This window comes from Primulina eburnea, chromosome 16 (genome assembly GCF_022965805.1).
Source record: "Primulina eburnea isolate SZY01 chromosome 16, ASM2296580v1, whole genome shotgun sequence".
NCBI lineage: Eukaryota > Viridiplantae > Streptophyta > Magnoliopsida > Lamiales > Gesneriaceae > Primulina > Primulina eburnea.
Genome location: NC_133116.1, coordinates 553,672 through 780,931, shown reverse-complemented (window position 1 = coordinate 780,931; position 227,260 = coordinate 553,672). Strand labels below are relative to the sequence as shown.

The following is a 227,260-nucleotide window of genomic DNA, read 5'->3' as shown; positions in this document are numbered from 1 at the left end:
TTTCTTTATTTGAAGTTTATATTCAAAATAATCACTTAAAATTATGTTTTCCACCTCTAAAATATATATATATATATATGCAAAAACTTGTGTGAGACGGTCTCACGGGTCGTATTTGTGAGACGGATCTTTTATTTAGATCACCCATGAAAAGGTATTACTTTTTATGCTAAGAGTATTACTTTTTATTGTAAATATAGGGAGGATTGACCCGTCTCACAGATTATGATCTGTGAGACGATCTCACATGAAACTCACTCATATATATATAGTCAATTCATGTACTCACCTTCTCACTTATCAATGATATGACATTCATTTGTAAGTTATCAAACATATCCCAAGTATAAATCTAATAGATAAATATATCTTATTGATGAACATAATAAATAAACAACATATCAAAATTAGATATGTTTTTTTGAATATATATACTACAAAAATGTGTCTATCATAATCGCATGCATATCAATTTTTGGTAAAAACTTGTGTAAAACAGTCTTACGGATCGTATTTGTGAGACGGATATTTTATTTGGGTCATCCATGAAAAAATATTATTTTTTATGCTAGGAGTATTACTTTTTATTGTGAATATGAATATGATTGACTTGTTTCACAGATTAAAATCCGTCTCACATGAAACATACTCTCAATTTTTTGGGTTTTCTTTGTGTAAACGTCTTTAATGTATATAATATACATATGAGAAAAGAAAATTTCTAAATTTGACATCTGTTTTTAAACCTCTGTTTTTTTTTATCCTTTCTTTCGCTTATCACTATATTTTTTTCATCACTATTATAGTTATACAAATGTTGCAAAAATTCAGTTTCTTTCCATTCTAATAAATCGTAAGAATATTTATTTAACTTGAATTTCCTCATCGTTGGTCGAGTACTTTCTTTTTTAAAAGAAACAAAATATATATATATATATATATATATATATATATATATATATATATATATATATATATATATATATTGTTTCTTTTAAAAATATTTATATAAACAAAAAAGGGAAAAATAATTGGTAAGAAATGAGAATCACAAAAGCAAAATGATGCGATTATGGTGTGCGATTCTGTGTCCTCATCAGATTTGAACCATATCAATAACCTTTTCGTTTTTCAACTCTTTCATTAACTATTTTGACTGCTATTTTATGTATATTATTATGAAATCGTCGTAGATATCTTCTCTTTTTCTTTTTATTCACTCGTAATATATAATAATTTATTTTTTTTAAAAAAAAAGTAGCACAAAACGACACTAAAGCAAAGTACTGATAAAGACTTTCCACATACGGATAAGTTCATTTTACCACATATTCCGGATGTTAATAAACAATAAATCAGCTTAATTAAATTAATTTATATATAAAAAATCATCCATGACAAATCAAAATATATTTTTTGTTTGTTTGTTCAACTTTGATATGGTTATTTCGAAAAATAAGTATATATTTGATTTATTTTATAATATATGTTGATTGTATTTTTCTTAATAATTTTTTTTTTCTTATCGACATATAAAAAATGTGATACTTTTTTAGTGAAATTATAAAAATATTACTTTTTAAATCAAAAATGATAATAAAAATATTATTTTTAATGCAAAATTATCATTTTTTGTTAGTTGTGTTATAAATATATATTATGTAAGATACGATTATTTGAGTTAAAAATTTTATTTTATGTCAAATTTATTATTTTTCATTATAAATACATAGTTCTTGTTTGTTATGTTACGAAAAAATATTATACAATATATCTTGATTTAAGTGAAAAATATTATTTTATGTTAAAAATATTATTTTAGAGGTGATGATATGAACGTATTGGGTCAATTCGATACGTGAGATTGTTGTACAAGAGACCTACTTAAATATGAATGATATCATTTAATGGTTTCTCTCATAGTCAAATGAAATTTTAGAGTTTGGTTCTGCTAATTAAATTTTATAAAAATAAAAAGTTCTTTATTGTGGTAAATTTGTGAGGTCGTTATATTTAATATATTTTACATGCAAGAACATTAACTAAGTAAAGCATAGAGTATTTGGTCCATTTGACATATAGCTAAACGAAGATAGAATTGATTTTCATGGTAAAATCTTTCACCGCAATTATTTACAAAAACTTTACATGGATATTGTGTCAAAATTAGTTTCATCCATAGTTTTTAAAATCGGATATTGGACCGATGGTTAAATCGTAGAACCGGGTGACATTTTTGGTACGAGTCCTTCGATTTACCAGATAGTCATGACCCAAAATTACGTACTCAAAAAAACCGGTGAGTGTTTATTTAAACCAATTGTCCAATAAAAAAAATAAGATTTAATTATATATACTTCTTTTGAGGTTTATTATATTATAATTACAAAAAATACTAACATAAGATTATATAAACCTCATTTAAAGTTTATGTCAAAACTTACATTTACATCATCTAACTATAAAAATTACATATACATCACCTAAAATATATATCAATCTTATATATACTACATTTTCATTTGGTTTGGTTTTATTGATTTTAGTTTTAAAATACATCGAATAAACGGCAATATTTTGAGTTTTAACATCTAAAAAAATCTATTTTGTTTTCAATTTATTTTTGTTATTCGAAGAATTAACCAGACGATTCCAATAATTCAGTTATCCGATGACCCATGCCTTTGACCGAATCGACGTCGAGAATGCTATTTCACTATATTTCACCAAAATCACTTAAAAAAATAATTCAAAAGAGTTAACTGCGGTACACGGATTATCATGGAAACATGGTCAATTGTAAACAGTAGGGTTAGCGTGATCCATTGGATTCTATGGTATGGCTTGAGGTGTCAGATCAGGAAGTGAGAGTTTGTGGTAATGGAAAGTTTTATTTTCGATGTATTTGTATAAGATGATTAATCAAACACATCACTATAAAAATTAAAAAAAAAAATATCGATAAACCATATATATTTTGTTTGGAAGTAAAATGATCGATTTATTATTTTATATAAAACAAAAATCAAAATATATGTTCTAATTAATGTGACATAGACTCAATCGAGATTAGGTTATTATTGTTCTTATTGTGCGTGATCTCTGCAACTATGGCAGACTCTCCATGCTTTCCCCGAGTAAGGTCTTTTCCTCTCTTCTGTCAAATATTATTATTAAGATTCCTTTGTATTTACCCGCATTATGATATATTTTTCAAATTTTATTTGAGTTTTCTCTTCTTTATTTGAGAGTATATTATCAGAGATTCGTGTACTTTCACAGTTTTACACACAGTCACACACATATAATATAAAAGTATAAAAAATATAAGTATATTGCGTGTAACTTTGATAATTTAAAGTAGAAAACAATTAATAAATTTCATCAAAAGTAGCTTAAAATAATAATCGCTATGCTTTGGAACTTGGTAATGGTAGCTAGGCAAGAGAACAAATCTCAACCTCTGCATGCAAATTGAACACTTGTCTGGATAGCATAACACGGGATTGCTTGCTTTCAAACAAACAGTATTATCTATACAAATTAAAACAAATTTACGGATCACATTTCACGGGTTGGGCTTTTGACTGAAACATGTTTGTGAATACATAGGGAGCCCTTAGCCCAGTAAATTCGGCCCAGCTCGATTTTACACGAAAACTGCTGGAAACTTGGAAAATGGGTTCAGCTCGCAAATGGCTCAAAAATATTTGTGATTACAGTACGCACATGTTTATGGTTTTTCAAAAGATAAAACATAGGTTTTTCCTCCAATTATTTACGTAGCTTTGTCCCATTCATTTTTAGTTTCTTTTAAGTTTGAGTTGAGAGAGTTTAGGAAATCAAACCAAGTCATACCAACCACGAAGTATGTAGTCTCCATGTTTATTAATATAATAATTAGAAAGGGGGTCAAGGAATCCGCCAGCTGCCATATCAGATATTTGTCCATTCAAACTTTTTACATGTTAATTAATTAAAAATAAGTTGAATTGAGAATCATGTATATGAATTTATATAATCCTCTCTACTTGAGCTGGTATTTGAGATTGAGTTACATATAAGTCTCAATTTTAACATGATATCATAGCTGAAGTTCACTGACTGTTATATGATTTGAATTAAGTTCATGATAGTTGTATATATGGATTTGGATAATCTTTCTTTTTGAACTAATTTTTGCGGTTGAATTATGTTTAAATCTCGATTTGAACATGGTATGAGAGTCAAGTTCTGATCCTGATTCAGATTCAGCATTATGTGTTGGACTGTCTTATGGACCACCCGATAATATCTTGTAAACCAATTGTTCACACTTAGCAGTAAGGGTAGTTTGTTAGATGTTTCACGTCGATTTGATTAAGTCTTTCAAGATTATATACATAGACTTAAACAATCATTTCTCTTTAAATTATTTTTGAATTAAGTTATATATAAATCATAATCTTATCAAAACTCAGGTGAAAGATATCTAAAGTCGTGACTTAGATGTTCGCAAGAAAAATATCATGTCTCCAAGTCATTTACTGACAAACAACTATTTATCATTAAATTATGAAATCAACAATTATTTGATAAATATAGGTAACACTAGTTCTTGGTTTTGAACAATTTAATATCTTGATGCTACTGATTATTCTTGATTTGGATCTTATTTTCAGTCCATTCCATGCTGTCAATTTCAGGGCAACGAAGTATTTTCGATCTCAAATATTAAAATATCAGATACACATGGTGTTTATTATCATGTTTATTGTGATATTGAATTGGCATCATATAGTTAGAGATGTAATCAAGTCGAGCCGAGCCGAACTCTGAAATGTTTGAGCTTGGTTCGTTTATAATCGACTCGAGCTTTATTTAACGAATATATGCATGGCTCACGAGTTTATTCAAACATTTATCGAATCTAAACAAGCTTAATATATATGAATTATAATTTAAATTTTTCATTAAATTAATTAAAAAATAAATTATATATTTAAAGAAAAATATATTATTCTTATTAAAATTTGTAAATTTATTATAATAAATAAAATTAATAGATTTTTCAATATATTTCATAAATAATATGCAAAATCAATAAATCCAATACCAAAACTACTATTTTTTTCATCTAAAAGATTATTCACGAACTTATCAACGAACATGTTCACGAGCTAACGAGCCGAATACTGTAAAGTTTGATTTTGGTTTGTTTATTTTAACGAACCTCATTAAACGAGCTTTTATCGAATCGAGTTTCGAATAGCTCATAAACGGCTTGGTTCGTTTACATCCCTACACACAGTTGACATTTGTAGAAATACAGAGAATATATCTGGCTAGTTATTTTTTAAAAAAATAATACCATCTTCTACAGAGAATATATCTGGTTAATCATTTTAAAAAGAAATAATATCATCAAATATATTAAAAATAATAATTGAGTAGAGATATTGACAAAAAATATATCTGACTAACTAATTTTAAATATATCTGGTTAACTATTTTTTATTGTAAATCCCAAATATATTTGGTTAATATTATTTTAAAAAATAACATCTTCAAATGAGTATTTATTATTAGATGATATCACAAATCTTTATCTGTAAGACCGATCAATCCAATTGATATTCATAATAAAAAATAATACTTTAAGCATAAAAAGTAATACTTTTTCATGTATGACTCAAATAAGAAATCCGTCTCACAAAATACGACTTGTGAAACCGTCTCACACACAAATTTTTACCTCTTCAAATATATTAAAAATAATGATAGACTTGTGTTAGATAATTTAGGCAGCCGGCCAAAGTTACGTCAAAGTATTGTCCATGTTTAACACGTGAGAAACAGCGCCCGATTTTATTTGTTTAGATTTGCGTTTGTTTAAATAGAAAATAAAAAGAAGTGTATTATACCTAAGCAAGCACTGCAATTTTTATTTATCTCATCCATTTCGGAAGTCCTCTTCTTCAATTCTACCTTACTTCAAGGGGAAAAAAGTTCCTTGATTATAAGCGCAAAAAGTTCGATTCTTGATCAGTGTTTTTTACTTGGGATTTTATTTATTGGATTGAACTTTAATTTTTAAAACTGTGTCATTATTTCTTGGATTCAACTTTAGTCTTCTGAGGCCCGGTTTTCATTTTCTTGGATCGAACTTTAGTGAGAAGAGAGAAAGGAAAGAAAAAGCGGGGGGAAAATGAGTTTCAGGGAGGATGGTGAAGATGGAAGAGGGGATCTGAGGAAGCCATTTCTTCATACTGGGAGTTGGTATCGTATGGGTTCGAGGCAGTCCAGCTTGATGGGCTCTACTCAAGCTATTCGAGATAACTCCGTCTCGGTCTTGGCTTGTGTCTTGATCGTGGCTTTGGGTCCTATACAGTTTGGTTTCACTGTACTTTCTTCTTCTCCTGTTTTCCTTTTTTCTTTATGGATCTTTGATGTACTCGTTAAACATATTGTTCGATTGCAAATTGAAGTGGGTTTGAACTTGAAACTAGTGAATGTTTGCTTGTATTCATCGAATTGGGTGGGTTCGAACTTCAGCAAAATTGGTAACAGCATAAGGTCTTTGGTGGGAAGATTGTTTTGTGGTGGAATCAACTTAATAGGCTTGATTTTGACTGTGTTGAGATAAAGTTTGCGGCTCTTTCAGTTGATGGTGCTGAATTTCAATGGCATTTATGTTATCAGGGGTATATGCATGAAAATCGAGTAGGTTTTTTGGAATTTTGCACCTTTGCAGTGGTTCCACTTACTCGAATCCAGTTTTGATAAGGTTTAGATATAAGTGGGACTGAATTAAGAGATACTCAAATCCGCTCCATCTCTGTCCTGCAAATGTAAAATTAAGTTTTTAAAAAGATTTGCTTATACTATCGGCTGAGCTACATTCTTTCACTTTTGAAATTGATGTTGGGTAGTTTCAGTCTTTCAGAGGTCACATTGTTCTTTAAGTTTGGATCAGTTCCTGGTAGCTTATCTGATCTCTTTGACTAATTTTACTTTACGGGTTAGGATTCATTGAATTGAATTTCATATAAATTATTTCTTTTTTGGCTTTTCAGATCCTTATCTGCACCGGAAATTTATGAAAATTTGCAGTATTATTATTAATGCGATATTTCTTGGATATGCAGTGTGGTTACTCTTCGCCAACACAGACTGCCATTATAAAAGATCTTGGCCTTACGGTCTCACAAGTTAGTGATTGTTGATTTTTCTTGCTTTGGCTTGGTAATTTCTGAAAATAACTAAATGATTGGAACAGTTCTCCTTATTTGGTTCTTTGTCAAATGTGGGAGCTATGGTTGGAGCAATTTCCAGTGGCCAGATTGCTGAGTACATAGGGAGAAAGGGGGTACGAGCTATTTCATTAGTTTTATCAATGGCTATGTAATTGTGTTGGTTTTATGTCGAAAGCATAGATTTTGATATATTTTGTTAATTTGCAGTCATTAATGATCGCTGCCATACCTAATATAATCGGATGGCTTGCAATATCATTTGCAAGAGTGAGGCTTTCTCACATTCTGTGAAGCATTTTATTTGTCATTCTCATCTTTTCAATTTAAATTGATCTTTTTTTTTTCATTTTACGTTAGGACATTTCATTTCTCTTCATGGGAAGATTGTTGGAAGGTTTTGGTGTGGGTATTATATCTTACACGGTAAATACAAAACATTTTGTAGCTATTATATCATTAAAAAAATCATAATATACTTAAAATATTGTTCTTTTCCTGATCCCTGATTTGAAATAGGTGCCTGTGTATATAGCTGAGATTGCACCTCAAAATTTAAGAGGGGCGCTTGGCTCCGTGAACCAGGTTTGCTGTGTGAACTGTCTATTTTTCATTGCGTTCTTTTCACTAAAATTTGTGACTTGATTCTGCTTTCCTTTGTTAGCTCTCTGTGACGATTGGAATCTTGTTGTCGTATCTATTAGGACTACTTGTTGATTGGAGATTGCTTGCAGTTCTAGGTAATTCTTTGGGACCTATGACTTTGAACTGTCATTTATTTCGATTCAGCTTATATGATATTTTTAAGATTCCTTGGCGTGCAAACAATTATTAATTGATTCTCTTTTAAGTCGGGATGATTATTCTTAGGACATTTTTTTAATGAGTAATTTTGTTAGGTTCATCTTAAATTTGTCTTTTTAATCATGCGGGCCTTTAAAAATTTTGATCCGTGTTATGATGTTTGCAAGTCAGATTATTGATTCATTTACCAAAGAAAAGCTTGTACAAAAATACTGCTCAAGACTCTAAGTTTTCACCTTTTGAAACAATGAAAAAAAAATTCTGCATAAGCTATAATAGGTTTGCAACAATGTTTCCTGACAGTGACTAATTTTTTCATCTCCGTTCACAGGAATATTACCTTGTCTGATATTGATACCTGGCCTATTTTTCATCCCTGAATCTCCTCGGTGGTTGGTGAGGCCACAGACGATTTATTTTATCACGTTTATTTTAGCTCAGTTGAATTACTAAAACGTATCATTTTTTTTTAAATTAGGCTAAAATGGGAATGACTGATGATTTTGAAGCCTCTTTGCAAGTCCTTCGAGGTTTTGACACCGATATTACTCTTGAAGTAAATGAGATCAAGGTAGATTTTCTCAAATAGTTCTATTCGTCCTAAAACAGGTTTATTTCCTTCTGCAACATTATTTCTTAAAAAATATTCCACTTTGGTTCGTAGGACAATATAATCATTTTCTTGATTGTAAACCTGTTTTATACCCCAATACATTTTTTTTGGGTTCTTGCAGAGGTCTGTAGCTTCAACGAGTAGAAGAACGACACTCCATTTCGCAGAACTCAAATCAAGAAGATATTGGTTACCTCTGATGGTACCCATTTTTTACAAAACTTTCCCATACTTGTGGTTGTAACCTGATTTTAAGTTTGGCACAATCTTACTCATGTCCCCTTTACATATCTTTTATGCTACAGATAGGAATTGGGTTACTCATTCTCCAGCAGCTATCTGGAATTAATGGCGTCATCTTCTATTCTTCTAATATATTTGAATCCGCTGGTGGGTAAAAGCTACCACCATTTTTTCATGTGCATGGGGATAATATATTTTTATCTTGTGTGTTTTCATTTTTTTTCCAAATATAAGAGCTTTTTATGCATAAACAGGAATCACATCCAGCAATGCTGCGACTGTTGGCGTGGGCATTATTCAGGTTAGATTAGAAAATATTTTGGCTAATTTTAGTTTGCTCGAGCATTCCCAAACTCGTTCAAAGATCTGAAATTCAGGATTGTTTAGGTGATTGCAACTGCCATTGCTACGTGGTTGATGGACAGAACTGGCCGTAGGGTTCTTCTAATCGTAAGTAGAAGAAATAAAATAATCATAAGGTTTATATGTACTAGATTGCATGACAGGTACATAATTTTTTTTCAGGTATCATCTTCTGGCATGGTTCTTAGTCTTCTACTTGTTTCTGTTTCATTTTTTCTTAAGGTAATGAATTAGTCTATCTTATTTTTAGAACAGAGGACGAGTTGTTGGTATTGATGACATTTAGATACTTGTTATTCGATTTTTTATTCTTGGTACAATCATCTTTGAAACTTTTGCAATTTAAGGGCATTGTAGCAGAGGATTCTTCATTTTATGTCATACTGGGAATCCTATCCGTAGTTGGGGTGCTGGTATGTCTTGTCAAATATGCAAATAATGATTCTTGACTTTTTATCTGCACATGTTTTTCTACTTTGTTAAATAATTTTTTTTGCCTCTCTTTGTCCACATTGTAGTTGATGATTGTGTGTTTTTCACTTGGGATGGGGCCAATTCCATGGCTTATAATGTCTGAGGTACTGCCCAGTTCATTATCCGAATTGTTTGGAATATTATGATGCAGATTAATTGTTTTAATGGGCAAATTTGTTTAGAGAAGTTAGCTTGAATAAGTATCTTATGTTTGAATATAATATAAATTTTTTCCAAGTGTTCAGTTCTCTGATAGCAGTTTGAAAGTAAGCCCTTTACCCCGTGAGACTGTGAAAGTACTCTGCCATTTTTTTTATAAAAAAAAAAACAGCAAACAATTTTATGTTTGAATGTAAAATGAAATTTAGATAAAAAGTCCGTCCAAATGCCACTTAGTTAAAGAAAAGCCTCTGTTTTAGAAACCTTGACATGTTCACCTTGTATCTGGTCACCATAGATTCTCCCGGTGAAAGTGAAAAGTCTGTCCGGGAGTGTGGCAACTTTGGCGAACTGGCTCTTCTCTTGGATCATTACTATGACTGCACCGTTATTACTGGCTTGGAGCAGCGGAGGTTTGTCCGACCTTTCCTCTATTTGCTTGTCAATGCTACTAAACACATAGTACGCAAATTATATGCTAAAAAGATATGATTTGGCTAATTTCTAACCCGTTTACAGGAAGTTTCACCATATACATGGTCATGTGCGTTTTGAGTGTTGCATTTGTGGCAATTTGGGTTCCTGAGACCAAGGGAAAAACCTTAGAGGAAATCCAGTTCTCTTTTAGATGAATTTTTGTATTCTGGTACATTTACCCCTTTTTTAATTGTTGATCGTAATATCGACCACATGAATCGGTTGTGCGATTAATTTTTGTATCTGTAAAAAAAAATAAAGAGAATAAAGTAACCTGGATTCTTGAAACCATGGTAAGATAAATTATTCATATTATTATTTTTATTTCAGCACATTACGTAAATAAAATTCGGGAGACATGTTTGACCCTTGTTATTTTTCAAAGCCCTGCGCTCTTATCATAAATTTGTTCGCAATAATTTTGTTTTTGTATTATGAAGTTATTGCTATATCTTTAATCGTCATTGAATAAAATTTGGGCTCAAAATTTTTTTATTTAAGTAGTTCTAAAAATATTATTAAAATATAACATTTGATATTAGCAATTAATTATATTTTGTTACTTTGCCCGTTTGCCGTCCAAGCAAGTGAGGTCGATATGTTTTGTGAATGACTTCCCTTGTCAAAATAATCGATTAAGAATTTTTTTAAAAAATGTCCTTGTTAAATGAAAATAAAACAATTATTCAAAAAACAAAACAAAACAAAACAAAACAAAACATAACATGAAACATGACGTAATTAAAACCAAAAATAAAACATAACAGTATGTTTTCTAAGTTAATTTAATTTTTTTAGAAGAATTTAGATTCCAATTATTGCCTTAGAATCCTATGCAATAGCTCAAGAAGTTATAGAATTAATTAGATGTCAAATCGCGGCCAACAAAAAATAAAATGGCTTCACAGAATTTCACATGCTAAAATCTAAAAACAGCCACACAGTGGAGGGGACGACCACAACAATGATACAGTCGGATACTAATCTAATTTGTGTAACACACCATGTAGAATTGGCTGGTGCCAGCTACAGCTACAGCTACAGAAAGTTCAAATGAAAAATAATAATAATAATAATAATAATAATAATAATAAACAGGACGAGATCTCAATCAGGGATCATACATGGTCAACTAAATAAAAACTTGAGCAAATCCAAATTATAATAAGCTGTGATCTTGAACAGACAGGGAGTTCACTTTCTCCAAGATCAAGGATTTCGAGTTCATTGAGTTGCTTCAGAAGCTCGATTCACATTCAAACTCGTATCAGAATTGCTGAGTTGTGACAAGTTTATTGTCCTTGGCTCGTGGTATAGATTAGATGCGTTGGACTAATGGAAAGCAGAAATACATGGTTCGACTGAGGTCTTATAGAAAGAGGATGCGGTTCACATATTGGAGAAAAATGATGGGATGCATGATTGATCTTGTGGTGAAGAAAATTCAACTTTCATGACCCGATGAACATTTCTAACCATCTTCAGTGACTACATGTAAGGATCACAATATCCATTCTTGACAACGTTTGAAAAACTTTTGAGTTTTTTGCATGAAAATGAAGTCAAACTAACTGCTGTAAATTCAATCAACATTCTGACTAAAATGTAAACATGAAATTTTTTAAGAACATAGAGAAGCCAGTTAGACATAAGAATAGACTTATTACTGGCTAAGCTCGACAGATGATTAAGTAATTCTTCAATAGTACAAGATTGAGAAGTCACTAAGTAGAACGCAAACTTAGGAGAAAATGAAACTTAAATTCCAAACGGGGGCCTCGAATTGTAAACAACGAAATGATAGTTTGATATGCTAAGAGACTACTTTTACAGGGTACCTGTCGATACAATCTGCCCAAGGCCCATTTTTAGATGGTTTAACATTCCGAATCGCCTCCCACACTGCGCTATTACATTTGAAACCACTTCCGAAAGCAATCTGCCACACTCTGTGACCCCTACGAATCCTCCCTTTTGCTTCAATATAAGCCAGTTCATACCAAATGGAGCTCGAAGAAGTGTTTCCAAACCGGTGCAGTGTCATCCTGGAAGCCTCCACGTGGATCGGCAGCAACTGCAGGTTTTTCTCCAGCTCATCAATCACAGCCCTTCCCCCAGCATGTATGCAGAAATGATCAAATGCCAACTTAAAATCTGGGATATAAGGCTTCACATTCTTGTTAAGAAACTTCTTCAGTATCAATTTTGCGAAGAACAAAAGTTGCTCACTGACCGGCAGTACTAAAGGACCCAACGTGGTGATATTAGTCTTGAGCGCCCCACCCGCGATAGCCATAAGATCTTTGGACAAAGAAACACCGGTCTTCCCTGCATCATCCTGCTCCTGATACACGCACCGAAACGCCTTGTCATCGGAACCTTTATGAGTCCTCACCAGATGAACAAGCTGGTACTTAGCCCTCCTCTTATCTTTACTCATGTTCGACAACAAAACAGCCGAACCCCCAACTCGAAACAAACAATTTGGTATCAACATGGATTTCTTGTTCCCGAAATACCAGTTCTGCGTCATATTTTCAGTGCTCACCACAACCGCATATGTATTCCCATGAACTTGCAGCATATCCTTAGCTAAATCAATGGCAATCACCCCTGCACTACAACCCATTCCCCCTAAATTAAAGCTCCTAATATTCCCCCTTAGTTTGTATTTATTCACAATCATGGCTGACAAAGATGGTGTCGGATTAAACAAGCTACAATTCACAACCAAAATCCCGATATCTTTAGCTTTGACATTCGTATTCGCAAACAAACTATCCAGCGAACCAAACATTACCTGCTCAGCCTCCTCCCTCGCCGCCTGCATCGACGGCCGCGGAGGGAGAAAATGCATCGCCTCGGGAACATAAGTCTCATCGCCAAGACCCGACCTTTCAAGAATCTTCCTCTGAAATTCAAGCGAGGATTCATCGAAATCCCCCGTCAAGCGCGAATGCTCCATGAAGCGCTGGTAAGGTGCCTTCAAACTATCCGGGGCACGGTAGCAGGAGTAGTCAACCAAGTAAACGGGTCTGGGTCGGGTCATGATGTAAACAGTTGCCCCGAAAACGAGAAACGCGGAGCAGATTATAACGGAAACGAGATTGTACTGGAGATGAAGCCATAATTGCCGGGCATCATCCGGGTTCATTTGCGAAGCTTCGATGATGACCACAATCATTACAGGGACCAAGCAAAGAGTCAACAGATGAGAGATCAAGTAATGGTAACCGAGTTTGACGTACTTCAAGTTGACGCTCTGAAGAAAGTCCGGCAGGCTGCGGCTATTGTGTATCTGCACGCCGACGGTGGGTTCTTGGGGTTGACCGCAGCCTGCTCCTCCGTCCATGGCCGCGGAGTTAGGCATAAAAAGTGTAGTATATAAGAAAAAATGGAAGAAAAAGTGGAGGAGAGAGGGAGCAGAATGGGCTTATACTGGTGGAGATTCCTGCGGTGCTGACAATGCTGAATTTCATCGGTTTTTTTTTTCGCTCAGCGCTACCGTTTCTTATAGAAAAAGGTTTTTTCGATGCGCATCGGTCGCGAATCTTTTCTTTTTTCTTTTTTATGCCGTAAGCATAAATTATTGAATTTATTTATTTATTTTTAACTACGTCCAATTTTTCTTCTCTCTTTCTATTTCCATAAATAATAATAATAATAAAATAATTAAACGTGTTAAATTTAGATTAGTTTTTTTTAATGAAATTTAGATTAGTTAGAACATAATAAATGGGAAACGATCATAAATAACCCTACAAAACACTTGGCAAAGTCCTTTTTCTTTTTAATTTTAGATATAATCAATCAAATTATTTTTATATTAATATTTCTTATGAAAATGTTTCATAAATTTATAATTATAAGATGGATCGATCTGATTCATAATTCAATTCAATTTCAAAACACTAAAACAAAAAACAACCATTTACCCATGCAAACCAATGACAATCACATAACAAAAACGGTTTATTAAAAAGTAATAGAGACCTAAAAATAATAATTTTTGTTAATGGTGAAACTTATTGTGTCTTATCAAACTCTTGTTATTTTAAAACTTTCCCTCCTATTTTAAAGAAGTATACATTACTAATTAATTTTTTCATTATTCAAAATTATCCATCATTTATAATTTTATTTCATTTATTTATAATATATATATGTATTTAGAGGAGAAATAATTTTTCACCCCGATTTAGCCCCGATGCAACACTTTTGTGTGGAGTGTGGACTAAAAACCAAATTGTAATCCAAAGCACCACATAATTTTTTATCCACATATATTTTTTAAAATAATAGTCTCTTTGGCATTTCTGAAATAATGTTATCTTCTCATGTTCCTTTTCCTTTTAAAAATAATTTATATTTATTTTAATCATACAAAAAAATTTTCTATCAGAATTCTTGTTGTCATTCTATATAGAATATGTATTATGTGAGACGATATCACATATATTTACTTGCGAGTGAGTCAACTCTGCCCGTATCTACAATAAAAAGTAATATTTTTGACATAAATTAATACTTTTTCCTACGTGCTTAGATGACCCAAATAAAATAGAATATATGTCTCACAAAATTGACTCGTCTCACATGAGTTTTTGTGTTCTATTTATATCTCAAAAAATTAAAAGATTTCATATATTATTAAGATTTAGGAGTGTGATTTTAACAGTCATTAGTAATATTTTAACACCTATTTAAAAATAGTAATATTTTAACACCTATTTAAGATAACCACACAAATCTAAAAATAATCATTTTTCATATTATTTACGTGCTAATCATTTAGTAATCCTATCATTTGAACCAAACACAGCCTATGAGTATTACTTGTACGAATTGGCTCCTAGTAAATTATAACCTACCAATTTAGATTGGAGAAACTTGTAGAAAATGGTGTGATTGAACGTATTGCTAATTGGAAATTAGGAGCAAATAGGGGGTGGGAAAATCAATGGGTAGCCCATGCCAAATATTCTATCTCATTGTCGGCAACAATTAAGTATTTCAACTCAAAATAGGTTTGTAAAATTAGTTTTTTTTTTTTTTTTTCATGAAAGGAATTTTCTTCGTTCTCAAATTATATTTAACTCAAAGTAATTCAAAATTGGCGTCGAACGAAGGAAGTGATTTGATCCTTTGACCTGTCTGGAAGGAAAAATTGAAATGAATTTTGAATCCACTTCATACCAAATTATGTAAATTTTATATTAATTGCGATGAATTTAAAATACAACCAAAATTGATATCATTTTAAATTAATCCATCAAATCATTCTTTAAAATCAAATACATCGCGATTCCGGCACTCAAATCAGCAAGTGTTGAGTAACTTGATATGTACACGAGGATTTCTAGCGACTTGCCCGATTGTGAAAATATTACCGAGTTCTTGCCATTGGCAACTATTTTGTACACATGCCTGTGGGGGTACTGTTACCAAGCTGTAATGGACAATGGAAAGGCTTCGAAAAATAGTAGAGTATCTTCGGCATTTGTGAAACATCATCTTCTCTTTTACATTTCTTCAGAAAAAAATAATTTCAATTTTATCTTAATTAAGAGTTTTTATTATTTTAGAACCTTTTATTATATTTGTAATTTAAATTTCATAAAATAAAAATACTTCGTACTTGGTTATGAATTTGAACTCACTGGCAACATTGGAAAATGGTTATGGTGGCATCGATTATTGGAATTTGGAAATAATTATTGGGGGAAATTCAATAGATCCCGCAACAAATTTCCACAGCATTGTCGGCAATAGTAGCATAGAATATAGAAAGATTTTCTTTCTGGTTGTAACTTGTAAGTTATTCTATAAGACATATTTTCCTCAGGTTGTAACTTGTAAGTTATTTTGTTATCGTAAAAATGATTGTGAGATGATTTGATAGGTCAATTTTGTGTGATAAATTTTTTATTTGAAAAATCAATAAAAATATTATTTTTAGTATAAACATGAATATTATTGACTCATCTCATGAATAAAGATTTGTGAGATCGTCTCATAAGATATCTACTCTTTTCGTATACGTATTTTCTTTTCAAAATATTTTACATTTTTTAAAATTTTATCCAACAAATTGATTCAAAATTGGCCTAAATCACTCAAATTGCGATGGTTTACCTGAATTACGTACTTTATCACTCGTATCAGTCAACGAAAATATTAAATAAACAAAGTTTACAAAATTATTGGTATAAATATGCGCACTTTGAGTAAACATAAGATTGGTATTTAAATCCATCAAAACTTGCGTGTGTTTTCTTTCAAAACATAAAAAAAAAAAAAAAATTAGTGCGTATTTCGAGTATCAGCTTGATGTAAGTAACAATATGAGTTTTCGTCAATAACTTGTAGCTTATCTGACACCAATATCTCAAATTTAAAATTATTTATTTATTTCGAGACCCAATTACGAAAAAAGAAATTGTAGCTTATCTGACACCAATATCTCAAATTTAAAATTATTTATTTAGTTCGAGACCCAATTACGAAAAAAGAAATTTTGTGTAGAAAGTCAAAAATTCAAAATCATTACTGTTAATCTATGATATATATCATATGTGTTTTTCTTCCTGTTTAAATTTGATATACAAGTTGATCATCCAATAACTAACATCCAACCACATTACAGAAAGATAAATACTCCATATGTATCATAAATAATCCAGATCATAAAGTCGTTTCATTTGTCATTAAGTCACTTTTACCAATTTTTTGGATTACAATTTGGGAGTTACGGGTTACCTACTAATATATAATAAATACAAAGTACCAAAAATGGGTAAAGTCGATCCTGGGTGTGGGGGCACCAATCAAGGGTCAAGATTCAATCATGGGGGGTGAAATTTTTTTAAAAAAATAAAATAAAATGGGCCAGAAATTTTCTGGCCCTTGGATCTGCCCGTGCAGGCAGTGCCTGCACGGGCAGCATCGAATTTTCCCCAAAAATGGGAGTTACCAGATATGCCCAATCTCTTTTATTGTGAAAGTGTAAAAAATGTGGGCCTAATTTGCTTCCTCAAATATACATATTTTTTGGTTTGCCATTAGCATTTCCTTTTATATATGTTTTTAATGCCATATTATAGTCTATAGTCTTTAGACAATTATCCCAAGCGTAATTATCCCAAGTGTTATTTTTTAGGTAAAAATTTGTGTGAGACGGTCTCACGAGTCGTATTTGTGATATGAGTCTCTTATTTGGGTGACCCATGCTAAGAGTATTACTTTTTATTGTGAATATGGGTAGGGTTGAACCGCCTCACAGATTATGATCCGTAAGACGGTCTCACATGAAACCCACCCTATTTTTTATTGGTTGATTCTCTCGACGATATATGATTGGCTGATTTGTAATCGTTGTTGGACTAACTGAATCATATTCTGAAAAGTTCAAAGTGCATAAAAACCCGTAAATAATACATTATTAATTTTTTTTTTGAAAAATCATTATGGTAATCTTGGAGCATCTGATCTGTGGAACACTTTCAGATCAACGCTATAGAAATATCTGGAATGTTAGATTGGTTTTGTTTCGCTCGTTTTTGAGTAGAGAACCGTCCTGCAAACACGGTTCATCGAACAAGTTTGCACGAAGGTAATAGGATATTCTAAATACGATAGTGCATTTCTAGTCCTTCACGATTCTTCATTTTAGTAGACATTTTGCCTCTTGTTCCAAACAAACATAAATATATTTTCTTAAAATTATTCTTTAGTTTGTGAACCTTAGGTTTCAAGAACATGGAATTCATTCTATCTCAAACTGCAAAAACTGAAACTTAGGTTTCAAGAACATGGAAGCAATTGCAACATACATACCAACTATAAGCATTTGGATTGCCATATATGGCTGCGTTTGATTTGTTTGCACAGGTTGGTGAATCGGATAGCGTGATGGAACTTCCAAAAGCACTTACACAAAGGTTAATTGCCATATATGACTCTTTATTTGCTTTGTTTACACAGGTTGGTGAATCGGATAGCGTGATGGAACTTCCAAAAGCACTTACACAAAGGCTAATTGACGATGTTCTGTAGTTTGTGAACCTTCACTATGCTTGTTCATCTGGAACCTGTTCTATAGTTTCACCATGTATTCTTTAAGAAAAAATAATAAATTCTATGCCCGTTGGTTGTGCAAGAGTTATAAACCCTGATTTGGCTGCATGCATGTTCGGTAACAGGACTATCTGTTGGCTCAAAACTTTGTTCGAAACATTAATTATTAAGATGTAATTTTGTTGTCAATTTAAAGGGTTGCGTTTGAGTTGTGTTATATTAAAACATTGAACCTTGAATAGACAGAATCTTGAAGGGAGTTCAACGCACGTTTAAATAGACATAATCTTGGTAATCAGGCTATATATACCACTGTTCAAAGTAATTTCGTGCCAAGATCAACGCACGTTTGATATTCACACCATTTCATAATTGTATTTGTTACAGATGTGAACTTCATTGAGTTTATGTAAAGGGGAAACCCATTATTGTACGTGACATATTCAAGAGATTTTATTTGGTTTCAACATTTTCCTTTTAGAGCAGTACTCGAGGGAATGGAGCTTTGGTGTGTGTTCTTCTTCCTTCATCGGAAGCTTTAGATACTTCATCCTGCCAAAAATTGAGAAAACTATCAAAGCTACTTTATAGACTCGATCAAACGACATTAAAAAGTAAATTTGTTCAGAATTTGATTTGAAATACTCAGTTATATCCACACATATATCTCAAATATCAATTTGAGCTAACCGGAATAAAAATAAGGAATATGGTCTATTCGTTTGGACTATAGTCTAGCCAGTGATGTCCATGAGTAGTACTGTAGAAGATCAAGAAGGGTTTTTGTGAGATGACCGACCCCGACAAGAAACTACCCCGATTGGATAACTCGATGAAATGATACAAATATTGTTGGCTCAAAATAAATGTAGATAAAATGAATGGAATTTGTTTTACCTTTGCTCCTGAATTCATTCGTCGTTTTGTACGAACAATTTCCATTTTCAGCGAAAGATTTGTAGTTAGGGACCGGCACTCTTCCATTCTCAATGTGATCTATATCTTCGACCAGCTTATGATAATGAGATTTCACTTCTTCCACAGTCTTCCCACCCACTGCTCTAGCCAGATGCTGCCACCGTTCCGGGGAGTTCTTGTCAAAGCTTGCTAATGCATCCTCAAACAGTTTGTTTTGCTTGGATGTCCATGTCGAATTCGATCCCATCTTCGTATATATATAGACAATGGCGATCCTATGAATACCTGCAATGTTATGAGCGATGAAATATTGCAGCTTAAGCTGCTGTATTTATAGCATTGGAGGTTCTTTTTTGGGTGGCTCAGTGTGGTTTTTTTCACTTGCACTTTTAAGGGGAAAGTGTCCCGCATCATGTAAAAGAGGACCAACTTGTAGATAAATATATTATCTTACCACAAAAAAAAAAAAAAAAACCACAGTTTTGGACAGGGTTTTAAGAGCAGCTGGCCTAAGTTTACGTGGTATCAGAGCGAAATCTGTCATGCGAGATAGATATTGTAAATGTCTTCCACCTTTTACTCCTTTAAAGGTTTTAAAACGTGAAATAAAATTATTTGAATCCAGCAGTTAATTGCCTGTGCGCTATAAAAATTTTGAAGTTCAGAGGCAAAATGTGGCCCATTAATCTTGATTTTTCATGTGTACATAGAGAAACAATTCACGTCTGTATATACTTTTCATTTTTCTTCAAAAGGTAATGTTAAACGTGAGCCCCTGCGCTTTACCGGCTCCACATTTTTTGGTACTATGAACATTACCCATGGTTTTTTCCTGGCTTATCAGTAAATGCTTCTTTTTATATTTCTTTAAAAGAAATATATATATAAAAATCGTGTCTCACAACATTTTTAACTAAAGTTCCCGTAACGAAATCAGATGTAATTATTTCAGTTGTGTGTTTATTATCACTTATCGGGTACGTAGAGTCGTCCTTTCTCAAACTCGATTTAATTTCATACAAAAGAAAATAAATACTGTGCTGCTTGTGTAATTCTCATTACAATTAGCCAAATCCTAACACTGATCAACACATTTTCTTGATTTTCAGAGGTCTCAAATAGTATTGTTGAACCATCTTTTTCTTGATCAAACTATCACATATATATTGTTCATAAGCAGGCTAAAATAACTTTAGCCTACTTATCAACCACTTACGTTGGTGCGGAGCAACATTCAATCTTCAATTCATGAATGGTTTCCATTTCTCTGTCACAAACTTTTGTCCGATTTGAAAATGGGATCATGTTGTTTTAACATATACTTCCTGAATGGGGTTCTTTGGTTAAATCAGGAGTCCATATATGTATGTATTCATTCTATATATATATAGTGACACAAGTTTCTTGATATTGTGTGCCTTTTTCTCCCTTTTGTGCAAAAAGCTTTTGGGAGATGGCCTTAAAATGGATATTCTTACTTAAATTCAAAAATTATGTTATTTAAAGAATGGAACTTTATTGTTTTAGTTTGTTCTGACTATTTCTAGCATCATCCCTTGCTAGCAATTAAAATTGGAGACATAGAGACAATTTGACAACATAAATAAAATATATACAAAGAAAATTTGATAATTATTTCTGTAATACAAACTGTATCTGTTCCCACTAAATCGGTTTCACCTAAAATTATAAATTTTTTTTTTTGGTTTTTTATGCTTTGATCTTGAACTTGAATGTCGTCCCAAATTTGAAATCAGATATATATGGCTAAAAGACATTTATAAATACACCTAAAATTATAAAGTAACTTTTGGAGTAATATTTTTTAACGGAATATTAAAAAGTAAATAGATAATAAAAAGCGGGCTGAGAACTTTTCGAGGATAAGAAATGTAGATGAATTCTTTCTTTCTTTCTTTATCTTACTTTAGTTTTCTTATATTGGCGATGTCATTTTTCTTTCTGTTATACAATTTGATTACCACGATATAGCTAGGATCTCATCTACCGAAAAATACAAGTACACAAATTATACAATTCAAAATATAAAATCTATAATAAAAACCAACAAATAAATATTTTTTGATATGTTTTAGGATTTATGTTGAGGAATTTTGAGATGGTATATTTGGAATATAATAAAATAATGTGGAATATTTTATTTAATATACGAAAAAATGTCAAGAAATAAATTAAAATAATCCAAATGTTTTTTTCCCTTAAAAAACGATTGAAAAACTAACAAAAAAAAATTTATTTTGACTGATAATTTTTTTTGTCATATTCATGAAAGAGTAGGTTTCATGTGCAACGATATAAATTTTTTTTGTCATATTTATGAAAGAGTAGGTTTCATGTGCAACGATCTTATGGTTTATATAAGTGAAACGAGTTATTGATCTATCATTGCAGTAATTAAATATTAAACCGTATTTCTTCCTAATTAACCTAAATGATATTTTTCTAGTGAGAAATAATAGTTTAAATATAAAAATAATATTTTTAATGATTATATATTTCACAAAATTAAAACGATCGTTTTTGTATTTTAAAAAACTTGTAAACTTTCAAACATACAAGCCGAGCTAAACACTTTCTTGAATATTTTTCATGTTGAATGTGAAATGTCAGCCAAATGCCTAGAAAATGGAATATCCCCCAACACCGACTAAAAGGATAACATTCATTTTCATCTCTAATTTTATTATAATTTCAAATCCATTTCTTTAATTTCATCCGTATCTCCAATTGCCGACACGAATTTCAAATCAAAATATGTAACCATAAATTAGCATATTTATTAAATAAAGATCAAATGTTTCTTAGTCAAACCAAAAAGGGGTTCGGCTGCCTTCTTTCTCAGAAGATACGAATGATACTCTTCAGATATTTTTATGACTCATAAAGTGTAGCCCATAGTTGACACAAAAACCGTGGGCTCCGACCACCAACAGGCCACAAACAAAACTATGGTCTCCCGTCGTTGGATTTGGGACTTTCAAGTTCCTGTCCGCATCCCAAGAACTAAAACAACAGACGATTTTGAGGATGGGCTTAGAATTCCAAGTTAGCCGTTTTTCTTAAATTCTGTAATCAACTTTCATTCAGAGTAAGACACCAATCAACCTCGTTATATGCAAGAAAAGGGTTTCGAGATAATTGACGTGCTATTCATACGATTTGATTTTCCTCTCACTTTAGGCCAACTCTTCATTACAGCTGAAAAAATACGCACCAGTTGTTCATTTTGCTAATTGATATAATCCAAAGAAAAGAGTGACCTGAATTTGAACCTAAAAAAATTCGGCAAAAAAAAAAAATCACGAGTTTCTTGGATTCCGTTTCTTCCTTCTGTTCTACAAAACAGGTGTGATTTTAATTTTCGTTGGCCCAAAAAACTTTTTTTTTCCTGAGAGAAGGTCGCGGATGCAAAATTTTTATGCAAGTTTGCGGTCGACTCTTAATATTCCAGATTTTGTCCTCGTCCATTTGAAACGCTTTTGATCCATTGGGGCTTCTTTGTTTCTTTCTTTCATTTTTCTGAAGTTTCGGTGTGCCGTGCCTTCTGCGTTTCTACTTTTCATTTTTCTTGGACTCTGATGCAAAATAAGATACCGAAATATGGGAAATTGTTACTACGAAACGGATAGCAATGTTAAAATGAGTGATATAGCCCGACACACTCCGAGGCTACCTTTGCACATTAGAGTGTTTTACGTGAGAATCAGCAAGTTTATTGTTGATGGTACGACCCCAGAATGTCTCATACTCAACCTCATCCCTCTAACTCGAGACACAATTCTTAAGGTAAATGGAGCAGGTTGTTCCGAATGGGAGGGAATCTCTCGTGTTCTTCGACGGGATCGGGTAGATAAGAAATCAAAGGAGATCACATTTGTGAGCACAGATAATATTACATCAACTGAGAGCGTAAAATTCGAAGTACTCGACAAAGATAACCTTTTGATCACGGGGGTCTTACATTTTTCGAGTTCAAATGGCTACGATAATTGGAGCATGAACTGTGAATCGGTAATTCGTTCCGGTGACGCATTCTTGCAGGGGAGACGATTTAAAGATTCCGGATACACAATACCTGCACTCGAAGTTTGTGTGGCTGGTTGTTTTTCAGGATCTCCCATTATATTTACCAAAACCTTGCAACTTAACCGCAAAAGACATGGAAAAATTGGTGTGTTGAATACCATTCCGGAGTATGATGCTTCTGAATCCCATGAAGACGTTGCACGAAGGTTTGATTTACAGGTAATCTAGACTTTAGTTCGATAGTCATTACGTTGCTTTTGCATACGTTTGCAAGATCTATTAGTGATGTTTTCGAAATCCCCGTATAAATAGTGAACATCTAAAGAGAGGTTTTGCATTTTCAGATTCCAGATTACAGAAACGACAAACAAGAAAGTGAAGAAGATTTTTACGATTTGTACTGGAGTCCGATGGAAAATAAAGAGGCCGAAGATTGGGAGCTCTCTCGGTTCAACGCTGGGGTTCGATGGGGAGTTGGGTTAGGCCTCAGCATTTGCCTTGGTTTTGGAGTCAGCTTCGGTTTGTTGGTTCGGACCTACCAAACCACCATCCGAACCCTTAAAAGAGGGTTCCTATAGTTTGTGTATGTTAATAACTTAATAGAAAAATGTATAATGCACGTATCACAAATCTAAATTGTGTAACATGTCTCATTCAGATATGGTAATAACCTTTTTGAAATATTAGTTACTTTGCACACACGATGCGTGCACAATTTTTTTAATATGTTATCAATAGAATAAAATTAAATTTGACAATTATAGATAGATTAAATTAATATTTGAATTGTTGAAATAAAATAGAAAAAATAAAATGTGTGCTGAATTTTATTTTTTTTTTTTTTTAAAATCAAAGGTGTAATATTAGTATCATATAAGAGTAAAATAGAAAGAAAAAATTATTATTCTTCTTAGATAATTACTATCATATTCTCAATTTTAATAAAATAAAATATATGCATAATATCTGTATCATAGGTCTAAATCGTGTAACAGAATATGCTATATGATTTGTAACAGAAGAAAATTTTCTCATTCATCGAGCATAAATTTTAATTCTGCTACAAACCATCTAACATTTCTTGATACACTGTTTAGATTTATGACACGTGTTTCATACAAATATAACAACTATTTTTGAACATTGTGTACTACAATTGTCATATATCTAAATAATGTAACATATAGTTGTCTGCACATACAATCAACATTTATATAAAAAGGTGATTTGTATAATTGGGTTATACAAACTGTGGCTGAGGATAGAAATGGAACTTGAAATACGTGATGTGCAAAAATAGAAATTGACGAGAAAGATAATCGTTTACAGACATAATAGTCTTGTTTTAAATAAATTTCGCGGAAATCACTTCTTCCCAATTGAATTGGAGAGGAAGTTGAAATCGACCCCTGCCCCTTGGATCCACCCTCCACCTCTAAGGTCCGTTCCTTCATGACATAAGAGGAAAAAAAATTATTATATGTGAAAAATATGAAACTACAGTATTCATAAAACGTATAAGCTTAATGTTTTAAATGAATAATACGGGCGAACCAAGAAAGCGGATTTCTGCAACGAAGTGGAAGGCTAGTAGGAAGTGTCAATTTTTTCGGCGTAAGAAAGCTCTAAATTCAACAATCATTTACTTGAATACAAACACCTCACTCAGCCAACTTTATCCAGAGCTCGAGGCGGATTCGAACCGCAATCCTCTCAATTGCACGCTTTCCAAAAGCCACGGACCAATAACAAGGAGTGAACACAATTTATCTAAAGTTACAATATAATTATAAAATCAGCTAGAATTTGAGCTAAAACTACTGGTAGAATTTGAGCTAAAACTACAGTATTCATAAAACGTATAAGCTTAAGTCAAGTGAAACTCCCGTAATACAATGTGTCTATATATATTGTTTCCTCATGCAACGGCTGATGATAATTTTAAGGCATTTAGTAGTAAATGATACATCAATTTTAAGGACTTTTATGAGGATTTAACTTATTAGCATTTACTATCTTATTATTTTTCGTGTAGATATTGTAAAATTAAATATTATTATAAATTATCATTTTTTAAGGACTTTTATGAGGAATTATCTTATTAGCATTTACTTTCTTATTATTTTTTTATAATTATAATTTATAATAACATATAATTTTGCAATATCTAGACAGAAAATAAAACTTAATAAATATGTAATTATTAAAATCGGGGAAAAAAATAATTTAGGACATAATAAATATTCTAAAATAAATAACAATCTCATTTTAAAAATTTAATATTTAACATAAGTAATTATATTCGTATACATATATTTTATATATTATTATAAATTATCATTTTTTAAGGACTTTAATGAGGAATTATCTTATTAGCATTTACTTTCTTATTATTTTTTTAATAATGACAATTTATAATAACATATAATTTTGCAATATCTAGACAGAAAATATAACTTAAAAAATATATAATTATTAAAATCGGGAAAAAAATAATTCTTGACATAATAAATATTCTAACATAAATAACAATTTCATTTTAAAAATTAATATTTAACATAAGTAATTATATTCGTATACATATCTTATATTAAAAAGAACAAAAACTTACCTGAAAACACCCGAAAAAGTTCAAATTAACTAAAAATTACAATGAATTGTTGAAATAAAATTCAAAAATTTACTAACTAAGAGGAAAATACGAAAATATTCTATACACAACTGCTCGGTTTATAGATGAAAAAAAAAATTGCGCGCCCGAATAATTACTTAGACTTAAGTTCTACAGCCATTGAGCTACTAAGTTTGCATCTTTTAACAAATCTTGGACGCCTTAACGACCAAGCATGTTTGCAGCTTTAGGCACAACCTAACGAGTCTCAATGACCAAGGCATACGGCTTTAAGTCTTATAAAAATGCAAATCAGCATACCACCTTCTCTTTTAAAAAAAATTACATTCACGCCAATTCAATTGGCTTGACCAAATTTCATCACGCCAAATAGATGGACGTGTTAACGCCTCTACTTCTATATTTCTTTATAAACTCATTAAGAATTTAATGCAAACTGTCAAGTAACCCAAACACCACAGCCACACAAAATTAAAGGATATTGCAGCTAAGTAATGAATTATAACCACAGGAATAACATCACTAGAACTCATTAACAATTCACCTCAACATAGAAAAAATCCAGTCAGGCCCCTCACCACCGTTGCTAGTATGTTGCTTTATCCACCAAAAGAGTAGCTCCAGGCCTAGATCAGTTGCACTCACCGCAGGAAGGAAGCATCATTCGAAGGGTAGGATTAACACGCTCGAAGCTTTGATTTTCTATATAAAATTTTCTAACAGATACCTACCAATGATAAATCAAACAACAGGAACATTATACCTGAATGCGATGGACATGATGTTTATGTCGCTAATATAATCATTCAATATGCACAATGTCGCCAAGGAAAAACCACAGCACTTCAGAAATTATATACATCAGACAGATTCAGAAGGAGATAATTAAATACCACATTAGTCGATCATCTGTTTAACGCTTGATCTTCGGGTTTAGTCAAGTATCATCCGTCCATAAATGGTGCATGAAATTGTTTCTCTTGATTAATTTTTTGACGAATGTACACAAGCCTTTATTTTAAAGACGAGAAATGGCACATTAAATTATTGACCTCCACTAATAGGCTTGATATTGCACTGTTGATCGATATGAATCTGGCCTGAAAATTCAGTTAATTAATTTTGACAACCGAGCACATGTATACATATCTTCACGAAATTAGTTAGCAGATGTTTAAATAATAACCAAATTCAATTATCTTCAACAAAAGAGAGAGCTAATTTGTACCTTTACCATTAACGTGCCTCGGGTGATAGTCCTGGCTTTGACATGCTTTCTCAGATTAATTCAATTCGGTCTTGAATGGGATGTTCGTAATATTGTATATACCGTTGGTTTTATAGATGAACCATTCAAGACCAAACTCATTGATGGAAGTGCGGCCATTGTGGGCATAACTAAACCAAATGACAGAGGAAGAAAATGAAAAGAAGACACCGCACACACGAGGGAAGTGCCGGGTAAAATCCCGTACCATCTCCCCTCGAAACCAAAAAAGAACTTATTTATTGAATTTGGCGACCTGCCATGCGAGCGCACCCATCATGGCAAAGGTCAGTAGACAACCACCACAAGTCGTCTTCCGCGCTCTTTTTTTACATAAATATATATCCTCACCGCTACTAGGTTCACACAGTTACCGAAATAATAATAAAAGTGACACATTAGTTGATGATACGTTATTCAAACCGTCGAGATCTTATATTCCCTTCAGCAAGGTCATATCTTTGGCTCAAGGCTTCATTCCATGTTCGAATCTATAGTCGACGAAGGTAATGATTTCCATGGCATTCGAAATAGGCGCCCGATCGATGAGCAAACACCGCTTTAGGGGGCTAAAATTTTAAAAAACAAAATAAAATAATAAGCAAACAGGCAAGGAATCTATAAATTAAGATAAATTACGACATAAAATCTCAAAAACAAACGAAGTTTATCAATTGAAATTCGCCACGAGCGACTGAAACATGATTCTCTGCAAGCCACCGATCGAACACCCTTGCATACGAATGAAGAAATTCGAACATAATTTTAAAAGACAAAATTAGGTCAATATATCAAATCTACGTCAAGCAGATCTATAAATTACCTTGATCCATCAGCCTGATTCTATAGTAGATCTACACGATCATCGACTATCCACATCAAGTATTGAACCGATGAGAGATTGGCAGGAGGACCTATTTAGATTTCCCTGCTTCAGAACCTGTGGTCCGAAGCATCAGAGAGTGATCTGCACCGGAATAGATCACCTGGTCCAACTAAGACGGAGCTCCGATCGGCCATGGGATTAAATCACCGAAAAGCAACAGCGGAGCCCATGACAAGCAAGGCCATAATCAAAACGTAGATCGTTGCCCGATCTCACGGGATCTGCGAGAAAAATTGGAAAAGGAGAAACAGCAAAACGTAGATCTGAGAGAGAAAAGGGGAGTCACACACGCCTCTATGGCGGCGAGAGGAAAGAGATCAGACGCGCCTGGGATATGAATTAAGAGATAACAAGGTTATTTATGGAGGTGGTCGAATGATCCAACGGCTGTAGATGATTTGTTTGGCGGAGTTTTCAACGGTTGGATACGCATGGACTGCGCGGTTTTGATTGGAAAAATGGGCGTGGTTATCTTTGGCGGAATAATCGACGGTCGTGATTGGATCCCGATTTGAAGAAAGATTTGATGTCGATTTTTGAATAATTGAAATGCCATTCGGGAGAAACGTGTTGCATTCGGAAAGTTTTTTTCAAAATTACAAAAAATTATCGAAAGAAACAAAAATTTGGATCCCCATTTTAATTCTTTTTTTAAAGCAAAAAAAACCAATTATCATATATTAAAATCGTGGCGGTTAAAAAACCTAACGATATTAAAATTATGGTCGGTTAGGTTACCTGGCTTTCACCTAGGAGACCCGCGTTCGATTCCCGGTAACGGAAACTTTTTTGGCACCCATGAATTTCAGCCAATCTGCCCCGAATTCATTCGAAATTCATGCCTCTCAAATTTTTCGGCAAATTAATCTTTGTGTTATCTATGGTTGATTCAATAAGCTTATAGTTTAATCCGACAAATGAAGTTTTTCTGCACGAATCATGCTAATTTGCTCATTTAATTGTAAATCTAAACTCAATGCATAGAAAATAGGTGACCAGAAATGAATCGATTGCAGTTGATCAGATACTAGCTGTGTATATATAATGAATTGGCAATTCTTGTCACGGCGTTTGATTGTAAAGATTGTGAAAGTTAACAGAAAAAAGAATTAGCAAAGCGGTGTATGGTAGATAAACCAGAGGACTAAAAAGGAAACCATGCTGATTTTATTGCTTGTTAGTTAGACACCTTTACTTCTGCCAAACGTTAAATATTCTACTCTGATGACCAATTCGTTAATACGTATCACATGCACCCAGCCAAAACCCTTGAATTATCGAGATTCGAGGGAGACCCACACCATGTGTTGGGGGTATTCTTCCATAACAAGATGTTAAGAGAAGGAACACAAGACTGTATTAACATCCGCAGTAAGTTCTTCAAAATGTTACAGAAAAACCTAACTAAACCAACGTTGTAGGACAAGAAAGATCTAAGAAACCTAGTTGTCCGCAAAATTAAATGCCAGTCGATCCGAACCCTCCGGATCCCCTGAGAGTTGAATCAAGATCATCAACCTCAAAAACCTCAGGCGTCATGATCTTCTCAATAATCAGCTGTGCAATCCTGTCTCCAATCTTCACTTCAAAATCCACATCTGAATGATTGAACAATATCACCCCAACTGGCCCCCTGTAATCCGCATCGATGACACCTGCCCCAACATCTATTGAACTCTTCCACGTTAATCCCGATCGCGGTGCTACAAAAATCAAGAAAATAAACTATATCATGAACAGAGCAGAGCCCATTAACCAGAATTTGGGAGATTCAACGAAACAAAGAAATGGTCAAAGTATTAGAAGATTACCAATACGAGCGTAAGTTCCTTCAGGAATCGCGATGCTCAGATCTGTGGGAATCATAGCTTTGCCTCTGGCGGGAACTTTAGCGTCTGCCGCACTATAGATATAGAACCAGAAACAAGAAAAAAAAATAGTTAACCAAAAGAAGATTTTCAATTGCGAATCAAACTGATGTCTACCAAACCAAGCAAAACCAAACTGATTCAGTTCCACATTGGTGAACCTAATTATAGATTAAACAAGAACTCTGAACTCCCATATGGGTGGGTGTTAATAAATATGCCTGGATAGATCGTAGCCAGCAGAGAGAGACGATCCTCTTGAAGGCAAAACGGCTTTCTCAGAGAGCTTTTTCACCTTCAAAAACGAAGTGATTCCATGGGGTTTACTGCCGGATAATCCGTTTTGCTGGAGCTTCGGAATTTTCATCGAGGGTTGCTCAATTTCAATGCAATCGTTTTGGTTTTCCAAAAATTGAGCCATAGAACACAGATTTTGCCGAAATGGGTTCCGCGGGAATCACAAATGAAAGTGGATTTTAGGGGTTTGCGGTGACGGGGTGGGGATTAAATGGAGTCACGTTCTCAAATATTGATGGAAATGGCGCCTAGATTTCCCGCCATTATTGCTCAGTCGTATTTAGAAGCAATTCATTGAATTGTCTGATTAAAGATTCATCAACATCACCACTTCAAATAATTTTACGTTTCTAAATTTCTCTGAATGAATTATTTCAAATAATTTTGTATGTATATAATGCATTTTATTTTGAATAATGTTGCGAATGATTTAAGAACTAAATATTTTGTCCCATATAATTGTATGAAGAAAGTAAAATTATTTAAGTTCATCGACTTATGCTGAACTTCATTTCATAAGGAATTGAAAACTTGTTATTGGGTATTCGACCAATTTTAATTGGTATTCGAGTTACGATGAGTGGGAACATAACATGAAATTCATCTCATTGCTTCGCAATTAAGATGCAAAATACGTATGGCAGAAATTTTATCAGCTGCATGAAATCTAACTACTAAAACCGAGACTTCGATGTACGAGAACTGTTGCTTAGCTTCTTGTCTTCCCCACCTGCATTTTTGAAGCCTCTTCGTTCTTGGATACCCTGTTTATCATAGGAATGAATCCGAACGTCTTGTAAGTATTCATCTTTCAAAGTTCTAAAATTCCAAAAAAAAATGCTCAAAGAGTAACAATAAAACAATGGAAGGAAACCATGCTCAAAAACTCGCAAGCTGCTGACGAGTGTCCTAATTCGGGTTTCTACTTTACTTTTTTTACAGCTTTTGCGGTCGGCCTAACATTTTTTCCGATATATTTTGGCTTGCGCTACGGAGAAATAGAACAATGAAAATGTGAAATCCAACGCATACCAAGTCAGAATTCAACAGCGATCAAATAATTGGCTTGACATAAGTTTTCTTTGTTCGATAGACAAGTCTTTTTACGTTTGGTTATCTCGAATGAACATTGATACCCTCACCAAGAATCGACACAGCGGAAGGTATAACTTCTTAGAACGATGCTACGGGTGGGTCAATAACTGGGCTAGTGCTTACATTTTTATTCTAAATTCAAGCACATCCTCCAAATATTAATATGTGAAAGAACAGGATGTCAGGTACCTAGAGCTGGATTGAAGTGGAGGTGGCTCGTATGACATCCTCGACCCGAATGACATCTTGGCAATCTCCAAGAGTGCTGTGTCCTGCACACGGGGTAACTCACTGGTCAAGTCCTGGTACGCTGCCCCGAACGCGTCTCGCCAGAATCTTGGCAGCCTAACAATCTTACTATGCTTGTACACGTTCCACATTTGCCTCACCATCTTCTCCCTTTCATCCACATCCTACAAATTTTCCCAACACATGAAACCACACATTCTACTAATCACAAAAGATTATGCAAAGTAATCAAGAAAATGTCGCAAATACATATATAAATGGCAAAATCATTGAGCTATTGAGGAATTTGTTGTCCATAAAAGTCCATACCATAAAATCTAAAATTTATAACTATAGTCTATAATGTTCGCTTCCACCCAAAAACAACCACTAGTCTCAACTTCAAGGCCTGGATTCTTCTCCGTTCCTTAACAAACAACTCAAATTTTTGGCCTCGAGATTTCGAGCTGTCTACAATATAAGTTTCGAACAAAAGCTGAAATCTCTAACTTACATATGCGCAAATCATTAGATCTATCAAAACTTAATATATACACTTGCATAATGTAAATGATACTAGATTGACGAAGCCGATAGAATAAAAATCAAACCTTAAACAAAAACAATAACAAACAAGAATAATAATAAAAGAAAAACAATAAAACTATGTACCAAAACATCAAGATCACCATGGATGGAGGGGTCCAATTCATGCGAGGAACTCTTAAGATCAACAGCAGACCATTTCAGAGTGACGGAGCCAGTAAACATGGACCAAAGTGCAAGCAAAATAATTACAGCCAAAGCCCATAGCTTGTATTTGCCTCTCCCAAACAGTCCCTCAAAACCTGATCCATCTTTCTTGAAACTAAAACTTGTAGCTGAACTTGTGCTACTGCTACTACTACTACTGCCGCTTGGAGTTAATTGAGGAGTCTGGGCTTCTTCATCTTTCATTTTTATTGGGTGGGCTAATGGTAAAAATCAGCCACACTTCCAAAAAAAATCCCAGTTCAGCTTTCTTGCTCAAGCAGAAAAAGGTGAAGTTTTTAAAGCGAGTTATTGAATTAAATTGGGTGGTTGGATTCCCAAACAGTACATGTATTGATTAATTTGGAGATATATATTTTGGGTTCCCTTGATACATTTTTATTTCTTATTATAATTATTTAATATTTTTTCATGGCCATTTGAAGACGGAAAACCAACCACCGACGGTGTGGGGTCTTTAGTCATAAAGACTTTTTATATTTTAAAAAAAGATTTTATATATGTATTTAATTAAATAAATATGAAATAATTATATTTTAATATCGTTTTGGGAGGATTTGCTAATTTTAAAATTACAAAAACTTTGCGAAACGGTCTCACGAGTCAATTATGCGAGATGAATCTATAATCTGACTTAACTCATGAAAAATATTATTTTTTATGCTAAAATATTGCTTCTCACGGTATAGAGCGGATCGACTTGTTTCACGATTATAAATCTATGACATTGTTTCACATTAAACCTACTTTTGTAAAATATATCTACCTGCTCATTTTAATAAGTTCTTAACTTTTTGATTTAGCTCATTTCACATGTTAATATATAAAATCAATATTGATTTTTGTACAAAAAATTGGATCAGTGTAGAAAGATGGTTGTTTACGCGGTTTGATATGTGACATTTTTGTACGTTCTGTTTTTATTTTGTAGGACTTTTAGCCTGAATTATATATTATAACAATAACGATGAAGACAGTTCGTATTAAAAAGGTAAAGAAATTATATAAATATTATTGCAATTCACTATAAATTATAAGAAATGCTTATCCATATTTGTTCATTTTCCTTCAAGTCTAAAGTTTCTTAATGTCTGGACCATGAAAATGAATTGAAGATAGCCTGAGAAAAAACATGATTCTAAACGAATTACGAAGTTACCACAGAACAAGTAGATGAATGATTCCAAAGGACCAAAGACCAATTTTCCACTACGTAACGTGTCTTTTGTTCAAGGCCACAAACTGTTTTATGATTAATATTGTTCTGTTCTCACAAAGTGGCAGATTGGTAGAATTATTTATGGATATGGGCAAGATGTTTTATTGAGATATTATAGGAATCAAGATATAATTACTAGTTTGAAGATAAAATCGAGAAGACCAAGTCAACAGTCTACATAAACCAAAATTACTAGTCCTGTGATAGACATCGGCAAATTATAGTGTTTGTCTTCTTAATTGATAAGACACACGAATGAAATTTGACAAAAATAAAAACCCAATACTGACACAGTAATCAGCATCATCGTGATAAAGAACCTGTGGTTATGACGGGTTATTTCTGTCTGGTTGTGAGTTTCTGAAGACTTTTTCAATTCAGAGTAATTAAAACGGCTGAATATATATTTAAAATGGCTGAAAATCCAAAGCATATTCCAAAACTATATAATTTAACATAACTAGGATAGGACCTTGTCAAACTAAATGACATATCAGAATTTCGCTGTACCTTTTAGCTTCAAACCTCATTCATCACTAAGATTTGATGAGTTGCAAACAGCCAAGTAAATATATCAATAAACATCTGCCGGCTCTATATTCTTATTCAATTTTTCTGTACGGGTTTAATCGTGTTGTGTGTGCTGTTGATAGTCTATATATGTGAACATGATCTAGTGTCACATAGCATATATGTTCTAAGTATCAAATGATACTCTAGTTATTCTATCTTGGCATCAGAAATGGCCAAAGGTATTAAACTTCGGCTCTCTTTTCTTAGTTCCTTACAAATCTGTCGACCGAAGAATCCTACTTCATCGGTTAAAAACCCTGTACCTGCTGTTACATACGTGCTCTCCCCTGTCAATTCTAAGTCATTTGACATTCCTTACCCTGGTTATCCTATTCCTCCACCATCTACACCGTATCAGTCCAAGTCCAGAAGCAATATCGGAGCGTCAAAGATAGCGCCGTTCGAGTATCAATGTCAATCAAAACCATGCACATTGCATGGAATGATCGACGATGAATATTCATCACAGGATTTTTCCAAGACAAGAAGAGAAGGTAAGGAGAAAATGTACAACTCCCCTATTTCAAGTGACTCTGAAGAGCGTGCTTGTCCATATGCAACTTCCAGGATTGAAAAGAGAGAAGAAAAAACCAAGAAAAAGAAATCAATAGCTAGCATCAATACAACTACTACAGCAGTCGATAGCAACGAGACAGACAACCTATTTTCTTCTCCTCCGAGCTCCCACTCATCACATAATTATAATTATCTGTTACAAACTATTATTGAGGAGGAACCCCTCAATCGAAGAAAAAAGCAAATGATGCAGAAAAGTGTAAGAGCACGAAAATTTAATCGCTTTGGTACAAAAGAATGGAAAGATGATGAAATGACAGTGCCCATAGGTGAGTCGAAGGAAAAGAATACGATTTCATCGAGGATGGTTCTAGAGATGACATCTGGAAAAGTATATCAGAGTTTTGTAGTGGTGAAGAGGTCAGTTAATCCCTTCGAGGATTTCAAGACATCAATGCTGGAAATGATTCTGGATAAACAGATTTTTCGACCCAAAGAATTGGAAGAGCTACTGATGAGCTTCCTTTCTCTCAATTCAAGACTGCATCATGAAGTTATTATAGGGGCATTTACAGAGATTTGGAAGGAAGTGTTTGGCAGATCATGGAACTAGAGTGTACAATAATAACTTGTATTGTCCTACATCGAAATTTAAGTGTGAGGGAAGTGATTGAAAGACTATAAAATGATAAGTCTACCCCTTAAATTCTCATAACTTAGTTGACCTTTAGGCTAAGAATGATCGATGAGTTCGAAAACGGGCCTGTGATCTTGTTTAACAAGCTCGAAAACAAGTCTGCTTAACGAACCGAGCTCGAGCTAGACTCGTTGAATATGATTAACGAGCCGAACTCGAGCTATTCGCAAGCTTAATATTTTTAAAACGAGCCGAGCTTGAGCATCATGATAAAAGCTCGAATCGAGCTCGAGCCGTTATATACCTTAAAAGAGCCGAGCTCGAGTACGATACTTTTTAGCTCGACTTGGCTCATTTACGCCCCTAAAGTGGGAAGTAAAGCAGCTAGGAGTTGGAGAAACTGTCTCAACGTGAACAAAATGATAGAATCGGCAGAAGAGAAAAGATCTCAACGGTTTTATATGTACATAAATAATGTTTAAGAATTTCCATTTTATTTCCACAGCATTTTTCTTTCAATTATTTATTTTTTATGCATATTAGTTTAGGAGACCATAATTAACGATCAAAGTAGGAATTCATAATCGTTTGGTATTTTAGAAGTTAAATTTTCATTTTTTACTCATTTCGGTGCTCTTGCACATGGCACGCCTGCATTTCAGAAAATTGTGCAAACAAAATTGACACGTCTGGTGGAACCGGAAATATGCTATAAAAAAGAATTTGTTTGAAGAGATTGCACAAAATGTTTCTGTTCAAGACATGGTTGAACGATTGTGTTCAAGGAAATTCATGAGCCTCAAATGAATGCATGAGAAGATAACACGAGACGTAGAGAAAATATCAAAGCTTCTAGCCGATGGTATCCTAGGTTGTGTGAAAGCAATAGTGAGTCAAACGATCAGATCTGTGAGGTCAAGTCAGGGAAGTAATCATCCAAAAGAGGTGGAACAAAGTTCGAGGAGTTCTAAGGCAGATCTCAATACCCCTTGATTGTGATGAAAGGTACACCACCTCACATAAGAGAATGAGTTATTGGAGAAAGAAATACATCCATCAAGGGTCACCAAAAACAAGTAATAAAAAAGTGAGTCGTGAAAGTAACCAACCTAAAGATTACAACCAAGAGTCTAGGAGTTCCAAGACAGGTGATCTTCACCGTCTATAGACGATACTCCATCACCATGAAGAAAGTCACCAGATAGAAAGAATGAAGTTATTGGTCAAGAGAGTAAGGATAATGAAAATGCAAAGCAACCAAGAACTATGTGAATGTGGTGACAAATCCTCTATATCAACCTGGAAAGTTTGAAGATGGGGCCACATATGACTTCAAATGTCTAAATAATGGTGCCAATGCTCGGGGGCACAATCATCCAATGAGGAGCTGAAAAACGAACACTATTGTAAGATCACAACTCATTTAATTGTGCTTTTAAATTTTGTTGGGCTGTTCAAATATTTTTTGTAGGAAAAAACGAATAAGAGAATTCTCGAATTCCCAAAAAGAAAGAATCCATGGACGTTGGTAAAGATCTGTTTCTTTTCGTGGTTTCTGTGAATATAAATGCCACAGACTTACGAGCCATATTGGATAAAAAAATGAAAGGAAAACAACTAGTTGAAGGGCCAAGCAGTAGGAAATGTTCTGTTCTTAAAGGAAAAATATTTGAGATTGAAGGAACATGTGATTACGCTAATGGTCTAAAAAAGAAAAATGTGAATAAAAACATATTTGTTTCAGGGAGTCAAACTAGAGTAGTGGAAAAATCTACAACCGTTGGGCCGAAAACAACACTTCTCAAAAAGAACTATGACTACACACAATGATTTTACTGTTAAATCATCTTATCAACCTAAGAGGAGCCAACGGTACTCAGGAGAGTTGTCTCGCCAAGGCTCAAAGAGTCATCCACACACGAGAGTGTATGCGGCCTTAATACCGATGAACCAACATTTCTCAAAGAGAGCATTGAATTCGCAACTAATGAGTGTTAAACAAATTTTCCAGTCAAAAAGAGGCGATGGTTACCTGGGGAGTCATCTCACCGAACATGCTACACAGGTGCAGGGCGTGGGTGACTCGCACTCAATGGCAACGCAAGAAAGAAGTCAACGGGTTGCTAGGCTGAACGAGAGAAAAAACGAGGCTCTTGGCTGGTGCAGGCATATTGGTCGGGCACAACAGGGACAAGCCCACCACCTGGGCGAGATGAGGAGTGAGTGGCAGGTCGTGGGATGTCCAGAAACAACATAGTAGGGCTGCGAATGTGGCGTGACAGTGACATTGACGGGCGGTGAACTGACGACGGTCGGTAAGGAAATGAAGGGTCAAAACCAACTTCCATCATGTCTTCTATTTTTCGTTGCCCTCTCCGTCTCCGACTCATTTAATCTGAATATTACCAAATACTCTATTTTTTTAATTTATTTCATTTTCATTTTCAACCCGTATCTTCAAATATTACCAAATATTTTATTTCTTTAATATATTTCTCTATTTCTTTAATTTATTTTATTTTCAACTCATATCATCTAAATATTATCGAATACTTTTTTTTAATTTATTTCAATTCCGAATACACATACACACATATAATAAATTAATTTTATAATATATTATTTAACTAAACTTGATAAACATGACACAACTACATATTTTGGTTGGTCATTAAATTGTCATTAGTTCCATTTGATAACTATTATAAATATTAAATTATAATTAATTCATTTAAAAATTAAAACAACGTTTGATTAACAAGATCGACCCACTTTGGTCGACCCAAACTTTATCTTAATCGACCAAAGCAAGATGCTTTGACCAAAGCATGGTGCTTTGGTTGGTTTCTGTTTTGGTCGACCCAAGTGTAGGTGTGTGAGTCGATCAAGCTTGTGTGTGTGGGTCGATATTTTTTCTTCAAGCCAACAGTCGATGGATGAACAGTGATATTTTCCTAAAAAATATTTCAAAAGAACTATATTGCAATTTTTAAAATATCTATTTTGTAATTATTTCTCACTCTTTTGAATCCTCCATATGAACAGTGTGATACTCTATAAATAGAAGATCAATGTTGAATCCATAAAGGAGGACTTCCATTATGGAGGAAAGTTGGAGATGCCGTAAGGTGAGTGACTTTGTGAAGAAATGAAACAATTCAAAATTCGGGGGAAACGTGAGATTAGGCCTTTCATATTAGAAAACCGGGGATCTAAAAACTTGTAACAAATCAAATGCCAATTTTGGGGAGGAAAATAAGTGGCGAATAAGAAGAAAGCGGGGGAATAAATTTTTGAATTTAATTGTTGGGCCTGAGCAGCCGTTGAGTAATTCTAAAAAAATAAATTTTGTGCTCAATATGGTAAGCCCATTAATTTTTGACAATAAGCTCAATTAGATAAGCCCATATTTGGCCAACAATGACAAGCAATCCGACCCAATTAATACAGCTAACTGGTTAAGGCATGTCACTAAAGCCTACACTTTCAAAAGTGATGGGGAAGTGGGGAGTTGAGTAGCTGGGAGTTGGAGAAATGTCTCAGGCGTGAACAAAATGAGAGAATCGGCAGAAGAGAAAAGATCTCAACAACACATCATTCAAACAATGCTCCAACAACAAATCCACATATTTTAGCATTCAAGTTTCATCGTTTAATTTCAAGTTTTTCATATTTCAAGCTTTCTTATTCTCTAGGTTTTTTTTCCTGTTTCTAACATTTATTTTAATCAACTTTGTTAAATTTTTATGTTTTCTAGGATTATTTATGGTTTTGTACGTACATAAATCATGTCTAGGAATTTCCATTTTATTTCCACCGCGTTCTTCTTTCAATCTTTTATTTTTTTATGTACATTAGCTTAGAAAATCATAACTAATAATCAAATTAAGAATTCATAATCGTTTGATTTTTTAGAAGTTAAATTTTTATTATTTTTACTCATTTTGGTGCTCTTGCACCTGACACGCTCAAATCCCAGAAAATTGTGCAAACAAGAAGAATCTATGAGCTCGTAAAATATTGAAAAAAGAAAAAAAAATTGTTATTACAATTTATTTTTTGCATGAAATTTCATTCATTCAGAACCACGAAAAAGACAATAGGTCAGGGGAAAGGGATAACCAACACAACATAAACTCTTTAGGAAAGATGGATTAGAGGGGAATGGATCACCCAAAACTTCACCTTTCAACCATGATTTATAATAAATGAATGTATACACAAAAACTTAAGATTTGCGAAGTTTTTGAAAAAACTAATAAATATCCTAGAATAATGGTCAGCAGAGGCAGCACTGTTCAACATTCGTTACAAATTCACAAGAGATAATTTCTCAGTTCTAAATCTCAAGTACATCAGATGCATGCATGATTAAGCATTCATACAAATTGATACAATATTATTTTAAAATGAATGGCCTTACAGTTCAATACAATCAGAAACAGGAGACACCGCTGTACCGTCAAAAAATTTGACATGGCATAGTTCACCGCCAGCTTCATCGGCAAACCTAATCTTCTTCCCCTCCCTGGGGGCAGCATATTTGTAAGTATCTATGTTGTTTGGAGCCAGTTTCTAAGAGAAAGAGGAAATGTGTTAAGTCAGAAGATATCTGAATGCAAGAGTATAAATACTGCATCTTTGATTACTATAAGCAAAATAATAGCCTTTTTACATATGCAAATGCTCCTATTTGCTTTCTTGTAATAACCTTCTAAAAAAACTTCAATTTGACCCATATGAATTGGCAGCGGTTTCGTTTTAGGCTAAATGCTTGAGATCGCCTAAAACTGTTTGCTCTTCATAATGTGAATTTCAAAACTTGAATTGAAGGTACGAACAAAAAAATCATGGTAGAGGGTACAAACCATTATTTTACAAAAGCGGATGCAGTCCCTCGACATCATATTTAGCCACTTTGTCGCTGCTTCCTCAGTTTTTGTAGCATTTTCAATGACTAGTTTAACCTGCGAACCAATGAGAAGAACACCATCATTCCAAAACTAAGGGTGTGTATCTGCTCCATGCAAGCGATACTTTTGCATTTTCAGAATCCAAAATCATCCCAAAGTTAAAATGCATCACTTGTTCAGGATAGTTCACTAAAAGAATTTCATATCACATTTGCCCGACCATCTTTGATGAGGATGATTGAAAATTAAGAACTCATTGAATTGATTTAAGGATTTAAATTATTATCTCGAACCCATAGCCAACCCCCTGGATGCATTAATACGAATTTTTAGTGATGCTGGTGTCAATCAATTTTGTCCAGCACATTAGCTCAAAAGAAGAATATGGCAGGGAAGTGAGATTGAGACAGATGTTACCTCATCATTGTGTATACTCAGACAGATCAAGGTTCAACAAGGTTGAAGGGAAAAACAGCTTTTTTCGAGAGAAATTTGTAACTTTTACTGAGCTCAAAGGAAGTAAAAATATAGAATTTGATTGCCAGAAGCCTAGGCAACCCTACTTTTAATTCATAGAGTTTGAGACCCGAATTCTGATGAATCTGTCCAAAAAGTTAGTGGTACGACATATGTGATGCAATTTTAATTATAAGAATATTTTAGAGGTCTAAGTGGTGCATCTTAAGCACAAGGATTTGAATTACAGTTCTGCATGGTGTTCTCGAGTGAGCCATCACTCATTTAGTATCATGTATTTGATAAAGTTAGTTCTCTTCTCTGCCATTTTTTTTATACGTCAAAGGTCTTCCATGTAGATCTAGGTGTTCTCAGGCTTCACATTTGTTGTATATGGTCGTTATTGTCACATGAATAAACATATACAAGAGAGATGTACTGAAAGGAGTGACGTGTTCAACTCGAGGACGCTGGATGACGAGATCAACGACAGTCTATCTTCACTCACGAAGCGAATCCAATTGAAGACCAAAACCATATTCAGAAGACTAAACTACAAGGCAAGAATTATGAAGCTTCCATCTCTTTCGTACACATACCATATATCCACTAAAAAATTTCCAAAAATATGTATGATTTTAAGAAACTCGAGTTCTTAATTTCAAGTTAGACGTCATTACAAATAACATGTTATTCTACATCAAAAAATTTCCTAGAGCTCAAGCATGATAACTAGTGGGCATAACTGAAATGTGCATTTGGAATCAACAACAGAAATGGAAGTTGCTAAAAACTGAAGCTTAGTGCAGTAACAAAGAGCGACACATCCTTAAGAACCAAAAAATGCAGCATACATACCTCATCTGTATCATTCTTCAAGGAAGCATTGCGATATGCTTCAAATAGTAATTTTTGTTCCACAATGTCCTTCATGGACTTCAACTCACTCATTAGCTTCAAGGCAAGTGACTCAATGTCATGCATCTGCTGCTGTGAGAATACAACAGCGCTTTCAGAACAATATCTGATGGATGTACATCCAATTCTAAGGTTAGGTAGACTGCGTGAAAGACTAGAACTCTCGTCATTGCGCTGGGTTTTCTTAGATTTCTGTATGATTTTTCTGGGATTTGTAACAACTTTTCTTCGGCTAAATTTCCCAAGGCCTGGGTGAACATCAAAATTAAAATGATGGATATCTAGAGATGAAGCATTCTTCAAGTTACAAAGAGAATGTAGAAAGTGACAAATTTCCAAATGTTAATATGTGTAAATCATCAAACAACATTCTTAAGACAACCAAAGATGCCATTGTTATGAAAGTTAAAAATTTCTTTAGTGAAAAAAAGGGAGCTTGAGAAAAGATATACTGTGATATGAAATGCATTGTGTGCATCTTTATTCTGAAAACAAGCCACCAAACATCATTATTTATGTTTGCAGAGTATATAGAATCATTTCAAATCCTGGAAAAATGACTGTGTCGTGCAACATTTTGCTTCACATGCAAGTCTTCCGAAATGGCTCTATCTTAACCAAAGCCACTCAATAAAACAGAGTTCTTCAACCCGATAATGCCAGAACATTACAGAGTATACATCATCAGAGCAATTGTGCATTTCGCTTACTGCATTTCTTAGCATCATTGTAGAGCTCCATTGATTCCATCGTCAAGCACAGTTCCTCTTGAGTAGATGGAGAGATAGTCTGAACATTTAATCATGAAATTTAAAATGGTTCCACCGAGTATATTGAAACCGAAAATCTCATACAAAAACTATATTTAACCTTCCGTGTTGAAAGGAGCCTTTCAGGATGCTGATGTTGCCCTGGAGTTGAATGCACATGAGAACCACCATAAGCTTTGTTTTCTGGAGATGATTCCTGTCTTTTCAGATAATCATTTTGCTTTTCTGGAAAGTCCAGCTCATCTTTCTCCTTTGAGAGGTTAATATTGATTTCCCGATCAAGCCCCATGTCGCCAACGTTATTATCAGCAGCCACATCAGAAACTTGAATGTCAGAACTGTTTCTTGGGTGTGGTATTTCTTCCATGATGGATTGATAAAGCGCATCTGAATTACAATCCTCGGAAAGTTCACTTCTACAAGAAAGTGCTCTTCCGACCTCGTTTTGTGTCTCAAATGTTGGAGGCAAAACTAGAAATTCAGGACAACTCAAATCTAGATTCTCTCCCTTGACACCCACATTGTCCAATGTAACAGCCATACATGTAGGCTCAATATCCTCCAAATGATCATATGCAATCTCATTAGTGAGACAACTTTGACATTCATTCGCAGGCAACAGTGGTTTTCTATTTTCATCCTGAACCACCTCCAAAAATTTCTTCGACACTACACCACAATAACTTGATACTTTATTATGATCAATGGATAAATCGTCTGCAAAAGATGTGCTTTGGCATCCTAATTGTTTGGCTTCTGGAGCCTCGGATTTTACATGAATAACTGGAGCTGTCTCGTGTCCGACTGGAAGGGAGTCTTCACAAACTAGATTCTGTTCAGATTTTACAGCAAAGGCAATGGTTGAAGCCATTGGAAAACTTCCATTCACGCATTTTCTTTTGGCATTTGAGTTCTTTGGGAGCTTTAATTTCAATCTAATAAGGGGCTCATCAGGGTCAGATTCATCTTGCAGTTTCTTTTCGTCTTCATCAGCTTTAACTGAATGGAAACCAATGTAACTAAATTTCTTTCTCTTCGCTTTGGATCTATGTTTAAGCTGTTCCAATGTGGTGTCATCATCCAAATCACTCATATCATTATCGGAACATGGAGTAAAGCTGTCAGTTCTAGGTTTTATTTCAAGTAATTTTCTTTCGGCCTTTGACAAACATGACATTCTACTTTTCATTTGGTACGAGTCAAGCATTGAATCTTTAACAGTATCGAGTGAATCAATTATAAATGGTCGTCTGAGTCTTTTGGCCTCTTCATTCTCACATGCTTCTGTTGGACTCTTGAATGCAAGAGCTGGCTCTCTACTGGAATCCATATTGCAAACTTTTATTTCCCTGTCACTCCTAATAGTTCGGATAAAATTATCATAGCCTGAATCCATTGTTGCAGCAAAACTATTTTGCTACCTCATGAACATAACAGAATCAGCAAAAATATGATGGACAGGCAATCAATTTCCAAGAAAAGAGTGACAAATCTGATCACGAGGAAAAATCAAAGTTAAGCTTGTGTGTATGAAAATAACTACCGAAACTTGCTCCAAATAAAAAAAACATAACAAAACAAATTTGAAGCAAACACATACTTCCAACGGTGACATTATCCATCTGGGCATGTACTTTTGAACAAATGGAAGTGCTACAAGAAAAGCTTCCTAAAGAATCCTTCATACAAAAAAGCACGCCAACACTTGAAACATAACCTATCAAAGTAACAAACCACTTGAAGAAAACTCACCAGAAATTTAAACTCAAAACTGATGCTCACGATACTAATCAGAAGAAAAGACACTACAAATTAAACATACACCACAGATACTCTCCAACCACAATTCATTTCGTCAATTGCCTCAGATTACGTTTGCATTGATGAATTTCAAATGTATTTTTATTGTTTAAAAAATAAAACCATAAATTGAAATTCATCTGTTACACGTTATTATATTATAATTATGATGTATTTCAAGTTCACCTAATATGCTATCATTTGAAATACGTTCTAATTTGTACTAATAATGTGTAAACTATATTACAAATTTAATATTTGATGTGTTGTTTTATCGTACATAACAAAACTATAATCGAAATTCATCGATTTCAAATTCATATTCACAAACACAAGCTAAGAAGCTAACCTAGACATAAATATTTTCAACGAGTAAAACAACAGACATATTTTTTATTTACACCACCGGAGGAACAGTGTTGCATCAAAATAAAAAAAAAGATTATAGACGTATTTCAGATGTAGGGCATCAGTCAAAATCAAATCAACCAAATTCAGTAACCAACAAACAAATTTTTTTAAAAAAAATCTTCAAGCTCAATTGCTGACATTACAAGACACTATCAGAAATGGCAAACATCAAAGCAGCTATTTTTCTGCAGAAATAGAAATAAGCTATAATATAATAATACTTCAAAACAAGCACCCAGGTCATTTAAGCTTTGCACTCAAGCACCGCCAGCGTCCTCCTCCTAGTATGTAGATAGATCTCTCGATTCCGTTGCGCCATATCTGCGAAAAAACAAAAGAAAAAAGAAAAAAGAAACGAAATCAGCAGCCAAATTCCGATTCGCGAAAGTTTAAAAAGCATAAACAAACTCGAACGCAAAAACACGCAAATCCAAACATGTCTCACCTTTCTTCGAAGCCTCAGAAAATCAGCCGCATATCGGGAGAGAAGGAGCCGGATTTCAGTAACAAATTGATTATGTAGTTGGTGTTTTATCTGGCGCCATCGTTTGGCGGGAACATGTTTTCGGCCGACATACTAATCTCGGTCCATTGTCATTAGACTCATTACTATCGTTATTTATTATTTTATTAATTTTATTATTCATATATCTTATTTTATTTTTATTTTTATTTTATTATTATTTTTTAACAAATATTATTTTATTATTTTAAGGTGATTACTAATAACTAGTAAAATATGCACAAGTGTTGCATGTGTTATTATTATTTTTAATTTAATAAAATAATACTAAACATTTAACACAAAATTATTTTCACTTTAGAAAAGTTGTTCGATGATTTATTTTTTGACGAGAAAGTTGTTCGATTTAAAAATGAAGTTTTGTTTATATTTTTTTTATATAAAAAATGAAGTGACTTGAATAGATTTTTAGTAAGGTAAAAAATGTAATTATGAAATTAAATATTTAGATCCTCTAGAATAATTACTTTGAGAATTTCACATTTAATAATATAATATAAATAACCGTCCTTATTTTTATTTTTAATTTTTTTATTGATTTTAAGCGATCGAGTTTATGTTATATTTTAAAATATTGTTTAGTTATTAAATTAAATATTTGTTCAAACCAATAAACCGAGTCGAAATATAACATAAAAAATAAAATTTTAATGGGCTGATATCGTTTACCTCGAAGATATCTCCTTTAGCAGCGAGAAATGAGAGGGAAAGTTTTCAAGTTGCTGTACGCCCAAAGTTTAATGGGATGGGATGAATAATGACTCAATTTAATCATTCCAATTTAATCGTTCAATTTATTATTAAAGTTTAAATTATTAATTATAAAAGCTCAAACTCACAATTAAATATAAAAGCCCACGAGTCTACTATATACTCCAAATAAATAGATGAGTCTCATTATTCAAAAGGAGAGGATTTTATGCTTAAACTTTTTAGCTTTCAATTAACATCTTTGAATTATTTTCTGACTTGAGCGTCGGAGTGTCTACGTCGGGCAAACCCCGGCGTCTCTGACGTTTGTTTGTGATGCAAGGTGAAAACCCACAAAAATCTCTATCCACCAGCTACTTGGACCCGTTTACGAACCAGTAGAGTAATTCGGGTAATCACAATTTTTGGCTACATCAGCTGGATCTAGTTTTGCTGGAACTGTGCAGCTGCAATGCAGTGATCTGTGCTCCACATATGGCGATAGGTTTGGCTTTGAAAAATAAAATTTTCATAACTGACGGTACTGTGTGATGAAATTAGTCCTGTCGACCTTTTTTACCTGTAAACAGATTAGTAGCTGGTGAGTCATTAACAATGAGGCGTATAGTGCCCATTTTAGGTGTTCCAGATGCTCTTGTGCCGCCCCTTGAAGTGCCTATGTTCCAGCTGACGTTGTTTCCTGGGTATGGGCATCATTTTAATCATAAAACAGGAATTGCTTCACCATTCAAGCCTCAACATTTAGCTCACGTGTTGCATAAAGCTTATCGTGTTGCCAAAAAAATCCGAAACGTATTCCCGACGTATCCATGGTGTATCACAGTCATGTCCAAGATGTATTCGAATTGTCAAACCTACAAAAAGTCGACGACAATGATTTTGACGTATCCGACATGCGTATCGGCAGGAACCTAGGCCCTGAGAGGTACACTCATGATCACATGCCAATAGATGTTATGCGGGGTGAAGTTTCCAGGACTTGCCGAACTGAAAGTGAGTTTAGATTCGTTTGCTTCCGCTCTTGTACAAACATTTTCCAGTTTAAAGTAATTACCTTGTCCCGATGTACGTTCACGTGAAAAATACTTAAATCTTAAATTTTGGGTTTTGTTTAATTTGGAGACTATGTACATCGTTGTTAAAGTTTCATCGTGGAATTTTTTTGTTTGATTTCCTTTCAACCTATATGGGGTTAACTCCATTTTGTTTACATATTTTTCATCTTTTGAGAAAATTATGTTAAGTTTTACACCATATTTTGGACATGACTAGAAATATAGCCATAGGCACTAGTTCCAAATATGGGACAAAATATTCCCCGTCTGATTTATCTAAATTTGGCCTGATCACATGTTGATATATAGGTTGAAATCGTTTCTGAAAAAATCTAAAGGTAATTGTTGAACTAGGATTATTTGTTTTGATCCTACTATGAACATGCTTTATCTTATATATTGGTTGACTTCTCGGTTTCTTTCTCTCTTGATCAAATCATTTGTATTCATTGTGATCTCGACCATGCAAAAAGAACTAGATTTATACAATTAATATGACTACTCGCCATCTTGATCTCAACTAGTTTTGCTATAAAGTTGTCATGCATAATCATGTGCAATTGAGTTGAGTCATAGACCAAATGGAAACGTGTAGTCATCTTTCACCTATACCCCACAATCTATTCACACGCCCTGCTACTAAGGCTCTCTTTGTTACACATGATAAAGGCATCATAGATTAATTATCTATCTATTCATGATCGATACATAATTTATATCATTGTCCTTGTCGACTACTTCAAAAACAAAACAAAAAAAAACTTGAAAAGCTGTTAAATTCATTAAATAGTAGGCCAGTTAGCCAAAAAAATAGTAGGCGACTGTGATTAGATATATTATTATTTTATGTTGGGGTGTAAAAATCTAGATTTGATTTATTTCGTTAAAAACCTGATGATTTGAAGTTTGATAATTTTGGAGTTGCCATTGTCTTTATTCGTTCGGTTCCACTGTACCCCGTACTTGCCATTGCCCTTTTCATGATGGAGTTTGATAAAGATGCTGATGAAAAAAATAGTTATATTCTCTCAAAGATTCAACAAGCAATTGGAGCTTATTAGAATAGGGGAAAAGAGACAGGAAAAAGCAACAAAAAAGATGATCAAAATGGTGATGATTGCTCCCCATGTCTTTCACTCATTATGATCTCTTTATTGACATTTAGGACAATGTTTTGCCCTTACAGCTGTGTGCTTTGCAAGCAGACCTCTTTTTTCTTTTAGGGAGTTTCATTTTTCCACCCCCCTTAGATTATGCACAAGAGTGGGGTAAACCTATTATTTAATTATGCCATGTGTGATTTTGGAATGCTAAATGAGTATGGACACGTCACGTATTACTGGATTCAAATGATTATAGTTTTTTGCCTCGAGATTGAGAGATGTGTTGTGCCTAAAGATTGGGTTTTCGCAATCGATTTACTTGGAAGAAATATATAGCCATGGAAGAAAGATGTTTTGATTATGGAATCTAAAAAATTTGTAATAAGTGAGTTTGGTAAATTGAATTAAATTTCTTTGAAGTTATATTTAATTTCATTTATTTACACACTAGGATCTTGCAGGTCCATGTTCTTTTATTTATTGAAGTATTTTACACGAAACATTTCCCCCCAAATAGAATGTCTTAATTACATCGTCTCCCTAACGCTCTAGTGTACACACACATGGCTACATATCATTTAAAGCATTTAAACTCGTACAAATTTAAGCAAATCTAATTCACTCTAGGCCCTAACCTTTAGCACATGGTCAAATTTGTTGGTCTTTTGTCGGTTTATTATTTAACATATAATATATATGTTTTTCAGGATATTCCACGTGTCATGCTAATTAAATATATTACTTAAATATAATTATAGATTTTGTTTGGCTTGTAGAATGAGATGTCACGAATCTAATAAAATATTAGATAAAATAAATATGTATAATGAACTAATGTTTCTATCTTTTAACACCAAACAATGTCAAAGATATTAGTGATCTTGCAGCCCAAAAAAAGTCAATAATCTTTGATTTAAGATAGAGATTAAGTCTTGTATGTGTTGAATTGATTATTTTAATGATCGTAATTAGTAAACTATTATTTGAGAGAGACGATGTTAAAGTTAGTCCTGGAAGAATCGAATTTAATCAGGTAGTCTAATTTTTATTTTATTTTTTAAATGGAAATCGTACTGAGCAACATGCATTCGGGTCACATGCAACATATGCACAACAAACACACACATACAGATATGCAATTCGAACGTACGAAATCGAGTGCGGCTGTATACCACTTTGATATTTGTAGTATTTGATTGATAAATATTTATTGATATATTTAATTTTATTTATTTTAAAAATTATTGGGTTAGAAAGTCCAAAAGGTTTATTAAATGTTGAAACAAAGTCGGGTTTGTTTGGTACCAAATTCTGTCACGGGATTTACCAAATTTGGGATTATCCCATTCTTCCCAACAACCGATTTATTTTCATTTGACCGCTCTGACTCACTTTTCACAGCATTAATGCGATTTGATGATGTCTTATCCTTTTTATCCTAAAATAAAATATTTTAAAATTCTTAGTCTACCCAGATTATACTCGAGTGTACAAATATGATATATTTTATCTTAATAATCATTAGTGTCGAAATTGCATTGATTTGATAAGTCGAAAGGGACAGTTTGACACGTTAAAGAAGTAGGTGTCGGAAAATAAAATATGAATAACCATCTTGCCATAATTATTAAATGAGCACGGCTAACAATGTCATCACTTATTTTCTTTCTATAAATATCAGGTTCGTTTAAACATTAAGGTATTCATCGATTCACATATATGATGCCCTTATCTTTTACTCTCTAGATTTTCCTACACCATTGATACGTCATTTTCTCTTTATTACATTGGTTTTTCTCACTCACCTGCTGATTTTAGCATCTAAGTAATCGCGCTGAAGGGATTTCCGGCACTTATTCACGTGGTTATCTTCGTGTGTGCTTCTCTCGGGAGCAATATCTCTAATATTGATATTTCTCGTTGTGCAATCATCCATCATCATTTACATAATCCGACCCGATAAATTTGCCCACGCATATCATACTCATTTTTATCCGATCAAATCATGACATAAAAAATACGGACCATCCACTAATATTTGATATATACTCGTTATCTAATTGTAATATTCGTTTTGTATAAAAGATTTTTTTTTTACATTTTAAGAATATTTACACTTTATATTTTTTAAAAAATATTTTTGCGAGATTAGTTTTTGATTTATTATCATAAGAAAAACAGAGACAAAGTGTTGAATGAAATAATGTGTCAATTATTTGAAGTGGATTTATTATCGGAGGCCACATTCGTCTTTGACAAAGCACAAGCTGTATATAAAATTTCGAAGGTTCAAATTTCCCGAGAGATCACTAAACGTCAAAACAATGCACAGAGCAGTAGCGAGTCCTCCGACAAGTGTCCCAGCCATGTCAGATACAGCCACGTGGACGGTCGGATATCGGTCGATGTTATCTTCGAACCGAAGCTGAAATCCAAGGCTTTGACAAACTCGACCAAGGTTAGAAACCCAACCATGGTTGACGACTGCCGCAGCTTAAGAAAACCAAGAAGTTTGTATAATCAGGAAGGGCTTATTTTTTAAATTCCAAATAAACTAGTTGGAATTTTATGATTCAGTTCAAATCTCTCTTTTTGTTTTTTACTCTCTCTATATATATACGAACAAAGCGCAATAGTATATAATAGTAGGCTTGCAAAAGCGCCGTTGTGTATGAACATGGGGTGTTATGTGGAAGGTGGTGGGTGCTGATTTGAAACAGCGTTCCCATTTTTGCTTGCTGCTGCAAAAGTTCTACTGGAGTTTTCAGGGGGTTTTAATGTTAGCTAGATTTTCTTAGAAGTTTGGAGTCTTGGGTGTCTTTTTGGGAAAGGGTGATAATTTTCCCTGAAATGAAAATTTAACTGTTCTTTTCCTCTTTCCCTTTTGGTTTCGTTGCTCAAATTTATATCTTTCTTGCAGAGGGGTGTGGTATAAGCGGGAGTGAGTTTGATTTTCCATATTTTTTTCAGCTGCCATAAAGTTCTGGTGTGTGCTTAAAAGTTATCTTTAGCTCTTTTGCAACGTCGTTGTTTTTTTTGGGCGGTTGAAAAAGAGGACTCGTGGTATATGTACCAAGCAAGAAATCATGGTGCAAATTGAGAATTCAGCGTCGCAAGCTTCTGGAGAATCCAGGTTTCTCCTTTCTGACAATCATGTGAAATCCGAACAGTCTGTGGAACCAACTTTGCCCGTGAAGAAAAAGCGGAATCTTCCCGGAATGCCTGGTAAAAAGAAACTCGATTCCTTTTTCGTGACAACTTTTCTTGAAAAACACTGATGAAAGAGTTGAATGATTTGGTGTTCTATACAGATCCAGATGCAGAAGTGATTGCTCTATCACCGAAAACCCTGATGGCGACGAACAGATTCGTGTGCGAGATCTGCAACAAAGGATTCCAACGCGACCAGAACTTGCAACTGCATCGGAGGGGCCACAATTTGCCGTGGAAACTCCGGCAGAGAACCAACAAAGAAGTCAGGAAGCGAGTATATTTATGCCCCGAGCCCACTTGTATTCACCACGATCCATCGAGGGCGTTAGGTGATCTTACTGGAATCAAGAAACATTTCTGCCGTAAGCATGGCGAGAAAAAGTTCAAGTGCGAGCGGTGCTCCAAGAAATATGCAGTCCAGTCTGATTGGAAAGCCCACATGAAGACTTGCGGCACTAGAGAGTACCGCTGCGATTGTGGAACATTGTTTTCGAGGTGAATTTTCAACTTTCACGGCAATAAGATCACGTTTTAGATATGGGATTACGCTTTCAATTATGGTCAGAATTTTTGTCACTTTAGTTTTTGTTGCGTTTATGGTTGTGTATTTGGATTGTTTTCTACTCATTGAATGCGTTTTTGCGTTGTATAAATAGGAGGGATAGTTTTATCACGCATAGAGCTTTTTGCGACGCACTGGCTCAGGAGAGTGCGCTATCTCAGCCTTTGGCAATTATGAGTTCTGGAGGAGTGATGAAGCTACAAGTCGTTGCGCCGCCAGTTGCGGCGGTGGTTTCAAGTCCGCCGCCGCCACCTCTTACTCCGTCTGCTGGCATGTTGTCGCCGGTGCTGTCCATCCAAAGTTCAGGTTGAATTTTGCTATTGCTAATTATACTGACGCAGACTCTAAACTTGTAAGTTACAGCGAGAACATGATCTATGATTTGGCTGCATTGTAAATTCCAAAACGAGGATTTCGTATCAATTTCTTGCTTTTGTTTGCTTCTTTTTTGTTTTTTTGCCCCCGTTACCCCCTTCTGAAAATGGTTTTGTTCGTGGAGGATTTTTATCCTGTTGTTCATATCTTTGTTTTGCTTTTCATATATTATTTTCTCATAATTTTCCATTCATGCCTCATTTCTTCATTATATATAATATATGCATATTAATTGGTACGAATCTTAATTGTTTCAGTAAAATGAAGCGAGATTAATTTCTACGAAGGAACGACGTGGATCATTACATCTGCTTTTTATGGAAAGGCTGTTTTTTTTTGGGGAAATAGGAAAGGCTGTTTTTAATATCAAATTATTGCATGTAATCGAGAACGATCAGTGTCCAAAGGACTATTACTTTTCGAAAAAGTTCTATAATTTCATCCCCCTTTTTCTTGATTGTGTGATGATCTTTTCCCGTTCATGTTGTGTTCTTTTTCCTGTGGCCGCAGAGTTCCCTGAAAATCATATCCCCCAATTGCCGCCACCACCAGGAGCAGCAGCACCATTCCCTGGGGCACCCACCGTCACCGCTAGCAATTCCTCCACATCTAGCGAAAATGTTCCGGGTAATGGTGGAGTTTTCGCTAGTATTTTCAATGTATCGACCTCTGCAGAACACTCCCACACGGCTCAGCCACCTGTGGCATCTTACTCCACCATGCTTTGCACAATGAATGGACCAGACCAACAAGTTATCGATCCTATGTCACTTTCGTTATCCTCAACTTTATATCTGTCGAGCGGATCATCATCTCTATACCCTGCGGCATTGGAGCACCCTCATCGGCACTACACACCAACTCCGCAGCCAGCTTTGTCTGCAACTGCGTTGCTTCAGAAAGCAGCTCAAATGGGCGCCACTTCATCCAACTCCTCTTTTCTCCGTGGGTTTGGATTATCCATGATACCTCCTCCCGACCCACAAGATTTGAGAAATTCTGTTACAGCCCCATCACATTGGAGCAACACTACTCATGTGAAGCTTGAAAACAACTCAGTGGCATCAGGGCTTGGACTCGGGCTTCCCTCAAGTAGCTCGCCTGCGAGCTTTAATGAATTGATGATGAACTCTTCTTCGCTGTTTGGGAACGTCAAGCCTGCTACTCTGGATTTCCTTGGTCTGGGAATGGGGGCCGGTGAAACCTCTGCTGGTGGTTTCTCGGCCTTCTTGAGCTCGATCACAGGTGAACTCGACATGACAACGAATAATTCGTTTGCAGGAGTAGGTTCAACGATGGATACATGGGATTATCCGTCTGATAGGAAGCCTTCAATGCTTTGAAGACATTTTAAAATCCAAGATTTAGATCCACTCTTCATTATATAGAGATGGAGAGTGTGTCGTGAGGTCTAGCTAACATCAAAGCGGTCCTATACATATACATGATGCATCATTATACATGCTCCTTTGTATCAACGATCGAAGGCTATACATATTTTCTTCTCCTTGAAATTTGAGTAGGGTTTGAGGTGGGAGGCTTGTATAGGAACTCTTGCATGGTGTTTGATGTTTCTTTTTTATTAATCGAACCTCGATTTTGTTAGCAATGTACCATTTGTGTTTTTTCCTTTTCCATCTAGAAATTAAGGTGACATGCCTCGATTCGTTGGTGGCGTAGGAGCCAATCAGTTCTTGAACTAAATTAAAAGATCAGTCACTAATCTGAAGTAGATCCATCTCTATAAAATTTCAACATTTTAAATCCTTCCGAAAAATGTATGCCCGAAAGTAAGCAACTTTCCCCCGTTTCACACGTATTTGCGTGTGCATATAAAAAAATTGCATGGCCCTGAAGTGGGCCCAGCCCCCAAGATGAGAGCGAGTTCCCACATTATTGAGAAAGGACATCATTACTTAGGACTATCGTCCAGTGCGTGGGATCAAATATTCTAATTATAATTAATAATTGCTATTATTTTCAGCAAATTGAATTTTTATTCAAAAATACAATTATATTAACTTTAAAAGAAAAAAAATAGTGTCTGGCCGAAATTGAAATATCGAACAGTAATGAGGTCGTGTAGACAGCTAAAGCGTGGGGACATCTGTGTGTGTAGGATAATATATATTAATTTTATTTTATTAATAAAAACGGGGTGTGAATACTTGAAAAATAAATAATAAAAAAAGAAAAAGTAGGAGTAGTCAAATCTTCACTTAATTAATGCCACGTAACCTTGCTGTCGGGTCGACCTCAGCCCCCTCCCCCACTTATTTAATGCATGCACCGATATTTCGGACTCCAGATCTTGGTCAGCTATTGAATTTACATGTCATAAATTATAATTATATGATTTTTTTTAAATTTCCCATGTTGACATCATTAATTCGTGTGAGAAAATAATATGATACGATCTCCGTTAGATGGTATTTTTCTATGCTGTATATAATATAGGAAAATTCGTGTTGTTTTTTTCTTGTGGATTATTGGATCTAGACTTAGATAATCGGGATCGAATTTATCTATACATGATGGTATTTTTGTTTTTTACATAATGCGTAATTTTCAATGGATTTTATTGCCATACTAACAATAAGATATTAATATTATATTATTTTTTTTAAAACATAATATTATATTATTAAGTAATGTTAATAAGATAAATCAAATCAAGTAAGTCATTTATGGCGTATACGTCAAATAAAATATTGATACGATAAATAAACCAAGGTGATCGTTTGTGAAATTACTCACGTATTCTATTAATTTGGTTACCTCATTTGAACAACTACATTTGATTATTTACTTGCATGGTAAATAGCTCATTCTCCCCTTCTTTCGACTTCATGGATAAAATTGCGCATAACAATTTATTACATAAAATTTTTAATGTTCTAGGAAATCGGATCTGATATTCTTAAGTTTCAATGATCAAAATTGTTAATTAAATTGGAAACCATCGCCCGGCAAATGATAATGTGCATAGATAGGTATAGTTTGACATTAATGGACTATGCAATATATATCTCTCTCTTTTTCAATATTTAGGATAATTTCAATATATCGTCATTTTTGTTTGAATTTCGGCAAAGAGTAATGAAAATAAATTCTTAAAATCTTATATTCTTTCGTGTAGAAATCATCACACTGCTTTTATAATTTTTTTAAACTTTTATTTTTATTTTTTACATATTACATCAATTTTCAGTTATTTGTAATATCCAAATATCATGTCCACTCAACATCAGCAAGAAAAAAGCAGTGAAGTGATACCAAATGGGTGCAGTCACAGTTTCCTAAATATAGAACTGAAAAGCAATGCTATAAATAAATAAATAAATAAATAAATCCACTTTATTCCTGCGGAATGTATTAAATTAGAGCATGATAGGTCAGTATTAGTTATTACTGCAGTCATAATTAATTTTCATGATGTAATAATAATAATAATAATATAATAAATACGCGAACGCAAATGTTTTAAGATAATCTATTTCGATTTTTTTTCCGAACTTAATCGACATCGATACGACAAAATTATCGGAAAATCCTGCAAATTATAAATATGGACATCAGTATGGTTTACAACTTGTCAACACCTTCGGCTCATCGACTTAGAACCCAATTCTATTGCATAAGAATAATCGAGTTTATTGTTAATACGATGATAGAATTGCATATCAAATCGAGTTCGACTATAATTAGATATATATTTGGAGTTCAAGAAATTAAAATTTAGTATTGTTGGAAAGTAACTCAAAATATATTTATTTAATATATAACAATATTATAATAATAAAATATTAAAATTCATGAACATATCTCCTGAATCGTTGAATGAGATAATTTGAGTTCCCGTTGAAATCAAAACAAAAATTTAAATTCAAATAGATTCGAATTTTTTTGAAACACCAAGTAACATATATATTAGCCAATTCTATTCGTTTACTTGTAACCAGAGCAGGCAGGCACACTTGCGCCGACAACAGGAAACCCATCTTCCAAGGATGAAAACTTCCAAATTTCTACCTATCGTAGTAAGCTTAAAAATCTTTTTTTTTTTTTTTTTTTTTTTTTTTTTTTTTTGCGTATGGTGATCTGTGGCGGAACCGCGTGAACGAGGCTTTAGCTCGGGTGATTTAATTTTTTTTTTCATTTATTAATTTTTTAAAAATTTAAATTAATTTGATATTAACCTAGATAATTTAATTTAAAATATTAAAAAAATTCAAAGAGGTACCCATTTACATGACTCAGCCGCGGATGGTGACGCCCAATGTTTTTAAAAAAGAAAAAGAGTAACAGAGTAAAAAACTACTTTAAGTGAATCCAACTCCATGACGGCTTTATCTTTCCCAAATTTCAACACTACCCCAACTGTCCCCACTCACCCCTACAATTCTACTTACATTTACGCGGTGCCTCTGTCCATCTCCACGAATCGCAGGGTAATTTCGATGAATCCTGTCGCAGTTCTCTTCTTCTATCTCTCACCTCTCGTACTCCTCGCGCATTTCATCCGAAAACTCGTAATCATAACTCTGAAATTCCAAGTACAATTCAGAAACCAATGTGTGAACGGACCTGCGTACCGTCCAATCTTAGGGAACTCTGCTGAGATCCGGAGACGGATGATAGCCGATGCGGTGTCGAGACCAATCTCCGGTATCTCCCACGACATAGCTCATCGAGTGATGCCTCATTACGCCAAATGGTCAACGTCGTACGGGAAAGCATTTCTTTATTGGGCCCGGGCCCAGGCCCAGGTTGGCTGTGGCGGATCCGGATGTTGTTAAGGAGGTTCTGTTGATCGCATGGGCGGGTTCGGAAGATTGAGTTTAACCCAATTCTAAGGTCTTGTTTGCTGAAGGGCTTGTTGGGCTCGAAGTTGAGAAATGGGCCGTTCATGGGACGATCACTTGCCGGGCCTTTAACATGGAAAGAATTAAGGTGCCTTGCCTTTCCTTGCTACTTCCCTCAATTTGTTTTTTCAGATTAAAAGTAAAAGGTAACACTCTTCACTATTTTACTCGATGCAAAATTTGAATTTATCAGCTCGAGCTCAAATGAAGATAGAAAACTGAAATAATTTGTACTCTCCGCAATGATCATACTTATGATTTAGAGAGAATTAGTAAATGTGTGTTTGATTCATGATGATATTTAACAGGGTTGGATTCCTGAAATAGTAGCTAGTACCCAAAATATGCTCAACAAATGGGAGGCAAAAAGAGCAAAGAAAAGCGATATTGAGTTGGACGTGCATGAAGAACTGCATGAACTCTCTGTCAGATATCATATCCAGGACAGCTTTCGGTAGTAGTTTTGAGGATGGGAACGAATCTTTGAACTTCAATCAGCCTTGTTTTGGGTGGTTGTCTTGATTTGTAAGAGTGGAAATTTTGACCATTGATTCTGAGTGTGAAACTTGATTCAGGTTTTTACCGACAAAAGGAATGGAAAACAAGGCCGACCGAGCCTAAATACTAAGCTGGTCGGCAATAGGTGGCGAACTCGTCGTAGAAGACGATCAGAATCACACAGGAAACAAGGCCGACCGAGTCGCGAGCTTTCTGCAAATTTTTTGTATCAAAACAAAGCTTACCATATAGGGAACAAGACCCAATCAATTTTGAGTTTTGAACGGCGGAGGGCGGTGAATTTGGCGACGAAGGTGCCACAGTTTTTACAAGGTCCCGATAAAAGTCGTCAAAATCAGTGCCAATTGATAGCCCTAGTCTAGAGCTTTTCAACCGTATATTTATTTAAATTTTTCAGCTATCGACGACAAATATACGACTTATTGAAGATTCGGCAAATATTTGAAAATTTTGAACGGGTAGAAAGAAAAGAGATTCCGATGGAATAAAGATGCACAAAACTCACGTGAAAACGTCTCATTTGTCAATTTTGTTCTAATTCAATTTTATAGTTCTGTTTTCATTGATACATATCTGAGTTCTTAATTCTATACATTTAGATAGAATTCTGCTTTCATTGATACATATCTGAGTTCTTATCTAAATGCATAGTTCTAATTCAAATTTATGGTTCTGTCATTGATCCATTCTTGTCAAAGGGATGATTTTTTCTGGATGTTCAAACGACAGATGACAATGATATTCAACGAGACTCTTCGTTTCTACCTCCAGCAGTGGCAATGCTGAGACGAACATCAGAGAATGTGAAATTGGAACGCCTTGATGTCTCAGCTCATACACAGTTCTATCTTGCCATGACTACTGTCCATCACGACACTGCTACATTGGCAGACGATGCAAATGAATTCAACCCTTTAAGATTTTCTGAGCCTCGAAAACACCTAGCTTCGTTTTTCCCATTTTGCTTGGGTCCAAGAGTCTGTGTCAGTCAGAATCTTGCTGCTGTTCAGGCCAAAATCGTGTCACCCATGCATGATCATCAGGCAGTATTTTTTCGAGATTTCTTCCTCGTATAGGCATGCAATCCACGACCTTGCATACTCAATATAATGTACAAGTCCTTTTTAGCATAATTTAACATTATAAATATCTATTCATGAAGAAAATACAGCACATTACTTCCGTATACATATATATATATGTATATATTTAATTTTAGAATTATGAACTAAAATTTATATAAAACCTTTCAATTAACTAAAATAAAAAATCGATAAACATATTGTTGACAAATTTTTTCCCAATATTTCCTCGCAAAAACTCCTGGAATCTCGAGCACTTTCCACTCTCGATGCTTCGATGTTGGATTTGTCCGGTAGGTATAACTTATGGGTGACCACGTGTAATTTTCGCTGAAATCAATCTTGTTTTTAAAATGTAACTTACCAAACTTTCTTTTATTGTCACCAAAAATATCAGATTCACTAAATCTTTTGTCCCAATTAAGTTTTAATCATAGTTTGTGTTTGAATAGAATTTTATGTTATATCTGATATAAATAACAAAATTAAAAAATACAAGTGTTTCAAGGAAAACTCTTTGTTTATTTCAAACATGGACAATTTATGAGTGTGTGTGTGTGTGTTTTTTTTTTTTTTTAATTAAAAAAAACAGTCTCTCGTATGTATTTCAATAAAGAAAATAAGTTCATTGGCTATAATCTCCTCTTTGCAAACGTGACATACATTTATATTATAGTATAATGTAACATAAAAATATTGTATGAGCAGTAGGTTTTTGTGTAAGATGTAATTCTGTTTGTTTAATTTCTTCCATCGAATTTTTTGATTAAATTTTAATTTATAATATAAAAACAAATATATTAAGATGAAAAACACTTTGATTTCAAAAATAAGATTTTATATGTTTTATGTGCGATATATAATAATCAAAATAAAAGTATACAAAATTCATTATGAAAAAGATTAATATAAAATATATAATATATAATTCATTTTCCAAATTCCTTTTCTCTTAAATAAAATCAAAATAAAAGTTATACAAAATTCAATATCAAATATACTTGTATTTTTATTTTATATGAAAATATATAATCTCCATAAAAATTATATACAGACACATATATTTCGACCTGAGAAGAAAATGAATTTGAAACTCGATCCCATCCAAATATAAAGATTCAATAGAGATGATAGTGCGTCGGTTTCAAACACAATCATCTTGAAAAACAATTTTAATGATTTATTAATTTTTATACTTTTTCTGATAAAATATAAGAGAACATAATTTTGACAAGTCGAATGTATCCAACCAATCCCACCCGGTTCACATACCTCGTCAAAATCTCACTTGTTGTACATTTTTCAATTCACTAATATATATTTACCGATAAAAATATTTTTATACGAGAGTAATTCTTGAGATAGTCTTATAAATTTTTATCGATGAGATGAGTTTATCCATATTTACAATAAAAATAAATATACATTTTTCAATTCACTAATATATATTTACCGATAAAACTATTTTTATACGAGAGTAATTCTTGAGATAATCTCACAAATTTTTATCGATGAGATGAGATTATCAATTTTCACAATAAAAATAAAATTTTTAATATAAAAAATAATATTCTCATTGTCACATGATACGATCCCCTCGGATTACTCAAAACTTTGTTAGGGCTCTCTCCACATAAACCTACTCAACTCCATCAAATTTCGTTACGAAAGCTGGGTGAATTGGCACGTGGTTTACACTGTACCAGTTTCCCGCAGATAACTGTGAACCAATCTAACGAGTTTAAATCTCCGAACCTTCTATGAATTCGATGTATGCTGCAGTGTTTTGTTGGGATATCTCATTGGTTCCAGTTGCTCGATATCAGTAAAGGTGAGTTTTTTTGCATCTTTTGTTGGTGAATGAAGTTGAGCGAGCGAGGTGGATTTGCGAGGCTGGGGTTTTCTGTGAATTTGAGTCATTTGATGGCCTGGGGCTTTGTGTCTTTGTTAGTTAATCCTTTTTTTTGTTTTCATATTTAGATTATTAACTTGTTGAATCATAATTAGGTAATATGGAATCGTAATGAAAATTATAAAGATCAATAATTAATTGGTTAACATATTCTTCCATGAGCCAAGTAATTTTTCATCTACTTCGCAGTTCGCATGATACAAAAGCATGTATTCTGCTAATTTAAAAACTTAAATAATTGAATATGTTCGGTAAAAGCTAAGTAGTTGCTCATCGAAATCTTTGAACTATTTGATTTTGTGTTTTTGTTCTCAGTTTTTTCACTATCCATGGTCTGTGTTTAAAATTTTCAGAAACCTCGGTTCTCATAACATAAATTGGAGAGGAAGGTGCTCCTCCTGACTGTTGTGGAATAGACAAACTCCTTGTAATGAGATCATCTTTCGTTCATGGTCCTTGTCTCTCCTTCTGTGTAAAAAGGTGCTAGATTTACTTCAAATCTTCAATCGAGTCAGGAAATGCCATCTAACTATTTCTCAAACCTTCGTGGTGCAATCAAGCACGAAGTCCAGAGAACAATCTCCAGGGATCATAAGGTACTACAAGAACAAGAAAATGCTTTGATTGGCCGAGGGAAATTTCTGTTTGCCAGCTCAGGGTTTCATCATGTACCCTCAAGGAAATTCACTGTCCCGCAGCTACTTGTGCATTCTGGCACTGTTGCCACTGCTCAAGCAAATTCTCATATTACCAGTCGAAAAAAGAATCTTTCAGTTGTTGGAACAGTTTCTCGTGCAATTTCTATACCGTCTGTAACAGGTCCTTCATTTCAAGTTTGTGGATACCACTTTGAGAGTCTGTTTTCAGAGTCTAGTCCAGTCTTAAGCATAAATTTGCAAAAGGCACTTCTGGCTACTTGTGGATATAGATTATCTCTTACCAACTGCTCGAGTTTGACTACTAGGCCTGCTGACCTTGGTGTGGCAGCACACCAGTTTTTTAGTTCTCACAGCAGAAGAAGCTTTCACAGTTGTAGCAAAGTTAGCATGAGTTCGAGAAATAAAGAACAGCCAAATAACTTGTTGCTCTATGGGTATTTTATACACAATGTTTCGAGGAGAAAGGGTAGTGGCAATCCATTCCTGGGGTTTGACTTCATGGGTATCCACATATCATCGGCTTCTTGTTCCTTGACTGGTACTGCTCGTGATGTTTCTTTTGACAACTCTAGAAGGGAGGGACAGCAATTGAGTTCTGCTGATTCATCAGAGCTGTATGTTCATTTCGCTTTGTTGAATTTACACCCACTTCCAACAATGAAGGGATTAATCATTCTGCTGCTTGATATGATAATATGCTTTTTGGTTGCTTTTAGTTTTAGTTTTGATCCCCTTATTAGATGCTGTCTCTGCGTTAAATCTTTTGGGTGCATGTGTACTGACGTTCTCTATTTTTTTAGAGGCTTGTCAGCATTTGTTTCTGATGTTCGAATTTGTACGACTTTTTAACGGTGAAACACTCTTCTCATCCTTGATCTCTGTAAAGAACTGTTCATAAATTCCCTTAAAGCTGGAAAATACTTTAGAGTATTAGCTATAGTCTTGCGATCCCCCATCAAACCTAAGATCAAGATCCACTATGTGACGCATGTCCATGTCAAAAACTACCCGCAAGGCCACCAAAGAACCTTTCTTCATGGTTAAAATCATTAATTTTTTTGGATTCATATTCCTGGTTGGTTGCAGGAACATTCCAACTGACAGAAGGCTGAAACTAAATTCAGCATCTTGTTACCTTCCCCACCCTGACAAAGAAGAGACCGGTGGAGAGGATGCTCATTTCATTTGTACTGATGAACAAGCCATTGGTGTTGCTGATGGCGTTGGTGGATGGGCTGATCTTGGTGTTAATGCAGGGTATTATGCTCGTGAGCTCATGTCTAATTCAGTTAATGCAATTCAAGATGAACCTCAGGGTTCTGTTGACCCGGCCAGAGTCCTAGAGAAAGCCTATACTAGCACAAAAGCTAAAGGTTCATCAACTGCTTGTATAATTGCTCTCACTGACCAGGTAGCTTGTAATCAGTATTGTGTGTCATAAACATGATGAGCAACACAATAGTGGATCATCATACTTGTATGATGGTTTGACGGACTTTGACCAATACTCTATTTTGTGCAGGGTCTCCATGCCATTAATTTAGGGGATAGTGGGTTTTTGGTGGTTAGAGATGGATGTACGGTTTTTAAATCCCCTGTTCAGCAACACAATTTCAATTTTACTTATCAATTGGAGAGTGGTAGCAGCGGTGGAGATTTGCCTAGTTCTGGACAGGTTTGTTAGCCCCTTCTTTGTTTGTGCTTTCTTTCTGCTAAATTTTATGACAGGCTCGTCAATTAAGAAACCAATCATTTTGTGGTTTTTTAGGGTAATTTTTTCCAAGTGACTTCAATTACTCTGCAACGTAATTGAATTTTTCCGCTAAGTGATTTGTTGAATTTAATTGTTTAGAGCTCTGATTTTTAGGTTGTCTAATGTCTATAATTTCAGACTGCGATCCAATTTCCTGAAATTCCAACACCGCTTAATTCTGTTGCTAGAATATTTTACTGATGATGCCTTCCACTGTGCTTTGAACTTCAGTGTTCGAACTTTCCCCATAGATTCACTTGTCTTTCGTTTTACATCTGCTGCTAGGATATTAACGTTATGGCCATGTCAGATTATAAAAATCTATTTGGCCTTCAAAATTGACACTATTTTGCATGGACCTTTCTCTTTATCTTGGAACACTGCTATTGGGCACTTGACCCTGAATTGATCGAATTTTTCTGTGCCATGCAGGTATTTACCATCCCTATAGCTCCGGGAGATGTTATAATTGCTGGGACTGATGGGCTTTTTGACAATTTGTACAACAGTGACGTTACTGCTGTTGTGGTTCATGCTGTGAGAGCTGGTTTAGGACCTCAAGTGGCAGCACAGAAAATAGCAGCTTTGGCACGACAAAGGGCAGAGGACAAAAATCGGCAGACACCTTTCTCCACAGCTGCCCAAGATGCTGGATTCCGTTATTATGGAGGGAAGCTCGATGACATCACTGTAATTGTTTCTTATATCACCAGTGATGACGATGTATGGCCTCCCTCTACCTACTTCTCTCTGGCTTCTAGTTTATTTTTCGAAACTTAGATTTTGAGTGTCTACCATCATTAACCATATTATTCTGATTCCTAAAACCAAAGAGAATGAAAAACTTGAACATAGAAACATCTTGGTGATTGGAATGGGCTGGAAGTTTTGAGACATCTCGTAACTATATATATACTGTTTTGCATTATTGTGGGAAATATTTTTCTTTTGTATTGTTGTATGTTTTTCGAATTATTTAGACATAAAGTAATTTTCTCATAGAACCGGTTTGTCATGCTACTGCTTTTTCTCATGTAGGGTAGCCTTTCAGCCAAAAGCTCTAAATAGATGAGCAATCAATATTCTATCATCATCTTCCACAACTCAAATTCCATCAAATCTTTTGGGACGACACTGATGTAGGGGCCAGCTAGATGTTTTTATGGTGCATGCAGAACTTCACATCTCTTGTGTACATATATATACACATACTTTGAAGATTCATACTCTCAGACTTTTGAGACTGATGTTTGCTCAGATATTACATACTCTCTCAGAACTTCATTGCCCTTGCGATTGATATTATTATTTTATTATTTTTTCCGTCATAATTATCATTTATTCTTGAATTTGTTGATGTCTCGCAAAATTCCTTGTTCTTTTTTCCGACACACGTGTTATCTTATTCAACCTTATGCTGAATAATATGTATCGTAATTGGCGTGTTATTAGTCAAGCTTCCTACGTAGTTAGTGAACTGCCTTTGTGTAAGACTTGGTGCACATTACCTGTACCAAAAGTTATTCATATTTAACACTGGCCAAACATCTAATATTGACCGGTGTGTCACATAGGGTACCACCTAGCACACAGGTTCGACGTGTAAATTTTTCATAGCAGTTAAATTAGTTTTGTATTTTCGGTTTCAACTGTTAATTGCTAAAGACCTAGTACTGTTACTCACTGTGATTAAGCATGAGCCCTACTATATGTTAACGTTCATTCATCCTTCTGATCTGGTGGATCGTTGGCTGCTGAAAATGGTGGAGGATCATTTGAGGTTGAAGAATCCTTTAAGTATACTTCCGTAGGGTCAATTTCGCTTGAAGATTCTTCTGATGTGTCTGTAGAGAGCGAAGACTCGCCGGGGAAAGGATCTTGTATAGGGTGGAATTTGTCTGAGTCATCGGGAAGAGGTTCAAAGAAAATATAGATGCTGGAACCCTCTTGAACCCCACATTCTTCGAGTGAAATGTAGTCTTTGTTCATCACATCACGCTGTCCGGCCTTGAACATCAGAATGAGCCGATCGATGGAAGGTTTTCTTTATCTGCAATCTTGTTTTTAGGTCCTTTACCATGCCTTCTTATTCGACTTCTGCTTAGAACAGGCCTCCAGTCGATATCTCTGCCATCACCTTCGTTTCGAGAAAAAAAGTTCCCAACTTGGAGTTTGAGTTTCATTTTAGACTGTCAAATGGTATTTAAAGAATTTGCTTATGCAAATTGGATTTGTGTGTTCAATTTAAAGAATAATAATTATTTTTTTCAATTTAGCTTAGCTTTTTTTATAAATATAAATATGAACTCACACACACATTTTTATTTTATCAATTATTTTACGAACACAACTGAAAAAATTGAATAGGTGTTTTCGCAAAAACAAGTGGAAAATATAGAGAGGAAGGCAAAAGAGCCGTGAAGGAATCTCACTATACTTTACGTGTTTATTTAACAAACGGGACAGCTTTCTTGTGAATGGTAAGAAAATTAGCGAGTCAACGGCTAAGAAGTGCCATTCCGGTCACTTAACCGTTAAGTTTAACGCATAAAACTGTTCCATTCATGGTAAATTTCTGCTATAAAACGGTCTCAACCACCACAAAGTTTCAGTATATACAGCACATGGCGTACCCCCACGGCCACCACCACCACCACCATAGTCGAGACAGGAGAGAAATAGAAGATTACCCGCCTCGGCCGCCGCCTCCCTTTTACGAGGAATTTGCGCCTCCGCCTCCTCCTCGGCCGCCGCCTTCCTTTTACGAGGAATTTGCGCCCCCGCCTCCTCCTCGGCCGCCGCCTTCCTTTTACGAGGAATTTGCGTCTCCGCCTCCGCAATTCTACCACACCTCCCATCCGGACCCATATCCTCCTACGGGCCCATATCCTCCTCCGCCTGCACCCGCCTTCAGCAACTTCCCTCCGCCGCCCCAACCGGCGGGAGACCACCACCACCGTCACCACCATCATTTACCCCACTTTCCGTCGATTGTGCACCACCACTCCCACCACAAGGATGAAGAAGAAGCTGGCAGATCCTCCGTTCGGATGTATTGTAAGGCAGATAGTAATTACTCCTTAAGTATTCGGAATGGTAAGGTTATTCTTGCCCGCCACGATCCATCAGACCCATTACAGGTTACTTATTTTTCCTGAAAATTTATTCGTTTAGAAGGAAAAAAAAGGATCTTGAGTTCCTTGTGTGATTTTGGGTTAATTTGATGATTTCAGCACTGGATTAAAGATGAGAGGCACAGCACGAGAGTGAAAGATGAACAGGGATTTCCTAGCTTCGCTTTGATTAACAAAGCCACCGGACAAGCTATGAAACACTCGATAGGCGCCACTTATCCAGTATTTTACGCTTCTTCTCTGTTCCATAATTTTTCCGTATATTAGCTTAATTTTTATCTAGAAGTTTTACTATTCGAGCTTACTGGTGGTGATCAAAAGTTAAAAGTGAAATTGTTTGATCCTCCACCCATATTTCTAGATATTGAGTTGGATCGAAGATATCAGTCCTGGGAAAGTCAGGATATGATTATGATTGTTAGATGTTTTCATTTTTGAGTCGAGTTTTTTTGTTTGGTGGCAATGAGCTCACTAAGTTGGACTTGGGTCGGCCTTGCAGCCAAAACAATAGTTTCCAAAGAATGTTTGAGATGATACTGATCAATTCAGTATAATATCGTGAGCAATTAATTAATGACATTAACTCGGTAGAGCTCTTTCTTAACTAGCTAGTTTCTGCTTCCATCGACTCTCAATGAGAACATTAATTAGGTCCAAGATGAAAGTTGAAATTGATCACAAATGGTTAGTCTTCTACGTTAACCAGACAAAGATCGCCGTGTATGTGTTGAAATCCACTGGCAAGATGACAAGAGGTGACTTTGTTCGCCTTTGTCTCAAAATAGTGCAAAGAGAGATTACTAATTACATTTATTTTTCATGCATCCAATATAACGCGCGGTCGTGTGTATCAAGAGAACTGATGATATGAAACTGTTAGAAATAATTCTTTGACAGGTCCAGTTAATCCCTTACAATCCTGATGTTCTTGATGAATCCATTTTGTGGACCGAGAGCAAGGACTTGGGTGATAGCTACCGAACTATAAGGATGGTTAATAACATTCGTCTGAATGTTGATGCTTTCCATGGAGACAAAAACCATGGCGGGGTTCATGACGGCTCCACGATTGTTCTTTGGGAATGGAAAAAAGGCGATAATCAGCGTTGGAAGATCTTTCCTCACTGTAAGTATTACGAGATTGCACAAGAGTTCACTTGGCAGAACCCTTCGTTAAATTTTCTTTGCTGATGTAGTTTTAAACTTTTGTGATGGTTTAATTTCCTATTTCTTCTCTGTTCTTTGTAGGAACTAGGAAGGGTTTGTGTGCTGCAAATGATAATATGTGGAATTTACAGATTGCTGAGATTTCCATGTTCAGTTCTTTCTGTTAGGCAACAAAATCTGATGTTCGGTGTATTTTGATTTGTATTTATCGATGTGGCTGCCACGCTATTTCCTTTTAATAATATTTGTTACATCGGTTTATACATGACATGATTCGTTCGCATGTATTTTAACATTATTTAATAAATTATTATTTTTTCATTATGCCAAAGATTTTTCGGTCTGTGTCAAGTAAAAACGTGCCATCTCTAATTAAAAGTTTGGGACATTTTTTAGTACGAACAATAAAATTAATTGTGGGATATATTGTTTTTTTTAAAAATAAATTACAAAAAAGTAGTATATTTATTTTTAAATTTGTTCTTCTTATTTTGTAATAATTGGATTTAAACTATATTAGTAGGATAGTAGTTATCGAACTAAAATTGATCGTATGCTACATATAATTGACTAAAATTCATTACGAATTAGAAAATCGAATATTAACAATAAAACTGAAAGTGTGACATAATTTTTTTAATTCAAATATAATTTACTTCCAAGAATAAATTTGGTTTTTATCACAATAAAAACTAATTTGGTAAATGACAGAGGACTCGGAAGTTAAAATGGGCAATTTGACGGTTCTTGACGGTTCTTTTGAAGAGCTAGGGACCCCGAAATAAACGCCCTCGCACAAGACAATCTCGCGCACGGACATTATTGGATATTTCCTTGGCAATCACTTCTGTATTTTGTAACTTGACGCCGGTAAAGATTCGAAAGAGATCAATTTTCTAAAGTGTGGTTGGATTTGGAACTTGTTCCCTTGCGGTGATTAAATATTTTGTTTCGTCGGTATTCGGATTGAAGTGAAATTGAATTCGAATTTTATTTGTTTTTTGTTGAGATACATTGTTGGTTATCACGCGAATGTCTTTTTATGTTGATTTTCGATGAAATATTTGGGAATTGGATCCGGAAATATGGTTGTAAATCGATCGATTCGTTCTTTTGGTTTGTTGAGTTTACTATACGTGTTGAGGGTTAAAATGAAAGTGAAACTCTGGAATCGCGTTCATTATGAAAGTTGAATTATATCCGAGTGTTTTGTCTCATTGGAAAATTTGTCCTTTGATTTGATGTAATGAGTGTTCATCATCTTTAGCTGTTGCTTCCCGGCCTGAAGTTCAACTGTACTTAAACCTGGAAAAACCGTTCGTTAAATTTCTAAAACTATTTCTAAGTATTGAATTACAAATAATCTTGCTAACTGTCACCCGTTTGACATGTGTTCCATATCAGCTTCATCTGTTCATACAACTTCATGGATGTTTTCCTGTTTATTCTACTCGCAGTTGTTTTTGGGAAAATACATTTGATTGTATAAAACTGCCCTTTCAATCTCACATCCATCTATGTTTGGAGATCTTGCATCTGTACCTAACAACAGTCCGCATTTACGCAAGTCTGGAAGCCGATCTGTTGTGTTTGATGTTGGTGAGAGAAGATTTATCTTACAGTTTCTTTTAGACATAGTTTTCGCCTTTTACGCTGATTTGTTCCACGTATTAACTATGTTATGCTACTATCTGCCAGGTACAAATGAACTGGGAAATAGTGCTGAAGAAGATTTCTTACATTCCACAGTGTCAAATGTAATGAAGGGTGTGAGTTTACCATTGCCAAGTGTGGCTATTATGCCTTCTCCTGTTCTGCTATGGAGATTCAAGGTATCACTATAACCAAGTTTATCGGGTTAGTTATGATTTAACCTGGCCAAATGATTTAGAACCTTCTTTGAATTTTTAATTTCCTGGGTTTATCAACAATCCTTCGTAATTGAGGGAACGAGTATTATGACGAGTACATTTGGATATAATAAGGTCTATTTTCTTTTTTCATGTATTTCTCTTAGTTGCTTGAAGAAAGGGGAACAACCATTAATAGGAAAAATTAGGGAAATTAGTGATTTTTGTGTTTCTTTGATAAAGTAGGAAAGTGTTATCCAGCAGCATGAGTAGAACATTCATCATACATTGAATTTGTTCCTAAAGCTTGTTTTTAGTGGAACTTATGATGTGTAGACATCGTTCGATCTTATGATGTGAAAACATTGTTGAATGGGAGGCCATAAATGCTGGAATTGCTCTGATTGGGAGCAGTAAAATAAACGGGATAATGGAATATTTCATCTTCAAATCCTAGAACCAGGAGACCATCTTCAATATGCCAAAATCGTTGTAATTTTCGATGAAATACGACAGTTGCTCCAGAAGAATTTCTACATTTCCCATTTACACTGAAGTACTGAACTTGAAAACACCAAGTGAAATTCGCCTGAAAAGCATGATTTCAAAATTATAAAATTACAAAACCAACCAGAATGAGCTAAATGTATGAATAAAGTATATTTAAAATTGGGGGCCATTGAGAAGTTCAAATAAATTACAAATATAATAATCTGTTCTTAAATTTTAAAACAGAAAAGTGGCCTTATATGGGCCAAAATGACTGGATTTGCCTCAGAGAAATTTAACGTGGTCAGAAACTTTGAGAACGCCGCTTGATATCGTCTTGTACATCTCACATTTCCAATAAATCAAAAGTCTCACACTAGCGAGACTAGTGTGAGGCCCTTTGAAATCATACTCACCTTTCTTTCTTCATGAGATTTCATAACTCTTGATACCGTCAAAACTTCAAAAGTTATGAGTTCTATGGCCATTTGAAGTATTATCAATAAATCACTTTTATTCATGCTTTTGTCTAAACTCTTTCAAATCGTACTCACCTTGTAGGGCCCTTGGTCTCACAATAGCGAACATACATGCGGTTCAGGGGTGTTACACACCTTTTGTCCTACTTCTAGTTCATCTCTTGCTGTAGTTATACAAAATTCACTATCAATAGATTGTGGCAAAGTATATGATCCTCCTGGAGCTTTACGCCCATGTTTTTGGATGATTGACATGTGTACAATTTAATTATTTATTACTTTATTTTTCTTTGTTTCTTTAGAAATGACACACATGTCAATCTTCCAAGTCATGGGGTGTCAAGATCCTGGAGGAACATAAACTTAGCCATAGATTGCCTAAAACTGTGATGATTCTGGTGTGGCCAACTGGGTATTAACGGATTTTTTTGCTGGAAATAATTTCAACAAATTGAATCTGTCATTGTGGTAATTCATTCCTTCTGGGGATTTCTGCTTCAGTTTCTTCATCTTTTCTCCATGATTTATGACACTATATGCTTTACTTGAATATCTCGCACCTAACATATTGCAGTCAATCATTTCTCTTTAATGCAGTGAGAATTAAATTGTTAATCGATTTTAACTTAATATTTCTCTGTGCTACTAAATTATTTTTTATTATGAAATATTGTAATGATCGAGTTCAAGCAAAGTTGATTATTGTGTTGCTGAAGTCACTTCATCAATGACATAGAATCACAGCTTCTGTTTGAATTATATATCTTTTTGTCCACCGCCTCATTTTTAATTTACTTTATGTACAAGTATTGCTGTTAATCGTATGGGTATTCATTTGTTGCAAGGTCGGTGTTATACTTAAAATGGATGTACTCATGCACGCCTTAATGCATCTAGCATGTCTTTGTATATGTCTTTGTTGCCTGTATTTGGTTGGATGACTAAACCTCCAAAGTTTCACATGATATATACTTCATTTCTAGTTGGCTCATATCGAGTGTTTATGGCTGCCATTTGCAGATTGGATGGGATTCTGTCATGAGAATGATGCAGATCTGAGGGATTTATTTTGGTATGAGGCTTTTTTGTATTATAATCCACTTCTTCTTGTGGTAAGTGAATATCAACATGAGTTGATCTATTATATGGAGCAAACATGTTAAAATATATTTTTTCTGTTGGCCAGAATGGTTTTTCAATATATTGTGTTTGCTTTATTGCAGACTATGATGGTTTGGCTATGGGGAATAAATCTGCGGGTTTTTTCTCAGGCTAATGTTGGTTATGCTAAAATCTTTGACTTAGATCAAAGTCATCTCACTCATAAAGAAATATGGACGGTATGCCTAGCTGTGAAACCGGAACCATTAATGCTCTGAGTTGTTTCATGGTCCTTCACAACCCTGTTTGCTGTTTGGAAATTTCCTATCATCACTGTGATACATAAGTTCCGTGTATATTGGAATTTTGTATGTGTATCGTGAATTATAATTATTTTAGAGGGTTGAAATTATCGCTGTATGCTTCATTTTGTTATTTCTGTGGGGAACTCGTAAACTCTCTTTTATTTCACTTTTTTCTTGTTATGTGTTATGCTTGAATTCAAATTTTGATAACTTTTTGGTCCTTGTTTTATCACTCATTTGTTTTTTGATGCAGTAATTCATGACGTGTCTCTGTTTTTGTGAATTTTGCACTATGCTTTTCCAATTTTTTTTCCTGGGAAGCCACTGGACGTCAATTTTTTATTTAGATTTTCTAAATGTAAAGTTAGCTCATGCATTAATGGTACTTTTACGCTATCCTACAAGCTGGATGCATTTCATGAAGTTCCCAATGCTGTAGTCTTGAAAAAATCGGACTTCAAATAGATGAAAAATCTTCTAACGATATTTCTTCTCTGGCTATAAGCTGTTCTTTTACGACTGAGTCTCGGCCAAATAATTTTTGTGTTCCTATTTGGAATATCAATACTCACAAGTAGCTTTTCGACATTAGTTATTGAAATCTTTTTCTCTCCATTGTGGCAAACAGCATTTGGCATCAGCGGTCAAGAAATTGAAGCATTCGTTTTGAAATTACCAATTGTGCTTGAACTAATTTTTCTTCGATTTCATTACCAATAATTCACTTTTAAGTATCAAGAGATAAGATTTGGTTTCCCTGTATCATTTATCTGTGCCATATATTTGTTATTTGTTACTTACTCATGATTTAATTAATGTCTCAGTGTGCCATCTGGATGAATATCATTGTCCCAACTAGCATGACAGCATATCTGTATCTTTATTCACATGGAGAAGTAACTTTGGCTGCATCCCAACCAGTGTAATAGATGATTCCTTTCCTGGATATTATTGTAATGTGTTCTCTATTTCAGAATTTCTTGCTAATGATTTTATAGGCCTGCACAAAGATGTGGATTGAGGAGTTCTCTCGTTTTTCTTTAACATATTCTCTTGGTATGTTCTCTTTTGGCGTGTAGCTTGAAAAGGCAAAAAGTAGAGGTAACATAGCTTTAACAAGGAAGGTGAAAAATGTTTATATATCACACGTCCACAAGAACGGATCCAATAAATGGGATGACCATGTTTGTGATCTCTGTGTTGAAATCACTGGACTTATGGTGAAGATTTTTAGTTTAAATCATTTTCATTAAGATAAAATATGGGATAAAATTCCTTAGATGGAGATGTCAAGTTTGGCTCTCATTTACTTTGGATACTTTTATGATTCTTGTCTGTTTGAAGACTAGTTTTTCAAAAGGTCAATGGATTCTATTGCATGCCTCTCACCAATGATGTCAACAGAGCCTTAATTTTGAAATCAATTTTCCCATGCACAATTATTTCCTATGTGAAATTATATATCTTGGAACATGTCCATGGTTGAGAATTTTGACTTGGAAATGTTCCTGTTGATGTCATCATGTTAGTAGCCTAATTTGACTTGTGATTACATTCGATTGGGCTTCCTTTTTAACTTCATTGTTTTGGTTCATCATGCATCTGGCAAAATCCGACCAGCAGTTACATTTATGTTGGCACTGCAGGTACTCTTGTATGCTGCTATTGCATTGCCTCTCGTATTTCCATTTCATATTTTTAATCTGGCTTCTCGCTACTTTTTGTTGAGAATCCTCTGGCGTATAATGTTGCCACTACAGGTAAGATTGATTTAATGTATAGTTGCATTTATTGTGCTACCCAGGAAATCATAGATTCCATTATTTAAAGTAGTTTTACATGCCTCGGGAAGTGAGGGAATGGCTGTTATACAGTTTCTTCTACCATCCAAGAGAACTGGAGAGAAAAATTGAACTTTGGAAGCAATCAATTGGGGGCCAGTGACCTCCTTTTCTTACCTTTCTGTCATGGAATCCGACAAAGATCTATTTACGCATTATATTTTTTCTAATGGTGGGAAGATATTCGTTTAGTAATTGGTTGCCATGTCTTGTTTTTCTTTCAATTTTTGTCGTCCGAAAACTTAGATCTAACACAAACTCACTGGGTCGGATTAAAATTTCTTTTAGGCTCTTTTGCTCTTTTCAAGTACATACTTTATCTTTTGCTTTCTTTTTCCTTGAAAGCTTACCACGTTTCTTAGATATTGCCATTTACAGGTTGCTATTATTGCATGGTTTGAGGATGATTCAGTTTGTGGAAGTCACTCTGTTGCAATACCGATAGTTGTTGTCTTGCCCTATATTTTTCGTTTCTTTCAATGTCTTCGACAATACAAGGATACAAGGGAAAAGTCATCTCTTCTAAATGGTAAATTAGTGCATTTGACTATCCTACATTTTGTAAGGTCATTGAATTTGCGCTTTAGAGTAGGCTTTATATCATCCTGAAAGACTCCATGGACTGGGCAGCTTGGACAGCTGCCCGCACTGGCAATGTCAGAGCAAGAAATTTATACTGCTCGACTAATTTTTTTAGAACAAAATACAAAATAATGTGTCAATTAAAAATAGTAAATTAACTTAGTAATTGTTAAATTATTGTAGACTTCTTAAAACTCTTAAATCAAATATCATATGTCATAAGTTACATAGTTCCATTTTTTGAAGAAAATATGTCATACATTATCTTACAAGCACAATAAAATATTTTTAAATAAATAATCAAATTGCTAATAGTAATATATATTATATTAATTCTACTGGCTGCGACTGCGACGGTATGTAGAAAGATTTCAAATATATGAAGACTCGAAAAGACCATTTGTAAAATTATTATTTTGTGGTGCTCGATGATTACTTGGTAAGAAGATTTATATATTTTTTGATTTATTATTTATAGTATATTGTTGCCTACACTGAATCAAGACTAGCCAGACTCGTTTATGTTTTGCTTCTCATTCACATTTTCCCCTCTCCTACGGCTCATCATCATCACAGCCAACACCTTTTTTCTCATGCCAATTTTAGAAATTCAATGAATATTAGGAAATGAGTGCAGATGATAAATGACGAAAAAGTGAGTTGATTTGAGTCATTAATAAAATTTGCATATTGTGCCAGCCTTGAAGTATTCAACGGCAGTTCCAGTTATTTTCTTTCTGCCCTCAGGTATCATGTCTTCCCTGATAAATGGACGAGTATGTACCGACCTCTGTGGCTTGTTTCAAGTGTAGTGAACTCTTTGTACTCTTTCTACTGGGATAGTGGGATGTTACCAGAGATATTGGGACTTGAGGTACGGATGCCATGAAATTATTGATCCTTGATTTTCTAGTGAATTTGTTTGATTTGATTGACTTTCAGATCTCTTTTCTTCATATGTATCTTCAGTACTTTTCTTTCGAGTTGCATTTCAGTGCCATGTCTTGTTAGCTGACGGCTATTTCTTTTATGCCACCAGTTGCTTCACTGGGATTTTCAAGTTCAATAAACCACACGTTTTGTCCCAGTTGTTATACGGAAGGAAATGGGTGAACCTTCTTTCTTTTTGTTATCTGACAATAATTATGTTGCTTAGGTCTGGATGCATTATTACCATATTAACATGTAGACTGCCCAATCTTCTGCAACTCTTGATTTTATACGATCCACTATACTAACCAATATTTGCCATACATCTTATTACTGATAACGTGGCAAATATTTTCCAGTTATTAAAGTTGCAATACCAAGTATTACAAAAGATTCAGAACGCATCTGTATACCAAGTGTACTATAGAAAGAACTGAAAAAAGTTCATGTCCTATTTGTTTTATACGTCTGGTGCGGCTGTCTATACCTTGTGAATCAACTCTTTGTGCTTTCAACCTGGCAGGTTTATCTTTGGGTACTCAGCAGCAATCTTATCCTACGATGCACGTGGGATGCACGTGGACGTACAAGCTGTCAGCTCATCTTCGACACAATTACCTAACGGTGTTCACTATAACTGCCCTGGAAATCCGACGCCGATTCCAATGGGATTTCTTTCGAGTTGAAAACGAGTGGGACAAAATGAACTCGAAATCCACCAGTCAACTATCTATGATTGACAACCCTAGTGAGGAAGATAAATTGCTTAATTCCAATAGTCATAATCATAGATTATCACCTTTCCATATTTGATTTTTACATTTTCTTCACAAATCACTACAGTAATATACAAAGCATAACTAGTTTCTTTTTTGATGGGAATGGAGAAGGCGCTGCCGTCAAACATTTGCACGAGGTCAGAAAGTATACGTGGGCAATCACGACTCTTCTGGATTTTGGCATTTTTTATTCATGAAATTGTACGATATATGCCAATATTGAAGCTGAATTTTAAACCTGTGTATTGAATCCTAAAAGTAAAAGAAAGCAAATTATCATTACTGAAGCTTTCGTTCTTTGCCTTTGAATTTTCAGTTTTAATTGGTGTTCTCATGTTGCCATACCACCACCCTCCATTATGATAAGTTCGCCGCGCAAATAGTAACAAATTCGGAATAGTTTATGTTACGTAGTAGAAGCGGCTGGGCTCTGACACGTGGTATGAGTATCATTACATATGCAACACAAATTTGGATATATTTTATGGTATCTGACAAAATTTATCTCTCTATCTTCGCTCTTTTGCTTCTCAACTTTCGTGCGTAACATATGATCCATATATTTATAGTTATGTTTTTCTCTATACTTGTTTCCTAACTACAAATAATGATAAGATATAGTTTATAAAGAAATAAATACTTTTAAGCATATTAAATTAAATCTAGAGTCAATTATTTATGGTTATGTTTTTCTTTATACTTGTTTTCTTCATTAAATAACTATAAATAATGATAAGATAAAGTTTATAAAGAAATAAATACTTTTAAGCATATTAAATTAAATCTAGAGTCGATCATTATAAAAGTCTAGAAAGACAAATTTTATCAATTATTTAACAAAATTTTATCAATAAAAATAACAATTATAAAGAATAAATTATATCTTGAAACACCAAGAATTATTTTTCTTTCAAAAAAAATAAAGTCTACCCTATCAATGTACTAATTTTATAAACTTTCTAAAAGGGATACAATTTTTATAATTAATTATAACAATTTACAATAAAAGTGCCGCACGTAAGTATAAGAATCCAGCTTTCATTCAAAAGTCCAAAATATTGCAGAAGATATTGTTGAAAAACAGATATATAGTATAGTTTGTAAATCGGGAATCTTGAGTTGCAATACCCTTCACATGTTTAACGATGGTGGCCCTCGTTCTACTGTACACCACCAAATCGTAATTAATAGGCGCCTAGAAAATTATGAAAGAATTAAAATTTGGCTTATACCACATTTTTTGTCAAATGGCTTTCTTTTCCTCTTCTTTCTTATCCAAACTTTAATAATTCAAACCTTTTTGTGGCTTCAGATTTTCACTATAATTTATACGCTACTGTGTGACCCCACTGTAGCTGTCAGCATCCCACAGCCCTTCTCCAAATTTGGAAGCCACTTTGTGAATTTTCATTCATGCAAGAGAGTTATAAAGAAAAAAATCAACTTTTTTTTTTGTATTTTGACGTTTCTGGAAGTAAAAAAGAAAGGGCTTGGAAGCGTGCAAAATCTATCTCGTCGCCAAATTTCAAGAACCCATTTCTGAATTTTCCTTCATGCAAGAATATAATCGAGGGGAAAAAAAGATTATTCCCACCATTTCGTTTCCTGTTTTCTAGCTCTTGGAAGTGATAATGAAGAAAATGGAAGCATGAAGATACAATCTTTATCAAACTGTCGAACTCAAATTCCGGTGCAGTTTCCAAACTGAGGTTTATCCTTGAATCCCAGAAGCAGAGGCATGAGTATAACAATGGAGAACTTCATGCCGAGTGAAACCATCACGCTGGAACACGCTTCTTCCGGGTCATTCTCTCAAATCCCACCAAAAACACCCAACAGAAACTCGGGGGATGTAGATTTTAACGATGTTTTTGGGGGTCCACCGAGGCGGTATGCGACGCAAGAAGCGAGAGTTAAGTACAGCTTCGGCGAAATAGTGGTTTCTGAAGATGACGGAAGCTCATCACCATGGAATGATCGAAAGGAAAAGCATGTTTTTAGAACTGATAACGCGGGAAGAAGCCGATACCCGAGTGACGATTTCTTTGACGATATATTTAGAGGTGACGAATGTTATGGTTCACCGCGAAGTTTTGATCGAGATAGTGTGATTGCATGTAGCCCGAGTTTAAGGATCACGAGCCCGGTCTCTAAAACTGAGTTTTTTGGTACTTCACTCCCGCCTCAATTAAGGTAATTAGAATTCATTTCAGTCTGTTTCTGGTTATTAAAATAAATATGTGAAGCACACGTGTACTTGTGGCTTTGAATCACAATTACTGTAACTTTGAGTAGCCTCTGAAAAATTCCATCGGTTCAGTGGTGATTTTTGAGCTTGATTGCTTGATCATACTCAAATGCATGGAGGAACTCAAGACTCTATAAATATCAACCGCGATCGAGATTTGACGATGCATTATTTGTCAAATTTTTAGAATATGAAAGAATTAAGAGTAAAAAACTGATTTACATAGTATTACAAAAATAATATGTGTGTATAAATCACATATATAATCTGGCTGAAGTAACTTGATGAGCATTCGAGCCTCATTAAAGAGTGTTTGAGTTCAACATCGGCGGGGCCGGCTCGAATGCCTACATAACATACAACTAATGGAAAATCTTGATGGGGATGTGGTACGGTCTAGATGTTTTTGCTGGTGAGGTGGGTAGGTGACTATCTATCCGCCCCTCAATATTTGTGTGGTGATACTTAGAAGTGGGTTAAATTCCCATCAGTCGTCGTATGTTCTAGTTACATATAGTGGTTTCTTTCTGTACTCCTTATTATGACATAGTTAATATATTTACTTGTAATGCTTCCCTTTTTTTAGCCTTACCTCCAAGTCGACGACCGCTAGGTTTTCTCCTCATGCTCCTCAGAATCAGGGTCAGTTTAAGATGGACGGTACTGCAAATCAATTAAATAGCTCTCGCTCTTCAAGTTCTTCATCTAGATTTTATCATAGAAGTCCCTTGGCTTCGTTTAGTAGCGAGGATTCGTCATCCACTGTGACATCTGATATGAAAGACAATGTTGAAAACTTTAAAAAGGACAACAGAAGTGCAGAATCTCTTACTGCTGACAGTCAGTTTCATTTCTCAATATACAAATGGGCTGGCAAAGGAGTTCCAATGCTCACGCCTCTCGTTGACAGGAAAATTTTTAAAAATACAAGTAAAAACGGTAGGTTTGCTAACTCTAGTGGAAAGATTAAGGGTGATTTTACCCGTAGCAAATCGTCAACCGTGATGAGTCAATACAAATCAGCAGATATAGACCCGGAATCATTGAAAACAAAGTGTGGGAGTGAAGAAGATTGTAGAAGCGAGAAAGAGACGAGAGAGCTGCAGTACTCTGTTGAAGCACCTTATGATATTTTAGAGTCTAAAGTCCAAAGAATTGCGAAACACTGTGTTGTTTCTGGGGAGACTGCTCGAGATGTGAAAACAGAAGCAGCGAAGTCAAGTGATGATATTAATAAAGTAAACGAAGTTGAAAACGAAGTGCTTGTCAAGCCTGAAGCAAAGCCTCTTCGTGCATTTCTTGTTGATGAGGTCGAGCAACAAGGTGATTGTATTTGGATTTCATATCAAAATGAATATCTGTATTTATATTTACTAAAGTGATATTTAACTCAAGCTTTCAGGGAACATCGCAGAAATTAAAGAAAATGAGACTGGAGCTCCAAAAGTAGAGATAACTAACGTTTATGACAGTAAAATTGTCAAGAAAACTGAAGAACAAATTTATTCTAACGGTGAAGATATAGCCAAATCAAACTTGAAAGGGGCAGCTGAAAATTCTTCGTCAAATCTTGGTAGAAATGGTGCCAAGGGCAAGGTGAAAGAGTTCGTTCAGATTTTTAACCATGAAGCTGATTCAAGGCCTAAACCTGATATTCCTACGAGGAGTTACAGATGTAAAGGCGCAGGCACTGATCAGAAAGAGAATGAAGTTAATGAATCAAAAGTGAAAGAAAAAGTTGAATCAAATGATGTAGAGAAAAAACCTAATGTCTCGCTTAAGGTACAACTCACTTTTGTTTTTTAAAGAATTTACTTTGGAGATCAAGTTGCAGCACATGATTGATGTTTTTTGGTTTAAAAACAGTTTGTGTCTTATAATGGTGGTTGTGAAACACTGGTTGCTTTTTCATGTTGTTTTCAGGTAGAGAAAAATCTGAACAAAGATGAAGCACGACTAAAACCTCAAACAAACAACCCAAGTTTTCGAAGTAACTACCTTTTTCCATTTTGTAGAATCTTATTTGTCAGGCTAATATTGTTGAAAACTGCAAATCAAATTAGGACATGAGGAATGCTTTCTTCATTTCTGTCAAATAAAGTTTAGATTATTAACATTCGGAAAAGTTAATTGCTCTTTGTTTTCTTTGAAATTTGTGGTAAGTTACGAGGTTTTCAATCTGTAATCATAGAGATGCTTTTATTTTTTCAGAGTCCTTTCGAAGGGATTCTAAGGTATCTGTGGAAAATCCAGACGATCCTTTTGAAGACTACTTTTCGGTATAATTTATTGATTCCCCATACTTGTATTTAACTTCAAAAGTCTTCTAATTGATCTATAATATAATTAAGTAGGCACATTTTTATGTTGATAGTATATCTTTTGTGAAATAAACCATTAAAGCATTGGATTTTGATAATTTGTCCTTGACTGTCATGTTTTCACAGGTTCAAGAACTATCTCCAGATCATGAAACAGTTGCACAAAGCGATGAAGTTTCCGAGGAGATGAAAGTAAGTTCCATGTCTCGACTTTGCTTTCGAATGCTTAAACTTAAATTCTATCTCAATGGTCTTTTATCAATGCATGCAGGCTATAGATGCTAAAATTCGTCAATGGGCAGTTGGGAAGAAAGGAAACATCCGCTCTCTGCTTTCAACTCTCCAGTTTGTAAGTATTCTTTGCAATGCTAATCCCAACTGCAGTGTGCTTTTATTGAAACAAAGTCTGGTACCTTGCCCTGTACGAGTCATGAGTTTCTTGAGCAGAAATAGTCGAAAAGACCGTCTCCTCTTGCCAATGAGGGCCCGTTAAAAATTCGAAGTTTCTAATACATAGTCTCACAGGTTCTTTGGCCTGGAAATGGATGGAAACCGGTTGCCCTTGTTGATTTAATAGAAGCAAATGCAGTGAAGAGAGCGTACCAGAAAGCTTTACTTCGCCTACATCCAGATAAGCTTCAGCAAAACAGTGCTGCTTCTAATCAAAAGTACATAGCGGAAAAAGTTTTTGACCTTCTTCAGGTACTGTCATAGTTGGCAACTCTCTAAGCAGCAACAGACAAACCACTAGTCTCAATGTAGAAACTAATTTTTTTTTTTAAAATCCGGCCCTTTCTCCTGTTGATATTAGAGCAATTGAATCAAGATTAAGTACTGTCAGTTCTATCTGATAGATTGAATCACAATTAGAACTAATAAATAGGGAATGAAGGAAAAATAAAAAGCAATGCTAATTATATGTTTATCTCTGTGACGGTAAAAAGTGTACAAGATTAGTGACATTGGGATATATTTTTAAAAATGGTAAAAAGTTGTACAGTTTCCTGTAAATATTTTCGAGTACACATGAAGAGTTGTCTTATTTTCATGCAGGAAGCATGGGACCATTTCAATACTCTAGCACCTCTTTAACCAAGTTAAAAGGGGTGCATATGGTGGGAATGGAGGCGCTATTCAATGGAAAATTCTCAGTGAGTTCTGTGCAGATGAAACTGAGGATTTGTTCAGATGAAGACATTATTTCACATAGGCAAAAATATTATATATTTACTCATTCATGAAATGCATATATAGTTAAACTGTAGGATATTGAGTGTGAAAATTCTGTCTTTGCTTTGTTTTCACAGAGTGCCGTAATTATAGACCACATAAGCATTACATTGTTCTTGAAGTTCAATTTTTTTTTTCCCGTATAAAATTGGACGAGAATCTTTTATGAGGCATTCTTCTTGTTCTAAACATTTAGACAAAAATGAAGTAATCATTTACTAATCATATTTACATATATATTTGTAAAATGATAAGAAAATATATTTGTATAATAAAAAAAGGAGGGTACAAAAGGGTAAAAAAATTATTTGAAAAAATAAACAACAGAACCATTATTAAAAAAAATCAAACACTAACTATAACCAACTGCAATCCGAAATATGATTTCATCTTGTTACTAGCTGTGCTTTGCTGTTGAGCTTGCCATTATCTCCAAAAAAATACGTTAATCCACAATGGTTCACTAAAATCTTGTCGTTTCTAAAAAAAAATATGCTAATCGGCGACAGTTTTCTCTAAAACCGTTGTGGTTTGTCCAAAAAAACACAATAATAGACAACGGTTTATAAAACCGTTATCTTTGACAAAAAAAAAACGCTAAAAGATAACGGTTTTTAGAAAACCGTTGTTGTAGATACATCAAAGACAACGGTTTTAAAAAACTATTATCTATGAGCGGATATTTTTAGGCTACGACAACGGTTTTTGATGAAACTATTGTTAAAAGAAAAAACACAACGATTTTAATAAAAAACCGTTGTCTTTGATGTGTTGTTGAATGTCTCTTTTCTTGTATTGAATTTATTTCTCCCATAAACGCTAAAAGACTGTTGACGTTTGTCCAAAAAAAAACACGTTAATAGACAACGGTTTATAAAACCGTTATTTTTGACTCCAAAAAACGCTAAAAGATAACAGTTTTTAGAAAACTGTTGTCGTAGATACATCAAAGACAACGGTTTTTAAAAAACTATTGTCTATGAGCGGATATTTTTAGGCTACGACAACGGTTTTTGATGAAACTATTGTTAAAAGAAAAAACACAACGATCTTAATAAAAAACCGTTGTTTTGATGTGTTGTTGAATGCCTCTTTTCTTGTATTGAATTTATTTCTCCCATAATAACTGGCAAGATTTTCATGAAGGCTTTTAATCTTAGAGACAACACCACAAGTAGCTGTATCTCTTCATTACAAAGCTGGTAAATTTTTTTTTTAGGTTCACATATTTTCTTGACTCAAACTTCTTTTAATGCTTAAAAAAGAAATTTGACTCGTTTCAAAATTTCAACCTACTTCTACGTTTAATTCAAAGAAGGGATTAGACAAAATGTTTTTCACAATATTACAAAATATTGAATTAGTACCGTCGAATTTGGTGAAATCAAATCCAAATTTTAAAAGTATATGAATATTGAGTTTTGGGATCTGATCATGTAAATCTTGGTTTGTTTCACCCTGTCCTGCCTGCACGGACAATGAACGGCCTGGAGTGATCCGAGCCCACCTCCCTGTAAAAAAAAAAAAAAAAATTGACTCGGAAAAATCCGAACCGTTGGATCAACCCTTGCGGGCACTGCCAGCAGTGGTAGGGTCGACCGAACCGTAAATCTTTGGTAGAAGTACCATGTGACTTGGTGCCCTTTGGGGTATGATAAATTTAATGTAGGACCATGTCAATATTTATGCGTATTTGCTCACTATTTTCTTATGTCTTGTTCATTTCTGGTTTATGACAAATTGCAAGAGCTTGGTATGGACTAGCATTGTTAATTAGTCTCAACAAATTTTTTAAGAATCTTTCATCATTCTATTGGATTAATTTCAACATATCATTCTATTGAAGCAAATGACCGTATGCAGGTTGCTTTAGAATTAAAATAGAATTAAAATAAACATAGTTAAAATATATATATATATATATATATATATATAATTTGGAGCAAATTTTCAGTTATATTTCAGTAGAAATTGACGAATGCCCAAAAAACATAGAATCCCACAAAGGTTAAAGGAAAAAGAGAACTCTCTCTCTGTAGTTCATTGTGGTGTTCTCTCATTCATTGGCATGTCATTTACTCTCTTATTTCCCTGCTTTTGTCAGTGTAACTTTATTCTCAACATCTGTAAACAAAGTGAGAGATTAAAGAAAGGGGTAATAAGAGAAAGCTCGAATTTTATTCTTCCAACTATTTGCGGTCAAAGATGAATAAAAAGCCCATGTCTTAAAAAGAATTATAAACAAAAAGCAGAGAGATAATTGTTTTGCGTTGTGTCAGTTTCTCCTTTCACTTCCAAAACTTAGGGTCTCTTCGTGGACAATTCTTTCTCTACTTTTTTTTCCTTCTTTTATCTTTTAGTGCTAGACTAACTAGCTTCTGGTACTACAATTTGTTTAGGATTAAAGGGTGATTTTGTTAGTGAGTTCAAGGAATTTGTTTGCATTTTCCAGTGGTTCTTTAACCTGGGATTTGTCAGAAAACAATGAATGTACGCTATTAATCTAGGGAGAGAAAGAGACGCTTGTGCTAATTAATTAATCTCCTGGTGCTCTCTCTCACTTTCACACACTAAAATTACATTCTTTTTGTACAGAAATTTAATTCAGTGTCTGAAGAAGCTGAAAGGTGGAATCTTTAGCCTGCCCGCCAATGCCATTTCCACTTATATCCGTGAGTCTCTCTGCCTGAAGCTTTGTTTTTCTTGTTCTTGAGTTTCTGTTATTTGGGCAAAAGTTTGGGTTTTCCCCCTTAATAGTGGGAGCAGTTCATTTTCCCCCTTTTGGTTGTGTAATTAGGTAGATTCCTGTGGTAATTGGTTGAGCCCTGATCTGCTTTTTCACGAATTTGTTGAATGTTCTGTTTCTTGATTTTTATTTTGTACTTTGCTGCAAAGGGTGGAAGTAGAGAACAAGATCTGATAAGATTGTGGGCTCGTTAGAAAATCTGAATCTGATTTCATGACTTCTGGTCGGTGTCTTGGACTTAATTCACTAAATGCAGGGATCTCCGCTCAAAATTCCGTTAATTTATTTTACTTTATGATGGTTCAGCATTTGCTACTCAAGGCTTGGGAAACATCCTTTGTGTTCAAGAGATCTTTATGTTTATATAAAATGTGAAATTCAAGAAGGTACCCTTCTGTTTAGAAATTATATTTCTTCCGTTATTTGGCGATTCTGTAACCAATTCTATGATTATATTAAACTTTTATTTAAATTAAATGTATTGTCCCTCTTGTTCTGCTTGAACGTCTGCAGTAAGTTGCCTATAAACTGCTTTATCTTGTTGATGACATTAACCTGAATATTAAATTACTTTTTAGTTCATTATTTTACAGTTTAAATGTGGGTGTTTATTTATTTTCTGGTTCATGCTGACTTGATAAAAACCGTTGAATATATTATGCCAGAACATGTAAGGCATATGTTTTAAATCGGCATATCCAAATTTTCTTCCCTATTCTTTGGTTTGATACTTTATCGTCAAGTTCTTTTTTCTATCTTACCTATTTCGTGATTTTCGAGGAGTTGATTGAAGAATGGAAGCATATTCCAACTCCTATAAGGTAAAATGATAGTGATCTTTGGAACTTCTTAAGTTGTACCTCATTGTTCGCGCCAATTTACAACCAAATTCAGCTGATGGCTATTCTATTAATGTATGGCTGGAAAATATCAAATATTTACCTTTTATCATATTCAAGATTTATATAATCAACAGTTGTAGAGGTGGAGCTATTAGTGGCTTCCCACTCCTGTCAATGTTGACTTTCAGAAGTTGAAAATTGTTAAGATTGGAACTTGGACCTAACTCAACCCCAAAAGCTAGCTCAAGGGGGGAGGATTGTCCAAGTCCATATATCCAACTTCCAGGTATTTTATCCAACCGATGTGGGGACAACTAACTACTTCCTCACGCCCAGGAATGAACATCTGGAGCGTGAAGTTTACAAATGACGCAACGATGAGCAGAACGGGTAGCCCAACTATGGGCAGTCCAACACATAACGGTGGAACCTGAGCTTTGATACCGTGTTAAGATTGGAACTTGGACCTAACTCAACCCCAAAAGCTAGCTCAAGGGGAGAGGTTTGTCCAAGTCCATATATGCAACTTCCAGGTATTTTATCCAATCGATGTGTGGACAACTAACAAAAACCACATCAAATATTAATTTTCTAAAGTTTCTGGTTTTGCTATTTTAATCAAGTTTTATACTATTATTTCTCTTGGAAAAGTTTTTTTTCTTGTTCGAATTCATAGATTTGAACCTTTTGTCCTTGTTCAACTAAGTCTAACTGAGATATCACGGATCATATTTTGAAAAGCAAGGTTTTATGGTGTTTAGTGGCTGACTTGAAATTGATTATACATTGGCAAAATATACTCAGAAGCATCATAATGCAATACATTTGAGAGATTAGATGACGAAAAGGTGTGGTAGTTTATCTGTATCTGAAAGTGTTACCTTGAAAAGATAATTATCTGGTAACAGACAAACATTTAGTACCCAATTCTATGTGATTTTCAAGTAATAAGGACTCGGATTCATGTGATCTTGAATTAATTATTTCGACATGTCTGAGGTCACAATAGAAGAAGAAGCTACACTAAGATGCGCCGAGAATATGAATTGGAGATGAGAGGTTTATTATTGTTTATGTCTCTATTATTCACCGTTGAAAGAATTTTCTTTCAGTCGACAGATGATTTGTTGTATACTGGAAATCGATAGAAAATTTAATGACGGTTAAAAACACAGAGAAATAATCCACCCCCCTTTTATCTTTATTTTTGTTCAGTTACCCCGTGCGGTTGCATTACCTTGAGAAACCTGAATGTTCACCTACGCTGTTGCTTCTTGACTTTGTACTCTTATGTTTAACCCAGATGCCTCAGATGCTATAGGGTCTTGTTTGGTGTTCAGTTGCCCTATAGATACGTCATGACATTGGGGTTGAAGAAAAAGTTGAAATCCATAGTCCCCCTCCATGTTTCGGGAAAATCAGCTCAGCGTTTCTGTTTGTTTTTGAAAGTGAAGTCAGATGACGATGGTGCCAAAAATACTCCTGTTTATCTCAACGTATATGACTTGACACCCATGAATGGCTATGTTTACTGGGCCGGCCTTGGCATTTTCCACTCTGGAGTAGAAGGTAACTTTTATTATATATTTTTTGTGACTACTTGTTTTCTGGTTTGTGACTATTTGTTTCTGGTTCTTATTTCTCGTTTGTCTTGTGTAACTTCGTTTAATTCACGATTTAGAATTTTAATGTTATGTTAAGTGTGAAAACTTTGTAGATCCTCGATCCCTTGACAAAGAACCAACCCTTTTGCGTGCCCTTTTGTGTGCTTTACAGTTCATGGTGTAGAGTATGCTTTTGGTGCTCACGATTATCCATCGAGCGGTGTCTTTGAAGTTGAGCCTCGACAATGCCCTGGATTTAAGTTCAGGAAGTCCATATTCATCGGTACTACATCAATGAATGCTTCTCAGGTTCGAGAGTTCATGGAACGTCAAGCTGCAAGTTACAATGGTGACTCATATCACTTGATTGTAAAGAACTGCAACCATTTTTGCAAAGACACGTGTTACAAGTTGACAGGGAAAAGAATTCCAAAATGGGTAAATCGACTTGCGAAATTAGGTGATTTTCTTTTGCAGATTGCTTTAATTATGTTATTCAATAATCCACAATGCGTTCTAGTGCATATTTGGCTAATGCATAATTTACGTTTGTTCTTGATTGAAATCAAGAATTGCTAGATTTTCTATCTCCTACCTCACGCGATGTTCCAGCTCGGACCCTTATAAGGGCTTCCCACCTAGAACTTTTGTCTTAATCTTAGTCATCTTGGCATTCAAATTGAAAAAAACGATATTTTATGATTTGTTTATTTAAAAGCAAAATTTAAGCCCCCTTAAGTCCGTCTTAACCAATCGAAATCCTAGGTCCTTTCCTGCATCTTGGTGGCTAATTTTGTTCTGTCAAACCCAGGTTCAATCTTCAACTGCGTACTACCTGAAGCCCTTAAAATTACAGCTGTGCAACATGATCCCAAATACCAAGCATTTGACTACAGCGAGAAGAGAAGGCTAAGAAGTACTTTCAGCTGTCTCTCATCCATCTCATCGAGGCAAAGGCAATTGTCTACTTCTTCATTGTTACTACAATCTCCTTTAAAAGGATGCTTACCACCTTGGGAATTGAAAAGGTCTTCAAACGGCTCAATCAAGGAAAGGTAGGAGGAGAGATGGCTTCGTATCATATCCTTGCTTTTGAAATATCTGAAAAAGGAACAAAATGGGTCAGTGTCTTGAGCTTGTTGATGTTTTCTGTGTTACATTCAAGAAAAATGTAGCAAAAATGCGATCTTGGAGGGAATAATCTGTGAATTATGGTGCGCTCTTTTGTACCCCTCCCTCCTCGGTGATTGTTTCCGGTATTCCATCTTTACTGAGTATTTTGTGTTAGCAGTATATGTTATAAATCGACAACTCCAAAACAAAGTATCATTAATCATGCTTGTGCTGTTCATATGCCGCTTTCTATTGTTCACTGCTTGATTGTGTCAACTCTAAATGGGAAACACACACGGATTCAGTAAATAATCATAAAATTTGCTTGAAACCACATCAGAAACTGCTGCGATAAGAGAATACACAATCAAGAAATGTACGTTTATGCGCTCAATCTATCTTCACAATGGGTAGCGTATGCTACATTCCTCAAAGAATCTGCGATCTCAAACTTATAATTAAGCTTAAAAACAAATATAAAGCCTCTTCAAGGCTTCAAGACAATTTCTGAAGCAGGAAGCCGTTTAATACCCAACTGTGTCAACTAATACAACCAACCAAAAAAGGCTTGAAAACTCGTGAGCACGAGAAAAAAGATCTCTTTATTAGAAGATTGGTGTCAACTAATACAAGTAGCCAAAAAAGGAACCCATTTAAATCCTTGTGGTTTCACATTCTGGTTCCCACACTTATTATTTGAACTTCAAACTTTCAGTAAGAAACCCAATTCTCGTGAGAACTAATAAGAGCCGAGAGCAGGCCAGCGGCTGATACCAGCACGGGCGATGATAGCCTGCCACTGCTCTCTAATATCGGCCAAAGACATCAATCCATCTGCCAAATCTTGAACCACAGAAAGCCTCTTCATGAGCTTCTTTTCTCTCAATTTCCTAAGCTTTCCCCCTGCTCCTCCCCACAGGCAATCCCCCTCAACATCGCCAAATCAATGATTACCACCAAACACTTCTCTTCCGCATCAAGGGTCCACAATTCTCGCACTTTCAAGCTTATACTACCAAAATACCCCACAAATTCGCACCAGGCACTCCATTTCTGCAATGCGGGCAGGTCCCTTTATCAATCAGCCCAGATTTTTCAAACCACACAAATTGTTCGATGAAATAATTCAAGCCCTCACCACCATATGCGATCACGGGAAGAATCAAGTTCAAGCGAGTTGTGAAACGGGTCGAACGCAAAGTGTTGACATCTTGAACGAATTTACCCAAACGAAACGCCTTGCGGCTGATGCCTACGCTCGATTCGAAGGACTTGAGGCGAGTGACGAGGGGTTGCTGCGTGAGGATGGACGAGGCGAGGAGGATCTTGGAGGCGTAGCGCGAGATTTTCAGCAATTTATCGACCCCATCTCGCTTGGCTAGGGTAGATTTCGAGAAGGGTCAAGAAGTCTGTTGTTTGAGCTAGGCTTCACTGGGATCATATAGTTTTGAGGGTGAGGATTTGGAGCTGGAGATTCGGATCCCACAGGAAGAAATTTTGAGGAGAAATCAATAAATTCATTCCTTAATTACTTCATTTACTTGATGTGTGTTAGATTAAGCATTTCAAAAGATTTTTTTTTTGTATAAAATTTATTTATTTTTATCACATTTAATTTAATATAATTAATATTTTCATCGTATATCATAGGCAAAATTTTTCATCAATTTCGTAGTTTGCAAATGTTTCAGAAATTAAATCCAAACATTTAATTTAATATAATTAAAAAAAATCTTTCAGAAATTAAATCCAAACAACACACAATTTAAAGACAAATTAGAAAATTCATAATGCAAAAAATTGTCTTTTATTCATACTTTTATAGATAGAATATATAGTTAATAAAACAACCTTGATTAAATTGTTTTTTTTTTTTGAAAGATACACTAGAGAATGTTAGTTTTCAAAACAAAAGATTGACCAATGTCATTTATTAAAACCTTTTATCAATTAAATCCAAACAACATACAATTTAAATACAAATTAGAAAATTCACGGTGGCAAAACTTGATCTTTCAATTCACATTTTTATAGGTAAAAAAAATTAGATATAGGTAAAATTTATTCCTGATTAAAGTTTATACTTGAACCCAAGCCACTTATATTTCTTTTTGTTGACAAATAGAGTGAGAAAGAACAATCATGTATCAAGCACTACATGTGACAGAATCCCTTGCATTAAGCTCTAGCAAAAGAAAAAATCAAACCAAATATTTAAAGATAATAATAACAATAATGATAAAGGATATGCCCCTAACCCTACATCCAGACAGCAATAAAAACGACCTCCTAATTTCAACAAAGCATTCACCCAAAATTCTAAAAAATGTTGGCCAAAGTTACTTTAATATATGAATAGACAAATGAAGCAAAATACATTAAATTCAAAAAAAATATTAAAAGGTGATTCATATTTCTTTTCGATGACGTGGTAAAATATTAGTCTTTGGATCATCAATATATATGTCAACTTCCAAAAAAATATGAGAACCATATGATCTAATGTCATCGGAAAAAGAAAAAAGACACTAACATGGAAAACGTCAATAAGGCGTGAAAAAAAAGAGAGCTTGTAACTTATAAAAGTCTATTTATTCATATACGAAAGAAGCATCAATTCAGAGAATATTCTGTCCTCACATCTGTTTTCTTGGAGAATGTATAATGGAGTAAAAGATAAAAAAGGTGAAATATAAATTTAAATCATGAAAAAATTCCAATTTGTTCCCAATAGTGACCACACATATTAAAATGGTTCTAACTTGCCAAGGTATTAATGAGATTATATGCAGGATCCAACTAAAAAATTATAATAAAAATAGAGTCTCGAAATTATATTTAGAACTTATATTTTTAAACAAAGCTGCCTTGCGCGTCCTACTCTATGGTATCGAAAAATCTACTGATGTAAAAAAATAGCATAATCATTAATTCCAACTACATAACAAAAATAGTACGTAGCAAATATGAATAAATTCACCATTGATTAATAGAATAAACATCAAACTGCTCAGCTGTGGATGAATCCACCAGTCTACAACAAATAACATAGTTCTTGATCACAATGGAAGAAAAAGAACATAAACATACTATATATAATGCTTGTAACTAGGCCGGAAAAATAATTACTAATAATTGAAAAATAGAATAAAAGAGTGAACACATGACAACTGAAAAAACCAATCCAATCTAGAACCCGAAACTCATTCAAGCTCCAATCCTTTTGCAATGGCAAGCTATTCTTATTTCCAACTCGTCATCTTTCACCATGGATGTGTACTTCTGAAGAAATTATACTGCTTTTGCATGCTCATAGTTACACAGGCAGATGGACCCAATGCCAAATTCGAGAGTTTTTTAGCCGATGATTTAATTTCGAGTATTCCCACTACCTAGTGTGAGCTCAAGATCATCCATTCCAACCTCATGAATCATCTCCCCTTCCCATGGCTTCACTGCCATATTCTCCAAGCCAAAATCTATGCCCTTTCCCTTGTCTGATGCTGCATTCTTGGAAGGAACTTGCTGAACAGCAGGGTTCACAAGGTTAAAAGTTGGTGAAGTTGGAACGACATTAACTGCATTGGCATATGCTTGAAAGTTCATCCATTTCAAGGAATCTATAGTTGAGGTGTCCGAGAACTCGTCACACTCAGGTATGGTAGTTGGCGTAAAACGCTGAGCACGAGTTGGACTGGCTGGGGCAGATGCAGCAAAGAAAGGGATATTAAACGCAGACATGGATTCTTTAGCAAGAGTTTCCAAAGTGAAAGTTTGTTTTGGGATTCTTGTAGGAGAGGAAAGAGGTGGGGTGACGGGAGCACTGTTTGATATTCGGAGAGATGGAAGAGCAGTAGGGAGTGAATTAAGGAGGAAGGCGAATGGGTGAGGAGGAGCATTGCCATCATGGCGAGATGGGCTGGGGAATGAGGAGGAAGATGGGCTCGGTTGATACGAAGGAATTGGACTAGCAAAATACGAAGATGGAGGGCTTGGATTTCTTGAAGAACACGGGGTAATATTAGTTGAGGTCCCTCCGATTTCCATTGGACATGGCTTGCCTCCCTGTACATAATCGATGCATAAACTCAGATTCTCCAGAAATTTGCAATTTGACGAACTTCACAGACAAAAATGACCATACAAAGAAGATACAATTGATGCAAATGAGGCAGTAGAGAAAAATATTGATGCAAATGAGGCAGTAGAGAAAAATCTGATCATAATTTAATGAAGTCTTTTTCCACAAATATTCGCGAAAGTATAATTAGCTATCAAGATCTCAAGAAACTAACAAGATTAATTATTTCGGCTGAATTTGCAGACAATTTTTAGAAACCAAGGGCAAATGCAACAACACGAGAACAGCAGATCAGGATAGAGCTTTTCTTTTTTCTCACGTGAATTATAAAACAGTGGATTACAGAAAATAGACAAGTAGATCCACTTGTAAACATGTATATCCCCTGTCACAGATTAATAGGAAGAAAAAGTAGCAAAAAAATAGCTAGAAATAATAATGAAGAAAACACCAATCTTGATCCAAACATAGAAAACAGGCATCTATCTTGAAGGCACAGATCTCACAAATCCAAGGATACCCCATTAAAAACCCTAGAAATCACCTTCAACAGGAAAGATCCAGACATAAAATCAGCACCCCAGATTCCAAAAAAGAAAATTAAGTTACTTTACCTTGCGATAAGTTGTGCCATCAGGCTCAACGACCCAACCAGCTTCAGCACAAAGAGCTTTGAGCACTTCATTATTGTCACAGTGCTTAGGCAGATTATAATTCCCCTGTGCCCTTAACCCCGAATAAATCTTGGCCGCCATTGCTCTCCTCCGCCTCTCTCGTCTCCTATTATTCTCTCTTTCTCTCCAAGATGGCTTCCTCCTCCCTGCTCCATCACCCCCACCACCGCCATCCCCGCAGCCTCCGCCACTTCCACCGGCTCCTCCAGCTGCCGACGACGATGCCGACGATCCTCCGGCCTCCCACATCATTTTCAGGAATTCTCCTTCCCCAAAATGCAGCCTTTAGTCTATTCGATTATACATATAATAATAATTGGAGGATTGTAGGATAGAATGTAGAGCACTCACGAGGAGTACGCTTCTCCCCTGCTTTCCCCGAGTGTGGAAGAATCTGTGTTTATGTGTTAAGGGTTTCAACAAAATTAATTAATAACAACAATAAAACATAAATGTGCATGTATTATTGAGAGCAAGTTTAACCTGTAAATGCAGTATGCTGAAACTTTTGTGCCAGACTGGACCCACTCCAGTTGCACACCAATGGTCTCAAAGACATTTTTTTTTTATATATTTGTAATTTCAGTTTTTATTTATTTTTGAATAATTGATCAAGAAAAAAAAAATTCAGACGAAAAATAAAATAAAATTCTGGTTATTATTTTATTCTCGCAACTCAATTATCATGTTGTGGCAAAAGAGTTTTAGTACAGTGTCGGGCCAGAAGGGTTGTCTCCTCGATCATTGAACCGGTCAACAAGCCAATGGGATATTGCCACGTCACCCGGGTGGTAGCCAAAGCCTTTTTGTATTTGTCTTCTCTGTCCCGGAAATTATATTTACACGCCATAAGATAAGTTCATATTAGATACCCTGTTTGATTGTGTCTCATGGCAGTTCTGATAATACAGACCTATATAAATGAATGTATTGCTTACATTATTTATTATATTATATTATATTATTATTAAATTATAGGAGTATTTTTTGGAAAAAAAACATGCATTGAAATAAAAAAAATGACAAAAGAAACAATGGAAGTGGCAACTGAAACAAGAGGACAATTTCTATTTCAACGTTGGTGTTCATATTGGAAAAGCACTTGAGATTTACAACCAATTATTGAAAACACTAACATGCATGAATATCAACTATCACTTCTTGGCCTCATTGTCAAATCTTTCTCAATCACATCCCCACATGCCTTCCAACCATAGCATGTCCAAATGCTAGTAAAATTAATGTAGCATGACCCCAAGGCCGAAGTTCCAAGTTTACGGTGAAGACAAACTAAAAGAGTCTCCCTCCAAAATAGATCACCCCATCTCACTCCATTTTGTCACCACCTTTATGTGGGATTCCTGAATCAGCCTCGACCCCGTTTATACCACAACAAGAACATAGCATAAAGGAGAGGTTTTGAGAGCTCATTCATTATTTCCGATCAAAAATGATTGTAAGATTGAAGTAAGGGACCTTTGTGTATTATCAGGTACCAAACCGTCAATCAAACTGCAATAGGTAAACTCTCACATTCAACAAGCTTGTGCTGATATAATAGACTCTAACCAGACTTCAAAAGTTATAGAGTAGTCTCAGGACAGTATCACGTTTAATGATGTTGAATTGATTGTGAACCAGCACAAAAGCCACAAATCATGAACATAAGAATTAAGATGCATGAAGACAAAATCGAATACCGACGTGACCTGGTGAATTGGGTATGAGATATGTGCGCAATTTCACCGGGTCAGGTTATATTTTATCAGGAAAGGGTTCTCCTTGGCTATTCTCTTACAAAAGCCTCAAAATTATGAACATAAGAATTAAGATGCATGAAGACAAAATCGAATACTGACGTAACCTTGTGAATTGGGTATGAGATAGGTGAGCAATTTCACCAAGTCGGGTTATTTTTTTCAGGAAAGGGTCTCCCTGGCTTCGGAAGTATCTGCACACTTAAGAATAACATAGATCGTTAGTGGGGTACAGGAGAGTTTTAAGACGTAGCTACTCCTACACTCAAGTCAGTCAAGTATTTTTTGAAGACATTGAATATTCTTTTGCCAGAAAATATATATCTGAATGCATTAATATCAGACAAGCCTGGTATTTATAGGAGGAAATCAATGAGAACTTTGTTTTCAGTACCCAGCTGCTACTCATGATGTATGGTTGCCAATGCCTTGTTTACTTGACATTGTTGAGTTTGACAACCAACGCCTATTCCGATCGAGTCACATCACTCTTGCGTGCTTTGAAAAGCTTCCGAATGATGATCCAGTCATGGCGTCCCATACTTATGAATTCAAACGTGACACATATACTGTAATGCTCGAGAAAGCATCCTGGTGGCAGAACTCCCCTCGGATGCTCGTCACCCGGGCTTTGCTACGCGGACCCTCCAAAGATTTAACCGAACTCTTACCACCCGGGCTCCAAGATGAACCTTGCCCCTGCCGACTTTCCGGGCTATCCTAAGTCCACCTTGGAGATGACCCAAGAATAGGATACTCCCGGGGTATCACCATTCTCTCTTTTAAACAGTCGACAAGAAATAGTTTTGAGCAGGAAACTCATGTGGCATAGGGCTAACGTAAGCATGAGGTAAGCCCTAGTAGTCAAAAGGTCAGATGTCGCTTTGAATTTTGTACCTGTCTGTTCATATTCCTTGCACAATTACCATGACTTTGACATCCTTTACAAGACTGTACTATTTTCTGGGCGTCTGTATTCATAGTAGGCCACCAGAATCCGGCTAGTAGTGCTTGCACTCACTCGTATCATGATAGCATTCCTGATGGAACGCACATAACCTCAAAGCTAGTCTCGAGTCCTGGGGAGAGTAACCACAAAGAAAGTTATACACTTGATTTCATCGCCATAACAATGCAACATGGTCATGTTTTTAAAACGAGTCAAGTGCTCTTCAGGGTCCGATTTCTCGTCATATTCTCTAATGTTTGCTGATTTATAGTGGGCAGGCAAGGGTTCATTGACTATATGAGTGGAGAAAGGACACCTTCTTGGTTGAACTTCAGAATTCCGAGGGGACCTGGCATGTCCTTCCATTCCAGTGTTATCACTTTTTGTCTCAAGTCTTCTAGTTCTTCAGGTACTGTAATAGCCTTGGAGCCTTCCTGGGAACTTTCCTCTTTTTCAGCCTTCGTTCCATCCCAAGAAGGAGATTTTTCTCGGGGCCCTTTCTCACAGGGTGCCCGGCTACTACTAGGAGATATCTTTTCTGCCATGGCCTTCTGAACAGCTTCTTCTATCCATTGAGTTAATTGTTCCGGATTGACCAAGAAAGTTTGCCATGGTGGATTTCCTTGGGAATCAAAGTACAAGTGCAACACCGAATCTTCTGCAAGCTGACACAGTACACAACATTTGTCGTTAACAAAAATCAGTCTTTCTCGAGTAAGAAGTTTCATGTGAGCAAATAACCACAAGTTTATGTTTAAGCCGCAATAGGTCGTCCAGAAATGAGAGAAAGTATATGGATTTTGTAATACTGTGGATTACAATGTAAATTAAAAAGCCCCGAGCATTTTCAAAGGATGAGAGATACTCATTATTATAAATTATAAAATATTTAAATGAATAAAAAGCAGTTAATTCTGAAGCAAGAGTAAACTCTAGACTTAATTCAAATTATCAAAAGCCAGCCGTTGATTTCAGAATTCAAGAAATTCCTTTGTCTTTATTGGTAATACTTCTAAACTGCATGATGCTGAAATTCAAAATAACCATTACTTTCATGTAAACACGAGAATTTGACGAGGTAGCCTGGAGTCATGAAGTAGAAGTTTAAACGGGAAGAAACATTTTCTCAAGTAAAAGCGAGCGGTAAATTTCTATCAATAGAATCTATATCTAATCTAACACTTCTAATACTATTATAAATATATGAGTTTGAATTGTGAATTTACTTGGTTACCCTTTTCCAACTATTACTTAATTAATGTCTTATTTATTTATTAGTTTGAATTGTGAATTTACTTGGTTAGCCTTTTCCAACTATTACTTAATTAATGTCTTATTTATTTATTTAGGTGACTTTTCAATTTTCTTATATGAGTTTGAATTGTGAATTTACTTGGTTACCCTTTTCCAACTATTACTTAATTAATGTCTTATTTATTTATTTAGGTGACTTTTCAATTTTCTTATCTAATTACCTAATTTGTTTAATTAATACATTTTACTATGCATTATTTCACATCAATATATTTTCTAAGCTTTATAATCAAAAATGGTTTGGATTTAATTTTTAAAACTTCAAGTTAAAAAAACATAGATATATTCTTATATGAGTTTGAATTGTGAATTTACTTGGTTACCCTTTTCCAACTATTACTTAATTAATGTCTTATTTATTTATTTAGGTGACTTTTCAATTTTCTTATCTAATTACCTAATTTGTTTAATTAATACATTTTACTATGCATTATTTCACATCAATATATTTTCTAAGCTTTATAATCAAAAATGGTTTGGATTTAATTTTTAAAACTTCAAGTTAAAAAAACATATATGTTTTATATCTAAAAATAGTTCAAACTTTATATTTTAAACTTCAAGTTAAATGAACATATATATAAATTTTTGGTTAGCAATTCGGACTTAACTTTTTAAACTTTAGGTTAAAAAAACATATATGTTTTATAAATAAAAATAGTTCAAACTTTATTTTTTAAACTTCAATTTAAATGAACATATAAATTTATGGTTAGTATTTTTTAAACCTACAATATATTTTCTATTTTTTAAATATATTTTCTATGTTTTTTTAAACTTCAAGTTACATTAACATATAAATTTTTGGTTAACGGTTCGGACTTAATTTTTTAAACTTCAAATTAAAAAAAAAACATATATGTTTTATAACTAAAAATAATTCAAACTTTGTTTTTTAAACATATATGTTTTATACCTAAAAATAGTTCAAACTTTATTTTTTAAACTTCAAGTTAAATGAACATATATATAAATTTTTGGTTAGCAATTCGTACTTAATTTTTTAAACTTTAAGTTAAAAAACATATATGTTTTATAAATAAAAATAGTTCAAACTTTATTTTTTAAAATTCAATTTAAATGAACATATAAATTTATGATTAGTATTTTTTAAACCTACAATATATTTTCTATTTTTTAAATATATTTTCTATGTTTTTTTAAACTTCAAGTTACATGAACATATAAATTTTTGGTTAGCGGTTCGAACTTAATTTTTTAAACTTCAAATTAAAAAAAAAACATATATGTTTTATAACTTCAAACTTTATTTTTTAAACTTCAAGTGAAATGAACATATAAATTTATGATTAGTATTTTTTAAACCTACAATATATTTTCTATTTTTTAATATATTTTCTATGTTTTATAACCAAAAATGGTTCGAACTTAATTTTTTAAACTTCAAGTTACATGAATATATAAATTTTGGGTTAGCGGTTCGTACTTAATTTTTTAAATTTCAAGTTAAATAAATTTTTGGTTAGCGATTCGGACATAATTTTTTAAACTTCAAATCAAAAAAACATATATGTTTTATAACTAAAAATAGTTCAATCTTTATTTTTTAAATTTCAATTTAAATGAACATATAAATATATGGTTAGCATTTTTTTTAACCTACAATATATTTTTTATTTTTTAATATATTTTCTATGTTTTTTTAAACTTCAAGTTACATGAACATATAAATTTTTGATTAGCTATTCGGACTTAATTTTTTAAACTTCAAATTAAAAAAACATAAATGTTTTATTATAACTAAAAATAGTTCAAACTATATTTTTTAAACTTCAAGTTAAATGAACATATAAATTTGTGGTTAGTATTTTTTAAACCTACAATGTGTTTTCTATTTTTTAATATATTTTCTATGTTTTATAACCAAAAATGATTCGAACTTAATTTTTTAAACTTCATGTTACATGAACATATAAATTTTTGGTTAGCGGTTCGAACTTAATTTTTTAAACTTCAAGTTAAAAAAACATATATGTTTTATAACTAAAAATATTTCAAACTTTATTTTTTAAACTTCAAGTTAAATGAACATATAAATTTGTGGTTAATATTTTTTAAACCTACAATATATTTTCTATTTTTAAATATATTTTTTATGTTTTTTTAAACTTGAAGTTACATGAACATATAATTTTTTGGTTAGCGGTCCGGACTTAATTTTTTAAACTATAAATATTTTCTATATTTTTTTAAACTTCAAGTTACATAAACATATAATTTTTTTGTTAGAGGTTCAGACTTAATTTTTTAAACTTCAAGTTAAATAAAGTTAATTTATTTAATTGATAGATTAATACATAATTATGCATTATTTTCCCATTATTAGTTAATAATTGATATATTTTTAATTTAATTTAATTTATTTATTTATTTATTTAATTGATACATAACTATGCATTATTTCAAATAAAAAGTTGAATACTATTAATATTTCTTACATATTTTTTTATTATGCATTCTTTCACATAATAAAGTAGACTACTATTAATATTTTTTAAACATACAATATATTTTCTATGTTTCATAACAAAAAATAGTTCGAACTTAATTTTTTAAACTTCAAGCCAAATAAACATATACGTTTTATAAGCAAAAATGGTTCGAACTGTATTTTTAAAACTTCAAGTTAAATGAACATATAGATTTGTGGTTAGTGGTTGAGAGAATAAAATATAAATCAAACAAAGAGAAGCATTTTGTTTTCTGTTATATATTTTATTTATTCAGCAATGAGCCTTTTATAGGCAAATACACATATGGAAAGAACCATAAAAATAGCAACAGTATTTGACCACTAAACCATGAAATAACAAATATGCTAAGATAATTATTTTCTGTAATACTTTGTTAATAATAAACAATGACTAACAAACTTTATTTGACAAGACAGATAACTAAGTACTTCGACAAACCTTTAACAATTCAATAATCTCTCCCTTAAACCGATAAGGTCAACATCGGCTTAATTAGAACATCATCCCTCAAATTTGTTTTGTAGTATGTTAATACCAAGTAGCTCCCTTAGTTTATGAAATGCAGTCATTTTCAGGGACTTGGTAAACATGTCAGCTACTTGGTTTTCACTTCTGCAATAGATGAGATCAATTGTTTCATTCTTTGTGAAGTCACTTAAAATTGATATTTCACATCAATGAGCTTGCTTCTTCCATGGAGGACTAGATTCTTTGATAGTTTTATTGCTAAACTATTATCATAATAAATTGCAAAAGGATCATGATTCTTGAATTTAAGCTCTGCAAGAATTTTTCTCAACCAATTAGCTTGACATGCACGTTAAGTTGATGCAACAAATTTAGCTTCAATGGTTGATAAAGTAACAATTGATTGTTTCTTCGAAGTGCATGGAACAACCGCTTGATCTAAGAAAAAAATCATATCCTTAAGTTCTTTTTCTATCATCTCAATCTCCTCCATAATCACTATCACAAAAAATCCATCAAATCTGATTGTTCTCCTTTCTTATAGTAGAGACCAAGTTCTTGTGTTCGTTGGAGGCATTGTAAAATACTAAAATCCTCTTAACAGCTTAAAAATGCATTTCTGTAGGATTCTCAATGTATCTGCTTATGAGACTGAAAGAATACATAATATCCGACATTGTTGCTGTCAAATACATTAAGCTTCCAACAATTTGCTTGTAAAATGTGTTGTCAATCTTCTTTCCTTCACAACTTTTTGTTAGCTTCAAACCATACTCTACGGGAGTACTTGCAGAATTACATTTCTTCATATTAAATCTGCACAAAACTTTGTGAACATGTTTCTTTTGTGAAATAAAAATCTCATAAGTAGATTGAACTACTTCATACCAAGAAAATAATGCATTTTTCCAAGATCCGACATATCAAACTCAACCATCATGGACTTCTTAAATTTTTCAAACATGACACTATCATTTTCAGTGAATATAAGATCATTAACATATAAACAAACAATGAGATTTTTCCTTCATCTTCAATTTTGTACAAAGTTTATACTCATATGGACTTTTTTGAAAACATACCTTAAAAAATAAGTCTCAATTTGACTATACTAAGCTCGTGGGACTTGCTTTAGCCCATACAAAGTTTTTTTTTCCAATTTATACACTTTATGCTCATTTCCAACTTAATATAACAAGCAGGTTGATGGATACATATATGTTCTTCCAAGTCTCCATGTAAGAACGCCGATTTCACAGCCAAATAGAAGATAGACCATGAATATTGCGCTACTAAAGCAATTACCAATCTGATCGTATCATGTCTTGCAACTGAGCAAATATTTCTTTATAACAGACTCCAAACTCTTGTTTGTAATCTTTTGCTACCAACGGTGCCTTGAATTTGTCGGCTTTCCATTTTCTTTCAATTTACTCTTGTGAATCTACTTCACACATCATTTTTGACCTTTTGGAAGCTCGATGAGTTCCCAAGTTTTATTTTTATCGATGGATGTGATTTCAGCATCCATTGACTTTTGCTATTTTGATTCTTTGACACCTTCTTCGAAAGCTGCTGGATTACAATATGAAAATAGAGCAAAATGAACAAATTAATCTTTAATTTGGTTATTACCAGTTGCCTCATAATTTGTCATCCATGTTGCTCTTCTTTTAAATCGTTGAGATCTTTGTTCATTTTCTGTCTCATTGACTGAAATATGTAGATTGATTATTGGTTGTTGCTTGTACTCTACAGATTATGCATTCTCCAAAGGATGCTGCATTTCTTCTCCATTTTCACCATCAAAATCAGCTTGAATTGGTTGTCTAACAGTATTTTCATCAACGAAAAACTACTGAACACCATGAATATTTTTGGCATTAGGACAACTGCATCTGCCGATTATCGTGTTAGTATCTATTTGGTTCAACTTTGAACACAATTCTTTTTCTGCGCATATATTTTACCTTGTTGACTTGTAACTCAACTGAGTTGAGATAAAGCGATTGTATTTTGTTAGCTCAAACCAATCATACCGAAAGTTTTAATAGGTATTCATTCATCCCCTCTAAACATCTAGCCGGTCCTAACAACATATGAGATTGAGTATATGCTGATAGTCATAGACTAAAAAACGAAAGCTAGAGAAATCCACCATTCATTGTTGTAATTTCAATTATTAAATAACAAAAGGACACTTGGTTATTGTATGTTGTTGAATTAGTTAAATATAATTTGACATAGTATATTGATAAAATAATGAATTCCTTCAAAAGCATTGATTAAGAATTGATATGTGCGTTAACCGATATTCGAACAGTCCTTTATTAATTATTTTAATTTAAGTTATTTAAATTGTGTTTGTTTCATCCTTTTATTTTAATTTAAATTTACTTTATTAATTTATTCAAGTTTTTGTTCAAGTTAATTAAAGAATTGTTTTTAATGTAGATTTGTAATATATCAAGTTCTGTCGGACGATATCCGTACTTGTTATTAAAACTTGACATGTACACAGAAATAACAAACAAAATTATATAACGAAAAGTAAATTAATTAAAATAAACATGTGAAAACATGTAAATTTCATATATGTAATTAATATGAATTTATAAAAAATATAATTTTCATTTTTATTTATTATATCAAATAATTTTATCTTAAATAAAATCGTTTCCACGTGCAACGCACGTGCACTTTTCTAGTCTATATAAATATACAGATTGAATTGTGAATTTACCACATTGTCCTTATCCTTATTATTATCTATTAATTACAATTATGCATTTACTCTTTTGTCCTTATCCTTATTATTTATTTACTAATTACTAATTACTAAACTTTTAAATTCAATCCTTATTATTAATTATTATTTACAATTATGCATTTACTCTTTTGTCCTTGTCCTTATTATTTATTTACTTATACAGATTGAATTGTGAATTTACCACATTGTCCTTATTATTATCTATTAATTACAATTATGCATTTACTCTTTTGTCCTTATCCTTATTATTTATTTACTAATTACTAAACTTTTAATCCTTATCCTTATTATTCATTTACTAATTACTAAACTTTTAAATTCAATAGCCGAGATTAAAAGTTGTTTTGTGAAAAAACCTTACAAATAATCTATATCTATCTATACTAATACTATTACTACTAATATAAATATATGAATGTGAATTGTGAATTTACATAAATATCCTTACCTTCATTTAATAATAATCATTAATACATATTTTTTTAATCAATTTTCAATATATGATGCTAAATACATATTACTAAATAACATATTATCTATTATTAATCTATTAAGTATATGACTTTCATTTGTGAGCTTACTATTATATTATTTTTTTGTTTTACAATTTGTCATGTTAATGGTGTTATTTAATTCATTTTTTTTTTATCTTAGTTCAATAAGATCATTAATAGTGTATTTAACTCAATCAAACTAATTATTATTTTAATTTACTTTAAATTTAATTTTAGTTACTTAAATTTATACATTGCCGTCAAATAATAACAGGAAGACAAAGGGAAATGAGTCGGATTGAATAAAAATAAATTATTTATAAATATTAATGTCATACAAAATTTCTTTCTCTCATTTAGAATAAAAATATTTTCAGACTTTTAAGTGTCAATAGAGATATGTGATTGAGAGAAATATTTGTCTTTAAGTGATTTCAAACACTGTTTTTAAGTTATTTAGTCAATTTTTTTATAAATGCTGCTAAATAAATATTACTAAATAATATGCTCCATTTGATCATTTTGTGTTCTTGCAATGAGAGGAGTTTTTTTTTACCCTAGCATTAACATGTTTGATTGTTATATGTCTTTTGTATTGATCATGTAATTGTGTTTGCATTGTTTATGTGATTTGTTTGTTTACACAAAGAAAAGAGAAAACAAAATCAAATATCCAACAAAAACGGTTATTTTTCAATTTTTTATTGTTGAGATATTTTGTTAATTTTTAAACACATAATGCATGCTTTCTGTTTGCGTAGATTACTTAGTTTAAAGTGACTTAGAAAATATTAAAAAGATTGAAATATTTCTTCGTTTTTACCTTATGTCTCAGAATATCAAGAGATAAAAATTTTTATTTATTGGGGCAAATATATTTTCAAACTTCTGTCTATAAATCAATATTTAAATTTTTTACGACATTATTATATTCTCTAATCGATTTTTTTTACTTAAATTGATAGAAGGCATTTTAATTTGAGTTTTTATGTTCTTGCTTATATTATTTTTGTAATATTATTTATCATGAAAATAATAGGTGAACTACAAAATTTGGTAGGTCTAAGAGTCCTCTGGTGAACGACAAATATGGATAAATTATTAAAATATATAATATCCAGTAGATTTTTGGCATGCGATTTTGCTCTAATTCAATGATTATGCATTATTCTAAATTTTAATTATATCACAAGTTAACGCATGCTTTGTTGTTGCTAGATATAGTTAGTCAATAGTCTAATATTTTTATATGATTTAAGAAAAATTGTGTGACTTTGTATTATATTTTTACGGCTGCTTTTCTAAATAGTTTTATTATGATTTCAAGGCACCATTTTTCATGTGTTTTTTAAAGAAGTGGAATAAATATCTATAAAACGATGACATTAATAAGGCTTCTTCTCTTTATTTGAAAAAAAAAATTGGAAAATTTCTACAGATTGTGAATAATATAAGTTAATATTTAATTTGAGAGTGATTTATGCTTTTTATTGCTCGTATATACTTCAAATTTTTTGTTATTGTACTAAATAAATTATTTTTAAACTTTGAGTTATCATTTTTTTTCTTATCGATGTTGTTTGTGTTATGATTTTTTTATTCGTTTTGGTTAGTATTGTTGGCGATAATTGATTTTTCTGATATTATATGACGTGTCTTGTTGTTTATATAAAAATAAGTATGAGAGTACATCAATCAAAGCCACATATTTTGTGTCTTCTGTTCTTCGAAGAGAATAGTAAATGGTTTCTGTGAATTATATAATTTCTTGGTTTTTCATACATATAGTCTACGAAATGCGTCAAATTTTGAACAAAAAAGTTTTGACAAACATAGTTGATGAAAAAAATACATGTTAAATAAATAAAATAATGTTGTGTATTACTATGTTGAGTGCGATAATTGTCCCTGCTTGGTTGAGCGGTCGAACCGTGGTACTTGAGCTGCTGCGCGGTTGAAAAGATTTGAGTTGCACAATTACTATTAGCTATAGCTTTTGGTAAAACGGCAAGCGCTCGGTCTGGTATCAGAGCCAAGGTCACGGGTTCGATTCCATTGATTGCAAGGAGTGCAATTATTGGGAGGAAGATTGTTGGATGCAATAATTGTCCCTGCTTGCTTGAGCGGCCGAACTGTGGTGCTTGAGCTGCTGCGCGATTTAAAAGATTTGAGTTGTACCATTACTACTAGCTATAGTTTTTGGTAAAGCGGCAAGTGTTCGGTCCTACATACTATGTCCTAATTTCTGTATGATATAATTCAAGCACATTTTTTATAGATATTTGAAATTAGGTATAATTAAGTAACATGAAACATATACATATATATTAAATCATATTTAAAGCAAAATGTTAAGATCGAGAAAGATTCAGATTTAAATTTCAACGAAACATAATGAAGAAGGAATTGAAGAATTGTATGTGTACGTTAAGTGTTATATAATGATTATGTTGCTACTTCATGGTTGTGTGACATATGAATGTCATATAAAATGTCAATATTTCTCAATAAAATAGTTTTTTCAAAAAGAAAAAATTCTTCATTTAGAAAAAGAAATACATGAATAACAAATTGTGCATAATTCTCATTCTATTTATAATGGTATGAGAACAATTCTAAAACTTTGTTGACACAATATAACAGATCAATTCTGTGCATTTTATTGAGACATTGAGTCAGTTTCACTTTATTTTCTCCAATATTATCTCGATATATTTCGAGGTGATACGAGATTGTTTTTGTCTCTTTTTTTAGTCAAAGTGTCTAACTAGCTAATTCATAACATATATGATGGTAGCATAGAAAACTCCTCGTCAAATAAATTCACTTAGCAAAATATTGAAATTCAAATAAAATTCTACAATATTTCATCAAATTAACTTTGACTATCATTAAATGCTCATCAAATCTAAATGGTTATATTATTAGATGAGATATTGAATAAGTCAAATACTTTGACATATATTTGAATGATATCTCATATGCATATCTTAATTACATTATTCGTACATCTTCTCAAGCTTTTTAAAATACAATAATTAATTTTGTATGTCGTTCCACAAGATATAAAATATTATAAAACAAAATATAAACTCGATAGAAGAAAATTTATTTTGTTTCAATGAATAATATAATATTATTTTCTAAACGCAACAAATGAGATTGAAACTATATCATCCTCATGACATGATGCTCGCAATCATTATTTCAAAGCTTCCAAAAAATGACGATCAAGATGACTTTCTTGAATTGTGTCAAATTAAATGAGGACACAATTATAAGATATAGCCATTTGAAGATATTTCAAGTATTTTTCTTACACTGATTGAGAAATAGTTGTTAAAAATTTATTAACCTCACAGCTATATGTTGATAATATTGATACTAAATATATAAAAATGATATCACAAATATCACAATATTTGAAAAGGTGCAACACCATTCATTGGTTATGTTGTTGAAGAATATATAAGTTATAAATACTTTTAGTCACAATTGAAAATTTATCACGAGTAAAAGCATTTTTTCTTAGGAGTTATAGTTGATGATTGTCAAAAGTTGAAAAATCATTTAACAATAAAAAAATAGTCGGAAAAATAAGATTATCAAATAAAAACAATATAGAAAATCGAAAAAATGTCGTGATAAAGAAGCAAACTACGAGCATGTTAGATCCCGGATAAGGATTGTAAATAACATAATAGATGCTAAAGACGATCAGATACTTGTTGAGCATATCAAAATAGTTATATGTATATTATAACAAACTACGACAAAGAGCTGTTGAGTTGTCAAAATCAACCAAGAAGCATATTGGAAAGTTTGTCAAGTGGATAAGATACTTACTCTGATTTATATACCGTCTATGGTCATGATTTTTTATTTTTTATGACTTAGTTTGTTTCAGTTGATAAATGTTATTAACCATGTTTTAATTCATTTAAATATTATTAAAATTTAGTACATATATTTTCGGTAATTTAGTTTTTTACGTGCAACGCACGTGCATTTTTCTAGTATGAAATAAATATATCGTGTAAACATCAAAATAGCTTTCGAGACTAGAACTTCAGAAACACGACATCTTAATTGTAAAAAACCACTTTTTTCGTGAGAACTCGAGGTCTTTGGAGGTGGACTGACCACAGTTTCATGCTTTAACAAGTTGCAAACTATGAAATAAATACCTAAAACTATAGCATCCAAGGTGTATACTTACATCTATTGATGGTAATTGAACACTTCTAGTCCATGAAGAAGTAGTCAAGATCGACGAAATATAAATATACTGCCCACGAGGGAACTTGACTTGGAAACTTGCGGCACTAATTAATATCGAATTAGAAGCACATTTACCGAGAGCTTGTGGTGGATACCCAACAACAATTATATACTGTAGTATCTGCAAAATTCTCTCTAAACAATTTGATTTAACGCAATTAAAGCTAACAACAGAACCATCTACTGAGGAACCAATGTAAGGAGATAAAAATTAAGCAGAAAACTCCTATAAAGAATTTTCAACAAATAATTAGATGGGTGATCGAAGCTATACCTGTTCGAGGAAAAATTTGGAACAAATTTCAGCTTGGGGATTTGAAATTTCAGAAGAAAGCTTTCGGAATGGAGCCTTTTCCCATCGGGGGTTCTATATGAACAGCTGCCAAAACGTGACGTGGTACTGGTCATGTATTTACTATTTGTACCACGTGTCTGTCTTTTATTTAAAATCGTGTATCCTCGATGCGATATTACCGCAGCTAGTTTTTTAAAAATATTGCAAAAAATGATTAACTCGCCGTTGCCGGGGATCGAACCCGGGTCACCCGCGTGACAGGCGGGAATACTCACCACTATACTACAACGACTTGTTGGTAGGATTGTCATAATAAAATATATTTAATCAAAGCTGACATAATTATATCCAAACCAAAAATATAGTGTCAGGTAACCATTGAGAACTTCATTGTTAATTAAAATAAGGGTAAATTGTGTATCAGTACACTTTGAAAACCAACTTTGGTTTAGGTACCTGGAGAGAGAAAATAAGTTTCAAAATGCCAAAATTGCCCTTCTTTTCCTATTTAAGTTTAATTGGTTTAATTGATCCCCGCGCTCCCGAAAATGGTATCAGAGCATGGTTAATTTATTTCAAACACGAAAATTTTATTATTAATAGTAACTAAATGTATGAGAAGGAGAATTTCGAAAAAATTATGAATCCGAACTTTAGTTCGAGAAGAATAATTTACAAGAAATATTCCAATATTTTGGAATATACACAAGTTCATCTAACTATTGTTAGATATCAGAAACAGGAGAACAGAGGTATGTTATAATGGTAACTATCAAGTTATGGTACAAATCTGATGGAAACATCAGACATATGACAGTATATGTCATGTATCAAGAAATGAAAGGATCCCGGTATCCCCGAAATCATCTCAATCTCTATTCCAGAAACATTAGTTTCCGAATAGATCTATTCAGATGTTCTATAAAGCATCTGAAACAACTCATTGAATCAGGAAATTTATCTCCTGATGAAAGACAGCAGTGTTTGCAAAACCTTGCATACACAAAAGGTAGACTCTTACAGGCTGAAAAAACCAGATCTTCAATGATCTGTTAAAAATGCCAGGGACTACCATCCAGTTCGAAATTGAACTTATTTCCCTGGAAATAATTCAATTAGAACAAGAACTACAGCGAAGTACATGCTTCACTGAACTCAGAACGAAAGGTATGCGTTTACAAGGTTTAAAGAACCGTAAAAACATACTTCAAAATCTACTCAGAAGAAATTCTTCAGAGAACAATGATTCAGAATAATAAATTTCTGGAGATAGTACCAGACTCCTCTAAGCTCTCTCTGGATCTTAGAGAAATACAGAAAACGGTACAAAATTATGGCAATGTGCTATATTATGTACCTCAAAGGGTTGAAAAGGTCCTAGAGAAACAAGAAGAAATTCTTGAAATCTTAAAGGATATTCAAACAAGAATACAGAAACTAGAACAACAACCAAGTTCTAGTAGAAGAACTTCAGGAGGATGGCTACCACCGTCCTTTGGTACCGAACCTTTGTTACATCAACAAGGGAAGACCAGAGTGGTGTCAAAACCCTTAACTGAAGAAGAAAAGATGATCAATCTAATCAAGTCTGTCTCAGAAAAGAAATTGATCTGATGACAACTTTAGAAAGGATTGGTTTGGAGGATCTACAAGAGCTTGCGGAATCCTTCGCAAATCTCAAAGTAGTAGATCTAAAGATGAACACGGCAGTAGGTGAAACACCACCTGCAATAACCTGGTCATCTTCTCAGGAACCACCAAGGGAAAGTATGGGATCTCATGATGTAAATATGGGAGAATCTCAGACTGATTTCCATACTGGTGGAAGATCACACCCAGCAGGGACAAGGGCAAGGAGAACTCAAATTCCTTTGCACCAAACACCCTATGGGAAAACTGTTTTGGATCCTATACATCCTTACGGGGTTATGCTTAACCTTGATGTATTGGACTTCAAAAATAGAGAAGATCTCATAGACGATTGGACATCTGCTATGAGGATTGCAGCAGGAACACTTGATCTCAACAAAGAAGGATTCATTAAACTTTTAGAAATGAGTCTTATGGGATCAGTAAAAATTGCTTGGGACATGACTTCAGCAGACATGAAAGAGTCAGTCCTAGTAGGGGAATCTCTTAGTGAGATCGCTGGAAAGATGGCTACCCTATTCAAAGCACACTTTATAGGGGTAGACTATTTCAACAGTCAAGATACAGAGAAAAAGAAAAAATATACTCAAGCTCTGTATAGTCTTGAATTACATGATATATGTTTGGTAGATGAATATATTATGTTATTCACCAAATATAGATGGAATTCAGGAATCGAAGAAGATATAGCTATGCAGCTTTTCTTCGCAAAAATGCCAAGTCCTTGGAGAGAAATGCTCATAAGGGAATACGTACCTGGTAATCCAGATACGTTGGCAAGAAGAGCCTCTTTCCTTAAAGGAAAATTGGCAGAATGGTGCCATATGGCAGCATTACAAAAGAATTACAAACGCCTAAGGGGTATCAACAAAAGAACTCCTTTATGTTGTAAGGAAAATGATCTTCCAACAATTATTGGAAGTAAACCACAAAAGCATAAAAGGAAAAACTTTAGGACTCATCCTTATGCACGAAGTGGGAGAAGTTCTTGGAAACCAAGAACCGTATGGTCTAGACAGAAAGCCAGATCTTATAAATCTGGACAAAGAAGCGGACCATCGAGAAGTAGGATATCATCCCAAGCATCGAGTTCAACTCGAAGCACAGGAAGAACACCTACAAAGAAAACTTTCAGAAGAGCTCATACTAGAGCCAATGAAAGTTTCAAGGATTGTAATTGCTGGACATGTGGAGCAAGAGGTCATATATCGACCAACTGTCCAGAAAATGAAAAAAGAGGTATTAAACGCTTCGACCCGACTCCGGATATAGAAGATGCAGTTTATTACCAAGATCTCATTCAAGTATACCGATTTGAGGACATTGCTTCAGATGAAAGTATATATGAAGAAGAGGAAGTCTTAAGTCAGGAAGAATCTGATGGAACAGAATCGGAATCTGACTGAAGACGAGGTGTTTCGACACGAAACACATGAAGATTTGTCTGGGTTTTTCAGCCAGACAACTATATCTCATAACATGGTTCAAAGAATCATGAGAGAAAATCTAAGCCTACAGAGATACCAAGGTTTCTCTGCAGGACAGGTAGAAAAGTTCTTAGGAAGTCTTGGCCTAAGAAATAGAAAGCATCACCTAATCTATAAAGTTTCTAGGAGGGAAATGGCAATCCCGATGGAACTTACAGGAAATAGAATGGAGATGCAGTTAATTCCTTCCGAAGAAATTAAGGAGGAATTACAAAAACTCAAGATAGAAGTAGCAAGGACTATGTCCTGGATTCATATCGGAGCAATCCAAATTATGATAAAGGCTACTTTCAAAGAAGGGATAGATTCACCAATCGATATTGCTATATGCGATAAAAGAATGGGTAATCTACAAGATTCAGTACTGGGAACAATCTCAGGAAACCTCTGCGCAGGAAAAATTGTGGGAGTAATCTATCCAAGGATAGCCTACAATCTGGCAGATCGAGACTTCAGCCGAGCCTTGACATTGCATCAGAACTTCAAGGAAAAAAGGCTGATGAAAGAAGGTAATAGGCCATATTCTATTACCTATCAAATTTCATATGCTCTATCTAATACACATCATTCTGAATTGTTTATTAGAAACGAGTTTATTGAAATCCCTGAAATATTCGGAAAAGTTGCTCAGGCAATTTATCCAGAAAGAGTTGAGTTTCCATTAATACAGGAAACAGATATCCAGATCCAAGACAAACCAATTCTACAGAGAAACCAAAGTCTTAGAATGGAATCAAGAAGACTATCTTTTCAAGGAGATAGAATTACAAGTTACAGATGGGATAAAAGGCCCGTCATAGAAACCCAACAGGAGCTGAAAAGTTTTTCTACAATAGGAAAACTTAGATGCCCAGAAGGGTAGAAGGAAGTAGAAATAGTATTTGACATTACAAAGCAAAGGAATCAATTTCCTTGTAATTCAATATACTATTTGGAACAACCGATGATAGGAACTTACCAAGGACTGATTAATATCGGAGAATTGGAGGTTCATATTCAAGGAATTTCAGGAAAAGAATCAGATCGACTGATTCTTGGACTAGAGTTTCTCGAGGAACATAAACCCTGAAAACGTCTAGAGTATGGAATGGAGTTTATGGCAGAGGATAAAATGTGGAAAATCCAATGACCACAAGTCCCTTCTCCATATACATTCCAGTAGGAATGTTGTATGAACAATATAAAGCAGAATACTTTGCTGCATATATTGATTCAGGTGCTGGAATATGTACAGCAAAACGAGGAATTTTTCCAAATAATTTGGAAGAAGAGTTACCCAAGATTGCTGGAAGAGATTTTTCCAGAAGAATCTTAATCTTATGTAAAGGGATTAAGATGACTGAAATCATGATTGGCGGTGCTGGACAAACACCTTGGTACAAGGTAAAGACACCACCAATTTATTTTCATGATACATGAGCTGACATATTGTTAGGAAATAATTTCCTACAAATGTTCAAGTCCTATACACAAGAAAATGAGACTAGAAGATTAGTGTTCACAACACCATGTGCTCACAAAATCATAGTCCAGAGACTACGAGAGGCATTTTACAGAAAATTACCAATCCAGTTTCGCAGCAAGCGTGGTGATTCAGGACAACTTCTGAACCCAAAAATGAAGGATTCAAGACGGTTTGGGGAAACAATGCTCCAGTTGAGAGCAGATAAAAAACTCCAACCAAAAGATATAGAATGCCTTAAGATAACTCTACAAACAAATGAAGTAGAGTTCGAGTCTAAGGTATCATTGGAAGATGTCAAGAAAAGGATCAAAGAAAACTACAATGAAGATCCCTTGGCATGGTGGGACAGAAACCAACTCAGAGCTTGCCTTAAGATCAAGGAAGGCAAAGAGTATGAATTTGTCCGTTGTAAACCCATCCCAATGAACATCATTGATCAAAGGGATATGCAGATTATAATCAAGGAACATTTGGATCTTGGTTTGATCAAAGCAGGTATATCACCATATAGCAGTCCAGGTTTTCTGGTAAGAAACCATGGTGAGATAAAACAAGGTAAACCCAGATTAGTTATTAATTATCAAGAAATTAATAAGATTCTGGAGTTTGATGGGTATTTTATACCTAGTAGAGAACACTTGATTAGTTGCATTCGCAACGCCAAGATATTCTCTAAATTTGATTGCAAGTCTGGATTCTATCAGATTCGGATGCAGGAAGAAAGCAAGAAATTCACAGCTTTCTCCACACCTCAAGGACATTATATTTGGGAAGTATTACCAATGGGATTGGCTAACTCACCCCAGATATTTCAAAGGAAGATGGATAATCTTTTCAAAGATTATTTCAAGTTTATGTTTGTTTACATCGACGATGTTTTAATAGCATCCAATGATATGAATGAACATGTTAAACATTTGGAGATTTTCTCTAATGTTTGCAAGAAAGAAGGACTGGTTTTATCTGAAAAGAAAGCAGTCATTGCTACAAGAAAGATTGAATTCCTCGGAATTGAAATCGATGAGTCAGGAATAATTCTGCAAAAACACATAGTAGAGAAGGTGCAGAATTTTCCAGAAAATCTCAAAGACAAAAAGCAACTTCAAAGTTTTCTAGGGGTTGTTAATTTTGTTGGGATGTTTATTAAAAACCTAGCAAAACACAGGAAGGTGTTCAGTCCATTATTAAAAAAGGATGCTAGATTTATATGGACAGACGAACACACAAAAGAACTTATCCATTTAAAGAAAGTTTGCAAAAATCTTCCAAAAATGGCTATTCCTCAAGACGAGGATGATCTGGTATTATATACCGATGCCAGCGATCATTGGTGGGCTGCAGTATTAACAAAGCTCACACCAGATGGAGAACAACCATGCAGATATTGTAGTGGGTTATTCTCAGAAGCAGAAGCCATAAGATGGCATATCAACGAAAAGGAATTTTATGCAGTAAAGAGGGCTTTTGAAAAATGGCCGTTATTTTTACTTGCAAAGAAATTCACTTTGAAAGTTGATAACACTCAAGTTAAAGCCTTTTTAAGGAATAGAATTGAGTCTAAACCTGAGAAGGCTAGATTATTACGATGGCAAGCTCTATGTCAAAATTATATTTTTGATATTATGATAATAAAATCTCATGAAAATATTCTTGCAGATTTTTTAACAAGAGATGGACAGCATTGACATTGATGCTATTATCAAGATGCAGAGGCATTTGAGGGAACACCTTGAAATGCTTCAAACCGAGTTCAACAAGTTAGCTGTTAACGCAGAAGTTGCGGGAAGGCTACAACAAGCTGATAAGAGAATTGTCTCTGATCGAATTACAGGATGTTTACAGGAATATACTCAGTTATGGTCTGTAACGTAAAGGCCTATCCTCCAGGACATTGAGAGACCACTGGTTTCTCAAATGGAGAGTTTTCGAGTACAGGACTCTATACCTGTAGCGGGGGATTCAAATACCCCTTGCACAAGTGTTAAGTCGGGATCATCACGAGATGAGTCGGCTGAAACAAAAATTGAGACTCCTGATCCTTATCTTGAGTCCTCAAGTCAACCCTCCACCTCGGGGATTGAAGAGGGAGAGATCAACCTTAGGCCTCGTATTGACAAAGGCAAAGCTAAGGTTGGTACTAATGAAGGTGTAATTTCTCCATTTCAGGTTTATCAGCAGAATTGGGAGAAATTAAAAACACGAATTGGCATTAACCCAGCTACAAACAGGGTTGATGTTTCAGGAAAATATCCAAGGGTATGGATGAAACAAAATTCATATCCAAAGGAAGTTAAAGCATGGTATGAATTTGGGGCTCTTGCCTCAGTTTATACTACCTCACCCAGCTTTCCAGAAATTTCAGGTCTACCAAAATGGATCCAGGAAGCTGTTCACGAGACTTGGGCAAACAATGATTATTTGTCCAGAGGAGATGTTTTGGAGCTATACTTCTTTAGTGCAGCACCAGAACCAGCAGGGAAAGGTTCTCACGAAGCCTTTCATTTCATCAAGCTAAGGAGGCCGGATACAAATGTCCAAAAATTTATCAAGGATCCTCCGACAGAAGAAACACCCCTGGTTGCTTCAATCACTGAAGAGGACATTTCTACCAGAAGAGCTTGGGGTTTATGGGTCTGTCTTACTGAGATGGACAAAGTCAAGTTTCCGTTCAAATTCTACAATCATTCAGTGAACGGATCATTCCTGTTGAATACCATGACAGGAAAAACAACAAGTTTCGCAGAAGATTTATTTGAAAAGAAAAGAAATCTCTTGTGGAACAGCAAGTTACCGGCAAGCAAAGAGACTCGCCGAAAGTTCTGTAATATGGCACACATAGGAAGATGGTCGGAGAACATCTGCTCTGAATGCCAAATACAGAAAGAACCAGAGTTCGGTAAAGGTTTCAAACCGAGATCTGATCGGAAACATTTTACCGAAGCAAGGACAAGTGGGGAAGGACCACATGTACATTTTCCTCGAGGATACAAAAAACCGAAGATTCCTCGACAAAATTAAAAGAGACATGTGACCCTCCATTACAAAAGCAGGACCACTACCATGTGAGTGGTAGAATCAAGACAACCACTAATTAGTGGTAAAAGACAAATGGACCACCAATAACAAATGGTGGATGACTCAGCAAGCATTGGATACCAATCTAAAAGGAATCCAATGAATAAAAAATTAACTGGTCCCGAAAAATTCATCCATAAATAAGGACAGAATGAAAACCAGTTAACATACCAGAATCAAAACTTAAGAATGTATCGAGTATATTTGAAAGTTTTGAAAAGAAGGTTAACATACAAGAGAAAAGAGGCAGAAGCTCTTAAATGGTTAGTAAATCATTTCAAAGAGTATAAAAAAGATGAAATTACTGCCGATATCCTGGAAACTCATCGTCAATGGTATCTAAAAGAGATAAAGGATGATGAGAAGTTGATGTCCAGATTAATAATCTAGACAGGGACCCATCAACCACTACATGGTCCCCAAGCAAGCTGTAAAGGCTAATGAAGATTTGAAATCCGAGTTTCAAATCCGAAGAAGCCTTCTATAAATAAAGACGGAAGAAGGAAGTGAAGATCATCAAATATTTTCTCCATTTCTTTCATACAAGGTTGTAATATTTTCTTTCAAGTTTTATGAGTGTTAAGAGTTCAGCTACGATAAGTAACTAAACAAGTTTCTCCTCCTCTACAGGAGGTTACTATGTAATAAATAAATGTTTGTGTTTGAATAAAATAAATCTTTGCTCTAGCCCCTCTCATGCATTAATTTCAAAATTTTATTTTATACTGTACACTCTAAGGTAGGAAACGAATTAGAGTTGTGCCAAGTGCCGCTGAAGGAATCTGCGTCGGTAACCATCGGTTGCGATCGCGTGGTTAGGCTGTGAGGAGCAGTCTGTAAAATACGGTGGATATAACCCGGTGGTACTCCGGTCAAAAAGGTATAAAATTTAAATTTATTTTACGGAAGCATGATGGGCCATTACTTGAAAATAAAATCAATTAGCTAAAATCAAGGCTTGAGGGGTATTTTGGGAAATGGGGTATCAAAACCAAAATTGAAAGAAAAGGGGTACTGAATCCTAAGTTGCCCTTAAAATAAAATATTAATCTACTAATAAATTATAAAGTGGTGAAAATAGTGGGAACGTCAAATGTCTCTTCTGATGCATGATGGATGTGGTGATGATGTTGTACATGCGCAGTACTGATATGACACTGAAATGTGTGGTAACACATAAAACATAACTTGTGTGTACGTGCTTTGTATTTTCCAAATGAGTCCGTTCTTCCGTGATGAATTCTTAGCATCAGTCCTACGTTCATTTTGTCAAACATTCCGATGAAAAAAGAATAAATTTGCAAAAAAACAAAAAACAAAAGATGCAATATAAAACTGAAATTTTATAATATAAAGCACGAAAATTGCAAATATATCAGCATACAAGACAACAAAAACTAAAATTGTTTTTTACAAATTTTTTATAAAAGACTTTAAAAGTTGTTTTAAAAATAAAGATGTATTTTGAAAGTTGTTCTATAAAAACGTTTTTATAGTTAATATTTTAAAAAATAAACTATAGTTAAAAATAATTAAGAATCTGTTTGGACAACTATTATATAAAACTCTTTTAATTCTCAATAAACGTCAAAAAACAACTTTCAATTGTTTTTCAAAAATTATATTTTGAGAAAACTTTTTTTGAAAAAAAATAACATCTAAAACGTTTTTGTAAATCTTATCAAAATACATGCTTTAATTTTTTTCGTTTATAAAACACTAATAAATTTTTAAAGACATGTCCAATATTACTGAAACCTGACTCATGAATTAGAGAAAAATGAATAAAACTTGACCATGAGAATCACATTTCAAATGAAATCAAGAAGGTAATAAAATCCCCAATTGGTAACACTATTTTAATATCTTTTAATATATAGAATAAAATAACACCTTATACTAATCATACAAAGTCACGATATAATTTATTGTTTGCCTAAAATATCATCCATATTATAAAACTAACTACATGTTTTTACTATCTTTTACAATATATAATGCAAGATCACACAGTTATAATAGCTCAACACTTCATAATAAGGTTTGAAATTTTGGTATAATATTGGATTTGCTTAAAATACGCTTAAGTGCAATGCATTCGATCGATTAATTTCTTAAATTTTTTCATAAATGCTATTAATAATTCACACAATCTGTGTTATATACTGTTTTAGTCTTTGCTCTTTAATATAAAAGAATATCATTTTTATCAAAATATTTTTAAAATATATAATATATATTATGTTATACACGCGGTTAATTATTATTAAACATTTTTAGCTATCATCGTTCAATATTCTCACAATTCACAAAATTATCCTCCAAAGACGTTTTTGAAACGACAAATCAAAGAAATAAATGTATGTCTTGGTTATCAATAAATAAGGTGAATTGTTGTTTTTGTATAAATTGATTGAAATGCTCGATCAGTGATCCTGACAATGCCGTCATTAATGCCGTCAGCAAGTGGTGGGGTGATTGCGTCAGCAAACGCGGGGGATTCGCGAGCGACTTCTTCATATGTGGGGCTCCGTGTGGCATGGGCATGGAATCTTTGTCTTTATCCTCACGGTCTGCGTAATCCAGCCACTAGTGGAGTGCCACGTACGAGAACGAGTAGGAGAAGAAACCCATTTTTATATATTATTTCACCACATGTAGGAGACTAGACTGGACTGTGAACTTGGCCTTGGGCAAACATGTCAGCCCGTTAACTTAGAAAAATCCGAACAGCAAGCCCCTATAAGTAGAACCCTTATTCCAAATTCTCTCTTGATCAACCTAAATTTGGAATAGAGCTGAGTTTGTCTGACTCATGAAGTGAAGCAGGGAGATAGAGTTCACTTTCTGGGTATTTGAAAAGGTCCCTATTTTCATGATATTGGTTTTGATTCTTATTTGGCTGTTAATTAAGTTGTTTCCAAATTTGGGAATTGATGCTTTATTATCTCGGTGTTGATTTGATGTTTGATTGATCTTTTGTGCTTTTGATGAAGGGGTTGAAAACTCATTCTGGCTTTTATGGCACATAATTTTCTTGACTGGATGATATGTCTATTTATAACATTTTCACTGGAAAAATTTAATTTTGGAAGTATGAGTGCTTTAAGACCGATAGTTTCAGTTCGATCAACTCATTGTGAATCTTTTTAACAGATGTGAACTCGAACTTGTGAACTTTTTCTTCTCAATTATCATAATCCGGATGCCATGCCCATTATTTGTTCTCTTTGACCAACTAGCTCAAGAGTCGATTTTTTGGTTTATCTCTCATTCTTATTAATCTAGACTATGCACCATGCCTCTGTAGCATTTGGATTCTCATGTGGCCTCCAGCGCAGCCACCGTCATCTCCTGATGAAATTGGTTTCTACTGGACTGATGAGCAAATATTTTTGTTCCTGGATGGATACACACCAGGAGTCTGTCTCCCAAAAAACGTGCTGGCAGATTCAATCCCTTACCTGTACTGGCCTGCGGATTTACCAGGTTAACTTCGATTTTCATTCAGCATTTCATTGTTTAGTCTTCAATCTTTTTCAGCAAATTTTGGAGAACGAGTTAATTTGCTATCGACTATAGATCTGTATTTATTGGATGATCTTGACGATATAATTGGTGGGTACTATTGATTCAATTTCTCGGAACTTGATACTCAGTTATATATAATAAAACGGGCTTTTTTCCCGGATCATTCGGTGTCCCTATCATATATATACATGTAGGTTTGAGCATATACAGTCATATGGATCGATTTCTTTGAGTTGAATCATGTGTTTTTATGGTAATTTCAATGTTAAGTAATGATACTGTCTCGTAAAGATCTGTGAACCATACATACTTACTCACTGTTCTAAAGTTAAAATCCGCTTACTTCTGTTTGTGTGGGGTACTTGCAGAAGGGATTTGGTACTTAGTACAGTCGAATGAGAAAAAAGAGTCAGTTCTCGGATTCTGGAAGCTCAAAGGACAAGCTTGTGGGATATACTCGAACTCTGTGATAAATGGATGGCGCTCTACTCTAGAATATTACGAAGGTGAAGCCCCTCATGCTCAAAGAACAGATTGGGTTATGCAAGAGTATAGCATTACTCAAAAGGAATTATTGTCTGAAAAAAATAACCCAGAGGTAGCTACTGCATAAAAAAAATGATGCATATTCTTTATGGTGTGGCTTAGTTATATAAAGGCCAACCCACAAATCACGTTGTTTGTTTGGTTGGCCATTTTGCAGGAGTTCACATTACTTTGTAGAGTCTTCCACTGCAACGGGAATCAAATAAACGAGACATACACCGAAGGCTGCAAAAACACCGTTGAATTACAGGATGTTAGTTCAAGGGCATCAAATATTCCAAAAACTGATAATAACTTAAAGCAAGATTCTAAAAGTGAATCTAAGGTAGGCAGAATTACATTTGCTGTGGGTTATATTTGATAGAAACTGGATTCCTTTCTCAATGTACCCCTTTATTCTTTGCTCTTTGTTATATTCTGTATTTGGCAGGCAAACTCTTCTCCACAAGAAATCGCTGACTTCAAATGTTTCTTGAGAGAAGACTTCTTGGAATTGAATGATTTAGAAGGTCCTGCATCACATTCTTCGAGTTCACAGAACTCAAGCTGTCCTAGCAAGTTATCAGATGAATGTTTTGATTCGTTGGCCTTATTACGTGAACTTGATCAGGAAGGGGATATTGCTGATGCAGAGGGAAAGAATTTGATTTCTGGATACAGCATCAGCACATCAGTTAAATCAAATGATGTAATTTTTGTTCCTCCCACATCAGGTATGTCAGTAGCTTTAGCTTATAAAGCAGTAGCTTAGTTACTTATAAAGGTCACTTCTTTCACTTTGAATTTCTACCTAGGATCTATATTCACTGGCGCTGCAAGTACTTCCAAAAATGAACCTTTAACAGACGAACACATGCTAGAGCATTCTACAAAAAGGGATGCATCGGAAACGAGAGATGAAAGCAATTCAAATTTCAGTGATGCAAACACACGCGCACTTTTGAACCGGGTAAAGAAGGAGAATGATGCAGGCAGAAAGAAAATCAGGCTCAAGCAGTATTTCTGTTTCGCATACTTTTAAGTCAATCGGCAACAAATCGTACTGCAAAGAAGTAGGACATTCGGGTTTCCTTAGCATCTGGATAGGTGTTCAAAGAACAAGCAAATGAGATGTCAATGCTACCAGGTATTAGGGAGCAAGAAGGTGTTTTCACCTTCTTGTAAAAAGCAGTTTACCCACTATGGGAAACTGCAACTGTAACATCCATTCAGATTGTGCATCATCATTCGTAATGTAAAGTGTTACACACTGTGATTTAGCTGAAACACACTTGAACTCTTGTCATTCTATGCCCCAGCCAGCCCGAGGCAACAAAATTGGCCTGTAATACTTGTGCCTGATTTAATTAAATATATACATAAAAATCTCTTCCAGTTATAAAATTAGTTCCGTCTAAATTTATTTATTTTTTTAATTAAAGCAATCGTAATGGGTTTCTAAGTTACTTAGTTCCGTAATTCATTTGTCTCAATAATGTATTTTACTGCCAATTCGTATAACATTGCCAGCTAGAAAGTCAATTTGGTCGAATAAATAATCAACCTAGGATTGACTGTATTAATACCTGCTTTAATTTTAATATAATATTACAATAATTTGATAGTATTATTACTTTCATGTTGATTTCAAATTTTATTAAATGAACAATTGTAGTGATGAGGTTTTATGTTTTTGGAGATATTAAAATTTTATCTATTTGTCTGTATAATTAATGTGTATGTATTGTTTTTTTTCTATAAATAATTAATTTCATTAAAAAATAAATATATTTGTTCCGACTAAAATATGTTTGAACCTGTTGTCCCAAGCACTTGACCTCGACACTTGGTCGAACTTTGTAATTTCAAATATATATTTGTAACAAATTACAAATTCCCCACCAAACACGAGCAGCCGGTTACTGAAGCAATTTTAAATAAGTATTTTGTCTTAACATAAACTAATTTCTTCCTTGAATTCTTGATTCTTGTCCCTACATTAGATTCTGTAAACCAAATCCATAATTTAATAATCCTTCCACGCGTTAATTCCTGTTACCATTGCAATTGTTTAAATTCAAGAGCCCTCGCGAATGAATCAAGCACGAAATAATTCCACCAAAACGTACAAATGAACAGGTTTCTCACTTGTTTAATCTCTCTCACTTTCTTCACTCCATGCATAAACACGCAGCATAAATATGTAGGAAATGCAGCATCGAAAATTCGAAATGCACCAGCAGTGGAGAAACAAATGCATCTGAATCTTTTCTCTATGCATGTAATGGCGAATCCTCCTCTTGCCGAGCTTTTCTGGTCTTCACAGCAAGATCTCCATTCAACACAGTTCCGACCATTGCAACTCTCACATCATCTGACAGATCAGAAATCATGAAAATCGATAATGTTAAGCAGCATACAGTTTTCAAAACACTGCAAGAAGTTATAGTTCCAGTGAATTGTACTTGTTCAGGTTGGTACTATCAAGCCATCACCACTTACCAGGTTCTAGGCAACCATGAAACATATCGTGTTATTTCAAACGACACGTTCTAGGGATTGTCAACCTGCAAATCTATCAAACTTTCGAGTTCCTCTGCGATGTGCATGTCCAACGAGGGGTCAAGTTCTAACAGGAACTAAGTATTTGCTGACATACTCGATTGGCCTGGGAGATACCCTTTATGGTTTGAGTAAAAGATTCAACGTAAGTTTAACGAGCATTACTGAAGCAAATCATTTTCCTGATGAGCGTTTCATGATCTATCCTCTCACGACAATCTTAATTCCAATACCAAGGGAACCCTCGAGTTCAAACACTGTAACTTGTTGTGATAAAGTGAGGCCACCACCTTTTCCGGCACCTGTTGCTCGAAAACACAGATCAAAGAAAGCACTCTCAACTGCTGGTATATCTACAGGAGTCTTTTCTCTGGTACTATTTCTTATTCTGCCAGTTATCTTCCAGTGCTGCAAGAATAGAACGCCAATTCTAGAAAAGAGACGAAGAAATGAAAAGTATTCTCCAGAAGACTTGGTTCTTGAAATAGCAAGATTAGAGCGTGTTCTCAAAGTGTTCAAATTCACTGAAGTAAAAAAGGCAACAAGGAATTTTCGAGAGAAGAGAAGGATAAAGGGGGGTGTTTACCGTGGAACTTTGGAAGAGATGTTTTCGGTGTCAAAAAGATTGGTGGGGACTCGCGAACATGAGGTGAAGATATTGTATCAGATCAACCATTTCAATATAGTGAAACTTCATGGATTCAGTGAACATAAAGATGACAAATACCTTGTATACGAGTACATGATAAATGGCTCCCTCCAAGAATGGCTTGGCAGAAGAGGATCCGACAGCAAAAAGGGGTGGAATGAGAGGATTCAAATTGCACTTGATGTGGCCAATGGGCTTCTGTATCTTCATAAAACCAGTGTATATCCACAATGATATAAGAAGCAGCAATATTCTTCTTGACAGCAATCTAAGAGCGCAATCTAAGAGCAAAGATTGAAAATTTTAGTCTGGCAAGATAAGCGAACTCTGATGATGTAGTAACAAAGGTTGTGGGCACTGAAGCATACATGGCGCCTGAGTATATGGACACAGGTCCAATTACTCCCAGGGTTGACGTGTATGCATTTGGAGTGTTGCTATTCGAATTGTTCACAGGAAAATATGCAGTATTTAGGCAGGATGGCGAGGAAAAATTACTGTCGACGAAGTAGCAGCTATAGTGGAAAGCGAAAATTCAGAAACTGAGCCAACCTGTTTCATTGAGCCTTTGTCTCGCCGAAAATGGAGGAACGGGATGGACCATTCAAGTGGTGAAATTAAGTTTAAGCTGCTTGGTGCAAGATCCTGAAAATCGACCAAGTATGGTTGAGGTAGTTTCAGTCCTTCTGAAGTGGCACAAGTCATTTGATAAGACGGCGTTCAACAAGGAAAATTAAGTCACTACCTTAGGCCCATCCCCTGTACTTTTAGATATTATATTTTCATATTAGATAGCAAACAAATGAAGTTTGTAGTATAATAATACAATTCGTTTGTAGTATAATAATACACACTGCTAAATCTAAAAACAAAAAAAATTCAATAATGAACATGAATGTTATTATTTTTCAAGAAAAATATTCAAGAATTTGAAAATACAAGGTACAAAAATGACTCCCTAAACCTATCCTTACAGCTTCTGTACTGACTAGTATTGTTCTATATAGATTGGCCATAGAAGCTAACACATGAACGACCCAGCTATAATTTGGCAGCAAAATTATAAACTCGGAAGGGAAGAAGTTGTCAAGTCTGCAACTGAATTTCAACGAGGAAAGTTTCCTGTCTCCCTCATGTGGTCCAGAGTCCTCCGTAAGCCAAACTTCAGCACCGCTTGGTTAGCAGCTCTAAAACCATTTCCATATATCTCAGATGTGTCTGTTGCAATCTGATTTTTGAAAAACATGCCAAGTTTTCTCTCAAAAGGAGACCATTGCCCCCAGTCTTGAGGTTGATGCTTTGTTACTATCAGAAGAAGACTGACTCTGGGATTCCAACCACATATTGGCGATGACTTGGCAGATACCTTCTTCAACATCTTGTCTCAGATTTCGGTAACCTTTCAGAAGATCAGGGAAAACATGTTGATTATTCACGCTCTTGATAAATGATGACGACAAATATATAATAGGGGGAAGGTATGAGAAAATACCATTTAGTCGAAGCCAAGCATGCATCATCTCATGAGCTAATATTGACCCAGTCAGCAACCTGCATGAATACAACAAGAATCGGAAAAAGAAAGAAAACTTAAAAAAGAATTTAAGAAGCGCAAAAAGAGAAATAATAATAATAAAAATATAAAGACCTCGGAAGACCGTATAAAATGAGAATTGCAGTCACTTCACAATGTCGTCTTAGTTTATAAGGCTCTATTCTCATACCAAAGATTTGATTTCCAGCACCCAATCTTGGTCGCCGCAAAATCTGGTGATCCAAATGATAAATAAGAGCAAATTTAAATCAAAAGTAGATACGAGGAAATGAAATTGGAGACCAAACCCGACAAACCCTTACAGTGCTAATAGTTTGTTCCTCGGAAAGACAGAGACCTCGAGTCTCAGGTACATGATGATGCCCCTGCAAGAAAAGAGAATCAAATTAAAGGCTACCTACCAGTATAAACAGCTGGTGCAACAAAGACAAGCAACAAAGTTTCGAGAATCGAGTTAAGGTTTTTCTTTAGTGAGGTGAAGTTTCTTACATGCCTCTCTCCACCCATGGCTTCATTCAGCGCCTGCCTCTCAACCAAGAGTATAGGAATTTTCTGAGTCACTTTCATATTTAATGCCGCAAAGAAATCTTGTATGTCATGTAAAAGGGGCTGGCACTCATTGGTATCCATGATAGAAGAGTCCAAGCACTCCAAGCAGAGCTTTCGGCCATCATTAAGGACAGCACATCTCGAGTCCCATGACTGAAACAAGATAAACATTTAATCAATTGAACTCCATTAAGGTTTCATGTAAAAATAATTGGGTTTCTACAGATTTGGAGTGATTTGTTACACAAACCTCCATACGCTCGCAACTACAGCACCGAGGAGTTCCATCATGCTCATGACTAGGACAGTATTTCTGGGACCAAAAAGGATGTGCCCTATATTCAATAAGACCGGCTGCATTTGTTCGAATCTGTGAGAGGAGGAGAAGAGTTAAACCTTATTAATAAAACAAAAGTAAATTAGCACGATAATCCATGCCATGAGAAACTTACGAAGTGCTGGCAGACATCACATTTCGGATGATAAGACTCCCTGTAGCAAGCTTTATGATATGGGTAGCTTCCAGACACAGAAAACTGCAGCAGAAAAATACCGATTGAGGTTTCTTTGACATTCTGAAGGGATTGATGCCGCTCCAAATATGACTATTTTAACTCGAAATTGCTTCTGCGTTTAAATTTCATAATTGGGAGCATCTATTGTCTTTTTATGAAAAAATAACAAATATCATAAAATGTTAGAAAGCTTTCCATTTCAGTAAAACCACAATGCTGATTAAAGCACTATAAGTCCTCATATTCTAGACTTTTCAAGCTCATAAATCAAATCAATAAGCTGGTTAAAAAGTACAAAATATCAATATTATATTGCATTTGACCTTATTTATGCACATGAATAAATTCAATTATTTTGGTTTCTTAATCGGGCATCGACCCCCGTGCACCCCTTTCATGTTCAAGAATAAGCCGTACATATCAATGGAATATTTTACCATTAATCCCAAGTTATTTAGGACCAGAATTTAAAAATCACATATTAGAACATCCATGCATGTAGCCAAAATTATATAAGCATATATCATATGTACTGAGTTCTAGTATCAGCCACTATAAGATAGGCAGTCTAGAAAGTGTTCATGGACTATGAGAATTGTTGTACCTCATAATCTGATATTGGTTGCTTGCATCCATAACATCTAAAGCATTCTGGATGCCAAACAGCACCCATACAACTCAAAAATCGTCCATGGCCAATCTCTGTATTACAGCCAGCGCAAATCCTAGAATCAAAAAACAATGTGATAATGGAATTAAAAGAACAACAAAAAATATTTTCTATTACTGTGTTTGAATGATATTGAAGTCTAATTACCTAAAGCTTGTCGAGTAGGGGAACGTTATAGGTTGGTAAAGGCTATCATAACCATGCCCATATCCAAATCCAAAACTGCGTCCATATTCATTTTGGAGACCATTGTCATATGACGACTCGGCGTTCAAACGCTCCTGTAGGGCCCGAGCAAGCAGTTCATCTTCTTTCAATTGTGGTTGACTATCTGTCTCATTGAAAGATATTCACATTCTTGATTTTCAGTAACTGTAAACTCGTATGCATTAGAAGAAATAGACAAAACTGTAATAACGGAATCAAAAGTGACAAGCACTTTAATCCAAATTTTAAATTTACACAAGTTCAAGATTCATCGGTTCTGAAAGCGAACTGCAAACTCACCTACCACAGCTTTTCTTTTCTGATCTTCTTCTGAAAGAGAGAGAGCAATAGCATGTTCTATATCTTCAGTCTCTGACCACGATTCCTACACCAATGTTCATCGACAAACAAACTTTTTATACAAAAAATATAATAATACGCAAATAAAATAATTAATTCATCTGTCGAAAAGTGAACTCATTCCATGATGCCACCAAGGAAACAATTAGTATACGTGAGTGAAAAACAACTACATGTGAAAGAACATCATCTTTGTCCCCTCAACATATCTATTTGACTTTGAGCCCATAATAAGCCCATCATCATACGTATAATAACGAGTATTAAAAATCCATCTCTACCCAGCTGACTTATGATACTTTATGTACAATATCTCTGTGATTTTGTTGCCTTTGATAATCAATTTGGTTTTTCACAAAATCATTTAGCGTGTTAAGTATAATATGCAAACAACAAACCTAAACTCAATACATCAATATCTTGGAGCACCAAAGCATAATAGTTACACATAAGGCAAACCAGACTAGCGAAGAACGTAAGTAGATGGCCTGAAGTTAGCATATGTTCTCAATACATTATTAATGTAAACTTCGAGGGAGTATGAAGTTATGGTTAGTGCCATAAAATACTATATACAACTTTCCGCCCCGAATGGAATATTTCATCCGCCAATTTAATTATCTTCAATGTTGGCTTGGTTTGAACTGTCGCCAAAATCTGAAGCTGCATTTTGCAACATGAACTTGAAGTAAAAAAAAAAATTATAAGAAAGCTCATTCAGATTTGGTTTCAAGAGTATCCAGTTCTGTGCTTCTATGGTAGAAAACAACATATCTAGAATCAACTTTCAATATTCAGGAAAAAAATAAATGGAAATTGAAATTTATAAAAAACAATGAATTTATCAGCATAATTAGAGGAACCATAGGATCGACTGAGCTTCCTTCTGCCTCTAGCAACTTGTCAGATACAAGGTAACAATAACCTCATGTAGGTTAGTCAATCATGTTAGATTTGTGAGAACTGAGAAGAAGATAGAAAAGATAATCACTCACCGGTGAATTAGATGGACGATTAGCAACATTATCTGCTTCATTTCTCCAATTATGTAGCCCCTCTGAAACTTTATGGTTTGAACCTTTAAAAATTTTGCTAAGCCAGCCCATTGGTTAACTGCAAATGGCACGGGCCAGTAGAGCCTCGTCATGCACCGAACTACAAATAAAGAAGTAGAAGCAGGACACACCATTTTGAGGGATAACAAGAGATGAATGAGGGAAAATGAAGAACTCTCAGAAACAGAGAGACACGTATACAAACTATATACTGCGCCGTCCATTTTCAGTTCTTCTCTTTCCAATTGAAATCTAAAATGATGTGAATGGAGGTATCACTACTTTAGCAGATTTTTTTATTGACGTCAAAAATTTCCAGGACATCACAAATGTTAAAAAATTATCTGTCTGCACCCACAATCCCCTCTAAAATAAAAGAAGTTATCATGAAAAAACTTTTTGATCAAATTTATTTGACAAAATATTATGCTTCGTTTAAATCAAACATTGGAAAGATCAGACGAAGTGGCAATCATTAACAATGTGACGTTACCACATAGAAGCGTAGTGACACTTACTCAAATGCGAAAAATCCACAAGTCAGTGATACAACCTAACTACCTAAAGGTTCAAAAAAGTTTTTAAAAAATAGAGCACGATATCACAAATGTAGTAAGATTCTATATGTTTGAAAATTTGATCATCTTCGAAGAATGCAAAGTAAAGAGTATCCCACGAAAAGAAGCAAATTGTATCAACAAACAAGGAAACAGCGAGTCCAATGCAGCATAACTCAGCACACATTGATCAACAAAATATAACTTCTGGAAAAAAAAATAGAAGGCTTCAAAAGGCAACCAAGTAGAATACCGATTTACCTTGCAATTATGATTCTAATAAACCAAATGCTTAAATTCAAAACATAATATAATAGCTTATAACAGAACAACAAGGATCCTCAGATTGTCGAGAAAAGTAGATATAATAAGACGAACTCAAAGGAATGATCGTTCCAGCTCAATGTATCTTATAAACTCAAAGATAATAAATCATCCTGTATTTTAACCAGCAACACAAGATAGCATAAGCTTGACAGTTGGCTGACCTGAAGATAAACCCCAGAATCTGCAAAACTGGTGGAAGAAATTGGTAAATTAATCAAAACGAACCAAACGAAACCGATTCTGCACGTACCCTTCAATGCTTTAATCCAAAAAACGAATCTTTGCACCAAAATGAGAACTTTTTCAAGGAAAGATCGATCACGCAGAATCTTTCTATTCTCAATCCCTTGGACAAATTTAAAAAGTCAAGGAATGAATTAAAACAAATGAATAAGAGTAGTTGTGCTAATAATCCACCAAGAAACCCAATAAAAAAAATAGTGGGAAATGTTGATTTGTGTGAATACGAAGAATAGCACAATATGAACACGTATTCTACATTGGTTTCAAAGTCAATTGATAAATATCAAATAAATGCCCCTCAAAAAAAAAAAAATATCAAATAAATGGTTAATTATCCAAGCCAAAAGCGTGAGCTGTTTGACTAAGAAAACATCTAACGCAGTTGGGTTTTTGAAATGGTCATCTTTCCCGTGTAGTTAGTTGGATGAATAGGCATACGCCACGAGATTTCGTGAAGAGGAGCAGACAGAATGAAAGAAAAATAAATAAAAACAAATAAAATAGTGAAGTAATTATTAATGTTGGAAAGATTTTGTGCCTTGTTAAGTTAATAATCATATTATCCTACGTCTCCGCGAATCTAATAATTGTATCTATTCTTCATCAAAATATATTATATCTGTACTTTCATATTATATCAACGTTTCTACGCACGCTATACATATTTAATTTTTTTGTTTTAAATAATTTTTGTAAAAAAAAAATATAGATTATATTAAAATTTAAAATATAAAAATTATTTTTAATATTAAGTTATTTTATTTTACGTAATATGATTATTTAAAATTCAAAATATAAATAAAGATAAAAATATTTTATTAAGATATGATATTTTAAGATAAGTACATATTTACTAAAATAGTTTTTGATGATTTTAACATTAAAAAATTACTCGTTTAAAAATAAAAATAAAAATATTTACATATAAATAATATTTTTTAAATATTGGAAAAAAAAATTATAAGAAAAAAATATAAAAATAAGTAGATTGTTTTAACATTAAAAAATTACACACACAAAAAACATGTCAAAACACCGACGTGGTTATCATAATTCATATGGTGCTAAACAAATAGATATGAGTGGACTCAATGGGGGCCAAAATACAAATTAGATTTGGGCCTTTATAATTGGGCTACAATAAACAAAACTTTGATCGGGCCAGGCCTTGGTTTTTATGGGCGTTCATGATTTGGCCCGATTACTGTCGAAAGGAGAAAATTCATTTCCGGATCTTTTTATTAGCTAATTCTCACTTTGCATGTGTAAAATGTGTGTATATATATATTATATTCATTGCATATATAATAAAAATACTCATTTAATTTAATCATGAAAATAAATAAATAATATATTTTACACGAAAAACTTAATGAAATTCAAATATATAATTGCATAATACGTATTTTGGATAAGTTTTGCTAAGTGAAACGAACGTTTATTTTACATAAATGTGGAGCAATGATTTGGCATAGTGGTGGGCCCTGAGCAAAAAACAGGACAATTCAAGGTGAAAGGTGACACTTGCAAATGAAAATATGCGTTAATAGATTTGAGCATTATAATTATTCCTTCCATATTTCAAGTATGGAACTATAATTTTGTCACTATCCAAATGTCTACTAATGATCGTCTGGACCATTAGTCGGTAACATGTTTATTATAGTCATATTTATAATGATAAATAATATTTTTAACATAAAAAACAATATTTTTTAATGAGTGAGTCAATAGAAGATTCATCTTGTGATACGTCTCACGAAATTTTTTTTATGTCAGATCGATTATTTTTTTTATTTTTATAATGTCATATGATATAGTATGGTATTGACTTTTGTAATTTTTCGAATATATGTTAAAAAGTTGAGAAGATCATATAAAAATAATAATGATAATTTTACAAACTTTTTCTGGACCCTAGAGAATGATTTTTATTAGGAATTGTTTCGAGCAGTACTCAATATTTTGTGGTAGCAACAAATTCCCATTGCCGCGCGTTGGATTAAAACGTGTTCCACATGGACAAAGTAGATATTCAATATGCAATTTGGACTTGAGAATATTCCACCCACCATTTTCTGTATTGTATTTTAAATTAAGATTAGGAAGGAAAAAAAAGACCGTATATTTTTTAATTAAAGAACAAATTTTGTAAGAATTAGCCTCGATTCAAATTTCAAAACATAAGCCATGCACGCACACCGGTCTAACTAATTACGTTATAATTCGAGTTATGGCTCTGTTAGTTATGTCTAATTTCTATATTAAGAATGTGTTCGACCAATTAAATTAAGCTTTGAATAATGGTTTCCGTTTCAATAATTTGAAAATATGTGTTCTAAGTAAGCGGGCAAGCGCCAAGGAGCTTAGGCAGCCGTCTAGACGGTGCCGAGTCGGCTTTTTGGTTTTAGATTAAATATCTAATTCTTTTGGTTTATCTTATTATTTCTCCAATAATTCTTCTATATCAAATTCAGACTCAAAATCCATAACACATTCTTTTTTTCTTCATCGATGAGAAAATATGTCAAAAAATCTTTCAAAAAGTTAAAAATTATATATTAATCTAGGCAGAATTTGAACGGCCTATATAGGCTAGGGGTGTTCATCGGTCGGTTCGGTTCGGTTTTCGGTTTTTTATTTCGGTTTTTTCGGTTTTCGGTTTTACAAATATATAATCCGATATTCGAACCATTTTTCTTCGGTTCGGTTCGGTTTTCTACCGAAATAGGTTCGGTTATTTCGGTCGGTTATTTCGGTTTTGATACAATTATTTAAATTAATAATATAAATATATTATAAAATATAATATGTTATTTTTTTAAATGATTTCTTAGTAAAATATTTAAATATAAAGTAGAAATGAATTACATAAACAACAATCAACTAAGTATTCTTCATTCACTAATATCATCTCAATAAATAATATAAAATAAAAATAACATTATTAATTTAATTAAATTTCGGTTTTTTCGGACGGTTCGGTTTTGACATTTATAATCCGAAACCGAACCAAATTAATTTCGGTTTTAACATTTATATCCGAATTATAAAATTCGGTTTTCGGTTCGGTTTAGTGTTCGGTTTTTTCGGTTTGGATTTTCGGTTTTTTCGGTTTTATCCGAAGTTTGAACACCCCTAATATAGGCGGTCGATTAATGTAACAATGTCATCATCGTCTTTCTAAAAATCAGGGGCCACGTAACGGAAAATATTAACCGAAATAAATATGGCTGTCTGAAATCATTTCCATATATATGGTCAAAATCAACTTAAATTCAATAATATTAAATTCAAATAAAACTGTATTTAATTAGAGTCAAAAAATACATGTGCCGACTCAAGACAATTAATTAATTTGTACTGGTGCTGTAATGCATGGCTAGAAGTAGTTGCATGTTTTCCAATTTCCACTACTCAAAATGATATCTTCAAACTACTTTTAAACCATACGCTCATTAAGTGGATGTAATATCACATATTTAATTTTTAAAAATATTTTATATATTATCAAAATTATATTTCATAAGTTATTGTAAAACTCGTTCTACATATGAGACCTTATTTTACTTAAAAACATGTTCTCAACTTTATTTTGAAGCAATGTAATTATAATTAACTATATTTAGTTTCCAAGTTATAATACATCAACTTCTTGTTAAGAAATCAATAATTTTCTTCACATTAATTTGACGTAAATATATTCATATCGTATTATGGTTTCGAGTTCATGCGTGGAAGGGATTGTTGAGAAACGATAATTTTCCTCACAGTTCAATAGAAGTTGATAGGTTTTACAAAATAAAATACACACGGGCAATATTTTGAAAACATGTATACTTCATTGATTTATTTATTTTTGATGAAGAAAAGATAATGGTGGTTGTCGCCATCTAACTACAGCTTGCATGTTTGTAGTCCCCCCCCAACCCCCCCCCCCACCACCCACAGGGCAAACAAACGGGCTACTTGTAATTTTATCTGCAATATAATGAAGTATTCCATTTCATGAGTTCTGAGTCACACACATTATCCCCATATTTTCATGCTCGACAACACAACTGCATGTGGTGTGGTCCCTTTAACATAATTCGTGGTGTATTTATAATTATAACCATCCCCGTTCCAACGATAATAGTACGTCGCGCAAGTTCTGGCTTCAAATTAATCAAGAATGGTTATATTTAAGACACTTTGAATTTGTTTTGCTAAGTTTTAAACTAATGTATATACCATATGTCGGCCTAATATAAATGAGTCATTCTTCTTTTTTGAACGTTGCATACGATTTAGTGTTTGGACCCTTCTATATATTTATCGTGCGCTATTTTTTTTTTTTTTTTTGGGTTCAACTGAATATTACACATCATGTTCATGTGGTTATGATTGGGACGAGAGGACCGGATTCAGTCACTTTAAAAGGTAGAACCTTTTTAGTCCACTTAACTTGAATGCCATCTGGTTGTTTAATTAATCTATTAAACAATAGTAATTTTTTGTTTCAAGATGTTTTTTTTTTTTTTTTTGGCGATTTTGGTCTATATTGTCGAATTTCAGTATTAGTCAGTTTTCTTTATTTTGTTTTTGTTTTTTTTTTTTTTGTATTGTTTTTTTTTTTTGTTTTGTTGTTTTAGTCATTTAATTGGCGTGACGCTAATATGTTTAGTATCAAATCAGCACTCCGATTAAAAAATATAAAACTGCCGAAAATAAAAAATATAGCACTAAGGTTGAAATTTTTATTGTGTGATATAACGAGGTCGCCAGCCAAGAAACAAAATATATATAGTTGTCATGAACAAAATTCTTTCAAGATTTTAATTAAAAAATACAGATATATTTCATTTTAGATAGAATTTTCTCATATGAATTTGATCACTCTTCAAATAATTATTGTTTTATCAGTACTTACATTCCTTGCTCTCCTCGTTTCTTAAACCAAATACTTATTCATAAAAACTCATATAAGCAACAAATGTATAAATTTTTAAACAAATTAGAGTGGCTTTTCATGCATTGAAACACTTATTTTTGACAAACCCTACCTTTGCAGAATGTAGTACACCATCCCTATATTAATAATGCTTTTAAATACTTTAAAATGTCAAAATCTTCGATACCCTTGAACCTTTTTGAGTCCACTTAAGGCCAGTGGCCAAGAATTGTACTGTTCATGTATATATTGTCCAATATCTACCTTAACTTTCTGTTTAACTTAATAGATTTAATATAAAAAAGATTGCGAATGGTTAAGCTTTGTATTTATGTTATATGGAAAGTTTGGTGAAAGTGAATCGAGGGACTGAAGAGCTAAGTCGAGTGTGACCCCTTTTTTCCCTCTTCTTTCATTATCGCTTCTCTCTGGCTTCCCTCTTGTTTGATTTGAGAGGGAAAAAAATAACAACTTTACGTTTCTTAAGATTTCATGGAGTAGATTCCTAACACCAAAACAATTTAAGGAGAGTTAATTTAATTCTATATCACATGATTAATTCTGCCGAGAAAATGATGTTTCTGGGATTTGATACCATCGTATCAGATCAATCGTGCTATCTTTGACCTGTTCGATCGTCTGGTTATGGACGACAGTTAACTGGTAGTTCTTTCGGCTTGGAGGTGAGAAGAAAGTGAAGGGAAAAGAGTCATTTATATATAGTTCTAGAAAATTAAATTAGGTTCATTATTTTTCTTGATGGGTGGAAATATTTATCTTGATACAAATACTATGTTAATTCAAATGAATTTCCTTTTTGACTCATATATTGATGCTTGATTATGTTTCTTGTTTCATGGTGTGATTTGCCAGGTCCAAGACTAGGTGCGGACTTCGGACACTAGATTGAAGAAGTGTGTATAAATAACCTTGCTAGCTAGAAACCCCCAAACCAAAAAGTGCGCTTTGAATTTGAAGTCCTCAAGAGGTTTTGGTATTTCAAGAAAATTTATGTCCCAAAGTATCAACAACCTCTTTTCAAATGCATATGAAAGATCTATGACCTCAAAGAATCAAGGAGATTGGATGATAAGATTTCAAGGACTTGATCCTCTATCCTCCCAGCTGGATAACTTATCCGCTCCTCAGCCACCGGTGTACAACGGCACCGGAGGAGGGTCTATGCTGGGTGAGGTGATCAACTTGCCGTGGCGAAGAACAGCCTCCGGTTTATTGGATGATCAAATCCAATATGCAGACGAGGTAATTATTTAGCTAGTACATGTTCACTGCAACAAAAGAGTTAAAGATAGGTACTATTATTGCTACCACACAACATGCCATCAACAAAATTCTGAGAATCTGGAGTTAAGCCACTCTTCTTCTTCTTCTTCTTCTTCTTCTTTTTTATGCAGATTTCCCTTCAAAAATTCAATCCCATCACATCAGATAACTCTCATCTTCAAGGGTTCCACTTGATGAGTCCAGCAGTAGCAACACCTGAGAGTTTTAATCCATCTCAATTTACTTGGATTCCGAGCAGCGGCGGAGGCGGTGGATTAAACACCGAAACCACGAGAATCGGAAGGATTAATGTTGAAGGTCAAGGCCTTTCTTTAACACTATCTTCATCTTTAAAAAACTTGGAAGCCACAAAAATGGAGAAATTGAGTATTGGACGACATGGTGATTTTTCCTTCCATGGAATGGGCCCTTCAAGCCATCAAAATAGCTTGAATACTCTTGCGACTAATCAACAATTCTTCCATGATCAGAATCAAATATATTTCGGGTTCAGGGATTCCACAAGAGTCAAAAACGGATTGAGGAATTCCCTCTACTTAAGAGCTGCACAAGAACTGTTGGAAGAATTTTGTTGTGTTGGAAGAGGGCAATATTCGAAGAATCAGAAATTCAAGAAAGTTGAAAAAAACCCTAATTCAAGCTTTGATGCTGGTCGTGCAACCGCGCAGACGTCTTCCTCTAAGGATCAACCGTCTTTATCTCCTTCTGAAAGGACCGAATACCATAGAAGGAAAATCAAGCTACAGTCAATGCTTGATGAGGTATAATGAAAACATATTGGTTAGCCACTATTTCTTTAATTACTTGATAAAATCTCAGGCGAAATCAAATACTCAAATTTAATTCCGGACCAGTTTTACTAGCCAGCAAATCAATCAAGATGAAGAAAGGCTGCTGATATGAATATCTCACCAAACTTACCACTTAGTATGAAAGTGTAGTATAAAAATCCTAGCTAGGATATTAATCATCAGAAGTATACAAATAAATGTTTATTATACCTACTGCGGTTCTACTTAGTTAATTTAAGCATCCGATTCGAAAAGTTTCTTAGGATGACAGACCATAGTTGGGGGTGCATGTCATCTGATGATCGACACACCTCTGCTCAAGAAAAAATATGGGCTTAATCTGTCTCCATTTGGGGACCATTAACTTTTGATTCTTTTTTAATCATATAGTTGTAGTTATAAAATAATGCATAATGGTGAATTATTGGCAGGCTTTGATCAAAGGAGAAAAGGCCCACTTAAACAAATAGAAGCCTAGAGAGTTTTTTAAGAATTAAATCAAGATTCATGGTAGATTTTCTTCAATATGATATGTTATGAATATCATTTCTCTCTCTTTAATTAGTTGCAATAATTGCGTGTTATTAAAAACAATGGCTCAACTTTATTTCTACATTCCCTCTGCCGGGAAAAGGTTGACACATCAAATAGATTCCTGATGATATTTATGTTAAATGAAATACTCAAATCTGATTTACCTTTTTTAATATGCCAGGAATCAAACAGTACGAACGAGGTCTGGTCACAAGAAAAAAAATTAGAGTTTTACCACTGAATTTTGTAAAATAATTATATGTGTACCAGGTGGCTAACAAGTAAATTTATCAGGTGGATGTAAGATACACAAGATATTTTGAACAAATGCAAGCAATAGTGAACTCATTCGACTCGGTACTCGGCCACGGTGCATCGTCCACGTACACGGGGCTCGCCCATAAGGCGATGTCGCGACACTTCCGGTGCATAAAGGATGCAATAGCCTCCGAGTTGAGGCTGTGTAGCGCGGCTCTAGGGGAGAAAGATGTGACAGGAGGGAGTGGGATAACAAAAGGGGAGACACCAAGGCTGAAAATTCTTGAACAAAAGTATAGGCAGCAAAAGGCAGTAGAGCATATGGGAATGCTGGATGCTGAATCTTGGAGGCCACAAAGAGGATTGCCTGAGCGCTCTGTCAACATATTGCGATCCTGGCTTTTTGAGCATTTTCTTCATCCGTATTTTACTTCTCTCTTTCATCTCTTTGCTTAATTCCTACTCACACGCAAGAAACAAATGCATTATATAAATGGAAAAGGTATCTCTGCTCTTTGGTAGAAAATTAATGTTTCATAAAGATATCTGCGTTGAGAATCTTGATTAACACTTAATTTGTTAGGTGTTTGTGATGAGAAAATTATTTAATAAATCATTAAGAACCTTGATTATTTTGGCTCCCTCTGTGAGTAAATATAATATACATTAGATCACAACTCGGAAAATGATATATTATTATTTTAAATAAAATAAATTTATATAATGGTACTTAAAAATTTTCAAGAATCTGGATAGGAAATACAAAATTAGAGTTTGTTCCATGAGTGTGCATTGTCTTGATTTAATTAGGTGAGTCCCTTTTTCCTTAATTTTTATAAAGATTTTTTATATGAGATCATTATAGAAAAAATATGATAACTTTCATTTCATTTCATTTCATTACTTCTAAATCATGACTACATAATATGTGGATGGTACTTTTCCTTAAAAAAGAGAAAAGAAAAGTGGAACACCCTCAAATCTCATTTTACTCCATCACTAACACAGAATAAACTACATTCGCACACAGACACGTAATGGTGACATCAATACTTAATTCAAGTGTCTTCATGATTTTTGTGCTGATGAGCACATGTATATATATGTATGTATGTATGTATTAAATATGGTTTACCGAGCAAATCCCATTTGCTTCTGCTACACTGAACAGAATCCCATGCAATAAATCTTATTGATGTAATGGTTGATTGGTGTGGAATAATATTGCATTTAAATTAAAGGAGAACATTCAGATATATATAGATGGGGTGGGTGAAACAAAGGATAATATTGTAATTATTTATTTCGTCTCATAGGTACCCAAGTGAAGCAGACAAATATTTGCTGTCTCGGCAGACTGGTTTATCAAAAAACCAGGTATACTCATTACATTTCTCTTTTGGTATCAAAATCGATGTGTCGTTTTTCTGTACCCATTGGTTTTTGAATTGATTGTGTCAGATTCTTGTCATCCATCCGTCTGTCTCGGACCAATTTAATCTTTTTTTAAATTTAATTAACAAAATTATAATATGCATTATAAGGAAAAATTAATGACGTTTAAACAGAAAATAAATGATACTTCAAAATGGCTTTCCATGTGATCTACAACCAGTTATACTCTTTATTTGAGTATATTAGTCATGTATAATATTAATCACTAATTACTTGTAGTAATGCATAATTGTCTGAGAGAGACATTATTTGTTTTAAGAGACTTAGTTAATGTAGTACTCCTCCGGTGGATAGCAGCATACAATTTTCTAGTTATGTTCATGGACGTTAGGGTTTCCCGTTTGTGCTGTTAATCAGAGGAGCTGGTAGTTTGTTTAATTGGCTAGCTAAAAATTAACGTAGAGATGGCTTGAGGCTATTTGACTTTACTTATTTTATACAACTTAAAAGCTTCTATATACTATAAGCTGATTTAGGAGTTTACACGTTATAAAGCCGTATTCTAAAAGTAAGATATTAAGAATTTAATTATATTAATGTCTGACCAAAATTATTCACATTAAGTTTTGGTGTTAACGAGTTGTGAAATGGCTTATAAGTTGTTTAAAATAATTTATAAGCTAGCTAGGTCAATCAAGTTCTGATTATATTTTGTGAATTTATAAAAAAATATCAAAATTTATATGTAACGATCGTCCTTGTCCGAGAATGCTTTTGTGTGTTGCATTTTTCATTTTTATTCTCAATCAAATGATAATCCGTACTTTAGGCTATATTAATTTTTTCCCCAGAAACGTACAAGGCTATTTTTCTCATCCACCTAATCAAGAAAAAAAGAACCCGTAGGACAACGTACATATGGCCCGTAATTATTTGCGTGGATGGGTTTATGTTCATTATATTAAATATTAGCTACTGAATTCGATGCTGCAACAAATTCATCTGTACTACTAGCTAGCTACCAATCCCTGAACGCACACACTCATTAAATTCAGTGAATTTCCAGGTAGCAAATTGGTTCATAAATGCTAGGGTTCGCCTGTGGAAGCCCATGGTGGAAGAAATGTACCAGAAAGAGTTCCAAGATGAGGTACAACATGGAGGAGAAGCAGCAGCAGCACAATCTCCAATGCACAACTCTCCTCCAAGAGACAAAAGATTGGAAATCAATACAGCAGAAAATGACCCTACAAAAAAAATCAATAATTATATCAATGGGTTGTCACCAATAGGTGCCACCACCTCAGCCGCCTCGTCTGGCGGTTTTCCGCCTCCTGAGTATCGGCCGGAGGCCAAGTTCGGTGGTGGCGGGAGTGTGGGGATGGGTGGAAGCCAGACGGGGGATGTGTCGCTGACTTTGGGGTTTAGGCATTCGGAAAATATGCCAAGAATGAGCCAATTCTCAATTAGAAATCTTGGAGCTTATTATAGTTAAAATATTATTATACAATTATTATAGGGTAATTAGTGTAAGTAATGTGTGAGATTCTTGTTTGGTTACATAAATATGTATACTGAGTGCAATTTGTATGTAGCGGAGAGAAAATATGTTATAAACGTGATGGGATAAGGATTTTTTTTTATTAAAAAAAAAGAACATGTTTGTAAAATATTTGATTGTGGATAGATGAAGATTGATACTCGGTGGAGTAACAAAATGAAATTATTTTAAAAAATCATGAATAAATCTCACTTATCCTTTTGAAATGATCATAATTTCATTTTATATATGCTACTTCGATTAATAAAAAAATTATTATCTAACGATTTTTTTTTTTGTAAACTAATTATTTTGTTTTGTCATTCATATTGATTATTGTGCAATGAGGATGACCCGAAAGCCTGAAGTAGTATCGTGGACTAGCCCATTAAAAAAATTAATAGCTGTATTGAGCCCATATAATTGGGTGGGTCATGGTTCTGATTTGGATAACCATGTTGGGCCGAATTGAGTTTGGATCAGACCATACTTAAAATGGCCTCCTTCATACGGAGGGTATATTAGTCAATTAAACTGAATTATCCTCCACACGCTTCAAATTAAAGAAGTGAACTCACTCACCAGTCGCCACCACACCTCCATCAAGGGCTATGGCCACTTCCATCTCCGCTCTCACCTCATCCATGGCTTCTCTCTCATTCTCCTCCAGAATCTCACCCAATCCCGTTCCTTCTGTTTCATTTGCTCCAGTAAAGCCCCTATCTTTGAAATTCTATGCCCCCAAATTCCCCACCTTCGTATTCAACTCCTCAGCTTCCGTCGCCGACCCAGACGTGGAAACAGCTGATCTCGAAACTCTTGTGAAATCCAGGCTTCCTGGTGGGTTCGCGGCGCAGAGTATAATTGGCACCGGCCGCAGGAAATGTGCTATTGCTCGGGTTGTTCTGCAGGAAGGCTCCGGGAAATTTATCGTCAATTATCGCGATGCTAAGGTTCTTTTAACACTTCGGGTTTTATTGGGTTTTTTTTTTCTTCTTTACGCTGATATTTTATTCTTGCTCATAATTTATTATGAATTTAATTTTGATTTTTATATCATAAACGTTTTTGTGGGTATATCGTATATTATGATAATAGTAGGCTGAAGCTATCATTTCTAGCATCACAAAACATAATCCGCCTTCTCAGGCCAGAACTAGAAATGTAGTGTAGAACGCTATTTCGGAGAGTTTCTGATGAGTTTTAAAATTATTGTATTATTTTAAAAATAAATAGAGGAGAAATTAATTGTTTGCTGTCATTTGATCAGTTTGGACATCTGCTTGTGTCCCTGTTGAAAATTTTGTTCGGAACCCATTAATTTGAACGTACTTTTTTTAGAGGATATAAAACTGAAGCAGTTCATGCTGGTAGTTTGACTATCCAATTTGATGGGGTGAGAAAAATTTGTGCTTTGTAATTCTGAGGCTTATTTTGAGGATTTTGAGATTTCAAGATCAACATGTCTACATTGATCGAAGTAATTTTGCAGGAATACCTTCAAGGGAATCCTCTGTGGCTGCAGTATATCAGGACTCCTCTAGTGACTTTAGGATATGAGAGTAGCTATGATGTCTTTGTGAAGGCGCATGGTGGCGGCCTGGCTGGACAAGCTCAAGCAATTTCCCTCGGTGTTGCTCGGGCTCTACTGAAAGTTAGTGCAAGCCACAGATCGCCTTTGAAACAGGAAGGTCTCCTGACCAGAGACTCCAGAGTTGTTGAGAGGAAGAAGGCTGGGCTGAGGAAAGCTAGGAAGCGCCCTCAGTACTCAAAACGTTAAGGTTTTTAAGCGGATATTGCAACTTCCTTTTTAAATTTTTGTATAACTTTAAGCTCACCGTGGAGCCATGTTCAGCTTTGCTTTCTCGGAATTGATACCAGAATCAACCTCATATTATGCTGACACACATCAAGATTGTGGCTTTCTTTGTGTAAAATCTTTGTTTTGTCTTTGGTTGTACTGATTTTCACAGGAAGGATTGATCTTCTCTTCTTCTGTTTTATATATCTTCAGTTACAAAATAAGCTCGTGAATTCAAGTTTGATTTCCGACTCTCACTTTTAGCAAATAAATGTATGTTGGAATAAACGCCTTTTAAGTTGATGTGAGGGACGCCAGAAATATTTAGCTCGATCCAGCAATCAATTACAAGCTCCAATTTAATCATATTATGCCTAGATTGGTACGAGGGAATGAGATAGGAATGGAATCGAGTGATCTCAACTCATTAATTATCATCGAATAGTTTAGTCAACAACTCCATAGATGTAACTGAAGAGAGAAGGGAGTTTTGATAAAATAAATTATTGATCTAGCTAGAGGGCAACTCATGGTTCAGGTGGGAACTTTAGGCGTAGTGTTCGATCAAAATAGTGGGATTTTTGTCACTCTTTTGTGGACTACATGTATTTATTGCTGAAGGAATAATATTTCTTGTTTCATCTTTATAAGACCATATATATTATAAGTTATATACAATCTACTTTCATGCTTCACATTTTCTTTGAATTCTATTTCAAATCGACAGCTCTGCAACTCAAGCAGAAGAGACTTGAATTCATAATCGAAGAGATTTTAAGTTCCAAAAATATAAAAATAAAAAACCATCTTCTATAACCATAAATAAAATACAGATCAAAGAACAAAAAAATATCCACTTCGTTTCTTACAAATTTAATTTCCTTCATATATATCGGCTGCTCTATATACTAGCGTATCCTGAAAGTGTCATATTGGATGTGAACACGATTTCTCATTTATTCCTCAGCTCCACAAAGAGTGATTCTTGAAAGTATGGATATAGACGCAGAGGACAGAAACACAACTCCAGCGTAGCAAGCAAGATCTAAAGGACTTGTAGTTGTCACATATTTGAATTTTTCAAGGACTTCCACCTGAAGAATCAATATTAAAGTGTGCCCGATTTTCGATTTACCTTGCATAACAGATCGCATTTTGATCCACGATGAGAGTTTCTGAAATAACATAGGATAGGAATTGACAAAGATCTACATCCTAATACTTGGACTAATTATACCTGGAATTGTTGGACAAGGTTGAAGCTCGATACTCTAATGATGTTTTGCGATTGTTGGTTCCCACAAACATGATATGCATAGTCATTCCAAATATAAGCATTACAATTCCAACTAGGAACATATCTGAACACACATTAAAATCCAATCACGTTATTTTTGAAGATAAAATTAATCAGTTCATTGTGAAAACATAATTAATTGTTGAACATATATACCAATAGTTTCGATTAATAGGAGCACCTCGTGCCCTTGTTATGACATATTGGACAATGGCATGTAAGTATTGGAAATATGACTCCAGTATCAGAAAACACAGTTGCAAGAGATTTGAAATACAAACATATATATATATATATATATCAGTGAATTTTTTTTAATCATGTACTCATCTATATATAGCTAAGATATATAATTGTCTTAAACTAGCTGACTTCAATGCTGCGGTGATTGTGATATATACAAGGGTCACTATCGAACCAAATTAAGTTCAAACTTGACCTACGGGAAGGCGAAGCGCGACTTGGTGATCGAGTCACAGGAGGCGGCCTTTCAGGTGAAGGAGGGTGAAAAGATGTCTGGGCATCAGCTGTTTGCTAACAAGGACCCGAAAATGTTCGATCGAACCGAGCATTTTTTACCTGACCGGTTTGTGGGTGGAGAAGGGGAGAAACTTTTGAAGCACGTGCTATGGTCCAATGGACCGGAAACAGAGTCGACCCCTGTTGGGAACAAACAATGTGCGGGGAAGAACTTTGTGGTAATGGAAGCGAGGTTGCTGGTGGCGTAGCTGTTTTGCCGTTACGAGTCCTTTGATGTTGAGACCGGCACGTCGACGCTCGGCTCCTCCGTTGACATCACGTCGTTAAAACTTGCAAGTTCCTAGACCGGGCCGAAACTGTTTCGGTTTTCTCCTAATGTTCGAGTTTTAATTGCATGCTTTTGTTCGGTTGGAAGGGCCTCCCGAAGATAATTATCGGGCATAATTTTGCTCTTTCATAATTATAATCGGCCACATGAAATACACGAATGAAAGTTGTAGTGATCGGACATACATATATTTTTATACAAGATGTTCGCACGATCATTTATCATAATAGACGGTGTACGTCATTTTATAATAATAATAATAATAATAATAATCTCTCTCAAACGAAAACTTTCACATTTATCAACATGTTTTTTTAAAGTGCAATATTAGAATACAGTATGACATATATATTTCAATACGTTTGACTAAAATAAAACAGTATGTATAAAAAAAATAAAAATCAGATAGTCTAAAGAGTAATATATTTTATTTAATTTAAAAACCACTTGCGAATGCATGTGACATATTTGGAAAACGGAGTATTTTATCACATAATTTATTAGACCAGCTTATCTCCTCTCTCGACGTATAATGCCTTATCCGCAGCAGCATGAAATTGACATCTGACCAAAAAGTTCATGATATCCATTCGAATTATTTTAAATTAGCTCCCATATCATATAATACACGAGTTCATTCAAAATTTGATCAACATTAAGGAAATTAGAACCCCAAATGTTTACCTTTTGAAATGATTCAGCAAACTATTTGATGAAGGCGAGCTCTGATCACTTTGCCAAGAGTCCTGAACTGAAACCGGAGAGAAATCTGCAACAGTATCCGATGAATTCGTGCCACCGAACAGTATCTGTTTCAATGGTTTTTCGCTTAAATTCGAAGAAGATGAACACGAAGATGTTTCGTCTAATGAATTTGACCATTTACTCAGCCTGATCTGTTCCAATTCAATGGCAACTTCCATCATTGAAGGCCTCATATCCCTGTGAAACGCCAGGCATCTGAATGCCAATTCAGCCACTCTGTGCACTGATGAAAATGTCCACAAATCAAAGTTTAGTTCGAGAGAGGGGTCGATTATCTCGTCTAGACAGCCTCTTCCAATCCTGTCTACAGCTAATGCAGCCAGATTTACTTCATTATGAGGGCGACTGAAATCCACAGCTCTAAGAGATGTTATGATCTCGATTAGAACGACTCCTAAACTATATACATCACTCTTATCGGATAAATGAAAATGCTGGTGATACTGAGGATCGAGATACCCGGGGGTGCCCTGAGGGGCAGTTGAGATGTGGGATGACTCGATCATGCCTAATCTTGAGAGCCCAAAGTCCGCTACTTTGGACTTGTAGTTGTAGTCTAGTAGGATGTTGCTTGATTTTATATCCCTATGATAAATAGGTGGGTGCATTGCATTATGAAGATAGGAAATAGCCCGAGCTGTTTCCGAGGCAATAGTTAAACGAACCGGCCATGGAAGCCCATTGCCTTTTTCTCTTTGGAGATGTTGGGATAAGGTTCCATTAGGCATGAACTCATAAACAAGAATCTGCTCTTCGTGTTCGATGGAGCATCCTAGGAGCCGGACTAGGTTTGGATGGCTTACTGAGGATAGGAGTTTGATTTCATTTATGACTTGTTCTATGCTGTCTGCGTCTCTTCGCTTTATTCTCTTGATGGCGACCCATTCCTCGTTCAGTTTACCGGAGTAAACGGTTCCATAGGCCCCATTCCCGAGCCTTCTTTTCTCAGAGAAGGAATCTGCGGCTTTCTCGATTTCTTTGTAGGGGTGAACAGGAATGGTAATACCGACGTTTTTGCAAAGCTGGCGGCTTTTCCTGCTTCTTCTTCTCAGTTTGGATCTTTTCCTTATGAAACAGAAAATGAGGCCGAAGCCGGTCATTAGTGAAGCACCTGCAGCTACTCCTGGAAATCAAAAGCCAACATTAATTTTGAAAATGATTCTTTTTAGTAACTTTTACGTCCAAGAACACTAACTATATTGGCCACGAAATGGAGTGAATCATTACCTCCGGCTAGAACTCCGATTCTTGTTGTTCCGCCACATCTGCCGTTCATGTACTTTGATGGATTGCATCCTAATGATTCTGTTTGCGTACATATGGTTAATATCCAAAAAAATTTAAACAATCTTTCTAATAATAGAGTTGACGAGTCCTGAAAATAAACCTACTGTTAGTTTTAAGCAAGAAGTAATAAATTTCAGAGATGAGCCCATTTCTAGTATCTCGAGGCGTAACTGCCAAAGATTTGTGGGACTTGTTCATGGTATAATTCAAACCAAAACTTTATAAAAATATGATTGTTTCCACAACGGAATGATGAAAGAAAAATTTGGCACATTAGGCTACATAGTGGGTGACTCTCACCGAATATGGAACCAAAATGATATAACAAGAAAGCTGTCAAATTTTGGAATGATTATGCTTTTCTTTGCTCCACTTGAACCAATTTTTTGCAAAAACAGATATCGTTGTTTAAGCAAATTGTTTTGGTCTCGAATGCAATTAATTATATCATATGTTTTTGTTTAAATATATTATATTCAAATAAATATTTTAAAAATATAAAACATCATATATTATTTTCTAAAAATTCAATTTATTTATGATTCAACTTCTTTCATATATACTAGCAACATAAATAAATTTAGCCTATGTTCTAGAACTCGTAACTAAAATGTAAATTTTAAGATTACACATTTCATTTGTTAGTTTAACTGACATAAAATCTTATTGTGATCTAAAATAAGACTATTATCGGGAAAAACTAAAGCAAGAATCTAATTAAAATAAAGTAAAAGTAAAATGAGAGGAAGAAAAGCGATGCTGAACTTTACCTTTCCAGCAACCCAATCCGTCGATGAATCCATCTCCAGCGAACCCCTCCGCACATTGACACCTGTAACCCGGCGGATTCCCTTCAACCGGCGTCGACTCAATCTCAACACACTTCGCATTCTCAGCGCACTGACATCCTCCCAGAATCCACCACTCCAGTCTCACAATCTGCACATCCAAAGACACGGAGGAACTGTTCCCGAAAGACTCCATCGAGATCGCAGAGAGCAGAGACCTACAACCGATCCTCCTCAACTTTTCATAATTTATAAAAGAGCTCCGATTGTCCTCCTCCGAGTAGCAGCTTATGCTGTCGTTCCTCGCATTGCAGTCGACCATCTCGAAGTGGGTCTGCACCATCGTCGTCGGAATGAAGCACGAGGTACGCAGCCCGCTGCAGTTCTGCAGGAGTACCGCGTTGTGTGACGTTGGCGCGTAGTTTGGTGTAAACAGGCTGCGCAGCGCCTCCACAGGTCGGCCGCAAATAGCCGGAATTGTGAGCAAGATGGTGTCGGATGTGACGGACTGAACGGGGAAACCGGCGGCGAGGACTGTTCCGTTTGAACTGCAGTGTAGTTGGATTTTGCAGCCGGCAGAGAAGCCGAAGGGGAAATGAAGTTTTTGGCCGCCGCATGTTTGGTTGCACGAAGCTGACATACATGGAACAATTGAAAGAAGAAATCCGAGCAACTGTAAGATGTTGATTCTTATAATTTTCATTTTCAAGAATCAGGAAAATGCATGGATTTACGAACTAGTTTAAGGGTCCAGAAAATGAAAGTTTGAAGAAGAGATTGAGAAAATTGGTTGGGATCAAAATTTTGTTGGTGATGGAAATGGAAACAGAGTGAAAAAAGATCAAAACAGATGATTAATGCTTGAGGAATATGTTTACTCGGAGATGTTTTTCTTCCTTCTACACTTCCCTTTCAAACTTTTATGTTGAAAATTTTGTGATGCTTGTGACACAATTTTGTTGTATCTAATTTAATAAATTATAATATATAGCCAAGAAAATCGATACTATGTACATTGCTTAAAATCTTCAATTAAATACAAATCAATGTTTTCATGTATGTGTAATTGGATAAATAAATTAGATTACATCGATCAAACTTTTCTCTCCAAACCCTGTTATACGTATAATCGATTAATTTTAATCTCATCATCTAAAAAATTATCAAGAACTCTAACACGGTTCTAACACGGTTTGATTCAAAGTAGATAAAAATTCGAACAAACAATATATTATCGATTTTTACAAGATTCCAAACCAAATCAAACCATAATTTATTTATAATCAAATCAAACAAAATCATGAATTTCGATTTGGTTCGTTTAGATAATTATTATATAAAATTTTATGCTACCTGACTATGAGTTTTAATACATAGCCCTCAACGTTGATAAAACATACCATCCAACAACTTATTATATGTTATGTTGCACTTGAAGTAAAACTCTAGCTAGACGCATCAAAGACTTTGGATCGTGCAAGTCCTACATGAATTCATGTAGGATCCACTCGCAACATATGGATCCAAAGCATAGTGTAAGCCTCATCCAACTATCCTATACATTTTCAATTTTCCAATTAACATCTTTTTTTTTTAATAGAGAAATAATAATTTTAAAAAAACTTACACGAATTGGGTCTGTACAGTTTTTGGAATTTCAGTTTAGTCCCAATTTTTTGAAGTTTAGCACATTCAGTTCCGCATCAGCAAGCGTCGTTTTATCTCTCGTCGACACGTAAGTTGTCACCCTGTAGCTTTGTTGATGATATCAGCATCATATACACCAATCTTTCGAGAAGAAAATCCATATTTAAACTATTAAAATTATCGACAATTCTTCCTTTTATTACAATGGTGAAAATAAGAGAAAAAGGAAAACAAATGATCGTACACCTGGACAGATCATGGATTTATTTGGTTTAATATTATACAGCTTATTTTAAAAATTATATATTTTCATATATGAGCCTATTTACACATTAATTATTAATGTTTTACCTGAAATCCAGTCGTTCATATCTCACAAGAAAAGATTTATGGGACAATCTTGGTGTGAGGAGAACCGGAAGAGGAGAGGCCTTCATATTACTGGTACCAAAACTCCCTGCATGTCCACATCATCACCTGCCGGTGTTTTAAGATCAAATTCGTGCAAAAGGGTAGCAAGTGTAAGTTCCATGAACTGCCAACACCAAATGGAAGAAACAGATCATGAAAGTGATGAGTACCTTTTAAATCGACATCTCTATATTCTGTCAAAAACCTTTCTGGTTTAAATTCCAATGGAACCGACCATACAATAAAAAGTAATATTCTTAGCATAAAAATCATATTTTTTCATGGATTACCCAAATAAGAGATCTGTCTCACAAAATACGACCTGTGAGACCGTCTCATACAAGTTTTTGTCTACCCAAAATATATGAACCGAGAATTTTTTGGAAAATGAACTTGGTCAAAAAGTTTTTTTTTTTAAATAAACCTCATAATTATGTTTGAGTGTATTCGAATATATTTGAGAGTTACTTTTTAAATAAAAAAAAATGAACCAAGGTTATTTTTGCTAATTATCTCAATCATACTAAATATACATACACAACACATTTTTTTCCAAATACTTATATTATGTATTATATTAAAAAAATTGAATTATTTTTTGTCCTAATTTTGGATACACGTGGTCATATTTGATATACCAGTTTCGTATCAAACATGTAGGTTTATTTGGTTTTTCACACAAATTAAAAAAACCATTGGAAAACTAAGTTTACAAGGAAATTTGTTATTTTATTTCTATTTAATTTTATTCAAAAAATAATTACACATTTTCCCAAACTTAACAACATGCTATGCTAGTCTATATATTTGAGAAAATCGAAAAATAAAATAAAAGCTATATAATTATGACAGACGAATTATTATTTAATTTAAATGATAAAGTTAGAATTAGAATTTTGATTCTTTATCTATGATTATTTCAATTTATCACAATAAAAGAATTTCTATCTCAAAACTGTATTTATTCGATCTGATCTAGTCAAATTAGTCATTTTGGTGTTCATTCCAAAATTTTATAATATGATTATTTATTGTCGTTGACGTAATTTTTTAAATTTTGAAATTCTTAATATCATTATTATTAATCTATTTTATACGATTTATTATTATTATTATTCATTTTTTAAAAATATTTTATTTAATAAATGTAAGAATCCAGGTACGAAAAACAAATAATATTAATTAAAAACTAAAAAGGAGGGGACGGTTTCGAAACCCCTTCAATTAGTGGAGATCGAATTATACAAGCGTATTATGTTTCCTGTGTATAATAAAATAAAAAAAATTATGTCCGAGATTTATACGCAAAATTATGTATTATTTCGAGATTATCAAAATATTTCGAATATACTTTAATCTCAAAAATATATTTATAATCTAAAAATTAATATTCATTTTACCTATAACATTTCTCAAAAATAATATAAAAGAGTACATATCATAGCCATGATTAAGCCCATGAGCATAATTCATTCGACTGAAATTCAAGAAACGACGAGTGTGCCGTCTTCTTTCTCGGGGACAGCCAATGCTTCTTTTTTCAGTTTTTGTTTTTTAAGATTTTCTATTATCGTTTCTGAGTTGCTTTGCTTCATCATAGCAACAATGGCTCAATAAGTATAGCAGTAATTGAAATAAATTTTACTGAAATCTTGAAATACAGTATCTGGGTTGAATGGATACGCTTCTGAATCTTCAAGCTCTGCCTTTGGGAGCTGCGATTGGAGGCCCAGCTATTGCTATTGGTGGGATTACTTTGTTTTTCATCAGAAAATACGTGAATGATCGAAAGAAAAACTCTTCTGGCCACCTTCCTCCACCCCGTAAGTTTTTTTTCTCTTTCTTTCATTATTATTAATTTTTTCAATATCTAACAGTTGATTTATTTGGTAATGGGAAGGATCGTGGGTTTTAGTTTGTGATGATTTAGTAAATTCTGGTAAAATTTTGAATTTTTTTACCATATGTTTCATTTAAGCTTGTAATTTAATTTCACTGTAAAAGTTAATGCAATTATTTAGATGTGTATGGCTGGTTATCGGAGACTGGTGGGACATTTTTTCGTTCCATGATCGATTCTTCTTCTTGTTTTTTTAATGACATTTTTTCATGTGTACATGTTCCATGATTTGAAATAATTATGATCTGATTAATCAGTTGAAGTGCCAATAATCATTTAATCAGAGAGAAGATATATACTGAAACTAAGAATATTCGAACCATTTCAATGGTGATTAGCTTCTCAAAATAGTACAAGCATTATTCTTGCAGAAATCACGTGTCTTTCCTCAGTACAAGAATGAGTTCCTGGTAACCCAAAAACTTCATTAAACTTTGTTAATCTCTGCGTACTACGTGACGCTCGTACCTTTAATTATTTTGTTTCTTTATACATTATGAAGAAATTAAAAACTAGCCAACCCAATGCAGAGGTACCAGGGTTACCAGTAATTGGAAATCTACTGCAACTAAAAGAGAAGAAGCCACACAAGACCTTCACCAAATGGGCTGAGAAACATGGTCCCATATATTCTATCAAGACTGGCTCGAACAACATGATCGTTCTCAACTCCACTGATGTTGTCAAGGAGGTAGATATAAGTATCTTATCCCTTAAATATTGGTGCTCTTTAAACTTGTAGTTTATGGATATATGATAGAGCATAAATCTAAGATGCTGTTGTGATAATGTGTGACAGAAATGGCTTTGTGATTGTTAAGATACCAGATGGGACAAGCATGAAATGAATATTAGGCGTTATGTTGTATTTGTTTTGAAATGTATACATGCTGAGTGACGATTACTGTTGCATAGATCTCATCAGATAAACAAGTTCAATCAATTCCTTCGTGTGCAACATATGGTGATAGATATTATTTCATGGATTATTCATCATGATGCTAATCTGGAATGTCAACTCTGACGATTGGATTACAGCTCTAACGTTGTTTCTGGATGAATTTAGTTTATCTATTCAGTTTTCTGAGCTCAAATCAGCATAGTGGTAGCCTAGATAACACACCTTTTGACCGAATATACCTCAGAAGATTTAGTTTCAATATTTTCTTACACTTGCTTCGTTTTGGTTTAGGCAATGGTAACAAAATACACATCCATCTCAACACGAAAGCTATCAAATGCATTAAAGATCCTCACGTCTGATAAAAGCATAATAGCGATGAGTGATTATAATGAATTTTACAAGGCAGCCAAACGTCATTTACTTACAAGTACCCTTGGACCAAACGCCCAGGTTTGTTCTGCCGAAGGTGTTCACCAGTATGGTTATTCATATTTCAAGTGATAATTACTAAATACAATGGTTATTGCAGAAACGTCATCATATTCATAGGGATGTCATGATAAAGAACATTTGTGATCAGTTCCATGCTCATTTGAAAGCACGTCCTCTTGAAGCTGTCAATTTCAGGAAAATATTTCAATCTGAACTTTTTGGATTATCAATGAAAGAAGTAAGCCCATCCACTTCCAGTGAGTGATAAAACATTGAAATTTTACAAATTCCCAAATTTTAATAACAATGTCTTTACCGCACAGGCTATTGGAGAATATGTAGATTCCCTTTACGTGAAGGATCTTGACACTACATTATCTAGAGAGGAGATATTCAAGATTTTGGTACTTGACCCAATGGAAGGAGCAATCGAGGTGGATTGGAGAGATTTTTTCTCATATCTAAAATGGATCCCGAATGAAAGCTTCGAACATAAAATTCAGCAGATGCATTTCAACCGGCAAGCTGTGATGAAGGCCCTTATCGAGCAGCAGAAGAAACGTATTTCTTCAGGAGAGGTATTTTTCTATCCTCAAAGTCCATACAATCAAAGACCTAAAATCAGGGCGGACCGTGAATTCCTGAGGAGAGGGGGTAGGATGGGGAATCAATTAATTTCAAGGTGGAAAACTTGAATTTTTAGAGATTTTTTTGTTTTGTCGTTTTTTTTTTTTGCACTTTCAGAGTGGACAACGTCTCTCCCTGGGTCTGCCTGTGTCTCTCGAATTTATTTTTGCCTTAGTATTGATGATTAAAGTTTGTGGCAGGAACTCAACTGTTATCTTGACTATCTATTATCGGAAGCGAACACATTATCGGAACAACAAATCCTAATGCTGATTTGGGAAGCCATTATTGAAGCATCGGATACTACATTAGTCACCTCAGAATGGGCGATGTACGAACTTTCTAAAGATCCCGAAAAACAGGTTATTTGACTTTTGTCATTTCGTCTAATCTTATCTTTGTTTTGCCGTGGTTTTTTACATGATGTGTGCTCTGATTTCTTTTCATGTAAACAGAGTCGTTTGTTGTTGCAAATTCAAGATATATGTGGACTCGACAACCTTAAAGAAGAGAAGTTGCCTCAACTACCATACTTGGCAGCTGTTTTCCATGAAACAATAAGGAAGCACAGCCCAGTTCCTGTTGTCCCGCTAAGATACGTGAATGAAAACACACAATTAGGCGGGTATGATATCCCGGAAGGCAGTGAGGTTATATTCCCAATTTCCTTAACCTCTTGATATATGTACTTTTTGAGTGATTGTGTGTTAACCATACCATGGAATTATGTCTGCAGATAGCTATAAACATATACGGATGCAACATGGACAAAAAAGTGTGGGAAAATCCCGAAAAATGGATCCCTGAGAGGTTTATAACCGGAAAAGACGACACCATGGAATTGCACAAAACAATGGCTTTTGGAGGTGGAAAGAGGGTGTGTGCCGGCGCTTTGCAAGCAATGCTTATATCTTGCATGGCAATCGGCAGATTGGTGCAAGAATTTGAATGGAGACTGAAGGATGGTGAGGAAGAAAATGTGGATACAATGGGGCTAACGACTCATAAGCTTCATCCGTTGCTAGTCAACTTAAAGCCCAGAAACTGATGCAAATGTCATAACTTGTATTGTGTTCCTTTCTGTTTTCGAACGAGTGCTGTAGCTGTGTGATTATGGTGATATGTTGTGAACAAACTTGAAAATTTCAGTACAATTTCCTATTTTGAATAACTAGGATTAAACATGGTATACATTATCTGAAGATATAATATCTATCACTTGGTAGAATAAAAACTTTTTGTGTTATAGATTTATACCCCAAGGCAAGCAAAAAATAATATTTCTTAATTTTTGTTTTATCCAAAAGCATATTACTGACAATTTCTTAATTATTAAATTCAATTCGATTCGATTGTTCATCTCTCGTCAATAGTAATCTTAGCTACATTTAGTCAAAATAATGTATTTAATTTTGTGATAATTTTGAATGGAATTCCCAGGTGAGATTCAGGAAGTTGCACTTAGAAAATAGGCGAAAGAGACATAACACAAGAACGAACAGAGGTTCCCGGCAGTCTCCTCTGTGAGTGCCTGAATACATTCATTAGAGACCGACACGTGTCTCGGGTACGCTGCCACGCAACCACCTGCTCCTTCACTCCCAGGAAAGTTCGACCAAAGGTTAGAATAGAATAAATTCAACACGGTTTTCAAATTTTAAGTTTCGATGGGCGGCAGCAACACAGTGACCAACCAATAATCCCTAACTGTGATACTTACTAATCATGCTGTCTCCAAGCTAACTCACTCATCCTACATTTATTACCATTCTCAACGTCAAAATGAAATGCTTACTTTTTGGAAATTAAAGGGTCATATTTTTTTGTCAATACACACAATGTTTTTTAGGTAATTCGGTATGTATGTTATACCAGTAGGTGTTTATTAATTTTCCTCACGGTCTCCCCAACAAAACCACAAATGACTGTCGAGTTTAGTATTCCGTGCACAAATTAAATAATGGTTTCGGGATTTGGAATGAAAAATGACATCAAATTATCGGCAAACCCCCCAATATATTTTATGTATGCGAAACAAATTCAAAAGGAAAATTTACTTTAAATCCAATTTCCCGACTCAATAATCAACACGAATCAACCAAAATTAAAGTTCACTGATGATATAGAGAATGAATACAGTATAAAATTGGCACCGGATTTATGCAATGAATATTGTTTTATATTCATATTTTTTGTATTTAATTTATTCAATTTTTTTTATCGGATTATCAATTATTGTAATGGTTCATACTCGTTCTATGCTCTATTTTTTCTATATTTACTAAAATAATACAGTTCCCTGAGACTAGGAATCTTAATTGGATTTGTGTCCCATAGCCACTAGTGCGTGGACATTAAATTTACAAATGATCAAAATTGACACACAAAAAAAAAACAAGGATCACTTTGATATATATAGGATTAGGTCAATAAATTTGAGATAAGATGATTTTCAATAATTAATGAATATCCAAAAAAAATAAGTAGAAATGGTAACAATATAAATTTTAAACAATATAATTATTTAAAAAATCGGTTTTAAGATTTTTATTAGTCTTCGCGACAATTTATACTTGGGAGCGGGAGCGAATGCATATTTCTAAGTTTACATTTGAGTATTGATAATATTTTTATAAAGCTCGATATATTTCCCCTCTGATATTATTTATATGCACACATCACGATTTACACTCACGTTTGCCACTTGAAAGACGAGTTCTTTGAACACTTTTACATATCTGAGAGATAATACTAGGATTCTTTTCTTGTCCCCCACCTGAAAACCAGACGAAACGCCATCACACCCCACTCGAAAAGCACTGGAAATGGCATCAGAATCCGGTTACCGCACGTTATCTCGTCAAGGGACCCGGCAACCGGAGCTGGAACAGTCTCCGTGTCCACGCTGCGAATCCACCAACACCAAATTTTGCTACTACAACAACTATAATCTATCCCAGCCCCGGCACTTCTGCAAGTCATGCCGCCGATACTGGACCCGAGGTGGCGCGCTGCGCAACGTACCCGTCGGTGGAGGTAGTCGCAAGGCCCATTCCTCCAACAAACGCCCCCGCATAGCCCCCAGTACAGAGACTAGCGCCACCCCCACAAGCACCGCCAGTCTGGTTTCTTGCAGTATGGAGAAATACGAGGCGGTGCAAACTCAAACTCAAACTCAGACTCGAACCCTTAACGGGTTTATGACAAATTCTGGTCCAGGTCCGCAATCTGGATCCCCCGCTGAAGTGAACTTGGCAGGGCGGCCAGATGCTGGCAATTCGAGTTCTTGGTTAGGTGCACAAATGGGAACAAGTGATGGGATTTTTCCGATGAATATGTACGGGGATGGGATCAGTTCGGGCCTGGGTTATGGGCTTAGTATGTTGGAATGGCCCGTGGAGCATATGAGCGGAGGAGATGGTGGTTCTGTGTCTGAGTCTCCGGGTGGCAACACGTGGCAGATGGCTGGTAGCCGTGATGACGGCGCAGCGGCCGACGGTGCTTATTTTTCATTGCCGGACCTTGCTATTTCAGCCCCAGCCAAATCGCTAAAGTGAATCGAGAAAAACGGAAATGGCCTAGCTCTATATTTTGAAGATATTACGAAAAAAAAAGGGAACGAACAAGATCTCGTTCGATGTAAGAATTCGTATGTTAGGATTTTGCAGAAAGGGGGCCACTCTCATATTCTGGCATGTGTAAATGCTTTTGAAGATCTTAATTAAAGATTAGAGGTTAAATCTCAAATTTTATTACACATTGACGTACAGGACCAAACTTTCCGATGTTCCTTCCTGTTTATGAATCTATATGAGCATGAGATCTTTTAAAAACATAATTTGAATTTGATTGGTTTCACATATGTACGGAAAAATGGTTTTGCTGGACTCTATGAAATCTGCTTTTAAATCTACTAATTAATTGACCGGAAGAAGAATTGAAAGTGTTTTAGTCAAATAACTTGAAAATGGTTTTTTCTAGATAGTAAATTAAAACAAAAATATGTTTTCTATATTTTAGATGAAAATTTTGGTTTTTAGACTCGGACAACACTACTATACTCTTGAATACTACGTGACTTAAAGGGTAGATAAATATGGATGGCCTCACATATAAATTAAGGCTACGAAGCTAGGATTGATGCAATTTCTTGTGTTTGAATAGAAGAGGTAGTAGGCCTACTGATCATCACACCGCCTAATATATAGGATGATGCACTATTTGATTTTGTTCCACAGATAGTAGATTTTGATTGACATATCACCGACCATTGTCACCCACTTGTTGCATCATGAAAATGAAATATACATCCATACAAGCCTGTTGTTTCAAATATTGTATATTTTGGTTAATTTCAAAGTGACAATGACTCGGCATTGTTTCTGCTTCTGCTTCCCACTTGCATACTTGTTTGTGATCAGACCAAGGAACCCCACCTAATGCGTTCTCGAGTGGATTAATTTTTGAAAGAAATTTTGATCAACTTTTGTTTTGTTTTTTTTTTTTTTTTTTTTTTTTTTTTATATATCGTACCAGATATTGAGAACACAATTTAACTTTGATGTCAAAACTCAAACATAACTTGTGAGGGGAAATTGTATTCTTCCTGTGTAACTCGCACATTTTTAAAATTTTGTTCTTATTATCATTTTCATTATTTTCTTTAAAAAAATTAGTCAATTTTTCCGGAGTTTGATGTGACAGATCATCACTTCGATGAAAAATTTTAAAATAGTGCAAATTATTTTACCAAAAATCAATAATAAGATCAAGAAATGAAAAACGTACAAATTAAAATATAATTTTCACGAATTTACGGGTTGGGCACTTTAGTAAGGCTGCCTTTAGTTATCTTGATATAATTAATAATACAATCCAATTCATTTTTATGTTGCATTTTTGTTACATAATTATTTATCTCATATCAATCAAATCATTGAATCAAATAGACCCTAAAGATATTGGTTCGTTCGTCGGATATCTCACAAATACTTGCACTCGGCAAATAATAGATGAGAAAGCCCTCAAATTCAATTAGACAAGTCATTTCTTCTTACGAGAAGGATACATGAAAAGTGAAGAATTTAGTTTTTAAAGTATATTAAATATGGAAATGGGATATGTATAGTTTGTTGTGAGAAATTTCAAGTTATCTTTAAGATATATATTACCATAATGGCGTAGCTAAAGTTGAATATTTAATTGTGGATGTGAAGTTCCTCAAATATGAAGAAGTCATACGTCTGTATTGCTAATTAGCCTCAACCATAATTTTCGAGACAGTCCAGTCACCAACTCTTCATGATTATCAAGATTTCGGAGATTACACGCGGTAAGATGGATATTTGGGAGAGCTTATCTTTGAGGCTTTACTGTTAATTTAGCTTGGGGAAAGCCATACACCAAGCATTCTGTCAGGGGATTGGATATATGAGACTTGACTGTTTCTTGCACTGTTCACGAAGAATGCCTCACAGCGTAATGTTTTCGTGGAGTGATGACGGAATATTTAAATCATGTCGAATAACTTGCATTGGCGTCGTCTACTAAGTGAATTGTCTTAAAGTACGAAGACACAAATAATTCTAGCATCTACTTTGGCCATACCCATCGAAACAGCGAGTGAGTAGCTAGCTATTTGTGAATATACAGATCGCCAACTTCTGCACATAATTATTACATGTAAGTTTTGGGAATAGCTACGTCGCTAATCATCCTCGCACTAAAGTGAAATAAAAACTTCGAAATTATACCTTTTTTTTTGCAGTAAAAGATAATAGACATTGAAGAAGCAGTCCAACAACGTTGACCTTGAAAGTTACAAAAATATGTAATATTATTCCATTTATTAAGGAAAAAATGAATTTTGTCTCCCACTGTTGATGCATGTGATCGTTAAAATTTCTACGATCATCTCGAAACATAAAATATTAGAGATGCATTCATTGTATTTGGACCAACACATAAGAGGGTACAACAATTGCACACATAAATGAAATCATGCAGTTAAAAAACAACAAAATCTAAATCAAAAAACACAAAAATCCATATAAAAATTGAACTTTTGGAGCGAGTGAGAAGAAACCCGAATGAGAAAACGACGTGGAGAAGGAGATGTGCTTCCCCCGCTTTCTCGTTCTTTGAAAAACATTTTTATAAATCAAACACTGCAAATCTCACTAGTATATTTCAGAAAATAGGTTAGACCAAGTCTACCAGAATATATTTCAAAAAGTGGGCTGGAGTAAGTCTTGGGCTAAATAGAAAAATGCAAGTAGGTTAAAATTAATGTTGGCCCTGAACATTTACATACATATTGTTACTAAAAAAAATCAATTTTGGGTTGGAGTCCAACCCAGCTTTTGTGTTTATGAACCAAATCAAATAAATATAAAAGTTATGCATTGTGTATGATGATGAATTTCGAATATATTTGATATTATTGTCATTTGAAATCCATCTTTCAAATTTTTTGTCAATATATCCCTCTTGTCAAATCAAATTCATCGATTCAAACACAATCTTTAACAACCATTTTCGAGATGTTCTAATAGTGTGTTTTATAGTTTTATTATTATATACTAAGATATATATAAACACACAAAACTAAGTTAATAAAGTAGATAAACTCATATTCCACTATTCAACAATATTACAAGTATAATCTATGTGCCTCGGATTAACCAATCAAGTTTCTTGATCATGGGTTGATTGACTCTTGAGAAATAAATACCGTCACTCGATGCTAGCCACAAACATAACCCTCCATCGCACATTCCGCCGTTTTTTGAGTTAAAAGCTTGGAAAGATTGGTACCTTTGACCCCAACTAAGGTCGCAAGAGTACAACGTATTTCCAAAAATACTTTCGCAAAACGACCACGTGAAATATTGCTTTGAGGAAAGTTCGTGATAACCGAGATTGTCGTCCTTGGATCTGCATTGGAGCTTCAATATATCGGGTGACTCCGGTGGGAGCCCGCTTTCAATCACAACCTTGTATTTGTGGGTGACACAAATTGCATCGGCTGCTTGGAGAATGGTGGCTAATACAACAACAACCGTGACGAGAATTGCAATGCCCATATCTATTAATTAATGTTGTGTGATTATTATGATGTGCCTCGATGCCTTTTTATAGTCCTTTTTCCGCCTAAGTTTACAGTTTCATTGCATTTGGAACGTGATTTACATGTAATACTGGTTTTGGGGGTCAACTAATTAGTAATAGGAATGTTGTTGGATTATGGAAAACAATTTCGAAAATATTTTTTGATTTATTTATAATGTTAGGATCGGAATTGATTGCGGTAACTTAACTAATAAGTAAAACGTCGAAAATCATATTTCGATTGTAAAAAAATCAACTCCTAATTAAAAATATTGCAATGATCAACTTTGAAAACAATTTTTTTTTATAGAATATTTGTAATCTTTTTAAAAAGGTAGTATAATCATTCAAATTTTAAATCGCGTTTGAATGGATGAATTTAGATTTGTAAGGGATTTTTCAAATCAAAACATTTGAAATGATTAGGTTGAAGAATTGAATTTGAAATTTGTACCAGAGATATTGAGAACACAATTTAACTTTGATGTCAAAACTCAAACATAACTTGTGAGGGGAAATTGTATTTTTCGTATGTAACTCGCACATTTTTAAAATTTTGTTCTAATTATCAATTTCATTATTTTCTTTAAAAAAATTAGGCAATTTTTCCGGAGTTTGATGTGACAACGGACAAAATCAACACTTCGATGAAAATTTTTTAACTTTTAAATAGTGCAAATTAGTTTACCAAAAATCAATAATAAGATCAAGAAATGGAAAACGTACAAATTATATTATTAAAAATATAATTTTCCCTAACCGGTGATGTTCACAAATTAAATTTAGCCTTTTGTTATCTTGATATAATTAATAATACAATCCAATTCATTTTTATGTTGCATTTTTGTGGCATGATTATTTATATCAAATCGATCAAATCGTTGAATCAGACAAATACTAATAATGGTATTGGTTCGTCGATTATCTCACAAATATTTCACTCTAATGGATGAGAAAGCCCTCAAATTCAATGAGACAAGTCCTTTATTCTTAAGAAAATGATACACGAAAAGTGAAGTATTTAGTTTTTAAAGTGTATTAAATATGGAAATGGGATGGGTATACTTTGTTGTGAGAAATTTAAAGTTATCTTTAAGATATTACCATAATGGTGTAGCTAAAGTTGAATATATATTTGTGGATATGAGGTTCCTGAAATACGAAGAAGTGAAGTTACCCATCCCATTTCCTGAAATACGTCTGTATTTGTAATTAGCCTCAGTCCCTCCACCATAATTTACGAGACAGTCCAGTCACCAACTCTTCATGATCATCCAGAGTTCGGAGATTACACTGCACGCGGTAAGATGGATATTTGGGAGAGCTTATCTTTGAGGCTTTACTGTTAATTTAGCTTGGGGAAAGCCATACACCTAGCATTCTGTCAGGGGATTGGATATATGAGACTTGAGTGTTTCTTGCACTGTTCACGAAGAATGCCTCACGTACAGCATAATGTGTAAGGAATTGTTGTATAGGAAATAAATTAAAACATTATAATATGTGTATCAGAAGTTAGTGTTGTGTCTGGTGTTGTCAACACTGTACACAACACGGCAGCAGGAAATTAAGTATTTAACACACAAATATAACTTTAATAAATTAACACCAGATTTAAATCATGCACAAGTACGAATACTTGTGCGGTGCCTCATGGCAAAAAAATTCACTAGAAAAATTATGTAAATCATTTACACTAAAAACAACAATACTAGTGAGAAAACAAAACCAAATTCCTTGACACTCCAATGAATTAAAAATGCATCAAAACAAACCAATAAAAACTAGATGCATAAAATAAAAAGCGTGTTGCTTAAAACCAAACGACGACACTCTTCGATCAACACTCTGCGTCAGTGTTGTTCTTGAGTGTTGGCAACACCACTCGGCAACACGGTATAACAGTGAATCAATCACACAAACTTTGCACAATCTGAACTCTGTATATGCACTCCCGAAAAACCTCTAGCAGATCCTCTCCACAACAAAGTGATCACACAATCACACAAAAACGCCTCAACAAAATATAGGTTCGGCTTTTGTATTTTTCTTCTATGTATGCGCTCTTCTGCCGACCTCACGAAAGAGTCACAGCAAAGGACTCACACGAAAAGCTTCAACTCTCCAACTCTCTCCTCAAAACTCTACTGCGGCCGTCCATCCTCTATGTATATATATTCAATGCTTGACCTAGAAACACTTCAATAAAAGAGTCCTAAAAAATATGGAAACAAGATTTCATTAGATATAAAACTCTTTTAAACCAAGATAAAATATCATGGAGATAAAAATCATATTAAAACAAATCATATAATATATATATATATATATATATATATATATATATATATATATCAATCAAGATCTTATCATATAGAAATTAGTAAACCAATATATTATCATTTAGAAATAAATCAAATAAAATCTTTTTAGTCTATAAAGACAAAATCTTAAATTGATATTATCAATTTAACAAAATAATAAAGGAATAAAATATTCCTTTCAATCTCCCCCTTTTTGCCTTTCTGGACAAAACATCCAAAAATGATAATCTTGGTAAGCATCACCATCATTAAGCTCCCCCTGCTTTCTCCCCCTGAGTCAAGGTTCGTCTCCCCCTGAATTAAAAATGTAAGAGCACTGATGTTGTTGACAGTGTTGTCAACACCATCATTAGAACACCTGAAAACATAAAGAATAAGAGCAACCCAAAAACAACATTAAAGACAGAGAATAAGTATTCATTCAATCTCAGCAACTCCAGATGCTTCAGCATCATTGTTTTGCATTTTTGGTCCTCATACTCCCCCTTTTTGGCCAGAATATAAGCCAACTTCCAAAAGCAGATTATACTCAGTTATGTGTAGAACGTGAGAGAAAATTATAAAGATATATCAGGAGTTAAGCACAGAAAAAAAACCACAAAGAAATCACGAGAGTAAGAAAGATTGTGAGGGTAAATGAGAACAAGCAAGAGTAATTATCAGGCATTTAACAACAACAAAACATATTTACTCTGAGAAAAGAAAATCGATTCAATCCTTCAGCTCCAGAGAATTTGCACGGTGAAGGTAATATGTTTGAAATTTACCCAAAACACTAATTACGGTTCTATCCCGAAAACAAATAGGAAAATTGATTCAAACTCGTGTTACGACGATTTCAAAAGAATATCCTGTGAAAACCCACGTCGATTATAACTCACTGACACAAGTAGTCACATAAATTCAAAATTTAGGTAATCAAGGTTTTCATCAACCGTCATGAGTCAATACTGATATGTCACTGCACATGATGAATTCACGAAAAAAAAAATCAATATGCATGTCCTAAATATGCCTCCAATATGATGAGATATCGAAATGTCAGACAGTGTATACATTGTGTTGTGTCTGAACTTGGTGTTGGCAACACCTCCAGGCAACACCACTGAGTTTTATTCAAACTTCCATAAAATTCTTTTGAATCAGAGATGGTAGCTCCCACACTAGAAGAACGGTCTTCAAAGGACTCCCCTAGGTAGCTTTTTCCATTACTTTTTACTTAGAAGTAGTAGCTCCCACACTAGAAGAACGGTCTTCAATGGACTCCTCTAGGTAGCTTTTTCTATTTTCTTCTAAACAATTTTTTTTATTTACCTCTTTTCTGTTTTTCTCCTTTTGCTCACATTTTCCAAGTCATCTTTTCACTTTAGACAAGATCACGATTTTCATGAATGTCCTCAACTATTCAATGCCTTGGATTTGAGCAAAAACTATTTCTCAACATACGATTGGAAGTATGAACACTCAGAGGGTACCTTTCAGAAATTTGCCTTCACTGTTCAGTCATTACACAAATAAATAGGATGATTATGCAGTATGCCTAACATCCTAAAAATAGTCATGCACAAACGGATGTTGTCTCTGGTGTTGGCAACACCATGGACAACACTGAACAAATGTTTAAAGCAATGTTTTCAAAACCGGACCGGACCGGCCGGTTGGACCGGTTCAACAGTGAACCGGCCTCCAGACCGGTCCGGACATAAATAAAAACCCGGAAAACAGGTTTAACCGGAAAAAACCGGTTAAAACCCGGTTCAACCGGAAAATCCGGAAACCGGCCGGTCTTCAGGAACCGGCCGGGTCTGTGAAATTATAAAAAAAATTGCCCAGAAATCGGCGACGGTTATTTCAAAAACCGTCGCTATATGGCGACGGTTAAGGAATAACCGTCGCTATTTAGCGACGGTTTGTTTTAAACCGTCGCTAAATAGCGACGGTTTTTGTTTCCTACTTTTTTTATAATTAATCTTGATGTTTACTTGGGCACTTAAACTTGGTCATCACTATTTGGTTACATGTTAGGTGTAATTTGGATTTTTGAATTTGAAAAGTGATGTTTATTTTGATATTTGTTGTAATTTTCATCTTAAAAATTAAATAAAAGCTATAAAAACATAAATAATCAATATTTTACTATTTTATTTATTATATAAAATAAATAAAATATTAATTTTATTGATCCGGTTCGACCGTCCGGTGGAACCGGTTGAACCGGTTGAACCATTTTTTAAGGCTTCACCGGTTCGATTAACGGTCCGGTTATAAAAACACTGGTTTAAAGTACACACATGCTGAGAGATTTCCGAAGATTGGAAAATCTCTCAAAATCCAAAGGTTTCGTGAATATATCAGTCAGTTGATTCTCAGTCCTAACAAATTCCAGTCGAATTATGCCTTTTTCAACCAAATCTCGAATAAAGTGACGTCTTATATCTATGTGTTTTGTTCGAGTGTGTTGAATATGATTATTAGAAATGTCTATAACACTTGAGTTGACACAATGTACCATCATTATTATTGTTGGGTTCAATTTGAGACACAAAACACGAGTGACTTACCTGGGAAAACGTCGAGCTCATGCATATTAAACCAATCATTTTGCGGTAGTCCACCTTTTCTTTGTTTCTTGTTTGCACACCATCATGTAATTCACCAATGATTTGTGATGATGGATGATTCTTCTGAATCTTGCTGGGAATTTCTCTTTCACAATTGATCACCACATTATCATTATCATCGTTATCATTATCCACAGTTTCTGGTTGGTTCAGAGGCGGTGTTGTGCTTGGTGTTGCTTCACTGGTCTCAACACCAGACTCAACACTGTTTCTGGTCAGTGCCTCACTTATATCCAGCAATTCTTCTACATCAACCTCCGGTGTTTTAAATGTCAGATCTGCAAGATCATCAAACACAACGTTAATTGATTCTATTATAGTCCTAGTTCTCAGATTAAATACACGATAAGCACGACCATTTGTAGAGTATCCAAGAAAAAGACATTTATCACTTTTTGAATCAAATTTAGCTAGATGATCTCTATCATTCAACACATAACCTACACATCCAAAAATATGAAAATATTTAAGGTTTGGTTTTCTTCCCATTGTAATCTCATATGAGGTCATTGTAGAACTACTCCTTAAATAAACACGGTTGGAAATGTGACATGCCGTATTTAAAGCTTCGGCCCAAAAACATTTTGACACATTCTTAGAACTAAGCATGACCCGAGCCATTTCTAGGAGGGTTCGATTTTTCCTTTCAGCTATGCCGATTTTTTGAGGGGTCTTCGGAGATGAATAGTCATGAGTGATACTTTTCTTATGGCACAAAGAAATAAAATGAGAATTTTCAAACTCCTCATCATGATCGGTTCTTATTTTAACCACCCTCATATCATACAGTTTTTTTATCCTAGCATGCAACTTCTTAAAAGCATCAAATGTATCTGATTTTTCTCTAAGAAAACTTACCCAAGTAAAATGAGAAAAATCATCTACACAAACAAACGAATATTTCTTACCACCCAAACTCTCAACATCCATTAGACCCAGTATATTCATATGCAAAAGTTCAAGGCACTGTGTTGTCCCAAAATGTTGCAACACCGAGTGCGCAACACGGGTTTGTTTACTTTTCTGGCATGGACCACAGACATACACAACACCTAAATTTAAATTGGGCATACCTCTCACAGCATCAAACTTACGCAGACTCATCAAGGTATTGATACTCACGTGTCCCAGTTTTTGATGCCATATGTCTAAATCACTCACCTTGGCACTTCGACAATCATCACCTTCTCCCAATTGATAGCAATTTTCAGCAGAACGAGTACCTGACATTACACAAACATTGTCATCATTAAAAACTTCACAATTATTTTTATTGAACTTAACATGTAAATCATCATCACAAAGTTGACTTATGCTTATTAAGTTTGAGTTAAGTCTTTCAACATGTAGAACATTGTGAAGTTCAGGAAGCCCTATCAACGTTCAGGGTTCCTTTGCCTACAATTCTACGATCATCTCGAAACATAAAATATTAGAGATGCATTCATTATATATTTATATTTGGACCAACACATAAGAGGGTACAACAATTGCACACATAAATGAAATCATGCAGTTAAAAAAGAACAAAATATAATTTAAAAAACACAAAAATCCATATAAAAATTGAACTTTTGGAGCGAGTGAGAAGAAACTGAATGAGAAAATGACGTGGAGAAGGAGACGTGCTTCCCCCCGCTTTCTCGTTCTTTGAAAAACAATTTTATAAATCAAACACTGCAAATCTCACAAATATATTTCAGAAAATAAGTTAGACCAAGTCTACCAGAATATATTTCAAAAAGTGGGCTGGAGTAAGTCTTGGGCTAAATAGAAAAATGCCAGATGGTTTAAAATTAATGTTGGCCATGAACATTTACATATATATTATTTCTAAAAAAATCAATTTTGGGTTGGAGCCCCACCCTGCTGTTGTGTTGGCTCCTCTCCTGTATGAACCGAATCAAATCAATATAAAAGTTATGCATTCCGTATGGTGGTGAATTTCAAATATATTTGATATTATTACATCTTTCAAATTTTTGGTCAAGATCAAATCCATCAATTCAAATACAACATTTAATAGATTTTGTAAATCCATTTTCGAGATGTTCTAATAGCGTGTTACTTGCGGGTTTCAACTCACGTTTAAGAGATGGGGAAGGGAGTGCAGATGCTGACCAAAGAATTCAAATCGTGATAATTTCTGATATGGTTTTTCGTTGTTTATAGGTTGACGAAGTTGACGTCTGATACATGCTAAACGTCGGTGTTGAAAATTTCTGAAGGCTGTCGAGGTAACGAACGAGGTGAATGCACGGGGCCAGAAAAGAAACAAATGGCCTAATAGAAAGAATTCTCCCACCTGAGTCAGTTGGTGATACTACAAGGCTCATATTGCAGATTGCAGGGTACTTTAAAGGAGCCTGGAATGAAAATTTTGATGCATCAAGCACTAAAGAAGATGAGTTTTTCCTCTTAACAGGCGCCATTAATTCATGGCCAGCAAGAAGAAGCAATATATTATATATAGGTGAGTTTTATGGTTTTAAAGTTTTGGCACTGTCATATAAACAAGGTCAGGACCGACGTAGATTCTCGATGTATCTCTTTTTCCCGAATGCCAGAGATGGGCTAGCTTCTCTCTTTGGTAGAGAAATTAGGCTTCACATCCCGATTCATCGAACGATCGAGTAGAAATTGGTGAGCATTCCTGTACATTCAAAATAGATTAATGGGTTCCGGTGTTTTTTAAAGCTAAAAACTGGTGTGAGACGGTCGAGTTATATTTTGTGAGACACATCTTTTATTTGGATCATTCATAAAAAAAATATTATTTTTTATTTTGAATATCCGCAGGGTTTGACTTGTCTCACAGAGAAAGATTCATGATATCGTCTCACGAGACTACTCTTTTTTAAAATCCCCGCATCATACGGATGCTCTCATCCTCAAACTTGTCTTGATGATGATAATAATACTAAAAAATATTGAAGTGTAAAATTTTTTTGATTTATCAATTCTTGGAATGATATATAAATTATACTAAACGTTAAAATTAAAAGTAATAGTATTATATAATATATGATAACAAAAAAATAATATAACACCCAAAACTAAGTTAATCAAGTAGATAAACTCATATTCCACTATTCAACAATATTACAAGTATTATCTATGTGCCTCGGATTAACCAATCAAGTTTCTTGATCATGGGTTGGTTGACTCTTGAGAAATAAATACCGTCGCTCGATGCTAGCCACAAACATAACCCTCCGTCGCACATTCCGACGTTTTTTGAGTTAAAAGCTTGGAAAGATTGGTACCTTGGACCCCAACTAAGGTCGCAAGAGTACAACGTATTCTCAAATATACTTTCGCAAAACGACCACGTGAAATATTGCTTTGAGAAAAGTTCGTGATAACCAAGATTGTCGTCCTTCGATCTGCATTGGAGCTTCAATATATCCGGTGACTCCGGTGGGAGCCCACTTTCAATCACAACCTTGTATTTGTGGGTGACACACGCATCGGCTGCTTGGAGAATGGTGGCTAATACAACAACCACCGTCACCAAATTTTGGAGAATTGCATGGCCCATTTTTAATTTCTATTAATTAATATTGTGTGATTATTATGATGTGCCTCGATGCCTTTTTATAGTCCTTTTTACCCCTAAGTTTACAGTCTCATAGCATTTGGAACGTGATTTACATGTAATATTGTGTTAATCACATTTTGGTTTTGGGGGTCAAATAATTAGTACTAGGAATGAATGTTGTTGGATTATGGAAAACAATTTCGAAAATATTGTTTGATTTATTTATAATTTTAGGAATTGATTGCGGTAGCTTAACTAATAAGTAATACGTAGAAAATCATATTTCGATTGTAAAAAATTCAACTCCTAATTAAAAATATTGCAATGATCAACTTTGAAAATAATTTTTTTTATATAGAATATTTGTAATCTTTTTAAAAAGATAGTATAATCTTTCAAATTTTAAATTGCGGTTGAATTGATGAATTTGGATTTGTAAGGGATATTTCAAATCTAAACATTTGAAATTCATGTTTTTGAAATGATTAGGTTGAAGAATTGAATTTGAAATTGAAGCAAAAAAATGTATTTATTCATTCTATACTTTTAAAGACTTTTAATGACTTTTTTTAAATGATTGACTTTTGTGGAGTTGATAGATTTTTATTGACTTTTATGGAATCTCATAGAATTGTAAAACAAATTTCATAGACTCTTATAGACTTTTTTTCAAGATTTTTGTAGACTTTTGTAAACTTTTTCATAAAATTATGTGAATTTTGTAGTTTATAATTGTGATTTGTTTTTTATTAATTTTTTTAAAATAATTATTGAACATAGATAACATCTTCAATTTTAAATTATTATTTTATTTATGAATGTAAATGAATTTTACTTACTTAAAAGTTAAATCAATTTAATTTGTGAAAAACGACAAATGAACTATCCAATTTATTGAAATCAAAATTTCAATTCTTTATGTCAATTCAAAATATTAATGAATAATATTTTTATACGTTCATAATAAAATTTTATTAAAAGAGTACTCAAAATAATGAGTAGTCTTTTATAAAAAAAAATCTAATCATTATTGACAATTTGATCAACATCGTTCTACATTCCATTGGCTATGATATCCCTTCATGCATTAGCATTTGCTCGTTGTTGTTTTTGAGTTTTAAATAACTGATCAAAGTCGTCACCTTCATAAACTTGTGCTGATGTAGACAATTGAGATTCATTATCTAGTTCAATTTGAAATTCATCAAATTGACATTTTTTTAAAGAAAATTGTGTAATATAACACATGCCAATACAAGCCCTGTTAGGGGTGGGAAAAAATACCGAATTTTCGGTATACCGAGATTACCGTAACAAAAAAATATTGAATTTACCGAATTTTAAGTATATCGAAGATTTCGGTACGGTACGGTTACAATACCGAATTTTTCGGTACAGGTAACGATATCCAATTTGAAAATTTTGGTATATACTGAAATACCGGAAAAATAAACAAAAAGTTTAAAATATATAATATTTTAAAACATTAAACTATAATTTTTTTTTTAAAATGTAAGGTTTTTTTGGTTCGGTATGCCGAAAATTTTGGTATAGTATCGGTATGAATTTGCTTATATAATAATTTAAGATATATTAACTAAAATTAATGAAACTAATTAAAAATTAAATGTTAGATAATAATTAATAAAAAAATTAAATTTTAGTTTTTAAAAAGTACAAATAAAAAGAAAAATAAATAGATGAGAAAAGAATGAAAGTTTGTATTAAATGTACATCTAAATCTTTAGGTTGAATCAAAGACTTTTTTTGACATTTTATTGTTGTACTTTAGGCTATAATTCTGTACTTAATAGAATTCCATAGAGTCATTAAAATTCTATTGACATTTTGAATATCTATAGACCTTTATAGAGTTTTTAAAAGTAAAGTTTGAATATCACATGACTTTTTAAAATTCTACAAAAGTTTACATTGAATACTACTAAACTTTTATGGAGTATATAAAAGTCTAGTTTGAATACCTCTAGACTTTTAAACTCATTAAAAGTCTATAACCAATACACCTAGGGATGTAAACGATCCAAACCAAACCAAACAGTATCAGACTCGAGCTTGGTTTGTTTAAAACTGTTTGAGGCTCGAGCTCGAGCTCGATTCGAGCTTCTATTATCAGGCTCGAACTTGATTTGTATTGAAATTACTGAGCTTGTTGAAAGCTCGAGCTCGGCTCGTTAAAAGCTGGTTTAGCATGTTAATCAAGCCAGGCTCGAGCTCGGCTCGTTAAAAGCTCGTTTAGCATGTTAATCAAGCCAGACTCGAGCTTGATTCATTAATAGCTCGTTTAACATGTTTAACAAGCCTAGCTCGAGCTCGATAAACATAGAATGGAGCTCGAGTTTGAGTTTGAATCGAGCTTGTTAAAAATTAAATATATCTATAAACTAATTTTAAATATGACATAAAAATGTAAATTCATTCATAAATAATCAAAACGGATACAAATAAGAGCAAAAAAAAAAAACATAAATAAATATATTATTGAACATTCCAAAATCATGTTTGCGAGCCACCTAAACGAGCCGAGCTCGAGCTCGAGCTCACGAGCCTATTATCAAACATGTTTGCGAGCTCACGAGCCGAATATCCTTAGGCTTGAGCTCGGTTTGATTAAATTTTCGAGCTTAAAATCGAGCTTGGGCTTGGTTTGATATGATTAACAAACAAACTCAAACGAGCTTTTTATCGAGCCGAGCTTCGAATAGCTCGCAAACCGTTTGGTTCATTTACATCCCTAAATACACCCCCTTAGTTAACAAAAGAATTTCAAATCATTCTTCTTAATTTTGAACCAAATAAATACAATAGATTAAAGATTTGATATGTATTTAAAATCGAATTCACTCAAATCCTTATATTCAAAAATAATCTTAAAGTTTACAAAATTTAACCTAGATTCTAGGTTACATAACGGATTAAAAAATCCATTCAAAGATATCACATAAAATTTTTTAAAAAAATCTTTTCTTGTTAGCATACTTTATTTAACACATATAACTTTTACAGAACCATCACATGTGCATTAATCGATGTCTATGATGTTTTTTTTTTTTTTTTAATGAATAAGCCGTAGCTATTTATTTTTTATTTTATTTTTTGGAAAATTTTAAAGATTCGAATGTTTCATTGTTCGTTTCATTGTTCGTTGTGTTCGAATTGATGTGTTTCCATTTTTTATTTTATAAAAAAAAATAATTATAAACGTCAAATATGTTATTTACATATTTATATAGAATTTATTGTTAATTAATATGAATTTAAAGTTCATTCATAATTTTATTTGAAATTCATTATATTTTATATTTTATATTAATAATGTGTAAGTAAATAAATAAAGTATAAATTTAAGATTTGAAATATTGTTTAATAGTAAAAAAATAAAATTATGATTTAAATCCATATCTTCAAAATCCAAATTTCTTATTAATTTCCAAAAATGTTATACCGTAATTTTAGTAATTTATCTTCATATAGACAAAACTATATTTTATATTAAATTTATATATGGGGTGTCAAAGCGTAATTAAATACATATAATAAATATATTGAAGAGTTTTAAAGAGTACGTGTGGATTCTAGCAAGAACTGAATAATATTATAATATATTTTCTTGAATAATATCTGTCTGGACCTTTCTTCTTTCTTTTAATTTCGAATTTCGTTTTTTTGATCCACAGCTACTTATCATTTAAGAAATCCATCCATATTCACTTTCGTCTTCGAGTAGCTTCATTTTCTTTCTGCAAACATAAACGCTGACTCACCTTCACAAAGCCAACAATGGATCTGCGAGAATCAATCCTCAACCAAACCGACGTTTCCTTGTCTCTGGCGAAGCACGTGATCATGACCGAAGCCAAGGACGCCAATCTTGTATTCTCCCCGCTGTCGATTCATGTTGTTCTGGGTTTGATTACCGCCGGGTCGAATGGCCCGACAAGGGATCAGTTACTGGGATTTCTCAAGACAAAATCACCGGAAGATCTGAATTCCCTTTCGTCGCAGCTTGTGAGTCTTCTGTTCGCCGACGCTGGGCCGCTTGGTGGGCCCCTGTTGTCTTTTGCTAACGGTGTATGGGTTGATCAGAGCCTTAACTTTAAGTCCGATTTCAAGAAAATTGTAGATGATGTTTACAAGGCTGCTTCTAGCCATGTTGATTTCCAGACCAAGGTTGGTTTTTTTTTTCCATTGGTGCTTTGGATTTGTAAAACTGTTAATCAAGCTAGTTCTTTTTTTTAATAATACTAGTTAGAAATTAATTTGTAAGTTCATCAATGCGGTTTCTATATTATATTTGGTTGGTGCATCCAGGACAGGTACAATTTATGTTTTTTATTTTGTCAGTTTTTAATCAGGAACTTGGTATTGGGCATACCTTTTCCTGGTTTCTTGAGTATTAGTAATTGCGGGAAAACTGAAATACCCGTTTTGACTTGAAGACTTTCTTTCTCATTTCAAGTTTTGCTATAAGTTTTGGAGAGCTTTCGGTAATTTCTGTGAGAAGACTCGGGCAAGAAGTTATACGTTCATTTTATATGTTCGCAACTCGTGTGTAGAAATCCAGATTCTTGGAGCCATTTGTTTGATTCTTGGCAATTGTGGTGGATTTGTTTCAACTTAGGAATGAAACATATATTAGTTTGCGGTATCTATACAAATCCTGGACCATATTATGTATGATATAATTGATACTGACTAATCAAACAAAATGGTACTTCTGGAATCTGTTATGGAACGAATTTTTTTATATGAACAAGTGAAGACTCCGTGGTGTAAATTTTCGTGTGGGATGGGAAGAATAACTTTGTAATTTAATATGGGACCTTCTATCACGGGGATTACTCATATATGACTTTGCTGGCCAAATTCCATGTCCTCAAGGATTCCTGATTCTTAGTCTTTCCTTTTAAGCAAGGAAAACTGTTTTTTTTTTTTACCATATTTATTGTTTTTCCCACTTCCTAGTTCTATGATCATAACTAGGCAAAAAGCAAGATAACTCCCAACTTAATGGCTCAATGCTACCGACAAATTGGTTGTCCAAAAACTGCCTTTGCTAAAAGAATAGTTGTGTAGCCTAAGCATTCTAGTTCAATGAATCTCTAATTTGGTTGTAAAAGTAGAGAGATATAGAGTTACAGCTCCTTGGGGTTGGATGAAGAGTCTCAAATAATGACCGAGAACTTTGCTGATCAATGTTGCTGAGTTTCTGTTGAATGCATGCATGCAACCCAAATGAGGATATCTTAATTATTGGGGTTCGTTTAGCTCATTTTGGAGGACCACGTTTATATGTAATGCTACAATGTTTACTACTTTTTTTCCCATTCGTTTCTGTACATCAGTGGGTCTTGTGCATAGAGATAAAGCTTAAGCTATCTGTTTTCTAACTAAAATATTTGTTTGATGATTGTATGCAAGTACTAGCCCACTGTCTTCTGGAAATTATATCTTTGTTGTGTAGAAGTTTGTTGAATGCTACCAAATATGTTTAAAATTTAAAAAAATGGTGCTTATTTGCAGTGTTAGCGGACCACAGATGCAGACGAGAGATCAACTTGTGTATAATTTATGATTATAGTTTTGTTATTTATAGTTTGAAGACAGCGATTTTTTGTATGTTCTAATCGTCACTTTGTTGGTCCTTAAAATTTATGAAGGCTGTCGAAGTAACAAATGAGGTGAATACATGGGCTGACAAGGAAACAAACGGCCTGATTAAGGAAATTCTTCCGCCCGGTTCAGTTGATGCTTCTACAAGGCTCATCTTCACGAATGCGGTGTACTTTAAAGGAGCCTGGAATGAAAAGTTCGACGCATCAAACACAAAAGAGGATGAGTTTTTCCTCTTGAATGGCAGCTCAGTTCAGGTGCCATTCATGACCAGCAAGAAGAAGCAACATGTACGTGAGTTTGATGGCTTTAAAGTTTTGGCACTATCATACAGACAAGGTGAAGATAAACGTAAATTCACGATGTATTTCTATCTTCCGGATGCCAAAGATGGGCTTCTCACTTTGTTAGAGAAATTTGGCTCCACATCTGGATTTATAGAACATCACCTCCCTTATCATCGAGTAGAAGTTGGTGATTTCCGCATTCCTAAGTTCAAAATAGATTTTGGTTTCGAGGCATCTGAAATTTTCAAAGGACAAGGGCTCGTGTTGCCCTTTACTGGTGGTGGTCTCACAGAGATGGTGGATTCCACCTTTAGCCAAAATCTTTACGTTTCAAACATTTTCCACAAGTCATTTATCGAGGTAAATGAGGAAGGTACAGAAGCTGCAGCCGCCACTGCTGCTGTTGTTACACTACGGTCTGCGATGATTAATGATAAGTTGGACTTTGTGGCCGACCATCCGTTCTTGTTTGTCATACGCGAAGATATGACGGGGGTGGTGTTGTTTACTGGGCAAGTTTTGAATCCTTTAGCTGGTTAATAAAAAGATGGAGGCAGGTACACAAAACCATGTATCACTGTTGAACTTTCAGTTACGAGTTTGTGGGTGAACCTGCACGATGGTTTCTACTTGACTTTTACCCGTAGCTTGATACGATGCATTTGCAAGAGTAACACGTATTTTGTACCAGCTGTTTTATGCTTGATGTCACGTTCTGTGTGCTCTTCTGATTTACATATGATAAAGTTGAAATGGATATTGTGTTGTACTTTTATTTCCTTTTTGTGAGTTCTTTTGTAAAAGAGATTTTTCAAGAAAGTCAAAACTGTTATGCCCCTTCATGGGAATATGTACGAATATCCCAATATCTAGAAGAAAAGTGGTGTGAACGTGCAATGCAAATGGTATCCACTGTCGATAACAATGTAGCCAAAACATATCAGGGGGTCATTTCAAAAATTTGGGTGGTGACAATCAACTTACCCGCTGGCACTGAACTATTTTGACGGTTCTAAATTATGCCATTAACAAGGGAATTGGCTATGACTCGTTTTATGGGAAATCTAATTCTAGATTTTAAATCGATTACTTGCTGGTGTCTAAGCTGTTTACTCGTCTTGTAATCAGCACGATGTTTGAAAGAAATCAATGTTTGTTTAATTAATTTTTGTCTTGTTTAGGGGAGTAAATATACAAGATTATAAGATTTTTAAACAAAAGGGAAGACGAAATTTTCAAATCAATTTGCTCATCCGCATTCCTTTGTCAACATGTCTTCACCAACTTCTGTTACCATGACTCAATCCTACTGCCACGTTGAAGAAAATTAGTGGCAAACAATGTCTATACTCGTGCTTATTTTTTCTTACAATTCAGATACACGGTTTCACACAACACAAATGAGACTCTCACACAGAATCTCTTGAATCTCGAGTCTCGTTCTTGCCGATATTTCATACCAATAGATCACGTTTTATATGTTTAAAAATTATAATGGTATAATAGATATTGAAAAAAATAGCCAAATAAACTCGTTTGTTTGCCAATATATATCCCAGCTTGCATGGACTTTGAATTTGTTTCATGTCCGTACTTAGACCACACGATTTAGACTGAGTTGCAGATTGCTTGGGTTTAGCTGACCAAAACTTATGTACATTAATTAAGATCGAATTTTTTTAAATAACTCAGAGAAGACCGCTGTTTATATATATATATATATATATATGTATGTATGTATGTACTGCCTTGGAGAATAAGGAATCTATTATTCAATAATATTATTTAGTGTTTGAAAATATATGAAGTTTATCCTGTTTATATAATTTATTATATTTTTTATATTACTACAACTGGCAAGTCCCACGCGGCAATATTTTGTCAACCTTAGACTCTCCAACGAAATTTCATTAAGAGAACACACACAATCTTTTAATTAATCACCATTGACTTCGATTTGCGCCCCAAAAAAAAAAGATACTTGGACTTCAGAATTCACAAAACTCTGTCCGTGTTTTTGACTGCAAATGTTTACCGAGTGTAAAGCAAGAGCGATACATATACATATACATATAAAGAAAGAATGAAGGATATAGGGTTTGACCTTGTTTTTCTCCATACTCCATCTACAACAAACATTTCGTTGTCCTATGGGATTTAGCTATTTTAGACTTTAATTCAAGAAATCAAATATTCAAATCCTGTGTAACCATGCCTTCTCCTTGGAGTGCATTTTCATCGGTTACTTCTTCATGATCATCTTCTCCTTCAAATCCGTCATTGAAGAGCAAAAGCTCAAATGATATTTTCATGAACTCGAGGAGTTGTGATCAGAAAAAGAAGCTGACCCGGCAAAGGAAATTGAGATATTTGACGGATGATGAAGTGGGTCAGGGGAGGAGCAGTCTAGATGGCTCACAGTCGTGGCCCGTTTCTCCTGACTCAGAGTCGGTGCCACAGACGCCCCGCGGAGGCGGTCACTGGTCCAACACAGCCGTCCCGCAACCGCTTCCCCTTCCTGGAGTGACTTTTCAGTCTAAGCAGAACGACAGTTTGCATGGCTCTTCAGCTGCCAGGTTTGACTTTTTTTCAGTGAATGATTTTGATGAATATTTGCATGATATTTAGAGATTGGGATGTCTTTGACGTTGCTTCTACTAGCACAAACATTACGGTGGTTATTATATTAAATTGATTCTTGATTTGGAGCTTTAGAGGAAGGTGAAACTATAATGATTTTTAGCTATTTAATATGGAAATGAGCTTCAGATAAATATCAATTTTACTAAAATAAACACTACAAACAAGGAATTAAATCTTTGATTCTAGTCCGATGAGAATATGATCATATCATTTGTTCCCAACCAAAGGCGAAGAAAGCAAGGTATTTTGAGGGGACTGTTGTAGACCCACCATGCCTCTAAGAAAGAACAGTATATTTGGTACATGCATAGGGGAGAAAATGAAGAGTGAACTAAGGATTCATAATTACGAGTTCTCAAGCTGTTAAGCCTCAAAATTTCATCAATTATAAAAGGAAACATCATAAAAATTATCAGTGTACATCTTGCAGAAATAATTTGCATCGAAATCTGGGAAAAAGCACAGATGATATTGCTGTAAGAAGATCATGTGTATATCCAACTTCTCGTCGAAGAGGGTTGCCTCAACAACTAAATGTCGATTCTACACAAAACGAACTCCGAATACAATTGCCGGCAAGAAGTGCTCCGAGCAGCGGTTACTCTAGTCCCATACTAAGCCCACAAAGATATAAAACCGTGGATCTTTTCCAACCCTCCTTTCATGTCTCATCAGCTTTAAAATTAGAGGGTTCCACTTCAGACAGAATATCTGCAACCCCCGACTACTCTCCATTCCAAAGCTCATCTGAAGCCGAGAACTTGAGAAGTCGTCTTCATTCGCATAATAACGCCAAAGTTTATCCTTTGCCTCGTCCACCAGCAATATCAAGGCCATCACCTTCTACTCGACATAGCACAAACAAGTCAGATTGCTTGTCAGGTAAAGGGCCGTGGCAGAGGGGACGACTCATAGGACGGGGGACATATGGGAGTGTTTATGTTGCAACTCACTGGTATGAGTAAAAAAATATAAATGGGTTTGTCTAACTGTGGTATTTTGATTATACTTGCTTTACGTTTGTTTGGCTTTGTTTACATAGTGAAACTGGAGCGACATGTGCGGTGAAAGAAGTTGAGATTATTCCAGATGACCCTAAATGTGCAGAATCTGTGAGGCAGTTGGAGCAGGTTCTGAGATCATCCTCTTACTATTAGACATATTTACGACAGATTTTATATATATAATCTGATCTGTTTCTCGAAATCAGGAGATCAAATTTCTCAGGGAGTTGAAGCATCCAAACATAGTCCAATACTACGGGTCCGAAATTGTAAGCAAATATCGGTTCTTGATGTCTATAGTTAGTGAAACTCAACAAACAAATTGACCCAGAAGATGTAATTTCTGTAGATTGATGATCGATTGTGCATATATTTGGAGTACGTTCACCCAGGATCGATTAATAAATATGTTCGTGAACATTGTGGGGCTATGACTGAAAATATTGTTCGAAATTTCACCCGTCACATTCTTTCAGGGTTGGCTTACTTGCATGGCACAAAGACCATACACAGGTGACGGTCAGTTTAGGAGTCGGGCATGAACGTTTCTGATTATTGAAATAATGTTTTTTTTTTAATATTAATCTTGAAGTTTCTATATGATTAAAACAGGGACATTAAAGGGGCAAACTTACTAGTGGATGCATCTGGTGTTGTCAAGCTTGCTGATTTTGGATTAGCAAAACACGTAAGCTTCATAACTTATAATTTAAGTTGTTTTCAAGCTTCTAAATGAATTTTACTGACCTGTTTGTCGTTCTTGTTCGTTCTTCTAGCTTACAGGGCATCATATAGAGCTTTCGTTGAAGGGTACCCCACATTGGATGGCTCCAGAGGTATCTCAAGTCCTGTTCGGATACTTTCACTGCCTTCTTGCTGACCTAAATTTCCAAATATTTGTCGAAATGTGTCTCACAGGTACTACAGGCTGTGATGCGAAAAGATGCTAATCCGGAACTGGCCTACGGAGTGGACATATGGAGCATTGGTTGTACAGTCATAGAAATGCTGTCAGGAAAACCTCCTTGGAGTGAACATAATGGCGTAAGTAGTTGAATCACCACGATCTGCACGTAAGAAACTATTAGGCCGTAATCCCGAGTAAATGATTTTTCCACATGTCATCTCGAGTTGTCGAATCACCCAGACTACTAGTTTATTCATTATCGTCATCAAAGCACGTTCTCGCTAATTGCGTAGTCGGCTACGTCGATATTAGAATGTCATCTCTCAAACCAAGATCTAAGATATCTCCTTTAACCACATTTATCCAAGTTTTCAATTGTCTACCATTCCTTCTATTCATTCCATTAACATGTCTATCCAAGATATGTCGGATTGGGACCGTGTGTGGTATCTTCTTCAAATGACCAAATCATATTATATGTCTCTCCCTATAATTATCCTGTATGGAGACTACACCTAAATAGCTCATAATTCTTTCATTCCTAATTATATCCTTGTGCGTTTTGTCATACATCCATCTTAACATACGCATATATGTTACCGTCATCTTAAGCATATGTAGTGTTGTAGTGGCCCGACACTCCGAGCCATAAAGCATAGCTGGTCGAACAATAGTCTTATAACATTTTCCTTTTAATCTCGCACTTCTATTGCATAAGACTCCTGATATCATACTTCATTTCATTCACCCTACTTTAATCATATGGTGTATATCCTCTCTAATATCCCCAATCTTTTGGATAATAGATCATAAATAGTGAAAAGCTTCACACTTTGTGTGGCGCCCGGGGCCGAAGAGGACGATGAATGATCATCGGTGCCAAGATGTTGCATAGACAATGATCAGCTTCTGGAAAGCTTCTCAGCGTAGAGAACACAGATGAACCGATTTTGTATCGAAATGAGAGAGATTCAAAGACTGTGCAGTTATGAGACTGTACAGTTGAGGAGAACTTAAAAAATTTGATAAGTACTGCTCATATCAAGAAAATACATCTTTTTTTGGAAGCTCTTTCATATAAGAACTTCAAAGTTGAACGTGACTGACTTGGGACAATTCTGATATGAGTGACCTCTTGAGAAGTTTCTTAGGGTACTGTGTGAGTGAGGATATAAGCACGCTAGAAAGACTCGTCTAGGTACAGTCGGGATATTCTTCTCGACAGTAAATCTCCATTGGACTACCCTTTCGCGTAGATTCAAGACCGAAGTTATAAGTTAAATGTTCCTAATAGACTATTAAATTGGAAAATTTCCCAAACTTATTTCTTACTCCACAATTTTTCGTGAGTCAATGTGACTCATGACAGACAATATCAAACAAGTTTTGATATTTTCTTGTGCAAAAAAAAAAAAAAAAAAACTGTTCACGTTGTGGATCACTACTTGTGATCGTTTAGATATGCTGTTGAAGGTAAGGTTATGAATATTCGAGCCTTGAGTTGTGACATACGTTTGGTGGCAGGTACAAGCAATGTTCAATGTATTGAACAGAGTACCACCCATTCCGGAAACATTGTCTGCAGAAGGGAAGGATTTCCTGCAATGGTGTTTTCAGAGAAAACCTGAAAATCGGCCATCGGCTGTTAAGCTGCTCGAGCATCCTTTCTTAAGAAGCTCCCAGGATCAGAATAATGTTGGAGAGTTTCCTCAAGAATTTTCACGGATGAAAGTGCCTGTAAGATTCACACCCACAAGCTAAATAATGGATTCAAAACCTGGATATGAAATAGCAATTTCTTGTTGAAATTTCCCTTTATTACTTATCTCTTTTGTCCGAAACTCAAAATCTTAAAGTAGACAGTACATCCAGGAAATACAGAGTCCAAGTGGCTGGACTAGACGGAACAAGGATGCGTTACAGCCATCATCGGCTCCAATGATCCAGCAAGGGAAACTGCCATCTAACTGGTATGTTTCATCCTGCCATTTTGTTTACAGACAGTTGAATAACGCGGTTTTCTTGAATTGAAATCTGATTACAGTTTTGGTGACCAAAACCGTCTCACGGACACCTTAGAAAATGGAGTAACATCTCATCAGTCTCCTTGTTCAACGCTTGAAGCCCTTCCTGGTATATCTTCACCGGACCTAAATCGTGGTTCAAATATTTCAAGCCCTTCAAACATACTAAATAATTCGCTTTTTAGAGCTGGGATCAACAGCGTATCTGGCTTACCATGGAAGAGAAACCTCAGTCATCTAATACCAAAAATGGCAGAAAGAAAAAAATAATAAGTCCTGCAGATAGTTATTAGTCTGTTTTCCTGATCATTATATTCAGATTCCCCCTTGTAAATTTGATAGAAATTCCACTGGATGTGAACAAATTTTTAGGCTCGAACGATGTTGCTACCCTGATATTGAAGGTAACAGCATGTATTCTTTCTGACGTAACTCTGTTAAAATTTATGAACGCCAATAAAACACTGAATATCTATGTTGTAATATATATGAGTGATTTGCTCAACAGATAGCATTGTTTGTAACTTTGATCGATAAAATTTTATAGTTATCTCCTCATTATCTTGCAGCCGTACATATCAGAATTCTGTGCTATCTGCATAAACACATTCGACAACAATAAAGAGAACATTTGACATATCCCCAGAAAAATAATATAAACTGCAGCTACGAGTCTCGTGACACGAAACAATTCTTCCATCACTTCCATACCAGTTTAACAGAAGGTTGGTGAAAGTTGAGAACCCAGCGGAAGATGAGAATTTTCAGAGACCAAACAAACGTAAAGGATGAACATAGATATGATTCACAGTCGTTCAGCAGCTGAACTTGGGAAGTATCCATCTTCTGACATCAAAAGCAAATTCTAGTATTTCCTGAGTTCTGCTGCCAGATCAATGTTAATCTGATATAAAAAGGCTTCGATTTTAATGATTGTGATCAGGACGTTTCATTTTGAGAAGATGGGAAACACCTGCAATCACGTGGTATCTACTGTTGGGGACACCAGTTTTTGCAAGTGCATTCCCATGTTCGTCTAGTAAGACAAAGCATGGGACGTACTTGATGTCATAGTGGAGCAGCTGCATGAAGAGAACACAAAAGAGTATCAAGAGCCAGGATCTTGGTTCAGTGTAGGCAACAATATATTATAATTAATAAAGAAAAAAAAACAATGATTAATCGACATCTAAAAATAATGTGTCATAAAGTTTGAACACAAATTACGCACAGCTAGTAGCATTGAAAACAATTGAATGATCGACAAACATTGAACGAAAAAACGAACCTAAAATTTGGTAACATTTTGGATTTTTTAGAGATTATGAAAGATGAAAGCAATAATTAAAATGAATTTGAATGATTGTTAATCAAAGTATATGACGTTCATGTCTCGAGAAGAGAAAACACATTAAGGAGGCTATAGAGTATATATTTGGATACTAATAACATGTAAAAAATGGAGTCTAAAATTTGGGTTTACAAAATATTAAAAAAAAAATTGGATCAGTATAGACAGCTAAACATATAATAATAACTTACACAAATTAAAAATTTAGACATAAATAAATATATATATATATATATATATATATATATATATATATATATATATACATAAACATATAAAAAAAAAATTTGGCCCAGTGTAGGCACAAGCCCACACTGGGCCTGAGCTGGCTCCGCCAGTGATTAGATAATATAAAACAGACTAAACAATATGAACAGTAAAGAAATTTCTTGATAAGCAAAGGTCGATTCTATTCACAAAATAATAAATCAATAATTCCTGATAGAAGAAAGGAGGTTAAAAACTCTAGCCAAGGAAGCCAAAAAAATGCTAACGAACTCGGAAAATAATAAATTATGTTGCAAAATATCATTCCACAGAGAAAATTCATCTTCTTAGAAAATACATCCCAGAATATCATTTGTTAAGGGTTAGAAAAATAGCATTCAAATTATTATGTTTCACCCCTTAATGATCGATAGTCAGATGGTAAATAACCTTGGCACCCACATTTTGGTTACTGAAAAGACTTTCGTTAGTTATTTTTGCATGTGCTGGATGTTCAAGCATAGGGACATCTGTTTTTCATGTTTTAGAAACAATTAGCCAAGGAATGGCACTCCCTTATGCATCAGAGAATAGGCAAACATTGAGAGACCTAATAGGTTTCAAAAACCAATACCAATCCACCACAGAATTATTACTCCTCGATGACCACAAATACACTAATTTAGTTGTTTAAGATAGTGCTGTCATCGTTTTGGACGAATTTCACAAGGTATAACCAATTAGGTATAGAATAAGAGGAAACACCCTGTTTATGTGGTTAACCAACTTAAAAGTTAACAGCCATTCTCGTTGGCAACACTACCTTCACCTTCTCAAACCAAAACAGTAAAGAAAACAATTCCACAAATTTCAGATGCAAATAAGCACCTACATATAAAAAACTAAAAATTATATATGGGATCGAAGTTAGAGGAGATAGTGCCTAAATCAGTTTCACCTCTGGTGATCGGCACTTTTGTTCCTTGGTTATGGACTCTATCATCATAATACATTAACACAAGGATCCTTTTTCCTACAAGCTATCAGAAAAAGCAGCTGAATATTCGTTTCGGTTGACCTGAACTCCAACACCAAATATTTAGCTAACCAACAGTTACCGCATTCTAGAGGTACAAAACATGACGTTGCCAGAGGTGGCTGTTCCTAAAAAAAAGGGGTAATTTTTTTGGACCGTATACACTAATTCGCACTAGGTCATGTTCCTTATTTGCATCTAATAATGTAAAGAATCTTAAGCCATGAAATTTGCACTGTACAGATTATTACCTCGGGCAACCACTTATCATTTTCAGCATCAGCCATGACAATATTAAGCCAATCAGTATTCCTGTTCTCAACTTCAATCACAAAATTGAGCAAGGAATTGCACAGGCTACACTTTGGTGAATAAAACTCAAGAACTGTGGCCTCTTTTCCACTTGCTAAAGCAGCGGCAAATGCTCTCTGTTCCGCCTCACCTTGATCTTCAGGGCTCAAAACCTTTCTGTTTTGGCCGATGGAAGTGCTCAAACGAAAAGGGTTATTGTTGGTCACTGGTAACACGGCAGAATTGATTAAATTGAAGGCAAAGGTGCCAAGATTTTTAAGTGAATTGAAGAGCCAAGGGGATTCTACAGAGCAGGTGCTTTTATTGGAAATTTGGGTGTTGTTTTCTTGCTGACGATTGTCCCACGGCCATTTTAAGCAGAAAAGTGGATGCTTTGGAGGAGAGTTCATCTGGATTTTCGAACTTTTGGTTTCAGATTCTTGGAATATAATATGATACTCTGTCCTTGGTCCAGGGCACTGGGGAAGATGTATAATTAATAGAAACTTGGGGTTCTCATGTTATTTGGTAAAATCTACATCGGGCCAAGTTAACGCTTGGAGCATCCAACTGCGGGCATATGTTAGGCAAAGCCCAATATTACAAATTGGGTTATTTTTCTATTGCAATTGCCTGCAATAAGGCCCAATCAGTCCAATCACTTTACTTATTGTAACAACATTAACAAATGCCACTCAAGTTTAGCATAACACGACATAGCTTGGTACATAATTCGTTTCCATTGAATTTTTTTTAAAAAAAAATTTGTATACTTCAATTCCGTCATACTCTCAGAGTAAAAATGATTGAATATATTCATAAATCAAGATTTATAGACGTATAAGAAAGAATTAACTCTTTTATAAATAAAAATTGAGGTCTTTAGTGGTCCGACTTTGTGATGTCAATTAATTTTTACGAAAATAATCTATCAAGTTAGATCAATAATATTTTTCATATAATTTACGCATAACTTCAATATCTAGTTCACTTTAAAAATTCACATATTTTATCTCCAACTTTCATAATCATTATCGTTAACCAGATGATAGTATATAAACTGAAATCAGGTAAGGTAGTTCCGTAGTTGGCAAGCATGCAGAATAGAACAGGGTCGCGAAAAACACCGTCCATGTTTTCTCACACACGTTTAGAATGTGGTGTAGGCTTTGTTTAATGTCCAAATCTATGAAAACGTGGATTTCATATGCCGACAGATAATAAAGTACGTAAATTCCCTTTGAAATTAAACGGGCCCTTTCTACCTGGGAACGACATGGTGTCTGGTGCCCCACTCTCATCAACCACCAATTATCGCATCACATTAAACTTTGACCTACAGATATTTTATAAAATTATTAATTAATTAAGAAACTCCACTCTTCTGTGCATAACATCGTAAGAGTGATAGTAACTTGTATTTCAAATTTTTTTGATTTGATTTAATATAAAAAAAAATCAATTTGTGATGGATTTTAAATATAATCTTTTCGAATTCTTCTTTAAATCAAATTCTTTTTTTCAAATCTAATCCATCAATCCCAACGCACATTTTTAAACATTCGACTCATTGCTACTTTTTTAAAAAATAAAAATGAAACATGGAGTGTCTGTAATCATGCGAGTACAAGAGTATGTTTCTTGTGAGACGATCTCACGACTCTTTATCTGTGAGACGGGTCAATCCTATCGATATTCACAATAAAAAGTAATATTTTTAATAACTGATCAGATAAAAGATCCGTCTCATAAAATATGACTCATGAGATCATCTCACCTAAATTTTTGGCCGAGTACAATCGATCGCTCACTAAGTGAAGTACATGGCTTCAATACTGATATGTTGGAAGTATTCGAGTCAAAGTATTTCATAAAATAAACTGATAAATTACATGTGAATATTATTGATTCAACACAATATCTTAACAGAAAAGTAACAACTTAATCAACCTATAAAAGGGATTAACAACCAAATTATATTAATTATGATAATATTTAAATCAACAGGGTGATTTATCAGCGAAATCTGGAGGAATTAGCGTCCGGGAAAGGCGACGAAACGTACTCCCTCACCTCCCTAACAATCACATCCCAAAACCCCACCGGCATACCTTCCATCCCTGCCGTACTCTCTGTCATCCCAGCGCCGCCGCACATACCGGGCGGCGCTAACGACAATGACGTCATTGGATCATACTCCTCAAACTCGTAGCTTGCAGAACCGTTTTCTTTTCGATTTCATTGGCCTCATCCATGCTCTGTTTCTGCAGACATCTCCTCTTCAAAGTTGAATTCCAGTGGTTCTTAACAGCATTATCAGTCCTACCAGGGAGCAGTCGTGCGATGGTAGCCCACCGGTTCCCGTACTTCTCGTGAGCATCCAAGATGGTCTCATCCTCCACGGGTGAAAAGGGTCGGTGCTCCACATCTGGGCTGAGCTGGTTGCACCACCTCAGCCGGCAAGATTTTCCCGACCGGCCCTTTATGTATTTGCTGATGAAAGACCAATTTCGGGCTCCATAGCGCTCCACCAATCTGGTCAAAATCTTGTCTTCCTCCGCGCTCCATGTGCCTTTAATTCTCTCAGACTTTTCGCCATCTGGCAGAGTCTTGATCCCGTACGAGTCCGAGGAAGAAGAACTCGTCGACGAACAACTGTTAAATCTCTCCATGTTTACTTGTTGGTTGATTGAATGTTTGAGCGGAGAGTAGAACGAGTGGGAGAATACAGAGTGTGCAGGAGTTTATATAGATGGCAAGCTACGAGTATTTTAGAGATGGAAAGGGCAGTAAGAGGATGCATGCATTTGGGGCGTATGGGTTTTTTAGGCCAAAGGTAGAATACATGCTGGAAACTGCCTTCTGTGAAGCAGGACTCAATCATGGATATTATTATTATTATTAAATTTCAAAAGATGGATGTAGTTTTTTCTTTTATTTTTAAAAATCATAATTTGAATAATCTTTCTTATTTAATATACGAATAAACAAAAAATATACACATTGTTGGTTTAATTTACCACGTATTATTAGTGACTAGAGAGCCAGATTAAATACGAGGATATATATATATTTTCCAGATTGGTGAGGATAAATATGACGCCGATTTGGGATTTATCCCAAATGTCTTCGTCGGTTTGTCCGTGAAAGTTTATTTTGCAATATAAAGACACGATCTTGTGTGAATCTGAAGGAAAATACAAAGTCAAATAATGAGACACCAAAAATGGCCAACTTGAAGCTCTCGATTCCGTGACGTGGCTCAACGGAACAGTCACGCTGTCCAACCTATTTAAAGTTTGAAAATAAGTTGAGGACATTGAGACCCCGATGCCTATAAAATTGGCTTTACCTGTTAGAACTCGAACTCGAGCTCTAGCTATTCTGAGAGAAATTTCGGAAGAAACCAGCTATTAGACGGTTCAATTAGTCTTTCGTCCATGTACCCAAGTCAAACGAACGATTTGCATGTCAGTATCACTGCGGACCTCCACTAGAGTTTCCTATTGCTTCGGCCTGCTCAGGCATAGTTCACCATCTTTCAGGTCACAACAGATATGTTCACTCAAACTCTTCCCAGAAGATCAAGGTCAATTGGCGTTGCACCCCTCCAGAGAGAATATCATGCCAGTCAACTTCTTTGTTCCTTACGGGTTTTCTCGTCGTTGACTCGCACACATGTCAGACTCTTTGGTTCGTGTTTCAAGACGAGTCGTACCGTCTAAAATGATTATTTGTAGAATGACTAAAATAGGTTTAATGATTATTCCTCTGCCCGTACAACAATGAACAATATCGGATATTAATAAGATAACAAAGGACCGAAATTAATGTTTCTCAATTTTATTATTTGCTTTTAGTGTTGAAAAATATCAATAGATTAAGATAACAAAGGACCGATTGTCGTTTTTTGAACTTATTTTTGGATCAAATTAGATTAGGAGGATCTAAGATTCTTCATTGGAAGACAAGGTCAGTTACCAGTCAGTTTTATGCATGTTTCTTCATGAAAACTAAGAAACATCGATCGTTTGATTCCACAGTATCAAGCTCTAAAAATCTATCAAGCATTGAAGGATAAAGGATTGCCCGTGGCGCTCGTGGAACATGAAGGAGAACAACAACATGGCTTTTTGCCAGGTACTTCGTGTGTAGATTGTATTTTGATAAAGAATATGGCTGGCTGAATTATTGTATATTTGTATGCAGAAAATATAAAATTCACTCTGAAACAGCAGATATTGTTCTTTGCCTGTTTGATTGGATGATTCGAGCTCGCCGATGAAATTACTTCAATTAATATTGACTGAGGATATCGTGCAGCGTTTCAGATACGAGAAATATCATTTGTACTTATTTTACATTGTATTGTATTTATGAAAAACATTATTTTCATTTTTTGAATTGCTGATAATATCGACCTTTATGTTTTGGTGTCCATTTAATTTGGACACATGTCAGATTTCTTAATTTTTTTGTCTCCATATTCAATATTCATATATTAATAAAATTATATTCATCTTATATATTTTCATAGTATTATTATCGAGAATATAATATAGGTTTCTTTTTAAAAAATTGTATAAATGGAAAAACTGTGCAAGTTGACAATTATACTCTCCGCTTATGTAATCGGGTTAGGCCACGACATCGAGAAGGAAGTATGCCCCTTTTCTTGATGAAAAAGAAAATTGTAGAATTATTACTCATTCTTTAATTTATTTTTTATAGAAAAAAGAATAATTATTATTATAGAGGAGGGGAATTAATCTGCTATTCTAGAAGTTGAATACCCGACCTTGACTTATTTCTGAATTTAATACATTTATATATATATCGATTTGTCAAAGAAGAAAAGTACTCGATACTATTTTTCAAGTTTTTTTGTCAAATTAATTTTTTTTAAAAATATAATTCACATTAGGTTTTCATAATTTAACCATCTTATAAAGTGGGTAATTATTAATTCGATCTTACGAATAAAATTCATCGCTAAATGTCTGGCGTATTAATATATTTTGCATCATAACGTGTAAACCATCGAACTATTAACTATGATATAATTATATACTTGATTTTTTTAAGAAATTGAGAGTCAATATTGGAATAAAGTGGTTAAGTGTAAGCATCATTTCATTTTTTTTTAAAAAAAGTTCTACATTGTTAAGGTCATGCTGATATGTTATGTTAAGTTTGCCTACACGTCTTCCCAAGTTTCATAATGGATCTCTTAAATAATTTTCTTTACAGAAAATAATATGATAAAAGTAAATATATGGACAATAAAATAACAAACATTTAATCAGTTTCAGCACATATATACATATTTATTTATGTTGAATCAAATTTTACAATTTCATATATATTGATTTATTATCATTATATTATATATTTTTTGCAATCTCAATTTACGAGTCAAACTTTAAGACAATCGAGTGATTAACACAACAATAATAATTATAATAGTTATGCAAGACATTGTCTTGAACATATGAAATTAAAGAACAGGTTTTTTTGTTTTGTTTTTGGACATTTATATTTTTTGAAACCAGCATTTCCAATTGATTTCTATATGTGCAAACTTTTACATTGCAGAAATTTGTAAACATTTCGATTTCCATAATAAAAAAAGAAAGTTATAAACATTTTAAAAAAATAAATAAACGTGAAGCCGAAGCATACATTATATTACATTTTTATGTAAAAATGAAGAGGTGTATTATTATTGTAATTTGATATCATTTACGTGAGAAGCCAAAACCGTTGGCCAGAGCATGGGCGGCGGGATTGAACGCCAGGCGGCCCAGGATCCCCTGCTTGTACGGCAAGAAAGTCTTCTTCTTCAGATCTTGAGAAACCGCCCGGTTCACTGTGTAATGCAGCTCGTGGGCTGAAACATTCCCCTTCCTCTGACCGGGACTGTCTATCGCCCTGAAGCTTGAGTGCATGTACGCCGCCGTGTGCTTCTTCAGGTGGTCTTTCTCGGCCGCGCGTCCCTCTGATGCGCTGCGGAGCAAGAAGAAGTCCTTCAGTCTCCATTTCTTGCTGCCTTTATAAGATGAACAAATCGTTGAAGAATTCTTTGCGTTATCAGATTGCTGCAGCTTCTCGTCTTCCCAGTATTGGTATTCGACGTCTCTGATGGGAGAAAGTGAACGTGCGGCCCTTCGACTCGAGGACTTTGACGCATTAACGGCGGTCTTTTCTGATCTTCCTCTTTGAGTAATTTCAGCGGCGGCGTTTCCTTTGCTATTCTTCCTGCGAGGTCCCTGGATTTTCTTCGTTGCCACTTTAGGGAGCTGATCAACCCTCACTGGCCGAGGCTTCAAACTCAAAGGCTTAACCACCCCACCATCAAACAGTTCTTCAGCAGAGAGCTGTGACGCAGTTTCCCATTCTTCGCTCACATAAAAAGAAAAATCATCTCCGATCAAACTCTTGGGAGACGATGATTTCGGCACCGTCCCGCCACTTCCAGCCACCACTAAAGCATCAAAATCTTTATAAAATTGAGAGAGATGAGAGGGGCTGGTGGGAGCACTGAAATAGTATTCCCCATGTGGGGAAGACCTTGCGCTGTTGAGATCGAAGTCCGAGGTGTGGGAAGGTAGAATCACCTCCATGTTCGCTTCGCTGCGGTCCTGCGTATGGAAGGAAGGAACTTAGGTTTATATCAGTAGAGACGAGCATATATTGTTGACTCCAAATATTAGCCGTCTTTTATTACTTTTTTTACGCTGATCATTTCTCTCTTTTATCCGTTTTAGTATTATTCCCTCAATAACAAAATATTATAATATTTTAATTTGTTATTACTTATTTCACTTTTAAACGTGATATTTATGTTAAATATCATTTGCGCTAGCTAGCTAGCTAGAGAGAATAAGAAAAAACATATAATATTTGGACATGAAATTTGTGATTTCAAATCAATTTATTAGGGAAAAATGTAATTTAGTCTTTTATGTTGTACAATCTCAGTCTTAATCCATTATTTTTGTTTTTGGACAATTTTAGTCTTTTTTCTGACGTTGCACCAATACAAAGCTGATGTGTGTAGTGCATCCTAGATATTAAAAATGAAAAATGGCTAAAATGACCAAAAATAAAAATATACATGACTATATCTGAAATTCAATAACATACCGGACCTAATCTCAAAAATTGATAAATGCATTTTTTTTTCAATTCATTAATTAGACGTAAAAAGTTTGAGATTATGTAGGATTCAATAAATTACAATGGTAATTTGTTGATATTGATGTATATTATACATGAAACAAAAAAATAGAAGTCGATGCATGTGTGCTTCAACTTTTGAACAGCTTAGTAGTATTTTCTAGATGCATATATCGTGGGAATTTAGTTGCATGTCTGCCAATTGGAATAGCGGAATGATGAATGAGCAAAACGTGGGAAACAAGATTGACGGATTTTTTAATTTAATCTAATTGTCTTCGTGAATTGTTTAAAAGATGTATATTATTAAAAATAACTAATTACAAATATGTCAAAAGATGATAATAAGAAAAACAGATAATTACTCAAATCAGTTTTCAATCACATTTTTTCTTATATTATATATATATATATATAAATAAATGTATATTTAGATAGTTTTTTTTATTTAATTTCTAAAAATAGCTTACTTATTATACAAACAATGCACACTGATGACGACCGTCTAGAAGCGACAGAGACTCGTGAATTATTTGTTCGTTTCCCTTGCTACCAAATTTTGGATTTAGATCCTCTACTGTATTGAAAACACAACATCAAATGCAGATCACTTTTTATACTGAGATAATCACATGATCATTTCGTTTAATCTGACAATTTTTTAAATTTATCTCATATGATGTGATGTCCAGAAGATGATCATGTGATCATTTCGTGTAAGAAGTGCACAACATCAAGTGTTGTATTTTCAACATATTAGGGGATCCAAATCTCATTTTTCGTCGTTATCATCCATTTAAATTATTAGATATGCAAAATATTAAAGCAATATACATATTTAATTTATTAATCCACATAACTCATCCCTTACCTTAATATTCATATTTTTTTCATGCAATATTTTTACGCCGGTGTAACTTGAAATTCAATAGTTAAAATCTAGAGTGTGATGAAAGGAAAAAAAAATATTTTGAAAAATAATTTTCTATAAAAAACATTCAAACTTTATCAGCTGATGACTTATAATATATCTAACAATAAGATCACAAATTTATAACCATGATTTGAATTCAAGAGTCAATTATAACAAATCTCTTTACCAAATAAAAATAAAATAAAAATAATTTGGACAGTTTTCCTCTTTCCTAATTGGATCTCTAGAGTTAACCTATTTAATAATAAGTTATATCTAAAAATGTCAAAATGAGTTAGATTCATATGATTGACTCATCGTACCATATATGATAAATGAGTTAAGATGACAATTGCTCAACCCAACAAAATGACAGGAGTTGGCTAGCTATAACTTAATTCCAACCCGCCCAATTACACATATAACTAGCTAGATTTGTCCCACCATGTTTTCTTAACCCGCCAAAAATACCGCTTCGCCTAATGACGGATTGCGACAAGTTGTGGTTCGGCTGGCTCCTTAGACCAGTTTGAAACCTCTAATTATATTATATATATGCATTTTTTTCCTCAAAAATGATATTAAGCAATTTTAAGCCACCCAATATACGAGTCAAAGAAAACTTCAGTAAGAGCAAACGTTGTTTTCCATACTTTTTATGATTCAATTTTTTTAAAAAATATTACATTTCAAATCATTTTTTTAAAATTTAAAGACAAGCATATATAGCCTGTAAGTAATTCTTAGTGAGCATTTGTGAGTATATTACTCGTGACAATTTAAAAGCACATATAATTAGAATTCAAAAGCAATTAAAATGACAGCATAATCGACAAAAAAAATTGCAAAAATTATTTTTTAGAAAAAGTTAGAGCGCCTACTCTAATTAATGTGACTTACTAAAATTTTATAATCCAATGGTAGTATTAGCATATCGAGTGTATCTTCTTTCAATAAGATGTTAAAAAGATATTTATGGCCTGAAAACAGCAGAAGAAAATCCCTTTGGCATAAGCGTTGCACATAAGTATCAAATAAATATCCTCTCCTGTAGGAAATAAGACTATACACGCTGATCTTTTGTGTTGTGTGGATGGTTAAATATCAAATGAAGTATTATCTGCCTTGACAAAATTCCCACGTGTGCATGGTTTTTCTTAACAGCTATCAACGAAATATTCAAACATTCTCTTATTCATGGAGTTTCTTGATTTAAGGAATTTGTGCAGGGATTATACTCAAACCGGCCCTGAACCGTATGTGCAAGCGTCTAAACAACCTTTCAGTTCCTAATTAACTTAATAGAGACAAAAAAATGCCGCTGCTAGAACGTACTGTGGTCAAAAGTTAGCAGGCTGGGCAGCAAGACGGTAAAATTCAACTCTCAGACCTCCTGCACTTGGCTGTGAACTTTTAAAGCTTCTAAAATACAACTAATCCACCTGAGAGAAAAAAAAAATCTACATGTTGAATTAGCATGATTTACAGAAAATCCAACGATATTGCTTATTCACTGCCATTTCTGAGTTCTGATGCAAGCAATAAAACATGGGATTTCAGTAATGTAAACATGGAGTTTATGCTATAAATGCTCATACAAAAAAAATTACGTCATTCTAATAGTAATTGTTACGGTCATCCGAGTCTCAGTCATAAACTAGATCTGTCAGTTCAAATACTGGCTCATTTTACTATATATATTTAACTTACACATGCATGCAAATATGATAGTCTTCAACATGTAATATATAAAGACTATAGTTCGCATAGAATGAGTTAAGGCACATAATTTCCCAAAATAATCCAACAGAATGGAGGTTACCCTTCAAAACCAGGATTTGCTGGGAAGTATACATTCCTGAACCCCAATTTGTTGGCAGCTACTGCAGTAGTCTCCCCAATACAAGCAACAGCATTATCCCACCGTGGTGATTCTGGCAATACACTAAGCCAAGCACTGTTGAAGAACAATAAAGCTTAAACATTGTAAATGAAAGGAACGAACAACAAATGAAGGGTACAGAACCTCGAAAAGTTTGATCTAAAGTTTTTTCAACTGGCTAAGCAAGAAGGAAAATTAAAAATGCACTGCAATAATAAGTGAAGGAGCTTTACCGCAGAGCAGAAGGTGATGCTACTGCAACAACAGGAATGAAAAGTGCCTGTTCTAAAGCCATAGGGTCCACGTATTTGACAGGCTCCTGAAAAAGAACACCTCCAATTAGCATCCTGTCATGATAACCAACTTCGACCTGCTCAATTTTCAAAATATATCAATAGTAGCCATCGTCCTGATGAACATCTCTCGCCCAATAGTATCCTTCCTTTCCACCAACTGTCAAGTTCTCAACATTATAAACTAACCTTCTTAAATTTATGACACACCCAAAATATCAGTGAAGGAATTCTAACGGACATGTGGACTTGTGCACTTCACAGGCATTTGATAATGGACAACAAAACTTCACATCTCCGCATGTTAAAATTAACGGTGCTGAATGAGATTCAAAATACATCAGTTTGTCATTCAAGCACTGCATAGATGGTGTAAGAAGAGATAAAAACCGTTGACGGATGAGTAAAAACAAGTTTAGTCCTCATTTACAAATGTGGAGAAAGGGGAAAAAAGAAAGCTTATTTCCAAATGTCAATCCAGCAGCAACCAGCAAAAAGAACAGAAACTCGATATACCGTGTCATTATCATTCTTCAATAAGGAGGGGAGAAGCAGAGTATAATTTAAGAACTGAAAAGTAAGCTGACAATATCAAAGCAGGACCCATACGGTAGTGTATGTATTCAGTCTAGTAACCTCAAATCCACGCCTTGCAAGGCCCTCCTCTGAAATAGAAAAACAAGACCAGAAACCAAACAAATGTCAGTTCATTTCAGTGATACGATAAAAAAAATACAGCAGATCTGGAGAGATTTAACCAAGAAAAGGGAAACAAATACTGATTTCACATGGAGCATTGAGCGCCGTGATCCAATAGCAATTTAAATTGTAATTGTATAATCTTATATTTTTTGCCCCAAAATTAATCATTAACCATGTTTTCTTTCTTATCCGTTTAAATGTAAGAGTTTCGATGGAAGTACCATCAACTTATTATTGGCACCTTTCACACAAAATACTTAAATGGAAAATCAACTTTCAAAATTCTGGTACATTAGCATAACCAAACTTTTCAACAAAAAATTTTTCAAGTCACTAGAAATTTTTTTCATAATCTCGACTTCTTAAACGAACTACCTGGAAAAATGAAATCTTATATTTTTTGCCCCAAAATTAATCATTAACCATGTTTTCTTTCTTATCCGTTTAAATGTAAGAGTTTCGATTGAAGTACCATCAACTTATTATTGGCACCTTTCACACAAAATACTTAAATGAAAAATCAACTTTCAAAATTCTGGTACATTAGCATAACCAAACTTTTCAACAAAAAATTTTTCAAGTCACTAGAATTTTTTTTCATAATCTCGACTTCTTAAACGAACTACCTGGAAAAATGAAATCCGACTTAACTTCAAGGCTGATATAGACCTTTGATTCACTATAGTGGTCAAAGACTTTAGACAGTGACATTAAAGAAAACAGCTAAATTGATTGAATACTCTAATCTAAATTCAGAAATAAGCAATCAAACAGGAATTTCCATTCAGTGGTATTCCTTCTCTACAATTTGACTTCACGCAAAATTAATTCAGTATTTACACCCTCATGATTTAATCAAACATTCGCATCGTTCTTTATTTTAAATAAGCAGGGAACTCAGTTGACTGATTGCTTTTTGCATCACTGTAAATAGAAAATCAAATATGAAAAAAAAATTCATATAGATCTCAGCGGTAACCAAGAATTTTTTTCTTGACCATCACAAGTATAAAACTTCAAAGTAGCAATACAATAAACTATCCTGGTTTTTCGGAACATAGAAACAAATAAGTTTCACTTAAACTATTGTATTCAGCATTCTTGCTGTTATTCCCTTTCACAGGGAAGTTGTCTCGCAATTAGTGATGGGAAGAAGGAAGAGAAAAAGCAAAAATTAAAAACCCGATATTTGAGTACTGACCGATTTCATTGCCAGCTTTTGCTGAAGCAGGATATAAGACGGTGCACCTCGTGTTACCATTATTTGGAAGCTCAGATGCCAAAACTTTGCCAGTCGCTGGATATCATAATAAAATTACTTTCTTTCAAGCTGTGATTTGTTTGGACTAATCTCCCACACTACATTCACATTCACAAGTTAACTTGCCTAAAATGTTTTTCTCTATCATAATTATGGAACTAATTAAAAACCTTTTGATGGAATAAAGGCAACATAAAGACTTTGCGCTGCAGAAGGCAAAATTTTCTCAAAAACACTTGCGGTACCAGCACCCACTACTCCAATCCTAACTTTCGGAGCTCCAGCAGCTCTGTAAACCAATAGCTAGAATTAACGAGCAATACAGCCAACTTACAAAACATGACATTGATATTGCATCACTCAAAAGATACTTGACATTATAAAGTAACAAAACAGCCTCAGGCTTTAAGTGACTAATTCTCTTCAAATTGCTCTAGAAACAATAGAATCTTACTTCCAAGCATGAAGAAAAACCTCACCCGCTTCAGGTGAAGTTATGACAATCCAGTCAAAAAAATTGTCTGCAGCCATAGAAAGCAGAAATCAGAGACTATTCCTACTTAACAAACTTATGCAATTACTTGTACACGCATGTGTGAACTTTGATTTTTTATACAAGGGAACTTTTAGAAGTAAAGTAAAAGAAAATGTAAGAGAAGATACACACATACAAAGAGAGGGAGTGACATCAATATTAGATGTTCTGTGTTCCCTGCTACCACATATAATGGAGTTTTGGCAAGAGACCGAAAGTTAGGAAGATATTATTTATTAATAACATCAACACATTCCGATCTAACCAAACAATTTCAACAAGACTATGTAAGTGATATGATGATATCACTTACGTGTTAAACATGACCAGTTTTCCTCGAGGATCGCAATTTGATATTAGGTAACCCTTTTCACACAGTTTCCACCACTCAGAGTGCCATTCACCATAAATATGGAACAAGTTTAAAAAACCTAGGCATTTAAAGATTCTAAATAGGAATGAATTCCAAATACAGGGGACGACCGCAACAAAAACAGGGGAAAACCCACAAATACTATGTAAGGACACATATTTCCAGATTACCAAAGTAACAGTACCTTTTACATAAAACCAAGGTTCATTGACCACAAATTGAGTAGGAAGTTAAACTAATGTCCCCATAAAGTATAAATTATAACCCCATAAAGCATAAATTATAACATATAACACCAACAATAGGCAAAGAAATCATCTAGAACTCACTGCTCAACACGGAAGAAAGATTCTCTGAATCAGGCAACTGAATATGCTGGATAAGAGGGAGCTCTAGACAGTAAATTCCATTATTTGCCTGCAAATAAAGGAACAAATTACACACACAGCCATATCACAATGAGCTAGCCAAAAGAATTATAAATATCTAACACCAGCCATGATAAATGCTAATCAGTAGGTTGTGACAGCTTGACATTAAGGTACTTTGCATGTGATAATTATCAAGGGAAAATTGGAGCTGTTAAATTGTGCAGTGAAATGAATTCTAGCAGATAATAGAAGAATAGAACCATGATCCCATTTCCTCAAAGGGTGCAAAATCTCTAATGTGTATAAAATGAAAGGAGACAGTAAATTGTCTGGACAAAATACATTCTTAGCAAACATACTTGAGACGCTCACAAAAGTCGAAGCAATTTAGAAACTACGATTCAATTCCTTCCATGGTAGGATTTTTATTTTGCACTTTTTGGAGGTGGATGACATCTGGGCTCATTATGCTGCAACTTTTTTGTTTGCTTTTTTGGTTCAAACCATGCCTCGTTAAGAAAATCATTATGTTTGTCTCGTGTTGAAACTTGAACCACAACATACGTTGTGTTTGAAGCAACATCAACATCACCAAGCATATATTGCTTGACATTTTCGTCACATTACAAATGCTTTTGCATCCTTCCTATTCGATCTTATCTCATTTATGCAGACTAATTTAAAAACTCTGTCCTTTCCTTCATATTTATTGAAACCCCTAAAGCTAATGTTATCTAGTAGTTCCCTGTTCAATAACAGCCCATTGTTTCAAAAGCTTCTTCTCGAAAATCATCCTTCACAAGCTGCAGGGGAAAACAAAAGTTAGAAACATCTATTTCTACCACTGTTCAACAACTAACCCCGCATACAAGTTACAGTAAATGACATCAGTTACACACTTACACTCTTCCGATGCAATGAGTACATAATAAAAGCACACTATTTTCTTCAGCAAAGCCAGAAATTATCAGATTCTTTCTTTCCAACAAAACATCAGTCAAAATTTCAGACAACAACTTAATTAAACCCAACAATGTAATAGGAATTCAACAAGATAAAACATAAAAGAATTACCAGAGCATGAATGAGCTTGCCGTTTTTGCCTCGCTCCCTCGTGACCACAACTTTAGGATTGACAGTTGAAGATAACGAAGCTAAAACAGAACCTACAGCTTTGATTCTTCGGTTTTGAAACTGATGACGAAAAGAAGAACTAGGAGTTGCAGGTGTGCGAACCGGAGAGAGGGTAGAGAAAGAAAATGGAGCCATCGTTTTTCAGAAGAAGAGACGCATTAAGGAGGGCGCTTCCGCGATAAAGATGCGAAGTACATCGATGTTTATATAAGTAAAATTGAACTCATGGCTAACAAATAAAAATTCATTAGTTTTAATATTTTATTAATATATGTAATTATTACTGAACATGTCTCTTATGAAACGATCTCACGGATTTTTATCTGTAAGACGAGTTAACCTTATCAATATTCATAATAAAAAATAATATTTTTGGCATAAAAAATAATATTTTTTCATGGATGACCCAAATAAGATATCTGTCTCACAAAATACGACCCGTGAGACCGTTTCACATAAATTTTTGTAATTATTAAAATAGATTATGATACAAAAAAGTAGTTATTTTAATTGTCTCATATTTAATAAAATTATGATGATATAGATGGTATGGATATTGATTTAAAAAAATAAAATAAAAGAAACACTGAAATTGGAAATATTTATCTTAAAAAAAGGAAATATAATAATTAAAAAAAAAGGAAATATAAAACAAGACGAACCTACAAATTTAGGGGGATCATGAACCGCTCCCCTTTCTTGTTTTCAAAGAAATCCATTTTCATTACTTCGCTTCAGCTGGCAAGGAAGCAGACGAAAAGGAATCCGCGTAACTAGATGTCTGGCATGGAGAGACTACAACGGATGTTCGCCGGTGCAGGAGGCGCTCTCGTTCATCCTCCGCCGGGCTCACCCACCCTCGACTCCTCCGAACAGGTCTACATCTCATCGCTGGCTCTCCTCAAAATGCTGAAGCACAGTAAAGCTTTTGTTACCAACAAGATTTAATACCGCTATACTCGCGTCAAGTGCTCAAATATGGTGAAGCTAGTGTTTTCTGAGGAATATTCGGAGCCTTTAATGCTAGATTTTGTGCGTGTTGAAGCAATTTTGGTTCTTTTGGTGCGTTCGTGATTTACTGTAGGTAGAGCGGGGGTGCCAATGGAAGTGATGGGGTTGATGCTGGGCGAGTTTGTGGAGGAGTACACAGCACGTGTGGTTGAAGTTTTCGCGATGCCTCAGAGTGGAACTGGGGTCAGTGTTGAGGCAGTGGATCACGTTTTCTAGACTAATTAATATGCTTGATATGCTAAAGCAAACCGCAGTTACGGCGTAATTAACTGTGCTGTGGGAGGATTTCTTCTCTCTGGATGATTGAATGTACTGTAGGCTTTTCTGGCGATCAGAATGAGTGAAACGGGATGTGCCTGCTCTAAGCTGAAGGAACTGTATGTCAGAAGAAGTTGGCAGGGTTTTTAATCTCATTGGGAGATTAAGAAGAATACTTAGTAAAAAAAATGGTTCTTTGATCATCAAATTACCCTGGCATTCCATACTAGGTGTACCCTTGATGTTCATAAATTGCAGAAAAAGGAGAATTAGTAGAGGACAATTTGCGTAGTAATTGGTTGAGTTTCCTGCAATTGGAATCACCTTCAATACTTCCATCTTCCAACTTTCTTGGCGGTATTTTAATAATATGCCAATTTTACATCTGTTGATCTATGAATGATTACCGAAGCTTATAGAAAATTGTCATATTGATATTTTTGAGATTTTTCCTTGTCCGTGATGCGCAAAATTGGCATAATCTCTTTTCTGTGTTCCAGAATCCAGATCTGAGATGGTGGCGGGTTGGTATCATTCTTATCCTAGTTTTGGACGTTGGCTTTCTGGTGTTGACATCAATACTCAGCAGATTTTGCTTCTCCCCTATTTTTTGCTTCATATGATTTTTGTCTAAATATAATGGTGGGTTTGAGGCAGAATATTTTTTCATGATGATAAATTTATTTTAACTGATGCACATGCTGTCAATAGTTGCTTGTTTTTCTACAGGTGTTGATTAAATACCATTAAGTTACTGTGATCTGTTAAAAAATAAAATTTATCGTAGCCTTGGTTATTAGCCTTTTATTTCCAATGTTATGAAATCTCATTGCGATCTTTATTTTTCTAATGGGTTGATGGCCTAATGGAATCCCGATTTAAGAATACGTTATGCTCTGGTAACAAGAACTTTCTCTCTTGTGCAGATTTATCTCTCTGCTCTTTCTTTTGCTTCTTTCTTTTTCAGTGTTGTATTCTTTATATTATATAGAATGACATTTCTTTATTATATAAACTGGAAAAAGGATTCCACTATAATAAAATTAGTATGAGTTGGAACTGTCATTTATTTTTCATCTCTAGAATTTGATTTATCCATATTTTAAAACTAAACGTAAAATATTTGTCTCACAAATCATTGCCAACCATTAACCGGATAAATTTATGTGTTTTTGTATCCCTTGGAGTAGTGTATGTTGGGTGGCAAGACTAGCAGATTTGGTGGTTCTTGTGTTGTAGATCCAATCCAGAGTGTTGAAGGAGAAGTTGTAATCGATGCCTTTCATGGTTTCACCTGATTAACCCCCAAACCATGATGCTTGGTCAAGAGCCGAGACAGACAACATCCAACCTAGGTTATTTAAACAGAACATCTCTTCAAGTAATGGCTCAGTCTCTCGGTTTATTTGTTCACTTTGAAGGGTCCTAACTGTTTCTAAATTTTAAGAGTGGTATGACTGCAGGGTCTGATAAATGGTTTGAACGGGCATTATTACTCCATAGCCATAAATTACAGGAAAAAATGCTCCTGGATCTTCACGAGAAAAAATGGACTCAACTCTTCAGCGGTTCGATGTTCACTCAAAACGAATGAGCAGATTGTCCAGGTACATGTCAGGTTTTCTGATTTACATTTGCTCAAGGTGTAGCGAGGAATCAAAATTAACAAATAGAATGCATTTTACTTCTGTCCTTTTTGTTTCCACCAATCATCAGCTGTCCCATCCTAATGAGGAAGGCAAGTGTTCACAGCAGACACTTGCTTCATCGAAATTAGTCATTTTTTCCTTGTCAAACCAATAATTTTATTTTTTTATCTCTCTCCAGGGATGCCGTGGTATAATCTTTACATAATGTATCGAGAACGCTGTGCAGTCATATTTCTCCGAATGCTCATTTAACAGAATTCAAAGACCGTGAATTGGTCAAAACTAGAAGAAATTCAGATATAGAAAATTGCTTAGACATTCCTTCACAAGTGAAGCACTTGAAAAACTTGTCAAAGAGATGAGCTAACAAAAGTTCCTTGGCTAACAAAAGTTCCTCGGCATTTTTCATGTTCATCAAGTTGGATTTCTAAATTTTCGACATGAGGATGGGCGTAACCCACCATCATTTCTGAACTATTGCTAAAGTTGCTGTTAGTTTCAAGCCTTGAAGCATGTGTGCTTTTTGTGGTGGATGAAGCCATGCTTTTGATCAAACTGCATTATTTGCACCGTTTTCCATAGTAATGTACTGTATTGTGTTAATTATCATGTAACATTCGATTACTTTATTATCAACTACTATCTTTTATTGAAGAGTTTTGTAGAAGAACCGTTTAATAAAGTTTGTAAAGATAGTGAGTCGTTCCAATAATCTCGTTCGTGTAACTACAATCACCACCCTTTGTCTCGTTGTTTTTCATTTCAAGTCTCACGAAAAAGCCCATCAAATATTGTTTTACTCATCGAGAAAGTAGCACTCCATTATGCACATCTGTCACATTTGTAAATTGTTATTTTAATTTTATTACAATGCTTGACTGAGTATTGAACCAGTCTTTTTCTTTTGTTTCTTCTTTGTTGTTGGAGTGTCCCAAGGTTTCATCTTGGTGCTTTTGACGCATTTGAGATTTCACAACATTAGCAGCCGACGAACCTAAATTTTAATTTACAATAGTTTATATTATGTGAAAATCATATCAAAATTATATTTGATAGTCTCTGAAGTTTATTCTACATATTATATTTTGTATTGATTTAATTAAACAAATTAGTATCTTAGATTCAGGGGCACGTAAAATTAAATAAATTTGGACCCAGCCAGGCCTGATTATTGAAAATGTTCACAGAGAGAGAGAGAGAGAGTGGACTTATATATAAATTAATTGGAATATAGAGAGAGCGCCTTTTCACAGCTGGATTCCAGCTTTCTTGACGCCGAACAAAAAATTTCCACAACTTTACAATTTTATTCGTTTTTATTACGTTGAAATATTAAAACTCAAGAAAACCAGGAAAAATAGCCGGACAGACGCCCCTACCATTTACATTCTCTTTCCTTGCTCTCTTTGACAGAGAAAAGCGCACAATTATCGATTATCTTGCATCGTTCAAGGTCCACGCCGGGATCTGCGATTTTTATGACTGTAACCCGACAGAAAATTTCGCAATTATTGGCTGTGTTGTACGTTTTTCATTTTTCTTTCCGGAATTTTTTATGCTTTTCTGTTTGTTTTTGGCTGGACCCTTTATTTGTTTCGACGTTTTAAACCTCCGCTCTGTCTACATTGTGTTGGAAGTGGATGTGTATCCGTTAATCTTGGATTATATATATTGTTATCTGTGTTCGTAATTGTTTGTGTTGGTTTTCTGTATGTTGAATTCAAGAGGATCTTGATACGTCGTTTCTAATTACGGCATATGTGAGACGTGGATAAGAAAAAGTGTCCTTTTCATTTGATTATTGCTATTGTTTTTGTGTTCATGATATGATACCTTGTGAATTTATTTAGTTTGACTTGCTATTTTTCTACCTTTTCTTTTAAGATTTGTGTTGACTGGATCAAGTGGAATAAATGATAACAAGGCAAAAGGCATTGATTTGTTGAAAGGTTCTTTTTTTTAAAGGAGAGAAGGACGAAAAACCAAAATCTGAAATTCTGGTGTTCTTCAGGTTGGATTGTGAGACGAGCAATGTTGTCCAAGAGTGATGACCATCATACAGTCCCATTATCTGTTTTATTAAAGCGGGAATTGGCCAATGAGAAGATTGAGAGGCCTGAAATCTCACATGGTCAGGCCAATCAGAGCAAGAAAGGCGAGGACCTGACGTTTATTAAGACAGAATGTGAACGGGTATTAGGCGATGGAGTCACCACATATTCGGTTTTTGCGGTACGTGGTTCTTCTTGTTTTACTTTATATTTAATTGGTCGATGTTACTTGAGCATTGATTGGATAATTGGTGTGAAATGTCACAATTGGTCTTATTTTTCATTTTGTTAACATTTACTGCAAAGCTTGTAGATACTTGGTACTCAGAAATTACGTATTTGGTGGATAATGTAGGTGACAATGACACATTTTCTATTTTCTTGAGAAAAATTGGAACAGACGGGAGTGATAAACATGATAATGGATGCAGTCTCTTATCTCTTCTGATAACTTTGTGAATAATCAAAGTTATGTGTGCTTATTTGGGATTTGTGTGATACATTTCTCTTATCTTTTAATGGAGACAGTTGAATTCTTTTCTTCATTTTTCGGAATAACGTATCTTCTGTCTTTGTTACGAAGGGATCCAAAATGTTATCAGGCATGCGCATCGATCTTTACTTTCTTCTGACAGATATTATTTTTTCCAAATTCTTTCGTGCAGTTATTTGATGGCCATAATGGATCTGCGGCTGCTATATATTCCAAAGAGAATCTCTTGACCAACATTTGGCATGCTATCCCACCAGATCTTAACAGTAATGAATGGATCTCGGCATTGCCCAGGGCTTTGGTTGCAGGGTTTGTGAAAACGGATAAAGATTTCCAGGAAAAAGGTACAGCTATTTCGGAACCAGCATTCATGAATGTTTGCACTTGATGCAAAATGGACCTCTTTTCTTTTGCACCTGTCATCATGGAGCAACTTTGTTTGGGTCTATATACTTTTTTGAAACAGTTTAGGTCTATATTGTTAAACATGCAGTTTTAGTTATGATTATGCTTGTCTGAGCATTCTTTCTAAAAATTTTGAATGTAAATTCTACCCTTCACTTCTCTTCCGATCTATCATTTAGAATTAACACAACCTTTGGTCTTTCTCTCATGCAAATGACTGCTAATTATTGGTCTGTTAATCTAACAGCGCAAACTTCGGGCACAACGGTGACCTTTGTAATAATCGAAGGATGGATTGTAACAGTTGCTTCGGTTGGTGATTCTCGCGCCATACTTGAATCCAATGAGGGGGAAATATATTATCTGTCAGCAGATCATAGACTTGAATGCAGTGAAGAAGAGTAAGTTTTTGTTCTAGGCCATACAAGTACTCTGGATTATATTTTCTGTAAAAATGCTTCAGTTCTTTGATTTTTTTCTTAAATAGGAGGGAAAGAATAACATCTAGTGGAGGTGAGGTGGGGAGGCTTAATACCGGAGGTGGCACAGAGGTATAATTCTTCTCGAAGTAAATTATTGTTGGTTTCACATTAACTATGAGAGAGCACAATGATTTTATATTTGACTGTGAAACGATTCTACTCACTGTAAAATATGCATGAAAATTGACATCAATTTTAATTTTATGAAAATTGGCATCAATTTTAATGTCCGAAGACTGCTGTTTGACATGGTTCTGCTGTGACGTATGCTGCGAATAGCTTGACAAAGTTACATTGTTGGTTATGGTGTGAATGCGACTCATATAGATGCTTTAACTTGAAATTATTATGTTGCTTTTGTTGGAAGTTTTGTCGTTTTCCAAGGGCCAATTTAGTTTTTTCACATGCTTGTCTCTTCGATTCATGTTACATGCATCTATAAATTTCACAGGATTGGGAATTCAGTGTGAAATTCAATGTAGTGTCATTCATTTTTCACATAAATTCATGAACACTTGTTCCGTTATTGTTGAATATGGATTGGGAACTCAATGTGATTACAAGGTAATGTAAATCATTTTGCACATAAATCCATGAACATTTGTTTCATGATGCTAGTGTGCACCTCGCACCTTTAATTATTATATCTGATTTTTCTTTTAATTTATACATAGTTTTTTGAATTTTAATAGTAGATTTCTTATCTGTGCGTTGATTCATTGTAGATTGGCCCGTTAAGATGTTGGCCTGGTGGATTGTGTCTTTCACGATCTATTGGAGATATGGATGTTGGGGAATTCATAGTTCCAGTTCCTTATGTAAAGCAAGTGAAGGTCTGTTTTGAAGGAAAATGTTGTTTTTTCCAGAATTGAAACTTATAACGTATTCGGTAACTGTTCAGGGGAAGAAAAAAAATGTAAAAATTATAGTTTTCAAAAGACTTTCGATTTGTAAAGATTAGAATTGTTGAAAAAAGGCAGCGTAAGCTCATTCAAATTCTAACAACAAAGTTGTTTGAGATTGGTTATTTGGTTACCGTCGATTAAATGTAATGAATATCTAAATTTTCTCCGTAACTATGAGCTCCGTAACTATGAGCTTTTTGGTGGAAGTGATCAATAGTTATGTACATCTGGTCTGCCTCATTTCAATACTCATTTCTTGTCTTGGATATATGCCTTCATTAGAGGCAAACATGTCACACACACAATCTATAGACCGAGTAAAGTAAGAATAGTTGGTGAAATCGAAGATTATTTATGAAAAGAAAAATAAAATTATTATTTCCTTGGCTGATCTTTATTTATGGGAGACTTCCCTAAAGCAAGATCATGAGATTTTTGTTTTCATCTGTTCTTGAAAATTTAAAGAGGTATGGAGCCATGATCCACATAGTTTACAGTTGTGAATGAAAACAGTTTTATGTAAAATGACAATAGTCACTATATTTGCAGCTATCGACAACTGGAGGCAGACTTATTATCTCAAGTGATGGTGTTTGGGACGCATTATCTGCAGAAACAGCTTTTGAGTGTTGTCGAGGAATGCCACCAGATGCTGCAGCATCAGAAATTGTCAAAGTAGTTTTCTTTGAACTTGAATTTTTACTTTGTTTCAGTTTGAACTGACCATATTTGGTGCTCCGATTTTATCCTCCCATGCTTTTAGGAAGCTGTACAGTTAAAAGGTCTTCGAGATGATACTACGTGTATTGTAGTAGATATAAAACCTCCAGAGAAGCATGATCCTCCAAAACCACCTCCAAAGAAGCAAGGGAAAGGAGTCTTTAAGTCTATGTTTCGCAAAAAACCTTCCGAATCATCTTCTCAGGTTGACAAGGAAGACTTCTTCGAGCCGGATGCTGTAGAGGAATTATTTGAGGAAGGCTCAGCTTCACTTTCAGAAAGGTATCTATGTACTGTTTAAGCTCTTTCTATTCTATATACCAGGAGAATCAATATTATCCGAACTAAGGAACTTACTTGAGATTCATTGGGAACACATAGAAACCACTTTGAGCTCGTCTGTTGTAAGAAAAAACACCAGGTGTATGTCCATATCTTGGGAAAAAACTATACCCGTTATCACCTACTGGGATTTCAATGGTTTCGGTTGTTTTTCTGGATTACAGGTTGGACTCGAAGTACCCGATCTGCAATATGTTCAAGTTATTCATGTGCGCAGTTTGCCAAGTGGAAATAAAACCTGGAGAAGGTATATCCATACATGCAGGAACATCTGACCCTAGAAAATTACGGCCTTGGGATGGTCCCTTCCTTTGCTTGACCTGTCAAGAGAAGAAAGAAGCCATGGAAGGGAAAAGATCTTCTGGAGGTATACCTTCTCGTAGTTCTCGATTCTTTTATTCTGTGGAACTTTTAAAAAATTGGGCAACTTAATTCATTTGTGTTTTTTCCAATTTTTCTGTATTACCAGCTGGCTCTAGATATAGTAGTGGGAGTGAATAGTAAATCTCCACCACTTTCGTTCCATTCCTCAAACTTTTTCGAGCAGACCATAATTGAGAAGGCCAACATGTACGAGTAGACAAATTTTTCTTGTGTTTTACATATAAGCTGTGAGGGAAATCCGAACCCTTGTGTGAATATTTGAGACACAACATGATCTTTTCACTTTTGCTTGGTTTGGACTAGAAGATGGAGATTAATGAATTTTGTAGTGATTTGAGTCAGAACCGTTGATGGCAGAGGATCATCTAGTGGATGTACCTTTCTCGAATCAAAGGGACTAAACTCCTGATGTACGACTACTGTAAAAAAATTAGACATAATTCATTTACCCCCAGGGATATATTTTCTTTTATACTTTCACTTCAGTCAAACTGTAGGTGAAAGGTATTCTATTGTAATATTGTCACACGAGAGTTTTATTAGAGTTATTATCATTTAACATTGTTCTGTCCTTCCCTTCCCTTCCCTTCCCTTCCCTAACTGTGGAAGGTATAAGTTCAGAAAGGAAATTTGTTCATATATTATGTTGCACCTTATACATGTATTTTGTGGGTGTTCTTTTGCCATATCACTTTTCTTCAACCGTACTTTCACTTTCTTGAAAAAATTGTTTAATTCAATGCCTTATGTGAGTGGTTTTTTAGGTTTTATTTTTCCTTTTAACAAGATTGGTTTGTTTGTCTTTTAGTATCACGATCTTTGCGGTTTGCACCTTTTGTTTTTTTTATATGTTTTTTGGTAAATTGAAAAAAATTCAAATGTCGACCATTGTATTCATGAAAATTGCTGTCTCAAGATACGTTTTATCGTTTCATGATTCTGCTAATCTGCTTACATGAGTGAATCATTTTCTTAGTTCAATTCTCCCCAAATTTACATATTTTAGTTGACAACTAATGGTGGCTAATCTTTTATCCATGGACATTTCTTTTTATCATCCGCTAGAATTCGTGTTTCTTTCTATTTTTATTGCCCTCAAGGCAGAAAAGTGCAAAGACAGATGCCAGCAAGAAACTTGACATAAGACAAACTTTGCAACCGCATTTTTGTTCCCATTCTTTTATCTTTGAATTATACTAATAATAATAGTGTATATTTCGAGTGGCTGAGTGGAGAACATGACTCTGTTTACCTAAATAATGCCTCTACGATTGAGATGTAACTTAGCAAACAATGAGTTTTCATGTTACCATGGATTCTTGGACCACTGCCTACACTTGTGTGTATCCTACCAATTTCAACATGATATCTGCCATCGTATATATGCTTATCATGATACTCCAATGTTCTCAAGTTCAGATTCAAGTTCAAACTAATCAAATCACGTTGAATGTCAATCGTTTGTTATATTTGAAATCGAGCACGAAATTTTTGAGGGGTCGGAGTTGAACTTAACGTTTGGATGTGGTTTAGTTCAAACTTAATTATAGAGTTTCTTTCAAAGCTCCGTGAAGTTGGTCATGTTAATGTGAGCATGGATAACTGCATCTCATTTTCCAACCGTGTTACAAATGAGTACTTTGTATTTAAGTAACATAATGATTAAAGCAAAATTAAAAATTAAAAATAATTTTGAGAAAATAAAATTACACATAATTAAATTTTAAAATACAATAAAAGTACACAAAATTGAGAAACAAAATACGGATAATTGAAAATTACGTGTGATGAAAAAGTTGACGAATTGCACTATGCGTTATCTATAAACTACTAATATACTTTATGATGATGTTCTTATAATTTTTCTAAAACTTTCGATTTATTATAATTTTTTGAATTATATATAATCCTTTAATTTAACTATTTTTTAATATACTAAAAGTTGTTTTTGAGAAAAAAAAAAATTTGGCCGATCAAAATTTTTAAGAAATAATTAAAAAAAATTGGCACTTCATCGAGCTGGAGGGTCTCCGTGCGAGCCAACATTCTTTATCCTGAATTTGAGGTCAAATTATCAAAAAGAGAAGAAAATCAATTAGCAAAGTATAATAAGTTCGAAATTATGAAAAAATAGTTGCATATGCTGGTAGAAAACAACAAAAATAATATCAATATAGATAAGAATAATGTCATTCATGTACATATTTTTATTAATTCACAATTATATTATATAAATATCAAAGATAAAACAATGTACAACAATTGTTTGAGAGCTATAAAGATAGTTGTCCAAAATGTGTAGACATCGCAATAAATATGATTTTTGATAAATAATTAGCATATAGTTCAAATGCAAATTAACTAAATAACTGTATTAACAATGTATAAATATGGATTGATATTATGTTCAGTCCAAAAAAATGAACATTTTTCAGGACTAACATTATTTGAAGATAGTGCTACAGTGTATATATATATATATATATATATATATATATATATATATATATATATATATATATATCAGCTCTATAAATACAATTGATAACTCAACATGCACTAACTAGTTTTTGAGATACAAAAGAATTCCAACCTTCTTCCCACATACGAACATATCGTTATCCTCTCCCTCTTACAAAACTTGCTAGTGTTTGTGACCATAAAGGCAGAATAGATAGCAATGGAAATACGGTCTCAAATCGAAACAAATACAGAAGAAGAGAACCCTAATGGATCCAAATTCAATCCACTCTCACCAACATCCTCCCCCAACCATGAATTCTCCTTCACAACCTCCCTCCATCCGCAGTCGGAAGTTCCCGATCAAAACAAATCCAACCCTTCATTTGCCATGGACTTGTCGCCTGCAGACAAAATTTTCTTCCATGGGCATTTACTTCCTTTGCACTACCTCTCTAATCACCCTGTCTACCCCCGCTGCTCCACCGATTCATTCGACAGTTTCACCCTCCCAATTGAAGAACTTTCCGGAGAATATAACTCGAGCTCCAATACTTACACCGACCAGCAAGAATACATCAGCATTGATCATATTAATCCCACTTGCCAAGAAAGTTGCAGCAGTGTCTTGAAAGAAGAAGGGAGACCTAGGAAACCAATATCCTTCTCTTTCTTCGGGTTTTCGAAATGGAGAAAGGGGTGTGAAGAAAAACAGGACAACGGTAGACAAGAAACAGATCGAAAACAGAAGAGAAAGTCCAAGTTCAACTTAAGTACTGTCGTGAAAAGGTGCACGAGATTCATAAATCCATTTCTTTCTTTAAGAAACAGGAGAATGAATCCTCAGTTCCACGGTCAAACTTATTCGTCATTCTCGGGGAATTTACGTGTAAGAAACAAGAAGGAACTGAGAGGGAGGAGAGGAGAATTCTCAGCACCAGCTTCAATGAGGAATTGTCCTACAAATAGTGGCCTTTTGGTGGCAAGTGGAACTGCTACTCCTACTGCAAGAGACAGTACCATGGAAGAATTACAGGCCGCAGTTCAATCCGCAATTGCTCATTGCAAGAAATCCATTGTCGCTGAAGAAACAATACATGTCAAATAATAATTTATAGTTAATTGGCTATATGTATGTACAAAATTTACCTTGTCTAATTAAATAGTATTTGATTCTTTTTACCAATAATTTCTAGTTTGCATGAATTTGAACAAGTCTATTACGAACTATCAAATTTTAGTTTAAATGGATAGCCCGATGATTATCTGGAACGTGTTTTTAGGAGATCACACATGGCTTTCGTGTTTTTCAATAAACAAAGTGTACATAAATTATTCCTAAATGCAAAAACTGATTTTAAAAAAAAAAAGGTTCATCTGATAAAAGTGGTAATTTTTTGGAAGAACTCGACACTTTTCTTGCTTCAAAGTCGTGCATGTTAACTTGTGTAGACTGGAAATTTGACACGCTAATTTTTTAAGGAGATGTTACCGCTGTCAAATGCATATCATTAAATAGTTAATCAAAAACATTAGATTCTAATGCTCAATTAGAATATATAGAAAATTTAAACAATATAAAAGCAAACACTACGACAGATCGAGAGATCTATCAATTGAACAGTATGAGTTCATTAATTTTGTAAATGATTTTGCGACAAAATTGAAAAATATATAAAGCCCCACAAAAAGAGAACATATATAAATAAATGGGCTCGATAAAGCTTAAGAAAAAGAGAAGATTTGCATACAGGAAGGAGGAGACTTGACTTCTTTTTCCATGAAAATCACCTCATGTAATCCACTTTCTGATTAGTTTGAACGAAATTATGATTTGTGTATTCAAATTTATTCGATTTAACTAACAAGTAATATTTTTTAAAAAAAAAAAAGGAGAAAAAATTGATATTTAAAAACTACCGCGCGCCAGATAGGGGTCGAACCTATGACTTTCTGCTTAGGAAACAGACGCTCTATCCACTGAGCTACAGGCGCTTAAGTTAGAGTTCGAAAATTTTAAATTATTTATTTATATTAAATAGGCCTTTTTACTTTTAAATGGGCTTTTGTGTTGAGTCTTCGGACCACAATCAAACATCAATCGGGTTGGTTATGTGAACTATCAGACCCGTGACCCGTTATCCAAAATCCGCCCGCTAAAGGGCATTCTCTTTTTACCTTCCACTCCTCCTCAGCTCTACACGCAGTACCGCAAACGATGAACAAAATGTCAAGTTTATGTAGTGAAACAGTAAGATAATTCTTTTCCTCTTTATTTCATCATCAAAATGGCTTTAATTCCTTTTTCGAATTCTCCACCAATCGGTACCTTTCGAAGAAAATCCATCTCACAGAACCTTACTGCATCACCATTTTTGTTATCTTTTCCATTCAATAGTCCAAGATTGGGTATTAGTTTTACGATAAAGGCCGGGTCGGCAGGAGGTGGGGCGGTCCGGAGCGGTGAGGAGACGGCAGCGTATGGATCGGAGTTTCTGAGGAAGCCTGCTGTGTCACACTCTGCTGATGAAATGCCGGAGAAAGTAAGTGGGAAAGTAGGTGGTGGAGGGGGTGATACCTGGGTGGATTGGGAGGACCAGATTTTGGAGGACACCGTACCGCTGGTGGGCTTTGCGAGAATGATCCTGCATTCTGGAAAGTAAGCTCTTTCCTCTCTCTTTTTTAGCAATCTTTTATATTTTATGGATTGCGTTCCAGTTCCTTTAAATTTAGCAATTTTTGTGCGTGATTGCTCATATGTTTACTATATTTTTATTAATTTATCTTCATTATTGCAACTTTGCAAGAATGAGGAAGGACAGGGAAAGAAAACATTCCCCATTTGGATGCTGTAATTGTCTTATTAAACATCAAGGCTGTTCATATGAATAAGTTACTCGTTTTGAATATGGACGAAGGTTGCATGCTAGTTTAATTGTGAAGTTATTGCAACTGAGAGATGTTGGATGGCGAAGTTGATGCTTGAAAATGTAGGAGTTTAGGTTTAATGGATATGAATTCTACAATTGATAGGTTAGAATATGGATAGTAAATATCTAAATATCATTCAAGGGAAAAATTGTGTTCGAAACCGGTTCAATTGTTTCCAGTTATTGTGTCCATTGAGGATGACAAATGCGATGATGTTTATGCTTAGAATGATATTATTCAAGACTTGATGCTCACAATTAATTTCCATTTCCAATTCTTAAGATGATGAAGTCTGATTCTTGATTTCGATTTACATGTTAATTTATATTTGTTCATAATTTGTAATATATCTCAAATACTATCCAGGTAACCATTTCAATCCCAACTCCAATAGTATATCCCTTGCTTCTACCACACACTGTTTATGTGTATGTAACTTTTACAAATATACCATGTGTGTATTATTAAAGATCAAGGTTTTAAGCTTTACACTTGATTGTCTTCCAGGGCATCAGCACACCTAGGATTTTAGTGCTTATTACATTCCTAAATCCTATTGACCAAACACATATACTTTGTCTCCTCTGCAGATATGAAAGTGGAGATAGATTGAGTCCAGAACACGAGAAAATAATTCTTGAGAGGTTGCTTGCATATCACCCTGAGTATAGAAAGAAGATTGGATGTGGAGTTGATTACATCACGGTCACTCTCTCTCTCTCTCTATCTACACACAGATATATGTTTGTGTGTGTGTGTGTGTGTGTGTTGTGTGCGTACAAACACGCACTCATAACATTAAATGGATGCTTATTCCATGGTAGATTGTTGAAAGTAATGGGGATTAATACCGTTTTGAACAGAAGTGAGGACTTTAACTATCGTCCTGGAAATATTGAATTAAGTATTTTAGCAAACAATATATATATGTATATTGAAAAGAAGTGTTTGATGTAAACTAAAGATATTGAAGAATACGATAAACATTATAAATGAGAAATTATACTGGAATATCCTTGGGTTAGTTATTAAATAAAATTGTCGTTTTGATGGAAACTAAAACAACTCTTGAAAAAGTATGGTTATCTCTTGGAACATTGAGTATTGATAACTAGTGTGAAAATAACCTTTAATGTGTGATAGATATGCGCTTAATAGAATTGTATGCAGAAATAAAACGGTATTTATGTTATTCATGGCACTAGGATAAAAGGAATCTAAAAGTTTGTTCTGTTTTAACTGTACATGTTTCATGGTACTAGACTAAAAGATGGCTCTATTACATGAATAAGGGTAAGAAAATTTTACAATGTGAGTTTGTGTTTCATGGAATTCTTGGAAACACAAAATCCTTTGAAAATCACAGCCAGCCATAGATCATGTTACTGGTTTCATTTTTCTGAGAATACATTTTCAGGAAATATTTTTCGAAAATACATAACCTAATATACCCTTTGTTTCTTGATTGCACTTGACAGATTGGGTACCATCCTAATTTTGAGGGCTCGAGATGTTTATTCCTAGTCCGTAAAGATGGAGAATTGGTGGATTTCTCCTATTGGAAATGCTTGAAGGGTTTGATCCAGACAAATTATCCTCTATACGCTGACAGTTTTATTCTCAGGCATTTTAGAAAGCACAGACGTAACGACTGAGAAGGTTAACTAGTACAGTTTTATTCTCAGGCATTTTAGAAAGCACAGACGTAACGGCTGAGAAGGTTAACTAGTTCTTCTTTTCTAGTCTGTTTTGGCCAGAAATTTTTGTTGTCTATGACTTGATGGGTGTCTTAGAGTTGGTCGGATCACTTCAGATTTGTGCCAAATACTCTTGTATCATTTGTTGTAAATTAGGATTCAAGCGACTCATATGCATGGAGGAGACTGTTGGGAGAGCTAATTCTAGAATATATGTGATTGGGCCCGTCTCTATAGTAGTTTGAGTCCAATATAACTCCAGGAATCTGGTTCACGGCCTTTTAAAATGTTCTTGTGGAAAAATAAAATCAATGTTTTTTGTAGTTTGATATGTTACGTGAAATTTTCAAAGGAAAATTGATTCCGGAACCTGAAAAAATTAGTCGGAAGTACTAATTTCAAAAATTTTACTATTTTTTTTGTTGACTCAACAGGCTGCTCGTGGATTTTTCCTTTTTTCCCTCGATCTTCGTGCAATGTTTTGACTTAATATACATATAAAAATATCCATTACTTCTCATGTATAATTGAATATATATTTTTCTATACAAAAATAAAACAAGTTACCCTATATCTAGAATTTTGTTTATTTCAGTGAGATTTATCCAGAATTCCTAAACGAGATTTGTAATCTGAATATAACACAATAATTAATATCCTTGATGACACATTGACCAACTAAACAACAACAAACCTAAAGAATTAAATAATGCGCACTCTAGCTTTTTCCGTACATATATACACATTTTTTTGCATAATAATTTTGATATCTTTCCACTTGAAAATTGTGAATGATATTTTTTACAAAAATCAGACAGCTGTATCTTTTTTGTCCCATTCCGTATATAATGGGTGTGTGTGTGTGTATATGTATATATATATATATATATAGAAGACAAGAGAGTGTAATTTTTTGAGTTGGGAGTGACATTTAAAAGATCTGGATACCAACACTGCAACTAAAATTGCTTCTCATGTTGTTTTCTACTCGCACTTTCGCTCTTTTCGAAGACTGTATATATTGATTGCGTGCAAGCTTTCTATTCTGTCCAAGTCCAACACCTTTTTACAAAAACCAAGGTTGAAAAAATATGGACATTATCGTTATCTTTTAATTTATATTAAATCACCACTTCGATTTAGTCTGTTAAATTACTTGGTTAGTTACATATTGCACTAACCTGATATTGACCAACATGTACTATCGTCTTCGTATGGTGTCATTGTAGTAATAAAAAGGGAACATGGGATGCGTAGGAATTCAAGTGTATGTCTATTTTTCTAAAATATTACAAATGGCAGAAACCTAGCGTTGTCTGGATGTTTATTAAATTGCCCTTCCAGACAAGTTAATTGGTCGTAAATGCGATGGAGAAAGATGAGGAATTCAAATTATTTATTTGCAAAAAATAAAGAGGAAACAGTGAAATAAAATATGATATTATCTCAGACAAAATCAACTATAGCAGGAAGGGGACGAAATAGCAGTTGGCGAATATTAAATATCGCATTAAATTTGTTTCTATTTTGTGAATGCTACACCACAGTTACAGTATAATTAGAAGCTTGCATGGTGAAAGAGTGGTGGTTGGGGGGAGGGGGGGTCCATTTTAATTTACCAGCATATATTTGCAGCAGGCAAACTATATCATATGTACCTTTTTGTCCATGTTCAATGGACAAAATCTAGGAATCCAAGATCCCCTTTGATTTAAACTTTTGTTGTTACTCGTGGTTTGCATGATTAAGATTAACTTTTCTTTTTTCCCGATTCCCTGCGGCCATTTAATTTTCCTTCGGATCAAAAGCAATTGCGAATGTTTAATCATCAAATTTCAGTATTGCCAACATATCCTGTTTAATGGGATTCTTCAACATCTCCATTATGACGTCGAATAAAATGAATATTAATAATACTTATAGAATGATGATTAGATTGATTATTTTTGTGTAGTTGTCTGTGTTGCACGGACTTGGAATCGGTCCTGTCACAGTTTCCAGAGGGATAATTATTCCTATTTAATTCAACGTTTTTTCTGTCATTTCCTTATTTTACTTTCCCGCAATCTAAGCCAAAGAACCCTCCACAATGCAGTCAAACTTTTTTCCAGTCACGCCATATTTTTTTTATTAAGCATGGAAAATAGATCAATACCCAATCAAAAACTTTTGTTTACAGGACAATCATGATTTGATGGAGACGACACAGCCCTCCTTCAATCCAATCAAAGTCAAAAACATCGTCTTTATCGTTAATCCATAAGCTAAAAACAGGTGACAAAGACCCGATTTTTATATTTGTGAGTAACATGGATTATTTGCAGACTTGGCCCTTTCCTTGAGAATGCCAGAGGCAGGTATTCAAGAATCGGGATGGGGCTTCAGGGCACGAGATGTGAGCCCGAATTCTTTCATTTTTAATGCTGAATCAAACTTCAGCCTCTTCTCATCTGCTTCTGGTAGTGTTGAGCGCTGCTCTTTTACATCTGATGCACCTGATCAAGATTCTCTCGCCTCTGAAATTTCTCAAGTAATGCTGATTATTTTCTCCGATTCACCTTACTTTTTCCTTTGCCCGATTTCAGGTTTTTGCCACTTGCATTATAAGAAATATACGTGTTTGTTTAATGAACTTGAAAATTGTTACCTTGATTATGTTTAGATCCTCGATATGTACTTTGTTTGCCCTCCTTTCATGCACACATGTTCGATAAATAAAACTGGTTTTGTCTTTCCCAATTGGTCGACATTTGAAAAATGATAATGCTGTTGAAATTTACATCTGAAACAGAAAAGTCACTGGTTGTAGTTAGAGGAAATAGTTAAAGAATCTATTAACTGGATTTTCAGACGCGGATTTTGAATCTTAGCATTTTAGTTCAATATATGAACTGGAAAGTTGTAATCTTTGATTTGAAACAGCAGTTGGCAGGGCATGAATTGGCTGAGGATTTGAGTGGTCCAGATATAGATCCAAACAAGCCGAAACTAGCATACAAGAATATTGTTAACCTCAGTAGGAAAGGAAGGACTAAAGGTACTGTTTTCCTTTTTTGCTTGAGTTTGGACGCTAGATTAGCTGGCTTTTGACCATACTGATGTATGTTGAATGGTCACAAGAATTGGTGCAAAATTTCAACCACGGATCAAAATACTTACTTTTTTGTTCAAATATAATGTGTACTCAGTTCAAATATTAGATAGCAGTGAGGCAGAAACTACAGAGGATGAAAATCTGGCTATAGTGTCTGCAAGAAATTCGTTCTCTCGAGCCCTCAAAGGTATCAAGATCAGTGCATTATGTTTCATAGTGTAAATCAAGAATGCACCTTTTGTGCTGATTAATTTAGCAACCTTTCCTTTCTTGGTGGGTTAATTTGACCAGAATGTCAAGACAGAAGGTTGAGATCCGTAGGGTCATTGAACAAATCAGATCGCAGAACTGCTTCTGTGGATTTCAACATTTCTGTGAGTAATTCTGGGAACTCCTCTTCACCACGGTTTGGTGCGATGAAAAAACCATCAGCTGCAACTCGAAGGACCAGCGCATTCCCAAGTCCTGGCACACCTAATTACCGACACCCAAGTATAAGGATTCAAAAAGGATGGAGTTCTGAACGGATTCCATCTCACACCAATGCGAATAAGAGGACTGTAAATACTGCATTGTTGCCTTACCATAATGGAAGGACCTTGCCTTCGAAATGGGAAGATGCAGAAAGGTGGATTTTTAGTCCTGTATCTGGAGATAGGTTCTATAAGGGCATCAATTCATCAGCCACAGAGACGTCCCAGATCAAAGAGTGGGCCACTTGGGCCTCCGGGTGTTGCTTACTATCAGATGTTTTCTCCTGCTGCACCTATGTCTGCAGGAGGGAATACTGTGAAGCTAATTGCAAACTCGCCATTTTCGGCTGGAGTGTTGGCTGCCGATGGCTTGTGGATTCGAACTGCTGATTGTGATGGTAATGCGAACTTTCTTATAGGGACGGAGCCTTGTATGGCGAGATCGATTAGCATACATGGATGTTCAGAATTGATAAGCCAATCATCATTGACTAGACACCAAGGTATAGAATTGTTCTCTCAGTTATTTTGTGCTACTGAGGGTTTTCTGTGTAACATATGCCATCTGATTGTACATAAGTACTTTTGAAATTCATATTTCAAAAGATACGTGGTTCACAGCCTGGTGTTTTTTCTCTTGTAGCATAAGACCAACCTTGTTTTGTATATCCTCTTACCTTCCAAGTGGTTAAGTTAACATTTGATTTGATTCATTATCACTTTACATAATGCCATATATCCTCATAGATGAGAAATGCAATGGTTTTGAAGATGCGGCCAACAATATATCACGTGATATTTCGAGGCGGGACATGGCCACTCAAATGAGTCCAGAGAGTAGTATCCAGTCCTCATCCGAGAGGAAATCATCCTTCTCTCTTGCGACTCCTTCTATTCTACCCCTTGTAGAGTTTGAATGTAAGCACGCCTCCAAACTGGAGATCAGGGATGTGCCGGTTGATGAACCAGTCACCATGACAAGGTGGTCCAAAAAGAATAAGAGTAAGAATTCTGAGAGAGACGGTGGCTATATAAATGACTGGAAAAGAAAAGCTGTAAACATTGGCTCTGCTACTTGGGAAGTGTCAATGGAGACATCTAAGAGTATTTCAACGTAACTTAATTCAACTATTCCCTTTTCTTTTGCTCGTCACAATTACAAGTATGCATATAAATATATCTATCATAGCAAAGGATGCTCAGTACATATGTAATTTTATTGTTGCTACCACTTTCAGAATTCAGAGGGAAGAAGCTAGAATTACTGCATGGGAGACTTTACAAAAAGCAAAAGCTGAAGCTGCAATAAGGAAACTAGAGGTATACTTTCAAGATTTTCCCTAAGCTTTCAAGATTTTCCCTAAGCACACAAATCACTTGGATCGCAAAATGGCATAGACATCTATGAATTAACTTTTGATCATTGTCTAGATGAAATTGGAGAAAAAGAGGTCATCTTCTATGGACAAAATTATGAACAAACTGAGATCTTCACAGAAGAAGGTTCGGGATATGAGAAGCTCAGTGATCACGAACCAGGCTCATCAGATTGAAAGGCCCTCTGTCAAAGCATTATCCTTTCGAAGAACTTGTCAAATAGGTTCATTGAGTGGTTGCTTTACTTGTCATGCATTTTAGATTCCTTCGATATCATTCAAGACATAATAATTTTCACAAAAGTTTGTATCCAAAGGTTTAACTTGGCATTGTGGTCGACGGTCGTGCGTCTTGTTGTAAGTATATGTTGTCTTCAGACATTTATCCAGAAGTGACTAGGAGATCCGTTTATATATCTTTTCTCTAATTTATAAGCAAGAGGCCATAATAAAATGGTCTCTTTTGTGTGACCAATTTCAAATTATAACTCTCTTTAAAATGATTAATTGATCATGATATACCTAATAGTCCTCTCTCACGATACTTTTGGTTATAAAGAGAACAATATACGATTAAAAGGAAATTTGATTTTTAAAAACTCAGAGGTATTCAAATTTTCATTAAAGCACAAACATAAAAGCATAAAGTACCATAATAAAATGTCAAAAAAATTATTTGTTTGAATTTGAATGAATTTCTTATTAATCATTTATCTCTCGGTCTTCTCTCTCCATTCAACTCATGCTTTTACATATTTCTCTTCTCCTTCAAACCACATTCCTGTCTACAAATCTTTATTTTCATCTTCATTTTTTTTTTTTTTTTTTTCATTTTTAGCCGATTTAGGTAGTGATATTTTCTAAATAGCTGGTTAACTCACTTTTACAATTTGAAATCAAAAGAAAAATCTTTAATAAAACATAAATTTCAAATTTCTTGAATTTTGACACTTGGAAAGAACTCGTTTTAAAAAATTTATTAAATATTATTCTCTTTATTTTATAACTTCTAAAATTAAAGTTCTATTAGTTCTAAATTTTATTTATGAAATTCTTTAATAAAATTATCACGTTATCTATAATAAAATTATAAAATTTAATTGTATAGAATATATATATATATATATATATGATTTGCGCATTAATTTAATTACAATGTTACGTACATACGTGCATCAACACACGCACAAACATATATATACAAAAGATATTTATACCATTTGAGATAGCACTCAAACAAGCATAACAATCTTCTATCATCAAATTGACTTCGTCATCATTGCATTGATCAATATTTTAGACGAGTTAAATTGTTATTAATAAAAAGAATATAAAAATATATTTTAAAAATAAATAAATCTTTTCAAAATTAAAAATTATCAGATTTATTTTTTGAATGAGTTTTAATTATTTTTTAGAACATGTTAACAAAATTTACAACAAATTCTTATTAAAAAGCATAATAATTTATAGATATTCAATATACCAAAATTTAACGATTACTCCACTAAAAATTTGGAAGATTTCATATTTCTAAAATAAAAAATTATAATTTATCTAATATTTTAGATAGCATGTAAAACTAAATATATAAAAATATCACAAAATCCAAAATTATAAATGAATTTAAATGAAATAACATAATCAATGTAGAAATTTAAATATATTATATATTTTTAATTGACGTAAAAATTTAAATTTAAAAAAAGAAATCGAAAAGACTTCATATTTAGTTAAATATTTATTTTTTATTTGTTTTCAAATATTTAACGCATAAGTTATTACAATAATACTGATAATTATTTTATTTTATAGATATTATTTTTAGCTGCAACTTACTATCTTTGACAGATTGTTCTGCTTTTATATAGATATATTGATATATTATTGTTATTATTAAATAGCTACAGTTTTAAATTCTTTGAAGTGAAAATGCTGTATCTATCTATTTGCAATGAGGTTAACGATATCGATAATTAATTTGCATGTGAAAAAAATGATCGATATTATTGGACCAATCACAAATTTATTGCACCACTAGTTAGTGTCATAAAAAACCATTTTTTTATTGCTATTATTTTGGAAGCATTTAATAAGTATCCATAACCCTCCTAATTAATATGAATTTAAAAACATTTATACTCGAATTATCATTCTTCCCTATTGTTAAGTTTTACTCACTCAAAATCTATATATTTTATTAACTTTCGAATTCGTGCACTTATCATTGATGTTTTGGGGATATATGTTACTTTGACTTGTGCCAAATTTCTTGCAATAAAAATAAGTATTATCCACGTTTATTCTTACCAAAAATAGTTATCTACGAGAGACAATACCAAAAAAAGTGAAATATCAGATTTGAAGCCCAAAAAATCGAACACAAAACGTTGACAGGCGAAGACGAGTGAAAGTAACAAATTGGTAGACCAAATGACACAAGACGTTTCAATACACTGTTCGGCGAATGCCATGCAATAACATTAATGAACGTGTTTTTGTATTATTTAATACATTCCGGAAACAGCATGTGGACAAGGGATGAAGAATTTATTGCTTTGATATTGAGTACAAGACGTCCCACTAAAATTTCGATTCAAATCCACAAAGTCATAACTATTTATAACATCAATTTTTTTTTTATTTCTTTCACCATTAAATTAGTACTTTCTGTGAAAAAAATACGTATTTACACATTAAAGTCAACGACTGGATGGATACATTGGAGATGTATCTTTTATTTAATTATCAAAATATCACATATCCTTTTGTGATGTTGTTACATTACATACGAAAGATTCATTGTACATTCGAGAAAAAATGTCTATATGCTTGATTAACAGTCGACAGGGTGGCGGCATTCCCATAACAAGATGCTGGGGATTCATTGGATTTCCCACAATATGGGATTTCCCTTTGAAGTGAAACCCTTTCTTATATATATAATTAGCACAATATGGTATATTGTTCAATGTTCCTAGATTTTTATTGGATTGCGTCGACATTTTTTTATTTGCATGATTCGTAAGACACGAACACCACCAATTAAATTTCCCTCCTGCTTTAGGAGACAACCAACCCTTTCGCCAGAAAATTCCTAAATCTTGCAAAAATACATGTATATGCGTACATATACGTATATAGCGACCTGCGGATGAAATGTCTGCATACATATGTTTGTATATATATGTATACATGTATAACTCTAGAGATATTGTACATCGTTCATATTTTAACATGGCCCTACAAGTTACTAGTTTAAGGAGCAAGTGTGTCATTCGAATGCCCTACTTAGTGCATCCCTATTCTTCTTGCTTTAATGCAAGTTCATCTTCATCAATTTTTTTTAATAATCGAACAAATTAATCCAACTTGAAAATTTGAACAAATTAAATACTTCGAAAATTAATCCAAATTATTAGCAGCTTAAAGAATTAAATTTAACCGAATTTTTTCAAAGTAATTGTCACATCCAATGGAATATATATCCACGGGCTTTGAGACATGATAGATGACATGAAATGCGATCCCAACTACTAAACCTCAGAATTCTAAAAAATATATAGCCAAGTTTAAAAAGTACACTTGTAATGCAATAATTCTCAAATTTGGAGTACACGCTAACACAGCACGTCACTTTCTTCCTGTCTCCGTTAGATTTTTGTTTATATGATCGAATTGACCGCGAAGATAGTTTGCACATGGGATCGGAGTGTAAGCCAATTCCATAATAATCAGAGTTGATTTGATTTCTTTCTATTTAAAGAGATATATATAATAGCACTGAAAATTAGAATCCTTAATTGCACTTTTATATTTGCATGCGAATTCAGAGAATCACCAAGATTTTCTGCTGACTTATTAATAATTAAAAATTATATCACTTTTTAATATCATGGTGGCTATATTATTTAATATAATCGTTTTCCAACGTGTTTATCTATTGAATATTGAACGTACCGTTTCCTAATTATGGGGTTACCTATATATGTTTGTCACGTGCAAATAATCAAATTTCTGAACTACTTTTTTGAATATTTTATCTACAATTTGTAATTTAATATGTGTGTTATATTTGCTCAGATTCTGGATCATATAAAATATTTATAAAGTAAACTATCAAAGTTAAAATTTTGTCAGCATATTTGTTGGCCTGGGGATTCCTGATAAGCACGAATTATATAGCATTTTAGGGATTTTATTTTATCGTATTCGTGCTTATTTGGCATTTTTATTCCGAGTTTTGCGCTTATTTCGTTTCATTTTGGCTGATTGTAGGTTTGACCAAAAGAGGAGGAAAGCCAAAGAAGTGAAAGAAATGTCAAACTCTGCAATGCCACGTCAGAAATAACCGGAAGAATAGGAAGAAAGCATGAACCAATACACAGACCCTTACACGGATCCCGTGTAAGGGTCCGTGTCATTCAACCACAAAAGAAGAATTTTGCCAGTAGGTCCACGGACCCGTTCCCGGACCCCTACACGGGGTCCGTGTTTTCCACTTCCCAAAATGACGAAATACAGTAGGTACACGGACCTCTACACGGACCCCAGCACGGGGTCCGTGTCTCTTATTTTCGCATACCAGAATAAATTCGCGATTTCTTCTACCCAAAATCCCTAACCCCCAAAATCGGCCTCCTCCACCTTTCAAAATCGCTCCCGCCGCACCACCGCCGCACCACTGCCGCACCATCGCCGACCACCGCCGGAGCACAGCCCTTCGCCGAGTTTTCGTCATCACCGTCTTCGAGTTTATGGTAAGAGTGGCTACCCCTCGTCTCAAATTAGCAATTATCAGTGTTGGGAAATTTATGCTGCTGTAGAAGAGATAATCTATTGCGAATTGGTCCGATTATTGCTTGGGTTTCATCCCTCGTGTGTTGGCTTGTTGGACTTTACTTGAGGCATATTCTATCTTCATGATTGATGTTGATTTAGTGTTGAGAGTGCATTGTTTTGGAAGCCATTGATCGTGAATTGAGGGTGTGTTTCCTACTTCTTGAGTTGGTGTTAAGTTGTGCGTTATTTTTGTTTGCTTGGGATCGGTTGAATTGTGTTTCTGAGTTGGGATTGCTGTGTTTCTTTGTCCGCCCCTTCGAGTTCGGCCTTTCACGTCATCATGCCTCCTCGTCGACTGGTTAGCAAGCGTGCACGAAGCGAGGCTTCCTCATCATCCCGTCGTGCCAGAGTAGAGTTTGACTCCTCCAGATTCACATCCCTCGAGAACTCTGATTGGTACTCTGCCTTGCATGAGAACGCAATGATTATTGAAAAGTCTATTCATCCCCGTATCGACGCCGAGGTACCTCTGAGGGCGGAATTCGATAAGTTTGGTTGGGGTCCCCTCTTAGACATCTCCGGGCCATACTACCCTGATCTGGTGTGGCAGTTTTATGCGAATTTTGAAGAGAAAGACAAAACAGGGTTGACATCGATCCGTACTTACGTCAAGGGCGTCCCCATCGGCATTTCTAGCGATTATCTGGCCTCGATTTTGGGAGTCCCCAATGATGGCCCTTGGGTGGAATTCAACCAGATCGATTTTTTTCACTCCGACAGCACGTACAGAATCCCACAGGCACGGGACCGCCTCGACTACGATACGACCCCAACCGGGTCCCGCTCCAGCATCCTCCCGACGTCCATCCCACTACTGGACCGTTTGATCTGTTATTTCACTGGTGCCAACATTATTCCGAGGAAGGCGAGCAACAATGAGGTCCGTCACATGGATCTGTACATCATTGATAAGATGTTGAATGGATTGGGGGCCATTCCTGCTATTCCGGTGGCGTCGATTATCATCTCACATATGCGTTCCGTCGCTCACATTGACCCCACCAAGAATAAGAAGCCGTATGCCCCGTTTCCCATCATCATAGCTCGGATTTTAGCGGCCCATGGCGTCGACTTCACTGGTGAGACATCATTCATGCCTACCTCTACCCAGATGCTCACTGCTCAGGCCATGCAGGGCATGTTCTTCATTTTTCGACAGGGAGCGTGGTATCGTAATCCTGGGAGTCGACACATCAGTCATCATCCCCGGGATCCACCGGTGCCTCCCCCCGCCATCGCTGACCGGGCCTGGGAACCTCGTATGGAGGAAGAAGCGGCTATGGATGCCCGCGCTGGCCCACAGAATTATGCGCCCCCACGACGGCGTGCACCGAGAGGTATCCGTCCGGTCTTTTCGGCCATCTTTGATACCATGGACGACATCCGCACTCGCTTGGCTCGTATCGAGCATTATCAGCAGACACAGTCGTCTACCGCCGATATCTTTGCGCCACCCTGCGACCGATCCGCACTTGACGGGCTGGAGGACTTGGAGCTCGGATCTGATGAGGAGTAGTCGTTTCATTTTTTTTATTTTCAGACTTTTGGAGGGTTGATTGTTCTCTAGCTTTGATTATTACTTTCCGATGCTGTTGTTGATATTCTGAGACTTATTTATTTATGATTATTCTCGGCTGGCTTTACTTGTGTGCATGATTGATATTCCTGTTCATTTTTACGTTTCCTTGTGTATTCGATGTCGTGTTTTTCAGGAGTTGCTGATTTCTACCACATTTTGCCACTTACTCGACCTTTGTCCAGGGAAGTGTTTTTGCTTTAACTGTCCTGATCATACATTTTTTTACCTGTTTTACACTGAGGGCAGTGTCGATTTCAAAGTGTGGGGGTAGGTCAGTTTAATTTCACATCGTTGCACACCACTTAACAGCACTTTTCACGTAGGATGAGATTATTTTTAGACAACGAACTCCTGTTTAACTTGATATTCTGATTAATTTGTTAGATTTTGGATCACCCGGGAAATCGTTTCACGCCTAGTATTGAATGAGATGAGTCGTAGTTTCAAGGAGAGAGTCAGACATTAACTAGTTCTGTATCAACATTTCATTCTATGCACGTGGTCAGATTTTTGTTCATTAACGGTAAATCGGTGTAAGGTGAACTTAAAAAAAAAAAAAAAAAAAAATAGATATATCGAACAACGGTCCCTAGAACTTGTCTGATTAGCCCTCGAAGCGAAAATACGAACGATGGTGACTTAGGGATGATTTAGGCGATCTTTGGACCGTTTGAGCCTTTCAAGCCTAACCGATACATCAGTTATTGTCTCTAGTAACCCTTTTTGAGCCTACAAAAATCGAATGGTGTGTGTCTATGACACACGATTAGCCCCCATTCGTAATTTATTCAAAGTCCCACATCAACTACCTGGAGTTTAGCCTATACACTTTTCCCTACCCACTTGTGAGATAAATAAACTTCCTGTACACATTGAAACGGTTGAAATACCCCAATGGGTTGAAGAAATATGTGTGAAGGAGTCAATGAATCTTTATTCAAAAAAAAAAAAAAAAAAAAAAAAGAAAGAATAGAGAAACAGAAAGAAAAGAAAAGGGAAGAAAGTGTGTAGTATTGAAAACACCCGAAAAATCTGTGGGTGAAAGTTGATGGATAATGGTAAAGAAAGGAAACGAAGGGGGCTCTAAAAATGATGAAAATGCAGTAGTTGGTGATGAGTCAAAAGTTAAGTGAATGTGCGACAGGATTAATTTTTTATGTTCTCTCACCTTTGATTCCCACGCCTTCTTTTGTAGCCGTGAACCGTGGCCTTACGTTATAAGCTTAAAAAGACCTATTAACCTAGTCGTCGTCGTTCAACATTTAGTAGAGAGGGGTACGAAAGTCAAGCATATGGGGCGGTTCGATAACAAACAAAAAGAAGTGATCCTAAAACCAAGTAACTGTTGATGAGTACGAGTCTGACATGCACACTACACACATCTTGTTCCGTTGATCTTTACTGGTGACTGTTAGATTTTTAAATTGCAACGAAAACGAATCTTGTGATTTGCGAAGCGTAATCTTTTGACCGGGGGTGAACGATTTTGACAAATTGAGAAGTTTTGATTGTGGTACTTGAGTTCTGAATCTGAAATATTTCTCATCCTTATCTTTGTCTGATTTGTTCGAGGACGAACAAGGGTTAAGTGTGGGGGAGTTGATAAGCACGAATTATATAGCATTTTAGGGATTTTATTTTATCGTATTCGTGCTTATTTGGCATTTTTATTCCGAGTTTTGCGCTTATTTCGTTTCATTTTGGCTGATTGTAGGTTTGACCAAAAGAGGAGGAAAGCCAAAGAAGTGAAAGAAATGTCAAACTCTGCAATGCCACGTCAGAAATAACCGGAAGAATAGGAAGAAAGCATGAACCAATACACAGACCCTTACACGGATCCCGTGTAAGGGTCCGTGTCATTCAACCACAAAAGAAGAATTTTGCCGAAGAGACACGGACCTGGGCACGGACCCCGGAGACAGGTCCGTGCCATTCAGTTGCCAAGATGCAATTTACAGAGCCTCGACGGACCCCTTGACGGACCCCTGCACGGGGTCCGTGTCCCTTATCACCCGAGAACCCAACTTACAGTATGTGGACGGACCTCCAGACGGACCCCTGCACAGGGTCCGTGTCAGCCATTTTCGAGAAAGAAAAGTCCAGAGCCTACACGGACCCCTCTCCGGATGCAGGCACGGGGTCCGTGTGGGCAATATCAGATCGAGATTTTGGAAAAGATTTGCTCGTAATCTGGAAAGAAATAAAACCCAAAAACGAGGAACAAAAGAGGGGTTGTTGAATTTCTGAGAGAGCAGCCGACTTCTAAGCGAAAAAGAGGAGATTTCAGATTTGTTGAAGAAGGCAACGGCTCGGGGAGAAAATCGAGGGAGAAACCAACGCGCTGCACACGCAGATCTGCGCGCCATCGCTGAGATTTTCTCGTCTCTTTTAATTTCTTAGTTTTATTCATGAATTCAATTATTAAATTTGATTTTAGTTTTGAATTTATGGAGTAGTTTTCTTTTGTGATCGGGACCACGATAGGAACAAACGATTGATTTTTGTTATTCATTGAAGTGTTTGATTTATAAATTTGTTCTATGTTATTGATTAATATTTGAATAAATTTCGTGCTTTTAATTTGGCCAATTATTTGCATGTTTGTTGTTTAATCTTGACTCGAAAGAGAATTGGTTAAATTTAGCTTCAAAAATATTAATCAACACGCGGTTAAACCGACTAGAAATAGTATTCGGTTTCAGTGTGCGATTTTAAGCGACAGCTGTAATTCTTCGTTGATAAATGCGTT

General features: G+C 34.5%; 31 protein-coding genes, 1 long non-coding RNA gene, 2 other non-coding genes and 4 pseudogenes across 76 annotated transcripts; 22 read left to right on the top strand and 16 right to left on the bottom strand.

The window, feature by feature from the left end:
* The first annotated feature begins 5,899 nt into the window (after nucleotides 1-5,899).
* Nucleotides 5,900-10,625, top strand: LOC140816814 (sugar transporter ERD6-like 6). Its single transcript, XM_073176280.1, has 18 exons — nucleotides 5,900-6,382; nucleotides 7,128-7,190; nucleotides 7,259-7,348; nucleotides 7,443-7,502; nucleotides 7,593-7,658; nucleotides 7,752-7,817; nucleotides 7,897-7,972; nucleotides 8,368-8,432; nucleotides 8,515-8,607; nucleotides 8,771-8,851; nucleotides 8,955-9,039; nucleotides 9,147-9,193; nucleotides 9,280-9,342; nucleotides 9,418-9,477; nucleotides 9,603-9,668; nucleotides 9,774-9,833; nucleotides 10,187-10,301; nucleotides 10,408-10,625. Exons 1-18 carry the CDS (start codon nucleotides 6,188-6,190, stop codon nucleotides 10,518-10,520), a joined length of 1,464 nt encoding a protein of 487 aa, XP_073032381.1. The 5' UTR covers nucleotides 5,900-6,187; the 3' UTR covers nucleotides 10,521-10,625.
* Nucleotides 10,626-12,007: 1,382 nt separating this feature from the next.
* LOC140816813 (3-ketoacyl-CoA synthase 4-like) lies at nucleotides 12,008-13,883 on the bottom strand. Its single transcript, XM_073176279.1, has one exon. It carries the CDS (start codon nucleotides 13,733-13,735, stop codon nucleotides 12,179-12,181), a length of 1,557 nt encoding a protein of 518 aa, XP_073032380.1. The 5' UTR covers nucleotides 13,736-13,883; the 3' UTR covers nucleotides 12,008-12,178.
* Nucleotides 13,884-22,217: 8,334 nt separating this feature from the next.
* Nucleotides 22,218-24,076, top strand: LOC140816815 (uncharacterized protein At1g01500-like). Of its 2 annotated transcripts, XM_073176282.1 has the most exons (3): nucleotides 22,218-22,425; nucleotides 23,422-23,625; nucleotides 23,751-24,076. In XM_073176282.1, the coding sequence occupies exons 1-3, from the start codon at nucleotides 22,408-22,410 to the stop codon at nucleotides 23,982-23,984; spliced, it is 456 nt and encodes a 151-aa protein (XP_073032383.1). In that variant the 5' UTR covers nucleotides 22,218-22,407; the 3' UTR covers nucleotides 23,985-24,076. The 2 variants fall into 2 exon arrangements, with proteins under 2 accessions (XP_073032383.1, XP_073032382.1); XM_073176281.1 differs by lacking the exon at nucleotides 22,218-22,425 and having other exon boundaries at nucleotides 22,453-23,625.
* Nucleotides 24,077-24,641: 565 nt separating this feature from the next.
* Nucleotides 24,642-28,540, bottom strand: LOC140815875 (uncharacterized). Of its 4 annotated transcripts, XR_012114466.1 has the most exons (4): nucleotides 28,129-28,540; nucleotides 26,583-27,874; nucleotides 24,961-25,176; nucleotides 24,642-24,854 (listed from the first exon to the last, which is right to left on the bottom strand). It is a non-coding gene; the product is annotated as an uncharacterized lncRNA (long non-coding RNA). The 4 variants fall into 4 exon arrangements; XR_012114464.1 differs by lacking the exon at nucleotides 24,961-25,176 and having other exon boundaries at nucleotides 24,644-24,854; XR_012114465.1 differs by lacking the exon at nucleotides 24,642-24,854 and having other exon boundaries at nucleotides 24,883-25,176.
* A 914-nt stretch (nucleotides 28,541-29,454) lies between these two features.
* On the bottom strand, nucleotides 29,455-32,797 carry LOC140817010 (deoxyuridine 5'-triphosphate nucleotidohydrolase-like). Of its 2 annotated transcripts, XM_073176562.1 has the most exons (5): nucleotides 32,352-32,797; nucleotides 31,641-31,864; nucleotides 30,281-31,120; nucleotides 30,003-30,094; nucleotides 29,455-29,894 (listed from the first exon to the last, which is right to left on the bottom strand). In XM_073176562.1, the coding sequence occupies exons 3-5, from the start codon at nucleotides 30,478-30,480 to the stop codon at nucleotides 29,650-29,652; spliced, it is 537 nt and encodes a 178-aa protein (XP_073032663.1). In that variant the 5' UTR covers nucleotides 30,481-31,120; nucleotides 31,641-31,864; nucleotides 32,352-32,797; the 3' UTR covers nucleotides 29,455-29,649. The 2 variants fall into 2 exon arrangements, with proteins under 2 accessions (XP_073032663.1, XP_073032662.1); XM_073176561.1 differs by lacking the exons at nucleotides 29,455-29,894; nucleotides 30,003-30,094 and having other exon boundaries at nucleotides 30,853-31,120; nucleotides 32,352-32,783.
* Nucleotides 32,798-34,104: 1,307 nt separating this feature from the next.
* LOC140817446 (uncharacterized) lies at nucleotides 34,105-35,393 on the top strand. The gene has a single exon (XM_073177129.1). It carries the CDS (start codon nucleotides 34,412-34,414, stop codon nucleotides 35,369-35,371), a length of 960 nt encoding a protein of 319 aa, XP_073033230.1. The 5' UTR covers nucleotides 34,105-34,411; the 3' UTR covers nucleotides 35,372-35,393.
* Nucleotides 35,394-39,601: 4,208 nt separating this feature from the next.
* On the bottom strand, nucleotides 39,602-45,266 carry LOC140817088 (uncharacterized). Of its 4 annotated transcripts, none has more exons than XM_073176667.1 (7): nucleotides 45,109-45,266; nucleotides 44,885-44,984; nucleotides 42,553-43,944; nucleotides 42,393-42,471; nucleotides 41,623-41,930; nucleotides 40,264-40,362; nucleotides 39,602-39,970 (listed from the first exon to the last, which is right to left on the bottom strand). In XM_073176667.1, the coding sequence occupies exons 3-7, from the start codon at nucleotides 43,846-43,848 to the stop codon at nucleotides 39,815-39,817; spliced, it is 1,938 nt and encodes a 645-aa protein (XP_073032768.1). In that variant the 5' UTR covers nucleotides 43,849-43,944; nucleotides 44,885-44,984; nucleotides 45,109-45,266; the 3' UTR covers nucleotides 39,602-39,814. The 4 variants fall into 4 exon arrangements, with proteins under 4 accessions (XP_073032768.1, XP_073032771.1, XP_073032769.1 ...); XM_073176670.1 differs by having other exon boundaries at nucleotides 42,553-43,810; XM_073176668.1 differs by having other exon boundaries at nucleotides 44,899-44,984.
* Nucleotides 45,267-50,598: 5,332 nt separating this feature from the next.
* On the top strand, nucleotides 50,599-53,812 carry LOC140816795 (zinc finger protein GAI-ASSOCIATED FACTOR 1-like). The gene is made up of 4 exons (XM_073176248.1): nucleotides 50,599-51,280; nucleotides 51,367-51,763; nucleotides 51,925-52,136; nucleotides 52,716-53,812. Exons 1-4 carry the CDS (start codon nucleotides 51,142-51,144, stop codon nucleotides 53,546-53,548), a joined length of 1,581 nt encoding a protein of 526 aa, XP_073032349.1. The 5' UTR covers nucleotides 50,599-51,141; the 3' UTR covers nucleotides 53,549-53,812.
* A 2,715-nt stretch (nucleotides 53,813-56,527) lies between these two features.
* Nucleotides 56,528-58,673, top strand: LOC140816650 (cytochrome P450 CYP749A22-like). 2 transcript variants are annotated; one of them, XM_073176041.1, is made up of 3 exons: nucleotides 56,528-56,996; nucleotides 57,079-57,158; nucleotides 57,379-58,673. In XM_073176041.1, the coding sequence occupies exons 1-3, from the start codon at nucleotides 56,546-56,548 to the stop codon at nucleotides 57,526-57,528; spliced, it is 681 nt and encodes a 226-aa protein (XP_073032142.1). In that variant the 5' UTR covers nucleotides 56,528-56,545; the 3' UTR covers nucleotides 57,529-58,673. The 2 variants fall into 2 exon arrangements, 1 of the variants encoding a protein (XP_073032142.1); XR_012114607.1 differs by having other exon boundaries at nucleotides 56,528-57,216.
* Nucleotides 58,674-60,271: 1,598 nt separating this feature from the next.
* LOC140816489 (probable protein phosphatase 2C 55) lies at nucleotides 60,272-64,442 on the top strand. 2 transcript variants are annotated; one of them, XM_073175810.1, is made up of 6 exons: nucleotides 60,272-60,502; nucleotides 60,937-61,856; nucleotides 62,329-62,653; nucleotides 62,765-62,917; nucleotides 63,428-63,718; nucleotides 64,034-64,442. In XM_073175810.1, the coding sequence occupies exons 2-6, from the start codon at nucleotides 61,102-61,104 to the stop codon at nucleotides 64,061-64,063; spliced, it is 1,554 nt and encodes a 517-aa protein (XP_073031911.1). In that variant the 5' UTR covers nucleotides 60,272-60,502; nucleotides 60,937-61,101; the 3' UTR covers nucleotides 64,064-64,442. The 2 variants fall into 2 exon arrangements, with proteins under 2 accessions (XP_073031911.1, XP_073031912.1); XM_073175811.1 differs by having other exon boundaries at nucleotides 60,899-61,856.
* Nucleotides 64,443-65,468: 1,026 nt separating this feature from the next.
* Nucleotides 65,469-67,620, top strand: LOC140817095 (uncharacterized). Its single transcript, XM_073176684.1, has 4 exons — nucleotides 65,469-66,135; nucleotides 66,229-66,351; nucleotides 67,027-67,255; nucleotides 67,378-67,620. Coding segments are annotated over exons 1-4 (930 nt in total). The 5' UTR covers nucleotides 65,469-65,559; the 3' UTR covers nucleotides 67,380-67,620.
* Nucleotides 67,621-67,982: 362 nt separating this feature from the next.
* LOC140815961 (uncharacterized) lies at nucleotides 67,983-75,952 on the top strand (annotated as a pseudogene).
* A 1,109-nt stretch (nucleotides 75,953-77,061) lies between these two features.
* Nucleotides 77,062-81,624, top strand: LOC140816372 (J domain-containing protein required for chloroplast accumulation response 1-like). Of its 2 annotated transcripts, none has more exons than XM_073175594.1 (9): nucleotides 77,062-77,845; nucleotides 78,487-79,223; nucleotides 79,315-79,682; nucleotides 79,824-79,890; nucleotides 80,112-80,179; nucleotides 80,348-80,413; nucleotides 80,493-80,570; nucleotides 80,747-80,923; nucleotides 81,275-81,624. In XM_073175594.1, exons 1-9 carry the CDS (start codon nucleotides 77,391-77,393, stop codon nucleotides 81,311-81,313), a joined length of 2,055 nt encoding a protein of 684 aa, XP_073031695.1. In that variant the 5' UTR covers nucleotides 77,062-77,390; the 3' UTR covers nucleotides 81,314-81,624. The 2 variants fall into 2 exon arrangements, with proteins under 2 accessions (XP_073031695.1, XP_073031694.1); XM_073175593.1 differs by having other exon boundaries at nucleotides 77,065-77,845; nucleotides 79,303-79,682.
* A 2,077-nt stretch (nucleotides 81,625-83,701) lies between these two features.
* LOC140817150 (deSI-like protein At4g17486) lies at nucleotides 83,702-87,994 on the top strand. 16 transcript variants are annotated; one of them, XM_073176762.1, is made up of 7 exons: nucleotides 83,702-83,757; nucleotides 83,851-83,941; nucleotides 84,047-84,123; nucleotides 84,981-85,018; nucleotides 86,343-86,608; nucleotides 86,816-87,103; nucleotides 87,455-87,994. In XM_073176762.1, the coding sequence occupies exons 3-7, from the start codon at nucleotides 84,103-84,105 to the stop codon at nucleotides 87,700-87,702; spliced, it is 861 nt and encodes a 286-aa protein (XP_073032863.1). In that variant the 5' UTR covers nucleotides 83,702-83,757; nucleotides 83,851-83,941; nucleotides 84,047-84,102; the 3' UTR covers nucleotides 87,703-87,994. The 16 variants fall into 16 exon arrangements, with proteins under 16 accessions (XP_073032863.1, XP_073032862.1, XP_073032861.1 ...); XM_073176761.1 differs by having other exon boundaries at nucleotides 83,704-83,941; XM_073176776.1 differs by having other exon boundaries at nucleotides 83,706-83,941; nucleotides 84,991-85,018.
* A 248-nt stretch (nucleotides 87,995-88,242) lies between these two features.
* LOC140817236 (peroxisomal membrane protein 11A-like) lies at nucleotides 88,243-89,284 on the bottom strand (annotated as a pseudogene).
* Nucleotides 89,285-90,723: 1,439 nt separating this feature from the next.
* LOC140816296 (protein BRASSINAZOLE-RESISTANT 2-like) lies at nucleotides 90,724-92,963 on the bottom strand. Its single transcript, XM_073175461.1, has 2 exons — nucleotides 92,452-92,963; nucleotides 90,724-91,821 (listed from the first exon to the last, which is right to left on the bottom strand). Exons 1-2 carry the CDS (start codon nucleotides 92,761-92,763, stop codon nucleotides 91,126-91,128), a joined length of 1,008 nt encoding a protein of 335 aa, XP_073031562.1. The 5' UTR covers nucleotides 92,764-92,963; the 3' UTR covers nucleotides 90,724-91,125.
* Nucleotides 92,964-95,362: 2,399 nt separating this feature from the next.
* On the bottom strand, nucleotides 95,363-107,725 carry LOC140817235 (uncharacterized). Its single transcript, XM_073176876.1, has 4 exons — nucleotides 107,711-107,725; nucleotides 107,314-107,388; nucleotides 106,978-107,160; nucleotides 95,363-95,882 (listed from the first exon to the last, which is right to left on the bottom strand). The coding sequence occupies exons 1-4, from the start codon at nucleotides 107,723-107,725 to the stop codon at nucleotides 95,511-95,513; spliced, it is 645 nt and encodes a 214-aa protein (XP_073032977.1). The 3' UTR covers nucleotides 95,363-95,510.
* Nucleotides 107,555-107,626, bottom strand: TRNAD-GUC (transfer RNA aspartic acid (anticodon GUC)). The gene has a single exon. It is a non-coding gene; the product is annotated as a tRNA-Asp (tRNA).
* Nucleotides 107,726-117,470: 9,745 nt separating the features above from the next.
* On the top strand, nucleotides 117,471-120,459 carry LOC140817198 (uncharacterized). 3 transcript variants are annotated; one of them, XM_073176837.1, is made up of 6 exons: nucleotides 117,471-117,862; nucleotides 118,322-118,500; nucleotides 118,911-119,140; nucleotides 119,246-119,413; nucleotides 119,519-119,801; nucleotides 119,883-120,459. In XM_073176837.1, the coding sequence occupies exons 2-6, from the start codon at nucleotides 118,335-118,337 to the stop codon at nucleotides 120,107-120,109; spliced, it is 1,074 nt and encodes a 357-aa protein (XP_073032938.1). In that variant the 5' UTR covers nucleotides 117,471-117,862; nucleotides 118,322-118,334; the 3' UTR covers nucleotides 120,110-120,459. The 3 variants fall into 3 exon arrangements, with proteins under 3 accessions (XP_073032938.1, XP_073032937.1, XP_073032936.1); XM_073176836.1 differs by having other exon boundaries at nucleotides 117,472-117,874; nucleotides 118,300-118,500; XM_073176835.1 differs by having other exon boundaries at nucleotides 117,476-117,874.
* A 706-nt stretch (nucleotides 120,460-121,165) lies between these two features.
* On the bottom strand, nucleotides 121,166-123,050 carry LOC140816231 (uncharacterized). Of its 2 annotated transcripts, XM_073175342.1 has the most exons (5): nucleotides 122,831-123,050; nucleotides 122,647-122,715; nucleotides 122,357-122,546; nucleotides 121,570-122,059; nucleotides 121,166-121,441 (listed from the first exon to the last, which is right to left on the bottom strand). In XM_073175342.1, the coding sequence occupies exons 1-4, from the start codon at nucleotides 122,981-122,983 to the stop codon at nucleotides 122,025-122,027; spliced, it is 447 nt and encodes a 148-aa protein (XP_073031443.1). In that variant the 5' UTR covers nucleotides 122,984-123,050; the 3' UTR covers nucleotides 121,166-121,441; nucleotides 121,570-122,024. The 2 variants fall into 2 exon arrangements, with proteins under 2 accessions (XP_073031443.1, XP_073031444.1); XM_073175343.1 differs by lacking the exon at nucleotides 122,647-122,715 and having other exon boundaries at nucleotides 122,357-122,559.
* Nucleotides 123,051-123,143: 93 nt separating this feature from the next.
* Nucleotides 123,144-128,777, bottom strand: LOC140816230 (protein DA1-like). Its single transcript, XM_073175341.1, is given in 13 exon segments — nucleotides 123,144-123,549; nucleotides 123,551-123,677; nucleotides 123,771-123,829; nucleotides 123,927-124,045; nucleotides 124,136-124,198; nucleotides 124,323-124,535; nucleotides 124,633-124,752; nucleotides 124,835-124,918; nucleotides 125,502-125,622; nucleotides 125,715-125,898; nucleotides 126,075-126,159; nucleotides 127,130-127,247; nucleotides 128,235-128,777. Coding segments are annotated over 12 exon segments (1,452 nt in total). The 5' UTR covers nucleotides 127,241-127,247; nucleotides 128,235-128,777; the 3' UTR covers nucleotides 123,144-123,383.
* Nucleotides 128,778-133,579: 4,802 nt separating this feature from the next.
* On the top strand, nucleotides 133,580-139,228 carry LOC140817443 (BEL1-like homeodomain protein 2). 4 transcript variants are annotated; one of them, XM_073177126.1, is made up of 7 exons: nucleotides 133,580-133,932; nucleotides 134,123-134,208; nucleotides 134,305-134,512; nucleotides 134,665-135,315; nucleotides 136,174-136,559; nucleotides 137,454-137,514; nucleotides 138,599-139,228. In XM_073177126.1, the coding sequence occupies exons 3-7, from the start codon at nucleotides 134,309-134,311 to the stop codon at nucleotides 139,025-139,027; spliced, it is 1,731 nt and encodes a 576-aa protein (XP_073033227.1). In that variant the 5' UTR covers nucleotides 133,580-133,932; nucleotides 134,123-134,208; nucleotides 134,305-134,308; the 3' UTR covers nucleotides 139,028-139,228. The 4 variants fall into 4 exon arrangements, with proteins under 4 accessions (XP_073033227.1, XP_073033226.1, XP_073033224.1 ...); XM_073177125.1 differs by having other exon boundaries at nucleotides 133,580-133,991; XM_073177123.1 differs by having other exon boundaries at nucleotides 134,123-134,512.
* A 392-nt stretch (nucleotides 139,229-139,620) lies between these two features.
* Nucleotides 139,621-141,127, top strand: LOC140817444 (small ribosomal subunit protein uS9c-like). The gene is made up of 2 exons (XM_073177127.1): nucleotides 139,621-140,025; nucleotides 140,565-141,127. The coding sequence occupies exons 1-2, from the start codon at nucleotides 139,684-139,686 to the stop codon at nucleotides 140,850-140,852; spliced, it is 630 nt and encodes a 209-aa protein (XP_073033228.1). The 5' UTR covers nucleotides 139,621-139,683; the 3' UTR covers nucleotides 140,853-141,127.
* Nucleotides 141,128-142,667: 1,540 nt separating this feature from the next.
* LOC140817230 (wall-associated receptor kinase-like 14) lies at nucleotides 142,668-146,792 on the bottom strand. The gene is made up of 4 exons (XM_073176871.1): nucleotides 145,801-146,792; nucleotides 144,971-145,048; nucleotides 143,663-144,866; nucleotides 142,668-143,542 (listed from the first exon to the last, which is right to left on the bottom strand). Exons 1-4 carry the CDS (start codon nucleotides 146,519-146,521, stop codon nucleotides 143,479-143,481), a joined length of 2,067 nt encoding a protein of 688 aa, XP_073032972.1. The 5' UTR covers nucleotides 146,522-146,792; the 3' UTR covers nucleotides 142,668-143,478.
* Nucleotides 146,793-149,301: 2,509 nt separating this feature from the next.
* On the top strand, nucleotides 149,302-152,910 carry LOC140817033 (ent-kaurene oxidase-like). The gene is made up of 9 exons (XM_073176593.1): nucleotides 149,302-149,376; nucleotides 149,540-149,699; nucleotides 150,307-150,467; nucleotides 150,969-151,130; nucleotides 151,210-151,350; nucleotides 151,436-151,690; nucleotides 151,940-152,101; nucleotides 152,195-152,389; nucleotides 152,476-152,910. Exons 2-9 carry the CDS (start codon nucleotides 149,552-149,554, stop codon nucleotides 152,785-152,787), a joined length of 1,536 nt encoding a protein of 511 aa, XP_073032694.1. The 5' UTR covers nucleotides 149,302-149,376; nucleotides 149,540-149,551; the 3' UTR covers nucleotides 152,788-152,910.
* A 1,422-nt stretch (nucleotides 152,911-154,332) lies between these two features.
* On the top strand, nucleotides 154,333-155,516 carry LOC140816600 (uncharacterized). Its single transcript, XM_073175974.1, has one exon. The coding sequence runs from the start codon at nucleotides 154,565-154,567 to the stop codon at nucleotides 155,294-155,296; it is 732 nt and encodes a 243-aa protein (XP_073032075.1). The 5' UTR covers nucleotides 154,333-154,564; the 3' UTR covers nucleotides 155,297-155,516.
* Nucleotides 155,517-170,987: 15,471 nt separating this feature from the next.
* On the top strand, nucleotides 170,988-174,103 carry LOC140816532 (serpin-ZX-like). Its single transcript, XM_073175862.1, has 2 exons — nucleotides 170,988-171,523; nucleotides 173,014-174,103. The coding sequence occupies exons 1-2, from the start codon at nucleotides 171,134-171,136 to the stop codon at nucleotides 173,791-173,793; spliced, it is 1,170 nt and encodes a 389-aa protein (XP_073031963.1). The 5' UTR covers nucleotides 170,988-171,133; the 3' UTR covers nucleotides 173,794-174,103.
* A 1,096-nt stretch (nucleotides 174,104-175,199) lies between these two features.
* LOC140816447 (mitogen-activated protein kinase kinase kinase 5-like) lies at nucleotides 175,200-180,389 on the top strand. 3 transcript variants are annotated; one of them, XM_073175717.1, is made up of 12 exons: nucleotides 175,200-175,829; nucleotides 176,327-176,851; nucleotides 176,939-177,026; nucleotides 177,107-177,169; nucleotides 177,250-177,413; nucleotides 177,513-177,588; nucleotides 177,677-177,736; nucleotides 177,819-177,944; nucleotides 179,332-179,544; nucleotides 179,680-179,777; nucleotides 179,852-179,940; nucleotides 180,017-180,389. In XM_073175717.1, exons 1-12 carry the CDS (start codon nucleotides 175,564-175,566, stop codon nucleotides 180,070-180,072), a joined length of 1,824 nt encoding a protein of 607 aa, XP_073031818.1. In that variant the 5' UTR covers nucleotides 175,200-175,563; the 3' UTR covers nucleotides 180,073-180,389. The 3 variants fall into 3 exon arrangements, with proteins under 3 accessions (XP_073031818.1, XP_073031817.1, XP_073031819.1); XM_073175716.1 differs by having other exon boundaries at nucleotides 175,201-175,829; nucleotides 179,852-180,389; XM_073175718.1 differs by lacking the exon at nucleotides 180,017-180,389 and having other exon boundaries at nucleotides 175,202-175,829; nucleotides 179,887-180,012.
* LOC140816448 (thioredoxin-like protein HCF164, chloroplastic) lies at nucleotides 180,357-183,196 on the bottom strand. The gene is made up of 2 exons (XM_073175719.1): nucleotides 182,677-183,196; nucleotides 180,357-180,913 (listed from the first exon to the last, which is right to left on the bottom strand). The coding sequence occupies exons 1-2, from the start codon at nucleotides 183,124-183,126 to the stop codon at nucleotides 180,758-180,760; spliced, it is 606 nt and encodes a 201-aa protein (XP_073031820.1). The 5' UTR covers nucleotides 183,127-183,196; the 3' UTR covers nucleotides 180,357-180,757.
* A 1,509-nt stretch (nucleotides 183,197-184,705) lies between these two features.
* LOC140817069 (transcription factor MYB73-like) lies at nucleotides 184,706-185,540 on the bottom strand (annotated as a pseudogene).
* Nucleotides 185,541-188,372: 2,832 nt separating this feature from the next.
* Nucleotides 188,373-189,392, bottom strand: LOC140817037 (uncharacterized). Its single transcript, XM_073176595.1, has one exon. The coding sequence runs from the start codon at nucleotides 189,337-189,339 to the stop codon at nucleotides 188,455-188,457; it is 885 nt and encodes a 294-aa protein (XP_073032696.1). The 5' UTR covers nucleotides 189,340-189,392; the 3' UTR covers nucleotides 188,373-188,454.
* A 2,518-nt stretch (nucleotides 189,393-191,910) lies between these two features.
* Nucleotides 191,911-197,554, bottom strand: LOC140817524 (uroporphyrinogen-III synthase, chloroplastic-like). The gene is made up of 9 exons (XM_073177249.1): nucleotides 197,300-197,554; nucleotides 196,184-196,271; nucleotides 195,401-195,467; nucleotides 195,117-195,235; nucleotides 194,887-194,982; nucleotides 193,593-193,648; nucleotides 192,924-193,009; nucleotides 192,631-192,765; nucleotides 191,911-192,250 (listed from the first exon to the last, which is right to left on the bottom strand). Exons 1-9 carry the CDS (start codon nucleotides 197,492-197,494, stop codon nucleotides 192,193-192,195), a joined length of 900 nt encoding a protein of 299 aa, XP_073033350.1. The 5' UTR covers nucleotides 197,495-197,554; the 3' UTR covers nucleotides 191,911-192,192.
* Nucleotides 197,555-198,058: 504 nt separating this feature from the next.
* LOC140817525 (26S proteasome non-ATPase regulatory subunit 14 homolog) lies at nucleotides 198,059-201,001 on the top strand. 5 transcript variants are annotated; one of them, XM_073177254.1, is made up of 5 exons: nucleotides 198,059-198,278; nucleotides 198,444-198,858; nucleotides 199,136-200,009; nucleotides 200,092-200,235; nucleotides 200,456-200,998. In XM_073177254.1, exons 1-2 carry the CDS (start codon nucleotides 198,137-198,139, stop codon nucleotides 198,584-198,586), a joined length of 285 nt encoding a protein of 94 aa, XP_073033355.1. In that variant the 5' UTR covers nucleotides 198,059-198,136; the 3' UTR covers nucleotides 198,587-198,858; nucleotides 199,136-200,009; nucleotides 200,092-200,235; nucleotides 200,456-200,998. The 5 variants fall into 5 exon arrangements, with proteins under 5 accessions (XP_073033355.1, XP_073033354.1, XP_073033353.1 ...); XM_073177253.1 differs by having other exon boundaries at nucleotides 198,444-198,985; XM_073177252.1 differs by having other exon boundaries at nucleotides 198,444-198,985; nucleotides 199,129-200,009.
* Nucleotides 201,002-201,514: 513 nt separating this feature from the next.
* LOC140816713 (probable protein phosphatase 2C 12) lies at nucleotides 201,515-206,620 on the top strand. 3 transcript variants are annotated; one of them, XM_073176133.1, is made up of 10 exons: nucleotides 201,515-201,799; nucleotides 202,289-202,509; nucleotides 202,994-203,165; nucleotides 203,474-203,627; nucleotides 203,714-203,777; nucleotides 204,434-204,541; nucleotides 205,163-205,288; nucleotides 205,377-205,615; nucleotides 205,840-206,042; nucleotides 206,145-206,620. In XM_073176133.1, the coding sequence occupies exons 2-10, from the start codon at nucleotides 202,309-202,311 to the stop codon at nucleotides 206,174-206,176; spliced, it is 1,299 nt and encodes a 432-aa protein (XP_073032234.1). In that variant the 5' UTR covers nucleotides 201,515-201,799; nucleotides 202,289-202,308; the 3' UTR covers nucleotides 206,177-206,620. The 3 variants fall into 3 exon arrangements, with proteins under 3 accessions (XP_073032234.1, XP_073032235.1, XP_073032233.1); XM_073176134.1 differs by having other exon boundaries at nucleotides 202,243-202,509; XM_073176132.1 differs by having other exon boundaries at nucleotides 202,162-202,509.
* A 2,060-nt stretch (nucleotides 206,621-208,680) lies between these two features.
* On the top strand, nucleotides 208,681-209,674 carry LOC140816976 (BRI1 kinase inhibitor 1-like). Its single transcript, XM_073176497.1, has one exon. It carries the CDS (start codon nucleotides 208,740-208,742, stop codon nucleotides 209,625-209,627), a length of 888 nt encoding a protein of 295 aa, XP_073032598.1. The 5' UTR covers nucleotides 208,681-208,739; the 3' UTR covers nucleotides 209,628-209,674.
* A 767-nt stretch (nucleotides 209,675-210,441) lies between these two features.
* On the bottom strand, nucleotides 210,442-210,514 carry TRNAR-CCU (transfer RNA arginine (anticodon CCU)). The gene has a single exon. It is a non-coding gene; the product is annotated as a tRNA-Arg (tRNA).
* Nucleotides 210,515-210,653: 139 nt separating this feature from the next.
* On the top strand, nucleotides 210,654-215,456 carry LOC140816597 (protein DCL, chloroplastic-like). 3 transcript variants are annotated; one of them, XM_073175969.1, is made up of 4 exons: nucleotides 210,654-211,178; nucleotides 212,041-212,155; nucleotides 212,929-213,109; nucleotides 215,327-215,456. In XM_073175969.1, exons 1-3 carry the CDS (start codon nucleotides 210,808-210,810, stop codon nucleotides 213,103-213,105), a joined length of 663 nt encoding a protein of 220 aa, XP_073032070.1. In that variant the 5' UTR covers nucleotides 210,654-210,807; the 3' UTR covers nucleotides 213,106-213,109; nucleotides 215,327-215,456. The 3 variants fall into 3 exon arrangements, with proteins under 3 accessions (XP_073032070.1, XP_073032069.1, XP_073032068.1); XM_073175968.1 differs by lacking the exon at nucleotides 215,327-215,456 and adding an exon at nucleotides 213,304-213,474; XM_073175967.1 differs by lacking the exon at nucleotides 215,327-215,456 and adding an exon at nucleotides 213,171-213,474 and having other exon boundaries at nucleotides 210,655-211,178.
* Nucleotides 215,457-215,478: 22 nt separating this feature from the next.
* LOC140816596 (uncharacterized) lies at nucleotides 215,479-218,504 on the top strand (annotated as a pseudogene).
* Nucleotides 218,505-227,260: the final 8,756 nt, after the last annotated feature.

What these genes read in the sequence shown, in the direction of transcription:
- LOC140816814 (XM_073176280.1), top strand. Translation starts at nt 6,188, where the DNA reads ATGAGTTTCAGGGAGGATGGTGAAGATGGAAGAGGGGATCTGAGGAAG. An exon ending in GAGATTGCTTGCAGTTCTAG is followed by an intron (nt 7,973 to 8,367) that starts GTAATTCTTTGG and finishes CTCCGTTCACAG; the next exon opens with GAATATTACCTTGTCTGATA. An exon ending in GATATTGGTTACCTCTGATG is followed by an intron (nt 8,852 to 8,954) that starts GTACCCATTTTT and finishes TTTATGCTACAG; the next exon opens with ATAGGAATTGGGTTACTCAT.
- LOC140816813 (XM_073176279.1), bottom strand. Translation starts at nt 13,735, where the DNA reads ATGCCTAACTCCGCGGCCATGGACGGAGGAGCAGGCTGCGGTCAACCC.
- LOC140816815 (XM_073176281.1), top strand. Translation starts at nt 22,981, where the DNA reads ATGGGAAATTGTTACTACGAAACGGATAGCAATGTTAAAATGAGTGAT. An exon ending in CACGAAGGTTTGATTTACAG is followed by an intron (nt 23,626 to 23,750) that starts GTAATCTAGACT and finishes TTGCATTTTCAG; the next exon opens with ATTCCAGATTACAGAAACGA.
- LOC140817010 (XM_073176561.1), bottom strand. Translation starts at nt 32,636, where the DNA reads ATGAAAGATGAAGAAGCCCAGACTCCTCAATTAACTCCAAGCGGCAGT. An exon ending in ATGGTGATCTTGATGTTTTG is followed by an intron (nt 31,865 to 32,351) that starts GTACATAGTTTT and finishes GAAAATTTGTAG; the next exon opens with GATGTGGATGAAAGGGAGAA. An exon ending in CCACTTCAATCCAGCTCTAG is followed by an intron (nt 31,121 to 31,640) that starts GTACCTGACATC and finishes TATGATAAACAG; the next exon opens with GGTATCCAAGAACGAAGAGG.
- LOC140817446 (XM_073177129.1), top strand. Translation starts at nt 34,412, where the DNA reads ATGGCCAAAGGTATTAAACTTCGGCTCTCTTTTCTTAGTTCCTTACAA.
- LOC140817088 (XM_073176667.1), bottom strand. Translation starts at nt 43,848, where the DNA reads ATGGATTCAGGCTATGATAATTTTATCCGAACTATTAGGAGTGACAGG. An exon ending in GGCTCCTTTCAACACGGAAG is followed by an intron (nt 42,472 to 42,552) that starts GTTAAATATAGT and finishes TTAAATGTTCAG; the next exon opens with ACTATCTCTCCATCTACTCA. An exon ending in CAATGATGCTAAGAAATGCA is followed by an intron (nt 41,931 to 42,392) that starts GTAAGCGAAATG and finishes ATGTTCACCCAG; the next exon opens with GCCTTGGGAAATTTAGCCGA.
- LOC140816795 (XM_073176248.1), top strand. Translation starts at nt 51,142, where the DNA reads ATGGTGCAAATTGAGAATTCAGCGTCGCAAGCTTCTGGAGAATCCAGG. An exon ending in GAATCTTCCCGGAATGCCTG is followed by an intron (nt 51,281 to 51,366) that starts GTAAAAAGAAAC and finishes TGTTCTATACAG; the next exon opens with ATCCAGATGCAGAAGTGATT. An exon ending in TGTGGAACATTGTTTTCGAG is followed by an intron (nt 51,764 to 51,924) that starts GTGAATTTTCAA and finishes TTGTATAAATAG; the next exon opens with GAGGGATAGTTTTATCACGC.
- LOC140816650 (XM_073176041.1), top strand. Translation starts at nt 56,546, where the DNA reads ATGACGGCTTTATCTTTCCCAAATTTCAACACTACCCCAACTGTCCCC. An exon ending in TGGCTGTGGCGGATCCGGAT is followed by an intron (nt 56,997 to 57,078) that starts GTTGTTAAGGAG and finishes TGTTTGCTGAAG; the next exon opens with GGCTTGTTGGGCTCGAAGTT. An exon ending in TTAACATGGAAAGAATTAAG is followed by an intron (nt 57,159 to 57,378) that starts GTGCCTTGCCTT and finishes GATATTTAACAG; the next exon opens with GGTTGGATTCCTGAAATAGT.
- LOC140816489 (XM_073175810.1), top strand. Translation starts at nt 61,102, where the DNA reads ATGCCATCTAACTATTTCTCAAACCTTCGTGGTGCAATCAAGCACGAA. An exon ending in TCTGCTGATTCATCAGAGCT is followed by an intron (nt 61,857 to 62,328) that starts GTATGTTCATTT and finishes GGTTGGTTGCAG; the next exon opens with GAACATTCCAACTGACAGAA. An exon ending in TAATTGCTCTCACTGACCAG is followed by an intron (nt 62,654 to 62,764) that starts GTAGCTTGTAAT and finishes TATTTTGTGCAG; the next exon opens with GGTCTCCATGCCATTAATTT.
- LOC140817095 (XM_073176684.1), top strand. Translation starts at nt 65,560, where the DNA reads ATGGTAAATTTCTGCTATAAAACGGTCTCAACCACCACAAAGTTTCAG. An exon ending in ATCCATCAGACCCATTACAG is followed by an intron (nt 66,136 to 66,228) that starts GTTACTTATTTT and finishes TGATGATTTCAG; the next exon opens with CACTGGATTAAAGATGAGAG. An exon ending in CGATAGGCGCCACTTATCCA is followed by an intron (nt 66,352 to 67,026) that starts GTATTTTACGCT and finishes ATTCTTTGACAG; the next exon opens with GTCCAGTTAATCCCTTACAA.
- LOC140816372 (XM_073175593.1), top strand. Translation starts at nt 77,391, where the DNA reads ATGAGTATAACAATGGAGAACTTCATGCCGAGTGAAACCATCACGCTG. An exon ending in TCACTCCCGCCTCAATTAAG is followed by an intron (nt 77,846 to 78,486) that starts GTAATTAGAATT and finishes CCCTTTTTTTAG; the next exon opens with CCTTACCTCCAAGTCGACGA. An exon ending in CTTTTGAAGACTACTTTTCG is followed by an intron (nt 80,180 to 80,347) that starts GTATAATTTATT and finishes ATGTTTTCACAG; the next exon opens with GTTCAAGAACTATCTCCAGA.
- LOC140817150 (XM_073176762.1), top strand. Translation starts at nt 84,103, where the DNA reads ATGCCATTTCCACTTATATCC. An exon ending in TTTCCACTCTGGAGTAGAAG is followed by an intron (nt 86,609 to 86,815) that starts GTAACTTTTATT and finishes TGTGCTTTACAG; the next exon opens with TTCATGGTGTAGAGTATGCT. An exon ending in AAATCGACTTGCGAAATTAG is followed by an intron (nt 87,104 to 87,454) that starts GTGATTTTCTTT and finishes TGTCAAACCCAG; the next exon opens with GTTCAATCTTCAACTGCGTA.
- LOC140816296 (XM_073175461.1), bottom strand. Translation starts at nt 92,763, where the DNA reads ATGATGTGGGAGGCCGGAGGATCGTCGGCATCGTCGTCGGCAGCTGGA. An exon ending in ATGGCACAACTTATCGCAAG is followed by an intron (nt 91,822 to 92,451) that starts GTAAAGTAACTT and finishes GATTATGTACAG; the next exon opens with GGAGGCAAGCCATGTCCAAT.
- LOC140817235 (XM_073176876.1), bottom strand. An exon ending in CCAAATTTTTCCTCGAACAG is followed by an intron (nt 107,161 to 107,313) that starts GTATAGCTTCGA and finishes AGAATTTTGCAG; the next exon opens with ATACTACAGTATATAATTGT. An exon ending in TTCAATTACCATCAATAGAT is followed by an intron (nt 95,883 to 106,977) that starts GTAAGTATACAC and finishes GTACTGTGTCAG; the next exon opens with CTTGCAGAAGATTCGGTGTT.
- LOC140817198 (XM_073176837.1), top strand. Translation starts at nt 118,335, where the DNA reads ATGTGGCCTCCAGCGCAGCCACCGTCATCTCCTGATGAAATTGGTTTC. An exon ending in CTGGCCTGCGGATTTACCAG is followed by an intron (nt 118,501 to 118,910) that starts GTTAACTTCGAT and finishes GGGTACTTGCAG; the next exon opens with AAGGGATTTGGTACTTAGTA. An exon ending in TTTTGTTCCTCCCACATCAG is followed by an intron (nt 119,802 to 119,882) that starts GTATGTCAGTAG and finishes ATTTCTACCTAG; the next exon opens with GATCTATATTCACTGGCGCT.
- LOC140816231 (XM_073175342.1), bottom strand. Translation starts at nt 122,983, where the DNA reads ATGACTTGTGCCACTTCAGAAGGACTGAAACTACCTCAACCATACTTG. An exon ending in TCCATATACTCAGGCGCCAT is followed by an intron (nt 122,547 to 122,646) that starts GTATGCTTCAGT and finishes TTGCGCTCTTAG; the next exon opens with ATTGCTGTCAAGAAGAATAT. An exon ending in ATCATGTACTCGTATACAAG is followed by an intron (nt 122,060 to 122,356) that starts GTATTTGTCATC and finishes TCTCTTTTCTAG; the next exon opens with AATTGGCGTTCTATTCTTGC.
- LOC140817443 (XM_073177123.1), top strand. Translation starts at nt 134,261, where the DNA reads ATGTCCCAAAGTATCAACAACCTCTTTTCAAATGCATATGAAAGATCT. An exon ending in AAATCCAATATGCAGACGAG is followed by an intron (nt 134,513 to 134,664) that starts GTAATTATTTAG and finishes TTTTTTATGCAG; the next exon opens with ATTTCCCTTCAAAAATTCAA. An exon ending in CTGGTTTATCAAAAAACCAG is followed by an intron (nt 137,515 to 138,598) that starts GTATACTCATTA and finishes GTGAATTTCCAG; the next exon opens with GTAGCAAATTGGTTCATAAA.
- LOC140817444 (XM_073177127.1), top strand. Translation starts at nt 139,684, where the DNA reads ATGGCCACTTCCATCTCCGCTCTCACCTCATCCATGGCTTCTCTCTCA. An exon ending in TCAATTATCGCGATGCTAAG is followed by an intron (nt 140,026 to 140,564) that starts GTTCTTTTAACA and finishes GTAATTTTGCAG; the next exon opens with GAATACCTTCAAGGGAATCC.
- LOC140817230 (XM_073176871.1), bottom strand. Translation starts at nt 146,521, where the DNA reads ATGAAAATTATAAGAATCAACATCTTACAGTTGCTCGGATTTCTTCTT. An exon ending in CGGATTGGGTTGCTGGAAAG is followed by an intron (nt 145,049 to 145,800) that starts GTAAAGTTCAGC and finishes GTACGCAAACAG; the next exon opens with AATCATTAGGATGCAATCCA. An exon ending in AATCGGAGTTCTAGCCGGAG is followed by an intron (nt 144,867 to 144,970) that starts GTAATGATTCAC and finishes TTTGATTTCCAG; the next exon opens with GAGTAGCTGCAGGTGCTTCA.
- LOC140817033 (XM_073176593.1), top strand. Translation starts at nt 149,552, where the DNA reads ATGGATACGCTTCTGAATCTTCAAGCTCTGCCTTTGGGAGCTGCGATT. An exon ending in TTGGATTATCAATGAAAGAA is followed by an intron (nt 151,351 to 151,435) that starts GTAAGCCCATCC and finishes TTTACCGCACAG; the next exon opens with GCTATTGGAGAATATGTAGA. An exon ending in AACGTATTTCTTCAGGAGAG is followed by an intron (nt 151,691 to 151,939) that starts GTATTTTTCTAT and finishes AGTTTGTGGCAG; the next exon opens with GAACTCAACTGTTATCTTGA.
- LOC140816600 (XM_073175974.1), top strand. Translation starts at nt 154,565, where the DNA reads ATGGCATCAGAATCCGGTTACCGCACGTTATCTCGTCAAGGGACCCGG.
- LOC140816532 (XM_073175862.1), top strand. Translation starts at nt 171,134, where the DNA reads ATGGATCTGCGAGAATCAATCCTCAACCAAACCGACGTTTCCTTGTCT. An exon ending in ATGTTGATTTCCAGACCAAG is followed by an intron (nt 171,524 to 173,013) that starts GTTGGTTTTTTT and finishes AAATTTATGAAG; the next exon opens with GCTGTCGAAGTAACAAATGA.
- LOC140816447 (XM_073175716.1), top strand. Translation starts at nt 175,564, where the DNA reads ATGAACTCGAGGAGTTGTGATCAGAAAAAGAAGCTGACCCGGCAAAGG. An exon ending in CTGTGAGGCAGTTGGAGCAG is followed by an intron (nt 177,027 to 177,106) that starts GTTCTGAGATCA and finishes TCTCGAAATCAG; the next exon opens with GAGATCAAATTTCTCAGGGA. An exon ending in GGGAAACTGCCATCTAACTG is followed by an intron (nt 179,778 to 179,851) that starts GTATGTTTCATC and finishes ATCTGATTACAG; the next exon opens with TTTTGGTGACCAAAACCGTC.
- LOC140816448 (XM_073175719.1), bottom strand. Translation starts at nt 183,126, where the DNA reads ATGAACTCTCCTCCAAAGCATCCACTTTTCTGCTTAAAATGGCCGTGG. An exon ending in ATGATAAGTGGTTGCCCGAG is followed by an intron (nt 180,914 to 182,676) that starts GTAATAATCTGT and finishes CTCTTCATGCAG; the next exon opens with CTGCTCCACTATGACATCAA.
- LOC140817037 (XM_073176595.1), bottom strand. Translation starts at nt 189,339, where the DNA reads ATGGAGGTGATTCTACCTTCCCACACCTCGGACTTCGATCTCAACAGC.
- LOC140817524 (XM_073177249.1), bottom strand. Translation starts at nt 197,494, where the DNA reads ATGGCTCCATTTTCTTTCTCTACCCTCTCTCCGGTTCGCACACCTGCA. An exon ending in TCTTTCTTCCGTGTTGAGCA is followed by an intron (nt 195,468 to 196,183) that starts GTGAGTTCTAGA and finishes CTATGGCTGCAG; the next exon opens with ACAATTTTTTTGACTGGATT. An exon ending in AAAAGCTGGCAATGAAATCG is followed by an intron (nt 193,649 to 194,886) that starts GTCAGTACTCAA and finishes TTTCTATTTCAG; the next exon opens with AGGAGGGCCTTGCAAGGCGT.
- LOC140817525 (XM_073177255.1), top strand. Translation starts at nt 198,137, where the DNA reads ATGTCTGGCATGGAGAGACTACAACGGATGTTCGCCGGTGCAGGAGGC. An exon ending in CCTCAAAATGCTGAAGCACA is followed by an intron (nt 198,279 to 198,443) that starts GTAAAGCTTTTG and finishes GATTTACTGTAG; the next exon opens with GTAGAGCGGGGGTGCCAATG.
- LOC140816713 (XM_073176133.1), top strand. Translation starts at nt 202,309, where the DNA reads ATGTTGTCCAAGAGTGATGACCATCATACAGTCCCATTATCTGTTTTA. An exon ending in CTTATGTAAAGCAAGTGAAG is followed by an intron (nt 204,542 to 205,162) that starts GTCTGTTTTGAA and finishes CTATATTTGCAG; the next exon opens with CTATCGACAACTGGAGGCAG. An exon ending in AGGGAAAAGATCTTCTGGAG is followed by an intron (nt 206,043 to 206,144) that starts GTATACCTTCTC and finishes CTGTATTACCAG; the next exon opens with CTGGCTCTAGATATAGTAGT.
- LOC140816976 (XM_073176497.1), top strand. Translation starts at nt 208,740, where the DNA reads ATGGAAATACGGTCTCAAATCGAAACAAATACAGAAGAAGAGAACCCT.
- LOC140816597 (XM_073175969.1), top strand. Translation starts at nt 210,808, where the DNA reads ATGGCTTTAATTCCTTTTTCGAATTCTCCACCAATCGGTACCTTTCGA. An exon ending in ATGATCCTGCATTCTGGAAA is followed by an intron (nt 211,179 to 212,040) that starts GTAAGCTCTTTC and finishes TCTCCTCTGCAG; the next exon opens with ATATGAAAGTGGAGATAGAT. An exon ending in GTGGAGTTGATTACATCACG is followed by an intron (nt 212,156 to 212,928) that starts GTCACTCTCTCT and finishes TGCACTTGACAG; the next exon opens with ATTGGGTACCATCCTAATTT.